A 239,670-nucleotide genomic window follows, 5' to 3' on the forward strand; every position below is an offset into this window, starting at 1 on the left:
CGTGTGTTCCCACCAGGGGAGGGGAGCAGACACCCAGGGGAGGCACGCTGAGGGCAGGGCCCGGCAGGGCAGGGCGGCCCACATGGAGGTGGTGCGGGACTGGGCTTCTGTCCTCCGTCCAGCTCCCTGGCCGCATCGCTACCTTGCTGCAGTCCTCAGGCCGCCCCTGCTCCTGGGTTGCAGCCCGGCGTGGCATGTGAATGTTCTTGACATGATGTCTTCTATCCTCTCTGGCCTTATCCTGCCCCTCCCCCAGAATGTGCCTCATTTTAGGACAACCGTGGGAGTTTTAAAATACCCCAAATTCTGCCAATGTTCCCTTTAAAGCTAGACCCCTCCTTTTCCCCTCCCACCTTAAATGTCTGCCTCGGTGACTCTTATAACAGGAGAAGGTGTCAGAGTGATACCCACAGTCCCCGGTGGCTCCGCCTGGTGCTTTCTGTCTCTCTGTCCCTTGTCCTGTGGGAAACGGCTGCCATGCTGTGAGGATGCTCAAGCAGCCCTGTGGAGAGGCCCAGGCTGCTGCCCCAGGCAGGCCCTCAGTGGATCACACAGCCCCGTCAGCCTTGACTGTAACCTCCAGAAGGATCCTAGACCAGAACTGCCCCACTGAGTCACGCCCAAACTCCTAAAGCCTAGGAATTGAGAGATTAAAAAACCTGTTGTTTCCAGCACTGAGATTCAGGATAGTTTGTTATGTCACAGTAGATAACTCAGGAAATGACTGTGTCATTCCTCTTTCAAATGGGGCCATTTCAAGAGCAGCAGAGAATAACAATAACTGCCCCGGACAACAGGGCAAGCCAGAATGTGTCCTGGCCCCACCATCCATCCCCCTGGTCCCCTGGAGTCCTGACACTTAAAGAGTCACCTACTCTGGGGCTAGGGATGTGGCTCAAGCGGTAGCGCGCTCGCCTGGCATGCGCAGGGCACTGGGTTCGATCCTCAGCACCACATAAAAAAATAAAAAATGAAGATGATGTATCCTCCAAGAACTAAAAAATAAATATTTTTTTAAAAAAAAGAGAGTCACCTACTCCAGGGAAGCCATCCTGGGGCGGGGACCACAATGCTCGGAATGTAGGCTGGGACAGCGGGTCCCATTCCATCCTCACCCCAGGTTCCTGTCCAGGCCCCAGGACTGGTGTTCCGTGGTATCATCTCCCAGGGGTCGAGAGCAGTCACCGTAAAGGCTGCGAGGTCTCTTCCGCTGGTTTCTTTAGCACCAGAGCAGTCAACTTCTTGATGTCCCCAGACCAACCTTCGGCGATGGCTCAGCACCACACCTTGGCACAGAAGATGGGCCGCCGAGGCCCACAGAAACTTCCCACCCATCTCTGTGGCCACTCAGTTTGTGATGGAGGAGACACAGGCCTCGGGCGGTCACGCTCGTCCTCCGGCTGACACTGGGCAGGCCTGAGCCCTGGGCTCACTGGCCCCGCGGGTCCTGTTCTGCAGCCACATTATCAGCATTACTTTAGTCACAGGGACCAAGAGACAGAATGGCCCTCGTGTCCAGCAACGTGTCCATGTGCCACGACTTGGGCACCGAGGGAGTCTGTTCTGGCACAGGGTGAGGAGGGGGCACCATGCGAAGTGAAGCCCACCTGACCCACGAGGGCCAGGACACGCCTGCACCTACCACACCTACCACGAGGGCCCGAGGAGTCCGCGTGCAGAGACGGGACTTCGGGGCCACCGTCCAGCTGCGTGGGCCTGCAGCAGTGCCTGGCAGGAGGGGCCTGGAGACAGCGGTAGTGACGTTCCTCAGCAGTGCAGACTTCTGGGTCCACAGCGCTGGACGCCTCAACAGCAAGGGGATTAGCGCCTGTGCGTTTTACCATCATTTTTTTAAAAAATAAGAAATTAATTTTTTAAACGGGTGTTCATTGAACACCTGTTTTTGGGAAGTGGTACCAGGGATGAACCCAGGGGCCCTCAACCACTGAGCCCCACCCCCAGCCCTATTTTGAATTTTATTTAGAGACAGGGTCTCACTGAGCTGTTTAGGGCCTCGCATTTGCTGAGGCTGGCTTTGAACCTGGGGTCCTCCTGCCTCGGCCTCCTGAGCACTGGGTTCCAGGTGTACCCACTGTGCAGCTATTGAATGCCATTTCGCGGGTGCGTCCCAGGGCTGAGGTGCATGGGTTCCTCGCCACTGAACCGCTGGCCCCGGAGGACAGTGGTTCCTGCGTTTTCCTCCCCCGCTGTCAAGGGGCTGCCCTGGCTTCTGCTGCCGCCCAGAAGGGGCTGCAACTTGCAGCTGTCAACACTTCGAGACCCACAAGAGCTCTGGGTCCAGACATGCTGAGGCGGGGACACCCTGGCCCTGCCAGCCTCGCCCTTCACCTGAGGTTTGCTGAGACCCAAGGATCTGTCCTGGCCCCAGGGGATACCAAACGGAACCAGGTCACAGTTCCTGAGTTTACAGGGCTGGTCGTCTTGCCCAAGTCAGTGGACAGATCAGGGAACCTCAGGCAGTGGCCAAGTGCCGTGACATCACTGCAGCAGCAGGTACCGGGGGTGGGAAGCAGCTGGTTACTGCTGGACCTGCGGGCCACCTGCAGTGGTCTGTGAACTTCCCAGGTGACAAGCAGGGGCTGGCCATGAAGATGCAGGGGAAAGGTAACAGCCAGCACAGAGACGGGAGCCTCCTCCCTGGTCAGGACAACTGCTGCCCAACACAGTAGCCTGTGCTGGTGGGGAGCCGGGTGGGAGCAGGGCCGGGGGCGTGACTGGCCCACCCACTGCGAGAACAGCACGACGGCTCCCCACAAAGCTGAGGGTAGACCACCGTGGGGTCCAGCAGCTCCTTCCACGCGTGAACGTGACCCCAAACCAGGAGACGGCCTCGAGAGCCCCGGGCACACCCACGCCCTGGCAGGACACGCACAGTAGCCAGAGCTAACGCTCCCCGCCATCCCTCAGCGATGAGCGGATCCTCAGCGGGCGGTCCCCGCGCACCCGAGGATCATCCAGCCTTGAAGAGGACCCGCTGACCTGGGCCATGTCGGGACAATCCCTGAGGACACTGTGCCAGACACCGAAGGACGCGGTGCCTGGTGCCATGGGTGTGGGGGCCTCGGAGTGGTCGGATCCACAGAAACGGAAGCAGGTGGCGGTGCCCGGGTCGCGGAGCTGTGTGGAGCTTCAGTTTCCTAAGACGGAAGAGCCCCGGAGACATGGCAGCCACAGCTGCCCAGCAGTGTGAAGGGCTTCGCATCCCTCAGGGTGATCACGATGGCGGTGTCCTCACGATGGCGGGGTCCTCACGATGGCGGGTGTCTCTGCTGCGCACACTTTGCCTCGATTTTGAGAACAGCGGAAAAGGGAGCCTGGCAGGCGGGCAGAGCCAAAGGGCCGTGTGGCCACCACAGATGGAGCCAGGGGTTGCCCGGTGAGGCCGGTGCCCTGGTGACTCACCCTGTGTCACCTCAGGGAAACCGAGGCACCACATGCTTTAGCAACTTGTCCGAGATCCCAGAACCCAGTAAGAGGAGGAAAGACGTTCCTGTAACAGCTTTACGAGGTGCCACCGCGGCCCTGCCGCTCAGCCTTTTCAAGTCTGACTCGTGGCTCCCAGCAGTCAGAGCTGCACAACCAGCTCCATGTCTAATTCCAGAACATTCTCACCACCCAAAAGGGAACATACCCAGGGAGCAGCCATTCCCCGTCTCCTCTCCCTGATCCAGCAGCACCGATCCACTTCCTGTCTCTCTGGGCTCGCCCAGTCTGGAAACTTCACATGGGTGGAACTTTATCAGATGTGGTCTTTCATGGCTGACCTCTTTCCCTTGGCAGGGTGTCCTCAAAGTTTGTCCATGTTGTGGCATGTGGCAGTGCTTTTTATAGTTACATACTACTCCATTACGTGGATATACCACGTTCTGCTTATCCACTGGTGGACATTTAGATTGTTTCCACATGTGAGCTGTTGTGCTGTGAATGGCCATGTACAGGTTTTTGGGTGGACATACCTTGTCTTTCTCTTGCACACATGCACATGGCACAGCTGGTTCACGTGGTAATTCTGTTTAAATTTTGAGGAACTGAGCACCCTGTTTTCCACAGAGTCCCACATGCCCAAGGAGTGTGGATTTGAACCCACATCTCTGGCTCACAGCCCATGTGCTAAGCCAGGACCACCAGGAACTCGGAAGCCCATGGAGCCTGGGGGCCTTCCCAACTGAGGCCCACAGTCTGGGGACTAGACTCCTGTGGGACCCCATGGCCCTGCCCTCCGCACTCAGCCTCCCTGGCCTTCTTGTTTCTGGCTCTTCTCCCCCTGCGGTGCCCTTACGCACTGGCAGTGTCACCCGCCACAACCCCTCCCCAGAGGGGGAACCCCCTAATGTAGCTCCCAGAGACACAGAGACCCACTTACAGGGAAACCTGTGGCCCTGCAGCTTGGGGACTGGTCCCCTCTAGGCACCTGCGCAGGTCTGGCACACGGGACAGGCAACCCAGCCCTCATCCACAATGGACGTCCCGAGGACCAAGGAGGGCGCTGGAAGGGGACACGGACCCTCACACAGTGGGCCCTCGGGGCCCTCAGACTGGGCCCTCGCCCCGAGCCCATAGAAATGGGCGGGAGGGCGGCCGCCCCACTCCGAGACCCTGGAGCCTGGGGAGTGGCACGGTCCGAGGCCCTGTGAGGAGGTGGGTGAGGCCAGCAGGGTGAGTTGGCCATACTGGGGAACCAGGTGGGGATGGGAGCCCAGGTCACCAGCCCCAGTAGGACCTGGGGCTCAGCCACGGTGTCCTGGGAGAACTGAAGTGCTGGTGACAGAGAATGGCAGGCTGGCCACCATCTCCCTGCTCAGGGAGGGCACCCCTGACTGCGGATCCCGGGAGCAGAGCCTCAGCGTCCCCGAACCCCCCTGCCCTCCCTGGTCCTCGCTGTGACGGTGGCTCAGCCCACTCAGGCCACAGGCCAGCCTGTGCCAGGCGCTTCAGACAGGTTCTCAGCTGGGGTGCCACGTCACCTCCCCAATGCACAGACGGGAGCTGGGGCCCCAAGGGGAGGGACCGGCCGTGCACCTGGCAAGCGGAGGAGCAGTCTGACTTAGGAGCCCCGTGCCCCTCCCGCCCTACAGGGGGACAGAGACCATAGCCGGCCAGAAGAGCTAGCCGTCATAGCCCCCTGGTCACCACCTGGAGGAGCACTGTTCTCAAGAGGTGGGACCCTGACTCCTGGCTGGGACAAAGGTCCCCAAGTCCCTCCAGGCCTGCTACACACATCCACATCAGCCTTGTCCCCTCTCCCACAGAGGGTGGGGACAGGTCAGGGAGAGCCCAGGGTTCAAGCCCAGGGTTCAGGCCCCGGCATGGCCTGGCCTACCGGGCTGGTCCATCACCTGGGCTGGGCTGGGCCGGGCCTGTGGTCAGTGACTGGGCAGGCTGGCTGCCTGGGGCGGAGCTCTGTCTTTCTGTCTGACCTTTCCCTGGTGCAGGCCTGTCTGGATGCCCACCCTGTGCTGGGCGCTGGTGTCCGTGGGGCCTGGACCCTGCTGCCTGAGAGGAGGGCAGCTCCCCAGGCCTCAGGATGTGGCAGGAGGTGTAGAGGCTTCTGGGAGGAGCTCTAGGTGGTGCGGGGTCGGTGTCCAGGGCCAAGGAGGTAGAGCCAGGCTTGAAGCCAGATAGGAGGGCAGTGTCAGTTCAGAGGAGGGACAGGTGCAGCACCAGGGAAGCCCCTGTGGCCACCAGGGGCTGGACATAGGCGCGAGAGGAGGAGACTGGTGACTGCGTGGCTCCCAGCTCAGGTCACAGCGGGCTGGGGGGTACTGTGGCCTCCACTCCACCCGGCCTCCTGTCTGCTCTGACCCAGTGCTGCCAAGGGTACCTTGCCCTGAGGTCCCCCACCTCCCGTGGGGGGTGAGAAGAACACTCTCGCCCGCCCAGCAGGGGCCAGGAGGTTCACTGACCCTTCCGCTGGCCAGTCACATGAGGCACATCCTTCCTGCCAGGCAGCTTGTGGCCTTTCACAGAGAGTTGGGCTCTCAGGCCTCGGTTTCTTCATCTGTAAAAGGGACAGTGACACCGGCTTGGCCGGGCTGGCAGAATCTCATCTGTGGTTCTAGGCTGGTGACTTCATCTGCCCCTGCGTTTCCCTTCCTCTCACCTTTCCTGTCTAGGGAACTTGGGTGGCCCTGGGTGAGGCCTGGGGTGCTGGCCATGGGCAGGGGACACTTCATAAGACGGACTTGCTGTCTGGCCTCCTGGGCCTCCTCCCTGCGGGCAGGGCTCCTCAGCCACTGGAGCTCCACCAGGCTGCTCGGGCAGCTCCGAGGGGACGACAGGTGTAAGCCAGCTGGGAGGCGCTGGAGGGGACACTGGGTCATGAGACTCAGCCAACAGGCGGCCGTGTTGACTTTAGGTGTGAGTCCCCTATTCCAGGCAGCTGAGGCCACCATGGCCGGGAGTCCTGGGCCGGCCACAGGACGGTGGGTCTCGGCCATAGCTTCACCCCAGGCCAGCGGGTGACCTCCCCCTGGCCAGTAAGCAGAGCCCTGCTGCCAGGAGCCCACTGTGGCCTGTGAGGCAGGGGCAGCTGGGGCCCAGCCCCGGGGACTTGAGGAGGAGGAGGAGGCACCAGGCCAGCGGTGGCAGGAGGCCCGGCACTGAGGCCTGTAACAGGACCTTGGTCACTGGGGGCGAGCGAGCCTCGCCCACCCCGTCGCCAACACCGCGTGCTTGGGCCAGGTGCCACCACACTGGCTCAGGGGCAGGGCCCTCGCCTGGTGTGCACAAGGCCCTGGATTTCGTCCCCGGCACCAGTACCTCAAAATTAAATAAATGCCCAGTACTTGTCCACTGCAGGCTGGACTGAGCCCGAAATAAAAACCAGCATTTTTCTTTCATGGATTAGGATCAAAAGAGGAAGGGACTCTCCAAGGCCCTGGGCTGGGCCCTGGTCCACGTGGGCCCTGGGGCCTGGCGGTGGTGTCTGGTGGTGGGGACTTTGTTCTGTGAGGAGGGACCTGTGGCCATGGCAAGGGATCTGGAGCTGCTGGCGATGGCTTGGGATGGGACCCGGCTTCTCTTGTCACCTGTGCTCTCCTGACGCCACAATGGTAGGGGTGGGGACATCTGGGCTTCGACTCAGACGGAGGCTGCCTAGGCTGGAACCATGGGTTGGAAAGTTCTAGAACTGCACTGCCCACCCTGGCAGCCTCGAGTCACAGGCCGCTGTTCATATTTGAATTAATCAAGATTTCAGACCCGCTTCCTTGGCCACGCTGGCTCCGCCTCAGCGGCCAGCACTCGTACTGGACAGTGTGAGTGCACACATGACCTTCCAGAAGGTTCACTTGAGCTGTCCGGGCTCAGGGATGGGTGGGGCAGGGGCCCATGGGTGCACCTGGGCTCCTCTGGGCAGAGCCGTCAGGCGCGGGGTGGCGAGGTGGCCTGTGCCCACAGGAGTTGCCAGCAGGCCGCCGTGTGAAGCCCTGGCCCTCGGGCTGGCTGTCCACCCCCGCCCAGCGCCCCACCTCCAGGTGCCTTCCCATCCCCGCCTCCTCTCATTGCCACACCTGTGTCTCCAGCCAGCCCAGAGCTGGACACTGTCCTACTACAGGAGTGGCCCGGAGCGCAGGACAGGCCCCGGCTTGCTGGGAGTGGCAGGGACACTCGCCCTCTTCCCAGGCTCCTGAGAAGCTGCTTCCAGGAAGGGCCTGGGGGGTGGCTTGCCTGGGCATGGACACTGCTGGGCGGCTGGGCGCTGCTGCCCAGGCTTCGGGCTTGCCTGCTGGAGGGTTCCGGAAGGAGCCCCGCAGGTCCCGGCTGGCGGCTGGCCTTGAAAACCTGCGGTACAGACAGACGGATGCGGGCCATTGAAGTCTTCCGGCCAGCCCCTTCCTGACCCCCACCAGCAGGCAACACAGGACCCTGGGGTTCTGCAGGCCGTGGCTTAGGTCCCCTGGTGCCGCTGACACTGTCCCCTAAGCAGTCACACATCTACTTTGCCCTCAGGAAGTTGCTCCTAAAACCAACGGAGCCCCTCTGGGGTCCAGGGAAGGAAAGCAGGGCACAGGAGGCCGCGTGTCCCCGGGTCCACCCAGTGGGTTCAAAACCTCATCAGCATTTGAACATGAGGGCGGCCACAGAACTGGCCTCCATCTTTCGTGAAACATCATGGGACGGTCCTGCGGTCCAGGCCCACACGGTGGCTGTCCTGGCTGGGACGGGGGCTCCCCAGGCACCGCAGTCCCTTCCCCTCCCAGTGTCCCCCAGCTGAGGCTGGTACTGGCTGACTTCTCGGGTGTAGGAAAACGTGTCCCTGCTACAGTGTCCCAAGAGGGCAGGGAGGGAAGGGACTGGAGGCCCCGGTTCCCTGGTGGAGGGGAAGAGTCTTCCCGGTGTTTGGGGGACAGAGTGGGTCGTGGGCCTGGAGTGTCCCTTATCCCTCTGTGCCTGCAGTGAGCACTACGCCCTGCTCTGACCATCCCCAAGTTCTTCCTGAACTGGGGTCCTTCCAGGAAGGACACATTCGCGTCCCAACTCCAGCAGACCCTGGGACTACGAGAAGTGATGGTGACAGCTCCTCGTGGTGCTCCTGAGGTCCTTTCAGGAGGGGCCGCTCTGTCGTGACCAGACGTAGGCCTCCGTTGCTGGTCCTGCGAGGCCGTGGGTGGAGCCCGTGGTGGGGATCTTGGGTGTTGGGTTAGCCCCGTTTTTCGGGCGTGTCCGTGAGGGCGTTCCCATCAGCAGACGGTGCAGGAATGTCCGTCTCAACATGGCTGAGGCCTGGAGGGAGCAGAGAGCAGGTGCAGCCACAGCCCCTCTGTCCTGGAGTGGGGCTCTCGCTCCAGGCTGCCTGGCCCTTGGACTTCAGGACTCACGCCAGTGACCCACGGTCCTCAGCCTTCAGCCTGGACTGAAGTTCCACCCCCAGCTTCCCTGGGTCCTCATGCTGCAGAAGCTTGCCGTGGGAACCCTCGGGGCCACCGACCCGAGAGCCAGTTCCCCTCACAAACCCTCTCGGCTCAGTCAGCAGCTCTGTTGATCATCCATCCTGTGGGCTCTGGCCCTGGAGAGCCCTGACCAGTGCCCAGCCTGAGAGAAGATGGGCCCAGGCAGGAGCGGAGAGGGCTGCCCAGAGACGGAACAGCGGGTCCTCCGCGGCCAGGGGCAACTCCTCCACGCAGCCAGGGCAAGCTGTTTACAAAGTACAGGTCAGGCCGGGCGCCGAGGCACACGCCTGAAATCCCAGTGACGGGCAAGGTAGCCAGGCCTTATCTCAAACCAAGACAAGGGAAAGGGCAGGGTGTGGCTCTGTGGCTCAGTGCCCCTGGCTCAGTCCCTGGTACCAGGGAATAAATGTAATGAGACGTATTTACATATGTAAACGAGCACATGTCGACCCACCCCCAGGGCTGGGTGGAGCTCAGGGTGAGGCCCTGGGTTCAGTCCCCGGGTTCGGTCCCCAGCAGCACCAGCCGCACACACGCAGGTCTCATCCCGTGCTCCAGCCGTGCTCAGGTGCACAGTGACGCGCTTGCCACTGTGATCCGTGGCAGTTGTTAATCCTGCTCTGACTCTATTTGTTGGAGTGACAGTGTCCCCGGTGGTCCCCTTGACGGGACAGTAATCGCTTGTCCCTGGATGTTTGTGAATGGTTTTGTCCCACGGAGACTCTCCACTCTACATCACAGGACACAGCGTAGCCCACGCTCCGTGTCCGCGGGGCCCAACGCCCTGTCACCATAGCAGAGGAGTCCTCGTCCTTGGCTCAGGGACCCTCTTCTACCAGGTGCCGCTCTGGGGGCCTCTTGGTTCGGGCCTGGGCTTCTAGCCCCTCCTCTGAGCCCTTCCCTGGACACTGTCCCAGGGTGGCCGGCCATCCCCCCCCAGCCCTCTGTCTTCACGCCTCAGATGGGGAGTGTACGCACCGAGGGAGTTTCTTGGGCTCAGGGCTGGAGGCTGGGAGGCTGGGAGGCCCCAGGGCTGGAGGCTGGGAAGGCCCGAGGGCAGTCACGGGCGCTGCCTGAGAATGTGGCCAGCTCTGGTCTGCCACAGGGGAAGCTGGACCGCTCACCCCTTTTGTCAGGAACAGCCCCCTGAGGTAAAGGCATTAATCCGTGCATGGGACAGAGCCCTAGTGACTTGTCACCTCGTGACCTGTCACCTCATGAAGGTCCCCCGCTTCAGCGTCTCTCTTGGAGGGGACACTGGAACCACAGCTCTCTCCCCAGCTTGTTGGCCCAGCCCAGCCCGAGGGCTGCTTCCCGGCTCCCCTGGAATCCAGCGTCCGCACAGGGGGACGGGGCTCTGGTGGCCTGCGAAGCCCCGGGCGGCACACAGTTCTGCAGTGAGCGTGGGCCACTCCGGTGGAATTACGGGAATTGGGGGCAAAGGAAACAGCCAGGGCGTTTAAGGTCATCGCAGTGGTTTTCCTCATGATGGTCCCAAACTGCAGGCCACCAAAGGAAGGACAAACAGGTGCACCTGTGGTGACGGTGTGGAGGGGCGTGTCCAGCAGCAAGGACAGCGGCAAGTGGCACGGAATGAGAGGAGCGCCTCAGAAACGGCGCACTGAGCAGGAGAGGCCAGAAACAGGGCAGCTCACCTGTGTGACGCCGTGGAGGTCAACAAATATGTGAAAAAATGCTCATCACCACTAGCGATCAGAGAAAAGTCAATCCGAACCACTCTATCATCTCATTCCAGTCAGAATGGCAGCTATCATGAAGACAAACAACAATAAGTGTTGGCGAGGATGTGGGGGAAAAGGTACACCATACACTGCTGGTGGGACTGCAAAGTGGTGCAGCCAATATGGAAGGCAGTATGGAGATTCCTTGGAAACCTGGGAATGGAACCACTATTTGACCCAGCTATCCCTCTCCTCGGTCTATACCCAAAGGATTGTGGAGCCAACCTAGGTGGGTGAATGGATATATTACACACACACACACACACACACACACACAGGAATATTACTCAGCCTTAAAGAAGAATGAAGTGCTAGCAATTGCTGGTAAATGGTTGGAGCTGGAGAACATCATGCTAAACAAAGTAACTAAAAAACCAAAGGCCAAATGTTTTCTCTGATATGAGGACGTTAATTCACAATGGGGGAGGGCACTGGGGAAGAATAGAGCTGCTCTGGATCAGGCCGAGGGGAGTGAAGGGCTTCCACACTCTGCACTGGTGACTGCACAACTGGCGGGATTCTATATCATGTGCGAACAGAAGAAGGGGAGGCCCTGCTCCACCTGTGTGGTAGCCAAGTGCCTTCTGCCGTCACGTACAACCAATCAGAACAAAGTTTAAAATTTTTAAAAAAAGAGAATCTGTGGAGACAGCAGAGCTGCGGTCACCTCCGGTCGACAGGAGAGGGGTTAGAGGCTGGCCCCCTGCAGTGGTGGCTGCGCCCCACATCTTCCCAGGCCGGGGGTGATGTTGGCATGTTTCTGCACCAGGACTCCAGGTCGTCCTCCCAGACCCTGTCCTCTTTATTCTAATAAGTTATGGCCCAGTTTTTAAAGATGAATTTTGGATTTAAAAAAATCATAGACCTTCCTAGTGTCCTTGGGGAGTTGGTCCCAGGACCCGCAGAATACTAGATCCCGGGGTGCTGAAGTCCCTGTAAGAGGGAGTCCACATGGAACCCGGGTTGGTTCTGGTCCCCTACAGTGCAGTGTCACACCAGGACTTGCAGGATGCATCACATAGGGAAGACGACTCCGTGTCAGTGCAGGGGACCACGGGTACCCAGGACCCAGGCTTGGGTGCCAGCACCTTAGAAATGTTTCTCACCTGCACGAAGAGCACAACCTGGGGTCAGTGCCAGGCATGGCGTGATGATGGTGCAGTTCTTCCTTCTCCAGCTCGGGTCACCTCCAGGCCCCTCTCCCCTCAGCCTTGGCTTCTGGGGACCCTCAAGGCCCACCCTGGAGCCCAAGCCACATGGCCACCTGCAGGGGACTGCTCGATGTGTCTGGCTGAGGCCCAGAGGAGCCCCAAGAGAAGGAGGAAGACCTGGGGACCGTGACCCTGCGGACTTCATCTTCATTCCCAGGGGGCAGGCAGGTGACGTGGTGGGTGGTCCAGGGCTCAGCACGAGGAGCCAGCACACAGACAAGACCTGCCAGAGAACGAGGCCCGTCTCCCCGCCCCCACCCTGACCTGTGTGTGATTCCACCTGAGTCCTTTCCCCAGGTTTAATGTGGCTCCCAGCCACACCTTGGTGACTCGCACCCTCACCCGGGTCTGCCTTGACCACCAACAAGACCTCACCAGGCTTGCTGAGTTGGAGGTGGTGCAACCCACAGGCCCCGGGGGCCCAGGAAGGGACCTGCCTGACTCTGCCAAATCCTCCACACCACAGCCCCGACATGTCCTTGGGGGGCAAGTTCCAGGCCCCCCCAGTGGATGCTTGAAACCATGGAGAGAACCAGTTTAAATAGACACAGTTTTCTTACATATGATAAAGTTTTATTTATAAGTTAGCAACAGACAACAATAACCACTAATAAAAGTAAACAAATATAGTAATATACTGTGATAAAATTGCCAGCATCGCTCCTGTAGTTCTTCAAAACCATTAGTAAGTAACATAGGGGTTACTTGAACCGTAACAAGGACAACAGTGTATCTGAAACACAGACTGCCACTAAGACTAGCCAGGTGACTAACGGGCAGGTAGTATATACAGCATGGATACACTGGACGGGATGATTCACATCCAGGGTAAGGCACAGGGGGACAGCGTGAGATAGCGTCATGCTACTCAGAATGTCGTGCAACCTAAGAGTTACAAGCTTTTCGATTCTGCCCTCCTCACGTGGCGGACTCAGTCGGATGTTGCCGCACCCCACTGGACACTTGGAGCTGTGAGTGGGGGTTGCAGTGGTGAAGCAGCCTTGGTCCCCACCCATGTAAGCACCCAGTATCGGGGCAGGGGCAGTAAACTCAGCGGAATGGGCTCTGGCTCTGCGCATCCCTCTTACTGAGCAGGTGCTGGCCGTCAAGAGGGAAGGTATGGGTGGCACTGAGAGGGCTTCCCATGGAACAGAGGGTGGCCCACGGCAGGGTCCACCTGAAACATGAAGTTTGAGGAGCGCAGGGTGGAATGTCCCAGGCGGGGAGCAGAGTGAGGGGCTATCCCAGAAGTGGCCCTGCCGGGCTCCCCGCCACCCTCCCAGCTGGGACACCCACGTTCAGGTGAGCATCAGGGGCCCCGAAGGACAGAATGAAGATGAGCCAGGTGTCCCCTTATAGGAGGCCTCGTTGGTAGAGCCTGTAGAATCAGCTGCCCCGGAAAGGAAGGGTCGCCTCACAGAGGGGGCGCTGGCCTCCTGGGGTCTGGAGTGCAGCCTCACCGGCCTCCGGGGTCTGGAAGATGGCACAGCTGGCCTCCCAGCCCTGCCCTCAGCACCCTTTCCCTGTGCCCTGCTGATTTTATCTGGTCCATAAACCCCAAGTCTCAGCCGTGGGCCTCGCCTGACCAGCTCCCCTCCAGCTGCCCTCTGCTCCACCTCCTGGCGAAGGGGTGTTGCTGGCCAGGGCTTGGGCTGGAAGGGGCTCATGGCCCGGGTGCCCAGGGGAGGCCGCCGAGGGCCTGCCCTGCAGAGTCGGGAACTCGGAGTAAACAGATCGGGTTTCTGGTGCCGCCCAGTGGCCAGCGCGCCTGCAGATGGCACTGTGCTTCTTGGAGGTGACTCAGCTTCCAGGCCTGCACAGGGCAGCCCCAGGCCTTGGCTCTGCCCTGGCCGTGGGCCCTGGTCCAACCCCGGGGAGGCAACGGGGTCCCAGGGTGGTAGCAGGCATGTGGCTCCACCTCATCCTCGGGGGACAGGGACAGGCCACCCCTGGGGCCTGCTGCAGCTGGGCCTGTCTGGTCACTCAAGTCTCCCTGGGCCTCGGTGTCCTCGTCTAGGGAATGGGGAGCAGCAGTTCCCATCTCGGAGCAGGGCTGTGAGGAAGGTGAGGCTCGGGGAGGCTGGGCCTGGAGGGAGAGTGGAGGCCATGGGGCCAGGCAGGCCTGGGTGCCCTTGAGAGCGGCCACCGCTGGAAGAGTCCCTGCAGGAAGCAGAGCGATGGCAGCAAGGACCAGCCGCCGGCCAGGGTCCTGCCCCCAGGTCTGGCTGGTGGAGCGGCCAGGGCTGTGCTGGGCCGGCACAGGGCCACGGAGGGGGAGGGGGTGTGGGGGGGAGGAAACTTGAGGCTGTGAGAGAAGCTGAGGTGACAGTGGCCTCAGAGAGGCGAGGGCAGGACAGGAAGGAAGGCCCTGTGAGGACCCGGCTTCCTGAGGCCAGGCCGGGGCGGAGACGTGGCCCATGGATGTCTGGGGACGGCCCTTACCGGCTCCTTAGGGAGCTCGGGGCCCTGGGCCAGCCAGCCGGGGACAGGAGAGGCCCGGGGGGAGGGTGGCCAGAGTCGGGTCCAGGACGTTGCCAGGCTGGAGGTCATTTCTTCAGGGGCATCTGAGGATGGGGTTAGCCATGGGGCTGCCAAGGACACCCTGTTCCATAGACGAAAGGGTTGGGGTGGCCAGGGTGGCCGGGGCCCTGGATCGCCAGGCAACAGGACACCACCTCCAGGCGATGCCCTCACTGGGCCCTGAGGCCTTGCAGTGACACACTCAGGGGACTTTGGGGACTTGGGCACAGGAGGCTTTAGACCAGGTGTCCAGATTACGTGTTCTGGTTACAGGACTTGGGCAGTGGATGGGCTCCCAGTGTTGGGAGGAGACCAGAGGTGGCTGCCACGGCCACCTGGTGGTCCTGTTGACAGGACCAGCTCCCCTGAGGGAGCGACATGCCCCTCTTGGAGAATGGGCACAGGCTGGGCTGGCACCAGGACTGAGGCCCTCCACCAGAGCCAGGTCAGGGCTGGACACTGGTCCAGGGGACCAAGTTAGGGGCTGGAGGTCCATCTGTGGAGCCACAGTGAACGCCCACGTCGCTGCCCAGCCCCAGCTGGACAGAGTGACCCAGACCCCGCGGGCCTGGGTGGGGGCTGTGGCCTTGTCCGCCCGGGGTCCTCCTGACTCTGTCCCTCTGGCCTGCCCTCTGGTGGCTGGTGCCTTATCTCTTCTGCAGCCGGCAGCAGCCCTGGTTCTGTGGCCCAGCCCTCCCCACCCTCTGCCAGACCCCAGGGCCACCGCCTGCCCCTCCAGGCTCCCCAGGGGACCAGGCAGGCCATGGTTCCAGCTGGGGTCCTCGCATGGCCTCTTGGTCCTTCACCTAAGGGCAGGTGTTAGGGGTACGATCAGTGGCTGTGGGGTCAGAGAGGAGGGAGGGTCCACTTGGCAGCCTGCCCATCACCGGCCGGTGTCCAGGGCCCTGTGGTCACCTCCCGCCCAGGGTGACTGTGTTCTCGATCCCTCAGGGACAGCGATTAGAGGGACCCTCGGGCGTTTTTCAGCTGCCTTAACCTCTGCAGGCTCTGTGTGCACAGAACCCTGGGGATGGTCCCCTGTCCTCGCGGGATGCTGCTGAGACAGCCGCCTGGTCACCTGGGGAGTAACGTCCCTCTGCCGTCGTTCACCTCTCCTGCCGTGGGCCTCTAGCCTGTAGCCGGGTGGTCGTCACTGAGAACAGGCCGTTGGGACATTCTCCTCCTGCCTCCCGTTACGTCAGCGAGAGGGTGGACGCCCCTGGGCAGAGGCTCGCGGAGCCCCCATCGGAGGCAAGGTCGGGGTTGATGCCCCCCACCCCCCAATGCTGCAAACAGCAGGGCTCAGGGAGGGTGGCTGTGCGGAGCCCAGGGCCTGGACGACCCGCTGTGGACAGAGGGCTGCAGGAGGGCCCCAGATAGCCCCACCCTCCTAGGCGCTGGCCATAGGCTGGTCCCGTTCCTCTGTCAGCAGGTCCCCTGGGGCCGCTGAGTGTCCCTGTGCCCCTGGGGGGGTCACGGCCTGGTACAGGGCCCGGTGCAGAGTCGGGGCTTCTTACCAAGCGTGGCCCCTGCAGTCTGGAGGAAGGGCTTCAGCCACATCTCTGCAGCCACCAGGGAGGGACCAGTTGAGCTTGCTCCAGGGACACACTGCCCTGCTGGCCACTCAGGCCGCCAGGTTGCAGAGAGGCCCTGACCAGCCATGACCACAGGGCCTCCTGTGCCAGGCAGAGTCTGGCGGGTGGCAGGCGGGCTCTGCTCTAGGCAGGCGCAGCCCCTCCCCACCGCCTCCTGCATCCCTGACGCCTCATCTCAGCACCTGGCCGCGGGGGGCGCAGCTCGAGCCGTGGCCAAGCCCTGCTGGGCTTTTGCCAGCCAAAGGGTGGACCCGACGGGCACTGCCTTTTCTGTAAGACGGAAGATAGACCCTGCTGTGTCACAGGGGCCATTGGGGGATCAAACTCCACATGAAGGCACGTGGCCACCTGCAAGGGCAGGACCGGGGATGGCAGAAGGGACAGGAAGATCTGGAAACGCCCGGGGACCCAGCTGCCCCACTCCCACCCCCGGGGGCCCCGGGTCTCTGGTGGCGTCTCTGGTGCCAGGTGCTCGCTGACTTGGGGGCTCCCAGGCCACGCGCCATTCCCCTCCCCATGAGTGCCTGCGCATGCCAGTGGTCACCTCCCCGCGAGGAGCTCCGTCACTGTGCTGAGGTCACAGTTCCAGGGCTGCCTTTGCCACGGCCACCTGCTCCTGGGAGACGGCCTTTCCTCTCTCAGCCAGGTCCCCAGTGCCCCGACACCACACAGCACCTGGCACAGGGTCCGTTACAGAATGAAGAGAATTAAAAACCCATGTCCACCAGGCATGGAGGTGGCTTAACCCATCCGTCCTCCCTGGAATCTGCAGCTCGCCTACCCAGGGCGTAGAGTGGACGACTCCACCTCCAAGCCAGCTGTGGGGTCAGCTTCTGTTACGAAACACCTGAGACCATCGGCTTAAAAAGAGGGAAGGGCTGTTGGGACTTGTGTTTTCAGAGGTTCGGTCCATGGTCCTTTGGGCCTGTTGCTCCTGGCCCGTGGTCAGGCAGGAGCATGTGGCACAGCCCTCACCCCCTGGAGCCAAGGAGAGGGCAGGAAACGTGCCTGAAGTCACACAGCTGACCTGCTGGACAGTTCTGCCTCACTGGGCAAGCTGGCGTCCCATGGTCCCTCAGAGAGTCCACGGTGCGACTGGAGCCTCCCCCAGGCTGGTGGGGACACAGTGTGGGGTCCCTTCAGCCCCCCGGGCATGCTCTGCGTTGACTGTGACGCCCTGAACAGACCTGGGCTTCCTCTAGCTACCTGCCCTCCCCCAGGACCCGTGTTCTCTTCCTAGAACCCCGGGGTGCTGTGGTGCTCCTGAGCAGGGGACCCTGATTCTTGGGGTGTGCCCTGAACCACAGTGAGCCACAGCTGCTGTCACCGTGGTCTCCCTCCTCATTGCTCGGAGATCTTGGGTTCTGTGTCGACCTGATTGCTTCTGCAGAACCTGCCAAGTGACCATCACACACAGTTGCACAGGGTGTGTACTGCCCAACAGTAAGGACACTCTCCACTGAGACACGAAAGTGCCCTCCCCTCCAGAGTCGGGCTGTGCCACCTGTCCAGTTGTGTGGGAACAGATCTGTCACTAGTCCAGTCCAGTTTCTTGGGACTGGATCAGCACTGGTTGGGGCATTTCCTGTTCTTGAGAGTTTTCCGGACAGACTGGCTGGTTCTGGGATGACCTGTCTGGCTCCCCCCGTTGGCCAGGGCTGGAGGTCTGCCTGCTGGGGGGCTGGCGGGGTCCCTGAAGGCTGGACACTGCCCAGGCTGGAGCTGGACAGCAGCTGGGCCACCCTGGGCTTGTCCCTCGGGGTGCAGGATGAGGCGGGTCTCCTGCATCACCAAGCACCAGGCCTGGTGACAGGTCTTGCCCCTCAGCTCTCTGTAGTCAGGGACAGGTGGCCACCCACACTGGGGTGTGCGTCCAGCTGTGGCTTGAGAGAAGGCAGAGCAGGGACTGGAGACCGTGGCCTCCCCCAGAGGAGAGGGGTCCGTGCAGACAGTGCCACCCGGGGCGGCCAGAGCTGGTGTAGGCCACGGCTTCTCCGGCTGCCAAAGTAGGTGTGGGCCGGGCACATGCCTGTGATCCCCGCAGCTCGGGAGGCTGAGGCAGGAGGATCACGAGTTCAAAGCCAGCCTCAGCAATGATGAGATGCTAAGCAACTCAGTGAGACCCTGTCTCTAAATAAAACCCAAAATAGGGCTGGGGATGGGGCTCAGTGGTTGAGGGACCCTGGGTTCAGTCCCCAGTGCCAAAAAAAAAAAACAAAAACAGCAGTGTGTGACCCTTAGCTTAGCAGTCACCGAGTGCTGATTTTAGATCCAGCCAGGGGTGGGTTCTGGATGTGCCTCCAGAGGACCCACTGCCCTAGCCTCTGAGAGCTTATGGCCTCCTGGGAGAAGCAGACCCCCCTTCTCCTACAAAGTGTCTGTAGTAAGTTGTGGACGGCACTCGGGACTGTTATGTGCAGTTGCCCGGGTTGTGTACTGCCCAGCTGTAAGGGCGTATTTCGTATAGACCATGAGGAGAATGAACTCCCTTAGAGTTGGGAAGCAACTCTAAGCCATCCACAGTGGCCTGGACGTTCCCTCCAGGACAGGGGCGAGAGCCTGAGGCTTTGGCCTCCAGGAGGACCACTCTGGGGTAGCTGAGGGAGAGAGTGGCTGGAGCTGACTGGGAAGGGATTTTCCTGAGGAGAGGCTGGGGCTGTTCCCGGAGGCTGGGCAGGAAGTTGGCAGCTAAGGAGGAGAGGACGTGCTGGTCAGTGGAAGGAGCCCTTGCCAACCCTGGAGGCGGGCGGAGCATGGACGGCGGGCCAGGAGCCAGGGCAGGACGGGGCAGGACGGGGCAGGAGGCCAACGCAGCCTCCAGCCAGAGCCGCACCGTGAGAGGCGCCAGGGGAGCAGAGCTCGGGGACCCAGGGTCACGGGGACGTGGAGAGCCCGTCCGAGAGCCGAGTCTGGTCACCCGGGTGAGGCGAGCAGGTCCCTCCACTGCTCAGCCCTCCGGGGCTGCCACCTGTCCCTGAGGTGGGTGTCCCACGGCAGGCAGGCCGCGGCACCACCCGGGACGGGTCATCCAACGACTTCTTTATTCAACCCTGAGTGCAGGGGCCGCGGTGGCCTTCTGCCGCAGTCTGTGTCCCGAGGGGCCATCTGCATGGTCTCTTTCTGAAGTGTCCCTCAGTCACGAGGGTGACAGGAGCAACCACTGGGTCCCTTCTCCTTCTTGGGGCTCTGGGACAGCGGGAGGCTCCTTGGAGCATGTGGGGTCCCCGGGAGGCGCCAGGCCGGGCCCCTGGTGGCCACTTACAACCGTGACCCATGGCTGTTGACCAGGAGCCATGAGGGCTGCCACCTGTCCAGGCAGCCACAGCAGTTGGCCTGGACCTGGAGGAGGCTGCGTCAAGGGAGTGGAGGCTCCGCCCGGCCTCCCCGGGGTCGGGTTCCCGGGCGTGGCTCAGGGCGCTCCTTTGACCTGATGGACGACAGGGTCTTACCAGCGGCCTCCTGTCCCGGCCCCACAAAGGCTCGCTGGCCTGTCCTCTTCCAGAGGTCACGAGGACAGACTCCCAGTATGTGACCTCACAGGGGCGCAGGGGTCACTAGCCCCCCTTTATGCTGCGTGGAAGGAGGGACGCGGGGCCTCTGCAGCTCGGGCCACGACCGGTGGGCGGTCAGGAGTCACATGCGCACGTCCTGGTGCGGAGCTTCTGTCCTGAGCAGGTGGCGGCCTGGCGGCTGGACCGCTGGCCTCCGGGAGCTACCAGAGGCCTCCAGGGCGCTGTGGAAGGTGCCACGGGATGTGGCCCAGAGGACCACAGGGTCTGGCTCGGGTCCCCAAGGACCGGGGATTCCAGGGGACATTCAGCATCTTTAGGCCTCTCTGTGACCTCCTCAGCCAGGACTGCGGGTCGGTGGGGACACGGAGGGGGCGAGTCCCCACAGCCCAGGGTCAGGGCTCTGGGGAAACGGAGTCACGCCCCACTGGGTCCAGCCAGGACTGACCACCGTGTCCCTGTCTGTCCCTAGGTGCAAGTTCTTCAGTCTGACGGAGACGCCGGAGGACTACACCATCATCGTGGATGAGGAGGGCTTCCTGGGTGAGTGGCCGCCCACCCCCTGTCCCCTGCCCCTGTGGCCAGCAGGAGGCCCTGAGGGGCCCTGAGGTCGGGGACCTGGGGGGAGGAGCAGCGTGGCCCTGGTGAGCGTGCTCCGTCCCCCGTCATTCTCATTTCCGTCCTTTAAGAGGGGTGTCACTGTGCCCTGAAGCCCCCTGGCAGGCACCTCGCCCTGAGTGGCACCCCAGCCCCGGGGTCACCATTGTGCGGTGTGTGCCTGTCCCTTGGTCTGATTCCAGGGCTCGCCCCCTCCCCAGGACGCCCGGTCCCCACCCCCTGTCCCCAGGTCCCTCGAGCTGTGCTCTGAAAGCCCAGGCTGCGCCCAGCTTCCACTTTCCACCCTGCAGTGACAGGCAGAGGGCAGCTTGTGCCTTCCCACGGGCGGGGGCTGGACCCCTGCAGGGACCCCCCCAGCTACTCACCCCCACGCTGCGGAGGGGCCAGTGCAGCCCAGCAGCAAGGTGAGGGCCTGGTCCCCCAGGCCCGTGGATGCAGCAGGATACGTGGCCAGTGGACGTCCGAGAGTCCGCAGGCTGGCCCAGAGGGTCCAGTGGCCTCGCCCCCCGTGTCCGGGCCCAGGTGGCTGCTCTCAGACTGGAGAGAAGCTGCCTCTGGCGCCAGGCCCTGTGGTCAGTCCCTGCTGACCCCCTGGGTGGACTGAGGAACCCACCTCAGCACACGAAGCCACTCAGCCGGGCCCCAGAACGGCACCGGGAAGGGCGCCCGTGGGAAGCTGGCTGCGTGGCCATCTGGTGGGGCCTCTGGGTAGCAGTGCAACCTCGCGCCACTGATGAGAGGGTGACGGTCACAGGAGGGGACAGGCCATTCCCCCCCCCCTGGGTCCTTCAGAGGCTGGAAGCCAGGGCAGGGAACCCGGCCCACTTCCCCATCTCAGGCGCAGTGTCCCTGTCCACCTGCAGGGGGCAGCGCGTGGCCAGGGCAGGGCCAGGGCCTTCTGCTCCGCAGGGAGGGGCGTGTGTGTGTGCAGAGGGCACGTCGGGCACCCGCCGCCCACTCACGCGGTCGTTGTTTCCGAGCAGAGGAAACAGGAGCTCCCGGGTTGACCACAGAGCGCGCCCTGGAGACCCACGCCCTGGGGACCCCGTGCCCGGCAGCTCAGACGCGGTCTCATTTGTTTAATTTATTCACGTGACATGACTGTGGAGTGTGCCTAACGTATTGTGCACATGTGTACACATGTGACATATTCTAATCAGGATCCACCCTGTGGTTGTAGTGACGTGGAGTGTCACCGGTCACGTGTTCATGTGTGAACACAGGAAAGTGGTGTCCAGTTCATCCACCGTCTTTCCCAGTCCCACCCCCCTCCCCTTTGTCTAATTCAGTGAACTTCTATCCCCTTCACCCCCGGTTGTGGATTAGCACCCGCATATCAGAGAGAACGTTTGGCCTTTGGTTTGGGGGGTCTTGGCTTATTCACCTAGCATGGCAAAATGAACCTGTCCGTCAGCGCCACGCCTGCATGGTCATCTCCAGATCCATCCATTTTCCAGCAAATGCCATGATTTCATTCTTCTTCATGACCGAGTAATGTTCCATTGTTTACGTGGACCCCAACAGTCCCATTTCTTCCTCCGCTCACGGACCTTTCTACCCAGAGCTGCAGCTCGCAGCACCCCAGAGGCAGAGGGAAGTGGCGGGGCCTCGGCTCCCTGGAGTAGATGGTCTTTTTAGTCCACCCCCAAGATGGGACCAAGCAGTGGGGGTGAGAGGCCAGAGGAGCAGGGAGACAGGGAGGCTCTTCCCCCAGGGCCACATTCCAGGGACCATCTGTGGCCGAAAAGATGTCCTGAGGCCAAGGCACTGCTCACCCGGGGCCACTGGCCTCACAAGATAGAGGCAGCGTTTACTGACAGCTGCTGCGCCCAGCCCTGGACCAGACCAGGGAGGGGAAGGTCCAGCCCAGCTCCACAGGCCACTGGCCAAGTGCACAGAGTCCCTGAGCCACAAGAACTCCCCACAGGGGTCCCTGTGCAGGGGACCACAGGAGGGGCCCGGGATCTGGAGGAGGAAAGTCACACCCAGGTTCTCGTCCCCTCCGAAGGGGCCGCCCAGAACCCCATCGTAAGTGGACACAGCGCACGTCCCCAGCGGGGCAGCCAGCAGGGCCCACGGTCCCCAAGACCAGGGTGACTGGGCCAGCCTGCCGCTGGGCAGAGTCCCCAACCCAAGCCCGTTTTGCGCTAAGCATCGAGCGCCTTGGCGTCCAGTGGGCACAGTGCTGACCTGAGCAACCGGGGAGGTGCTTCCCGCCTCGGTGGAGTCTGAACTGGGAGTGATGTCCCCAGACGGGCGCCTCCCGGGCCAGACCTGTCCGCCTCTCTCCAGCCTGGCACGCTGCCCTCTGCAGACACCGGGAATGGCTGTGTGGAGGAGGGTACCGAGGCCCAGAATGTCACAGCTTGCCCAGGGCCTCACGGCTGAGTCTGGATGCTTCTGTGGGCCAAGCCCTGGGCAGAGAGGAGAGGTGAGGGGTCCAGCCTCGGCCTCTGAGAGACCTAGGAACAGCCAACCGATTATGGAGTCAGAGGGCTTCCTGGAGGGAGCAGTCCACAGTGAGCCCTGCAGGGGTGCCACTCGGAGGGGCTCTCCAGACAGAATCCTGGGCTTCCAGAGACGAGGGCTGGCCGGCAGCCCCAGGGAACCTGGCAGGAAGAAGAGAGGGACAGCTGAGGCCAGGAAGGCTGGGGCCGGGGGAGTGGGGGGCCTTTATTCTGAGCCATCAGAGGATTCCCTGGCTCTAGGCGCTGGGTACTGAACCCAAGGGCGCTTGACCACTGAGCCATGTCCCAGCCCTTTTTATTTTTTATTTTGAGACAGGCTCTTGCTGAGTTGCTTAGGGCCTCACTGAGTTGCTGAGGCTGGCCTTGAACTTGAGATCCTCCAGTCTCGGCCTCCCGAATAGCTGGGATTACAGGTGTGCGCCCCTGTGCCCGGGAAAGGGTCCTCGTGATGCTGGCGGCCTGTGCGGAGGAGGAGAGGGTGTCTGGGTCTGCGTTCGCCTGGAGGCTTTTCCTGACCTCTCCGCCTGGCCAGCAGGAGCCCCTGCCCGAGCTCACTGGGGTCTGGGAGAGCAGGGTCTTCCCCAGCATGGCCCTTTCTGGGGGCTAGAAAGGCTGCTTCCAGTGGACCCACACGGTCAGGGAGGACGTCTGGAGGAGGTGGCGCTTTTGCTGGCCCTAGAGGGCTGGGAGGCCGGGGAAGGGGAGGGGGGAGTCGTGTGAGTAGGTGGGACCCTGCAGCTGGCCGAGTGCTCCAGTCACCCCTGGGGCTGCACTGAGAGGCCTCCTGCAGGTGTCCAGAGGGCTGTGTCCACACTGAGGCCTTCAGGCCTCTGAGGCTCCTCACTGCCCGAGGAGGGAGCCCCGCAGCTCCTCCACCACGGCCTCTCCCCAGAGCCATGAGGGTGCCCCGAAGACCCGGGCGCAGGTCCTGTAGGTCCTGGCCTCACTCCTCTGCGGCCCTGGGTTCGACCCCAGAACTGACCCGGGGCTCCCTGAGCAGCCTTGCCGGGCCCCAGGCCCATCCCGGTGGCCGGAGCAAAGTAGGGACGACATGGGGCCTGGGCTCAGTCCTCTCCCAGAGAAGGCAGGGCAGAGGGCAAGCAGGCGAGGGTGCCCCGCGGGGGCCAGGAAGGGCCAGCCCTGCGTCCCCAGCTGAGTTCTGGGTGATGGCCTCCTGTCCAGGCCACAATTGCTAGGCCGCGAGGGTGCCCGTGACCACCTGAGAAAAGACACTGGGTACGTTTAAGTCATAAATGTCCCTGGCACCGTCACCAAGGAGCCACAGGTGGGGAAGGTATGAGGAACAGGCACCCAGTGACCGTCACCAAGAGAGCTGGGAAGCCACCCGGGCCAGCCCATCGCTCAGGTGAGCTTCCCTGGGGTCCCGGGGGTGCAGCCATGGGGCAGTGTGGCACCTACAGACCGAGGCTCCAGAGCACCTGGGGGCAGGGGTAGCCGATGTTCCTGGGTGCAGCTGGAAGGTTCTGGAAGGACTGGGGGGAGTGCCTGTGGATGAGGGTTCTGGCCTGGTAGCCGCCCCATGGGACCAGGGGCAGGGGTGGCCCTGCTGTGCTGCCGAGAGCCAGAGTGGGGCACCCCCAGCTCCAAGAGCTTTGCTTGTCACCCAGGGCCACCTTGGCCCCTCTTGCCGTTGGCCAGGGCATCTGGTGACCAACAGCTGTCTCGGCAGAAGCCAGCTGCCGTCTGCAGGTCACAGTACGCAGGTCGCTGAGCCCCCGGGAGAGGCTCAGATGGTGGCAGCGGGAACCAACAGGGTTCTTTGTGACCTGGAAGTCACTAGGGGCTCCTGGCTCAGGTGGGCGTGTGTGGGCTGGGTGGCAAACGGCGGGTGAGCTGTGCGCACCGTGATCTTCTCTGTGTCCAGCAGGCATTGGCCACGTGCTGCGCGTCCTTAGGGACCACTAGAGCAGAAGCAGCCCCCGGCTGGGGACACCCCTAGGCCGGGTGCTGCGGGGCCGGGTGCCAAGCTGGCCTCACCCATCACTGAGCAGTGGTGTCCACGTGACCCGTAGCACTCATGGCCAGGGAGTGGTCAGTGGGTGGAGGTCAGACAAAAGTAGGAGGAAGGAGGACACTGACTTGAACTCCTGCCGGACACGGTGGCACACAACCGTAATCCCAGCTACTCGGGAGGCTGAGTCAAGAGGATCGCTTGAGCCTCAGGAGTTTGAGGCCAGCCTGGGCAGCAGAGGGAGACCCTGGCTAAAGGAGTCACCCGCGGGTCGGGTGCGGCCTCGTGGGAGGGTGCTGTTTAGCGGGAGCGAGACCTTGGGTTCCACCCCAGCACCTCAAAAATCAACGGCAGCCGTGACTCCTGCCTCCCACCCAGCCGGGCTCGCCCAGGCTCTGCCGTGCTGCTGATCCGGGGCAAGCTGCCCAGCAGCCTGGAGCCGGTGACCGCCCCCTAGCCCGCGGTCCGCAGGGTCCCTGGGCGCTGTCTGTTGTGCACCTGCTCAGTTAGCAGCAGAGCCTTGGCTCCTGCCGTCTCCTTCCCGGCTCAGCGCGCAGCTTGCCTTCTCCGTGAGCCAAGGGGCAGAGGAGTCCCCCAGCGGGGAGTCACCTTCACCCCCCGTCCAGCACAGTGGAGGAGCTGGCGTCCTGGTGAAGGTAGAGGCCCAGCCTCGGGGCACCTTCTTCCCACTGTCCCTGCAGGTGTTCCCGCACGGCAGGCGGCCCAGGCACCATGTACCCCCACACGCATCCCGTACCCCAGCCTTTAACAGAGCAGCTTGGCCCGGAGCTGAGGCTGTACTGCCCAGAGTGGGCAGCGGCTGGAGGGCAGTGAGGGACGGGAGGGGTGGACCTGAGGACTGTGACACCCGGCTCCCACCTACCCGCTCCCCTGCAGGCCTCCCCAGGGTGGCTTTATGGACGGCTGTCCCTGAGCCGCCCACACCCTCACTCGTCCTCTGTCACCATGCGGTGCTGGCTGGAGTGGCCCCAGGGTCAGGGCTCAGACTTTCAGAAAGATCAGGCCCGCCGTGGGGACAGCCGCGCAGCCTCCCCGAGGTGGGACTCGCTGCTCACCTCTGAGGACAGGTCCTCTCTCTCCTCCATAAACACTGAGCCCTAGGACACCAGGCAGGTCACCCTGAGCACAGGGCTAGGGTCCCCCACCAAGAGTCAGAACTTCACCTCTGACATGAATGTGACACTCCGGTTTTCTCTGTTGTCTAAAGAGACGTTTGGTAGCCGAAAAATACATGTTTTGACCCACGCGTGGTGCTCTGCCCGGGTGTCCGTTGGAAGCCCTCTGGGCCGTGTGCTCCTGCCCGCGATCCGCACCCCACACAGAACGAGCCCTCGAGACCCTGAAGGCACCCGGGCACCGGAACCAGCAAGGTGGGCAGAAGCCACGAGGTCACAGAAGCTCTGTGGCGCTGGCTGAGCCCTGGGGTGGCGGCACTTAGATCAGCTGAGGGACTCTCAGTGCCCTCTGCCCTCAGCCCCGAGTTCAAGGCCCCACGTTGAACACAAAGGAACCCAGGGCGGGGACTGGCCATGTCACACAGCTGGATTCAGCCCACCCACTGACCTCAGGGTGCACCCTACACTCCGAGCCGCGGTCCCGGGGCCAGTGCAAGACGGGGAGAGGCCTCGGCCCCGGGAGGTCACTTTGGGGTCCTGGATGACGGGCAGCGGCAGGAAGAATGCACTTGGCCTTGGAGTGGTCTGCTCCCCTCGGGAGGCCGGGCTGGCTGTGCCCCACCTTCCTGAGGCTTACCCCAAGGCCCCCGAGTGACACCGTGGGCGCCCTGAGGCTTGGCCCGGGGTGAGGAGGGGGCCCAGGAGGACCTGCCCCTCCCCAGGGCCAGGCAGTGTTCAGGTGGGGGCAGCAAAGCCCAGGGTCTCTGTGCCTGTCACCTGAAGGAGCTCGGTAGGTGTCACCTGGGCCGAGGCCGAGAGCAGGTGGGCAGTGCCCGCCCTTTGGCAGGCCTCCCAGATGGCAGCTGCTGGCTTGGTCTGAGCTCTTCTGGGCAGTGTCGCCCTGTGGGCTGCTGGATGTCGCCCCGAACCCTGTGCCCCCATTTCTAGCTGTCTCGGTCTTGGCTTCCCCCAGAGACCCCCCGCGACTCCTCCAGACCCAGGAAACTAGTGGCACCTCAGTGACAGCAGCATCCCCACAGATGACATGTCCCTCCCTGTCTAGGAAGCAGCAGCCCCTGGGGGCCTCTGCGGGAGCGCAGCCAGGGCCACACCATCCAAGCCCATGTCCTGGGTCGTCGTCCTGCCCTCGGCACCCTGGGGTACGGGGAGACATCCAGCTGTGATGGTCGCCAGCTGAGCGTGGACGGGCCGTGCAGGCCTGGGGAGGGTCCATCCACAGGTGTCAGAGCTGACCTCCCCCTCAGTTCTGGAGCTCAGCCCCCACCGCAGGCTGGCAGCCATGGTGGGCAGGGAGGGCTGTCCTCGGTGCCTGAGGGACCCCCCTCACCTGTGCCGTGACCTGCGGCCGGTCAGCCTGCCTCTGGCCTGTTCTGTGATACCGGGAAGGAGCGGCTTCTCGGGGCCCTCAGCTCACCCGTAAGCAGAGGGTGACATTCCCCCTGCCCTCCCTGTGGGTGGAGAATTCAGAGAAGGTGGCCTGGGTCAACTGCCAGACCCAGAGTGGTGTGGCCTTGGACGTCACCCCTGCCCCTGACCCCAGCCTGCCAGGCTCAGGAGGTATGGCCACAGAAAGCTCCCCGGGCAGCCCTGGGCAGCACTCCTGAGGACCTTGGTTTCCACTTGGAAGGAGACGGAGCAGCTGGTCAGTCTGGGGCTTGGAACTGACAGAGCAACCATAGAGGGACTGGCCAGCATGGACGTGGCCTTGAGGTGTGAAGAGCCACACCAGGATTGTCCCAGGAAGGCCCTGAGTGCTCTGTGCTCGCGGAGAGGGACACTTTTTGACTCCATCAAATATATTGACATGGCATCTGTCGGTGACTTGCCCCCAGCAGGAGAGTCGGGGTTGGCCCCAGGATCAGAGGGCCAGCTGTGGGCCAGCTTCAGGGCAGCCCAGGTCCTAGGCCCTTGTCCCTGTGCACGGCTGAGATGACAAGGGGCCCCCAGTACCCGCACCAAGCGCCTCCGTGGCCAGGTTCAGGCCCCTTAGGGTCCCACCCTTAGATGAGGCTCTGGCTCTGGTCCTGGAGAGCAGGTGAGGTGTCCCTCACCAGGACAGAGGGCCCTGTAGGCCACCGCCAAGCCTCTGCACTCCTCCCCACGGAGGCTGGCCGCTGGCCCTTCCCAGCCAGCAGGACCAGGGCGCTCCCGGGCTGCAGTCACCATAGCAACCAGAGCTGGGCTGACGGGCCTCTTGCCTGAGGCCAGCACAGCCCCCTTCGCTGGCCAGTCTCTGAGCCCCATCTTCCTGGGGACCTGGTCCTTCTTCCCACAGGTGCCCAGGCCCAAGTGTGAGGCCTGGTGTCGTCCCCACCTCGTGACCTTGGACAAGTCCCCGACCCTCACAGAGCTTCTGCATTGGGGGATGTCCAGTGAGAATGACCTGCCCCCACTGCAGGGCCTTGCAGGGCACAGAGGCCACCTCCAGGTGCCTGTCCCCCCTCTGATCCCAGGGCCTGTGAGTCTGTCCTGGAGACAACACCTGTGCCCACACCCCATGTAGAAGGTCCCTGGGTGCTGTCTGCAGGACCAGCAGGGTGGCCCTGGCATCTGGATTCCAGGTCTCCTCAGGCTAGACACACGGACGTGGTGACTCCTGTTGTCAGAGCTGTCCCCCCACCTATGCCAGAGCCACCCTGAGCCCTCCCGGGGCTGCGTGCTCTTCCCGGGGAGCCCAGGGGAGGCCTGGCAGCAGGGGTAGCCTGCAGGACCCTGCCCGCCCTGTGCCAGGCCCCCACCTGCCCAGGGTCCATTGCAAGGCCCCCTGGAACCCATTTTGAAAATCTGGGCGAGTTACCCTGGGGACAGGGAAGATGGTGTGACAGCACCTGGCAGGACAGAGAACTGGGGGAAGGCCGAGGTGTCCCTGCCCACGTGACAGCCAAGGAAACCAGGGTGCCCACAGATGACCTCTTGCCCGCAGAGCTGCCCGGTCCTCCCTGGAGGGACCTCAGAGGCACACCCCGTTCTGTTGACAAGTGGGGAGGCCCAGACGGGGGCAGAGCTGGCCAAGGCCCAGAGTGGGGTGCGGAGGCGCAGGATCACAGGCTGCCCTCTGTCCCCACAGAGCTGCCCTCCTCGGAGCACCTGAGTGTGGCAGATGCCACCTGGCTGGCTCTGAATGTGGTGTCCGGTGGCGGCAGCTTCTCCAGCTCCCAGCCCATCGGAGTGACCAAGATCGCCAAGTCCGTCATCGCCCCGCTGGCCGACCAGAACATCTCCGTGTTCATGCTGTCCACCTACCAGACGGACTTCATCCTGGTGAGCCGCGGCCAGGCCTCCCGGGCAGCTACAGGCAGCTGCCCATGCCCCAGCGCCTGGTGCAGCCCCCCCCGTCCCCTCCAGGTGCCCCCCCAGAGGCCACCCAGAGAGGGAGGGAGCTGGCTGTGGGGCAGGGTCTCGGCCCCAGGCCCACCTCCCAGGGCTTCCAGGGACTCAGGGCCCCGCCTCCCATCCCCAGGTGCGCGAGCGAGACCTACCCTTCGTCACCCACACCCTGTCCACCGAGTTCACTATCCTGCGGGTGGTCAATGGCGAGACCGTGGCCGCCGAGGACCTCGGCATCACCAATGGCTTCGTGAAGCCCAAGATGGGTGAGTCCGGCTGGGGCTATGCCTGGGGATGTCCCAGTCCTACTTCCCACCAGCCCCACTCAGAGCACTGGGTTTCCGTGGGCGCCAGGCGTGACGTGGGCCGGTCCTGGTCAGACCTTGCTGCTGAGGTCTAGCAGAGGTGGTGGCCCTGGATGCAGGCGAGGTGGCCAAAGGCCACTTCTACCCTGGCCTAGGGTATCAGAGGGACCTCCCTGGGGCCAGGACTGTGGGGCAGAGGCCTGGGCACAAAGGAAAGCTAAGCCAGCGTGAAGGTTGGAACGGCCATTCCACAGCTGGAGAAGCATGTGCAAAGGCCCTGGGGCTGGGGTCAAGCATGGAGAATTGGCAGCTCGGGTGGTGGTGGAGGCTGGAGAGGCTGCAGGGCCTCCCAGAGCAGCTGCCCTCTCCCTGGTTCCCCACCGTCCATACGCCTTAGCGTCATGTCTTGCTGTCCTCACAGTCCAGAGGCCGGTCATCCACCCGCTGACCAGCCCAAGCAACAGGTTCTGCGTCACCAGCCTGGACCCCGACACGCTGCCCACCGTGGCCACCCTCCTCATGGATGTCATGTTCTACTCCAACGGGTAGGCCTCCCAGGGCCGCGCTGCTGGCAGACCACGGGGTTGTCCAAGGTGCCCAGTGGGGGGCGCCACAGCAGGGCAGGCGAGAACGTGGGCGAGACTCTGCGTCCTTCCTCAGAGTGTTTTGCTCAGGTCAAGGCAGGTGGGGCAGGGTCTGGTGAGTTGGCAGCGGCCCTGGCCTGTGCCCTGGGCAGCCTGTGACACGGGCAGAGAAGCCTACGCAGGACACCCACTGCCCGTGTCGAGGGCCGGCTGGGCCTCCAGCACTGTGAAGTGAGGTGCCCGCCTCTGTGAATGCAGCAGGGCCCTCCAAGGCCCTGGCAGATGTGAGGAAGGATGGGAGCGGGCCCCAGTTTCCCAGGCTGAGCTCCTCCCACCTGGGCGGGGGCTGCTGGGTAGGTGGGGGCAGCAGGACCCCCCCCTCACAGCTCCCCGTCTCCCCAGAATGAAGGACCCCATGGCTGCCGGCGACGACGGGGGCCACATCCGCTTCTTCTCCTTCTCCCTCATCGAGGGCTACATCTCCCTCGTGATGGACGTGCAGACCCAGCAGAGGTGAGCAGGCCGGGGCAGACGGTCAGCGCGGGGGCTCCCGCTGTCCCTGCTGCAGCCTCCCGGGGCAGCCCCTCGTCCCAGGTGCCTGGCAGGCGCCACAGTGGGGACCTGAGCCGCGGCGGTGCCTCTGCTCCACCATCGTCCACCCTGCACGACCCTCCCCAAGAGGAGGAGGGCATGAGCAACAGGTCGAGGACCCTGGGGGGACTGTCCCCGCCTGCCCTGCCCCTTCCTTATGGCTGCCAGTGGGCAGGGAAGGGCTGAGCCGGTGACGCCAGCCGGCCTCCTGTCCCCTAGGTTTCCTAGTAACCTGCTCTTCACAAGCGCCTCCGGGGAGCTCTGGAAGATGGTGCGCATCGGAGGGCAGCCCCTGGGATTCGGTGAGCCTCCCGGGTGGCATGGGGCGGGGCTGGCACTGCCGGGCTTACACAGGGTCCTGGGGGTGGGTGGGGGTGGGGGGTGGGAGGCTGGGAACTGCCCCTGCTCCGGCCAGTCCCCAGCCACCACCTTCTGGGAATGTCACCTGTTCTGTCCTGGAGGCGCCTCTCTCCCAAGTCCCTGCTGCCCCCGGAGGCTATCTGGCCTCAGTGTCTACTCTCCTGGGGCGAGGCCCGGCATTTAGAAGGAGCAGAGGTCAGCTGTGGGGCATCCCCTGACCGCCCGTGCTCCCTGGGCCATGTGTCCAGCCGGGAGCAGCAGCAGGGGACCCGTGCCAAGGCAGCTCTGCCCCCGTTGGAAACTCTTTCTTTGCTAAACGTGGTGGACCGAAGGCCTGGTGCCAGGGCCTGTGGAGCGCAGGGTGGCCTCCCTCCGGCAGCCGGGAAGCCTGGGCCGCAGCGGCCCTTAGCAAGCACTGGGGCCCAGGAAGCCCCGCTTCCTCATAGAGGCAGAACATTCCAGAAAGAGCTCAGAATGCTCCAGGGTCCGTGGTGGCAGCCCTGGGGGCCCTGCTCCCGGTCTTGGAGGCAGCAGGCCACGTGGAGTCGGAAGTGAGGGAACTCTAGGAGCCGGGCTCTGCACCCCGCCAAGCCTTTGTCCTAGAAAGCTCACAGACCCCTCATTGCACACGCTTTGGGGACAAATCCAGAGCCTTCCTGGGGCAGGAGAGGACAGTTGTCAGGAGCACTGGGATGTGTACTCTGAAGGCTCCTGGTCAGTCCCCTGGCCCAGCCTGTCCCTTGGGGCCTGTGTACACCGAGGGCCCCTGGTCTGACTCTTGGGCCCAGCCTGTCTCAGGGTCTCCTTCACAGACCCAGCATTTCTCAGCCCACATTGGCCACACAGTGCAGGGTCCTGGGGATTGGACGCTAAGCAGCCTGAGGAGCTGGCCAGTGAAGGGCAGGAGGGAGTCCACCCGGGCGATGGAGACCTCCCTCTGAGACCTCCCTCACCTGAGTGGGGACTGTCTCACAGGAGATTCTGAACAGCCCAAGGCGCCAAGGACTGGGCTGTAAGCAGGGCGAGAGCCGGCCCTCGGGAGCTCAGCAGCCACCGTCCCCTCTGAGGACAGGTGGCTTTGAGGAGGTTCTGGAAGGGAGGGGTTCCCAGAGGTGATTCATAACTGACGGCAGGTCCCCCAGGAGCAGGGCAGAGCCATGTGGAGGGGGGACGGGGCCTGCCTAGCTGTGTGATGGTGACCACGGCTCCAGATGGCTCCTGCAGCTGGGCCAGAGCACAGAGACCACAGGTGGGGGGCACCGCCAGCTCATGGCCGCAGGGGACCAGCCTTGACACCAGACCAAGGGCCCCCACAGCTTGCTCTCCATAGGGGGCAGCAGCAGCACACGGGTGGGGAGGTGGCCAGCGTCCTGGAGGAGCCCCGTCAGGGGGCAGGTCAGGGTGCTGTGCCAGAGGCTCTCCACACCCTGCCTGCGGCTCGGGAAGCGCAGAGCCAGGAAGTCTGTGGAGGGCGAGGAGGAGGGCGGCTGGCAGAGCCGGAGCCGGCCTCGCGGCCCTGTGGCCCCATCCACACTTGGCTGTTCCTTTGGGTGGCCCAGGGCGGGGCGAGGAGAGGGCCACAAGTAACCCTAGCTCTGGTCCTCACGTCACATCACCACCCAGCAGCCACACCACGGCTTGGACCAGAGCTCACAGACCACGCTCCTCCTGCCTCCAGAGCCTCGGCCTCTCCCTGGTCTGTGCCACGTGTACACGCTGGTCACCAGCCCTGCCGGCTACGTCACGGCCCACAGTTCAGAAGAAGCTAAGCCTAGGGTGGTGGCACACGCCCGTGATCCCAGCAACTTGGGAGGCTGAGGCAGGAGGTTGACACGTTCAAGGCCAGCCTCAGCCACTTAGCCAGGCCCTGTCTAGGGACGTGGCTCGGTGGCAAAGCACTCCTGGGTTCAGTCCCCAGCACCAAAAAGAACCCTCCTGGGCCTTAATCCACTGCCCACTGTTGACAGGAGGCACTGTGTCTGCAGCTGGAGGTGTCTCAGAACCCAGCCAGGCTGCACCGCAGCGAGGAGTGGACAGTCACCAGACACACGGGCCGAGGCCTGCACAGGGGCCAGGGCTCTGGGTTTAGCAGGAGCCCCCACCTGCGCAGATCAAGCAGAACGCGGGGGACTTGCCCAGCCCTTCCTGCCCCAGTCAGGCATGAGTCAAGGACGCAGTCAGGGACGTGGCCAGGCGCACAGGAGTGGGTCCCAGGTCTGTTCCCAGACAGGGACTTCAGGATCCGTGGGGCCTTGTGGCCAGACCTGCCCCCACCTGCTGAAGAAGGCAGGCTGCTCCGGTTGCCACAGCGGGGCCCTCGGGGAACGTCCGGGAGAGCGGCCCCGGGTCCTGGAGGCCTCCTCTAGGGGGTTCTCGGGTGGGATCCTCACATCATGGTGGAAACAGAGTCGAGAAGACGGACGAGGCCTGGCTGGGAAGACGGTGGCGGGGGCGGCTCAGCATGGGCTGGGTGGTCAGAGCAGGCAGAACCGGCCACGGGGAGCCCCTTTGCGGAGGCGCTCGGAGCCCGGCCCCAGGGCGTGGGCCGGAGCCTCCCTGCAGTGGCCTCCCGGAGACTGAGCACGGGCCTTCTCCCCAGATGAATGTGGCATCGTGGCCCAGATCTCCGAGCCCCTGGCCGCGGCGGACATCCCTGCCTACTACATCAGCACCTTCAAGTTCGACCACGCGCTGGTGAGTGGGGGCCCAGGACCGGGGAGGCGGGGGGGCAGGTTCCTGGAACTTAACGCCTTTGCTTGTGGCCTGCAGGTTCCAGAAGAGAACATCACCGGGGTCATCAGCGCCCTGAAGGTCAGTCAGGCGGAGAAGCACTAAGGGCTCCTGCCCTGCGGCCGCCGGGCCAGCCAGCCCCTCCCTGAAGATTGTTCTGCAGTATTTCTCCACGGACTGGAAAGGCGGCCTGGACCCTGAGCACGGGGCCTCTGGACACCCCCATTGCCAACCCCTCCTGCCTCCCGGAGCCCCCAGCCCTGCCAGGAATGACCGGTCTCCTGCCCTCAGCCCCACCCCAGAAAATGGTTTCTGAGGCCCAGGGACCTGGGCGTGACCCACTGCACGTGTGGCCTCACAGGGCGTGGGGCAGGCGCCCGAGGAAGCCGGCGTGTCCTGGGGGGTGCGGGTGTCCCATCCCCAGAGTCGCTGTGGGGCGGGGGAGCGCGGCTGAGTGTGCGCAGCTCGGGGAGACCCCAGGGGACGGGGACAGGTGCCCTGGCCGCTGGTCCCTGGTCGTGAGCTCAGGGCTGGTTCCCTCAGATGGACGCCTGTGGCCCAGCGGCCGGAGAGGCTCGGGCAGGAGCAGGCCGAGCCTGGGGGGACCCGAGCCGCCCGGACCCGCCTGCCAACACAGGGCCTGTGCCCAACGCCCAGCGCGACTGCCAAGAGGGGCCCCGGCCCCACAAGCACTCCCTTCTGAGGAGGAGGGGTCCCCGAGACCACCAGCCGCTGCCCCTGCCCTCCCTGCACCCGGCCTGGCAGGTGGGGCCTGGGGCTCCCGGAGTCAGCCACCTCCCCAGCAGCTGACTAGACCAGCACAGGGCTCCCGGTGTCCTCCCTGCTCCCCTGCCCACTCCTGGGGGCCTGGCTGCCCGGCTGCCCGCCTGCCCCCGGGTGGATGGCGGCGCCCTGAGTACTTGACCCGGGAGGCAACGCAACTGAGCCTTAATAGAGAAGCCGTGCTTTGTTTTAGTTTTATTTAATGTATTTGCGCCCGGGCTCTGTCGTGCAGTGTCCGTCCAGAGACGGGGCCTGTGTGCGTCCTGTCGGGTCCGAGGCCAGGGACAGGGTGAATGCCAGGCGCTGCCTGCTGAGCTGGGCTCTGGGACAAGACACCGCGCCCCGTGGCGCCCACCAGGGCCTCCAGCCAGCGCGGTTCTGTCTGGGCATCCAGGGGGCAGGGGGACCCGAGGGCCCCTGGGAGGTGGGAGGCCGTGGAGGCAGCCGCGTCCCAGGGGCAGGGCCAGCAGGACCCTGGGCTCGCTGGGGCTTGGCTGTCAGTGCTGTTCCCAAACAGGCCAGGAGTGGGGACGTCGGCATGTCCTGACGAGGGGTTGTGTGGACCCTGCTCGCTGTTTCTGTGATCCCAGAACCCACCCCCCCCCCCACCTATGGAGGAAGTTCTGGAACCCGGGTGGACGCCCGGGGCGGGGCCAGCACACTGTTTTTTGAAGTTAAGTCATTTTGCACAAAACAACCAAATCTTGTAAATGGCTGGTCCCAAGAGGGAGGCGGCCAGGCAGCAGGGCCCTGGTCAAGGCCTGAGTCCCCTCCTGTCCCTGGAAGGCCTAGTTCTCCATGGTGCACTCCCCTGCCCGTCTGCTTCCTGGGTCCTCTCCTCGGCCCCTCCTGCGTGCGGGTGTGTGGCCCGGCCCGGCCGTGTTCCCCCTATAGACACCTGTGTTCTGTCGGTAGAGGTCCGGACTGTACATGGCACATAGACTGCAGCAATATCATGTAACAGATTCTCTGTGCGGCCGTGGGCACGTACACGAGGGCCCCACCCTGCCCGCCTGAGCCTCCGTATATTTTAACCCCAGTACATAGGGCAGTGCGACAGGGAGACACCATCAGCAGAAGGCAGAACCAGCAGCCGGCAGAGCCAGGGGGTGGCCGTGGTCACTAGTGGTCCCTGACCCAAATCCCACAGCCAAGGGCCCTGGACACCCTGATTGGCTCCTGGGACACGGGTCCAGAGACAGAGGAGGAGCTGGATTCCTTGCTTTTTAAGAGAATGGCCCTCCCCAGTGTCACCCTGAAGACGGAGGCCAGTGGACGGGTCACACCGCGCCTTCCTGGGTCCCCTCTCTGGACGGCTCTCGTGCAGGCTGCCTGATTCCTCTCTTTCTGTTTTAAACCTGCAAGCTTAGCAATCTCAGGTTCTTCTCCCAGGTATCCTCCTGGGAACTGGCCCCTTGTGTCCAGGGAGGGGTGAAGGCAGTATCCTCCAGCTGCCTCCCACTGTCCTGCTTGTGTCCGTGTGTGACAAGGGTGTGAAGTGGTCTCTTGCTCTGGTGGATGGGTGCCATTCCCGGTGACCGTCTGTCCCGTCTGCCCTTGTTCTTTCCCATGGCCACCACTGTCTCCTGGTCTGCTGGTGGGAGGTCTCTCCAGACCCCACCTGGAGGGCCACGCGTTTCTGTGGGGCCCACATGCCCAGGCTCCTTGCCCACTGCCAGCCTCCTCCAACCCAGCCTCGGGCAGCCTGAGGAGCCTGCTGGTCAGCACCAGGTCCGCTTAGCTCCAGCCGATGGGGCTCTAGGAATGCAGCCTGGCCACCTGGGCAAGGCAGCCACGCAGCAGGTGAACAGGCCCAGACCCACCACCCGGGCCCCACGAGTGTCCGTGTCTCAGGAGGCTGCCTAGTACCCAGTGCTGCTCAGTGCCGCTGGCCTTGGCCCACCCCTGCCTGATCCCTGAACTACAGACCAGTGGGGGAGCAGGGACCACCTCCCCTGGGGACAGAACGCCCTCCAGCTCAGTCCCCAGCATGGGGCTGCCCCACTTCCCACGAAACCCCTTGCCCCCAGCCCCAGTCCTGGCCCTGCGGACAACAGGCGCCTCCCCTTCCTCCATGGGGGTCTCCAGCCCCCTGAGAGGCGCTGCCTGCCCACCGTCCTGCCCTCTGCTCGCCTCTGCAGAACTGGAAAGGTGACCCTGTAACAGCCCTGTCCCAAATTCAGGGACCCAGGGCTTCCCGAACTCCTAACTCCAGGCAGGCGACCCTGGTGGGACCCCACACTGCCATGTTGGGGGCATCAGAGGACACCTGGGGGTCAGGAGAGAGGACTCGGGGAAGGTAGGGAGGGCCAGGGCACTGAGCCACCAGCCCCTGCTGACCGCGTTCCCCAGGCAACCGTTAGGAGTCCCAGGGCCACCTGGGTCCTTCTGAGCCTCTAGATTGGACATGGGGACAAGGTCTGAAGGACTCTTGGGGAGCATGGAGCACCCTTGCCCAGTGGCCAGGGTGGAGGGCCCTTGCATGGTGAGGCCCAGAGGGGGTTGGGAAGAGGGGCCACACGCAGCAGTGCCCACGGTGGGCAGGTGGGCAGACAGGGCACCCGGCGCCCACGGAGAGGCTGCCCTGGGGCCCCTGAAGGTGTCGGGGTGCTGTGGCGCGAGTAGGCTCAGCCTGGAGGGGAGCTAGCCAGGGTGGCTGCCAGTGGCCTGAGGTGGCCCGAGGACAGGAGCGGGGAGCGGGCCCCTGGCTGCTGGATGACCTCTCCTGCCTCGGAGGCTCACCCAGCTCTTCTTCCACTTTCAAGTTAGAAGTGACGTCCCTGTGACCTCTTTCCACGGGTGGGGAGGAGGCCGAGGGGTGGCCTTCCTACGAGGGCTGCTGTCCTTGGGAAGGCGAAGGCGGAGTCACTGGCCAAGGCCGTGGCTTGTCCTGGGCCAGGGCACCAGGTGTGCCTGCACTGGGGTCCCCTGAGCAGCCTGGTGGGGCAGCTGGTGGCTTGTGGGGACTGTCCTGTGTGTGACCCTTCGTGCCTGTGTGTGGGCGTGTCGCGTGGGAGCCCTGTGCGCCCGTGGGTGGGGCCCAGGTCCCGGCCAGGCCCTGGCTCCGTCAGTACCGGGCCCCGGAGCGTCCCTGCCCAGGGCCGCGTGTGCAGAGGCGGGAGGGCAGCAGCCCCCCACGGGCCCGGGCCCCAGGCGGGAGCAGAAGCAGGACTCTCTGGCCCTGGTATTGAGACCACTCTGCAGGGGACCGGGGTCCCTCAGGCCATCCGTGCAGCTGGCCTGAACTGGACCCTGTGTCATCGGGACCTGCAGACGGTGTCCACAGGGAGGCGGGGGTGTTGCCCCTCACCGTGGGGCTCCTCCTAGGAGAGGGTCCAGTGAGGTTCGAGACCCGATGGGGACAGGGGTGTGGGCAGGCCACACGGAGACTCTGGGACAGTGGCCTCCTCCCCGCCTTGGTTTCCCTGCGTTCAGAAGATGCCCAGGAAGAGCGGGCGTCACATGGCAGGGGCTGCTTGCAGAGGACCCGGCCCTCCTGCGCTATGCCAAACCATTTCCGTTACCTTGAGGCGGGCGAGTGGGCATGGGGGGGCGCTGCCGGCCTCCTCCCTGGGCCTCTGCCCTGGGCCTCCACCCTGGGCCTCACTGGGGAGCCTCGCTGGGGGGCTGGGCGTCCTGCCCACAGCCCCTTCTGGGCTGCACCTGGCCTGCTGTGCCCAGGTCACCAGCAGCGGCACTTTGTCCACCCCAAGGCCTGGGCGGAGGGGAGAACTGGAAACCCCACCCCAACCCCGGGGCCTCACGCTTACTTTCTTTGTCAAAGAAACACAAAACCCTCGAGATTCATGTACTGTATGGCGGAGAGAAAAGAGTACCTAATGTTCCCCAAAAGACAGTATATTTTGTACTTTGTAAAGTGTTAATTAAATGAAGGGAAAAAAACGACGTCCAGGGCCATGTCTCTTCTCTTCCCCTTTCTCCATATTGGATCAGGGGACACAGTCGGGCTAGAGGGCAGAACAACCCTTTGGGTATTACATCCCAACTCTGATAAACTGCCCCCAGCGTGTATTAGTTACCTGATGACCATGACGAGTTGTCCCAAAACGGATGAAGATACATCATGGTTTCTGGGTCAGGAATCTGAAGGCACTTGGCTCAGCAGTGCTGGCTGAGTCCCTGTGAGACAGCAGTTACCTCCAGTCTTGGTGTCTTAGTCAGTTTTCTGTTGCTGTAACAAAATACCTGAGGCTAAGTGCTTTACAAATAAAAGGGTTATGACTCAACAATTTTGAAGACTGCAAGCCTAAGAATGGACAACCCATCTGCTTGGCTCTGGTGAGGGCCTTCTGGCTACATCACCACATGGCATGTGCAAGCGGGAGCAATCATATGGCAGGACGGGAAGCCAGAGGGACTCAAGGGCCAGGCAGAAGCAAAGTGGCTAAACTAACAAGGGTCCTGAGAAGTGCACTTTATCGGGACAGCGCCTGTGACCCAACCTCCTTCCACTGGGGCTCCACCTGCTGCAGCCTCCCCACATCACCACACTGGGGACCCCTCCACTGAGGGGGGCGCTGCTTCCACGGGGGTTTATCCCGGGCCTGGCTGTTGGCAGGGCCTCGGTTCAGCACGTGGGCTCCCGGGGCTGCTCGAGTGGCCTCAGCAGGGCGCCTGGCCCCTTCCAAGCAGGAGAGTCCAGGGCCACACAGAGGCGACACACCCTGCCTTCACCACGCTGCAGCCACCACGCTGTGGCCACAGTCCAGCTCTGAGTCAAGGGAGGAAATGCACAGGAGCTGGAGGCCCGGGGCTGGGGACTCCTGGGGCCATCCTGCAGGCCAGCCAGGTGCCCACCGTTCCCTCCTGGCCACAGAGCTTCTGCCCCAAGCATGGAGCCTGCTCTGGGCTCGGCTCCAGGACGGGTGCCTGCAGAGCTGCCCAGGCACCCCTCCCACAGGCTCGCAGGCCTTTGGCTCCTGCCCTCCTAGGTTGGCGCCATAGGGCTACCAGGGCAAGAAGCAGGGCTGGAGCCAGTGTGGTGGCCGGCACCCGTAGTCCTAGCTCCTGTGGAGGCTGAGGCAGGAGGATCGTGTGAGCCAGGAGATGGAGGCCAGCCTGGGCAACACAGCAAGACCTTGTCCAAAAAAGGAAAAAAGAAGAGAAGACGGGTTTGGCTGCAGGTTCTGACCTTGAGCGCCCTTGGCCCTGCTCCTCTCTGCTCTCCTCCATGGGGACAGGTGGAGCCAGGCCAGGGCTCACTCCAGGCCCCCTCGCCCCTGAGCTGCAGGAGATGGGGGCAGAGCACCAACCAGCCCACACCAGGCGCGCCCGGCTCCATGGGGAGCTTCTCTTCTGGGGTCTGCAGACAAGGTCCTTCCCCACAGCCCTGGAGGGGGCCCAGTGAGGACAGACACCCATGGGGACTCAATCGCTTCAAAGCCTTCTGAACAGCCCCAAGGCCCCCAGAGCTTGGCTCCCACTTCCCACCGCACACTCAGCCCACCATGCTGGGTTCTGGGGACCCAGGGACCCACCGGCCTCCACACCTGGGCCTGAAGCCATGGCACCAGCCACCAGAGGGAGTGCAGAGCCAGGACAGACCACAAGGGGGTGCTCTGCACCTACCCAGCAGTGGGGGATAGACCTCAAGAAACCAGGGCATGGGGAGGAGCCTGGCTGGACCAGAGGGACCCAGGAAGATGGACCAGAGTGCAGAGGCTCAGAAGCAGAGGGAGCCAGGGCTGGGGGAAGAAGTGGGGGGTGGGGAGACGAAGAGGCTGGGCGAGGCCGAGACTGGAATCCAGGGGGTAACCCAGCCAGCTGACCACCTCAGGCTTCTGTGAAGAACAGTGGGTTCCAGGTTGCTGAGACGGATGAGGGGGAAAATGGGATGTCCAGGTCCGGCGTCCTGCCTCATTTCTCAGGAGACAGGACCCGACTGGCTCAAGGTCACCTCCTGGCCCTTTCCAATGCAGGTCAGGGGTGGCAAGGCCTGTTCTGGAGGCAGAAGACCAGCGGGCGTCCAGCCAACTGCTCAGAACCATTATTTGTGCTTCCCTCCCTCAGTGGGGTGAACTCCGGGATGGTGCCTTGGCTGCTCCTTGGCAGGGGCTCAGCCACAGCTCACATCAGAATTCCTGGGGAGGCCAGGCACGGTGGCCCACGCCTGTCATCCCAGGGGCTCGGAGGCTGAGGCAGGAGGATGGCGAGTTCAAAGCCAGTCTCAGCAAAAGCTAGATGCTAAGCAGCTCAGTGAGACCCTGTCTCTAAGTAAAATACAAAACAGGGCTGGGGACGTGGCTCAGTGGTCAAGAGACCCTGCGCTGGAACCAACCAGAGACCGGATCGGCCGGCCTTGGTTTCAACACAGTGTTTAAAGCTCCCCAACTTCTCTCAGAAACAGGAAGCCGAGGCCACAGCAGGAGGGCGTCGTCTGGATCTTTTGCTGTTACGTGGTCTTGTGTGGCCGCATCTCAGCATCTCAACAAAGGGCTGTGTAGGGAGAGCAACAGGCCTGGACACGCGGCTTGGGGGCGGTCTAGAAAGCAGGGTTGTCCTGGCAGGGACACAGCGAGGGGAGGGCAGCGCAGAACGGACAGAAAGATGGAGGAGGAACCTCACAGCGGTTGGTGGAGGGACATCACGTCTTAGACGGTCCCCAGGACTCCACCGACTGCAGGGGACACAGCCAGCAGCTGTCCAGGGGCATCTCCGCCCACGGGAAGCCCTGCCGGGAGCTCCCACGTGTCCTGGGCACCTCCTGGTCACCACAGGGCCTGGCGTGGAGGCAGGGGCAGGCAGTCTCCAGCCAGCCATCGGGACAGCCGGGGCTGCAGTCGGGGGGCCGGAGCGCTGTGGACCCCAGAGGCAGGTGTCAAAACTTCAGGGACAGACGAGGGGCCCAGCAGTTGCCCTCTCGGGGCACCAGAGTGGGAAACAGGTCACACGAAACCTGTGATGTTCCCAAGGGCCGGGGGTGGGGGGTGGCTGAGTGGCAGGTCCCTTGCCAGGCAGGCACAAGGCCCTGGGTGCCATCCCTGGCACTGGGAAAAAATATGCCCAAAACAGGTGCTGAGCACTCAGCCAGTGTGAGACAGACAGGGGCGCGTGGCACTGTCCATGTCACCACATCTGGGACAGACCCAACTCTCCTCTAAGGGGCGAACAACAGAGGAGCTCCCATTCTGTCACCAGATGGTTCTGGTGCCAGCGTGCGGCAGGGGTGAAAACCCAGGGTTCATGGGCACACTCTGCCCAGGGCGTCCCAGGGCACCGCTGTGCACACCGTTCCCGTGGCTGCTCCCAGGGCAGGAGGCTGGCTGGTCAGAGGCCGGCCACCCAGCACGTGGGCTCCCAAGACAGGCGGCCGCCCACTCCCTGGGCAGGCGCTCAGGATCACGCGGGGCATCCGTCCACTTCACCTTCAGGGTCCTCCCGCTGGGTTGAGGTCTGGATGCTGCAGCTCTGGAACCATCTTGTGACCATCAACCTCACCCTGTCCAGTTGTCCCCAAAGGGGGACGCAATGAGGGCCCTTTCAAGATGGGCGAGGTTCCAGGTGAGCTCCACTGGATTCCTGGCATTGGCTGCCACACTCCCTACCAGAGCCCCAGCAGGACCCTCGATGGTCACCAGGAGTGTCCCCCACCAGGGACACCTGGACTGTGCTTCATCAGCAGGATGGCCAAGGCCTGGTGGGAAGCAACCAAAGGTCTGGGCTCACCCTTTTAAACCTGACTACTGAGCCAGGTGCCGTGGCGCACCCCATAATCCCAGCAACTCAGGAGGCTAAGGCAAGAGGATGCCGAATTGAAGGCCAGCCTCTGCAACGTAGCAAGACCCTGTCTCAAGATTACAAAAATAAAATAAAAAGGGCTGTGGACATGCTGGTGGTGAAGCAGCCCGGGGTCAGTCTCCAGGCCAAAAACATCACCTCAACCTGACAGCTGAGCGGGCACGTTGGTGCGCCCAGACCAAGAGGGGTGTGGCCAAGGAGCTCCAGTGCCATCCCCAACCGAGTCCACTGCTGCTGATCCCGTTAAGCCAGCTTGTAAGGAGTCTGGGATCTTTGTGCAGGGGCGGGACTGGGGACTGAACCCAGGGACACTTTGCCACTGAGCTACACCCAGCCCTTTTTAAGCACCCCTGCCAGCCCCTAAGCAGCAGGGCCCAGATTGGAGTTCCTTCACAGGTGCAGCACAAGTCACCAAGGGGGCCGGGAAACGCACCCAGAGAGGAGAGGGCAACATGGGGTCCTGGGCAGGACACGCTCCTGGCACAGAGGGCCGCCTCAGGGCCATGCCAGTGCTGGATGGTCTCCCAAGGCCATCCAAACGGGCCTGTCACATGGGGCTGCGGGGGGAAGCTGGAACCTGGGGACGGGTTCAACCCCAGGACCCAAAGCAGAGCATGGCCAGCGACACTCCAGACACGAGAGCCTTGGTGGCTGGCCCCTGGCCCCTGCGGGAGGGGCTCTGTGAGCTGATTTCAGTGTTGCCCGGGAACCCCATGGAGCAGGGCCAGCACAGCGCTGGCCTGAGGGGGACACCAGACGCCCGGGAGCCACTCTGCCCAGGAGGGGTGACAGTGGCCCTCAGCAGCTGAAGCAGGACACACTGCAGCCCCCATGCCAGCTCCTCCCTGGCTGCTGGCCACAAAGGAAGGACAGTCTGGCCCTAGAGTGGCCAGAGGGCACAGGGCCGGCACGTGGCCGGGTCCCCCAGGTGTCCTTCCCTTGCTCACTGACCTCCGGTCCCCCAGTGTCCTTCCCTTGCTCACTGACCTCCGGTCCCCCAGTGTCCTTCCCTTGCTCACTGACAGGAGGTTGTAGCAGGAAGAAAGGAGATCACAGCAACCGCCCAGGGGAACAGCGGGCTGGTGCCTCCAGTGTGGGGGGGCTGGGAGGGAGGGCAATGCCAGAGCCGGGCAGACGACAGCCGGGCAGGGCCCGGCTCCTGGCAGAGGAGCCCCAACCCACCAGGGCAGCGCTGCCTGCAGAGGCCCTGAGACCGTGGGCTCAGGAGACCCAGGGGCCACCGCACACTAGGGCTGCAGCCGAGGTCACGCCCAGGAGCCTTCCCTTGGGACCCTCCGGGCCCTGCCCTTAAGATGTGCCACCGGCATGTGTCACCACCGGGCGCCTGTCCATCACTGCAGGACTTGAGCCAGCCCAGCCGGGCGTCAGCATGGTAAGTCACGCCACCACCACGGGCTTCCTAGTCCCCAGACAGCAGGGGCAGCTCGGCCAAGGAGGTCCCTGCAGCTGCGCTGGGCCCTCTCCACACACCGGCCAGCTGGTTCTCACAGCCCTGGGTGACGCCAGGACAAGGCTGCCCAGTGACAGTGACACTCTACTTCCGCCTGCAACCCTCCCACCCGTCCCCTCCTCCCCACTGCTCCCCTCTCAAGGCAGGGCTCCCGTCGTCGGCACATGCCCCAGAACACAATGGCCTGGTCACAGGGGACTCGCCACAAGTATCTGCGCAGCGAGTTACGGCAGCAGCCGGACGTCGCGGGCGGTGGTGGGTCCCCACCTGACCACGGCCCCAGGACCTGGGAGCAGGACTGGCTCGGAATGTCCCAGGCAGGGCCATCCACAGGGCCATCCACTGGCTTCCATCTGCCTCTTGACCCAAGTCCTGCTCATCACCGCTGACCTCTTGGTGGTAAGAGAGACCCCTAGGAGACCTCAGGAGGAAGAAAATAGACTTTATTCCAAAAATATCTGTAAATACTGTTCTAAGGAAAAAGGCCAGCAGTGACCAGGGCGGACGTAGCCGTGACTTCTGATCCTCGTCCGCTGGCCCCCAGCCAGGCTGAGCCCCCTGAGACTCCTCCAGCAGGCGGTGAGCGCGGTGGCAGGACGGGGCGGCGGGAGGGCTGGCTGCTCAGTGAGGAGCCCGCAGGGTCTTGGGGACTGCTCACTATCCTCGGGCGCAGCGTGGCAGCGGGCAGGCGGCTATGTGCACGGGGTCATCCAGCACAGTTCCACAGGAGCCCGTCTGGTTCACGGCCCAATGGAGGTTCACGTGGGTCACTAGGACACACCCAGAGCCCCCCGGTCGCTGTGTCCTGGCAGGCCACCGCCTGAGACCAGACACATCCTGAGGCTGAGCCTCCCTGGACAGCTGTCCTGGGCCAGCCGGGCCCGGGAGCCCTGAACAGGTGGGTGTGCCAACAGTCGTCCCACGCCCTGGCCAGGACCCCTCGGGAGCGTGGCCTACAGAGGGCAGTGGTCCTGTCCCTCCAACACCATCCGAGAGCCCCGCCAGGCACTGTGTCCCCGTCCTGCTGGGCTTCCCTGGCTAGCCATGGGTCAAGCAGGATGTCAGATGAACGACTTGGCCAGAGTCACCATGTGGTCCACACCACAGGCCATGTCCACGGGCTCACCGGGCATCGTCACCTGAAGGAACGAGAGCGAGACATCCTTCACTGCAGGCAGCGGCCGCAGGGCCACCAGCCTTGTCAGCCTCTAGGGAGGCCACTCCCTCGCTGCACCTGGCTCCTGCAGGAGAGGCGCTCACAGCACCAGCAGGCCCTTGGGCACAGTGAAGAGAGACCCAGGGACAAGGCACCCCAGCCCCTGCCCTCAAGGGCGGCCATCGCGGCTCAGGTCCACACCTGGGACACCTCTGGGGAAGCAGAGGCGTGTCCTGCATGTGCGCATCCCAGAGGCCGCGGCCCTCAGGCGGGTGTCATATCTGTCCTATCAGAGCAGCTCAAGAGGCCCTCGCTCCTACCCTGTGGGTCTAGTCTGGGGCAACCCCGCCTGCCACTCCACCCAGCGACCCCACTACAGACACAGGCTGTCCTACTCACAGGTACCCTCAGGGTACACACGCAACACACGCACATACATGCACCCACGCACACACACATGCACACACATATGCACGTGCACACACACAGCTCTGCAGAGACTCCCAGCGGGAGACACCAGCACCGGCCGCTGCCCAGGGAGGAGGTGGCGCAGGAGGCCACCCTCCACAGCGCAGCTGTAGTGACATTCGAGGACATCTCTTGAGCTGGCGGTGAGCCACAATGAGATGAGCTACAACTGAAGAAGGACCCCCTGCCCCTTAAGCTTTGAAAACGCCTCCTGCCTGCTGCGTCCCCACTACAGAGCCTGGATGCCCCCTGAACCTCTGGCCGCTGAACCTCTCGGGCCACTGGAGCGCACTCCCGGAGCCACGGGTGAGGACCTGCTCCAGGCCTGGCAGACCCCATGCCCAGAACAGGCTTTGACGGGGATTCTTGCAGGGACAGGAACACCTGCAGGGCCACTCCCTCCAGCCGCGCCCTCACCAGGCCCCCACAGGGAGCTGACCTCAAGGGAGTCCAGGACAGCAAGCCCCAAAATCCGGGAGCCTGGCCTGGCCCCAGCCACCCCTTCACTGTGGCAGGGGGGACAGTCCCAGGCCCCGCCCCGCCCCAGCCCCTCTGCATGCTGGGCAGGCACCGAGGCTGCTCCCCGGGTCCCAGCGTCCGCCTGGCCTTACCCTCCAGGGGAAGTACTGGTCCTCCAGGCGGCCGATCCCCAGGCACCCGCGGAGGTTCTTGCCCCACACGAAGAGCTCGCCCTTGTCTGGGGGAAGAGGACAGCGGCTTGGCGGGAGCTGGCAAAGAGCCCGTCCCAGAAGCCCAACCGCGAGGACAGATCTTCTGCGATCAGGCACAGATGGCCCGTCCCCACCCCGTTCCCCCAGTGCTTCCTGGGAAGGGAGAAGCCAATGTCTTAGGCACCGTCCCCACCCTGCTGTCCGACCCCCGGGAGGCGAGTCTGAGGAGCGTGTGGCCCAGCCCAGCCCTGCCCGCCCCGGCCCTGGTGACCCTATCACACACCAGGCCACTCCTGGCTTCCTAAGCCACAGAGAGGCTGCTCTTTCTGTGTCCCCCAGGGCCTGCCTGAGCCAGGCCTGGGCCCATGTGCTGTGAGCTGGGGACAGGGCAGTGACAGGACAGACACAGTGACGCGACCTGACCTAGATGAAGAGATAGAACTAAACAGCCCAACCCACCCATGACTGCAAACCACAGAGGCCACAAAGGACAAGGATGCAGTCCACGGAAGGGACCCGTGTACTGCTCAAATACAGTCTGTCCCTCAAATCCATGTGGTGGGCACTGGTCCCCAGGGTAATGGTGAGGACAGTGGAGGGGCCCAGAAGGAGCAGGCGGTCACCAGGGCCTGGCCTCATGAGGAGTTGGTGGAGCTCCCGAGAGGGCTACCACAGACGGGCTCGGGCCGTTCCCTGCTTGTGCCCCGCCAGGGTCTCAGGGACCTGCCTTCTGCCAAGTGGCAGTGCCAAGCCAGGGAAAGCCCCCAGGTCTGGCTCTGCGTGGCACTGGGAGCCACCTGTCCTGCCCAGCACTCATGCTCACGGCCACTCATAGGTCATGCTGCCACTGGGAGCAAAGAAAGAAAGACAAAGGAAACTGCCCGGGCCTGGGGTCCTGTGGCTCGGGAGGCTGAGCAGGGAGAGCACGAGTCCAAGGCCAGCCTCAGCCACTTAGCGAGGCCGCAATGACTTAGTGAGACCCCGCCTCTAAATAAAGACCCAAAGGACGGGGTGCAGCTCAGCGTGAAGCACCCTGATGGCACCTCCCTGAGGAAAAGGGACCTTTCCCAGGAGAGGACTAAACACAGGGGTCATCGACAAGTGAGCCGCCTGTGTAGTCGTACTGCCCAGGGAAACCCACAACCGGGGCACCCAGAGGCCACGGGCCGTGCCAGCCCAGAGGCCAGTGGGACAACTCGTCTCCGACAGCTTGTCATCTGGCCAGGCCGTCCTGTGATGGCCCCCAGCACTTTGGAGCAAGGAGCGCTCCACCTCCAGAAACCACAGGGGTCTCCAAACTGCCTCTGGCCACCGCGTGCCCGAGGCCGAGCGGGGTCTTGGCCTGCGGGGTAGCCCACCCACACTCTCCAAGGACTCGCCCACCTCTGCCAGGGCTTCTCGCATGGCCAACTGGTGCCCTCGAGAGTCAGCCAAACATCAGCCTCACCACAAACCACAGGAACCGAGCCCAGTTCCAGGGGAGGAAGCGACGAGGTTGTTCACCTGCAAGCCATGGACGGCTGCTGGCCGCCCCCGGTGAGCCCGTGCTGGTCAGCCCACCCCAGTCAGCCCGTCCCGGTCAGCCCACCAAGGCACCACGGGCACACAGAGGGAAGGGAGCATGCGGGGGAGCACCTGGGTCCTGCCAGCCGGCCACTTACTAGAAAGGGCAGCAAAGTGGCTGAGCCCACAGCGGATAACGGAGACCTGGACGTCCGGGTTGAACTCGGTCAGGCCAAAGAGCGTGGGCGGGATCCTCTCCGGAAGGGCAGTTTCCACAAGGCTGGGTCCTTTGCCAAGGATTCCGTAGCCCCAGACAAACACGTGTCCTTCCCCTGCGCACAACAGGACGGGGTCAGCGGGCCACCCAGCCGAGGCTCCAAAGAACAGGCTGAAAACACTCCTCCTGTCCCGGCTTCAGTTCCCGCCTCAGCGTCCGCCCAGCCGCTGGCCACCCTCAGAGCCCAGAGCCCACGTCATGCGGCAACCTGGGTGGGGGCAGCCCCTAAATGACCCAGGAAGCCCACACGGCCTCCTGAAGCTTGGAGACAGCTGTCCCTATTAACGGACCCAGGTCCTCACTGAGCAGATGACACAACACAGACAATTCCTGGCCAGACCTTTAAACTTTAAGGAAAAAACGTTTTTGTTGGTACCAGGAATCAAACCCAGGTGTGCGCTCCCGCCGAGCCACGACCCCTGAGACGGGCACTCTCCAGGTCCCCTGCGGTCTTGCAAAGTTGCTGAAGCCACCTTGAGCCTGGGGTGCTCCTGCTTCTGCCTGGATATAGTTTTCTGACACCAAGTTCTTGCTTTTCTCCCCAGACGCTGGGAACCGATGGCTCAGGCCAGGCAAGCGCCCCTCAGGCCTGCAGCTGGGGCGCAGCTCGGGGAGTGCACGGCACAAGCGAGGCCCCAGATTCCAGCCCTGATACCCATGCCAAGGTTGGTGCTCCTCGGTGTGCCACACACTCTCAGGGCACAGACCTTGGTGTGCGACACACTTGCAGGGCATGGACCTCGGTGTGCCACACACTCGCAGGGCATGGACACGGTGTGCCACACGCTCACTCTCAGGGCACGGACCTTGTGTGCCACACGCTCACTCGCAGGGCACGGACCCTCGTGTGCCACACACTCGCAGGGCAGGGACCTCAGTGTGCCACACACTCTTTCACAGGGCACACAGTGGCAGTGCCCACTCTTTCATTTACTTCCTGGCTGGAGAAGGGATCTGGCTGGGCTGAGGGAACAGGGACCCTGCACCCCGCCCTCGAGGTCTGCTGGAGTGACAGGATGAGCAGCTCTCTGGCCACACGTGTCATGAAATTCACCAGGCTCGGTCCAGCAGACCATCCCATGGCCACGTGAACCTGACAGCCTAGTGCACATGCCCACCAGTCCCCAATGACTACCCAAGGGGGTCTCACCGTTCAGTAAGGCACAGCCGGTGCCCCCGCAGGCCGCCTGCTTCACAGTCCCCACTCCTGAGAAGGGCAGGCACCGAGGGACGTTCACCTGAAGCGAGAAAGGGCTCCAGTTAGGACAGGCTACGTGGGGGGTGGGCTGTGGGCAGGGCCACACCAGCTCTCTGTCCACTCCAGGGCCATCTCCTGAGCACCACACAGGCACGAAGCCGGGACCTAGGGACCTGGATGCACAGGGGCTACAGGACCAGCCCACCCCCAAAGAGCACTGGCTGGCCCAGGGGAAGCAGTCAAGGTCAACCTCAGACCCCACGAGCAAAACGCAAGGGGGATCCAGAGGTCTGAGTGGCAGAGCCGTGTAGGCCGGGGAGAGGCAGCCAGCGGGGTGCCCGTGCCTGAGGCCTGAGGAGAGGCAAGAACCAACCAGGCCAGGGCAGAGCGGGGAGCAGGGCATCCACCTGATGCAGGAGAGGACAGCCGGGCGTGAAGCCACTCGAGGAGCTCACAGGAGACCAGAGCAAAGGGCCCGTGGCTGTGGGTGGCACGGGTGGCCGAGGAGAGGCACCCTGCACAGGCCGTCCTCTGGAGAGTGAATGGGCAGCGCTGGAGGAGCCCGGGGAGCTCTGGGGAGGCCAGGGAGAGTAGTGCTCAAGAGCCCGGGGTCAGGGGCAGGTGAGGGGCAGAGGGACACTGAAGCCACAGGAGAGATCTTCTAGTGGGAGATGCAGAGGCCAGGAGGGGCGCCCACACCTCAAAGGGCCAGCAGGGGAGGAAGAGCAGGGGCCTGACCAGGGAGGAGGGGGAGGGCCAGGGTAGGGGACAGCCGGGAAGGAGCGTGTCCCAGCAGCGCCACGGCCAAGGTCAGAGATGGGGCAGGAAAAGGCTGTCCAGTGCCCTCCTAGTGCCTCTGGCTCCAGGGAGGTCGCCAGTGGCCCTCACGGGAGCCATGGACAAGCTGACAGGCAGAGGCAGACTACAATGGACTGGGACGAGGACTTGGGGACACGGACGAGAACTCGGGGACAAAGACGAGGGGACAGGATGCAAGCATGGCTGAGAGGACCCCTGGGAAGGGCAGGCCAGAGGGAGGGAGGGAGGGAGGGAGGACAGGCACAGAGAGGACAGGACCCAGCGGGTACACTGAGGTCGAGGAGAGCCAGCCCCAGGGCAGCCCCTCGGGGGCCATGACAAATAAATATAAATAAGTACAAGTTGTCTCAGCCACTTGTAAGGCGGCTTGGTGACCAGGTCTCCTGCTGTTCCAGCCCCTGAGAACCCCTCTCCTGGGTGAGGCCACCCAGTACAGGGAGAGGCACTTCCAAGAGGAAGTCACAGGACACCGCCTGGTCAGCACCCTCCTGACGAGGCCAGCTCCACAGTGAGCCACCCCAGAGCAGCCCGAGAGGAGCGACGGAGGCAGCCAAGCATTGGATCTTGCTGGGCCAAGCGCCAGCACAGCGCTGGGCTCCGTCCAGCAGGGCCCTGCCTCCCCCAGGCACAGCAAGAAGGCCGGCAGCAGAGCCCAGGGCAACGCAGCCCTGGACAGTCAGGGACGCAGCTGGCCACCTGGCGCCCAGCCACGGTCCCATGTGTTGCTTAGTTCTCTGATTCAGGGTCACATGTCAAATAATCATGGCTAATGGTGGCTCATGCAACTGTCCCCACAGGAGGTCGGCATGGGGAGGAGCAGCGCTCCCTTGAGCCCCTGCCCGCCGTCCACCTCCCACAGATAATGCGCCTCTAAACGACTGGCCTCCTCCCCTGTTGGGTGCCGGGGCACTCAGAGTCCACAGGCAGCCTCTGCCGGCCACGAGGCCGGATGCGGAGGAGGCAGCCTCCCCGTCGGCTGACCTCTGCGTGGCCTTACTCAGGTCTATTACAGCCTCTGCAGCCAGGCGCAATGGTCACCCTGTCTCCCAGCACTCAGGAGGCTGAGGCGGGAGGGTCACCAGTTCCAAGGAAGCCTCGGCACTCAGCGGGACCCCGGGGCAAAATGGAAAGTGACAAAGTCTGGGATGCGGCTCTGCGGGTGGCGCCCCTGGGTTCCATCCCCAGGACCACAAAAAATAAGTGAAAGTAAACAAAACCCTGAGTGTCACCAACAATTCCATCGCATCAGGGAACACGGTGTCTCTGGAAGACACACACTGACCCCCCAGGGATGAGCAGGTACCTAGGTCCCCCTCAGAGCATCCCAGGGCGGGGACGCGGACACTGGGGTGGGGCCCCTCCTGTCCTGGAACCAGACTCGGGTGATGGCGCAGCCTGTGAACACACACCACCGCACGTGCTCTACAGGTGGGCGTGGCGTGCATGTCACCCTCCCCAGAATGGCCGTTGGCTGGCGATGGCCGCACAGGCACGTGGTGGAAAGACCAGGCCAGCCTCCACCTTCTGCTCCATGGACAGTCTCCCCCAAGACCCTGCGTCTGCGTCTGCGGCTTGCGGCCTGCGGCCCCCTTCACAGGGGGGGCCAGAAGAGGGCCCTTGAGATGCTGCTGGCCTGGCGGGCCACGCAGTCTTAGCTCAGGGTCTGTGTCATGCTGCCGCCACGGCACACAGGACATCATAGAGACTCTGCAGCCTGCTTCGGACCCTCTGGGAAGGGGGACCTGAAGCCCTGACAGCACCCCTGGCCCCCAAGCCCACTCCCTAGGCCCCCGCACCCACTCCCCAGGCCCCCGCAGGCCCGCGTTCCCCGCCTCCCTGCACGCACCTGAGTGGACTCGGTGACGGAGGCCAGCTGCAGGTACTCCGAGTTCCCCCAACCAAAGAGGCCTCCGTCCGCTGACACGGCCAGGCAGCAGTCCCCATAGGTGGCGACCTGCACGACCTTCACTCCAGCAAGGTCCCCTCCCAGCTTGGTGGGCACGCTGGTGACATCGTAGTGACCGAGACCTGGCAGGGGAAACGCGCACCTTCAGTTACTCTCCCTTCCCGCAGGCTCGCGCCACGCCAAGCACAACGCTGGCCCCGACAGCACCCGCACAGAAAGCCTGGCCTGCCCTGCTGGCCGCACACCTGCTCCCACGAGGGAGGACTCATCACACACGGCTATTCTACTTTTTTTTCTTTTTAATATTTTTCAGTTGATGGAACTTTATTTTATTTGCTTATCTATATGAGGTGCTGGGAATGGAACCTGGTGCCTCACACGTAGGAGGCCAGCGCTCTACCACTGAGCCACAACCCCAGCCCCACAAATGGCATATTCTTAAGACCCAAAAGGCATGTTTTTAGGGACCCTGGAATTTTTTAGGTCAGAATCAAGTTAGAAACTTTGTAAGATAAGCACCGGGCAAGTGGCCCATGCCTGTGATCCCAGCGACTCAGGAGGCTGAGGCAGGAGGATGGCGAGTCGGAGCCAGACTCAGCAACTTAGCGAGGCCCTAAGCAACTCAGCAAGACCCTGTCTCTAATAAGACGTAGAGAAAAGAAAAAGGGCTGGGGATGTGGCTCGGTGGTTCGGTGGCCCTGGGTTCAATGCCTGGTGCCCCAGATACACACAGATACACACACAGATATACGTAAGAGCAGAGGCTGGGATTTGCCCATGGTAAAGGACCCTGGGTTAGATCCTAGTGAAGCAAAAACATGAAAAAGGAAATTTAGAAAAATTAACATTACTAAACACCTAAGGAAGGGGCCTCCACACACAACTCGGGGCCACAGGAGCGAGTCGCCCTGCAGGGCCAGAGCAGGACCAGCAGTGGGGGTCAGGGCTGGCCAGCTGCAGGCTGCATGTCCATGGTCACAGGCAGCGGAAAGGGGGTCACAGGCAAGTGCAGGGGACAGCACTCCCCAGGAGCAAGGGGGATGGGGCCCAGTGGGAGGCGGTCCTGGCCCCCAGGGCCACACCACGGCCTCTCATCACGCACCTGTCTGCCCATCGGCACCCCATCCACAGGAGTAGACCTCGCCTCGATCCGTGAGGAACAGGCTGTGATCCTGTCCGCAGGCCACCTGGAGGACACCAGTGGGCAGAGGAGCCCTCTCTCAGAGTCCCCAGGCCCGCTCTCCCCTCTGCGCAGCCAGGGCAGCAGCTCCTGAGACCAGGAGGGGGCCAGGAGGGGGCGGGGGGCCAGGGAGGGGGTGAGGGGGGCGGGGGGGCCAGGGAGGGCCCACCCCGGTGCCCCCCTACCACCACCCCCACGCCCCACCCTGGCCAGCTCCAGCTCAGCCTCAGCCCTAGTCCCCTTCGTCCCCTTCACCGCTGGACCCAAGTCTGTCCTGGGCCTCCTGCCTCTTCCTCTCCCCACACCCGGCTGCTCCATTCCCAAGGCTCACTGCCACCCCACGCTGGTCTCCAGACCTGGTCTCTAACTGCCTCAGGAGAAGCAGGCCACAGCAGGACCACCCAGGACAGACTCAGGAGGTCTGGTGACACCCGAAGCCACTCGTCCATGGGAGGAGGACGAGGACTTGAACCCACAGGCACCTGGGGCTGCGCAGGAGGCTCTGCCTCTCCCGCGACCCCTTACCAAGCCCCCGCGTCCCCCATTCTGCTGGCCAGTCACTCTGGATCCCAGGGCGCCCTCCCTGCTCCTCTCCTGACCCGGAAGCCTGGCTGTCCTGGGAGTCTGTGCCCCCACCCTCTCAGACTCCCCTCCTGGCCTCCACGAGGGGTGGGGGTGGGGGTGGGGGTGGACCCTCCCTGGCCCCCTCTACTTCCCACCAGGGCAAAGTCATCTTTCTGGAAGGTCAGGACTCGGCCGCGCCCTCCCCGGAACGCATTCCTTTGGAGATGCTGGACATGGACCTGGGCCTGGTGCACACCACGCACCCCCTGCCCTGTTGAAAACCTTACAGCCCACTGCCCAAGGACAAGGCCCTCGGGGCTCCACTCCCCGCCAGTGCCCAGAGTATGCGTCGTCCACTCCCGCCTGCCCTCCTGACCGCTGCAGAGCGCACTCCCGCGAGCACAGCAGTGACCACCAGCCACACCAAAGGCCTGCTTGGGCCTCCAGGATGCCCCTCCCCTCCTGCTGGGCAGCACCCCAGCCTCAGCAGGAACACCTGTGGCTAAGCGTTTATCCTTAGTGGCCATCGGGTGCCTGGGCACCGCCCCACAGGAACCCACTTCAGGTGGACGCAGCTGGGCAGGCAGCCTGGTCTCCACGGGAGCCTTACCCCCGCCCTAACTCTACTAGACCCCCATCCCAGGGTTCAGCAGGAGCCTGGTCTCCAGCGCAGGCCAGGAGTCCTGACCTGAGTAACCTGGCCCTTCAGGAAGTTCCCCTAACCGCCTGCCAGCACCCCACCCAGCGTCGACCCTTCCAAAGCGCCCGGGGACAGGAGGAGCTCCTCTCTTACCTGGACCACCTGCCCATCAAAGTCCTGCATCCTGTGGATCTTGTGACTTTCACTAGAGCCAAGAAGAGGAGACGCGGCCATCAGCCCCGCGCAGGCCGGGCCCCATCACCCTGGCCGGTAGCCCAACCCCACAAGCACAGGGCCACCGTCCTGGGGGGGGACAACCCACACAACGAAACTCAAGGCGTCTCTTCCTCCCTGCGGTACTGGGGACCGCACTCAGGGGCACTCTGCCACTGAGCCCCTTCATTTAGTTATTTATTCCGAAACCAGGTATTGCTAATTCGCCAAGGCTGGCCTCCAGCTTGCGCTCCTCCTGCCTCAGCCTCCCACACAGCTGGGGTTACAGGCGTGGCCACCGCACCAGCTTGATGTGAGGTTTTTAAAATATTTTTAGTTGTTGGACGATAATTTATTTTTACTTATTTTTTATGTGGTGCTGAGGATCAAACCCAATGCCTCACCTGTGCTGGACAACGCTCTGCCCCTGAGCCCAGCCCAGACCTCGACATGACTTTTGTATGAGGCTAGAGACTAGCACTCAGGCCACCAGCATCAAGCAAGGAACTAGAGGAAATTTTTTTTTAATACACAATGAAAAAACTGAGATGAAGGGGAACTTTTTAAGTTAACCAATTTGAAAATATGGTTAACTTAAATAATTCTCCTTCTTTTAAAGTAAAAAAGTTACAAAAATTAATTCGGCCGGTGCAATGGTGCACGCCTGCGATCCTAGAGGCTCGGGAGGCTGAGGCAGGAGAATCAGGAGTTCAAACCCAGCCTCAGCAATTTAGCCAGGTGCTAAGCAACTCCGTGAGACCCTGTCTCTAATAAAATTCAAAACAGGGCTGGGGCTGGGGCTCAGTGGTCAGTGCCCCTGAGTTCAATCCCCAGTACCCCCAAAAAAATGAGTTCAAAGGGTTTGTACACATGACGACCAAAGCTCACCCCTCACCCCCAGCAGAACCGCCCCAGGGCTCCCCCACTCAGGTCTGGGGGCAGAGCTCGGCACGCACCTGTACACTTCATTCTCCACGACCTTCCGGCCACACTGCCCATACGAGTTGTTCCCCATGCTGAACACTGGAAGGGACACAGCCCACCCAGCCCACCGCGCAGGCTCGTGGGATCCCAGCAGGCCAGGGCCGCCAGGGTCTCCAGAGCCGTCCCCCACAGCTGCCCATCCCGACTGCCACAGGGTTCCCTCCTGCAACACCTCAGGCCTTCTGGGTCCCCAGGCCCTGGTCCCACCTCCTGGGAATTCCACAGTGTGGGCAAGTCCCCGTCCCTGTGCCTGTGGCCAGACTGCACGGACACCAAAGGCCCTGGTGAGGGCCTCCTAAGGCCACCTCTGCCCTGTCAGGCACCTCGGCCAGGAGAAGCGGGAACAAAGCGGCTTTGCTGCCTCTCCCTGGACACAAGCCCTCTGCAGAGGGACCTCGGGCACAGGGACCTCAGCCTGAGAGGCCACACTAGGGGAGGTGCGAGCAAACAGACCCTTTGTGCACACACAGCCCGGTGCAGAGACCTCCCGCCACCCAGCAGGAGCTGGACGAGGCAGCCTGGGTGTGAGACAGGCCAGCAAGGTCCCCCACTCCCAGGCCAGCCCCCGAGGAACTCAGCAAGCCCACCAATGGCCCTCCCGCGGGGAGGGCACTCACCTCCCTCGCTGTCCGTCAAGACCAGGGAGTGCGCCCTGCCACAGGACACCTGCAGCACCCGGGTCTCCTGAGGCCTGTCCAGGGGCAGCGGGACGGGCGACGGCTCCAGGACGTACTCGTAGCCCCTGGCTGCAGAGGACCGCAGGTCAGAGCGAGGCAGCGGCCGAGGCCACCTCCGGCAGCAGGAACCGCCGTCCACCCCGTTCCCCACAGAGTCAGGAGGGAAGCTCCCGGTGCCCTTCGGGGCCAGGAACCCAGTGGTCACTGAACCGCACGCTGGGCCTCCTTGGGAATCTCCTGGGGCTCCAGAGGCTGCGGCCGGTCTGGACAAGTCAGTGATCCGCTAAGGGAGACTTAGGGCGGGGAGGTTCAGGGTGGCACCTGCTCTGCATGCACCAGGCCTGGGATCCCCCCAGTGCCGCTCAAGGCCTAGCGGGCCAGAAACATGGAGGGCGGCCTCTCAGGGCCAACGAGGCCGGACCCTGACACCGGGCTTCTCTGATACAGAGTCTAAAACAGCCCAAGACAAAACACACGAGCGCTCTGACCCAGGCAGAAACAGACTGCAGGTGGACAAGGACACGGGAGGCCAGCCTGCTATGTAGGTGGACAGGGGACTTGGGACACGGGAAGCCTGCCAGCTGGCGTCGGGCTGATGGCTCCTGTCTTAAGAGTAAAACTGCTCTGTGGTGGCACCTCAGCTCACAGCCACCTTGGTTCCTGTGGCTCTCGTGACAAGGCCTGCTTCCTAAACGTCCTTCGCGGCCGTTCCTGACCCTTTACATCTAAAGCCCCAAACACGGGGACGAGCTTGGGGTCTGGAGGGCCCACTGGCCTCCTCCCAGGCCACGTCCAGGCATGGGCACCCGGGGCCAAGTGGGAGCAGCCACTGCCCGCCCTGCTGCCAAGGGTCCCCGTTGCTGCTGACCAGGGTGAGCTCCAGCTGGCCGGGCTCATGAGCCAGCCTCTCAGCCCCACTCCGGCTGGCGGTCCCCAGGCCAGCGCAGGCTCCTGCGGCCCCGCACCTTTGTCCTTCCGGCTCCTCTGAAACCCGAGCTGGGAGTCCTTGTTGAGCCCCATGCCCCACACCTTGGTGACGTCCTTGGTCCTGGAGGACAGCAGTGTGAATCCATAGCCACAGGCCGCAGAGGAGATCTGAAAGAAGCCCCGAGCAGAGTGGTGACAAACCACACCCATGTGACCGGCGGTGCTCCATCTGCTCTGGGGACCTCGTTCACCCCCGAGTCACCCACAAACCAGGACTCCCATCCCACCACGAGGCCATCAGGGGCCTCGGCCTGCTCTGGGTCCAGCCTGCCACCTGTGTGGCCGGAGGGACGCTGCCTCTCCAGGGACTCCAGAAGCAGGCGTCCGCTGGGTGGCCCTGAAGACGGTGCCACGGCAGCTGGGGTCCCACAGCGACAGCACCTCCTCAACCATGGGGCACACGGGTGACCGAAGCCCTCAGGGTTGGGCCCCTGGAGGCTGCCCCTCGCCCCAGGCTGTGCTGCGACCCCAGATGAGCAGAGGGGAGGCTGCCCCAGGGTGTCACAGGGACAGAAAAGACAGAGTCCCAAACAAATGGGAGACAGTCCAGACCACTGACCGGAGGATGCACAACAGTTTCCATGGCAACTCCGCACACTGAACCCCCTCAAAGCCCCAGCGAGAAGGCTGTGGAGGGATGTGGCCCAGGGTGGAGTACCCGGGTCCCATCCCCAGCATGGCAAAGACACACAGGGCTGGCTGGAGCCCAGGGTCAGCACCTGCCCAGCAGGCGCAAGGCCCGGTTCAACCCCAAGTACCATAAAAATACCTAAGAACCCAGAAGGGATTTTTGCAGAAATGGACAAGCCAAGCCTAAAATTCAAAGGACCCAGAGGAGGCAGACCATTTTTTAAAAAGGACAAGAGCCAGGTACAGTGGCACATGCTATAACCCACCGTGGCACGTGCTATAACCTCAGCTACTAGGAGGCTGAGGCAGGAGGATCACAAGTCCAAGGCCAGCCTCAGGAGTCTAGTGAGAACCTGCCTCAGAAGGGCAGAGGGACAACTCAGTGGTAGGATGGCCCCATCCCCACACATGGGGAGGACAGGGCTGGGCAGAGCTCCCACCTCCAAAGAGCTGGAGGGCGGCCTCCTGACCACAAAGCTCACCACAAGCCACAGCCATCCAGACAGTGACCAAGACGGGTCATTCTGACGTGAGGGTGGACACAGCTTCATGAAGACAGCTCAGAGTCCAGAAGTCAATCCTTGCCTTTAGGTCACCCCGCTTCCCACAAGGGAAGGACAGGTACGGTTGCTTGGACAACAGACCTCGGACCCTGCCTCACCCCACAGGCCCAAACCAGCTCACAGGGGCTCAGAGACGTAAATACAAGAGCCAAAGCCACCCAGCGAACAAGGGCGCAAACCTGGGTCTGGCAGATGAGCCACCAAAGCACAACCTACAGCAGAAAAACCGGTTGAGGAAATCCATCAAGATGGAAAATATCCGCTCCTCAAGACACTGCCCAGAAAGCAAGCCCTGCCCAGGAAAAGCCAGGAGAACCCTGCGGGTCCGGTGCCCAGGGCCCAGGACTGAGGACTCAATACGGCCAGTCGGCCAGGGGGTCAAGTGGGGAGGCTGAGGCAGGAGGACTGCAGGTTCCAGCCAGCCCGAGCCTGGCTCAGCTCCCATCCCCAGCCCCTCGCTTTTCACCGGGTCCCCCTTTCTCCGTCCCCCGTTTCTGGTCCAGAGCTCACTGGCAGACGAGGAAGAGAAGTCAGAAGCCGAATTGGACAAGATGCCTCCTCTTCGTGGCCTACCAGGGCCTCCACAGCCACGCAGGCAAGCCCAACCTCATGTCAGCTTCACTCTCCCGAGTGTTGGCCTCCAAGAGGGTCCTCTGGCTGCCACCCCTCCAAATCTAGGACCTGCCTCCTTCCCAAGTCGCGGTCACTCCACCGTCCGGCTGGGCTCGCTCCTACTGAATGCCTTGTCCCTAAGGAGTCCCCAGCCTGCCCCCAGCAATCCGTGCTAAACGCCTCCCAGTCTTCCCCGACCTCCCTCTCCCCTCCTTCCTCCCTCCCCGGCCTCCCCCTCCTGTCCTACCTCCCTCCCCAGTCTCCCTCTCCCTCCTCCTCTCCGACCTCCCTCTCCCTCCTCCTCCTCGGCCTCCCCTTCCCTTTCCTGCCTCCCTCCCCAGCCTCCCTCCCCAGCCTCCCTCTCCTGCCCCCCCAACCCGCCTCACTCCCCGGGCGCCCAGCGCACCCTCTGCGGCAGCTCCAAGCGGTAGGGCAGCGGCTGCACCCTCCGGCGCGGCGGGCGGGCGCGCGTGGCAGGCGCGACTCTGGGCAGCACGAAGCTGGGCACGCCTAGCGCCCCCGAGAAGCTGAAGCCCCACACGAAGACGCGGTCCGCTCGGGCCGCGCGCTCCCCCACATACTGCAGCACCGGCGCCTCGGCCTCGGCCTCGGCCGCCTCGCGCCGGCTCCGGGAGCGCCCGGCCGCCGTCCAGTGCCCGCGCCCCTGCCCCGGGCCCGGTCCCGTCAGCCGCCGCCCCAGCCGAGCCAGCGCCGCCGACGCCATGCTCCGCTTCACGCCTCAGCCGCTGCCGGGCGCCGCCATCTTGCGTCACCCTTGACTTCCCGTGTGGGCGGAAGCGGCCGCCGCCACGTTTGCTGCTGGCGGAAGGCGGCGAAGCGGACCAGTTCTTGAACCCAGGGGCCCAGGGCCACTTACCCGTCTCGTACTGCTCCGGGCGGCCCGCCCTGGCCTCCTGGGCTCCCTGCCCCTCGTCTTTCTCAGCTGGCTCCTTGCAGCCGTCCCGACTCCCGTCGCTCTTCTCAGGCTCTCACCTTTAAAATGAGAGGCTGAAAAACTGCACCGACTGCGCGGGTCGCGGCGGCGCAGCCTGGAGGCCGGGACTGGAGGCCGGCGGGTCCGGAGGCCGGCGGGTCCGGGTGCGCGCTGCGCCACCGCGCCCAGCCCTCATCTCGCTTTCTGCCTGTTGCTGGTCCTGGAATTCACCCAGGGTCGCTGTGCTCCCAAGGCCAGTTCAAAGGATTCCCCTGTGCGGGGATGCTCCTTGTACCCCTCCTGTGAAGCCTGAGCCACCTCAGTGGGGCTCAGACCTCAGGTGACAAGCCAGCGGGGACAAGCGTCACGGTTTTCACTGTTAATGCAAGATAGAAAGCTCAGCCGAGCCAGGCGCAGTGGCGCGCGCCTGTGATCCCAGGGACTCTGGAGGCCGAGGCAGGAGGATGGCAAGTTCAAGGTCAGCCTCAGCAACTTAGAGAGGACCTGTCTCAAAACATTTTTAAAAAGACTGGGGATGCAGCTCCGTAGTTAAGCACCCCTGGGTTCAGTCACCCGTAGCAAAAAAAAAAAAAAGTCTCTTCTGCGACAGAAGTCCCATTAGAGGGTAAGGGAGCTGAAAGCCCTTTTGGAGCACAGCGGGCTGTGGCTCTGGCTTTATCCAAGTACCTGCTTTGGTGCCACCACAACAGAATCAAGCCTTTCTCAGAACGTGACCCACCTCTCAAGACTGTTGGCAGGACCTGGTCCCTGGCTCTGGGACATGTGGATAAGGGAGACGTGAACATGGCTATGGAACATACATGTTTATTAAGTGTATGTTGGAACCCAGGGGCCCCCAACACACCAGGCGAGCCTCTCCCGCAGAGCCCCCTAACCTGTGATTTTTTTCGGTACCGGGTATTGACCCCGGGGCCCAGGGGCACTTATCCACTGAGGCACATCCCCACTCCTTCTAATTTTTGAAGCAGGGTCTCACTAAGTTGCTTAGGGCCTCAGTAAGTTTGGGGTTTTGTTTTTGTTTTTGTTTTTTTGGTACCAGGGATTGATTTCAGGGGCACTGGACCACTGAGCCCCGTCCTCAGCCCTATTTTGTATTTTATTTAGAGACAGGGTCTCACTGAGTTGCTTAGCGCCTCACTGTTGCTGAGGCTGGCTTTGAACTGTGATCCTCCTGCCTCAGCCTCCCGAGCTGCTGGGATTTCAGGCACCACCACACCCAGCTAGGGTCTCACTAAGTTACTGAGGCTGGCCTCCAACATGTAATCCTCCTGCCTCAGCCTCCCGAGGTGCTGGGATTACAGGCGGCACCGCCATGCCTGGGCAATTCTTCATGGTCCTTTGGGAGCAGGACTGTCCTTTTGTCTGTGCTTATGATTTTTCTGATTCATTTGGTCTTAAATGTCTGTTCCTTCACAAAACTGGAAATTATGGCAAATAGTAAGCTTTTTGAAAAATCTTTGTCAAATTTAAAAATCAACAGCCCTAGGTAAGACTTCCAAATTTCTAAAATATTTTGCTTTTAAGGAATATCCAAACAAGAAAGCCTTGGTTTAATAAGATTTGGGGACCAAAGGACAAACTGCAATGTGAGCCCCAGCCACCAGGTGACAGTGTGTGCCCGTGGATTCTGTGGCTCCTGTTGGTGGGAAGGATCAAAAGTCTGGGGCCAGTTGAGATTGGTAGTCACAGCCGCGGTTTTATATTTACTATTCAAACCTAGTCGGTTGATCCCGGGTACGTCTAAGTAAATAAATAAATTTAAAACTCTTGTTGGCTTTATAGACGCTCTATGGGAGCAGGGACTTCCATCTTTGTCTAAATTTTTGCTTGGAAAAGTTGATTCCACAGCAAAACATCAGCTTTCCAAATGTCTGCTAATCTCACCCAAGCTAGATTTCACCTCCTTCACCGAAGGGACTTTTTCTTGTACGTTTTCTATTTGTTTAATTTATTTTATTTGTATTTGTGGTCTGTTTTGCTTTGCTTTGTTGAGACAGGGTCTCCTGATGTTGCCCAAGGCTGGTCTCCAGCTCCTGGCCTCAAGGAATCCTCCTGCCTCAGCCTCCCAAGCAGCTGGGACCAAAGGCTCCTACCACTCTGGCTGGCTGTCTGATATTTTGAGGCAGTTGAAATTCTTTAGTCTCCCAAAGAGGGAACTTAATTAGCCTTACGTATTTTCATGGTTTACTTTTTTTGTGTGTGTGGTGGGGATTGAACCCAGGGCCTTGTACATTCGAGGCAAGCACTCTACCAACTGAGCTGTATCCCCAGCCCCATGATTTACTTTTTATTCATTAACTTTAATTATACCACTGATAAATTAACAGTTCCTTTGTTTAAAAAAAAATATGGATAAGACCAAAAGCCCCTTTACCCATGTAACTCCACATATGCATTACCATGAAAAAATATTATTTTTGTCGTGTGTTTAAAGAAAATGTTCTAATATATATCCCATATTGCAGTTTCTTTTAACCCCAAATTAACTTGGAGACATTTCCCTAACTGTTCCTTTGGACCTGTTCCCAGCTCTCACATTGTTGCACATTAATGTAAATTAACCACTTTTTTGGGGGGCGAGGGGTACTGGGGAACCCAGGGTCTTGCACATGCGAGGCACGCACTTTAGGACTGAGCTGCACCCTTAGCACTGAGCTAACCACATCTCATTTAGCCATTCTTTTGGTGAACATTTGGTTTGTGTATGAGTGGTGTGAGGCCAGGCTACTAAGGCACACCCTGTAATCCCAGTGTCTCGGAGGATCAGAAGTTCAAAGCCAGACTCAGCAACAGTGAGGCACTAAGCAATTTAGTGAGACCCTGTCTCTAAATAAAATACAAAAAATAGGGCTGGGGATGTGACTCAGTGGTCGAATGCCCCTGAATTCAACCCCAGATACCAAAAAAAAAAAAAAAAGGTTGTCTGAATTTATGATAAATGTACAATACAGCAGTTTTGTTTTGTTTTGTTTTTGTTTTTTCTGTGCTGGCATTGAACCCAGGACCTTGTGCATGCCAGGCAAGCCTCTGCCGCAGAGCTGCAGCCCCAGCCTCACAGTGAATGTGCTTGAACATGATTCCCTGTGCATCTCTGTGAGGACATCTCCTGGGTTGATGTGAATAAATAATAATTCAGGTTCACAGAAAAGGTTAGTGTTGGAAATTCTTAATAGATGCCTTCAATTTGTTTTACATGAAATACATCAATACAATAAGATTTGCAGGGCACGGTGGCACACGCCTATAATCCTAGTGGCTCAGGAGGCTGAGGCAGGAGGATTGTAAGTTCAAAGCCAGCCTCAGCAATGACGAGGTGCTAAGCAACTCAGTGAGACCCTGTCTCTATATAAAATACAAAATAGGGTTGGGGATGTGGCTCAGTGATCGAGGGCCCCTGAGTAGTTCAATCTCCAGTAACCCCCCTGCAAAAAAATTTATTTTGATGTAGCCTGTTTTACTAATCATATCTATTGAAACTTCTGGGGTTTTTTGTTTGTTTGTTTTTTAATTTACATATGACAGCGGAAGGCATTACAATTCTTATTACACATGTGGAGCACAAGGAACTTCTGTATTCTGCCTTGTTTAGGAAGACTATCTTTACCCAAGGTATAGTGTTTTATACAATGTAAAACATTTAATGTAACTCTTTTCTTTTTGTTTTATATTCATTTTATATTAACTCTTTAGGTTTTATATTTAAGTTGATTTTTGAGTGGTTGAAGCCAGACTACATATTTATAGGTATTTTTTTTCCGGAGAAATTGCTGATTATCCTTAAATAATTTTTTGGCTAGCATGGACATTATCTGAGGATTGGAAATGTTGTTTTTAGAAAACTCTTTTTAGAACATATGATAAATTTCCATAAATTCGCGGGTCAGTTTCTGGAAGCTCCTTGCTCCTCCTGCCCTGTTCTTGCTCTGCTGTGACAATGTCTCACCTGTGGTGGCTTCACGATCTGCTCTGATTTTTGTTCAATCAATTCTCTTTGCTTTTCTTCCCTGTTCTTTTTACAAAATTGACTTTGTGATTCATAACATTTACTGCTATATAAATTTTAAAAATTGCCTTGTCAGGCAGCATAAAAAATCCCACTGGGATTTTGATTGAAACTGCATTAAATTAGTGAGCTAATTCAGAGAAATCAATGAGGAGAAGTGACATTTACAATGGCAAGTCTTCCTATCCATGAAGGTAGTACTCTCTAGCGTTACCGCTGGCTTCTGTCACTGAACGGAGCCAGCCCTCTGCTTGTGGATGATACTGTGCACTGTTGAGAACATACTTTTTGAGATCCCAACTTTTCAGGGCAGTGGTCTCCAAATTATTTTGATTACATATCCATATGAGTGAAATTTGTGAGCATGAAAAAACATACATTAGTTACATACATATTGATATAAATATGTACTTTATGAAAAGTTTTAAAAACTTATATAATGAGGTAAAAGCAAATCAACAATACTTTTTTTTAGACAAATGTTTTATTTTGTTATTTAAAAACCATTTGCGCTCATTAAAAATAGCAGTGGTTGCCAGGCACGGTGGCACACACCTGTAATCCCAGGGATTCAGGAGGCTGAGGCAGGAGGATCACAGTTCAAGATTAGTCTCAGCAACTTAGCAAGGTCCTAAGCAACTCAGGGAGACTGTCTCTAAATAAAATATAAAAAAAGGGCTGGGAATGTGGCTCAGTGGTAGAGAGCCCCTGAATTCAATCCCTGTTACCAAAAAAAAAAAAAAGAGGAAACTTGATCTGAGGTGGGGCTTTGGGGAGGGCTAGATGATGTCACTAGGGTGGAGCCCCTTGACTAAATACTGGTGGCTTTCTAAGAAGAGGGAGAGAGACTAGAAGAGAGACATTCATGAGCTGTGTCTCTTGAAACAGGATGATCTGCTCCACCTTGGGATTCTGCCATTAAGAAAGCCATCCCCAGCTGGGCATGGTGGCCCACACCTGTAACTCCAGCAGCTCGGGAGGCTGAGGCAGGAGGATCAAGAGTTCAAAGCCAGCCTCAGCAACATCGAGGTGCCAAACAACTCAGTGAGACCCTGTCTCTAATAAAATACAAAAAAAAAAATAGGGCTGGGGATGTGGCTCAGTGGTCGAGAGTCCCTGAGTGCAGTCCTGGTACAAAAAAAAGAAAGAAAGCCATTCCCAGATGTGAGCCCTCTCCTTGGACCATAAATATGAGTCAAAATAACCTTTTTCTTTGTAAATTACTCCACGCACATGTGATGGTTTGGACAGGAGGCATCTCCCCAGAGCTCCTCTGTTAATGCTGAAGTGTTCAGAGGTGAAGTCACTGGACTGAGAGCTGTGGCCTGACCACCCATCCTAGTTTTAATGGATTGACCGCAGTAACTGTAGGCAGGTGGGGTGCTGGAGGGGAAGGTCTCGGGGGCTGCCCAGGAGGGGCGCATCTTCCCTGCAGCCCCCTCCTGTCTCTCTGCTTCCGGCTACCACGAGGCCAGCAGCACTCCCACTCCCCCATAACACCCTTCCCCCACAAGTTCTGCCCAGAGTCACGGAAGAGCTGGGGACTAAACCTCCGAAACCATGAGCCAAATAAATTTTTCTCCATTTAAGTTGCTCTTATCAGGTATTTTGGTCAGAGTGATGAGGAGCTGACTGGCACAACAGAAAATGGACCAATGCAAATGTCCTTCTACAGGGTCTTGATGGAGGGAGTCACCCCATTTTCTGCACCTCCATCCCTTCTCCACGTGAGCACACAGCATTTCTCCCTCTGGAGGAGGCGGGAACGAGGCACCAAAAAAAAAAAAAAAAAAAAAGAAAGCCACAAGCTTTCCAGAGAGGATGGAGCAATGGGTTACACAACAGACAAAGTGACTCACAGAAGACTCAGACTACAGGATTTACAATAGGTGGCCCTCGTGACCCTGGGAGACTGTTATCCAAGTGGTGGGGATTAACTCGAGTGAGTTCATGAGAAAGACAAGAACTCATGAGAAAGACAAGGTCGTGGGCACACACTACCTTCCTGGCACCAATTAGAAAACATGTTTTGTTTTTTTCTTTTTAATGAATGGTTTATTGTTTAGATTTTAAGGCAGATTAGGCTATCACGTCCAGGTCTAAGTAGAGAAATGAAGAGTTTTGTCCTCTGGTAATTTTTGGCAATACAGTTAATCCTCATTATTCCTGAATTCTTCATTGATGGATTTGCCTACAGTTTATTGGTGCTTCCCCAGGCATTCGCAGACCTGCCCAGGGGTGAGGTGCTCGCCTTGCAGGTGAGCAGCAGAGGTCACACGAGGCGAGGCTCTGACTTCCTCTAAACTACAAACAAGATTTGCTTCTTGGTCTAGTTAATGTTGCGTTTTCCCACATACTTTTCTTGCGTGTGTCTGTGTGTGACAGAGAGACAGATTTCAGGGCTTTGCTGCGATGTGGCCTACCGCCTACGGAGAAAGAGATGGACTGGATGTGGCATGAATTACAGTGCTTTGGGCTCTAAGTTCAGGGTCAACAATGCACATCGACTAGAGTCCTTCCGTAGAAACCCACAAACACATGTATTAGCAGGTTCACAGAAAGGCCCCATCCAGATCTGACGCCCAGATCTCTAGGAGCAAGGGTCCCGGGACTTCAGGGAACAGCTGTGAATCAGGATGGACTGTAACTAATAAAAGCTTTGCAAACAGCTCTTGTTAAAATGCATAAAGAGCAGACACCTTCCCGACAAACTGCTGGGTTGTTGTCTTTGCTTTGAAATAACTTTTTTTTTTGGGGGGGGGGCATCTGCTAGTAAATAAATCCTCGACAGCCACTAGAAAGAAATGCTAGCAACGCGGGAGCCCCTGTCTCTTTGCAAAAGAAACATGCACCTTAGCACGTGCACGTGGACCTGGGCAGCTGCCGCCAGGGACGAGGACAGGAGGAGCGTCGTCGCACGGTCTGGGGGGACGCCTGCGGTCCTGGCCCCTCGGCAGGCTGCGGCGGGAGGATGGCTTGAGGCCACCTGAGCCGCACAGGAAGACCCCATCTCTCGTTTGGGGGGGACAGTTCCGTTCAGCTGTGCCCGCAACGTGAGGTTTCCTGAAAGTGTCAACGAGGCGCGACGTTACATCTAGGCAACGGGTAAACGGCCCGCCGACCCTCGGGGACCGCAACCTAATCCGAACGCCGCGACTGCGACGTCGGGCGGAGGGGCCTGGCGGGCGGCCGAGGACTGGCGGGCACGCCCGGGCCCAGACCGACCACCGGCGGCCTTCCTCGGGGCTTGCGGCCGGGCGCCAGGCAGCGCAGTCGGGCAGCTGGCGGGACGCGAGCACCGGAAGCGGCGCCGCCCACTTGGGGCGCTGCGGACACGCGCGCAAGGCCGCCTCCGGACGCAAACAAAAAGGGGCGCGGGGAAGGGGACGGACGCGCACAGCAGCGCGAGCCAGGGCCGCCGCCCGCACGCCCTCCGGCCGCTGCCCCCGGTTCCCGACTCCGCGGCAGCGCGCAGCCCGCGTCCCCAGGTGCGTATCCGGCCTCGCCGCCGCCGCGGAGCGCGCGCCCGCCTCAGTCCCGCTCCCGAAGGCGGGGGAGGCCGGCGCACGGCGGGCGCGAGCCTTCGGCCGCCCCGGCCCCCGGGCGCGCCCCGAACCCCATCCCCGCGGGAAGGCCGGGAGTGGGGGTGGGGCGGGAGCCCTGAGGCGGGGACGCGGCCGCACGCACGCACGCACGCACGCAGCGCGCGGCCCTCTCCCCTCTGATTGGCTGGGCGAGGGCGGGGGTGGGGGTAGAGACTCGCCAGGCCGCGGTGCGCGCGAGGTCACGCTCCGCCTGGCGTACGTGGGGCGCCTGCGCTGCGTGACGACGCGCCTGATTGGCCGGATGGGGAGGCGGGGCCGACGTTGTCGCTCGGGCTCCGCCCCCGGCGTCACGCTCTCCCGGGTGGTTTTGTCTGGGTCTGCTGCGCGCCAGGCGACCGGGGAGCTGATTGACGGCGGCGAGCCTGGGCCGACCCGGGGAGGGAAAGGCTCAAGCCAGGAGTGCGACCCGTCGCGGTTCCGGCTTCGCGTTCCGGGGGGACAGAAGCCTCCGGGGCTGTGTTGTCCGCTCCAAGCCCAAGCTGTTTGTCCTTTGTGTTCGTTTTGTTTGTTTTGTGGTGCTGGGGATGGAACCAGGGCCTGTGCCTGCGGGGCAGGCGCTCTACCAGCTGCGCTGTATCCCCAGCCCTGTTTTTAATTGATGCATAGTTGTATTTGTTTAGGGGTACAGTGTGATCTTTTCATACGTGTCTACAGAGTGTGGTGATGACCAGATCAGGGTGATTGACATCACCCCAAGTACTTGTCTTTTCTGTATTAGGAACATTCGGGATTCTCTGCTGTTTTAAAATACACAACTGTTGTCAACCGTAATTAAGCTTCTGTGCTACAGAGCATTGGAAGTTATTCCTTACATCCACCTGTACTGTTGGCCGTCCCTCTGTCCCTCCTCCCACACTCTAGCCAGCCTCTGCTGTCTACTGTGAAATCTTAAGAACATTCCTTTCCGTGCCTGGCCCATTTCACTTAACGTAGTCTTCCAATTCCATCCATGCTGCTTCAAGTGACGGAATGTCCTTCCTCATGACTGAATAATATTCCAGTGTGTATATGTGCCCCATTTCCTTTATCCACCATCTCCTGTTCCACATCTGGAAGGGTTCCTTATTCCATTTATTGCCAGCGGTGCTGTAGAATTGCAATGCAAGTGCAGATTCTGATCTTTCGGATGTGCACCCAGCAGTAGGATTGCTGGAGCATATGGACCATACCGGGTTTCTGTTTCCAGATTTGGGGGGAGCCTCCATACTGTTTCCCACACTGGCTGTACTACTTCACAATCCCACCAACAGTGTATGAGTTCCCCTCTTTTGGAATTCCTACCAGCATTGTACATTTTTCTTCTTCTTTAAAACGTATGTGTGTCCTGGAGTGGAACCCAGTGCCTCACACGTGCTAAGCAAATGCTCCACCACTGAGCGCCATTCCCAGCCATTTCTTTGTAATTTTATATTGGAAGCGCTTCTTCCTCCTTTGCCCAAGCTGACCTCCAACTTTCAGTACTGCCTCAGCCTCCCAAGTAGCTGAGATTACAAGCCTGGCTATTTTTGTCTTTTTGATAATAGCCATTCTATAAAAGCATGTGAGTCGACCTTTGTGTGTTTTAAGAAAAAAAAATGTTTTATTTTTGTGCTGATAATTTTAAAGTTAAACAGATGTCTGGGTATGAAATTGGAAATTGGCCAGTTGGAGACAGCTTACAGCTGCAGCTGAATGACTCGAGCAGACTTTTTCCTCTTTTCTTGGTGGTGATTTGCAGTGATAAACAATTCAGAGTGCATCCTGGTTCTTCCTGCCTTCCTGATTTTTTCCCCCAAGTGCTGGGATTGAACCCAGGGCCTTGCGCAGGCCCAGCAAGCACTCCCCTGCTGAGCTGCACCCTGCCCTGCCTTTCCTGTGTGTTGCTTAGCCCCTGAGGTCTGCTGCCCTGAGCCCAGGGCCTCAGCCTGCACAGTCCCTTCCCTCCTCCCCAGGCTGCAGAGCTTGGAAGGTGCCTTCATTTCCCTCACCCCCCACAGTTGCTCACTGTCCCCATGTGCCCTGGACGAGGTGTCCCGCTCTCTCTTGCCTCTTGCCTGTGATTCTGCCCTGGGTATGCAGCCTGCTTCGCTCTAGAGCACAGGAGTTGGATTCTATCCTCCTTTGTGTCTTGAGTCCCCTTCGTGCCCCCAGTGTAAGTTGTCACCCAGCCGGTGCTTGGTACATTTTAATCGAGTGGTGAACAGGTGCACTTGAGTTTGTAGCTTCATTCCCTGTAGACCTGAGCTGAGTGGGAGAAGCACCTCCAGAACTTGGTAGCTAAAACCAAGCCCTCAGAAACCCGAAGAATGGAGCTTTGGAAAAGAAAACATTGAAATAAATGTTAAAGACTCAACCAGGCCTCTCTTTCAAGATCTCAGAGATTTACTAGATGGAGCAGATGACCTTCCAGGTGTAAGTGACAAACTCAGTTTGTGTGAACTGTCAGTACTTTTGACCTCGGGTCGTGGGGTCCTTGACACATGGCTGCAGGAAGGCAGCCGTGAACAAGAGGCAAAGGAGTGAGTGTGGCCGCGTTCCAGTGACATTTTATTCACAGAACCAGGCGGCCCTCCAGATTTGACCCCCAGGCTGCAGAGGGCTGACCCTGTTCTGGAGGTTTGCTTTGCTCCAGTGAAGTATCGCACAGAGGAGGAGGGAGTCCTGGGACAGCTGGGACGTCCAGGCGGCTGGCGAGTTTGGGTTCTGTTTATTTTTATTTTTATTTAGTTTTAGTTTACATTTCCAGTTTTAGAAGAGCAGAAGTTGGGCTGGGGCTCAGTGGTAGAGCGCTTGCCTAGTATGCAAGAGGCACTGGGTTCGATTCTCAGCACCACATACATATACATCAAATAAAGATCCATCAACAACTAAAAAATATTTTTTAAAAAACAGAAGTTAATTACTATATAAAATCTGTGATCTAAATAAACGCTCTGGTACCTTAGAGGTGATAGGAAAGGAGGTCACCACCGTAGCCTCCAGATTTTATGCTGGAGTACAGACTCATTCCCTGCAGTCTTAAGCCTGATTAGAATGTGGGGACTGTTTCTTGGAAGAATGTTCTTGGGACGGGCATTAGCTCCCTTCAATCATGTCATTGTCTCCGAGCTCTGTCAGGCCTGGCGTGTGCCTCATCAGAACAGAAGAGATGGGCTTCCCTCCACTTGTGGCTATGCTAAGGCTGCAGTAAACCCCAGGGATTAGAGCACACTTGTTACTTATTTATTTATTGCCCTGCTGGGATTGAACCTGGGGTACTTTTTTCACTGATAAAGTGACCCAGCCCTTTTTTATTTTATTTTTGAGACAGGATCTCACCAAGTTGCCCAAACTGGTCTTGAACTTGAACTTGCAGTCCTCCTGCCTTGGCTTCTCAGTGCTGGGCCTGCAGGTGTGTGCCACCTTGCATGGTTTGTTTTGTGGTACTGGGGTTGGAACCCAGGGCCTGGTGCGTGCCAGGCAAGACCTCTACCACTGAGCCACACCCCTAGCCCTCTGCTTTTCTCTCTCTCTCTTTCTTTCAAGGATTTTTATTTTTGCTACTGGATATTGAAACCAGGGGCACTTTTCCACTGAGCAGCACCCTCAGTCCTTTTTATTTTTTGAGATAGGATCTCACTGAACTGTTGAGGATCTCACTAAGTTGTTGAGATTGGCCTCCAACTTGAGAGCCTCCTGCCTCGGCCTCCTGAGACACTGGAATGAGCTTGTGCCACAGTGACTATATGTTGCTTCCTTGCTGGGGTTGGAACCCAGGGCCTTGCACCTGCTGGGAAGTGCTCTTACACTGAGCCCAGCCACAGTCCTCTTAGGGATCGCTGTGATATCATTAGCAGAAAGTGGGGTCCTTCTTCTGCTGCCAGCAGGTGTCATCAAGCAGCTTCCCTCTGTGTCTCAGAGGAAGACTTTGCTGAGACTTTATGGAAAGAGTTGTCCAGAGTTCGACACGTACCCCACCACCCAGCTGTTTAGCCACGGTCACCTGCAGAGGCAAGGAGAAATGGGTGTGTCCACCCTGTGGGCGGTTCCCACCTTCAGCCTCAGGCACAGCTGACTCTGGGGCAGGGTTGGTGGGGCCTGGGACATGCCATTCCCTTGATGGTCTCTGTCCTCAGGGCCTCCAGGACACCCCATATGACCGCCGCGGCTCCTGACACCCTTCCCGGATGAGGAGTGGGAGACCCGGCCGGGTCAGTGGCAGCAGGGCTGGCTCTGGGGCCGCTGTGGAAGCAGGCTCACACCAGCAACAACTGGTGGTCAGGCTGTGGCATCTAGCAGCCCAGGACCTGCAAGGCCACCAGCCAAGTATGTGTCGAGGTTTCAGGGAGCCTGAAAAGTGTCCGAGTCACCCTGCAGGTGAACTCTAGGGGCGCTTCTGTCAGTGACACCAGTCCAAGAGAGGCTGGGGTGTGGCTCTTTGGGGGGCGCGTGCTCAGCATGCCCAAGGCCTGGCTTCCTTCCAGCACCGGAAACAGACAGAAAATTAAACCCCATCAAAAATCCTTGAGAAGAGCCAGCTGCCTCTCCAGCTGCCCAGCAGGGACAGGTATCTGGCAAAGGCAGCTCAGCAGCCTGCACCTGTGCTGAGCAGGATGTGCCTCGTCCCCAAGACGCCCCAGCTGGAGGCCGGCTGCCCGTGGTGGTGAGACCCTAGAAGGGGGCTGTAGTGGAGGTGGGAGGTCTGCAGGGCGCTGCCCTCAGGAGGACTCCCATTGTGTTCTCAGGAACTCACTTGGTTCCTACGAAACAGGTGGTTATTAAAGGAGCAAGGCCAGCCTCTCCCTGGTTCCCACTTCCTGTCTCCCCACTCGATCCCTCTGCTTATGCTCCCACCATTGTGATTACCATCCGCCATGAGGCCCTCACCAGAGACTGAAGCGATGGGGCCACCTGATCGTGGACTTTCAACCTCAAAAAATATGAACTAAATAAACCTCTTTTTTTAAAAAATGAAATATGGATATATTTTGTTATTTTGTTATAGTAACAGGAAACGGGCTAATACAGGTGGTTAACAGATTTCAGAACTAGTTTAACTAGTTTATCTGGAAAAATGCACAATGATGACAAAGTTGTATCTGCTGATAAAGGGCTAGAAAAATCTCTCTCTGAACAATTAAAGAATCATAGAAGAAAAATGCTGTCCCTGGAACAGGTATCAGGTGCTCCCTAGGAGCCTTCCCGTTCAGGGTCTCAGCCAGGCTGTCTGCATCTTCAAGGGTGAGCTCCTCAGTGCAGAAGGAAGGTTTGGGCCACCTTGGTGGCCGCCTCACAGCTCTGATGTGTGCTGAGACCCCAGTTTCTGTCACTCACGTCCACATTGCTTCTTTTGCACAGGGATCATGGCCCAGGTAGCGATGTCCACCCTGCCTGTTGAAGATGAGGAGTCTTCGGAGAACAGGATGGTGGTGACCTTCCTCATGTCTGCCCTTGAGTCCATGGTGAGGTGGTCTGTGTTTCTGCCACGTCCCTTAGTGGGTCCTTATTGACACAGAATTGAGGGGCACTTTCCTGTCACTTACTTATTTTTGCAGGGGGGTACCAAGGATTGAACTCAGGGGCACTCAGCTACTGAGCCTCATCCCAGCCCTGTTTTGTATCTTATTTAGAGACAGGGTCTCATTGAGCTGCTTAGCACTTTGCTGTTGCTGAGGCTGGCTTTGAACTCGCGATCCTCCTGCCTCAGCCTCCCCAAATGCTGGTATCACAGTTGTGCACCACCTCCCGGCCCGTGACACTTTTGATGTTAACCTGTTTGTATCTCTTTTGCTGAAAAGTATAATCCAGCCAACTTCTGAAGATGGAATTCTGACCCTAGGGTTTACATTTTGTGTGAGAAAGGCTGTTCTCCGCAGAGGGCAGCAGGCTGTCAGATTGTGATTTGTGAACGTGGGTGTGATCGTATACATGTGGGCTTTCTGGACGGGAGATGTAGTGAAGGTACTTTAGTTACTGGTTTTTTTGTGTGTTTTGGTTCTGAGGATTGAACCCAGGGATTCTTAACTACTGAGCCACATCCCCACCCTTTCTTTAATATTTTATTTAGAGACCGTGTCTCGGTGAGATGCAAAGTACCTCACTAAGTTGCTGAGGCTGGATTTGAACTCACAATCTCCTGCCTCAGCCTGCTGAACCCTGGGACCACAGGTGTGTGCCACCATACCAGGCTTCTTTGTTACCTTTTGAAAAATATTTTTCTTGTCTAAATTCAGAGCAAAATTGATGCCAAGTGCCGTGGCACACACCTGTCATCCCAGTGACTTGGGAGGCTAAGGCAGGAGAATCACAAGTTTAAGGCCAACCTCAGCGATTTAGGGGGATCCTGTCTCAAAATAAGAAATAAAGAGGGCTGGGGGTGTGTCTCAGTGGCAGAGCGCCCCGGGTTCAATCCCCAGTATTACAAAATAAATAAATACGACATAACTTTGCCTGGGTGGTTAAAATTGGATGAGGAATTTACAAACCTCCACGTCTGACAGACACACTGATTTAAAAGGCAGAGTCAGGAGCTCACAGTGGAGAAACCTGAAGGTCACCACCTAGGCAGGGGTCAGAGGTCTGCAGTGCTGGGACAGAGGGACAGGGACACCAGCTGCCTCCTGAGCTGGTGCACCTAAAGGGAGAGCACTGCCGTGGTTCCTGCAGCATCAGGGACCTGACCAGGAGACCTCTGACCAGCCCGACCAAGGGGCGTCCCACAGAGTCCTGGGGTCTGCAGGACGGACGGAGAGAAGAGAGCTACCCAGGTCCCAGGGGGCTGGAGAGAGGGGACGGCCAGACAGGAAGTGTGGCCTGGACTAGATCCTGAGTTCAGAAAACAGAATGAAAATGTTGACTTTAATGTATGTACATACACTTTCCTTCTCCATTAGGGACATCAGTGGGTCAGTTGACAAAACACCAAATATGGAACTCCCATGTCCACGGGTGTGCGCACACGCATGTGCACACTCTCTCACACACACACACACCCGTCATCTTTAATCCCCTGAAACCAAATGTAAGGCCTTAGAAGCAGCCTTCTGTGGACTGACCTGTGGCCCCAGAAATAACCACCAGGTGCTTGTCTCCAGGTCCCATGGCCACAGGCACTTCACAAATGTGACCAGTTAAGGATCTGGAGTGGGGACCCTCGGGATTGGCTGAGGGTTTATTTGACACTTGCAGAGCGAGCTCGTGGGTGCTGTTCCCAGAGGGCCAGAAGTGCTCAACGGGCGCCGAGCAGGACTGGCCCCTGCTCCCGTCCTGGGCTCCACTGCCCTGGCCAGCCCCCCGCAGGGACGGTCCTGCAGCACTTCAGAGGACAGCGAAGCCCTCCCAGATCTTGGCTTCTGTGTGGTAAGGGGACAGTGATCCAGCTCTGTGTGTGTGTGTGTGACCCAGGAGAGGCAGGGACAGGCTCAGGGGAGGGGCAGCTAGGCCACCATTGGGGAACAGAGCAGGGGACGGCCACCCAAGGCCTGAGCTGGGAAGGACATGGAGAAGGTCAGCCAGCTGCAGAAGAGCGAGGGAAGTGGTCAGGACAGGCTCGGGAGGTGCGTGGTGGCCGATCGCCAAGCTCTGGGTGTGATGTGAAGCCGCGGGAAGTTTGGGTGAAGGACGTCCAGGGGCCAAGAGGCAGGGAGGCCGGGGGCAGACTGGCCGCAGTTCAGATGGGGACTGGGTGGCTGGGGTGACGGAAACTGCAGAGGCGACTGTTGGTGATTCTGTAGTTCATCCTAATGCTGGATAATAGACATACACACAAGTTGCCATTTTAAGCCTGTGGCTCAGCGGCTTTGGGGCCTCCACCATGTGGTCACCTCATCCACCTTCAGGACGTCCTCTTCCTAGGCACAAAGTCCACCCCCAGGAGGGGCAGCTGTGCATTGGCCCCTGCCCTAGGCGCTCCTGGTCTTTGGGCCTCCAGACCCAGGCTGTCCTCCACACGCGGGCTGTCCAGCTCTCGGGCCTCCGAGCCACACACTGGCCTGCGCTTGGCCAAGCAGCCCTGTGGCCCCAGCCCCGTACCTGGCTGTGAGTCAGAGCTGCCGTGCACTCTCCCAACCCAGGGTCGTCTCTGCCTGGCCGCACCTACACGGTGGGCGCAGGTCGTGCCCTGGGGGTCAGGAGGCTGGTCCTGCCCAGCTTTGCAGGAGAGGAGGGCCCTGCCTCTCACCAGCCGGGGAGAAGACAGGACCCAAAGCCGCCCCCACACCATCCTGACGCTGGGAGATGGGGCCGGGATATCTGCGCACCTCCCAGGGCTCCCGTCTGTCTGTCTGCCTGCACCTTTCTCCACGGAAGCTGCTGGTTTTCTCTTTCCATGTTCTGTTCTTGGCCCACAAGTACCGGATCTCGGTGCTGGTGACTGCAAGGTGGCACGTCTGTGATTGGGATGTGAGGCACCCTCCAGAAGCTCAGATGTCAGCCGGTGTAAGAATGTTCAGCCGGGTGCGGTGGCACACACCTGTGATCCCAGCAGCTCAGGAGGCTGAGGCAGGAGGATGGCAAGTTCAAAGCCAGCCTCAGCAAAAGCGAGGCCCTAAGCAACTCAGTGAGACCCTGTCTCCAAATAAACTACAAAATAGGGCTGGGGGTGTGGGTCAGTGGTCAGTGCCCCTGAGTTCAATCCCTGGTACCCCCTCACCCCAAAAACAGAACGTTCAGAGGTGAAATGATCAAGTCACGAGAGATGCGACCTATTCAGTAGATGGAGCCACTGTCCACCTTGGGGGTTTGTTAGGGTGGTAACTGTAGGAGGCAGAGACAGGGAGGAGGTCAAGGGCGGGGTGGGGGAGCACTGGCTTTGTGGTCTATATTTTGTCCCTGAGAGCAGAGCTCTCTGCCCCCTGGTTGCCGAGGCCCGAGAGCTCCTCCTCTCCATCGTCCTTGTCAGTGATTCTGGTCGGAGTGACAGCAGAGCTGACTAACGCAGCCTCTCCCTGGTATTGGCAGGAGTCACTCTCCAGAGTGCTGTCAGCAGTGTTTCGAGAACCTAAAAAGAATTTATACTCTTTGCGTGCAGGTGTCCCGCCAAGGAGAGTCCCTCTCCTGGAAATGACCAAACATGCCCAGAGTATTTACCGTCACGGCCCTTGGTCGTAGCGCTGTTATTTATAATAGGAACAAAACCCTCAATGATGTTACGGCTAAGCCAGGGTGTGCGTGGCGTAGAATATCATGTATTCACTTAAAGGTCATTTTTTCAGGATCATTTAGTTTTATTTTGAGAAATGCTCAAAAATTAATGTTGGCTGGGGATGTGGCTCAAGCGGTAGCGCGTGCGCCTGGCATGCGCAGGTCACTGGGTTCGATCCTCAGCACCACGTAAAAATAAAATATTGTGTCCACCTAAAACTATAAAATAAATATTAAAAAAAATAATGTCAAGGTAATAAATCAGAATATCAGCCTATGTTCAGTAGTACAATCCCGATTTTGTTTTTAAACGTGTATGCTGTTCTTGACCAGCCTGGGCAACACAGTGTGGTCCCATCTCAAAACAAACACGCATCTCTGCATGTGTGCATGTTCCCAGGTGTGTGTGGTGGCTCCTCTTGGTAAAGGGTTTACAGGTGATTTTTCTTCCATGCACTTCGCTGTGTCTGTACCAGGGATTGAAACCAGGGGTGCTCTACCACTGTGCTACATCCCCACCCAGCCCTTTTAGTTTTTTATTTTGAGATAGTGTTTCGCTAAGTTGCTGAGGCTGGCCTCCAACTTGAGATCCTCCTGCCTTGGCCTCCCACCTGGGTTGCTGGGATTTTGGGTGTGCACCACCATGCCCGGCTACAGGGTATGGAGTGTAGAGGATAAAGGAGGTTTCCGATGCACAGAGGCTGAAGTTAGCCCAGAAGATTCTCCAACCACTAAGATAAAGCATCTGCAGGTGGAGGATCTGTAGAATCTCTGGGGATTCTTGTGTCTGTTGGGACAGGAACCTGCAGCACTGCCCCAAACAGCGAGCGTGTCTGTCTGAATTCTCACACCTGGCGCCTCGGTTGTGAATGAGTAGTGTGTTGGGCCATGTTGGAATAGTAGGTGTTCTTTCCACCGTCCATGCAAAATGATGTTGTGAAATTGTTGTTAAAGCAAGAGTCTGCATCCAGAGGGTCAGGAGAAGCCCTGACCGAGGGGCGTGTAGCACCTTAATGTACCTTCCTTTCCGGCTTTCGTGACATGGTATTTGCTCCATAATTTTTTTCATGGTGATTTTTCTCTTTCCAAACAGATATTCCTTTTGGGGAGAGGCAGTGACCAGGGGTTGAACTCAGGGGCACTTGGCCACTGAGCTACACCCCCAGCCCTATTTGTGTTTTATTTAGAAACAGGGTCTCCCTGAGTTGCTTAGGGCCTCACTGTTGCTGAGGCTGGCTTTGAACTGACGATCCTCCTGCCTCAGCCTCCCGAGCCTCTGGAGTCACAGGAGTGGGCACCGTGCCCGGCTCAGATACTCCTTCCTTTACCTACTTTCGGTTCCTCTCCTGAACTCCAGATCTGCCCGTGTCTGGACAACGCCATTCGCTGCTTCTCTTGCAGTGTAAGGAGCTGGCCAAGTCCAAGGTGGAGGTGGCCTGCATCGCCGTGTATGAGACAGACGTGTTCGTGGTGGGCACCGAGAGGGGATGCGCCTTCGTCAACGCCAGGAAGGATCTGCAGAAGGACTTCGCCAGATACTGTAGGTGTTCACGCACCCCCTCGTGTTTCCCAGACCTGAACATGCGTGGGGGCCAGGCTGTGTCTTACGATCTTCTGAGCTTCACATGTTGTCCTAAGCATGTTTGTTGTCGTGTTGTGTCGTGTTGTGTTGTGTTGTGGTGTGGTGCTGGGGACAGACCCAGGGCTGCGCTACCACGGAGCCACTGCCCCAGCCCTTTTATTTGTTTTATTTGAGACAGGGTCTTTCTAAGTTGCCGAGGCTGGCGTGGAACTTGCAACCCTCCTGCCTCAGCCTCCTGGTGTGCGCCAGGAGGTGCGCCACCACATCAGCTCTTTGGGACTTTCAGGGCCTTGAGCAGGCCTGGGGAATTAGTGAGCACTTGTGGCCTTTGTCAGGATGACTTCAGGTGTGAGAGCTGACACCTGTGCAGTGACCATCTCTAGGAGGAGAGGGTCGAGTTGGCAGGTTGGTATTCCTTGGAATCAAAAAAGGAAAAACCCAGGTGTGGTGGCGCACGCCTGTAATCCCCGTGGCTCGGGAGGCTGAGGCAGGAGGTTGGTGAGCTCAAAGCCAGCCTCAGCAATTTGGTGAGGCCCTAAGCAACTTAGCAAGACCCTGTCTCAAAATAAAAAGTAAAATAAGGGCTGAGGATGTGGCTCAGTGGTTAAGCACCCCTGGGTTCAATCCCTGGTGCAAAAAAAGGAAAAATATTCATACAGTTTTGTCAGAGGTCATATGGGTGAGTGTGTGCATTTGCACACCTGTGTAGTTCACATAGCTGCCTCCAAAGGTTGGCCAGGGGTATGTGTGTACGATTTTACTGCAAAACACTTATCTATTCATCTAAGACATCCTGTCTGTGTTGTGTCTCTGTGTTTCGTAATATCTCTGCTTTCTTGTTTTAATGCCTGTATGTTGGAGATACATATCAATATTTCCACTTTTATTTCGATATTAATAATTTGTTTCCCTTTTTTTCCTAAATACATCTTGCAAAAGATCTATCCACCTGGCTCTCCAATAGCCAACGTTTGGCTTGTTTATTTCTCTCTATTCCTTGTTACGTCTGTTCTCCTCTTTGTTACTGACATACTGTATTTTTTATTGGGTTCAATTGCTTTTCTTTTCTTGGTTTGGTAGCTTAGGTCACTGACTTTTTCCCATTTCATGCGTTTGAAGTTAGGATTTTCCCTCGAGGTAATGTTTTAGCTGCCTTCCACTTGGGATAGGTTTTCGTGATCAGGTAGCTAAAAATATTTTCTGACCTTCACAGTCTAGGGGTGGGGGCACCCCTGAGCTACTGGAAACCTCTACTCGGCCTCGGGGCCTGGGAGAGCTTGGTCAGGCATTGCAGGTCATTTTGTGGCTTCTCTCACTTAATGGATCATGCAAAGCACATGATAACCTCAGTCTTCCCTCCTCTAGAGAGGCTGCTCTTAGCTCTGGACCCCGGTGTTACCCGCTGGGCGTGGACGGCCCTCTTTCTATCTTATTTGGCAAAAGAATATTCCATGAAAATCCCTTGAAGCCCCCTTGTATAAATAAAGCAAAGCAGGCTCTTCTCTCTCTCCTTCTAGTTTGAAGCAGGACACTAGGTCCTAGAGCCGTCCTGCCCCTACTTTTTGAGAATTACTTTCTGGGTCTGTGATTTTCGCCGTGTTTCTCAACTGGTACACTTCACACAAGGGGAACCCAAAATCCATAGCCCGCACAGGCCGTGGGCAAGAGGAGTCTTCCTTTTTGACCTGTGGTTACCTAGAAGCATTTTGCTTCATTTCTGACTACGTGGGGCCTTTCTTCAGTATTGATTTCTAATTAAATTCCACTATAGTCTAAAAAGGTGCTTCAGGTGATTTCAGTTCTTTTGAATTTATCAAAACCTGAGGTCTGGCTCAGCATATCATTTGTATTGGCAGACATTTCATGTGCACTTTAAAGAACATTGGCTTGTGCAGTTAATGGGCCAAATAGGTCAGTTGTTGAATAGTGTTCTGTTCCCTTTCTGGTTTTTGCCTACTTATTCTGTTCCTGACCAAGGAGGGTTGAAATCTGTAACTGGGTCTGGTGGCGCCTACCTACAATCCAGCTACTCAGGATCACGCATGTTTCCATTGTTGTGAAACAGATCTCTGAATCTTGCAAGTCTGAACCTCATACCCAGTAAACTACCCTTCTTCCCAGCGCCCCCAGGCCTGCCGGCTCCCAGCCCGCTCCCTATTCCTGTGATTTCTGCTATTTTGACATCTCATACAACAGAATCATACACTAGGTAGAACCCTAACTTTTGAAGGGTAGTTTTTCCAAATACTAGGTTTTTGGTTGGCAGTTTATTTTTTTATTCTGCTTTTAGCACTTTGAAAACATCAGCCTGTTCTTGTTGGCCTGCAGAATTCCTGTTGAGAAGCTGCTGCTGGTCTTATGGAATCTCCTGTGTGTGCTAAACCACCTTCTTCTCCTTCCTCCACGCTCTCCTTTGCCTTTGAGTTCAGGCGGGACTCTCCAGTGCACGGGGCAGGGCTCTGCTCTCAGTGCCCACCAGGGCGGGGCTCTTGGGTTCATCCCCACTGGAGTTCATAGAGCTTCTTGAATTTGAAAAAAAAAAAATGTCTGATTTTCCTCCTCAGATTTGGGAAGCTTGGGGCCATTATTTCTTCAAATAAACTCTGTCCTTTTCTTCTTTTGGAATTCCCATTGTGCATGTGCTGGTCTGCTTAATAGAATTTCTCAACCCCCTTAATCTCCCTTTCCTTTCCCTCCTCCTTTTGCTCCGTTGACTCAATGATCTCCAACAGCCTGTCTCCTTCATGCTCCCCCTTGTTTCTTTGGACTGGTCTAGTCTGCTGTTGAATACTTCTGATGAATTATTCAGTTCAGTTACTGTATTTTTTAACTCTAGAGTTTGTGTTTGATTCTTTTTATAAATTCTCTTTCTTGGTGTTCTATTTTTTTCATGCATTATTTACCTGTTTCTGTTTAATTGTTTATCTGTACTCTTAGCTCATCAAGCATCATTATGATAATTATTCTCATTTCTTTGTCAGGCAGCTCATAGATCTGCATTTCTTTTGGATCTAATTCTGAAATTTTATGTCATTATTTTGGGCCATGTTTCCTTGTTTCTTTGTATAGTTTATCAATTATTTCTTGTTGTTCTGGCGTTTAGACATTTTAAAAAATATCAACTTGTTTCAGTCTTTGCATGTGGACTTTGTGTAGGGAAGGCCTCACCAGTTAGCCTGGCTGGAGGTTCCAGGACCTCTCAAGCCTTATTTGACCTTGCTCTCCCTGTCACCAGACGGTGGAACTGTTGCTTTAACATTCTGCATGTTCTGTTTTCAGTGGCTTCAAACTCTGGTGCAAACCTCATCAGTATAAATCAAGTGGGATGGAAACCAGTGCCTCAGGCAGACCCCAGACAGACCAGAACTTTGGGCACATAATCCCTTCTTTCATATCTGTCCCAAGAAAGGAGCTTCATTACAGGGGCGGGGTCCTCCAGTTGTTCTGTATTCCACCACGTAGAGGTAGGGGTATAATAGGTGTCCCAAATACTGAGAATTTTGATACTTCTTGCACTGGAATAACTTCCTTTTGGTTTGGTTTGGTTTGGTACCAGGGATTGAACCCAGGAGTGCTTAATCGCTGAGCCACACCTCCCAGCCCTTCTTATTCTTTGAGACAGGGTCTCACTAGGTTGCTGAGACTGGCCTCAAACTTGTGCTCCTCCTGACTCAGCCTCTCCAGCAGCTGGGATTACAAGGCACACAATGACACTGGGATGCACAGTGGCATTCCCCTCCCAGGGCCTTCCTGCAGCTTCTGCGGGTCCCCAGCCAGCCCCCCGCACGTCTCAGGATCCCCAGGCACTCCAGAGCAGGCCTCCCTGCGAATTCCTGCAATACAGAGCTGCCCAGGCAGCCTCCCAGCTGCCCCCTCAACTGCCATGAGTGTCCCTCACTCTTGTCACCCCTTGGCACTGACTTCTTGTCACTAGTTGATCATTCTTTTAAGCTTTCTCTTCCCAAATGACTTCGCAGTTTCCACCCCCTGACTTCATCTTGATTAAAACAACCAGCTGTAAACTTGTGGAGCGGCCATGGCTGGAGGCCCAGATGTTCAGAGGGGTGGCCTCACAGTGACCGCCACTTTCCACAGCATGATAAACGAATTTCTGGGATAAAAATGTCTTCAAACTCTAGTCTGTCTTTCCAGGTTGGACTGTTTACAGGTCTCTGTATCAGTAGGTTCATTGCAGCGTGCGCTGTGTCCTGTTCATAAATGTCCTACCCTAGTATTTTTTTTTTTTTTTTTTTGGTACCAGGGATTGAATCCAGGGGCTCTTAACTCCAAGCCACATCCCAGCTCTTTTTATTTTTTGAGGGAGGGTCTCACTGAGTTGCTGAGGCCGGTCTTGAATTTGGGATCCTCCTGCCTCAGCCTCCCAGTCCCTGGGATTGCAGGTGTGTGTTTCTGCACCCGGCTCCCTCTTTTCTTTCTTTCTTTCCTGGTTTTGTTTGTTCCTTTCCAGCTTTCTTTGAACACCCGCAGGGGGGACTGTAGGTGGGCGCAGTGGGGACTGTAGGTGGGCGCAGTGGGGGGTGCGGTGGGGACTGTGGGGTGGGTGCAGTGGGGCCCACAGCAGGGAGCTGGTGGCCCCGTGCGCTGACCTTGCCCGTGGTCTGCGGCAGGCCTCGTGGAGGAGCCAAGTGAGGCGAAGCCCCCCCGCTCTGCCCGCGGGCCGCAGGCGTCCTCAGGAGAAGCAGAGGCTCTCAGGAAAGCAGTCGGGGACCACTTCTGCCTCTGTTACGGTAAAGCCCGCCTCAAGCATGAGCCCTCTGGTCACTAAGGGACAGGGTGTGACAGCCACCAGCATGGCTCCCAGGGCGTTGTGGGCATTTTAAGCCTACCTTCTAATCAGGTCCAGGCTGAGTGTCCTTTGGCAGCATCTGTCTCGATCCAGACCCTCTGTGCTGACCAGGCTTCCTGCCTTGGTCCCCTCGCAGAGTCCCCAGCAATACTGGGTCCAGGGCCCCTCTTCCCTCAGCTGTCTCTGCACCTCCCGTGCCCCCCAGGGACTTTAGGACAGCCCAGAAGTGCCTGCGGGAGGCCCTGGGCTCAGCCCCCAGCACACAGGGAGAACTCTTGGCAGGCGCCCCCGCAGCTCACCTCCGTGACCCCCCACCAGCACCCCAGGGCCTCATTCCTCCTCCCAAGACCTCAGCATGTCCGTCCCCTGCAGGGGTCTGGACTTTCGACTTTGGGGTCCTCCAGGTGACATCTCTCTATGAGGGGTCTCAGGTGACATCTCTCTGAGGAATGGGGCTTCATGCCTGGGGGCTCACCGCCCCTTCGGAGTCCGATACCACCCCAGCTGGGCACCTCCCGAAGGTGAAGGCTGAGGGTAAAGCACTCGGAGGGAGAGGGACAGGGGCTTTCTGCTTTCCATGTGTGGTCAAAGCCAGCGCCACCAGCTGGGCTCGCTGGTTACACCAAGTCCAGCCGCGGGTAGCGTCCTCACGCTGTCCACGGCTTGCCCTCTAGGGAAGGCGCTGGGGACCACAGCGATGGTGCCTGTCCCGTACGAGCAGATGCTGCGCGACCAGGCGGCTGTGGAGGTGCAGGGCCTCCCAGAGGGGCTCGCCTTTCAGCACCCCGAGAATTACGACCTCGCCACCCTCAAGCGCATCCTGGAGGACAGAGCGGGGATCTCGTTCATCATACACAGGTGACCCGCCCGTGCCTTCCCCGCGGTGCGCTTAGAGCTGCCTGGATGGCTTCGCTGACTGGCTGTTGAGTGTCCTGTGGCCCTGACGAGGGGACCGTCCGCGGTGCAACGTGCTGGTGTGCTGCGGTTGGGTAACCGGTGTTGGTTTTCTTGCAGACCTTTCCTAGGTCCCGAGAGCCAGCTGGGTAAGTGACAGCTACTGTGCCTCGGCTTGGCTGCACCGACCGGCCAAGCACCTACTTCTCCTTAAAACTCGCACCTGGGCACATCTTGTGCTTCCTCCTTGGCAAGCAGGGTCAGGGCGCCGTCTGTAGGGACTTGAGCTTAGGGAAGGACATGTGCAGCCAGGAGAGCTGTGATCCTGCCCCCAGGCCCCTAGCTTGCCACCCCAGAGGGTGGTAAGGCCACCTTTTCCCCATCCACAGAAGCGTGTGGCACAGACACCCGCATATTGGGACGCTGGCACTGCTGGCTTCCAGAGGGGACCTAGGTGTGCTGCTGTGGTCCAGAGGAGTGCAACCAACTAGCTGAGCCAGGAACGGCCTCTTTGTTGTCAGGATGGCTGCAGGGGGCCCGGGCCCAGGAGGGGCTGGAGAGGAGCTGGCCCTGGCCCTGGCCCTGGCCCCTGCGATAAGCAGAGGCTGCACAGGTCAGTTCTCGAGGGAGGCCACCCACAGACCAGCTGGAAAGCTGTGTGGGTGCCCAGCACCCACTGGCATCAGGCTCCGCACAGCTCCTCAGCCTCATGCTGAAGAGGGGCACCTGCACCCGAGCAGCTTCAGGCCGCATTTGGCCACCTCCCGGTTCCTCACGCTGTCCTTCCAGGGTGTAGTCGGAGCCTTTGACCTGGGGCTGTCACGGAGGACCAGGACTGAAAAGGGCGCCACGTGGCCTCCACCAAGGCAGGACAGACAGCCAGACTGGCTCGGCTCCCCTGAGCCATGGACAGCATGTCGGGGCCATCGTGCGTTCTGCTAGCTCGTGCTACAGCAGGGCTGGACCAGGGGTGGCAGGTGACCAAGTGACCAGCCTCCCAGGCAGCTCAGATCTTCATTGCAGGACAATACCAGAGCTTAATGGCTGGGTACTATAAGTCCATTCACATGCATAGGGTGCCCTGGGGTCAGTGAGGGATGGTGCCAGGACCCTCTGCCAGAGCAGCCCTGCAGAAGCTCACCTCTTCCCCAAGGAAGTGTCTGCAGAGAACCCCCTGGTGCTCACGGCCACCCTGGGTGGTGCAGGTGGTGGCTCTGCTGTGACGACCCAAGTCTGGGCCTGTCTGGTGCCGACTCCACAGCGGTGGGTCTGGAGCCTGTGGCCTCGAGCCTGAATGTGATCAGCCTCCACAACCACCATTTTCCCCAGGAGGCAAAGGGGAAGTTCAGGGCCTTGTCCGAGGCACCCTCTGCCACTGGGTGCCGAGGCCAGCCCTTCTGTCCCTCTCGCCCCAGAGCCTCTGCCCAAGTCCATGACCCTGGACACAGGGTCTGACCTGAGGGGGCCTCTTCCCCCGCCACCCTCCCACGATGACTTGAGCCAGGAGTGTTCTGTTCTCTTGCATTTGCTTTGATAGGACTGTTTTTGTTTGTTTTTTTTAATATTATTAGGACACAATATCTTTTAAAAAAATTTTTTAGTTGTAGATATACACAGACCTTTGTTTTATTTTCTTTATGTGGTGCTGAGGCTCGAACCCAGGGCCTCACACTTATTAGGCAAGTGCTCTACACTCAGCCCCAGCCCCAGCCCCGTGTCTTTTTTTAATATTTATTTTTCAGTTATCGTGGACACATGCCTTTATTTTACTTTATGTGGTGCTGAGGATCGAACCCAGTGCCCTACACATGCGAGGCAAGTGCCCACCACAGAGCCCCACCCAGCCCAGGTGACAGAGCTCTGAACGCTGGTCACAGTTCCAGGGCTGAGAGGGACAGGGGACCTTTTTATTCTTGCACAGGTGCCCATGGGACGGTAGCAGACTCCGAGAGAACAGTACTGTCACCAAAGGAAAGGTAAGGGACAAATGGCACCCATATCCAGCCACAAAGTGGTAACTTTTTAGAAGTCATAACATTTCCAGTCCAATACGAAGGGCTGTGTTGCTAGTTCTATTCTGAGTGGTTTCATCCAGGCTAGGTAACGGGCACCTCTGACTCTGCAGCGGGTCACCAGCACATTCGTGTTAAGGCGGTTGCGCATTCAGGGTCGGTCGTACCCGGGGGCTGGGGATCCAGGGCGCTGGGGCTCTGAGGGCCCAGGAGCCTGTGGCCAGTCCTCATGTGGCCTGTCTTGACCAGACCCCTTCTCCTTTCAGCTGTGGCGCCATCAGTGTGAAAACTGAACCCATGGACGATTCTGGTAGGTCTTCAGAATTAGGTGTGACCACTGGACTCTCTTTGGTTTTACTTTAAAAAGAGGAGGGGGCTGGACACTCATCAGCCTCGACCGAGGCCCTGTTTGAAGGATCCAGGTGGAGTGTCCCTTACTGAACATGCTGGGACCACAGATGTTTCTGATTTTAGATTTTGTGGGATTTTAGAATATGTGTGTGTGTGTGTGTGTGTCTGTGTGTCTGTGTTTGTGGGTCTCTGTGCGTCTGTGTGTTTGTGTCTGTGTGTTTGTGTGTGTCTATGTGTGTTTGTGTGTCTGTGTGTGTTTGTGTCTGTGTGTCTGTCTGTATGTATGTGGGTTTGTGTCTGTGTGTTTGTGTTTGTGTCTGTGTGTTTGTGTGTGTCTGTTTCTGTTTCTGTGTGTTTGTGTGTGTGTGTTTCTGTGTGTTTGTGTGTGTGTCTGTGTGTGTGTGTCTGTGTCTGTGTTTATCTATGTGTCTGTGTGTGTGTCTGTGTGCGCATGCGCGTGCTGAGAGACAGACGGACAGGACCGGAGGTGAAACAGGAAAGGCGCTTCCATTTTAGGAACATCTTTGCACGTAGCCGAGGTGGTTTTACGTGGTGTCTTCGGCACACCTGTGTTTCGCGTGTTGCCATCACATGGGGTTGCGTGTGGAATTTGCCACCAGGGAGGTCATGTCAGCACTCATAATCCTCTGGATTCTGGAGCCTTTCAGAATTGGATGTTTAACCTGTGATCACGTTTGACCCAAATATCTGGAAGAGCGCCTTCGAGGTCAGTAGGCGCCGGCCACTCAGGTGTCCTTGAGCAGGTGTGTCTGGGGACAGAGTCTTATTTTGTCTCTACTTAGATGAAGCCTGAGTGGGGAGTGAGTGGAGCCCTGAGCGGGCGCTGGGAACCCCATCCTGACTGACTGGGAGCAGCCTCCATTTCTGGAAGCATCTTGTCTGCCTCGCAGCCCTGGCATCTCCAAGTGTTCTGTGACGCAGGAGCACGGAACGTTCTAGTGCCCATGTGTACAGTGGCAAAGCCCCTCTGATGGACGAGGAGATGCCCCCAGCTCCTCAGGAAAAGAAAGTCAGCACGAGTTACAGGAACGTGTTAAAGACAGAAGGGAGACTTGTTAAGAACCCAGTGTTCAGTCCAAGGGTGGGAAAGCACGGAAGCCTTAAACATGGGAGTCAGAAAACTTAGACCAAAATCTCAAAAAAGGGCCAGGCCTGGTGAGCACGCCTGTTGTCCCAGGGGCTCGGGAGGCCGAGGCAGGAGGATCATGAGTTCAAAGCCAGCCTCGGCAATTTAGTGAAATCCCAAGCAATTCAGTGAGATCCTGTCTCTAAATAAAATGTAAAAAGGCCTGGGGTGTGGCTCAGTGGTCCAGTGCCCTGGGTTCAAACCCTGGTACCCCAAAAATAAATAAATAAATAAATAAAGGAGGGGGGGAGGAGAAAACAGGAGAATGGAGGCCTCAGTGGTTCTAAATGGGAAGTCAGCACTCCAGCCTCCCCCAGGGGACAGGTGTGTCCCTGAGAAGGACACAGTGGCCAGCATCCCTGGCCAGGCTCCCCGTCTGTCATCACCAAGCGTCCTTTCTCCATGAGGGGACCCTCGTGTCCCATCTACATGTAGCCTGGCCTGAGCTCCCTCTTCACCTGGGTCTGGAAACAGGCGTGGGTCCCGCTGGTGGCTGTGAGAGCCTTTGTCATGACAAAGGCTTGAGATCATCAGTTCCTGAGAAGAGACTTATGGGGTGCACAGTTCTGAGGATTTGGGTTCATGATCCATTGGCCATGTTTCTTGGGCCTGTGGCGAGGTGGCCTAGCGTGGAGTGTGGTGGGGAGACGTGGCTTGTCCTGTGGCCAGGAAGCAGGGAACTGGAGGAGGACAGAGCCTGGCCCACGGCCTCCTGGGGCACCACAGGCATCCGAAGGCCTCCCAGGTGGCTCCAGGGCCTCCATCTCCAGTGGCTCCTCTCAGGCCAAGCCTGTGACACTGGGCTTTGGAGGACATTGGAGACCCAAGCGCTGCAGGGGCTCTGGGTGAAGTCAGCAGAGGGACATGGAGGGACACAGGCGAGCACAGCGGCTGGGCAGCACTCGGCCAGTCCCAACCTCAGAGCGGGACAGGCTCTTCTGAGATCCAGGAGGACCCGCAGTGGGAGTGGGGCCTGTTGGCTGCGGCGAACAACGTGGCCACTAGCAGATTCTGGCGAGGGGAGAAGGGGGACGAGAAAGTAGAGACTCTCAGGCACAGATGACAGCTGGGCTCAGGCGGAGCTGAGCGCTGTGCTGCTGGAGAAGCTGGCCTCAGGGTGACGCAGTCTGACTGTCAAGCGTCACGAAAGCTACAGAGCTAGCCATAGTGGGCGGCTTGTCCCATCTGCGTGGATAGTCGCAGTGTGCAATGTCCGGAGCTTGTGCGCCTCTCAAGGAAGCCCACTGTTGGAGTTACTGCCACGCGGGCAGGTTCAGGGGCAGGGAGCTGGTGAAGCACTGTGGTTGACGAGCAGGAAGTCCCTCTGTTCCCAGGAGCTGCGCCTGAGATCAAGGTTGGGCTGATGAGACTCCAGCTCAGACCCTCCTCCTGCAGGCCATGGCCACAGCAGCTCAGCACCCTGCACCCTTGCACGGAGACTTTCCCGGGCACCAAGCATGCCACAGGCACAAGGTCATCCGAGACCCCAGTCTCAGACCCTGCTCCCCACAGTCGGCGTCTCCCCAGGCCCTGAGGGACCCTGGCCCCACCTCTGCTGCCTCCTCCTCCCCACCTGCCTGGACGTGGGCCTCCTGGGTCGAGGCCTATCCTTGGAGATGTGGTTCGACTGAGCAAATTCCGTTCCCTGTCAGTATCATGTGACTTTCCTCTGAGGGTTCCACGGTGCAGCGAGAGTGGATCCGAGAGCAGGCCTCAGTCTTTCCCCCTGGGATATTTGTGCCAAGGCTACAGTTTTGCATTCCCCTCCCTCCTGCCCTCCTCCCTTCCCTTCCTCTCTGGCTGAATGAGCTTGTTTCTATTAGCATCTCAGACACTCACTGTCAGGCGGGTTTCAGGGCCCTGGGTCAATTAGAAAGGAATTTTTCTTGGCAGCAGAGCTAGAACTCACAGGTTTATCGATTGCTTTTATTAGAATTGTCTAATAAAAGTGTCTGATAACTTGGAACTTTAAAAAGTTTACTACAGGGGGCTCAGTGGCAGAGCACTTGCCTAGCACGTGTGAGGCCCTGGGTTCGATCCTCAGCACCACATGTAAATAAATGAGTAAAATAGAGGTCCATCAACATCTAAAAAATATATTTAAGAAGTTTATTACAAATACTGTGCATGTTTGAAATGAAAACCATTTGGGCTAAAATGCCAGCAAGGGAAGAAACACCTTCCCATCACTAGGTTCATGGCTGAAGCTTCAGTAACAGAAGACAGATTAACAAGAGAAAAACACAAAGTTACTCAGCACTAGGAGCCTTCAAAAATGAAGGCCCAACAAATGATGCCGTGTGCATAGACAAGTGCCCTCCAGCGAGTCCCCCACAGTGTGGAGTTACCCGGTGGCCTTGACCCCCACCTAACCTTAGGTCTCCTTGCACTCACAGGGATTTCCCTGAAGGCAGAAGCTGTATCTGTCAAGAAGGAGTTGGAGGACCCCTGCTACTGCCAGCACCACGTGCCAGGTACTGACCGCTGTGTGAGGTGGTGAATTGTAATCACCACCTCTGAACGGCAGGCAGAGGAGTGGAGGCTGACCTAGGACCCAGTGTGCGGCCACGCGGGTGAATAGCCTGACTTCAAAGATGGTCCTGATTTCCCCTAAGTGTACAGCGTGGAGGTGCCTCAGGGCATTTCGCTTGAGTTCATTGTGAAATATTCTCTGTGATCCAAAATACTTCCCACTTCACCACTTGATCCTCTCTCTTTTTTTTTTTTTGTTTTTTGGATTGAACCCCAGGACACTTTACCACTGAGTCACATCCCCAGCTCTTTTTATTTTTTTAATTTGGAGACAAGTCTCACTAAGTTGCTGAGGCTGGCCTTGAACTTGTGATCCTCCTGCCTCAGCCCCGCCCCCAGCCTCTGGGGATCACCAGCTTGCACCTCCCCACCTGGGCAATGGCTTCTTTTTAAATTCGCATCTCTCCCTTGGTCATAGTTTTCTTTTTCCTTTCAGAAGGCGACTGTTCTTCCACAAGCAATGAAGAAATGGAAACGGAATTACCAATGGAAGGTTAGAACAATGAAGCATTTTCTTTTTTTTAAAGTCCTCCCTCCCCTCCTCCCTCCCCCTCCTCCTTCCCCAGAGAGGTCCCAGGTCCCTTCATGCATTTCCCCCAGAGGTGACGTGTTACATACCTATAGTACAGTGCCAAGTCCATGGCACTTGTGTTGAGTGCTAGCCTTTCTGTCTTTAGTAAGAATTAGTACAATTTTAGGCCAGTCCTGCTAAAAGAGCCTGAGTTTGGGGAGCTAGTGTCTAATGTCTAGCCAGGTAGGATTTTATCCGTCTTCTGCTCAGGAGGACTGGGGGGACAGTCCCTTTATAAGACCAGCCCTTAGGAGGGGATCCTGCACTGTCCCCTGGACAATTCCATTTCCCCATGTGGACGATGCATGGAAGAAACTCTAGACACCGGGATCAGCCCCATGTTGCTCAGGGAGGCGGGACCATGGGGACACCCGGAGGTCACTAAATAGTGAAGGTCATTTTAGACATTTTCCTTTCCAGAGTCTGCCCAGCTGGTTTGTGCAGACACAAACGAGGACCCCAAAGGCCACGTGAAGGTCGAAGGTGAGAAGCCTCGTCATGGCCACGCGTGGTCTTCATTCTTCTCAAAGGGCTTGAGGGGAAGACTGGAGGACACCGAGACGGGGCGTGTCCAGGCAGCCCACCCAGAGGCCCCGGGCACTGTGGGCAGCACAGCCAGGCCACACACAGTGGCACCAGCCCTGGGCAGGGAGGACAGTCAGCTGGTGACCCAGAGCATCAGCAGGGCCCAGTCTCAGGCACTGCAAGGTGTCCACGTGACCCTCGAGCTTCCTACCCACGGGTGCCTTGAGATCCACTGCCCTCACCATGCTCAACGCCCTGGGTTTCACCCCAGCACCTCAAAAGGAAGAAGGGGAACCTCTCCATCACCCCAAGACACGCCATGAAGCAGCTGCCCATTCCCCTGGCCAGCCCCTCATGGCCTCCAGCTTGGGTTCCCTCACTCTGAACCTCACTGCCCTAGATTTCCCATGTAAATGTGACTAAGCGGCGTGTCTGTCTGCTGTCACTAATGTCTGTCCTCAGGGTTCATCCACGTGGTACCATGTGTCAAACTTTTTCCCTCCCCCACTTTTTTATTTTATTTTTTTAGCTTCTTTCCTTTTTTAAGGCTGAATAATATTCCATTGCATGGATACATCACAGTTGGCCCCCACACCTTTTGGTGGACATGTGGGTGTTTTCCTTAATGTACTTTTAAGAATGTAAGGAACAGGGGCTGGGGATGTGGCTCAAGCGGTAGCGAGCTCGCCTGGCATGCATGCGGCCCGGGTTCGAGCCTCAGCACCACATACAAACAAAGATGAGTCCGCCGAGAATTAAAAAATAAATATTTTAAAAAAAAAAAAAGAATGTAAGGAACAAAATTGAATGTCAAGATCCAAGTCCCACACTTACGTATTTATTCATTATTTTTCATTTCTTTACACTCAATGGGGGCAGAACTCAGGGCCTTGTGCTTGCTAAGCAAGTGCTGACCACTGAGCTGCATCACAGCTCCCAGCACTAACTTAAGTGGAGGCCCATGGGAAACATTCTCCAAGGTGGCTGTGTGCTGGGCTGTGGCCCTCGGGGACATCAAAGCTGCACAGTGAGCACAGGCCTCAGCACATGCTAGACAGACAGGAGGTGCTTGCAGTTTTTTGTTTGTTTGTTTTTAATAAGAATTAGCCATGGCTGAGTTATTTGCTGAATAACTTAGCCCCTATTGAGCATGCATCTGTGGAGGGTTGGAGCACTGGGAAGTCCATCTGTACGTGGGCTCTTGTCCTCTGTCTGACAAGGATCATGCTGGTGACTCATGGTCTGTGGAGACCGAGTTGTAAACTAGCCTCTACGGCAGGTGAGCGGTCAGCTCAGGGAGTCCTTGTTGGGCTGGAGTTGTGGCTCAGTGATGGGGCACCTGCCTGCCTTGAGGCACTGGGTTCAATCTTCAACACCACATCAAATAAATAAATAAAATAAGGCTATTGTGTCCATCCATATACAACTTTAAAAAAGTATATTAAAAAAGAGTCAAAATGGCATTATTTTCTATGATTTCTTTTTTAAGGAAACACAAATTCATTCAGTATTATGAATTCTGCAGCTGGTGTTGAAGATCTTAAGATTGTACAGGTGGCAATTCCAGGTAAGGACATTGATCTCACTTTATCATAATTTGTAGTGTACCTTCCATTCTGTATTTACTGTTTTATGACACAGGTTGGTCTTTTGGAGCTGTTGATTTTTAATAGTGTAGGTCACCACACACCAAGTGCACTCCTATTATCATGATTACTGGGACTCTAGTTTTGCCAGGATAGGGTAGGAACTTCAAGTACCAGCTGTCATTGAATTGGAATTGGCTACAGAGGTGTAATTTATTTATTGCCCATCATTAAATAATCTTTTGTTCTAAATGTGTTGAAATATGTATCTGGAAAGATAGCAAAGAATCTAATAAGATAGTTCCTCTAGGGTAAGAAACTGAGAGCTGAGGTAGGGATTTCTATATGTTATTTTAGAATAGCATACAATTTAAACCATGTGATTGTTTTAGTTATTTAAAATCAAATAGAATAAAATGTTAACATTGAGAAATAGTGACTTCTGGTCCTACTATCTCTTATTCCTTTTTCTTGTTGTATTGCTTTGGCTACAGTTTCTACTAATTAAGATTTCTAATTATTGAAGAGTGGTAGTGAGAGTTCACATTCTTGTGTGATATTGAAAATATTCCCTAAAAGTAGTATGGATTGTGTCTATACAGGATTATAGTCTGGAAAATTCTCTATTGTCTGTAATGACTTTATTTACAAATTTCCAAAATGCCTGATTACTGGTGAAAGTAAACTGATCAATAAATCAGGTGAAGTGCTAATGGGCATTTTCTCAGCAGCTTTCTTGGGGGAAAAATACACTAATAACCCTGGATTATTTATTTACTTAATTATTTTTAGATAACGAGAAAGAAAAATTATCAAGCATTGAAAAGACTAAACAGCTACGAGAACAAGTCAATGACCTCTTTAGCCGAAAATTTGGTAAGTTTTTATATCAACTATTTATATGCTTGAAATGCTTCTTTTTAAAAGAATGTCTTATAAGAAATTGATCTGTGAAAAAGCTGTGATCAGAATCAGTATTCTCTTTCGTTGTTGACAGTGTCTTTTTTTGTTTGCTGGGGATTGGGAACAGGGACCTGTGCACACTGTGCATCGATCTATATCCCAGCCTGTCAGTGTGTATTTGTAACCAAAGAGCTTTTCCATGTACTGCTGGAGAATAAAGTAGCAATAGCTAGTCACCAAGAATCTCATTCAAGGAGGATGTTTTAAATCCTGACATATAAAGGATATAAAGAAATATAAAGGATGGTGCCGGGCACCTTGGCATATGCCTGTAATCCTAGCAACAGAAGAGGCTGAGACGGGAGGATTGCAAGTTGGAGGCCGGCCTCAGCAATTTAGACCTTGTCTAAAAAAATAAATAAAAAGTTCTGGGGCTGGGATTGTGGCTCAGCGGTAGAGCGCTCCCCTAGCATGGGTGGGACCCGGGTTCGATTCTCAGCAGCACATAAAAATAAAGGCATTGTGTTGTGTCCATCCTCATCTAAAAAATAAATAAATAAATAAATAATATATATTTTTTTTAAGTACTAGGGATGCAGCTTGGTGTTGGAGTGCCCCCACATTCAATCCCCAGTACCCCCCACCAAAAAAAAAAAGAGTAAATATGGTTTGGGAAGAGTAGGTGAGGCTCAGCTTTTTATGTTGCTGGTCGCGTCCCAGGTGAAGCGATTGGCGTGGACTTCCCTGTGAAAGTTCCCTACAGGAAAATCACCTTCAACCCGGGCTGCGTGGTGATCGACGGCATGCCCCCGGGTGTGGTGTTCAAAGCCCCCGGCTACCTGGAGATCACCTCCATGAGAAGGATCTTGGAGGCTGCAGACTTCATCAAATTCACAGTCATTAGGTGAGCAGAGTCCCCAGCGTGGCAGGGACTGTGCGGGACCCAAGGGGCAGCCCAGGGAGCTCTGCCCGAGGATGGCCCGGGGGCTGCCGGGATTCCAGGCCAGGCTGGCATCTTGCCACCAGCTCTTTGAGGTGTGAGCACGCACCAGCCTCCCCGCCCTGGCCTGCTGCCCACCTCAGCTTCCCGCCCTCTGCCCGGGCTGCACTCTAATGGGGGACTGCGAGCTCCATGGCCTTCACTCTCTCTCTCTCTCTCTCTCTCTCTCTCTCTCTCTCTCTCTCCAGACCGCTTCCAGGCCTCGAGCTCAGCAATGGTGAGTGTCTGCGTGAGGGGACGTGTCGTGCCTGGGGTGCCCTGGCCTGGTGGCAAAGACTCACGTGGGGCCTTTGCTTTTGGAGGCTGGAGACTTGGATCCATACTTCACTTTTCCTGGCACAAGCTTCTAGACGCTGGTGCTTAAATTTTTTGTGTGTTTGCATCCCGGCGCATGGGACCCCAGCCCTACTTGCTAAATATTTTTAATGTCCCCTGCAGCCCTGGCAGGGAAGTCAGTGTCCTATAGGGTGATCAAGCAGGAGGTATAGTGATATTCCCAAGCTCTCCAGTCACTAGGGAGCCTCCTGATTTAAAATTTGAAAACTAGGCCGTGTGTTTAAATGTTCCTATTCCTTAAACTCATCTGGTGGCCAAAAGATGTCCTCGCTTTACTGAGGAACCATTTACACTCCATCAGGTGGACTCAGTGGTCAAGCACCTTCCCAGGCTGTGCAAGGCCCTGGCTTCAGACCCCAGCACCACCCCAAAATCCACTTGTATTAAGGGAATTCCTTCATCCCTCACGTTGACAGCTGAGCTGCTGCTGCTCTCCCACAGGAGCATTCAGAGGCGAGGCTCCACCACTTTGGGTGCATCTCCAGAGTTGTGTGAAGGTCACCACACCCAACATCAAAACGTCCCCCTCATCCCCCAGCACATGCGTCCCTCCCACTTTCAGTCATTTCCCCTCTCCGTCCCCAGCCCAAAGCCACCAACACTTGATTTCTGTCCTGTAACTTGCTGGGCTTCCATCAGTGAACCCTTCCCTTGTACCCTCTGGAAGCACCTTGCTGACCTGCCCAGGGCCAGGCTCCTAGATCTAAACACCAACACAGGGAACAGATGTGCATGCATGAGCTCTGCAGGTCTGGGGCGGTCTGGTAAACGGCCTTCTGCACTCACTGCTCCTTACTTCAAAGTTCTCTTGGGGTTCAAATGAGAAAGCATATGTTGAAATGCAAACAAGAAGGCACAGTGGCACGTGCCCCTAATCCCAGCTACTTGGGAGGCTGTAGCAGGAGGATCACAAGATCAAGGTCAGCCTTAGCAATTTAGCAAAACCTTGTATTAAAAATAATAATAATAATAATAAATGGGCCACTTGTCGTGGGGCACATCTGTGATCCCAGCAATTTGGGAGGGTGAGCAGGAGGATTGCAAATTTGAGGTCAGCCTTAGCAACTTAGCAAGATCCCTTAGCAACTTAGCAGGATCCTGTCTCAAAAAGAACTGGGGACGCAGCTCAATGGTAAATCATCCCTGGTTCAATCCCCAGCACTACAAAAAGGTTAAAATGTAGACATAACACTCCAGTTCATCCTGTTTGAAGCAGATATAACAAACACAGCTATGCTCTGAACAAAGATTTTGTGTGTGTGTGTGTGTGGTGCCGGGGAGTGAACCCAGGGTCTCACACGTGCTAAGCCTGCCCTCTACCACAGCTCCTCCCCAGCTCCCTTTTTTTGGCCCATATGCCTTTTTATGTTTTGTTTTGTTTTGTATTTACTGATGGGCAGCCTGCCTTTATTTCATTTGTTTATTTTTACGGGTGCTGAGGATCCAGCCCAGTGTCTCACGCATGCCAGCCCAGCCCCAGCCCCAGCCCCTGCCCCTGCCCCTGACCCTGACCCAGCCCCTGACCCAGCCCCAGCCCCAGCCCCTGCCCCTGCCCCTGCCCCGCCCCAACCCCTCCCCCAGCCCAGCCCCAGCCCCAGCCCCAGCCCCAGCCCCAGCCCCTGCCCCTGCCCCTGACCCTGACCCAGCCCCTGACCCAGCCCCAGCCCCTGCCCCTGCCCCTGCCCCGCCCCAACCCCTCCCCCAGCCCAGCCCCAGTCCCACCCCAGCCTCTGCCCCTGCCCTTGCCCCTGCCCCAGCCCCATCTACCTTTTAAAATGGAAGTTATAGGTCATAGTGCAGCGCGGGTGGAACCCGAGGCCGTATTTCATCCTTAACGCCACACACAAAGTTTCACAAAAACCCATCCCCACGTTTTCTTGAGACGTGACCCTCCCGCCACAGCAGGCGGTATCCACTGGGCAGCAGTGTGCACGTCCCCTCTGCAGGGGCCATTCCCGCCCCAGCCCCTGTGTCCCTCGGTTCACCATCGTGCTTTGATCCCAGTGGTACCACGAAGTCAAAGGGTGACCTAGTTTTCTTTTTCCCCCGCGCCTCCCGGGAAGTGGGAAAGCGGAAGATCGACCAGGAGGGCCGCGTGTTCCAGGAGAAGTGGGAGCGCGCCTACTTCTTCGTGGAGGAGCAGAGCATCCCCACGTGCCTCATCTGCAAGCAGAGCATGTCGGTGTCCAAGGAGTACAACCTGCGGAGACACTACCAGACCAACCACAGCAAGCACTACGACCAGTACACGGAGCACATGCGCGACCAGAAGCTCCGCGAGCTCAAGAGGGGGCTGCGCAGGTACCTCCTGGGCTCCCCTGAGGCCGGCGCCCCAGAGCAGAAGCAGACGCTGCCCAGCGCGGGGCGCCCCGACAGTGCGACCGAGCAGCCCGCCGAGGACGTGGCCGGCAGCTTGTGGGAGAAGCTGCGTGAGAAGCTGCGCTCGTTCGTGGCCTACTCCCTGGCCATCGACGAGATCACGGACATCAACAACACCACCCAGCTGGCCATTTTCATCCGCGGCGTGGACGCCGGCTTCGACGTGTCCGAGGAGCTCCTGGATACGGTGCCCATGACGGGCACCAAGTCCGCCAATGAGGTCTTCTCGCGCGTGGAGAAGACTCTCAAGAAGTTCAACATCGACTGGTCGAAACTAGTGAGCGTGGCCTCCACGGGCACCCCCGCCATGGTCGATGCCAACAGCGGCCTCATCACCAAACTGAAATCCAAGGTGGCCACGCTGTGCAAGGGCTCGGATCTGAAATCCGTCCGCTGCATCATCCACCCAGAGTCCGTCTGTGCCCAGAAGCTAAAGATGGACCACGTCATGGATGTGGTGGTGGACTCGGTGAACTGGGTCTGCTCCCGGGGGCTGAACCACGGCGAGTTCACCACGCTGCTCTACGAGCTGGACAGCCAGTACGGCAGCCTCCTCTACCACACCGGCATTAAGTGGCTCAGCCGCGGGCTGGTGCTCAAGAGGTTCTTTGAGTCTCTGGAGGAAATCGACTCCTTCATGTCCTCCCGAGGGAAGCCGGTGCCCCAGCTGAGCTCCAAAGACTGGATCCGGGACCTGGCCTTCCTGGTGGACGTAACCATGCACCTGAACACCCTGAACATCTCCCTCCAGGGCCATTCGCAAGTCGTCACGCAGATGTACGACCTGCTGCGCGCCTTCCTGGCCAAGCTGTGCCTCTGGGAGACGCACCTAGCCAGGAACAACCTGGCCCACTTCCCCACGCTGAAGTCGGTGGCCAGACACCAAGGCGACGGCCTCAACTACGTCCCCAGGATCGCGGAGCTGAAGACGGAATTCCAGAAACGACTGTCCGACTTCGAGCGCTACGAGAGCGAGCTGAGGCTCTTCAGCGCCCCGTTCTCCACCGGGATTGAGAGCGTGCGCGAAGAGCTGCAGCTGGAGGTGATCGACCTGCAGTGTAACTCGGCGCTGAAGGCCAAGTACGACGAGGTGGGCGTCCCCGAGTTCTACAGGCACCTCTGGAGCAGCTACCCCAGGTACCGCAGCCACTGCGCCAGGGTCCTCTCCATGTTCGGCAGCACCTACGTCTGCGAGCAGCTCTTCTCCATCATGAAGCTGAGCAAGACCAAGCACTGCTCCCAGCTGAAGGGCTCACAGTGGGACCCCGGGCTCCACGTGGCTTCGTGACGAAGGGACAGCTGCCGGCCAGGCCCCACGGCAGGAAGCTTAGGATGTCCCTGGCCCGGGACTGGAAGACGAGGACGTGAACTATTAAGCATTTTGATTATTCCAGGTTTTTTTCTTTTCCACTTTGAAATGGAAGTGTAATTTGCAGCATCATACCTGTTTGTACGGCATTTTATGCTTCCCTGTAGTTGAGTAAAAGTCAACCAAGTTTTACTGTATTTTTCTGCTCAGTGACTCCACCGGCCTGGCCTGCTTCACCCATGGGCCTGACCCGCCCCTCCCCCCAGGCACTGTGGTCGGCATCTCCAAGCCTCAGAGAGTCAACAGGTAGAGGAATGGGTGACCTGCTGAGGCTATTTGCACACCCACTGGTCATCCTGCCTGTTTGCATGGTGTCCCACGTGGCCTGACACATTCCCAGGCGTCAGGAGGTCGGCTGGTGACCTAATTACAGAGTAGAGCCCTCCTGTGAAGTTCTGCCTCTGTGAAGCAAGAAAGGTCAGGCTTAAAATGGAAACTCTCCAAACCAGTAACACCCATAGCCAAGGCAAAATAAGCTGAGTTTTGGAGGTTGTTTTTTTTTTTTTAAGAAAAAAAAAAGAACTTTATTTTGAATAATTTCAGATTTATGGAAAAGTTTCAAAAATAAAAATAGCATGAAGAACACTCTTGCACCCACATTAGCGGCAGCCCACAGTGAGCCTCTCAGCGCGGGGTCCCCCCCTCCCGCTCATCTACAATCGGTGCCTGTCAGCAGGAGGAGTGACTGTGCCTGCACAAACACGCATTTTTAACTAAGCCTTTTGAGAAAAGGTTATATACATCATTTATCCCTAAATACTTCAGGGAACATTTTCTAAAAATAACAGTGTCCACTTATATGACCATAATTGGGAGACTGAGGTCAGTAGGTTGAACATTGGGGTAGCATTTTATCCAGCTCTCCACGATCCTCCAGGTCCATCTGTTAACCGGGTGACCACCTTTCCTTTACAGCATTTTCCTCCTGGCGTTGATCTTCGAAGTCAGTTAGGTAGGTAGGCGTGCATCTGTGTCCAGAGTCTCTATTAATCACTGGAATTAGCAACCCCAAAATCAGAACTCTCCAGATCCGGAGGAAGGCACTTGAGTAAGGGGAGCCCCCAGCCTGATGGCCGCCTGGGGAAGCTGTGCAGATCGGGCTTTGACAGAGACAAGGCAGGAGCTGGAAGGAGAGACCACGCCCCACACTGCACCTGCTCGCAATGGAACTCAGTGCCTGTCCTCAGGGGAAAATAGTCCCACCCGGCTCTTCCTCTTCCACAACTGACACAGGGTGTGGCTGGGTGTGCAGGCCCAGAGGCTGACTTCCTGGGGAAGGAATGCAGGAAGGACTGGTCTCTACTGGGGGCCAGTGGGAGGCCCAGCTCCTGTGCAGCTGAGCAGATGTTAACACTGGATCAGGGGTGAGGGCTGAGGCAGGGAAAGATCAACCAACCCTCATTTTATGGACGGGCAAGAGGCTGAGAGTGGTTGAATGGCTTGCCAAGGTCACACAGCCCTGAGAGAGTCATCAGGATTCAAGTCCCAGTGAGGCCGGAGTCTCTGTTCTTCATTTCCACGCAGCCACTGAGCCAGACATGGAGACCCAGCGAGTGTCTGTCCTGCAGCCTCTGAGCTCCTCCTCATCTTCTGTGTGGCTCCCTGGTGGTGAGCCCATCAGAGGACAGAGCGGGAATGGCAGGCTCAGCCTAAGTGTCTTGTGTTAACCCAGTCAAGGGGCTGCCCAAGCCCCAGATTCCCTCTTTACCCTGGAGTGAGTTGGGATGAGCCTGGTTTGGGATACAGTGGCTGTTGACCAGCAGTGTCTCTCACCCATGTGACTAAACCAAGGAAGCCACCGAAGGAGAGTGGTTTTCAGTAGCCATGGTGATGGGTGTCTCCAAATGGGAGCTTTGGAGTGACAGGGTCAGGGAGATGGAGAGGGGGGCCCAGCCTAGGACCTGGGGCCTGGATTTGATAGTCTCTGTCAGTTCCCAGGATGACCTGTGCTGGCTGTTTCAAAGCCCTGCCCTCCCATCCGGGGACGGGCAGAGAAAAGAGCTAGTCACACCTCCAACACAGGCCCCAGGACTAGCGGTCTTCAGAGGGCCATGAGGGCCAGGCCACCTCCCCCAGCTTCCCTAGCCCAGTGTCCACCACAAGGCCTGACTCGCCTGCATTTATTTCCCAGCTTCAGTTCCCTCATCTATAAAATACCCACCTGCCAGGTTGTTCTCAGAACTAGAGATGCTGAAATGAGCCAGCACTACATTCAGCTTTGAGGAAATTGTTGGCCGACAGACAGTGCAGGCCGGACTGGAGCGGGCCCTTACAGGATTGCAGGTGTGGGCCTTCGGGTGACTCCCTGACCACCCCACACACACAGAATGCTACTGCTGACATGTCACTTGGAGGGGCCCAGAAGTACCAAAGAGATGAGGTCAATGTTTGATCAGGATTTCAACTTAGGGGGTCTAATATGAAACTTAAAAAGGATGAAAATAAGTAAGATATATTTAATAAAAAGATAAGAGAGCGACTGAACAAGCAGGGGTTGGGGCTGCTGTTGGATCTCCCACAGTGCGTGTGATAGTGATTGAAGCCAGACTTTTCCAGCAAATAAGATATGCAAAATTCCTAACCAGGTAGGGGCTCCGGTGGCTTTCCCAAGGCCTCTGTCAATCCTTTGATGGTCAAATGATTCCAGAAAGATTTGTCCTTCGTGCAGGCTCATCTCCAAGGGGACCAGCTTTGCCCCTCCTCAAGTAGCCACTGCCCATGTAGGGGGAGCAGCTCTCCACACACCCCATGGCCTCTGGACAAGAGAATCTTCTGCAAGATTTGCAACTTCACTCGGCTCCACTGTGGCTTTGCATTTGGGGAAGGACCCACCAGGAGAGATCTGGAGGCCGTGGGCCAGCAGCAGTGCTTGGGGAAGTGGTGAGGCCGTGTTCATTAATGAATTTAGCTTTCCATTACACCCTCCTAACTGGGGCCGGTCTCAGGGAATCATCAGAGGAGCCTCCATTCCTAAATCACCTTTTTTTTTTTTTCCCGGGTCTGCATAGGCACACTTCACCCTGGACTGCAACCCTTATTCTGTCTCGAGGCGGGGCTGCATCCACCCACCTTCAGGACTGTTCTGCTTGTGACTACAGTCAGAGCGGGAGGTTTCTGTACAGGCAAAAGATCAGTGAGGGACTCAGGGTTCCTCTTGCATCTGGCCTTCTGCAGACCTGTTCTTGGCCAAGGCCAAGGCAATGGGCCCTTGGCTCTTGAAACTTCTACCCAGCAGAACTCACTGTCCCCTCTCCTCATCCTAGAAACACCCTTGGGGCGGAGCCTATCTCTTCGGAGCCTCGGTCCACTCTAAGCAACATTCATGTAGATGGCGGACAGCCACGTGGGGAGGGGGCCGGGGCTGCCCCGGCAGACACCAGCTATGTACACACACAGACAGGGTACAGGGATGGCTGCCCCGCCTCAGACGGCGGACGCCAGCTTCCTCTTGGTGCTCTCGCTGCAGCGGTGCAGGATGAGGTCGGCGCTGGGTCGCGGGGGCACCGCGGGCTGCGGCTTCGCACGCTGACTCTGCGGATTCTCCCCTGCAGGAGGACCACAGGCGGGTCAGAGGCCCCGCCCCGCCTCCCAGCCCTTGGCTCCGCCCGCCCTCCGCTCCCGCCTTCTCGCCCTCACGCTCCATTTGGCTCCGCCCCCTGGGTCGCCCCGCCTATCGCGCCCTCGGGCCACGCCTCTAGTCCGTGGTCCCGCCTGTCCTGTAGAGCTCGCTCCGCCCTCTAGCCCCGCCCCGTATTGCCCCGCCCATGGCCCGCGCCGCCCGGCACTCACCCCGAGGGCTCCCTGCACTCTTCGGCCCTGGCTGCGCCAGGCGGCGACGCTGCTGCAGGAAACGGACGCTGTTGCGGCGATAGGAGTCCTGGCTGAGGCGCTTCCGCGACCGCTGGTGGATACTGTGCGCGTTGCGGATGGTCGACCTGGCCCAGCAGGAGGGGGCGTCGTCAGAACGCTGGCCCCGCCGCGCCCGCGTCCCTGCCGCTAGGGACACCTAGTGGGCACCTCCCCGCCCCGGGGTCCAAAGACTGGCTGGAGGGAGCGGGAAGCGGCTGGAGGTCCCGCACGGCCCGGGCGGGGACATGCACCTGCCTGGGTCATGAACACTTAGCCCTGACCCGCTGCAGAGCCCAGGCCACCTCCCACGCACCTTGTTGGCCTTCCCCTTCCCCGGGAAGCCCTCCGGGGCTTCCCCGTGTTCACCGACCACCCCTAAGGCCACTGAACATCAGCGACGTCGCCTCTCCCTCACGTCCCCGCGGTCCTCCCCGTGCCTGCCCCGCCCAGCCCCACGATCCTCGCACACCTGCGGGGCGGCGCCCCTCGGCCCTTGATCTGGCGCTGGGCCTGGGCCGGGTCCTGTCCCGACTTCTGCAGGTACATGGACGGGAAGTAGCCAGTGACATCCTCCTTCCTGCAACAGAGGCAGCCCTTGAGGCCCTGGCAGAAGTGGAGGGCTCCGGGAAGGCGGGTTAGGAGGCTGCGGGCAACCCAGGCCCCCCCCTCCCGTTTCCCCACCCGCGCCGCGCAGTCCCCCCCCCCAGCTCTTCTTCCAACGGGGAAGGGGAAGGACGTTAGGTGGAGAGTGCTGGTCCCCCAAGGGTCTGGCGCTCGCTATAGGACATCTGCAGAACTGTACGGTCAGCGTTTCATTTTGTGGTGATGGCCTTTTGTGTCCTATGAAAGTCACATTCTTCTCTGCCTTCTTCCAAACAGCTTTTAGGTTTTACCCTGGGTGAAAACCTGTGATCCGTTCAAAATGAACGTGATCCTGTGAGGCGGGGGTCTCGGCTTTCCTGCTTCTCCCCATAGGACTATCCAGCTGTTCCTGCAGGTTCCTGGTAGGGCTTCCTCTCCACCCCCAATACTGGATTTGGGAGTGAAAGCAAAACTCTGCACAGCACAGAAGACCCAGGTGAAGCCTAACCTTCTTGATGGGGAGAGACTCACAGGAAGACTCTTGGGGTGGTGTTAACTGGAGAAATGCTGCCTCAAAACGAGCCCCCAGCCCAGGGCCAGGCTCAGATGTTTGTTGTGACCACAGCCTCGAACCCAGGTGGCCCAGGGCTCTGAAAACACAGGCTCTGGGAGGCCCCCTGGCTCCAGAGAGTCTGTTTTCCTCAGAACCAAAAAAAATACTATTGACATTCCTTAGGAGAAGCCTGGATAGGAATCCAATGAAAGTCTTCAAAGCAAGAGGAATGACTTGGTCACCTGTGCCTTTGTCACACGTGACACAAACAGCTGTGCTGCTAGAGGAAGAAAAACTGGTGGATCGGCCAGGAAGAGACCCTAAGTCACAAAGGGACTCGTACCCCTTTGGACCAGTACAGTAAACCCCACAGGACAGGCAGGATGAGCTCATCCCCCGGCCCCTGCTACTGTGATGAAAACAGCCCAGAGAGGGGTAGTGGTTCACCCAGAGTCACACAGCCAAGCCAGCTCAGAGCCCACGCAGGTTATGCCCAGGCCAGTGCTGATTCAGGTAGGCACTGCAGTGGGGAGGTGCTGTCCTACCTGACCACCCACCAGCCGTCCAGGAGCTTATGAATGACCTCGATGGTTTCCCCCTGGGACAGAGACATCTCGTCCTCCTCTACGGCAGTATAGGCTTTGATGGTGACGTAGGGCTCACCTGGTGGGTGACAGGGCCACAGGACATGATGTGAGGGTCTGCCCAGCATGAGGATCACTATCCCTGTCCTCACTTCTACACCCTGCTCCTTCTTGGTCTCCTTTTGCAGGTGCCTCCTGCCACCCACTGCTGGAGTCCACTCTGGCTTTCAGCCCTCTGCCTCCCACCCACCACCACCCGCACCAGAGATGAGGAGTCTCATAGCTACCAAGGCCTGGCCAGGCACCCAGATGTGAAAAGTGGGTAGGGGAGCACCCATGCCCTTGGCACTCAGAACCGCACAGCGCTGGTCCAGGGTTGGCACCTGTGGCCGGCAGGCCTTTGCTAGGCATTGGGGTTTTTTTTGGGGGGTGGTACCAAGGATTGAACCCAGGAGTCCCATCCCCAGCCGTATTTTGTATTGTATTTAGAGACAGGGTCTCACTGAGTTGCTGAGGCTGGCTTTGAACTCGCAATCCTCCTGCCTCAGCCTCCGGAGTCGCTGGGATTACAGACCTGCGCCACTGTGCCCGGCCCTTTTCTAGTTTTTAATGAGGAGCCATAAATCACCCCCACCCACCACCGGATGGTGAGCTTCCTGGGCTTTAAAACATGACCAAACATCCTGGCTCCTCCAAACCCCCTGCCGGCCCTATCGGCCCTGGGCTGCCCGGTTCCACTTCTGGGCAGTGGTGGCACCACCTGCAGGCAGCTCTTCTCCCCAAGCCCCAGGTCTTCCTGCTGGGGCAGCCCCAGGCGGCCACACTGTGACCCTGGCTGACCTCCTCCCAGGTCCCCTGTCTCCACTGAGGACACCATGATCCACGAGGCCCCAAGCCAGAGGATGGGCCTCAGCCTCTGCCCACCTGGCAATCGGGCCCAAACCCAAAGCAGTCACACTGGCCTCTGCACATCCCAGGCCCTCCCACCCCTTCCTCTGGCAGTCCCTTGGCCTGGCAGGGCGGGGTCACCTGCATAGTTGGGCTCTGGATCCTCTGCCTCATCAGGACTGTCCAGGGGCTCCAGGAAGGACGCTGGCACCCAGCCACGCTTGGCCTTCATTTGGCAGAACCACCAGCCTGCGCCAGGGACATGGGGAGGTAGAGGTGGGAACACAACCTGCCTCAGCTATCAGGGTGAGGACACAGACCCACAGACACCCAGTGCACAGATCCCACAGTGTCACCTCCATGCCCACAGGCTCCGCGTGACAGCACCAAGCCCCCTTCAAATGAGCTGTGTCCCCCGTATATGGCCCCTGTGGCCCCCCGTGGAACACACGCGTGGACATGGCCCCTGCCTGTGGGCCAGGCCCGGGGGCGCCAGGCTGCCTGGCCTTGGTGGGGTGGTGGCTGCGGGGCCTGAGGCCTGCAGCAGGGTGGGGAGCTGACCGCTCTCGCTCTTCTCCACGACCTCCACGATGTCCCCGGTGGCCACGGCCATCTCCGAGGCCGAGTTCTTCCCGTGGTCGGCGATGGCCCGGTACGTCTGCAGGATGATGGGGCCCGTGATATCTGGGGCAGGGGAGGGCAGAGTGAGGAGCAGGGAAGGTGTCCTCCGCGCAGGTCACCAGCGCCGCACGGTCCGCCCCCCACCCCTCAATGCCAGGCTACCGGGTGGGTGGAGGTGGGCAGAGAGCCCGGCAGCCCTGCGTCACCCAGGGACCCGCCTTCCCGACACTGGTCCATCCCCCGGGGCCCTTCTCAGCTGCTGAGGTGGCCCCCAGTGGCCTTCTCCAGCATGAACCAGGATCCGCTGGGGTCCCCGGGACCTTGCAGGTCAGGTGCCTCTGCAGGGACTTCAGTCCCCACATCAGCCAGCCCCAGACGCTGCCCCTGCTGCTGCTTGCTATGAGCCCAGTCCTCCCCCAAATTCTAACCCTGGGCCTCAGAATGTGACGTGTGGACATGGGGCCAAACTAAAATGAGGCCACAGGGTGGACCTGCCGCAGTCCACCCGCGTCCTTGCAAGGAAAGATGGCCGGATGTGTAGGGAGCCCAGGGAAGACCCGAGGGGGCCCAGCAAGCTACACTGAGCCCCCAGGAGACCAGCCTGCCAGCCCCTTGACCCTGGGCCTCCAGCCTCGGAACCGGGAGAAAGTCCACTCCTGCTGTGCATGTCCCTCCAGCCGCAGTGCCTCGTGTCACAGCCAACAGGCACCACTGGTCTCCGGGCCTCATGAAGGCCTCGCTCGGCTGAGGATGCTCTGCAGCTGAGCTGCCAGGGCCACGCTCGGGAGCCCAAATCCCACTGCACAGATGGGTGGCCCGGGCAGGAGTCTGAAGTCACGTCAGACTCAATGGCACAGCCGTTCCCACCTCCTGTCCCTACAGAGGTGGTGACCTAGCTGGCATTCTTTTCTCTTTTTCTTTCTTTCAAGACGGGATCTCATCACATTGCCCAGGCTGTCCTTGAACACCCGAGCTCACATGTGCCCCCTGCCTTGGCCACCTCCCGTGCTGGGACTGTAGGCAATGCCATCACCGCCACCCCTCCCCCACCCCCACTCGACAATCCAGACTAGAAACAGTCACACACCCTTGTGTCACCCCTGAAGGCCACTTTGGCTCCCAACACCTGTTCATTCACTCAGTCACACGTGTCCCCCAGGCTGCTGGGAGCAGGGGCTGTGCGGGGCTCTGCAGCCACGGGGTGGAGACACACCACCACCTGCACAGTGTCCCCCAGAGACCCAACTCTTCCGTGAGACAACACGAGCCCGCACAGCCCGCTCTCCCCAGCTGCTGTCTGCCCTGCCGGCCCCAAGCTCTGGGTCCCTGACCACCTGGGCAGTACCCAGGTACCCCTGCTCCCAACCCCGCCTTCTCACCTGCCGCGTTACTCTTGCCATCTTTGGGCATCAGGTATGTCTCTGGCTTCTTCACCCTAAGCAGAGAACAGCCTGGGTCAGACCCTGGGCCTCCCACTGGGGAAGGGAAGGCTCTGGGCAGACCTGCAGGAGGACTTCCCAGGAGCTAAGAAATGAGGGGAATTGTCAATGCAGGGAACAATAGAGGCTAGATCCGGGAGGGAGGCCTTGGGGAACCACCAGGGCTTCTGCTGGGCCAGCCCAAGGGAGGGGCGCGCAGAGGGCTGGCAGCCCCCCGCAGCCCCAGGGAGGCAGAGGCCCTCCTCTCCCGGCTGGGTGACCCCACACACTGGTGGCTGCAAGTGCCCTTCCCCTGGGGCCTCAAGAGCCTCCTTGTTCCTACCACCTCCTCCCACCATGGAGCTGTCCTCCCTTGGACCAAGCCGCAAGTTCAAGGTCAACAAGTACAGTCTGGGGCGGTGCCATCAGGCTCTGCCTCCCTTTAGGGACAGACCTGTCCTCCAGGCCCGTCCCTGAGTTTGGTGATCAGAGAGAGACTGGTAGAGGCCCCTCGCCCCAGCTGCTTGGAACTCACTCAGCCTCCCAGGTGGCTCCATGCAGGGCCTGGGTACAGGAGCCCAAGACCCTCTCAGCAGCCAGCAGAGGCCCACCCCGTGTCCCTGAAGGACACTGGAGATATGCTGTCACTGCACCTGGCATGACACCCATCCCTCCGTCCTCACCCCCCATCACGGATGCATTCAGAGGGCGGAGGGGCCACTCCTGGTCCACAGGCAGAAGGCTGCAGGGTCAGGACGAGACCCAGAACTTTGGGCTTCCCTCAGCACCAGGGGCTCAGAGGAGTCCCAGGCCAGATGACACCACCTGGGTTGGCACCTGCCTCCTCCTTTCCAGCTGTGTGACTGAGACAAGTCATTTGCCCTCTCTGAGCTTGGGGCTTCTTGTCTGTAAAACGAGGCAGGTCCCACTGCCCTCCAGGCCCACTCCCTCCTTCCCGCTCCTGCCTGGTGGGCGGAGACGGCCACTTACTGGCTGTCCGAGGGGAGCTTGAGGTCATCCGGGCGCACCTTGAAGAAGTCCAGGAGGTGTGGGCAGCGGGAGATCTTGGCGGGCAGCCCCATGAGTGCGTTGCAGTACTCGGTGAGCGTGCCCTGGCGGCTCTCCGCCGCCCGCTGGCCGTCAAACCACCTGGGAGCTGGCCGGAGGGGCGAGAGACCAAAGGGGTGAGCACACCCACAAGGTCAAGTCCAAGGGGAGTGCAGGCAGGGGCCGTGGAGGGGGGCAGGGGCTGGGAGGTGGCCAGCACCCTCACCTGGGAGGTGGGGGATGATCCTGCTCTCGGGGTTGATCTCTCCGGCCTCAATGGGGAACATTTCTTTTAACAATTTCTAGAAGAAGAAGGGAAGATGCCGAGGACCTGGCCCCCTTGGACCCCTCGGGCCAGGGACGTCCAGGCCTGGATCCCTCCTCCTCGCCCTCCCTCACCCAGGTCACCAGGGAATCCTTTCCCTCCCCCCCGGCTGTGTTGGCCCTAGTCAGAGCACCTGGCCGTGCGGCCTCCACCCCTCCTTCTTCCCTCTCCCACCCACCCTGCCCGTGCTGTGAGTGCTCCCAGCAGTGGGGACACATGGTGGCTAACACTTCTTGAAAGTTAAATACGGCACCCCAAACTGTGGGCCGGGGACCTGGGTTCCGAGGTTCCCCAGGACGGCGGGCGGGTCGGTGTCCCCTGCCCACCCCACACTCACGTGAAACTCATAGATCTCGGTGAAGCGCCGGTACACCACCTTCTCGGACAGGTCCTGCCACTTCACCAGGAACATGTACACCTGCAGGGACGATGGGGACAGTCACCTCACTCAGCCTCCCGGATGGGGCTGCCGTGAGCCGCTGAGGAAGCTAAAGGTTGGGGTGTGGGCGCCCTGGAGTGGGGGGCCTGGGCCACAGAAGCACAGCCTCGTGGACAGAGGAGTGTCACTCTCCAGCGCTGGGACCGGGAATGTTCCGGAATATTCCCCCAAATCCCAGGCAGAAAGCTTGGTCCCCATGCAGCACTGTCCTGGGGTGGAGCAATTGGATCACAAGGGCCCTGATGTCCTCGGTGGACTGACCCGACAGCTGGATGGAGTCCCCTGTTGGAGGGAACTGCAGGCTGTCGGGAACGGCTGGGAGCGGGTCCCTGGGCCACGCCCCTGGGGACCATGTCCTGTCCCTGGCTCTCTTTGGTTTCTGCCCTGCTTCCCAGCGCCAGGAGCGCAGCGGCTTGGCTCTGCCGCGTCTTTCTGCCACGATGGGCTGCCTCACCCCAGGACGAGGGTCATGGAGTCTGCCAATCGGGGACCGAACCTCCGAAACCAGGAGCCCCAAATAAACCTTTCCTCCTCTTGGTCACAGTGACGAGAAGCTACTGACCCGTGAGGCAAGACGGGAGCTCCCATTGGGGTTTGGATGTGGCCTGTCCCCGAGGGCTCATTCGTTGGGAACTTAGTCCCCAGTGTGGGGTGTCAGGAGCTGGTGGGACCCTTAAGAGGTGGAGGCTCGTAGGAGGGAGTAGGCACTGGGGTGCTGCCCTGGGGAAGGGTGAAGATGGTTCTTGTGGGACCTTTTGATTAGTTCTTGTAAGACTGAGGTAGCTCTCCGGCTTCTTGTCCTGCCATAAGACCTCTCTCCTCTCTCTTGTGCTGCAACCACTGTGGTGCCATCTGCCATGACACCCTCCCCAGAGCCTACGCCAAGATGTTTGGACTTTCAGCCTCCTCACCTGAGAGCTCAGCTAATCCCTCTTCTTCCTAACTACCCAGGCTCAGGCATTTTGTTATAGTAATGACAAATGAACAGATAGAGTGTCTCTGACATTAATTCAGATTCCTCATCGTATAAATTAGAGAGAAAAGTAGGCCCTCACCCCTAAAGCTGGTGTGGGTGTCACACGAAGTTGGGAACGAAAAGGGGCGTGCCCCAGCCATGGAAGAACTCAGTAAGATGACATACAACTGCATTCCTACGAAATGTCCAGACCAGACAGATCCAGAGAGACAGACAGGAGAGGCGTGTATGGTCGCTGGGGCTGGGCTGTGGGGAGTGGCTGCCAACAGGTGCAGTCTTTTCTGGAGGGAGGTGTGGCGGAGAGATTTCAAGTTGACTTGGGCAACGATTGCACAACTGCGAACACACTTGAAACCGTTGGATTGGGTGGCCTGTGAGTTACAGCTCCATAAAACCATTCACAAAACAATTCAGTATAAAAACACAACTCGGCAAAACGTTAGGAGGACATTCTTCAGCGTGCCAAGGAGCAAATCAATGATGCGTGTCACAGCGTGGCGGGGTCTGCAAGTCACTGTGCCAGGCACGAAAGGCCACCGCTGGCTGTCTGATCCCACATCCAGGACGTCCTGCATCAGCAGGGCTGCCGGGAAGGGCAGGAAGTAAGGACAGGGACGGCCACTGGGGTGGGAAGAGATGGGGAGGGAAGCACCTTCTGGACCCGGATGCAGTTTGGGTCACACAGAGACCAGCCCCCTCCAAACCCAGCAGAGGCACCTTGGAGATTGGTGGATTTCACTTGATGTAAATGTGGGATCAAAATAGAAAAAACTGATTCTGCAATCTGTATACGGGGTAAAAATGGGAGTTCATAACCCACTTGAATCAAAGTGTGAAATATGATATATCAAGAACTATGTAATGTTTTGAACAACCAACAATAAAAATTTAAAAAAAAATAGAAAAAACTACAATACTGAGCTGTGGTTAGTGACCTGCTGAGGGATCCAGGACAAAGCCGACGGTGTTTGCGATGTACTTTGAAATGCACCAAAAATAAAATGGACAGGAATGGGGTGTCACTCAGGTGTGGAGCCCTGGTTCAGCCCTCAGGAGGCCCTGGGCTCCATCCCCGGGCACCAAAAAGAAAAACAGTGTAAGACACAGGATGATAAAGCCAGTACAGGAAAGTATTCACGTGTGTGTGTGTGTGTGTGTGTGTGTAATTTTTTTTTTTTTGATACCAGGGATTGAACCTGGGGTGTTCAACCCCTGAGCCCCAGCCCCTGTTGCTATTGATTTTTGAGCTGGGTCTGGCTGTGTCGCCCAGGCTCCGGGCTTGGTCTTGAACTCCTGGACTCCAAAAAGCAATCCTCCTGCCTCAGTCTCCAAGCAGCTGGGACCACAGGTGCACGGCAGTACGACCCTGAACCCAGCTTCAATGGGTGTTTGCACATGAACTTTCATATGTCAACAGCAGGGAGATAGAAGGGACCCAAATGTCTAAAATATGTATGGGGGTAAACAAAATGTGGTCCAGGCACATAATGGAAAGTTATTCGACCATGAAAAAAAAGGAAATTCTGACCCATGTCACAAAGCAGATGGACCTGGGGGCCGGCATGTGAAGGAGGCAGCCAGGCGCTGGAGGTAGGACCGAACACTTCCACTCACGCCAGGTTCCTCACGGTGGCCAAAGGCAGGCAGCAAGGCGTAGGTGGTGGCTGTGGGGCCAGAGCGGGACACCAGGAGGTGCTCTTTACTGTGTGGAGGTTCAACCTGAGATAACGAAAGCCTCTGCAGACGGGTGGTGGCCCCGGGGGAGAGGGAACAAGAGAGTGCGCTCAACTCTGGGAGCTGTGCCCTTAAAGATGATTGAAATGGCAACTTTCATTTAGTGAGGACCTAAGAAACTTAGCAAGACCTGTCTCTAAATAAAATATAAAAAAGGGGGCTGGGGATGTGGCTCAGCGATTAGGCAGCCCTAGGTTCAATCCCCAGTACCAAAAAAAAGCAAAAATTATATATGCCGAGGCTGGCCTCAAACTTGTGATCTTCCTGTCTCAGCCTCTGGAGTTGCTGGGACTACAGGCTTGCACCACTCGGCCTGGCTAATTGTTTTATCTTATTATTAATTATTATGTTAATCTCTCACTGAGCCTAATTTATATGTCAAACCTTGTATCATAGGTATGTACATATAGGACACGTCAGGTTCTGTACTGTCCCCAAATTTCAGGTGTCCCCTGAGGGTCCTGGAACCCGTCCCAAAGGACTAAAGGAGACTTGCGTAATGAAAGTAGTTGTAACCCACTGGGTGAACCAGGAAACCAGGTGCCCACGTGGACATAAATGAGCAAACAAATGAGGGAGGAGGGAGATCTTGACAGTCAAGTGCAGACAGAATGGGGGTTTATAAAATCACTCTCAGGAGGGCTCCAGTTGTTTGGGCAAGGGTCCTCGGGAACAGGACAGTCTCGTCATTTCCGACACTCTCTCCAGAGGTTGGCTACCAGTGACAAAGGGGAAAACAGAAGCTCGACCACAGATAACCTTGGAAGACAGCCCAGAGCTGGAGCCAAAAGTCCCTTCTGCAAAAGTGGGACCAGCTGAAACTGCAGGCACCTGCCAGGTCGCAGGAGCCTGGAGTGGCCTCCAAGACGTCCCTGCCCAGGCCAAATCTCATGGAGGCATTTGATGAACCCAGACGGACATTCCACAGAGCACCTGGCCTGCCCTCTCCAAAGTGCCAAAGTTGAGAAGGACAAAGACCCGTGAAGAAGGCTCGGGGGGATCTGCTCCGCTGGCCGAGTGCCCACCTCGATGCACGGGGTTTGGTCCCCACCCCCACCCCCCAAAAGAATGATCCAGATTAAAGAAGACGGTGATGGCTGATTGGTGTCAGACGGCGTGCTGAGCCTGAAGACACTGTAACACCGAGGACACCTGCGCGCAGTCTGGGGCCTGGGGCCTGGGGCCTGTCAACACCGATTCCTTGACTTTGGCTGGCCGCCACGGTAGTCATGTAACATGGGGCACCTAGAGCTCATGGCAACGGAATACGGAGCCTCCAGGCCACCCGGAGATAACTCAGAAAATCTGACTCAGAGGCTGGGGGGGAGGAGGGTGCCGGAGGAAGAGTCGTGGTCTTGGCCCCTGTGCTAAACTGACACAAGTGTCACAATCTACTAAGCAGGGGACCTCCCTGACTCCTCTGGGCTTGGGGATCCAGTGACAGGGTGGCATGTCTGGGCAGGATGGGGACATTTTTGCTCCCCCTGTTGGTGTGGCCCTGAGGAGTTAGACTGTATGTAACTGACACCAGGAGCAGCTGGGACAGCCTGGCCGGGGACCACTGGGTGCCAGGCCGCGGAGCAATGGCGGGCGGGAGTGACTGCAGCCAGGACAGCCCACGTCCACCGCGACCTGGCCGACCATGGCCACCAGCCCAAGACCCCGAGACCCCATCCTCGCCGGTCCAGGTGGCCCCTGTGTGGCGAGGTGACATCACTGTCCCCCAAGGCATGCCCACCAAGTGGCCACACGCAGTGCTGCTGGGTACTCACGTAGTGCTGGCTGGGGGCGAAGCGCTTCTCGAAGCCCAGGAGGGCGACATGGCGGATGAAGGTGTCCCCCATGGCTGGCAGCGGCGCGGGCTTGGCCTCCCCAGGAGCCGCCCAGGCTGGGCCTTAAATGTGCTGGAAAGAGGAAGTTGGTGGCGACTGTCCCCACTGGGCGGGGACGGGGAGGGCGCAGGAAGCGCTTCGCTGCTTCTCTCAGTTTCTAGGAAATTTTTTGGAGCTCCAACCCCGGGGAAGGGGACGGGGACAGAGATGGGCAGCCACAGGGCATGGGCCAGGGACTCGCAGCAGGATGGCTTGACCTCCCCGACCTCCCAAGGAGGCCCACAGGTGGCCCGGCAGCCACGTGGCCCAGCCCAGGGCCTGTCTCCTGGGGACACCCACTGCTCCCACCTCAGGGCCCTGGCACTGTGACAACCTGGTTTCATCTTCTCACGTCTGTGACCCCATCCTCATTTCCTGCACGTCGGCCAATGTCACCTCCACCGAGAGGCCTTCCTTGATAACGTCACGCAGAACAGGACGCTTCGCTCCTCACCTTCCTGCTCTACTGTTGTCCCCAGTGCCCATCCTGATGTGTCACCAACTTAACTTCTCTGCTGGCCAGAGCGTGCGTCCTGGAGGGCAGGCCCTGGCCCCTCTGTCAAGGGCTCTGGTCCCACCCCTACGCCCAGAGGGCCCCGCAGTATCCAGGCTATGACTCCCTGCTGCTGAGTGACTGAGCCTCTCCTTGGAGTGCATGTGCACGCGTGAGACACGCCCCCTGAGGAGCATACAGGACCATCACAGCCAGGACATGTATGGCACAGCTCTGAGCGAAGCCCAAGTTCTGATCAGGGAATCTGTCCTTGTGAGCGGTTTCCTGTGTCCCTTCTCGGGGTGTGCTGGGGATCCTGGCACCTGGGTAGGCAGGTCCCACCACATGGAAGAGCGGCTTCCTGGAGCACGCAGGGGTCGGGAGGCAACAGCACCCCCTGCAGCACTCAAGGCCTGGCCTGGAAACCACCTAGGCCAGCCTGAGGTGCTGGGAGCCAGGTGACCTCTGGCTCTGGGGCGGGGACCGCGGCAGGGGCTGGACAATGCGCCCTTCCTTGAGAGGGATCCTGGTTCCCTGAGTGAACTCATTGTCTGAACTTTGAGTAAGAGGTTGAAAACAACCAGGTTCCATGGCCCACGCCTGCAGTCCCAGAGGCTGGGGAGGCCAAGGGAGGAGGATGTGAGTTCAAGGCCAGCCTCAGCAATAGCAAGGCCCTAAGCTGCTCGGTGAAACCTGTCTCTGAATAAAATGCAAAATAGGGCTGGGGACGTGGCTCTGTGGTCAGTGCCCCTGGGTTCAATCCCTGGTTACTGCCCCACCCCACCCCCCCAAAAAAAGGTTGAAAACAAATGGGAGACTGAGCAGACCCTAGGCTGGTGGCTTTCCTCCTGCCACCTCAGCTCCGCGTCCCCTCTGGTCCCGTCGCAGGTGCCGTGGCCTGGAAGGACCTAGGCACAGGACTGCTGCAAGTGGCCTCTGGCCTCAGCACTTCCTTCCCCACCCCAGGCTTCCTACTCTTGAGTAACTGCCCGGCCAGGCCTTTGGGTCCTGGGGACACCAGGCCTGGCTCAGTTGCCACCCTCCTGCAGCCTCCAGAGACCTGGCCTTGTGCCTATGTGACCCCTGGCACAACGGCCAGGTAGTGCCAAGAACGTTTGACCTTGTAGTGACCTCTGTGAGCAGGCCCTCGGCCTTTGTGTCAGGGTGACATGGGATTCATGTGAACGCATGGATGGAGCACTTTGGTGACCAGATTATTATTATTTTTTTAAGGAACTGAAGGCCGGGGGTGTAGTCCAGTGGTACAGTATGTGCTGAGGACATGCTGGGCCCTGGCTCGGGCCCCAGTACAGTGGGTGAACCCCTTCCCTGCCCCACAAAGAGGGATGAACAAATAGGGAAGGAGATGATGAATACAGAATTTTTTGTGGGGGAGGAGATAAAATTTTTAAAAACTTTAAAAAATTGCGAAATAGGGCTGGGGCGCGGCTCAGTGGCAGGGCGATTACCTAGCGTGTGAGGCCCTGGGCTCCGTCCTCTGCACCACATAAAGTCATTTAAAAAAATGTGAAATATGTAGAAAACTGCAGTTTAGCTAAGCACTAAGAATTATGACTGCTACAGACATCCAGGGAGCTGTCACCTGGGCAATGAAGTTCCCCAAGTCCCTAGGTCCCCAGCAGGAAGGACTCCGGGTCAGGTGCAGTGTTTTGCACTTTTTTTTTTTTTTTTTTTTTAAAGAGAGAGTGAGAGAGTGAGCGAGAGAAAGAGAGAGAGAGAATTTTTCAACGTTTATTTTTCAGTTCTCGGCGGACACAACATCTTTGTTGGTATGTGGTGCTGAGGCTCGAACCCGGGCCGCACGCATGCCAGGCGAGCGCGCTACCGCCTGAGCCACATCCCCAGCCCCAGTGTTTTGCACTTTGAACACAGCTTCTCTCCAGGACCTTTAGTGCTGCACTTCACAGATGGGAGAAGGAAGGGGGAGGGGTCACAAGGTGGCCCAGCTGGTAAGCAGAGCTGGGACTGGAACCCAGGCCCATCCTCCAACCCCACAGCCCCCTCCCTGCCAGCCTGCAGGAAGGAGGGAACTTCTCACACCAGGCCAGACAGGAGGGGAGGCAGGGAGGACCTTGGCTTCCCTCGGGCCACTCGGCTTTCCCCAAATGGGCCGGTCTGGTCATTTCCTTACCCAGGAAATCCCCGAGACTGGGCCAATGGACAGTGTGGAAAGGGGCTTCGCGTCTGGAAACCAGGCCCAAGCAGGGCCCTCTGGGATCTTCTGCCAGGGGAGGTGATTTTTGTCGTGGGACTGTTCTTTTGAGGCCTAAGACCCTTCTGGTGCCCTTCTTAGGGGCTTGACATCCTGATCCTCTGTCAGGCCACTGTGACAGCCCTTGGCCGGCCCACAGAACAGTTCTAGACAGGCCCAGAGCAGCAGGAGGGGCCCGGAGCCAACTGCTTGGCCAGGACACTGGCTCTGTGGGGCCAAGGTCGCAAGGGCAAGAGGTTTCTACAGGTTACTCATAGGGTCTCCGCCTCCCAGGGACCCCAGTTTCCCTTCAGCACAATCGTGTGGGACGTGCTCTGCTGAGTGGGGATGGACACTGGGCGACTGCATAGAGGACACAGGCTCAGGCCACGCCACTGGCCCCACTGCGTGGGATTCTTCTCTAGGGCAGCTCACGGTGTCCTTGGGTCTCTGTTCAGGGGCACTGGAGGGAGGGGGACCCAGGCCCCTGACAGGCCCTGTGGGGAGGACAGACTGCTGGGCTGTGAGCACTCCGACCCCGAGGCTGGTCCTGACAGTCCCTGGCCAGTCTGCTTAAGCCCTCTGGGCCTCAGTTTTGCCAACTGTACAAAGTCACTGACAACTGAGCCCACCTCCTGGGCTCCTGTGAGGACTAAGCAAAGTGAGGTGCCAGGGCTGCCTCCATGGTGCAGGGACGCAAGGGGAGGGGCAGTTCCAGGCCAGGGGTCAGGGGGTCTTGCTGCAGGCCGTGGGCCCGTTTCAGGTTCAGCCGGCAGGGCAGCAGCGCCTGCCGTGGGGCAGCTCTGCCCAGGCTTCCTGGGCCAAAGGGCAGGCTGGTGGTGGAGGTAGTCTGGACGCTACCCTGGCCACGCCTATCCCACTGCACTTCTGTCCTCTGGAAATACCTGTGGGAGAGATGGGGACTCTCCAGGCCGCCCCGCCCGGAGCCCGGCTCCCCTTGCCCTTCCTGCTGCCCTGCGGCCGCGCTTCCAGCCAGCCCAGCAGCTCGGCACCACCCGGGGCTGGGCGAGCTATTGTGACCCAGCCTCAGAGTCCAGTCTCCAGGGAGGGCTGGCCATTTCTGCGGTTGTCCCCAAGAGTGCAGAACAAGCAGTGGTGGGATACAGCCTGTCACTACCCAGGGAGAGCCAGGGTGCAGCTGGTGCAGGGCACATGTGGCTTTGAGGGACGCATACCAGGGTGCCCTGCCAACTGGACCTTTTGGAAACCTGCCTGGGGCAAGCTTAGGTCCTGGCTCCTAGGGGAGCTGCCACTGCACTGCGGAAGCCTCAGCAATGCTAGACTCTGTAACGCCGCCCTCTTCCTCTGCGAGCAACAAGGCAGGAAGCACCTCCACAAACAGGTGTTGTGTCATCGCCTGTGTCACCGACTTCCCCAAAACCAAACCACCAGCAAGGTACAGCGGCCTCAGGCCCAGAGGGAGCACTGCAGCCAGACAGCCCTTGGTTTTGGTCAGTGTGCAGAGGGAAGGAGCTGGCTGGCTAGGCCCACAGCACCTGCCATGAGTCAAGCCCGGAGCAGAGCAGAACCCCGGGATCAGGGAGCAGGGCAGTGGAGTCCACACTAGAAACAGATGCCTGCAGGGTCCCCTCCTCCCCTGGGAGCATGTGACATCTTCAAAGCATGCACCACAAGTCCAGAAACTAGGGCTCCCTTCCAGGAGGTGAGTGCTGGACCCTGAGTGTCCAGAGGTGCACACTTGGTGACAATCATCTGCCCACTAAGAGTCAGCCAATGCCAGAGCTGGTCGCTGTGTGGACATAGCCGGGGCTGGGCGCTGCCTGGGTGTGGCCAGGGCTGGCTCACTGTCTTCCTCCCCTACAGACCTGCTGGCTTCTGGGGCAGGAGGCAGATCTGGGGGCTGAGGAGGCCCAGAACCAGCACCTCCGTCCGAGGGAATGGAGGAGGAGTGCCACCTGGGCCTCAAGGCTGCCGCAGGCCCAGACTCAAGCCTGTGTAGGGCGGGGCATCAGCTTCCTCCAGAGCCCTGGACCTCACTGCATAGGACAGTTTTTCAAGACGTACCCCGCAGTGTGCCAGCTGCCAAAGCCTGCCTGTGTGCTGTGGCTGGGGGCAAGGGCCGTTGTTTCTGGTGCCAGGCGGCTGGCTGCCCTGAAGGCCCTAGGCAAAGGCCACTCAAGGGCAGAGCTTGTCCCTCTTGTGGACACTACCCTGGCCACGCCTATCCCACTGCGTGGCTCTCCCCAGGGCTTGGGGGCAGTGAGATTTACCCTACTTAGCTGACAGGACTGAATTCCTACCGTCCAGGGACACAGACCTGCTCCAGGAGTGGGGTCTGCAAGGGTCCCAAAGCCTTGGTCCGGAGTCACCTGACCACACTGGCTGGTCAGCCCATCCCGCCTTGAACTACCGCAGAATCACGTCCCACGAACAGGAACACGTCAGATCTACCTCAGATCCCAGACATGTTTTTTTTTTTCAAATTCAGACCTAAAGACTAATGGGCAAATCTCACCCTCCCACCTCCTGAATAACCGCGCTCCTTCCCACTGGCCTTCTCAACAGGGGGGCAAGGCCTCTGTGGGGGCTGCTGGGCTGCAGGCAGGCCACAGCTTCACTGCCACCATCTTCAACAGGCCTGGCCCCTCTGCCATGTGCTGTGGCTTGGGCAAGTGCCCCCAAATGCCATGGTGCTGTTGAGGTGGGTCCTTAAGGAGGTGAGGCCCCAGAGTGGAGTTGGCCACCAGGGCTGTGTCCTTTAGGGAATACTGGGACCCTTGCCTCTTCCCGTCCCTTGTGCTTCCCAGAGTCCATGAGGGCAGCTTCCTCCCCCAGCCCACCCACCAGGTGCGGCCTCATGGCCTGACCAGCAGCAACTAACTGGGTCAGATGGAAACCTCTGGAACCACCAGATAAACCTTTCTTCTTCCAAGCTGATCATCTTCAGTATTTTGTTATGGAAACAGAAAGCCAGCACAGTGTTGCTGCTGAGGGGCAGCCTGGTAAAGTGGCCACCCCGGGACACACAGGCGGCCGGGAAGGGAGCTGGGCAGGCCTGCCCCTCCTCACCTGTCCAGGTCACAGAACATGCAGGAGGTTGGAGGCACTCCTCACACCTGAAGACGCAGCGGCCTGAGCCTGGGCAGACCGCTCAGGAGACACCTGTCACTAAACCCTAACGGGGCCTGCGCATAAAGCACACAGGGGCAGACCTCTGGTCTCACAGGGAGGCTGCCCTGCTGTGGGGCGGGGCAGCAGAGGGCACAGGGAAGGCCAAGTTAAAGGAAGCTGAGATCCTCCCAGAGCAGCTGGCCTCCCCATGCGGCTGGCAGTCCCCTCCCTCTGCAGAGAGGGGTCTGGCCTACAAAGCGCTCAATGCGCAGGGGCTCCACCTGGAACCCCACCACTTGGAAGGCTGGAGCAGGAAGAGCATGTGATTTCAAGACCAGCAGAAGTGAGACCCTGCCTCAAAAACAAAACAAAACAAAACCCAAAGGAAACTGAGCACACTTACCTAAACTACGCTTCTTCCCCCATGGCTGGCACACCCCAGAGAGACTGGAGGAGGACTGGCGTGACAGAGCCCTCAGGAACACGAGGGACAGCTGTGTCCACCCACCAGGTACCACAGGCTCTAGGCAGCGCCAACCTGGCCCTCGTCCATAGATCACCTGCCACCACCCTACCCACTGGGCTCCCAGGCACTCAAAAAGACACCTCAGAAAGAAATAAGGGGGTGAGTGAAAGGCATGGATGGATTTTATTTATTACCCTATATCTACAATTTAATTTGAGGTAAAATATAAGCAACACATAAAAATGCCTATTTTGCTACCGTGTATATGATTCTCCATGTGAACATCGTGATAAGTAAAGAGAGCGCTATGCCTCCCCGCCTCCGGCTCCACAGCCGGCATCGAGACCCACTGTCTGTGAACTCCCCCCACACCAGGACTCTCCTACGTATGGTGCAGAATAGCAAGGGTGCAGAATCAATCAACCTGTTGGCCCTGCTGCCCACTGGTGCCTCAGTGTCCCACGCAGAATTACAAAATGACAGACGGTGACAGCCCACGCCACAGATTCTGAGGCGCGGCTCGCCTGAGCGCTCAGACCCAACCCTGACTCCCAGGCTACGCTTTGGACGAAGCGTATAAGTGGAAGAGGGATCTGCAGGCCGTCCACCCACGCTGGGCCTCTCACCGACAGTCAGGCGTCCACACGGTGGTTCTCTTCATTATGATAAAAACGCAGGAACCATGATAGATAGCTTAGGAAAAGGTCTAGTCAAATATACAGATGACTACTGTTCACTCGGCCTTCAAGGACAGCAGTGAACAAGGAGCATTTAAATGATTCTTCCAATAGAAAAACTAAAGAACTGACTATCACAGGAATTTTCTTCGCTGCAGAAGCTGAGATGTTCCCGTAGGAGATATCTTCTCTCAACTGGAAAATACACACCACGCCGAAGGCTCTGCTGGATACGTCCAAACATCTGCTGAGAGTCGTCCCTGTCATTTCCCTGTCGTGTTCCCAGCATTGCTGAAATCCTTAATATACATTCCAAAGTAAACCAGCCATTCCAAATCTACAGTCACTCTGCTCTTTAATTCAATTCACAGAACTGCTGAAAAAGTAGACATTTCTATCTAAAAGTAGAAAAAAAGGTTTGTATAGAAGGTATTTCTGTTATACAAGTATATTACACAGCTTGGGGCAGTAACAGGTCCAAAAAGCTCTTCTCAACCACTGACACCTTAAGCTAAAATGAGAAAGAACAAACAAGAAGACAGGTTAATCTGATTAAAAGGAATTTCACATTCACACATATTAGAACACAGAACTGCAATTTTTGATTACAATTACTTGGACTGAAATGCACTTATGAGGTGACATGAGACCTGAAGTCTATGAATTGGCAACAAAAGACAAATTTCAATCAAGTGGCTGGATCCAATAAGCCACAGTCAGGGTCTGCACATCAGAACCAGCCACAGCCCAGCTGGTTCCAGTAGCCACCAGCGCATGGACAGAGGTGGTTCAGGGGTCCAGGAGGACAGACTCCCATTTTCCTGACTCTTGGTCTAATCTACACCTGGAACAGTAAAACTGGACTTGTAACTCAACATGCAGAACTAAGAACGCACCTGAGGCTCCACCACACTCTGCAAAAACTGTTTGGTATTTTTTTTGGCATCAGGAATTAAACCCAGGGGCACTTAACCACCGAGCGACATCCCCAGTTCTTTCTATATTTTATTTAGAGACAAGGTCTTGCTAGGGTGCTTAGAGCCTCAATAAGTGGCTGAGGCTGGCTTTGAACTGGAGATCCTCCTACCTCAGCCTCCTGAGCTGTGGGGATGACAGGCATGCACCATGCACCTGGCTGACTATTACTACATGACAGAATTCCAGTGATAATGCCTCAGAGGAATTCCAGTGGCTGGGGGCAAATCCAGCCTTTACCTCGTTGACTCAAAGAGGGATGTCGATACAAGGAAAACCTCTGTTTTAAGCTCCTAGCTCAAACAATCCTGCAGACCTTGCACATGGCCCTGCATCCCTGAAGGTGGTGCCGCATCTCCCAGGAGAAGGAAGGACGCTGATTGGCAGATGGACATGCAGCTGGTCTGAATGGACAGGGAACAGCAGAGGGGACGCAGTGGCAACTCACCCTGGGAGGGAAGAGGTCTACCACGTGGGATCTGGTTCTTGCTTGATCTGAGAGTTTCCGTCAGTCTCCTTAATTTCTATCAGGAAAAATAATAGGGTGCTGATCAATCACTGCTAATGAAAGCCTGCCAATTACCCATCCATTCACAACTGACATGAGTTAAATTGTATATTTTATTACTTGTGTTTTCTCTACTTTTTTTGCAGGGCTTGGGATTGAACCCAGGGCCTTTGCATGCTAGGTAAGCCCTCTACCACTGAGCGACATCAACAAGCCCTTGTTACTCGTATTTTCAAAGAGAAACATCTCATTATGTCTATACACTCAATGACGACCATTAAGCACCACTTCAGTTACACAGCAGTTATTCAACTGCTCTAGAATTTACCAAAATTATCTAGGAAAACAAAGGAACAGAAGCCATGGGTCAGCTCTAAACGTCTCCTGGCATAAACTACGATTCCGGTTCACTCACAAACAAAAGAACAAAACCACCACACATTTATAAGCAATTTATCATCTGTCCTAATAAAAGCCTTCAGAATCTTCAGACGTTCCCAAGTGGACCGCAACCACCCTTTTACCTTCTGTTGCTGGTACTTCCAACTGGCTTGGCTCAGCTGATTCTAAAGAGAAATACATGAAGACTTATTTTAATAGTGTAAAGGATGCTTTCAATTATTTAAGACTCTGGAAGGAGGACAAGGGAGAAACCTTCTAATCTTTGTAAGCAAACCACAAGCCCAAGAAGAAACCATAACCAGTGTCTGGAGATTCCACCTAAAACTATTCAACAACATTTTCAAATTCCTACTTTTCTGAGATGTGTTAATAAGTGAGAATATACAACCACACAAATGAAGTCTTCGGTAACAATTTTTTAAAAAAATGTTGATGGATCTTTATTTTATTCATCTATTTGACTGTGGTGATGAGAAGCGAACCCCAGGGCCTCACGCAGGCTAGGCAAGTGCTGAGCCACAACCCAGCCCTTCAGAAGCATTTTTTAAAAAAATATTTTTTTAGATGTTGATGGACCTTTATTTTATTCATTTATTTAGATGTGGTGCTGAGAATTTTGTTTTTCCCCACTTTTTTTTATTGGTTGTTCAAAACATTACAAAGCTCTTGACATATCATATTTCATACATTAGATTCAAGTTGGTTATGAACTCCCAATTTTACCCCAAATACAGATTGCAGAATCACTTCGGTTACACATCCACATTTTTACATAATGCCCTATTAGTAACTGTTGTATTCTGCTACCTTTCCTATCCTCTACTATCCCCCCTCCCCTCCCCTGGTGCTGAGAATTGAACCCATAGCCTCACACATGCTAGGCAAGTGCTCTACCACTGAGCCACAACTCCAGCCCCTAGAAGCAGTTTTTTGAGAGGGAGTGTGCTGGGAACAGAGCCCAGGGACTCATACATGCTAAGCATGCACCTGAGCAACGCCCTCACAAGTAAATAACAATCTTTTTTTATTTTTGCAGTACTGTGGATTAAATCCAGGGGTGCTCTACAACTGGGCTACATCCCCAGTCCTTCCTATTTTTTGAGTTAAGGTTTCCCTAAAGTTGCTGCAGCTGTCCTTGAACTTGTTGTCCTCCTGTCTCAGCCTTCTGAGCAGCTGGGATCATAAAAAAGGGCCACCGCGCCCAGCTCCAAGTAACAATCTTTTTTTTTTTTTTGGTACCGGGGACTGAACTTAGGGGCACTCAACTGCCGAGCTACATGCCCAGCCCTATTTTGTATTTTATTTAGAGACCGGGTCTCAATGAGTTGCTTAGCGCCTTGCCGCTGCTGACGCTGGCTTTGAACTTGAGATTCTTTTTTGAATTCTTTCTTTTTAATTTTTAGTTGTAGATGGACACAATACCTGTATTTAATTTATGTACTTATTTGTATGCAGTGCTGAGGATGGAACCCAGTGCCTCACACCTGCTAGGCAAGCGTCCTGCCCCGGAGCCCAGCTGGCACCAATCCTGATGTGGCTGTGAACAGGGAGCAGGAAGCTCCTTCTGTTTTCCATCCATTCTTCCCTGGGTTGCCTTCAATAAAAGCTTTTCATTACTTTCAACAATCTCAACAGTAGCAGCCATTCCCCATTTTTGAGGAAATTCAAAAAGACAACTCCTACCCGAAACAAGCTGGCTCACTGATTTGCAGCAAGTGCCAGAAAGTGCCAGCAGGAGACAGGTAGGTGGCACATGCCTGTGACTCCAGTGACTTGGGAGACTGGGGGAGGGGGATCTCAAGCTCCAGGACAGCCTGAGTAAAAAGACGACTCTTTCACCCTGACATTTCCTTCCACTCCCCACACCTTTCGGTTCATGACCTTGCACCTGACCCAGGACAGTGGGCTCAAACAATTTGTGGCCCCCAGTTTTCAGTCAGGACCCGCAGCTTGAATTAGTAGAGAGAGAGAGAGAGAGAGAGAGAAAGAAAGAGAGAGAAGAGAGAAGAAAGAGAGGAGAGAGAGAATGTGTGTGTGTGTGTTTTTCACACACGCTTGGTGAGCACTTTGTCCCTGAGCCTGAGCCCCAGCCCCAGCTGTGAAAATGTTCTGGGCTTCCAAACACAGGTGTCCAGAAAACCCAGACGGTGTGTGTGTCACACTACAGAACCGACAGCAGGCCACAGCTCCAGGGAGCTGCCCAGGTGGGGGACGTTCTGTCCCACGGCTCCTCTTACCTTGGATCACAGGGCCTTCTGACTCGTTCTGATCAACCAACTCTGAAAAAAAAAGCAGAGAGTTCAGACAACAACTTAGTAACACCCAGTCACGGGTACAACTCTGCCACATGACGAGAAAGAACAGTGATTAAAGATTCCGGTATATTCCACCAAACCACGAATGTCACAGTAACAACCACAGAACTCCAGTGCCCACTGCTGTACGGGGATGAGCACAGATCCATGCCCTTTCAACCCAGTTGGGGCAGGCAGCTAGAGACATGCTGCTCCTTGGCTCCTAAACATCATACGAGGGACAGATGAACTGAGATCCATAAAAAGAATCAAAGGGGAAATCACTGTGGGATTCCCTCAAATGGCAAGGGTCCCAGTGTGACCAGAGCTGAGGTCAAGAAGGCAGAAGGCACACTGAGGGGGCTCGACAGGAGAGGAACTCGGAGCTTCCATCAGGAGCCAGAGAGGACATTATGACTAAGTCACACTCAAAGCCCAGAAGGCGAAGAGCCAGAACCCATGCCCCCACCAGGGGAGGCCACTCTGCAAAGCAGGTGCAACAGCCCCAGCTGCTCAGTTTCCAGGTGACGGGGACCCACAGAGCGCAGCCCTGGGGTGGCTGGCTTCTAGGGAGTGAACACAGAGCAGATGGAGCTCGGGAGAGAACAGCGACTCTAATCAGAAAAGATGGAGACACTCTGAGGGTCTCAGAAAAGAATGGTCACCACGTTCACAACCTGCAGCGATGAAGTCAACAGCACAGCGCAGAACAGACCAGCAGAACCACAGTGCTCCGAGCACTCCTGACGACATGGACATAGGGCACTGGGAGGACACCCACCTTTGTCTACTGAGCAGCATGCGAGCCCACGTGGGCAAGTCAAGTCACAGTTTGTGGCCTATGCTGTCAGTGACATCCTGCCTTGCGGTCTGTGACACCACACCCAGATGCTGAGGGTTGGGCACCTACTTATGGCCTCCGCTGCAAAGCTTTCCTTATGGAGCCAGTCAGTGAACAGTCAGGCCACACCACCCTGCTGCGCCCGCTCAGCTCTGCGCCCACCATGGGGGTACCCAACATGGCCGCACCACGCAGGCTCACTGACCCACTTTAAATTGTTTACGTACCATGAATAAGTAATTTAAATCTGAAACCTCCAAAATGGGGTCTATCCTGTCACTCATGACCAAGCTTGCCGAGGGTTAAAACAGTAAGAAACGCGCCCCACTGAGCACCCACCACCCACCACCAACTCCAGGATCCCGGCAACATACCACTAGAATCTGTGAGATACTCACGGTTATTAATCACGAGTCCAGGAAATGGTCTAAAGAGAGAAACAAATCACATATTTTAACAGTATAAGAATACCTGTACATTCAACTAATACTTAACCTGTGTCACTAATTATCCACTACTTTTAATCTTTTAGAAGAGATGGGTGTGACAGGCACAGTGGCGTACACCTGTAATGCCAATGACTCCTGAGGCTGAGGCAGGAGGATCACAAGTTCAAGGCCAGCCTCAGTAACTTCGTGAGGCCCTGTCTCAAAATAGAAGATAAAAAGGACAGGGGACGTGGTTCCAATGCCTAGTTTAACAAAAAAAAAAAAAAAAAAGAAGCACGTACTTGCGCGCGTGTGTCAGGCATACGTGTGCAGGAACACACACACCACTGTCATAAAATGCTCCACTTAAGTGGAGACAGCAAAAATATGAGCAGAGACAGGAACAGAGAACCCAGTGATGGCTACTGGGAAGGCATTGCTCAGTCTCTGGCTGCTCAGGACATGAGTGCAGGAAAAAAGGCCCAGAGGGCCTGGGGCCTGCCCTGAGGAACCTGCGTTGCCAGAGACAGGGCCGTGGCATCGAGTGATGGGCTGAGGTGGCTAGGAGGGAGGGGCTCACTGTGGGGTAAGCACAACAAGGAGCTGGCGCTCTAGAAGGGACGACATCACCCCATCTCGCAGGGGGAGAAACAGAAGTGACGTGGCTACAAATGGCTGGTTTGAGCCCAGACCGTCTGCCTTCACAAGGACACGCCAAGATGGTGACACTGCAGGCCTTGTGGGCCCCAGTGTCTCCCTGCCAGCTACGCACACTTCCCACTGTAGTAGGAGAGCAGACAGAGGGCATGCAGAGATGGCAGGTGGGATGGGGGATACAGGCCTCCCGTGATCTGCCAATGGCTTGCCTAAGAACTGGAGAGGAAGCCAGCACAGGGACAGGGCACCGGTCTGCCTGCTCGAGGCTCTGGGATTGATGCCCAGCACTGTTAAAACAAACACCCGTTGCTCCTCACTCTGGACCCCACACAACTCATGGGGCAGGGGCATGTCTCAGCCTGGCCATCTCTAGACTTGCCCCTGTGACTAAGCAGGGACCCCACTTACCTAATGACTGTGAACTTGATGAACTCAGCAGAATCTAAGATCCTCCTCATGGAGCTTATCTCCAGGTAGCTGGGGGCTTTGAAGGACACCCCGGGGGGCATGCCATCCACCACCACGCACCCAGGGTTGATGGTAATCTTCCTGTAGGGCACCTTCACAGGGAAGCCCATGCCGATAGCTTCGCCTGTAACAAGGCAGCAAGAAGCAGAGGACCTCATACCTGACGCCGACTTTAAGAGCACAAAGTAGCATGCGCTGCCAAGGCCACCCTGTCTGCTAAGTTCTCTGTATTCAGCAAACAAACAGGAGCCTTGGTTTTATTAACTTTGATACAGACCATTAATAGAACAACAATAAAAATTCTTATTGGAGCAATTTTTAAAATTTTACTTCTTTTGTTTTTAAAGATTTTTTTTTAATTTTATTTTAGTTGTAGTTGGACACAACACCTTTATTCCGCTTATTTATTTTTATATGGTGCTGAGGATAGAACCCAGGGTCCCACACGTGCCAGGCGAGCGCTCTACCACTGAGCCACAACCCCAGCCCCAATTTTACTTCTTTTCCATCAGGAGGTTATGACTACATGACAATGGTCTACTGAACAGACCTTCTTAAAACACAACCTCCAGACCGGGGAGTAGCTCAGGGGAGAGCACCCTGGGGTTCAATCTCCAGTACCGGGGGTCGGGAGGGAGGGGGATCCCTGGTTTACTGCAAACTATCTCACGATACAACACCCACCGAATTTCCGACTGAAGAGGTCGTTCACTTGCTCGCGCAGCTGTCTTGCTTTCTCAACTTTTGACAGTCTCTCATTGTCATCATCTGAAAACAGTCCAGAGAAAACTCAAAATTTAAAAATGCACTTTTAATTTCAAGTAGATCACGAGGAGCTCTGTTAGTCTCTGGAGCACTTCAGTCCTGTGAACAAGTTACAACCCGAACTGAAAATAACTGAAAGTGCTGCGTCCCTATTCCAATGATGACAGGTGCTGTGCAGGGCAGAGGGACACAAGAAAAGCCCCAAGTGTGCAGCCTAGAGGTACCGACAAGGCATGGGACCCGAGCCCTGGACCTCCTCTTGGGAAGCAGCAGCCTTATCGCCAAGCCTCTAGACATGACCTGAAGGGCCACAGGTGGGCATGATGCATGGCAATGCCACATGGCCCAAAAGTACACTTTCATCTAATAGAAGATCATTTTTTGACTGAGAGGCGGGAGCTGGGGCAGGCAGGCAAAGCACAGAGCACAGTACTGGTTGAGGGTCTCTGCAGGACCTGGGGACACAAGGCGACCTGTAGGATGTGGGACCTCCCTGAGTGACTAGGACAAGTCCCATTAACCTGCGCTCAGAGACCCGGAAAAGCCACACAGACCCACAAACCACATTGAAGGCAGAGAAAGGATACCTGGAATTGTCACTTGAATGATGTTCAGATCCTCCACACCTGACGCAGTTGTGTTAACATTGGGTGACGAATTTATTTTTCCTTAGGATGAAAATTTAAGATTAGAGATTAAGGAGAACAAACAGCACCAACGTTTTCTCTAGGGACCTGAAGGTGAGGAGCTCCCCTCCGGCAGATGGCACAGGGCCTCGGGCCTCAGGCAAGCTTCCCCACTCCAGCCACGCTCTGAGTTCCACCCGGGTTTGACCATTCCCACTACGGCATGTTCTCGTTGCGAGCACTGCCACTCAGCACTTGATCTGAAAGACCCCGAAACCAACACCCGCCCTGTGGGGAGAGCACTGCGGCCATCCCAGGGACACTCACTGGGCGGGCTCTTGGAGGAGGAGGTACTCTCCTTGATCGCCGTCTCAAACATCTCTGGTCTACAAGCAAGAGAGAAAACATGGCTAACCCAGGGTAAAAGTCATCACCGAAGATTAAATAAGATTTTAGAAACCCTGTGCAAGCAGATTCAGCTCCTAACCATAAACAGAAACAATGTGGTTCCATGAAGAATACATCTCAAAAAGCCCAATAACACCTGAGTTGACACCCGCCCATCCCTCTGCTCGAACCCATTAGTGTCCTAGTTTGACTTTGCATTCTTCCCATGCTGGGGGCATGTCCATGAGAGAATCAGGGCAAGGTGTGAGAATGAAAACAGGAAAAGCCCCAAGTGTGCAGCCTAGAGACACCGACAAGCCTTGGACCCGAGCCCTGCACCTCCTCTTGGGAAGCAGCAGCCTTATTGCCAAGCCTCTAGGACAGGGCCTAAAGGGCAGCGAACGGTCATGAAGTGTGGCGACGCCAGCTCTGATTGACATGGCAAAACCATGTGGCCCAAAAGTACACTTGTACCTAGTAGGACTTCATTTTTGGGACTAAACTCAGGGGCACGTGACCACTGAGCCACATCCCCAGCCCTATTTTGTATTTTATTTAGAGACAGGGTCTTGCTGAGTTGCTTAGTGCCTCACTTTTGCTGAAGCTGGCTTTGAATTCATGATCCTCCTGCCTCAGCCTCTCAAACTGCTGGGGAGGCTGTTATATAAATGTACATCAATAATTCTAATTATTCCCATCTATTTCATTTAGCCTAATTAATTCATAGATGGTCAGGCAAACATAGGTGAAGTTAAAAATACTGTTTAAGTTGCAGGGGAAAAAAGACCTTTGAAAAACTGAACCACTGGTAAGAGTCAGCAGCACCACCCCGTAGAAACCTGAGTGTAAGCACCTTCTGGTAGAGGACCTGCTCCCTCTCTGTACCTTGGTAACTCACTAAGGAAAAGGCAAGCTGCATGAAAGGAGGCTGGAGGACTATTTTGACCTTGGTATCAGAGTCCCAGCACAAAGGGGAAACCATGTGCCTGTCCCTGGCTTCACTGTATTTGCTTACTTCTTAATGATGAATTTGATCTTGGCCTTGTTGCGCAGTATCTTCTCCAGCCTCGGAATGCCAAAGGTAGAGGGCCTTCGGAAGGGCACGCCCTCGGGTAGGCCTTCCACATAGAAGTCCTCCGGGAAAGACTCGAACAATGCAAACGGCACCTTCACCGCCTGCTTAAGGCCAAGAGCTTCACCTGTGGGACGCACAGGACAGACAGTTCGCACCTCTCCCCTGCACACTACTCACCTTCAGCTCTAGGGATGCACTGTGAGCATTTCACAGACACTGAAGCCATCTTTACTCAAAAACACAACTTAGTTTTAGAAAGCATCCTTTGATGTCTTGCAAGGTGCTCAGTAAAATGTTAGAAACTGAAACTTGGAAAACCCACAGATTTCCAGAGATAATAACACTTAATAACTCTGCTCCCTGTCTTAGATTTATCGAAAGCTACTTTATATTTCAGTAAGGTTTCAAAATGAACCTACCGCATTTTTCATTGAAAAGATTCTCGACCTTCTGCTTCAGGTCCGTGATCTTGGCGTTCCAGGCCTCTGCAGAGAAACACGTGGTTAGAGTGTCGTTCACGGTCACAGACAGGGTTGCTCACCTTTCACTGTGCAGCTTTAGGAGGCACAAAGTAAACAGTCCTCAGTTTCTAACATGTCCCAGGCTGGCAGCACGCCCACCCTGCTACACTACAGAAGTGTTCGACTGCAACACTGACACCCTGGCTGAAATGACATGCACTGAAATAAACAAGAAATGAACCCATTCCCAATACAGCGTCTATCGAGCACAGGTGAGGAGCTGACGCCGATGGTCCTCACAACTGCAACATGGGAAGGCAGAGCTGTCTCTGTTTTACAAATGGCAGCCGAGAAGCGGAGGCCCAGAAAGCTAGCTTTAGACAGCCGAGTTCCAGCCCTTCCCGCTGCTCGACTTGGAGGTGGTTTAAGATCACAGCAACCGAGAAGGAACGGCCCTACTGCCATCATAAGGGCCTCACCTGCTGCCCGACACACGTCCTTTAAGGCCAGACTAGACATGTGGGTGATCAGCAGTGTGAGCTCACACCCAGGTCAGACAGTTGGCAACCTTCGTCATGGCCGGTGCTAACTTACCAGAAAAAGCAGTGGGTCACCTGGACCAAGAGGCATTCCTTTGTGTAATGCAGCGAAGTGAGAAAACCACAACACACTTACCAAAGGAAAACTCTCTCCCACGAGGCTTGAAGGGAACGTTGGAGCCATTAGTCTGGGTGGGAGTTCGAACGGCGGAGGTCTGAGGATTATTGTTGTTAGAGCCTGAAGGAAAGTCAAGAAAAACCATGACTAGCATCTGATTAATCCTACTATGTAGTACCTCTGGTCCAGTCCAGCCTACGCCAGAAACAGCCAAGTCTGGACGACAATGGCAATGACTGTTGGTCATAGCCCGTCTCTGCTCCTTCCCTACCACCTGGCACTTCTCAGACATCTACCCAGACACTGCCCAGCTCACCCACGTGTCCCTGCTCAGGAGGCTGAGGCAGGGGGATCGTGTGAGCCCCGGCTCAGGAAGCAGTGCGAGTGAAGTGTCTGACAGGCTATGTGTGGTGCACGCACACAGTGGTGCTCCCAGGAGGAGCGTCTGCCACCAGGCACCAACACACAGCAAGGAGCACCGAGGACACGCGGAAGCAGGGTCCCCACATACCACAGGTGGGCACAGAAGAGGTGCAGCTGACGCTGTAGGTCCTTGGAAAATGCAGAACTTACCCAAGGACGCCCGTCCACCTCTGGCCACGTTACCAGAGAACTGATGGTAGGACCAGAACAGGAAGCAGAACAGGGCTTTGTACACCTCGGTGCACGGAAGCTGCATTTTTTTTTTTAAACTTATGAACTGTTTCATTCTGGAATTTTCCAGTTAATATTTGTGGACCATGGTTAACCATAGGTAACAGAAACTGAGTAAAGAAAAACCGCAAGGAGAACAGGTATGCAGGACAGACCTGCGCGGGCCAGCACGCCCCCGCCCCGCACCAACCAGCGCTGCAACTCAGTCAAGGCTGCAGGACCTGAAAGGTCATCTACGAAACCAGGTACTGGCCACGTGGTCCCAGGGACCACTTTTCTAGCCATGTCTCACAGAGGCACAGAGCCAGAGAAGCCGGCAGAGGAGCACGGCAGGGCCGCACACAGTGGGCGTCACCATTGCCTGCGCTTTCTCTCTTGCTCGGGTCCCAACCTCTCACATCTAGTCTTACTTGTTCTGAAAAAAAGCAAGTTATTTTGTATATTTGCTATTCTTTATTAATGTTCAGTTTTTATGGAATTTCTGAGACATAATATTTGTGTGTGGGGTGTAGCCAGGTGACAGGGACACGGCGTGGAAAACCCAGCCAGGGCACAGCACCTCCAGCTCCTGGGCAGGGGTCTTCTGTGGGGAGCGTCCCAATACCCCAGCCTGAAATACAATCCTGAAACACGCCCTGGATTCTTCTCACCAAGCGTTACCCACAGGACTGGGCGGAGGCTCAGCAGCAGGGCACTTGCCTAGTGTGCGCAAGGCCTGGTTCAAGCCACCCCACAGCCACGCTGTCCTGCTACAGAACACAGAACCCAGGTCTCCTCTCACCACTTTAATGCCTGTACTGAAGCCGGCAGCCAGCACCTCCCTTCCACACAGCGAGGACACGAGGCGCCCCCCTCCTGCACTTGGCCTGTTTTGCCCAACACGAGGAATTCCACTCCTCCTCGTCACTGCACATGGCAGGACTTCACTCTTTTTGCGGCCCAGTATTCCCCATGATGGGACAGTACCACAGCACACGGCTCACAACCCTTGTCAGGGACAGGCCTCAGGGGGAGAGTTGGAGTTGATGTCACAGGTCAAGGTTCAGCTGGGAGAGGTCAGGTGCTCTGGCGAAAAGGACACAATAACATGAACGTACTGAATGCTGCAGAAGTACACGCTTGGAGAAGTGGCCACACTGGTAAGCTCTGTGCTGTGTATTGATCACCACAATTTTTTTTTTTTAACGGAGGAAGAAAAATGGAGGACAGGTAGACAGCCCAGCCCAGAGGAGCCTCCAAACAGGAGGCCGAACCCTGGGCCAGAGACATGCTGCTCGGGTCCATCCACGCGGAACATCAGGTAGAAAATAAAAGAGCAGCCGGTGGCTGGCGGCTGTGCGGAAAGTGAGGAGGGACAGCCAGTGGAGTGGTCAGAGGCCTCTGGAGCAAGCTCTGGAGTCATAGTGAGATGACACATAATTGGCCCACTCGAACCACCAAACAGGGAGACTTCACAGCAAACAAATGCCATCTCAATTTTTTAAAAACTTGAAGCATTCAACGCTACGCTTAGTCCTGTTTTATAGAGCACGAAAAATTGAGTTTAAATAATTCTCCAGAGAATCCTAGGTCTGAATTCAATCTCTATATATTTCTTTCTTTCTTTTTTTTTTTTTTAAGAGAGAGAGAGAGAGAGAGAGAGAGAATTTTTGATATTTATTTTTTAGTTCCACGAGCTGTGTTTCTCTATTTTTCTGGCCGAGAGTTTACAATTAAGTAAGCTTTGTTTCAACAGGATGAACAGACAAAAGCTAAAAACTACACGCCAGAGTGACATCCAGAAGCCTACCTACTGTTACAAATCAATCTTTTTTTTTTTTTTGACTGGGAATTGAAGCACTGAGCCACACCCCAGTCCTATTTTTTATTTAGAGACAGCATGTCACTGAGTTGCTTAGGGCCTGCCAAGGTGCTGAGGCTGGCTTTGAACTCACGATTCTCCTGCCTCAGCCTGCAGAGCCACTGGGATTAGAGGCATGCGCCTCTGCGCCTGGCTATGCATCAACCCATCTCCCCAGGCAGTGCCTACACACGGGGGCATGTCCACAGCCCGCTTCACTTTTTCCCAAACTTACATTTAACACCCAGAGGTTAATCCATTCAAGCCATAGCACCAGCACAGCACCCAGTGAATTTACACTGGAGTCAGAGGGGTAGAAACAAATGGTGAACTGGAATGCCCTTGAGGGCAGCTGTCCTCCCTGTCCTGAGCCTTTCTTGGTGTCCTCAGTGTTTTTAAATGAGACTTTTCAACTCACCTAGGGCTCATTGCTTGAGAAATACACATGGCTGTTTATATTTCTGCCCTTTCTGCTCTTGTAGAGCACCTTGCCTTGTCCCCAGGGATGTGTCACTCAACGCCAGGCCTGTAGCTGCACTCACCACCTCACCTGTCCTCCTCCGTTTCTTCTCTTTTTCTCACTGTAACCACTAATGTAGCCTACTTCAGTGGCCTTCCTCACCAACACATCACCGGTACATGGCAGGGACCAGTCGCCTCAGAGGCCCCGGTGCTGTGACCTGGAGCCAGATGGCCCAGGCCCGCAGGCACTGGGATAGTGAGCACAGCTGGGAACAGCACATGCGCATGCTCCCAGAGGGAGCACTACCTCTCCAGACTGTGGACCTGGCCAGTTGGCACTTCCCTCCAAGGAAGGCCTGCTGTGTGCCCTGCCTGGTGATAATCCTCTCCTGTCTCCCTGTGCACTCGTGTTCCCCGAGGCACTGTCATGGCTCACAGTGCACAAGCCGTGGTGAACTCAGGCCTAGGTCTGCCTGGTGGCCAAGTGTGTCACTTTAATAAGGAACAGCACATGCACTTTCAAAGCAGTCACGAGTTCCTTCAGGGAAAGAAAGGTCATGTGTGCAGGAGAGATCGCCCTCAGATTGATCCAAAAGGAGAAAGAGGACTGAGTCTATTTGTGATTCTGGGCATTTGTGAACACAAATTTTTAATCTGGTAATGGTGAACATGAATGAACTGTGCAGGATGCCTGATGTCCTTCATGTGAGAAAACAGGTCCTCAGTGTGCTGGAGACCTAAACAGGGACCCATGCTCCGCTTGATAGCAGCACTTTCTTTGTTTTTTTAAATATCTGTAGCTGTGGATGGACAAAATACCGTTATGTAATTTTATGTGGTGCTGAGGATCAAACCCAGGGCCCTACACATGCGTGGGAAGCGCTCTACTACTGAGTCACAATCCCAGCGCCGATAGCAGCACTTTTTAAAAAAATTATTATTATTATTAATTTTTTAAGTGGACACAATATCTTTATTTTTCATTTATGTGGTGCTGAGGATCAAACTCAGTGCCTTAAGCATGCTAGCCAAGCACTCTCCCACTGAGCCAAACCCCAACCCCATGCAGCAATTTCTTAATGCAAAACTGAAAACTCAGGCCTGGTGCAGGGGCACACGTCTGTAATCCAGCAGCTCAGGAGGCTGAGGCAAGAGGATCACAAGTTCAAAGCCAGCCTCAGCAAAAAGTGAGGCGTGAAGCAACTCAGTGAGACCCTGTCTCTAAATAAAATACAAAACAAGTCTGGGATGTGGCTCAGTGGTTAATGCCCCTGGGATCAATCCCTGGTACCAAAACAACAACAAAAAATAAAAACCCAGGACAAAAAGAATCCTCCCAATGCAGTTATTTCCTTCTCATTAATGCAGAGGCAGCAGGCAACACTCCTGCGTACCAGCGGCTGAGGAACACGTACGGTGCTTTGTTGAGTATTTTAACACCATGGAAATGAGAAGACAAGAGACCCAGTTGGAGCAGAAAGAAGAAAGGCAATTTGAGGGCATAGTAAAAACTATCTTATTCCAAAGCACTACTACTTAAACCATCCCTAAATTTCCCTGAAAAAAAAAAAAAGGGCAGAAAGAGGGTGAAAAAGATAAGGGAAAAACTCCATGTGCTACTGTCTCCATTTTTTATTTTAATTAAAAAACATTCTGAAATTGACCAGGTCTATAAAAACTCATTTGCATAAAACTACAACCAGTGAACTCACATAACTAGTACACTGCAGAATCAACAGAACTTGCCAAGGAATGGCCTTACCTTCCACCGTGACCTCAATTTCAGGAACCTTTGAGTTACTCCCAGGGCTCCGTGGTCTTTTAGGGGACTGCAATGCTGTAAAATAAGACACGATTACTTTTGTATATTGTTTAAAAAAATTATAGAAGGGGATGCTTTATAAAAGCAGAGTATTAAAATTCATACAGTTTGGTTCTTTTCAAAGAAACCTGAAGAATTAAACTGGTAGTGTAATCCTCCATTGAGTCTCAACAAAGCTGTGGAAACACGAATGAAGGAGGATTGCAAACATGACATTTTCAATGAAATGTAAAGAAAAAAGAAAAAGAGAGAGAGAAAGAACAAGAGGAACATTAAATAAAATACCTAAATGACAAATAAACCAAACCCCACAAGATGGTGCATGCTCAAGTATGACATAAGGAAATTGACAAGGAAGGTTCCAGAGCACTGAGCGCGGGGAAGAGCCACGCGCCTCTTACCTTTAGTGTTTACTTTGCCGGCCATTCCAGGAGGCAGGTAAGAAACGACCAGCTCAGGTCTGGAAAGAAAAGTCAGAATCAGGACACAGAGTTGGATGGTGGGCCAGTTAGTGTAAATGACCACGACCAGTGGTTCTGGGTGTGTGTGTTCGTGTGTGAGTGGTGCTGGGGACTGAACAGGGCCTTGGGCATGCAAGGAAAGCACCCGACAAACTGAGCTACAGTCCCAGCCCACGATCAGTGTTTTTGAAAAATAAAATTTAAAACTAAATTAGTTTCTTCAACCACTGTAGCTCTGCAAGAAGGTAAAGAAGAACTTGGATCAACAATGTTCAGCCATCATAAGATGTATCAGGAACAACACAGCACATGGCATCCATACCAGGCAGTGGGGCACACCTGTCACCTCCCCAGGCTGGCCTCCAATTTTCAAAACAGAAGGAAAAAAAAAAAAAAAGATTTGCAGACAGGTGCACGCCTATAATCCCAGCAGATCAGGAGAGAAAGCAGGAGGATCGCAAGTTCACAGCCAGTCTCAACAAAAGTGAAGCCCTAAGCAACTCAGTGAGACTCTGTCTCAAATACAAAAATAGGGGCTGGGGATGTGGCTCAAGCAGTAGCATGCTCACCTGGCATGCACAGGGTGCTGGGTTTGATCCTCAACACCACATAAAAATAAAATAGATATTGTGTCCACCGAAAACTAAAAAATAAATATTAAAAGATTCTCTGTCTCTCTCTCAAAAAAAAAAAAAAAAAAAAAAAAAAAAACAAAAATAGGGGTGGGGATGTGGCTCAGCGGTCAAGTGCTCCTGAGTTCAATCCTCAGTACCAAAAAAAAAAAGAAAAGAAAAAGAAAAAGAAGATTTGCAGAGGAAATGGATAACGATAGGATTTCAGCCCAGAGCCAGGCTTTCCCAGCAGGGACTTCAAAGTCCCACGCTTCTAAGAAAAAATGTTAAGTAGAAATACTTTACCAATTCCAAAAAGGGCTGAGGTAGCCAACGACTTACTTTTTAACAACAAACTTAATTTTATTGCTCCCACGGACAATCCTTTCAAGTCGCGGAATTCCAAACCAGGTGGGACTTCGGAAGGGAATTCCTTCTGGCAAACCCTCCACATAGAGGAACTCCGGGTTGGATTCGAACACAGGATATGGTACTTTCACTGCCTCTGTAAGTCCAAGAGCTTGAGCTGAAAAGAGCAGGAGAACGTTACTTGTGGTGGATAAAAACCTTTCCTTGTTTTATTTGTGGCGACTTACTATGTTCTGCACATATTTAAGTCGCCACAAATATGTCCCTACAATCTACCCACATCCCCCTTAAGACTGAAGGCAATAGGCTTAGTATGCTGTGAAAATCTGAGAATCATCCTAAAACCTACGTACTTTCTAGAGAAGCATTTTAACACTCTAAATCAAAAGGAGGACCACAGTTGTGCTGTCAATCAAAATGGCCTCTGTGCTCTGGGCCCAGCATCGGCACCTCCCGCCTCAGGACTGTCCTCCAGGTGCAAGCTGGCTACTGAAGCACACAAGATGTTCAGGTCACATTTGTGTAGCACTCACAGCCGAGTGGCCAGAGGCAGAGGACGCAAGGCTCCTCCTCAAGGACACAGCCACCAACACTAGGTATTACATGATGGACAGGAACGCCCAGGACACTCTAGCTCCCCACTCCTTACTTCCTTCTCCATGACAGACAGACCCAATCAACTGAACACTCTTTCTTGCTGAGCCTCCTCAGAATCCTTCTCAAGACAGCGCACCAGGAAACTGCTGTCAACAAATCTAAGTTGAAACAAATGAGGAGACCTATTTGCCACGCAGGTGTTAGCCAGATCAGAAGTAGAGACAGTGGGTCTGAGATTCCCCCACTCCTCCCTTCTCTCCCACAGTGACATGCGAGAACACTGCAGCCAAAAGAAATAATGATTTGCTTGGTTTATGTACCAAGTTTAGAGGAGAAATAAACACGATCACAAACTTCTGGAACTTTCTGTAGGTCCTGAACTTTTAATTCATTCAGAACATGGCCTTCATTTGTTTTTAAGCTCAGGAAGACATAACCAATGTGTTCTACTTACCAAATTTCAAATTAAAAATCTCTTCTACTTGCTTCCGTAGCTTGGTAATTCTAACATTCCAATCTTCTTTGACTGGGGAAAAAAATTAGATCTAATTAATTAGATTAGATGTAGACATAGGAATGGAGTTAATTTGTTTCCATTGATGCCCTTAATTTTGGTTTAAAAACAAAAACCCTGGGTAGTAAGGAAAAGAAGGCTTTCCTGTATTTGTCAAACATGAGAAGTGATTCAGGAAGGAGAATTCAAATTTAAAATTTATGTTGTAAATAACGAAAAACCTATTCTTGCGAGAGCGCTCAAAACTCATGGTTTTCTTAAATCCCTTCTTGGTGCTGCATCAGGACATGTACAAGATGTACCCGACTCTCACGCTGGTCACCTTGGTATTCACAAAGATGACTTCGAAAATTCAGGGACACCCAAGGCAAACTTGGGATTTACTTTGCCGTCCACATTCCTTTCCTGGCACATGGAACGCCACAGAAGACTGCACATGGCTACTTACAGATCCTTGACAATTGGTGTCCCCAAACCACAAAAGATCTATAAAGTACCATCCCCTTTGCTGATATTGGGCAACAATAAACAAGAAGATGGGAAGGAAAAACACACTTCCTCCACTGGGGCCTGGCCTCAGCCCTGCGCAGGGCGGGCACCGGGGGAGCTCACTAACAACAGGGCCCGAGGAGTGGGATACAATTCTGTGTGTGTTTGGTCTAACTGAAAAGTTACTGGCCACGTGGGCCTGTTGCACAGATGCACTGTGGCCAGCTAGAACCAAGACAAGCTCCAAGTGTAAAAGACTGTCAGAGGACACACGTGTCACCTGTGTTCCAAGTGGAGATTACAGAGGGAAACACACCAATCTGGCTACAGGGAAGCACAGAATGCATGGGCAGATGCACAGGTGGCTGCCAGACAGCATCAGGCTACAGCAACGCTCAGCTGTCCACACTGCCTGTGCCTGTGCCCAGCTTCACAAGAGGCGCGGGCAGGGAGGCAGGAAGGAGGGCTCCACAGCTCTCCAAGACGGAGTCTGAGGGAAGGAGAGGGACACACTCCGCACCCTCTTACCTGGAGTGTTGGTTCTTGGCTGAGTAACTTCAGTTGTACTATGAGTCAGCAGTTCTGGTCTGTCAAAGTACGAATCATGTTATGACAGAGCATTTAGGAACAATTTAAAGACCTTTCTCAGGTAGCTGTACACTGCAAATTATTTTAAAATATGTCTCTGCAGTGAAATAAAACCATTCGGGTGCCTAGTTTTTCTTGGGTTTTTTTTTTTGGTACTGGAAATTGAACTCGGGGGCACTTGACTGTTGAGCCACATCCCCAGCCCTTTTTTCTATTTTATTTAGAGACAGGTGTCTCACTGAATTGCTGAATCTGGCTTTGAACTCTTGATCCTCTTGCCTCAGCCTCCAGAGCTTCTGGGATTACAGGCAAGTATCACTGTGTCCAGCTACTAGTTTATTTTGAAAATAGCAATCTTCACACACTCACATGGAATTACACGGAGGTCTTCAAAGGCACTCTATGCTTAAATATGCAAAATAATTGCTTTCCTCCAAACCAAGGCAGACTGCTATTTCTAAATCTTCAAGGTGCTATACCACAAAACAGTTTCTCCCTTCTAACTCTCAGTCCCAATAAATACACACAACTACCAACAAGCGACAGTCTACCATTGCACAGTCCTTCTGTGAGTAAAGATGAGCCAAACTAACCCTTGTCTATCAAACCAGAATTCTCTTTCGAAAGTGCAGACCCAAGCAATGACAAGAAGAATCTGTTCTAGACCTTTCATTGACTGTCAATGCATCTGTTGGCTTCCCTATGCTTATCGTCTGAGTCTGGATCCCATTGTCCACTACACCACGCCCTTGGTGCCAGGCGTCACTCCTTCCATGCAGGACGGCTCCATGTAGAGACATGCAAGCAAGCCGACACCTCCCGTCTCCTTATGCCATCTGGTGTCTGAAACACCCTTCCTTTATTCTGTATGCACCTGGAGGTGCTGCTGTCCTCACCAACTCCCCTGACCATGGTCAGGAACACTGAGCGCTCTGGTGTGTGCATACGCCTGTCAAGGGCAGGACAGACCCAGTTCTGTACATCTTGCACCAACACCTGCTGAAGATGAAGCTAAATGGCGTTTTCTGGTTTTAAATATAGAGAAAGAGTTCTACTGAAAGGAAAACAACGGCCCATCTTCATCAAATGCATCTTAGGAAACACTTTAAAAACCTGTTTCTGCAGATGATAATCTTACCTTTTAATAACAAATTTTATCCGATTGCCCACTTGAATGATTTTCTCCAGCCTTGGGATTCCATACCAAGAGGGACTTCTAAAAGGAATGTTTTCTGGTAGCCCTTCCACATAGAGGTCATTAGGATGCGCCTCAAATTTTTGGTACGGTACAGCCTTGGCTTCAGTGCTCCCCAAGGCCTCAGCTGAAGAAAATTAAAGCAACGCAGGAAACTAAGTTTGTGTGGAAGTCATATTTTAATACAGTCCCAAAGTATATGTATTTTCTGTCTTAGCAGGAACTGAAACGAGGGCCTCCCTCACATATACTAGGCAAGTGCTCTACCACTGAGCTACACCCCCAGCAGTTTTTATTTTTATTGTTAGACAAAGCCTCCACCTTGTGATCATTTCTCAGCTTTCCCAGCAGCTGGGATTGCAGGTCTGCCCTAACAAAACCAACAATAAGCATAAAGGAAAGTTGAATGTGGAGAGGTAAGAGGAAGGAAATCTGAAGAAAAGGAGGAAGAAAAAAAGAAAAGAATTTTCAGCTAAGAACTGATGGGATGAAAAATAAAAACACTAAACTGAGACTGTTTTAGATTAAAAGAGGCACAAAACAAGTTTAAGCATGACCCTTGTTTAGATCCAAATTCAAAGCAAAAATATTTAAGCTATTTTCCAGATAAATAAAAAAAACTCAATTAAAGATTGGATGAGCTGATACAGGAAATTGTTTTAATCTGGGGGTGGGAGCAGGATGGGGACTGGGCCTGGGGTACTCTACCACTGAGCCACATCCCGAGCTGTCCTCTCGCTGTCCCTCAGATGGGCCTCCAACCTGCAATTCCAATGCCTGAAACAGCTCTTGGTTTTGTCAGATGTGACATGAGGAAATGTCCATGCTGCGTAGGCACACACGCAGAATGGCTAAGTGACAGGATGCCAGTGATCTGCTATGTAATATTCATGCAAAGACAGAAGAAGAGGAACCTGGGACAAGAGAAGGAGATGTGACAGAATCTCAAGGATCCGTGGGACTGGACTAATGGGAATCTGGGGGTCACTGTGCTACTTCTCTCTACTTTTGAATAGCATGAAATTACAACTAAAAAGCATAAAACGGAATTTACTAATCCCGCTCCGAAACTATGTCCAGAGCTCTAAAAAATTCAAAGGATTTACATAACACCAGTACATATGGCCTTCCCTGCACGTGACACTGAATTTTCTGCACCTGGTAGTTTACACAGGGGCTCACTGCATTTCTGTGTTCTTGGCCTGACTTAATTTCTTTCATCAAATTACCAGCACAAATAAAGCAGTCACTCAGGCTGGGATGGGGCTTTATATGTGCCTTGCAGGCTCGAGACCTGGGGCTTGATCCTCAGCACAACAAGCCAAACAAAATCATTAGGAAAGGGTACTTACAATCACTCTACTATCTCCCCTTAAAAAAAAAAAAAAAAAATCCTAGGGCTGGAGTTGTGGCTCAGTGCTAGAGTGCTCATCTTGCACTTGTGAGGCATTGGATTCGACCCCCAGCACCACATTAAATAAAGGTATTGCGTCTATCTACAACTAAAAAGATCTTCAAATATGCTATGAAAAATCTGAAGGTGAATCAGATTCATCTTACTTTCCTTAAATTAGAAAGAAAAAAAAAAAAACATTGTATAATATGCTTCAGTTGGAAAAAAATAGACTTACCAAACTTTTTGCAGAAAAGTTGATCTACCATCTTTCTTAGCTTAGTGATTCTGGCATACCACTCTTCTTTGACTGTAAGAATAAGTACATAAATTTTCTCAATTTCGTGGCTTTAAGGGCTCAGACTGTGACATATCATGATCATAAAATGTCATTTTTTTTCCTTTTTGTGACTAAGCCATTTCTAAGATGTCGGAGTGCTTCATTACTAAAGAGATGCTGACTGAGCAAAAAAACAACCAATGAAACCGAGTTCAATAAAGCCAGGAAAAAAACTGGTTTACTCAAGAACAAGCAAGTCATTCTGCAATGAAAGTCCAGGGATGTGACCGCACAGGCAGAGTACTTCCATGACACCCAGCTCCAGCCGTGTGGGGCTTCCATCTTCCACCCCTGCCCCCCTCCACTCCAGACAAAGGCAAACAAGAACATAAAGAAATACACTGTACTTCCTGCAAAGAAGGACCGGCTCACAGGGCTGCAGCCACCTGCTCTGAAAGGCCAGCCCCCAGGCACAGGAGCGGTCGCCACACCCAGCCCTTCAATGAGGGGCCCAGGGACCAGGAGAGATCAGTCCAACTGAAAAAATGGTGGTGAAGCAAAACTCTGCCTCTCAAAAGTAGAACACGCAGGGTTCCTTCAGTTCTGTCTACCTAGTAACGGGATGTCCCTCCCCACTGTTCACGATGGGCCACCATTGAGAAAGCGAGCTACGGTTCTGGAGGACTCTGAAACACTTGTGCCTGCAGTGGCACCCCACCAGTGGCCGTGGTACCTTCCTTCCCCACAGGTGGCTCAAAGGAGAGACCAAGGCACACAGCCTTCTGCTGTCGCCAAGACTGGAGACCCACCTCCGGACGCGGGTTTGTCGAGCTGCAGGTCTTCCCGCGTGGAGTTCAGGAGCTCGTGTCTGAAAGGCAGAGTGAGCAGTGAGGACCACCAGAAGCAGGTGGCAAGATGGGAACCCGAGTACATACTGACGCCACGAAGGCCGGTGTCAAGAAGAAAAGACCTCCTGGACTCTGGGGCACAGTAAACCTAAGTTTCTGGGTATCTACAGGGTGAACAGAATGGTGACTGTAAAGTCTCCTAAGGTGCCTTGGGGATCTTGTGTCCTCCAGGAAAACAGGCACCTTCGCAACCCAAAGGCATTTTAATAAGCAATTACAAAAATTTTACGTGAGATTATTTAATTTGGGGGAAGGGGGTGCGACCAAGAGTCGAACTCAGGGCACCCGACCACTAAGCCATGTCCCTCACCCTATTTTAATTAGAGAGAGGTTTTTACTGAGTTGCTTAGCACTTCACCATTCCTGAGGCTGGCTTTGAACTCACAATCCTCCTGCCCCAGCCTCCCCAGCCACTGGGATTACATGCGTGTGCCACCGCGCCTGTTGAGATCCTTTAATTTTATATTATTTTCAAGACTATCTACTTCCCAACACCTAACAACTGGTAACTAAAATTCTAAATATGTCAGAAATTCATATAGAATGATGTCAGCAGAATTCATAGTGTCTGAATAATATTAATAAACTGTGAAACAAAACATTTACTAAATTCTGAGATTAAAAAAACCCTACACTTTTAAAGTCAATGCTAAAAAATTTAGAGCTTTTCTTTTTTGTTATTGGGGATTAAAACCAGGGGGCTTTACCATGAGGTATACCCACAGCCCTTTATTGTACACTCATATTTACACATATGCTTTGAAATTTGTAGAACTAAAACTAAGACATACATTAGTATACCTAGCAAAAAATGGAAGGAAAAGGACAATTATAGACCCACTGGGTAGAGGCAAGTGTTTGAAGTTCAAAAGTCAATTGTAGCATACTGAGGCAATTCTTCACACAGACCAACTTAAAAGTGGAAGATAAAATTACATATAGTAACCCAAACATTTATACAACCCTCGTGGCTCATGAGTGTCGATCACATCCTAATGAGAACAAAGGCAAGAAATGGTGAAGTGCATGCGTCTTACTTCTTGATCACAAAACGAATCCTTTCCTTTGCAAGCAATATCCTCTCGAGTCGAGGAATTCCATACGTAGACGGCCTTCTGAAAGGAATTCCTTCGGGAAGTCCCTCTACATAAAGATCTTCAACATGAGACTGGAAAAGAGGGTATGGGATCGTCACCGGACCTTTGGCTTTTATTGCTTGAGCTTTAACGATAAAAAGAGAAAGGAATCGTGTCATTACAAGACAGGGATCTGAGCACGCTGTAGAAAGTAATAATCAAACACACACTGTTCTTGGGTGCCTATCATTTTATCTTATTCCTGTTAGTAAAACTGAATCAGAAAAAAAAAAGCCCATGACAACTAAAAGAACACCCAGGAACCCATATTCTGTCCCCCTAACCCTAACCTAAGGCACTGCAGACGGAGCCAGACTTTCTGCTGAAAATGGAGGCAGAGCGTGAAAGGGAAAGGAGCACTACCCACTCCTGGGGTAGCTGTGCCGGGAAGAGCAGCAGCGTGTAGAAGACATACGTGGTCTAAATGTTGTGGGTTCACAAAGGATTACTTTTATATAACAAGAGGAGAAACTTATGAAAAATTTCTGCTAATACTTATTTATTCAATAGTAAAATAATACAAGAGTTATGAAATGTCCAAAGCCTGGGGAATAGGAATAATCAGATATAGCTTGCCCTCCCCATTAAGTCTCATATTTTACTAGTATTCTGAACAGAAACCTATTTATTGAACATTAACTTTCAAGTGCCACGCCACACATGAATGCCAAGGGAGATGCACAGCCCCTCCTTTGCTGATATGCTGAATCTAAAAAACACATTTACAGACCTGTGAAAATGTCTGCCCTAAAGAAACTGCCATTTCAACTGGCTTTGAAATTATAAGATGTGAAGATTGTGATCGCAATTTCACAAGATTTGCTAAACAATTATTTTCCTTGCTCTATGCAAAATAACCGAATAAATCACATTCACAACAAAAGCTCAAAACGTAACCTCCACTACACTTTATGGGAGTGGAAATCAATAACGTCTTGTCAGCACCAAGCCATTCTACCCAGAACAGCCAGAACCGAGCGTGAGAGCAGGGCAGGGCGCGGGTCATGGGCTTCTGGGCAGGTGCCATGTGCAGCACTCTGCAGCCTCAGACCTGCAGGGAAGGTGTGCCTTCTCCCTTCACAGAAAGTTCAGAGGGCAGAGACACACTCAGGCACTCTGTCCCCAGAGCCTGTGGTCTCCTCACTATGTCACATGGCTTCCACACAAAGTATGTCATGTGCATTCTGCTTTGAAATGGAGCAATTAAAAGCACATGCAAAAACAGGCTTGAAACTCTGACAAAGTGGGAGGAAAACTAAAAGAACCTTAAGGAAATAACTGAAAGCATTTCAGAAAAGTTAGCAAACTTACTCTTAATTCTAGATTTTCACTGAGCAATTGGTTTGTTGACCCTGACAAAGAAACAAATGTTGGGGCTGGGATCGTGGTTCAATGTGTGAGGCACTGGGTTTGATTCTCAGCACCGCAATCAAATAAATGAATAAGAAAAGGGTCTATCAACAACTTAAAAAAAAAAAAAAATTAAACAAATGTTGAGCCAGGCACGGTGGGGCACGCCTGTAATACCAGTGGCTCAGGAGGCTGAGGCAGGAGGATCAAAGTCAGGGCCAACCTCTCAGCAACTTACAGAGACTCTGTCTCAAAATAAAAAGACAAAAAAGGGCCAGGGACATGGCTCAGTGGCTAAGCACTGCTGGATTCAAGAAAAACTATGTTCAAGTTTCTTACGGTAAATAACAGCAATATAAGTTCTAATGCTACAAAACTTCACATAAAGAAATTCAATGGCAGCTGGACGCCATGGTGCAGGCCTGTAATCCCAGCAAGTAGGCAGACTGAAGCAGGAAGATCACAATTTCAAAGCCAGCCTCAGCAACTTAACAGAGATCTGTCTCAAAATAGGAAAAAAAGGGCTAGGGATATAACTCTGTGGTAGATTACTCCTGGGTTCAATTACCAAGACAAAAAAGAAATAAGAAATTAAATGATGCAGGAAAACATTATAATAGATTTGCAAGCTAAATTTCAATATATTGAGCTGGGTGCAATGGTGCACACCTGTAGAGTACCATCTACTTGGGAGTCGGAGGCAAGAAAATTGCTCGAGCCCAGGAGTTTGAGATCAGACCAGGCAACTTTATAAGACCCCTGCTCAAAATAAAACAACAACAAAAAAACCAACTGTATTACAAAATTTTGCAGCCTGCCTCATGGGAGGCAAGAGCCCTTGCCTGGCATGAATACAACCCTGGGTTCAATCCCCAGGACTAGGGGGAAAAGATAAAACACATGACATTTTTCAATGATTATTGCTTTTTTTAGATGAGCATTTGATATACACCAGCTGGTGATAACAAATCGCTTTTCTTTCACCATTATAAGAGTAACTACAGGATAAAGCAGGAAAGCAAAGGAGTAAAGATTCTGAAATCTTTTTTTTTTTTTTTTTTGAGAGAGAATTTTTTAATATTTATTTATTTTTTTTAGTTCTCGGCAGACACAACATCTTTGTTTGTATGTGGTGCTGAGGATCGAACCCGGGCTGCACGCATGCCAGGCGAGCGCGCTACTGCTTGAGCCACATCCCCAGCCCAAGATTCTGAAATCTAACAAACTTATTTATACATCAACAACAGAAAATACAGGCATCTCAATAAATAATGAACTTATTAACACAGCAGACCAGAAGCAGCTCAGGAAAACCATCTTCAAGTAACTTTTAAAATCCAAGACTTTGTCATGATATGTAAAGATATCCCCAAATGTGGATACTCAACATTTAAAAGAAATGTTAATAGGCATTTAAGGAAATTAAGAAATAAAGTTTCCACTATCCAGCCTCTGAAAGTGACCTCTGTAAATGACCTTGTTGGGGACAGTGTATGAGGGAGGCAAGGCTCCAGGACAGCCCTGGCCATGCGCTCCTCACCTTGAGATGGTGAACACCAACTCCACTGTTTAAATACTTCCAACCAAGAATTAAAAGAATTCTTCCATTCAGACATACCGTATTTTCTTTCAAACAACTCTTCAACTTGTTTACGTAGATCAGTAATTCGCGCGTTCCATTTCTCTGAAAATTGAGAGGAACGGTCAGTATCAGATGCGCAGGCGGGTTCCGCTGTGCCCTCCATGACCCACATCGCCTGCTGTGAGCCCACCCCAGAGCCTGACTCTCACCAGTTCCCTCAGGCTGCACTGCTTTCCCAGGGCTTCTCCCCATTTTGTGGTTCTTGATTTCAAAAGGAGATTTAAGGAACGTTTTTAAGTTTATTTTCAAACCCCTTCCCAATGACTACCTCCCAGTTTTAAAGCCTTTCAGTTTCTGACAAGGAGGAGGTCAGAGAAGACCAGTGCAGTTAAACACCACAAAACAAGGGCAAGAGAGCAGGGCCTCCAGGGGACTCAGGAATCCTCCAAGGAGGGTGCTAGCTGGGCAGAAGTAAGACTTGACAAGTGCGTAGCTGCAACTTCACAGAGTCTTAAAGAACATAAGCGTGAATAAATTTATGTAGACAAAAATTCAATCTCCATCTAGTAGTTGTGACTTTAACAAGGGAGGATATTAAAAGACACTGCCTCCAGGGCTGGGGCTGTGACTCCGTGTCGAGCACCTCCCCAGCATGGGCAAAGCCCTGGGCTCAATCCCCAGCACCACAAATAAATAAATAGATAGATAGAGAAATAAATGAATGAATGAATGAATAAAATGTTGTTTTCAAACATAAATGAGATAAGCATTCTCTTTATTGGAAGTATGGCTCACACATACAATTCACCACGGATATTTTATTTAGTCCCTTAATCCACTGACTGGGGACTGGTGTATTAGCAGATGGTAGTCACACAAAACAAAAATGAAAATCAAGAAGTCAAACAGTCCTTAAATAAAAGGAGATTTTAAGGCTAAGAGAAATAATTGCTAAGTCATCAACAGAGTCCGCTCGCTGTGCTTAACGCCAGAAGCTACATGCTTAAGGCTTCAGCGAACCCAACTGACTGGGCCCACTTTCCAGAAGAGACCACAGAGCTGCTGTCCCCACTGAGGGCCTCCGCCTGTCACCACAGCACAGAGCTGGAGAGGCCCTGCTCCACCTACCGAAGTTGAACTCCCTCACTTTCCGCTTCCCGGCATTTGCAGGCTCTGCGACAGGCGGCTGTGGAGGCTCGTTGCTCTTTGGTCTCTTGGTGGGTGGAGAGTAATCATCATCTTGAGAAAGAAAACTGTCATTACTAGAGGAACGGGGTACACGAGTGACAGCCCAGGCCTGTCAACCTCTCGCACCAAAGGCACAAGGCACATCAAGAACCACTCCTAGGACCCCTGCCACTACAGATTTCCAGGCCAGGCCGCCACCTCCCACTCCTCTGGCGAGTGCACGGCTGCAGCCTGCTCCTCTGCCTTGCTAGTGTTTTTAGTTCGCTCCATCTGAGATGCCACATTATAAAATTCTCCATCTCCTCAAGTATTTTTCAAATGGCTGCCTAGAATCTTACTCTAGATTTTTCAAGAACAAGTTCTAACAGAGACACTCACCTAAATTTATCCAAACACAGCAGGAGGACAAATAAGGTTCGAATGAAAAATACTTACATTGAGTTTATAGAAAACCCAAGCATGTATCAACAAGGGAGGGTGGATTAACTGTATATCAAACACAAAATTTACAAGATGAAAGAAACAGGGCTATATTACTTATGAAACAAATGCTGGTTCACGCAACAAAGGACACATGCATAAATGGGCCTTCAGATCTGCACACAGACGGCTGAAGACACCTGTTGGAGGCCTATGCTAATTTCCTGCAGAGTATGTCTACAATACCAGAGTCCTCCCAAAGAACCCCAGGCAACCCATGCCACTGGGAGTTCTATTTAAACATCATCTGTAAATCGTGAAGAATACCATTTTAATAACAAATATCGTACATATAAAGCGAAAAATAATTGCTGTTTAAAAGACAATAGCAATGACAAGAGGGTCAAATGCGGCAAGAAACTGCTTTAGGGCAGATGAACTTGCTCTCGCTTCACAACTACATGGGTGCAGAGAGCGTGGGGTAATCTGATCACATCCCACCACTACACACACAGTGCAGCCACGACCACACTCTGGGGTAGTTACTGTCCTGTCCACTAACCACGAGGTCAACTCTCAGAAATGGAAGGAATGCACATCTGAAGCAGGGCACAGTGCCACAAACCTATAAATCCCAGCAACTCGTCGGAGGCTGAAGTCAAAAGGATTCTAAGTTTGAAGCCAGCCTGGGCCACTTAATAAGACCCTGTCTCAAAATAAAAAAATGTATGAAGGGCTGGGGGTATATCTGGGGGCAGAGTGCCCCTGAGGTCCATCCCCAGTACTGCAAGGAAAAACCTGCCCATCTAGCTCTATGTACCATGTTATGTTGCCTGGCACAGCGGCAGGCCAGCTGCAGTACTCTCTGTCTGTCTGTCTTTTTAAATCTTTCTGGCCACGGGAGAGCTTTTTTCCCCCCAGTGGTGAAAAGCATTGAACACAGGGTCACTCTACCACTGAGTCACATTCCCCAGCTCTTTTTATCTATTATTTTGAGACAGGGTCTCACCAAATTGCTGAGGCTGGCCTTGAACTTGGCTCTTCCTGTCACAGGCATGCACGTGCACCCAACCAAGTGCTGGATCTGAAGGGGAACCTTGAGCGGAGCTGAAAATTCAGGCACCTCCTTGCCCTGCGGCAGCAGGGAACACAGACGACACTACTGTCCTGCTGGCTGCCACCAGGCCTCCCTGTAATGCCAAAGTCACCTGAGAGTATCTGCCAGCTGTTACAGTAAAAAAACTGTACCAACCCAACAGGCACCAGATAAAACCCCACTGGAACCTAATTATGTGTCTGGCAAGATGAAACTGCTTTTTGAGGATGATACTTTTATTTCAGGAAAACATATTAATAATTTCCAACATTCTAAACACCTTGTTGTGGTGAAGCCATTTTAGAAACCCTGTTTCAAGGAAAATCAAGGAAAGAAATCTGAAAATAACTTAAAAATTACAAACCCCCAGTAAAGTAAGACCAGACTGTCTACATCACCTCAGTTTATAAACTACTGTAAGGATTTCAAATAGTCAAAGGTGATATAAATAGATTAAGTGAAAACATAATGGCAAATATATGAAGTATTATTTTTAAGTTTAACTCTCAAAATATAGTTTGAAAATTCAGGCCACAGGGTCCCTCACTTGAAATTTCGAGAGGAAACCTGTTTTCCTTTCTACAAGCCACTTGCACACCTCGGTTCAGAGCGGGAGCTCAGCCACCACGTCTGTGTTTAGCCAGCGCTTGCTAAACAGTGTGTGACAGGATTTTGATGGCCTTCCCCGCCCCCCATACTAGGGATTTGACCCAGGGACACTCTCACTGGACTGGACTCCCCAGATCTTGTCATTTTTTATTCTGAGACAAGATATCCTTCACTGCTGAGGCTGGCCTCAAGCTGGCCATCCAGGGTAGACTTTCATCATAATCAGATGGTCAATTTTTTAACATCCAAACTTACATGCGTTCAAAGTTTAAAAAAAAATTGGGTATACTGTGTCTTTTGAAAAAGAGCCACTAATTACACTGCACAGCTCAAATAAACAGATCCCATTTCTTCACACAAGCATCCAATTTAAAATAACTGACCTAAAATCCACATTTTTACATAAACAATTATGTATTCACCAACTATTTAAAAGCTATAAAAATTTACAACACAAACTTTTAAAATGCTGACTTACGCAATCTATCCCAGTAGCACTCCCGAGAAGCACAGTAACCAACCTACCTAGAACTAGCCAGGTACACGCTCTCTTTCAAACCCACCCAGAGGCACTCACTCCTACCTCTCTACTGCCCCCGCCTGCTGAGAGCACTTCTCTCTGTGCCCTGCGTGAATGCCACGCCCCCCTGAACGAGTTCTCTTTCTAGTGTAAGTTATTCTGAGTGCCTTCAACACTGTGGCAATGTTTCTTGAAATAAGCAGCAGGTCCTGTCATTCCTCTTCAAAGCATGCCAACTGATCCACCTGTTTTGCCCACTGTTAAATCTTCAGCACCCAGTACACTGCCTGGCACATACAAGGTCCCCAATATTTGTGGAAAATTTAAGTGAACATGCCTAGTATAGGGCTTATTTATATGCAGCAACTAATTCTTTGACATTGTCAAAGAATGAATTCCACAAAAAGTTACCAGAGAATGACACATACCCACTGTCAATTGTAAATCCACCATGATATCAAAACTCTAATATAATATTGACCCAATTTGTTGTATGCAGCTTCTGTAAAACTCTCATCTGTGTTTAAACAATTGGGTCTTCATTAAGTGACTGTCTAGCAGGTATAAAAAGAACAAAAATTTTCAAATGTTAAGTTCAATCACAGATTCTCTGATTGTTATTGTAATAACTATAGAACATGTAATCAAATACATACAGAGTACCAGTATAATACCCAGGACCTGGTGCCTGCCAAGCAAGCAATCCATCCATGAGCCACACCCCTACCTCTTACGTACACCTTTAAAATAGACTAAAAATAAAAATTTCAAAGATAGTTGACATAGAGAGATGCAAAATAATTTAAAAAATAAATTTACTTAAAATCACTTAAAGAAAACAGTGAAAGAAAATAATGACCTGGATTAGGCCATAGCAAAATGAACGCACTTGAATGACTCAGGATTATTAAAAACAAACTGTGCAATAAGGAAACCCCTTTGAAACCAAAAAGTCCCCTCTATTAGCTGAACCTAGAGTAAGTATATGGTAACAAGCCCTAAAAAGTACTAAAATTTGAGTATGGGGTTGTGGCTCAGCAGTAGAGCACTGGCCTAGCCTGTTCAAGGCCCTGGGTTTCATCCTCAGCACCACATGAAAATAAATATATTTTTTTTAAATGCTAAGATTTTCTCATCACATATCACAGATATCAGAACTGATAGCAATCACAATGTTGCTTATGAAATTGAGGCTTGCAGTCACCCTGCCCCCAGGGGTCCAAGCTTGAGCTGCCATGTTTTCAAGGCTACCACTGACTCCAGGTTCGGGTGGGTCAGCACAAAGAGCACACCCAGCAAGAAGTGCCATCTCTAGAGACACACGCCTGCACCCCGCAGAGCTGCAGCCCTGGCTGACTTCAAATGAGGCTAGGCAGGGAAACGCCAGGCCTCGCGTGCCTCTCCTGTGAGCTCGCAGAGAAATGCAGGGAGAGGCAACAGGAGGGAGTGCCATCTCCAGGCAGCAGGGGCATCGTGCCCCTTAAGCTGGCCTCATCGCATGAAAGGCATTTTTTCCTCTAAACATAATAGTATATTAGGAATATTTTTTTCATATCATAGCATTAAGAAAAACATATCAGTATTTCAATGCCTACATAGTTTTCTGTTGTAAGGATAGACCAAAATTTAATTTTTTTAAATACATATTTTTTAGTTGTAGGTGGACACAATACCTTTAATTTTTATTTTTATGTAGTGCTAAGGATGGAATCCAGTGCCTCACGCATGCCAGGTGAGCGCTCTACTACCTGAGCCACAACCCCAGCCCCCCAAATTTAATTTTCTGTGGCTATTAAATGGCACCTACCATTCTGCAGTCATCTTTCCAGAAAGAATAAATATACATACCAACCAGATGTCACAGCAAGTTCTTATCTGACCTTCCCTGTTAACATTAAAACTTAAGTTTTACCTTCCTCAATGGCTGGCTGAAAAATGGCTGGCGATGTGACAAACAGCCCACATAGAGTTTACATGGAAACTGCATACAGGGACCAGGAAAATGTCACTCGTGTTTCACTGGTTTTTTCAATGTGAAGAATCAGCCTATACAGTAAAACTCGACTCTCCAATCACAAATTTGGATGGTAAATAAGATTTATTTTACCATGTTTAGTTTAAAAGAAATGAGATTCATCACTCCCCCTTAAAGATTTAAAGTTGAAATGACTGATAAATGCTTTAGATTTCATTCATTTATTTCCTGGTTTTTATAACCTCTCATTAAGTCTTAAAAAAGTGTTTTCTAAATTTTTGAAACAGCCTATGCTCTAAATTTTGATATATCAACTTGGTTATTAGTCTTATCCCAAGGTTTCACTTGTATATTTTAATAATCACCCACTTTTATCATTTCTGTAAATAAAACAAAGCTGTGCTATTTATATGCTCTTATAAATGTTCTCCTCTGACAATTAATGAGGTCTTCACAAAGTAATAATATTTCAATTATTTAATAGGAGACTACAAACAATATAAAGTACCCTTTAAGTTAGTAAAATTTTGTTAATGAGAAAAGAAATCTGTACATTAATCAACTGAGATCAGCACATTAAATGTGAAAGGATTTCCCATCCTGGACAGAAGCTGGAACCAGCTTACACTTTAGAGGAGGAAAAGCAAACGTCTGGAGCAGCCTGGAGTGGCCAGACACCCCCATTCCCGAGTGACACCAGCAAGGTACAGGGACAACGGGGAATGGGAGGGACATCCAAGTCCCTGAGCCAAGAAAAGTTCGTGCAGCAGTTAGGAGGAAAGAGAGTACCCAAATGGGTGGTCCCCGGGGGTTGGGCGCTACGGGGAGCCTGAGGGGAATCTGTTACAATGCATGCAAACAGCCTCTGTGTACTTTCACAAAACCACACGCACACACAGACCACGACCACGCCCTGCTGCGTGCTCCTGAGCCCAGGACAGAACGGGGTGAGGGGAGCACAACTCCTACACAGCTGGGACACCGCTGATGGGGGAGATCGTGCGCGAGCACTGTGAGACACTGATTTAAAAGGAAAACGATCCAATCCACACTTAATAATTATCTAACATGAAAAGAGACACTGTCATCTTCATTACAAACTGGCTCATCTGTGCTTTGCCTACCTTTGAAGAAAAAATTAGGTTCAAAGCAACTTCAGCTATAGAGATATTTTCAAATATACTTGTAGCTATTGCTTAAAAACAGTTTAAAGAACAAATCCCAGGTAAATCACTAAGCAGCATTTCAAGGGGTAGGCAGCAGCTTTAAAGATTACTGACTGGGCAGAGCAGGGGCCCACACCTGCAGGGTGGGACAGGTGGGAAGCTGAGGAGGGACGCTCGCTGGAGCCCGGGAAAGCAAGAGCAGCGTGGGAACAGAGTGAAGCCCCTTCTCAGAAAAACATTACTGACAGGCCAGGAATGGTGGGCATGCTCAGCTCCAGCTCCTCAGGAGCGTGGCCAGTCCAGCAGCTCCAGGCCACCCTGGGCCACAGAGGGAGACCCTTGCCCCAAAAACAAAACCAAACACTGAAGGGAGACTCAGCACCTTCTCCTACACTGTGCCTAATGAGATACCAAGGGTTCCAGCTCTATCGTGCCTCTACCACACCCAACAGGTCACAGGCTGCTTCTAAAGGCACCAAGTCTGGCCATAACGTCCTCGTTCCCACAGGCAGAGGGTGTGCTCTGGTCAACTGTGGGCCAACGCTATCTTCTACGGCTCAACTCTGCTGTCCAAAACTCCCAAAGCACCGGGTGCATGGCTGGAAGTGGGCTGCCTGGTCACACCAACACACATACATATACGTATATATGTATCAACTCATTTCACAGGTTTCCTTTAAGAATGAATGGAATGCATACTTAGCAATGTGAATGTGACACATTTTATGACCAGAAGTCAACCTTTGGAATCAAGGCTTTTAGACAACTAACCTTCAATAGTCACCTCAACTTCAGGGTCCTCACTTGTTTCTGAAGGGACATGTTGAGTAGAATCTTGAAAAAAATAAAATTCTAAAATGACATTCATTATTAAGCATTTTCCATATGTTCCAACATTTTACTGATTTGATATCCAAAAGCAGCCTACAATTAAATGTAACTGGCATTTTAATTCATTTCATATGTTAAAAATATTTGACCCTGTTGGTTATAAATAGGGATAAAAGAAACAAAACTAGAAAAACGCTAAAACTATTAAATAAAACAAAGTTATCTGCATTAATTAAGAACTCAAAAGAAAAAAAAAACATATTTCTTGGAGGCATAAAATTACAACAAATTCACACTTATTTTCCTGCTAGTTATTTTATAACTAGAAAATGCCAGGATAAAAATAAACGCTTCACACTTGAGATTCTATCTCTCCTCTCCTTGCAGGTATCCTATTGGGGTTTGTAACTGTTAACTGAAACCACAATCCATCTCTTGTGATGGAGACCCCCTCATCTCAAGGAAACGACTGTGACAGCTGCATACATGGCTAGACCCTTTCACTCTGTGGCAAGGGACTTTCAGCGCTAAGTAAGTGTCTCATTGTATTCAGCAAATGTACGTTGGAATGTTAGTGCCACAAGCTCAGCTACAGGGTGTTTTCAGTAGCTTGCCTTCATTTTGCAGAGGTGAGAGATTAATTGATTTGCCAGAGATTATGATTACTTGTTAGTAAAGGAGTAAAGATCAGAACCCAGGTTCAATACAATTCTGCTAAGAGTAGACTATGACCATAAAAATCTCCTCAAAACAAAGTCTTTCAAAGCCTAGCACCTGGGGCAAGTCCCATACCTGTGAGCCCTGCGCTACTGCCTGTAGCCCTGCACCTCGCAGCTTCTGTCCAGGTGGCTGCAGCGGGGAGGCTGCCCTTCCAAAACCACAGTTTTGAGGCAGAGAGAGTATCAGATCACCTCCGACATCAAAACATGGGCTGACTGCCCCCCAAACAACCAGTACAGAGTTTGAAATTAGCATATCAACACTTCTGAGAGAATGAATTCCAATTAGAAACTGCCAGTCTGCACCTGAATTTGGAAAGAAACTTCGGAAACTTGAAGTTGTTGTCTCCTTCACTCCAGGAAGGCAAAAGGTCAAATTCTTGATTTTTAAAAATAAACATAAAGCCACAGAACAGATTCCCTTTTTATCTAAGAAAAATAATGCACAATATGACCAGTGATCAGAGCACTCTGAACCCTTACCAGGCGCCCTCCGTGGGCAACCTACCAGCCTCCTGGAGAACCACTTAGTCTAGCTGCAGAAAGCCATCACCTGGCCCCAGCTCACCCCCGAGCCTACAGGTAAAAGCTGCAGCACACTGCGATGCTGAGTCCCCAGTTCCAAGCCAATACAGCCGGGACACTGGTAACGTGTCTCAGGAGGCACTTATGGGTATAAAAATAAGAGACAAACTCCTTCATTAATATATTTATAGTATGTCACCCAACTGTAAAATGTAAAGTTTTCAATAGGACATTTTAAAATGAATATTGACACAGCCAGTTCTGATTTTATTTCTAAAACACTTGAAGCTATTTCCCCTCAACAAATTTTTAACATGGCACAGAAAAACTAGACGAGAACAGCACCACCCCGTGCACACGGGGCAAGAGGAGCGGTACTCACCACAGGGTGGCCGGCCCACCTGCTCTGCTGGCCACACAGAGAGGGAACGGCCGGTCCTAGGTCTCTAAAAAGAAAACTGCTGGCCGGGAAGGCAGACTGCACAATTGTCTTTTTTTTTTTTTTTATCTCCAAGACAGTATTTTAAGGATGGTATCATCTATAAAATACAACATACAACTATAGTAAAATTAAAAATCCTTCCCCTAACCTTCTGCAGGCACCTCCATTTCTGTTCCCTCGTTGCCTTCCGAAGAGTGATGGCTTCCTAAAAAGAAAATAAACAGTATGTACTAGACCAACCAAAACCCACACAGAAGAATGAAGAACTAGGTAACAGCACAAGCAATTTAACACATAATGAACACACACAAACCATTCTTAACTCTTAGTAATTATTTCAAACAATGTTCTCTAATTCAGAAAAACATACAACACTTCTACTTGGAAGCTAACTTTTTTGGAAAATACAAACACATAGATGAAGCTAGGGGGCTTAGGGGCTTAACATCACTTGTTCCAGATTGTGCACCGTGATCTCTGGCAGGTGCTGGGGTCTGAGAAGCTCAGTGGCTTCGGGTCCCGTGCCCCTCTGTCAACAACCCACAACAGCAACAGGAAGACAAACCCAGGAGACCCTGTTCGCTCAAAGACTGAGGCGCGTGTGCAGCCCTCCACTCACTACCACAGAGGCTAAGGAAGCGCTTTCCCCACCACTTGACTGTAGCTGCACTTCAGGAAACTCAGAAGTTAAAATTTAAGATACTACCTTGAGTCTCAAAAGCATTCTAATTCAGGTAATATAATCTGCCTGCATCTAAACACTGGAACATAAACAACATGTCAGGTTAGGCAGTCACGGTAAACAGGCTCATCCTAGGAAAGAAAGGACCTCAGACACCAGAGAGCCACGAGGTGAGTGCCCCAGCTCCTGAACACCTATGCCACCAGCAAGGGACAGGTGCTGAAGCACTGCCTTCTAGTGAGGGCAAAAGACACCAGCTCTGGGCAAGACGGAGTCGCAGAGGGGGAGAGAGCAGGCCATCCACCTGTCTCATCTACTGGTGACTCAACTCAGTCACAAGCTTACTAAACAAAGGCCTCAGCTAGGAAAACATTCTTCTTGATTAACTGCAGCCTCACAATGGCCATGAAGCTGTCGTTCTAGGTCAAACTGCTGGGTTCCTCTGGCTTTAACACAGCATAATTATCTTGAGGTTCTTTTCTACTTTATCCCATGAACTTATCTGAACTCACAACTAGAGGCAAATCTACACCACTCAGCTATTCCAACTGAATAAAATACCTCTCATACCCACTCCTTCGCTTGGCTTTTACCCTCACGTCTGCGATTTTGGACTCTTTTAAGTTCTTTGACTGCAAAAGTCAAAGGAAACAAAGATGTCAAGTCAAAAGGAGGAGAGGCAGTGGAGCAGAGTCCAGGAGTCAAAGGAGAGCATGAGTCAAGAGCGAGGCCGGCCAGGGTGGTGGCTATGTAGTCCAGGCCGTGTCCTCTATGCTCTGTTAAATCTTAGACAGTGACACTCACACAACAGAGGACATCTAACAAAGCCCAGACAGAAATAAAAGCAATCACTACAGCCTATGATTGTCAACTTGGGACTACTACACAATTCCAAAAAGGCAATCAATTAATAAACCCAGGGATAAGTGATATTTTACAATCCTTTCAAAAATTAAGTATCAATATGACCTTATCAATATTTACATCACTGACTTTATACAACAACAACCTTATTCTGACTATTCTGATATAAGGTATAAATGTGTACTTTACCTTAAATAGGAAAGTGTGTCATGTACCCATTTCGAGATTCATTACTAGATTCACAAAAGGGAAAATTGGTTTTGAAAAATTGTTGCTTGTGAAGTTCATTTATATGTTTAAAAAAAAGGCCAAAACATTTTTCCTTTTCCATTTGGAAAAGTAATAACATAGTTATAAATAACAAAACAGTCTGTCCAATATAAAGCAACATCAAATACCAACAGGATGTGGGAGAATGGAAGTGAAAAGTTTATACCTTGCAAAGACTTCGAAAGGGGCAGTTTTTCATCGACATCATCAGTTTCAGAAGGGCCTGCTTTGGGGACAAAAATAATACTTCAAAAGTAATCCCCAAAATATATTTTGGGTCACTTTGATGAAAGAGTTTGGTGAGATATGGGAAATAATGGCCTTTTTACAAGTTAAAAAAGGTCAAAAAAAAAAAAAAAAAAAAAAACTAACACAGAAAAAAAACTAAATAAAAAAACCCGACTAACACAATGAGCGGTGTTGATGTGTGGTCTCAGTGGGTGGGAGGGCATGTCCAGGTGGATTCATGCATAGACAGTCAAGAGAGATTCTGAAATGGCCAGACACATGGGCTGGATGACAATGGTATGTCTGAAGTGGTGGGAATGTTTTTTTTTTAAACAGCAAAATAGTCAACACAGTAAACTGTAACTTCCACCCCACATGGTTCATAAATGCAGGTTTATCTGGTACATAGATTTATTTTTTCTATTATTTAAGACAGATGCAAAACCAAACTGGTATACCTTCCTTGGAATCACAACACGATGGAACTACCAGTGAGCTTAAATAACCACTGAAATAAATGAACAACTAACAGGTATTAATTCAGATCCCCCTCTGCCACTCCCCCATCATAAGCACTTCTTCATGAGTGGAAAAGGTTCCTTCCAATTACCGGTAGAAAATACTTTGGAAGCCTTCACAAAACACTACAGAAACTTTGAAGACACATTTCTGTTTATCAACAAGTTTTTTAGTGATCAATTTAAAAGAAACAAAAGATTATATTTTCAATGCCTACTTTTTGGGAATGCCGGGGGGTACTTGGGATTGAACCTAGGAGGCTCAACCACTGAACCACATCTCCAAACCTTTTTGGTATTGTATTTAGAAGCAGGGTCTCACTAAATTGATTAGGGGGCTCACTAAGTTGGTGAGGCTGGCTTTGAACTCCTAATCCTCCTGTCTCACCTCCCAAACTGCTGGCACCATCTAGCTCAGCTCAATGTCTACTTCTTTTTTTAAAAATATTCTTTAGTTGTAGATGGACAACACCTTTATTTTATTTATTTTTATGTGGCGCTGATGATTCAATGCAGTGCCTCAACACATGCCAGGCAAGCGCTCTACCACTGAGCTACAACCCCAGCCCCCAATTTCTACTTCTTAACATAAAATGTATTCTTTCATTAATGTGTACACAAACCAGCTATCTCTTATTATCATTTGGTAAACATTCTAAGACATCTGAAAGGCTTTATTAATGCACAAAGTTGCATAAAACTTCACATTACAAGCAAAGGACATAGCGTGAAAGAAAAACTGTTATGGTATGGATGTGAGGTGTCCTCCAAAGGCTAGTATGCGACAATGCAAGAAGGTTCAAAGGAGACGTGCTTGGGTTGTGAAAGCCTAACCAACCAGTGCATCGATCCTGTGATGGATTAACTCAATGCGAGCTGAAGGCAGGTAGGCTGTGGTAAGAGGAGGTGGTAACTGGGGGTGTAGTCTCTGGGATATTTAAATATTTTGTACTTGGAAATGGAGTCTCTCTCTGCTGTCTGATCATGATGTGAGCTGCTTCATGCTGCCATACTCCACTGCCTCACCACAAGCTCTGAGGAAAGGAGCTGGCTATCTACGGACTGAGACCTCTGAGACTGTGAGCCCCTTTTCCTCCTATACAATTGTTCTTGTCAGGTCTTTTAAGTCACAACCATGAGAAAGCTGACCAAAACGACTGTGGGGCTGAAAGGGGTACTTCAGGGGTGTGGTGTTGCACAGCAGGCACAAGGCCTGGGGAACCATCTGCAGCACAGCAAAGAAATAAAATCTCAACTAAGATCAAGACTCTGAGATCAAACACCACACCCACCCCTTCCTAGTCATGCAACCTGGATACAAAACAGAATTCTCTTTAAGAATGATGCTCATGGGGCTGGGGCTGGGGCTCAGTGGCAAGAGTGCTTAACTAGCATGAGTGAGGCACTGGGTTCAATTCCCAGCACCGCATATAAATTAATAAAACAACCTTCCATAGACAACTAAAAAGAAATTGGAAAAAAAAAAAAAGAAGAAAAATGAACCAGAGAAATGAAAAGTTGTGCTTGATTTGTGTACGATGAATCAAAATGCAATCTGCTATCATATATAACTAATTAGAACAAATGTAAAAAAAAAAAAAAGAAGAAGAAGAAGAAGAAGAAGAAGAAGAAGAAGAAGAATGGTGCACCGCCAGGCACAATGGGACCCGCTGTGATCCCAGCAGCCTGGGAGGCTGAGGCAAGAAGATGGCAAGTTCAAAGCCAACCTCAGCAGATCAGCAAGGCACTGAGCAACGAGGAGAGACCCTGATTCTACACAAGTACAAAGAAGGGGATCTGGATATGTGGCTCAAGCGGTAGCACACTTGCCTGGCATGCGCAGGGGCGCCGGGTTCGATCCTCAGCACCACATAAAAATAAAGATGTTGTGTCCACCGAAAACTAAAAAATAAATATTTAAAAAAAAATTCTCTCTCTCTCTCTCCTCTCTAAAAAGTCTTGCCAGCCAATACCTGCTTCTTCCTTTAAAAAAAAAAAAAGTACAAAGAAGGGCTGGGGATGTGGCTCAGTGGTTAGGCACCTCAATCCCAGGACAAAAGAAAAAAAGAATGATGGAAACACTTGAAGTGGGGGTGGCAGGGCAGGGAGGCGGGCACAGGCCTGGGTTCCAACTGCAACACAGAAGGTGAGGGGAAAAGAGAAACAAGAGACAGCAGTCAAGTATAGCAAATGACTTCCAAGTACTACTATAGTTCCAGGGCAAGACGTCAGCCATGTGGCTTTCTCCAGATTCTATCCTTAAATTTAGGGGTGGGAGGTGGGAGCCCAGGCCTCCACCTTGGAGCTGGAACCCAGCCCCGCCCTAAGTATTTTTAAGAAGGTCATCTTTAGTCATCAGCATATCTCCTGGGAGTCCCAGCGTAGAGCTTTTCTGTCCAACACTGGGGTTTCTAGTTTAATGAATGCATCAGGTTCAGGTAAGCTGTTAAGGCCATCTGTGGATAAGTACAAAGTTTATCTTTATAAATGATCCACATTTTATAAATAATAATTATTTACTGGGTACAGAATTTTCTATATATATATATCAATTAGCTTACCTTTATTAGCTAGAGATAAAATATTCACATTTGTAAGCATTAATCAACTTGCTGTATTTTCCATATAATTACATGCAGACATGTCTATAAAATTACCATAATTAATTTTTACTTTACTTATTGGATACACAGAGCGGGGGCGCAGTGGTGCATGCCTGTAATTCCAGTGGCTCAGGAGGATGGCAAATTCAAAGCAAGCCTAAGCAACTCAGTGAGACCCTTCAATCTCCAGTACTCCCCCCAAAAAATTATTAATGGTTTGAATATCAATGTAGTGACTTCTTTCTTATGTTTTTCCTTTCATATGTTAAATAATCTCACCCTTTATCCCCACCTTTTTGCTTCAAATTAATATTACTAAACTAAAGCCAGGCACAGTGGTGCACACCTGCAATCCCAGCAGTTTGGGAGGCTAAGGAAGTAGGATCACAAATTCACGGACAGCCTGAGCAGCTGAGGGAGACCCCCATCTCAAAAATAAAAAATAACAAGGGATGGGATGTAGCTGAGTGGTAACGTTCCCCTGGGTTCCATCCCCAGTACCCCCACAAAAAGGGAGGGGGCGGGAGATTGCCAAAGTAGGATTTCTGGTTTCGATTCCTGTCTCCCAGCATACCTTCATAAAAGATTATACTTTCAAATCCATGCTGCTCAGTAGCATCCTTCACTCTTACCCTTGCAAGGCTAGAGGTGCCCACCAACCACCACAGAAATGGAAGCAGCCCCAACCCTCACGCTGGAGTGCTGCCTGCAGAACCTGCAGAGAGCACCGGCATCTCCTAGGGCATTGTGGTGGACAGCAAAGGTTTGCCAAGAAAACACCAAGGTGATCCTACAAATGCACACGTACAGCAGAGAAGTGATCATGGTAATACTACTCTACTCGTAACAAAAACGAAAACCTTGACAGCACACTGGACAACCACACAACAGCACACACAGGCCGACCACTGTGGTAAACTTAAGAGATTAACAAGAGGATGCACGTGCGCACGCACACACACACACTCACACACACACTCACACATACACACAGTGGAAACGCACGTGCAGGTAAGTCTTCAGGATGCAACATCCTTGGTTTTCAGAACAGTGGCTGAAGAGGAATCAGGAGAAAAGCAGGTTGTGGAGCTTGGCTCTAGCGACAGGGCTGAATGGTTTCGTCGAGGACAGAGCAGCCCAGACTTCAGCGTCACCAACCTAGGCTGGTGGCCTAGGTGGGCAGGGTTCCACAGCTCACTGAGAGCCAGGACAACCCACAGGAGCGAGTCTACATATATGTACAATGGCCTCAGGCCACCAGCAGGGAGGAGGCCCACCACATAGCACGCCCAACACTGACCAAAGTTCTACAAAACTCATGATGGAAAACTGATAAATCAAAACCAGAAATGCAAATCTACTGCCAGGAGCAGTGGCACATGCCTGTAATCCCAGTGACTTGGGAGGCTGAGGCAGGAGGATGGCAAGTTTAAGGTCAGCCTCAGCAACTTAGCAAGACACTGTCTCAAAATAAAAAAATAACAAGGACTGGGGATATAGCTTAATGGTTGAGTGCCCTAGATTCAATGTCCAGTACCTAAGAAAAATACAAATCCATAGAGAAAACGGAAAACTCACAACTCTCTCTTCATAGTAAGTGACAGAAGGAGACTGAAACCTTAGGACGCAGGGAACCTGGGCCCTCACCCACCCTCACCCGACCTGTCTCTGCAGGGAAGCCCCACAGCACTGGACCGCGCTGGACTGCATGTCTGCCCCAGCTCACAGGTAGCATCATCAAGACTGCATTCTGGGCACAAATCAAAGTTAGAGCAAGCTCGATCACACAGATGACATAACAGAAGCCCCCGCGTGAGTGGCAGAACAAGATCTGAAAAATACACAAATATGTGGATGTCACTCCTAAGTGACCCACAGGACAAGGAGCAGCCACAGCAAATTAGGTACTTTTAATAGGATGAAAATAATGACAAATCAAATTCTGTGGGGCAGCAGAGCACTGGCCTAGTGGGCCCAGGGTCGGACCCGGCACAGGAAGGGAGTCTGCAAGGCAGCTGAAGCAGGGCTGTGAGGACAATGGTGGCATTAAAAAAAGAGTTTAATCTCTCACCTTAAAAACTAAAATAGAAACAAAATTCACCTGCAGAAGGCAAGAAATACCATCAGCGAAAGTCAAAGCTGCTCCCGAAGGAGAGAAAGAGCGTTAAGGAGTTTCTCTTGGCCAAGGGCTGAGGTGACACCGTCCAGGGAGCCACGTGGAGACCTTTTTTATTTTAACCACTGAGGATGCTCTGGCACATGTTCGTGGAGGCCAGGAAGTGACCGAACATACCACTGCACAGCCTCAGACTCACGCAATGGGAGCCCCTCCAGGTGAGGGCACCACCAACACCGGGCCGGAGTTCGGCAGAGGGAACCCACGTCACAGAGCTGGAGCTTCCCAACGCGCGGTGGGGGGGGACAAAGAATGTTTTGCCAAACTCTGTGACCTAAAATCTGAATGTCTGGCTGAGCACATAGTGCACGTTCAAGCCCAGCTTCCTCACCTTAGCAAGACCCTGTCTTAAGAAACAGAAGGGGCTGTGGATGTGCTCAGCCAGGTGGGGCTATTCAACACTTGCAAACTAACGCACAGGAAAAACCATCGAATCACCTCAACAGATGCAAAAGTCTGTTCACATTTAAGCTTCTTGAAAATCTTAAAATATAAACACCCGAGAACTTTCCCAGCCTGATGAAGGCACCTGCGAGGAACTCAGGCATCAAGCTGAGCCACTTGCTCCTCCAACTGCCAAGATGGGATCAAGCAGATTCGCGCCACTGCTCCCCCCACTGCTCCAACCCCAGGAGAGGAAAAGGTAAACACACGGGGAAAAAGGAGGAATAAAACTGTCCCAGGCCGCAGAGAATGCAAGTATCTACACAAGAAAATCCCAGAGATTTCACCAAAAAGTTACTAAAATAAGTGAAGTTAGCCAGATCACAAGATAGAAAGTATGTAAAAATAAACTGTAAGCGCATGCACTAGCAATAAATAGAAGTTAAAATAAAAATGTAAAAAGCACTCTGTATGCTAACACCAAAGCCCATGAAAAGCATAGATCTTACAAACCACGTACAAGATCTGAACACTGAAAACCCCAAGTGCTGACCAAAGGCCAGGAGGAAGAGTCGGACAGCAAGACACAGAGTTATTAGGCTCCAGCCAGACCAATCCAGACTCAGCAGTCTCCGTCAAGAGGCCCAGGGGCTCTGCCAATGAACTCACAGCTGAATGTTTTTAAATTTACATTTAAAAATAGTTGTAAAAAAGAATAATGAAGTTGGAGGATGCTTGTGACCTGATTCCAAGAACCACTGTACATCCAGAACTCGCAAGGCAACATGACATCAGCAGAGGACGGACAAGTAGATCAGGGTAACAGAATATGCTCTAGAAACTGACAGATGCAAAAAGAACCCAAGGGGAAGACAATTTTTTCAAAAAGTGGTGCCATAAAACACGGGATGTCACTGTGCAAAAATTCACTGAAAAAATGGAAATGCACCTAAATTTAGAAATACAAAATTTTGCGAAACAGAAGAAAATCACTGTCACTTTTAGGTTAGAAAAAGATCTCTTAGATGACACTTAAGCACAATTCATTCAAGGGGAAAAATACCTCAATAAACTGGATTTCACCAATTAAACTACTTGCAAATCACATGACAAAAGGCTTCTATTCAATAACTTCATTATTAAAAAAAAAAAAAATCCAGGGCTGAGGGTGCAGATGAGTGGTAGAATGCCCCTGGGATCAATCACAAGTACCATTAAAAAAAGGAAATAAAGAAGTTGTCAGAATTCACTCAGTGTGTTGCCATGTAACTCCTAATGCCAATGGCAGTAAACTGTTCAGAACTGACTGTTAAGAACAAAATGTAAAGCTGAGGAGCACCTGCCTAGCATGTGTGAGGCTCTGGGTTCAATCCTTAGTACCATTTCAATAAAAAAAGGAAAAGAAAGAAAGAAAAGTAAAACAACGACATTCACTGAAACATGATCTCCCGCTAGCCCGCATACTGGGGACTGAACTTGGGGGTTGAGCTTCATTCCAGCCCTTTTTATTTTTTATTTTGAGAAAGGGTCTCCCTAAATTGCTGAGGCTGGCCTCAAACTCCTAAGCCTCCTGCCTTAGCCTCCCAAGGAGCTAGGATTTCAAGTATGCACCACAGCGCCTGCCACCATGACACAATCTAATACAGGCATACAGATATTCACATACTAAATTTATTCCGAATGCTTTATAAATGCTCCAGAACTAAGATGTATCATTTAAATAAAATAAACATATTAGGCAAATACAAAGTAGAATCACAATGATGAATCGTAACACACCCACTGAAAGTGACCGACACTAACAAGCACCACCCAAGTGCTGGCAAGGACGAGCAGTGACTGTGACTCCATATGCTCCTGACTAGAATGTAAAGCCCACAAAGCACTCTGGAGAAGTCTGGCACCTGCTGAAAACCTTAAAATACCTTCCAGCTACCCATCCCGAGGAATCTGCTGGAGAGCAGGGAAGGCCCAGCCAAGACCTGAGGCAAAGGTTCCCAGCAGCTGTACTTGTGGTGACTTCGAAGTGGAAAAACCAAATGGCCTCCCAGAGACAAAAGGATGCCAAGCTGGTCCAGGCACATGGCAGTGTGACATTCTGCAGCGCAGTGGCATCTGACCCCACAGCACTGCCCATGACTCGGGGGAGGGGGCGAGTCCACGCTGCCCCCAGGCCAAGGAGCGCCATGTGTTTTAAGATGCCACTTGCGTAAATGCTGAGAAAATATAAACTGAATGACAGAAAACATGGTGGCTGCCTGAGGACAGGAAAGGACAGATTACAGAAGGACACAACAGAAGGACAAAACTCAAGGGGTGATGGACATCTCACTAACTGGTTGCAGTGAGGTGGTTTCTGAGGAGGCTCCTCATAACACCAACGAAAAGTTCACACTTTCAATATTTTCCACACATTTTATAAATATCACTGAAAACAAACTGAGCCCTAACTTTACCACAATTTTTGCTCGTCCATTTAAGAATGTTATTAGCTATTAAATTTTCCTTACAGATTATTTTACAACCCATTTTCTGGCTGTTTTATTCCTGTGACGAATTACAAGTGCATAAGCCAATGAAGCACCAATCAATTAAAAAAAAAAAAATTAAGAAATTTCAGTACAAAATAAACTGTTATTTTTAACCACTAGTAACATCCAGGAAGCAGAGCTGCGCACGGGCGTTACCTTGGACGTTGTACTGATAGTAGTCAGGGTCTTCTGACTCCTCCTTGACCGTCACAGCTGCCATTTCCAGAGAAATGCCTATAAAAGCAAATGACATTCCAGGGCTAACGTCAGGGCGTCAGCCAGACTTCGCACAACACAGATATGACTCAACGATTCTGAAAGAACAAAAGGTTAAGAGATAGCAGGGTAGGAAAGAAAAATCAAAAAGAAGTTTTAACAATTATTAATATTCTGAGAGTCTTTTCTGTAATTTTTCCCCATGAATTCTTGAAGAATATTGGTCCACTTACAATTGAGATACATAATTCGAGGCACATATTTAGGACCAGACCAAAGATTACATATTTCATCATTCCATTAATAGGAATGTCCAAAATAGGCAAAAGAAATCTGTTGCTAAAACCATTAAGCAAGTGTGCCAGGCCTGGTGACATACACCTGTCATCCCGGCAACTCAGCGGGTTGAGGCACCAGGATCGCAGTGTCAAGGACAGCCTGGACAATTTAGCTAGGCCCTCAGCAACTTAGTGAGACCTAGTCTCAAAGAAGACTGACAAAGGGACACGAGAAGCCACGGCAGGCAATCAGGAGCAGTCTCTTAGACGGGAACATGCACTTGGGGACCCCCAGATTTTAGCTGTGGTGACGTGCTGGAGTACACCCATGAGGACCTAGTCACAGCAGCGCATCCACCCTGCTCAGACTTTACTGGGTTCTCAGAGCAAATGCTGGACAAAAGGAACCATATTCAAACAGGTTCAAGCACTGAGCACTCATTCAAGAACCTCCAAGGGAACGATGTCACCGCACCCTTCTCCGCTGGGCAGATTCCGTCTGGCCTGGGGAGGGGAAACTCCCAGCTCCGGTGCTGGCAACTAACCATGTGTGGAACCACAGTGTAAAAGTGCCCCTGCCCTGCAAAGGCATCTGCCACACAGGAACACAGCAGGGAGCCGGCAGGCCAGAGGAGAAGGGAAGAAGGGACGTGGACATTCCTCTGGCTCCATGTCTGCTTGCTGTTTCTGTCAAGCTCACTCCTCCACACACGCCTGCAACACTGTCACAGCAGGCCCTTCTGGTTGCAAATGCCAGGCCCAGGCCTCCAGGTTTCCACCAATACCCTGGCAATGGTCCATGAGGCTATCGGGGCTAGGGAACGGCTCACAGTGGGACACTTGTGCAGCACACACCAGGTGTGGATGCAATCCCCAACACCACAGCAATTTAAAAAAAGGCCCCAGGTACCAGTGCCAGGAAGATACACCAACTTAGAAGTCAAAATTAAAGCCCAAGCCAGGCGGATGGCACACACACAATGCCGGAGCTTCAGAAGGCTAAGGCAGGAGTATAGCAAGTTCAAAGTCAGCCTCAGCAAATAAGTGAGGCTGTGTCTCAAAGTAAAAAATAAAAAGGACTGGGTGTATGGTTCAGTGGTTAGGTGCCCCTGGGTTCAATCCCCAGTACCAAAAAGGGGGAGGGGACGGAACCCAAGGGTGCACTACCACTAAGCCACATCCCCAGCCCTTTTTATATTAAGACATAGCCTTGCTAAGTTGCTGAGGCTGGCCTTGAACTTTTGATCCTTCTACCTTAGCCTCTGGAGCCACTGGGATTACAGGTGTCTGCCACACCTGGCCTGATGGAATATTAAATCTGAAATTAACTATTTAAGATATTTGTTGAGTGATCTGAAAGCAGAGTGAAAGATCCACAGGCAGGCTCTGCAACACCAGAGACTGAGAAAAAAGTGACAACTGCTTCCCATCACCTGCAAGGGGTCAAACCCAGGAAGGCCACTACTGTGCTAAGACGGGAAGACTGTGCTTTATACAACTGAAGAGTCTGTGCCCACTCACACCCCATGGCAGTCTACTCACTTTCCTTAATAAGCAAACCTCGTGCATGCACTTTGGTGCTTCCCAGATGCCACGCACGGTGCAGACCACACTGCCAGTGACGATGCACTAGGTTTCTAAGTGAAAATTATATTTAAAAGTTGAAGTTGCTTGACTTTGAAATTGAAGAAAATTAGCACAGATGCAGAAAAACAAAACATGGTTCCAACAAAACTGAAATCTAATCAGGAAGAGCTATCATCTTAAATAATCAAAAATGGCTTTGCTCTAGAAATGGACCAAGGCAAGAAAGCAGGTAATAATAACATGATGGAGATGAGACTCGGATCTGAAAAATAAACTGCAAAACTCAACTCAACCACATGGAAAAAGCCAGAAAAGCAAAGCAGCAGCATACTTACATCTTCATTTCTCTAACATCGTAAATAAATAAAATCGAACTTTAAGCCTCCATGAAAGGCAGAGCTGTGGGAGTGGAAATGCCAGCATCATAGTCCTAGAAACCCGATGGAGGGTGGGAAGCAGAAGGCATGAGCGAGATGCGTGGAAACAGAAGGTCTTTTAACAGGGAGCTGGTCCTCCACATGCAGAGCCAGGAATCCACATGCTCCCTCCACAACCACCACTGAGGTACAATGGATCTCAAGACTTATATAAAAACTAAAATGATAAAACTTCATGAAGGAACAAAGCTTAAGTATTTGTGACCTCAGGCTGGGAAGCATTTTCTGCATACGGCCACAACATAAGCAACGAATGAAAGAAAAACTTGAAAAATAAATTTCATCAAAATGAAACACATTTGAGCCAGGCATGGTGGCAAACAAATGTAATCCCAGCTACTTGGGAGGCTGAGGCAGGAGGATCCACCCCAGCAACTCAACAAGAACCATCTCAAATCCGGACGGAGTTCCATCCACATACCATCCAAAAAAAAAAAAAAAAAAAAAAAGAACAACAATAAAATACTTGCAGGGCTAGGGCTGTGGCTCAGAGGCAGAGCTCTTACTTGGCATGTGTGAGGCACTGGGTTCAATCCTCAGCACCACATATAAATAAATAAATAAAATAAAGACCTATCAACAACTAAAAAAAAATTTTTTTAAATAAAGGTATTGTGTCCATTAAAAAAAAACCCACTGAAAGAGTATAAGCATAGTATCTTAAATTAAGCAAGTAAATACCCAAGTTTACAGATAAAAATGGTTCTTTTGCAAGTATAAAATGGGAGAACAAAGGAAAGAGAGTAAGGGTATTATATTGATTTCTACAAAATACACTGTATAATCAGTTGACATTTTATATGCCTGTGTCACTGAAAAATAAAATTTTTATTATCAAATGGGTAACAAGCAATGAACGTCTGGCTACCGCTATTAACAAGTTCTTTGCGGATCTTGGTGTAACAAGACAACATCAAAAAACACTGTCACAGTTGAAAGATATTTATAGGGAATGCCCATTACACATCAAAATACAGTAATTTATCATTCAAATATAAACTTGAAAATTAAGGAACATTCATCTTTACTTTATAATTAATTTTAAAAGCACTAGTACATACCAGAGTCTTCTGTGGGCTCCGTTTTCACTTTGATGGGGCCACAACTGAAAGAAGGAAGAAACGTGATCAAGCTGTGCAGTAGTGACAACCACGTACACTCCTCTCGAGTGCGTTCATAGTGGCACTATGATTCACAACTTCCAAGTCAAAAGAGGCATTTCCACAAGATCCCCAGGTCGACATGACTGCATACTGAACTTTGAGCTGTTTTAATATTCTAGTGACTGCATCAAGTACAGTAGTTTAATAGCAATGACCAAATTATGCTTTACCTTCCACCTGGAGACAACAGGGACCTTTCAGCATCTGTTACCATCACACGACCACCTATGAACAAGAAAGAAATTAAATTTAGGTCTCCCAACCCTTTAAACATGACTAATGCTTCCAAAGGCTTTAAATACCGAATAATCTGGGGGAGGGCTGGATTAGTAAGTAGTACAGTAGCAACACAAAAGTGTATCTGGGCTTCCATATGAACATAGAGATGGCAGTCCTCTAACATCTTTCAACCACAAACCACCATCACCTTTCTTTTTATGAAAACACTCCTATTTTTGTCAGTGAAGTTAATACTAAAATATACCACTTATTGAGGAGGCCAGGAAAAGCCTGTGGGTGTATAAGGAATGATGATGATGTTACACTGTTATTAAGAATGGGTCTGAGGGGCTGGAGCTGGGGTAGAGCACTTGCATAGCATGTGTGAGGCACTGGGCTCAATTCTGAGCACCACATCAATAAAGAATAAAATAAACCTACATAAACATCTGGGGAAAAAAAGAAAAGTAGATCTGAGCCAGGTGCAGTAGCACATGCCCATAATCCCACTGGTTTGGGAGACTGAGGCAGGAGGATCATAAGTTTGAGGCCAGCCTCAGCAACTTAGCAAGGCCCTAAGCAACTTTAGAGACTCTGTCTCTAAATAAAAAATGCAAAAGGGCAGGAGATGTGGCTCAGTGGTTAAGCAACCACAGGTTCAATCCCAGGTACCAAAAAAAAGTGTGGGGGGGTACTGCTCAATTTATAGCACTTGCCTACCATTACCAAGGCCCTGGGTTCAATTGTCAGTACTACAAAACCAAAACATTTTAAATCTGAATTTTAACTGAAGTATGACAAAAACTCATCTTTCTCAATCTTAAGAGGTCATACAGAAAAACAGAGAGGCCAGTTAACTGCCAACCTAATGATAAAAACTGACAGCTTTCCTGCTGATACAAAGAACAAGATTTCTACTGTCACCATTATTGTTTGATATGAGTCCAGCCAAGGCAATAAGAAATAAAGGCACTCAGACTGCAAAGAAGAGGTGAATTGTCTTGATGCTCATATAGCACAGTTCTCTATAGAAAGCCCAGAAATAGAGTCAGGGTCATCTGACTTCCAACCAAGTTGCCAAGGAAACCCAGGGAGAAAGGACAGTCTTTCCACTAACTTGTTCTGAAATAACTGGATACACTCAAAAAAAGACTGATTAACAGAACCCCCTCATGTCACATGCACACATTAAACCAAGAGTCGACAGACTGGGGCTGGAGTGCAGCTCAAGACAGAGTGCTTGCCTGGCATGGGCGAGGTCCCAGTTTCAATCCCCAGGCAAAGAAAAAAAGACTGACCTAAAGGTCAGTCCAAAAACCTTACAGGCAGCACATGCCTGTAATGCCAATAGCTCAGGAGGCTGAGGCAGGAGGATCAGGAGTTCAGAGCCAGCCTCAGCAACTTAGCAAGGCCCTAAGCAACTCAACAAGATCCTGTCTCTAAATAAAATATAAAAAGGGCTGAGGGTGTAGCACAGTAATGGAGAGTGCCTCTGGGTTCAACACCAGTACCACCACCACCACCACTATCACCATCACCAAATGCAAATCAAAGCCAAGATGAGATGCTACTTCACACCCATCAGAATGGCCAAAATACAAAACAAGCCAGCAGGGACATGGGGAACCTGGCACATCCACACTATTGGTAGAAACGTAAAATGGTGGAGCCACATGGGTAAAAAGCTTGGCATTTTCTTGCAAGTGAAATGCAACTTTACCCTAAGATCCAGCAGTTCCAGTCCTACAAATATCTACAAGAGAAATGAAGGTACATGTCCAGACTAAAACGGGCTCCAGTATGTTTACAGCAGCATCAATGCTAATAGTGTGAACAACTGGAATGTCTTTCAAACAGAGAATGGATAAATAGGAGGTTCACTGCTACATTCAAGGGACAGTTGATATACTCAGTTGATATACTGCTGACTCTCAAGGTAATTAAACTCAGTTTAAAGAAAGAAAAAGCTCATCTCAGAAGGATATATATGTTGAGCCGGACATGGTGGCGCCCGCCTATAATCCCAGTGGCTCAACAGATTAAGGCAGGAAGATGGTGAGTTCAAAACCAGCCTCAGCAAAAGCAAAGTGCTAAGCAGCTCAGTGAGACGCTGTCTCTAAATAAAATACAAAATAGTGCCGGGGGTGGGGCTCAGTGTTAAGAGATCCTGGGTTCAATCCTCAGTACCCCCCCCAACACCCCCAAAAAAAGGATATACGTTGATATTCCATGACCATTCTACTCACGCACACTCTGAGCCCCAGCCCCAGCCCTTTGTATTTTTTATTTTTTAAAGACAGGGTTTCACTGAGTCACCCAGGCCTCGGCCTCCTGAGGAGCTGGAATTACAAGTGTGAACGCCCCACCTAGTGTTCGTTGTCTTTGTTTTCCTTTTTTTGGGGTGCTAGGGCCCCACACATGGTAGCCAAGCAATGGTCGGTCACTGAACAACATCCCCATCCCTGTTTTAAAATTTTAAAGACTGCAAACTAACATCATGGAATTCTACATTTGAAATGACTGAGTTTCCAACTACACCTTAATAAAGATAGCAGACACAGTAGTACACACCCATAACTCCAGCTACTGGAGAGGCTGAGGTAAGAGGATCACAAGTTCAAGGCCAGCCTGGGCAATTCAGCAAGACCTTGTCTCAAAGTAACAAACACTAAGGGCTGTGGATGGAACTCGGTGGTCAGGTGCCACCAGGTTCAATCCCTAGTACTGCAAAATTAATCGTTTTTCACCATTATAAAAATATTTTAAAAGATTGTATAACAGAGAACAAAATACATATGTGAGTATGTACACACGACTCTTTCTTTGCATTCTGTTAGAGGTTTCCAGTGATATTGGTTATCTTTTTTTTCTTTTAAATATCTTTATTTTATTTTTATGTGGTGCTGAGAATTGAATCCAGTGCCTCATGCATGCTAGGCGAGCACGCTACCACTTGAGCCACATCCCCAGCCCCAGGTTATCTAACTTTTGAAAAGTCTGAAATAACTGGCCCCACAGCCCATGCCTATGATCCCAGAAACTCAGGAAGCTGAGGCAAGAGGAGTCTCTCTTCAAAGGCAATGGCCACATGCTCCTAAAGGAAGTCCTACTGGACTCCTCCTCGTTCTCCCGGGCATGTCTCCCAGCCCTCACTGAAGCCCTTGCTGAACTGTGAGGGATCCTGCCTCTGCTGTGCTCCTCTAGACCGGCACCTGGTGGGGAATGTTATTTCTCACCACAATTGTCACCTGGACGTGTCCCTCCAGCAGATGACAAGCACTCAAAAGTTGTTTTTTTCTTTTTTTTTTTTTTAATTTTCTTTTTAGATGTTGATGGATCTTTATTTTTTTCATTTATTTATATGTGGTGCCGAGAATCGAACCCAGTGCCTCACATATGCTAGGCAAGTGCACTAACACTGAGCCACAACCCAATCCCAAGCACTCAAAAGCTTTAATGCTGTACGCAATTGTATCTTCCTTGCTGTCCGATTCGGTACCCAGTGATGCGTTGCCATTTCAATGAACATAAGGTAAATTTAAGTCCCACTCACATTCCAAGCAAGAGGAACAGATCCAGTAGACGATCTTACCCACTGCCAACATAAAACCTGGTCCAGCACAGAGCAATGAGCAGAAAATATAAAACTAGCCTCTACTTTTTCAGCTCATGAATCTTTCACTGTTTACTCAGAAGACACCACTCCCAAGTGTCCTAAACCACAGCCTCAAAGAGAATAAGGGAGAAAGCATCATGATGTATCAAGATCTGGCAAAGGGGACCTTGAGACCCAGTCGACTGTCCTGTGAACCAAGCAGTCACTTACCCAAGTGTTTCCTTGGCTCTAGGAAGGGTCTGCATTAGAACAAAACACAAACCATGTATGAGCACACAAGAGTCTTATAAAGCACAAATATAGATATCTGCATTAAACAATTTAAAAACTATTAAAATGAAGTGAATATTCAACTTTATGTGAATAAACTGTTGATGGGCCAGAAGGAGGAAAGCACATCACCTCTTGATGATAAAGGAAATCCCTGCTTTGTTCTCCAAAATCCATTTCAGGGTTGCAAGGTCATAATTTTCAGGGTGTTTGAAGGCGACTCCCTCTGGAAGGCCCTGCACTACCACAGCCGACTGGTCTCTAAGCATCTTCTCATACGGGACAGGCACCACCGTGGATTTGCCTAAGGCTTTCCCTGAGGAAGGAGTGAAGAAAATAAACATCATTAAATGACTAAGAGTAAGAAACTATCAAAAGCTTATCACCAGGGGCGGGAACCGGGTTCCATTCTCAGCACCACATAAAAATAACAGCATTGTGTTGTGTCCATCTTAAAATAAAAAAAAAAAATCTCTTAAAAAAAAAAAAAAAAGCTTATCACCAACTAATAAATAGCATTCGTGACACTTTGTAGTATCTCATTATAAAATTACTTTGAAATACGACAGGGTCCTAGTCCTGTTAGTTTTACACATCCAAAGGGTCGAAATTTAACCCTAAATTTACACAAAAGGAGAGCAAAAATGACTGATTTCTTGCAATATTCTGTCATAAGATGGTCCATGCTGGTTTAACACATTCTGGTCATATGGAACTCAGTTTCTGGACATAAAAACCTGACAAATCCAACTATTTCCATAAGATAACTTGAAAAATTTCAGCTAATATTCTGAACCCATAAGTAGGTAAATAAAACTACAGATACAACCGAGAAGGTGTATCTGTCAGCCTGTCTGTGCTGACCAGTGATGAGCCCCAGACTGAAGACTCAATCTACACAGCAGCTTTGCCGACACCGCCCCCCCCCCTTTGACTATTTCCTTTGACGTGCTTTGCAGAACACATGATTAACAGAAGGCGATTTTGCAGGAAATTGGGGAGATCAGCATTACTGTCAAAAAGGAACAACTCTAAAAGCTACACTTGATTCTGGGTTCCTTGAAAATGGAAACAGAGGTTCCAGGGGCCTGGGAGGCAGAGGCAGAAAGATCACAAGTTCAAAGCCAGCCTCAGCAACTTAGTGGGGCCCTGAGTAACTTAGCAAGACCCTTTCTCAAAATAAAAAGTGAAAACAAGGCTGGGGATGTGGCTCAGTGGGTAAGTGCCCCTGGTTCCAATCCCCAGTACCAAAAAGAAAATGGAGGTCTGAGATGTGACTCAGTGGTATGTACGGCACCTCCCTGGCATGCACAGGCCCTGGTCTGTCCCCAGCGCTGCACACCCAGAGAAATGGAGATGCAAAGAAATGCTGTTTCTACTTTCACCTCATATCTGGGAATCAACCTGTTCAATCTATAAGAATGTGTGCAAGAACTGCTGAGCCAAGGACATCATCTACCATTTAGAAAACTCCCACATGATGTGTCTTACAAAATCAAGGGGCATGGCTTTTACCATAGCAAAAGCAGAAATAGTCCTCAACTGTTTTCCTGAGCGTCTCGATCTCTACGGCGTCCACACTCATCCGGCTGGCCTGAGGTGTGGACTTCATCTTATGCATCTCAGCTGCCTTTTCTTCTTCTTCAACACCTGGAAAACAATGGGTGACGTGAAGGCCATGACTCTCATCCCACTATCTGGCTGCTAGTAGGAATATTTTTCCTGTATTCTAACATTTACGATGAAGACAAGGATAAAGAGGAAACGTTTAAAATAAAAACCTAGAAGACTTGCATGAAATTCATATGAAATGGCAAACAACTCTGATGTAAGCGTAAACTAAAAATACTGCACATTAGCTACTAGCGGTTTTAAAAAAAAAAAAAGATAAATAATTTATTAGTTAAAAAATCTAAATCATCACAAAAAAATTCTAGATGTGCAAAGTCAAACTCAAGTCCACAAGATACCATGGCACTGAGGATGTGGCAGGAGAGACCAGGGTGTGTGGTGAGCGCCAGCACAGCGGGTCTCAGGGACGCGGGCTGGTGCCCAGCAGGGGAGGCAGGCCTGCCAGCACGCACCCCGGCTCCAGCCTTCAGCTACAGCGAGATCACCTCCTCAAGAGGTCTAGATTCCACTCCATGTTGAAATAATACTTTAGATAGTAAAATTACATTAAAAAAAAAAATCACAAAAATGTGGGGCTGTGGCTCAGTGGTAGAGCACTTGCCTAAAATGTATGAGGCACTGGGTTTGATCCTTGGCACCACATAAAAATAAATAAAATAAAGGTATTGTGTCCATTTATAACTAAAAAATTAGTTTAAAAAATCACTAAAATGAATTTCAGTTCTTAATTTTAATGTCACCCCTAGAAAACTAAAATTACGTGACATATATTTATTTGGACATCACTTCTCTAAATACTAGGAAAGGGACTCAACTCTCCTGAAGAATTTCTAACACTGACTCCTTGTCCTATTTATTAGGTTTCAGAAGACCTCAGTTGCTCCTTATCTGCAAAACCCTGTTATGAAAACAAACGCAGACTCCTGGTGTTCCACTCCTCACCTTTCTAAGGGCACGGAAGTGTACCCAAACCACCACTCCAGTTCTCATTTTCAATACAGTGTTTAATAAACGACATGAATACATCATGCTTCGTGTAAGACAGGCTTGGTGTGAGGGGATTTTGCCCAGTGGGGTGGCCTGGGCAAGCTAAGTGCCCCAGGCATATCTAAGGCAGGCTGGACTAATTGGGTGTGTAGTGAGTATTAGACAGTTTGGACTTAACAATACATTCAATTTATGATGGGATTATTGGGACATAACTCCATCCTAAATTGAAAAAGACCGCCTGCATTAGGAACTTAAGAATGATATCCAAAGAAAATTCGCCAGAAAATACTGGGGAAGGGCAGGGGTTAGGTCACGGGTGTATTGGGGCATACCTGTAACCCCAGGCAGGAAGATCAAGTTCAAGGTCAGCCTTGAAAAGTTAGCAAGACCCTAAGCAACTTAATGAGACTGTCTCAAAAAATAACAAGAAGTATAATGATGTCACTGGGAAACAAAGCAGGGGGTCATCTACTTCAGAACATTCAAAAAAGCATGATAGCATCCTATCTCTTTACTCTGGGGAGCAATCAGGAGGTGAAGACAGTCCTGGGTCCTTATCATCCTCTGATCTGGAGTCAGGAAATGAGAGGGAGGGGACCAAAGATGTCCAGGATGTCCTCAGTGGTGCGAACACCAAAGGGCTGCAGATAACCCTAATCCTCAGCTAGCCCCTGAAGCACCATAGGAGTAAGGATGTATGCGGAAGAGAGTACACGCACAGCCGCAGTGAGATCAGAGCACTCATGGGCAGATGGCAGCTGAGAAGCACCAATCAAAACAGCATCATCAGTATAAACTTAAATAGATAAATAAAATCGAGCCCTTAATGTTCAAAACCAGTATCAGCAAAAACAAGGTGCGAATAAGCAACTCAGCAAGACCCTGTCTCTAAATAAAATACTAAATAGGGCTAGGGATGTGGCTCAGTGGTCTACTGCCCCTGAGTTCAATCCCTGGTGTCAAAAATAGACAGATCAGAATTACAACTGGGAGTGAAAATACATACAGTGATGGGCTGTATGCTTTCCCCCCCCTAGGGCTTGCCAGGGTTCAAACCCAGGACCTTACGCGTGCCAAGGGAAAGCTCTACCACTGAGTCTCATCCCCAGCCCTAGACACATCTTTCTTGGGGGGAGGAGATGATATGGGAGATTGAATCCAGGGCCTCCCACATACCAGGCAAGTGTTCCATTCCACCACTGGTCTACACTCTTTGGACTTTTGAAAAGGATTAAAAATGCAATTGAGCACCTAAGTTAACAAATTAAACCTGTTTGTATTCATTCCTGATCTGCCACAGGTGTTGTGGATTGGATCTCAGAGCCTGTGCTTGGCTGTGAGCACTCCCTCCTTTCCTCTCCTCCTTCTGTGTTTAAGACACGTTGTCACGTGAATGTACGCAGGCTGAACACTTAACACTCACACTGTGCAAGTGTGCGAGGATTAACACCTCTGACAACTTTTGCTACTGTTCTCACTCCAAAGTCAAACAAGCTCCCTGAGGCCCCTGAAGGGAAAGAAGACAAACTCCATGAAGACACAGTCAGGAGCGCCTACCAGGCGATGTGGGCAGTATGGGGAGCCCGGCTTCACTCTGCTCCACGCTCAGGCTCAGCTCCATTGAGACACTTGTTTCCCACACACCAGGCATTTACCACAGCAGGAAGGGCCAAAGGAAGGCCACATCTTGGCATAGGCCTGAACCTCAGAGCTGAGCGGAACAAACCCCTTACGCTGAACGGTGGCTGAGCAGCAGAGCTCACCAGGAACCAGCCAGGCCCTGGGTCTAGGGAATGGGGCGAGGAGGGAGGAAGGGGGGACCTGCTTATCTGAATAAGACTTAACCGCCAGGGTTTTCGCTCAGTGGCAGAGCACTAGCCTAGCATGAATGAAGTACTGGGTCCGATCCTCAGCACCACATAAATATAAAATAAAGATATTGTGTCCCCCCTAAAACTAAAAAAAAATACTAAAAAAAAAAAAAAGACTTAACCAATTCAGAACTTCACCTTCTTTCTAATGTGTTCTCACAATCCAGAGTAATGCCTCACTAGGAACATAGTACATCAAACAATTACCATTTTTCTTAAACTCTTCAGTATTTGCACCAATATATTACCATGTCAGTGATTCAGTTTGAGCATCTTGAAATGTTTCCATAAACATGTCAGGAAGGTTTTGTTTTGGGTTTTGCTTTTTTTGTATGAATCTCTTTCTGCATTAGAAAGAAAATATGATGTCTTACCTATAAGTATATTTAAAATTTACAAGATACTAAAGAAAAAAAAAAGACATTGCTTACAGTATTTTACAAAATCTTTCTGGAAATCCTTTCTGGAGTTGACGAAAGCACGACCCCTCTCGGTTCCGACCACAAACACGTCTGTCTCGTATACCGCGATGCAGGCCACTTCCGCCTTGGACTTGGCCAGCTCCTTACACTGCAACACAAGCAGCGAACGCTGTACGTCAAGAGCTGTTGGAGTACAGTGTCTGCAGGCTGGACACAAGGACCTCGTGCTAGAAACCGTCCTCTGCCCTGTGAGGGGGATGGCACCCAGGGTACCCTATCACTGACCTACAGTTCCCAGGTTTCTTTCCTATTTTTCATATTGAGACAGGACCTTGCCAAGTTGCCCAGGCTGGCCTTGACCTTGCAATCCTCCTGCCTCAGCCTCACGTGTTGCTGGGATTACAGGTGCCACCACAACCATCATAAAAACTTTTAATGCATAATCGGGAGGGAAATTCCTCTCTAATATCACATACAGAAGTGTCTCCATTTTAATGTACCTATCTTTGTAGGTAATTTTCATAACTAGTTCCAAGCAGAAGAAAACACAAGAATTTTTAAGGAAAAAAGCAGAAATATTCTGCAAACTGCTATAGATGAGATTCTTTAAAAAAGAGATTTGCATACATTCTTGCTGGGGAATTTTCTCCATCACATCTGAGAGGTACAGGAGAGGCAGGAGTGGGTAGAGCTATGAAGGAATAGCCCTGGAGGAATTTGGGAGCTGGGGTACCCTACAAAGGCAAGGGCTGAGATGAGCAAGGGGACTCTAAAGCTAAATGCAACTGTGAGAATTTAATGGCATCAGCCCTGAAATAGGAAGTCAGGGGTTCTAAATCCCACTCCATTAACACCCACTACAGAATTTCACCTCCAGAAATTTTTAGGAGTGCATACTCAACTGAAACCACATCGAGGTGGGTATGCTACCTACTAACTTCATATGCACCCTTTATACGCAGGGTCTGGTGGTGGTACCTGTGATCATGGCAATTTGGGAGGCTGAAGCAAGAGACTCAACTTGACTTGAGCCCAGGTGTTCAAGGCCAGCCTGGACAACACAGCAATATCCATCTCAAAAAGCACACAAAAAAGCCCATTTTACAGATGTATCATGATTCATTTAGTGCTAACATTACTGAAAAGGCAGCTAGATTCCATTTTCTCTCCTAAAAATAATACTGCAATAATAATCTGGTAAGAAAACATTCATATGCAACTTGAAAAATTTTCTCAAGAATCAGTGCCACTGCTGGGCGCGGTGGCCCACACCTGTCATCCTGGTGGCTGGGAGGCTGAGAAAGAAGGATCATGAGTTCAAAACCAGCCTCAGCAAAAGCAAGGCGCTAGAAAACTCTGTGAGACCCCGTCTCTAAATAAAACACAAAATAGGGCTGGGGATGTAGCCCAGTGGTAATGTGTCCAAGTCCAATCCCTGGTACCAAAAAAAAAATCAGTGGCATGAAAGAGAGCAAGAACTAACACTGGAAGCATAAACACTGTCAGGATTCTTACCATCTACTGAAATCTGCTTTCTAAGAAGGTTCACCTCATTCTACCAAATGCCAGTGTGCAACTATGCTAAAAATCCTAATATCATAACCAATACTCCTCTGGTTGGTAATAAAATTAATGAGTATTGTGGTCTAATTTTCTGCAAACTATCATATCCTTTGCCCATCTTTCTACAGTATCAGGATTTCAAATTTGTCTTAGAGTAATTATTTTTCAGTCTAGAATTTACCTTGAAACATGATGATTCCATAAACTGAAGCTTTTTTCCCTAATAGCTTATTGTTTCAGTATCATTTATTAAAAACTAGCTTTCTTCTGTTTTTGGTTTATACAATAATCAATCTCTAATTTTCTAAGTGGAAGTAATTTCTACATAATACTTAGTTCAGCCAGGTGCAGTGGCACACACCTATAATCCCGGCAGCTGAAGAGGCTGAAGCAGGAGGATTGCCAAATTCAAAGCCAGCCTCAGCAATTTAGCAACGCCCTAAGCAACTTAGTGAGCCCATGTCTCAAAAGTTAAAAAAAAAAAAAAGGCTGGGAATATGGCTCAGTGGTAAAGTGTCCCTGGGTTCAATCCTTACTACCACTACCCCCCCAAAAAAGAACTTACTAGAACAGCTGGGTATAAAGAACTGAGTGCTTTAGCTGGAGGGGTAGTTTAAGGGAACTGATGAAGGGTTAAAATCCAGAAAGAAACCTTACCAGAAAGAAGAAAAAAAAAAATTGGGGAGTGATGTTCATGAAGTTACAGCATATGACCATACACCATTCTTACTTTTCTTCAAGAGGTAACTTTAATTTTTTCCTTGTGGTGCTGGGGATCAGTCCTAGGGCGTTGCCCATGCTAGGTGAGTACTCTACCACTGAAATACACCTCCAGCCAGAATGGGCTAAGGATCTGTCCAGTGGTAAAGTGCTTGCCTAGCACACATGAGGCCCTGCGTTTAATGCCAAATACCACAACACATACACACACACACACCCCCAAAAAAAAAAAACAGTAAAGGAAGAAAACAATGCCCTAATGGAAAACAAAAGAGAATCTACCAGCAGGAGACAATGGCACAGCCTATAATCCCAACAGCTCAGGAAGCTGAGGCAGTAGGATCACAAGTTCAAAGCCAGCCTTAGCAACTTAGTGAGACCCTAGGCAACTCAGCAAGACCATGTCCCTAAATAACATATTTAAAAAGGGGCTGGGATGTGGCTCAGTGGTTAAGCACCCCTGAGTTCAATCCCCAGTACCAAAAAAAAGATGATACACTAACACTATCAACTGAGCCCTGTGAGGTATCTGGTGGTGGTCAGCCACTTAAAACAGGGAAAATGCACAACTTCTTCCAGCTTGGAATATTTCATTCTAGTTTGTCAGAAATACCTAAGTCTGATGTGTTTTGAATCAAATATTTTCTCTCCAGCTATAAGCCTATAAAAACATAATAAAAAAATTGTACATGTACATCTACTGTCCTAGAAATATAAAAACACAGCAAGAATATACTTAAAATTTCATTATAATTGTGTGTGGTAGAAAAAAAACCTGAGTAAAGAGTTAACACATGAGCTAGGAATGTGGCTCAGTGGTAGAGTGTTTGCCTAGCATGCGTGAGGCCCTGGGTTTAATCCACACATCACCACCACTGCCACCACTACCACCACCACCACCACCACCACCACCACCACCCTAAAAAAAAAAAAAAAAAAAGCACACAGTACAAAATTTAATAGACAGTGGCAGAACAGAAACAACTGTGTAAATGCATAATAACCAAGATGATGAGACAGAGAAGAGCTACTGGCCTTATGGCCCAAGATCTGAGTGACCCACACACAGGTGCAATGAAACACCAGCAGCACACACCATGAACTTATTTGGAACAATTTCAAATATTATGAATAAATTCAAAGTTAACACTTGCAAAACAATGGATCGTCCACAAAAACTGGCAATAAATGTAAACAAATATTCAAGGACATTCTGAAGCTCAGTAATAAAATGTGGTTTCAAAAGCTTAAATTTATAACAAGTATAAAAAAACTATTCTTTTTAAAATCAAATTTAATGTTTTATAGAAAACAAATCCACCTTATCCAACAGACCAATCCTATCCAACTATGGCAGAACCACAGACCACCTCACCATGGACTCGAGGGCAGACATGAGGAAGGTCACCACCATCCTGCTCTCCGAAGACTCCTCATCTTCAACGGGCAGGGTAGACATCGCTACCTGGGCCATGATCCCTGTGCAAAAGAAGCAACATGGATGTGAGTGACAGAAACCAGGGTCTCAGCACACTTCAGAGCTGTGAGGTGGCCACCAATTGCTTAGTTTCCCTTCTTCAGTCATCTACTTTCCCCAAAGCTTTTACCTCAAAGGGACCCTACCTCTTCACATCCCATCTACCATTAATTATTTCCATGAACTCAGCTTGGCATCCCACCCAGACTAAATCCCGAGGACGCCCAGCTGGGCTGGGGTGCAGCTCAGTGACAGGCAGAGCACCTGCCTCCATGTGCAAGGCTCTGCGTTCAATCCCCCAGGACCAACAAAATTTTTAAATATCAAAGTGCATAAATGCACTCTACTGTCATGTATAACTAATTAAAACAAACAAACAAAAACAACAACAACAACAAAAAAAAAAAACAGAAGGTGCTCAGAACTGGTTAAAATTCTCCCAGTGGGAGAAAGAAGAGGAGGTGAAACTTCCCACACGGGGACACTCTACCAGGATCCAAACAGCAAGAGACACAAAGTTCTGTCCTGCCCTCCCCTCCTGCAGTGCACAGGAGTGGGTGAAGTGGCTAGTCTGGTGAAATTTTTACTAGAAAAGAAAGAATCCGCGGGGCTTCAGGGAACTCTAAGTGTCTTCTACCATAAAGATTATTTTTCTCATTAGGAAACATTTTCTGATACTTTTGTATTAGCAAAAATCCTCTGATGAATGTAAAAACCATAAAACACAACATATTAAAAAATATGAACTGTTGCAAAGACATGCAGGAATGGGAACCTTCATGCATCTTGCTTGCAATGTAAAAGGGTGCACAGCTGCTGTGGGAAACAATTTAGCAGTTCCTACAAAGATGGAGAGGATCATCACATCATCTAGCAACTTCACTTCTGGATACACACACAAGAACTGAACACCGGGGCTCCAGCACCTACATGCACCTACATTCACAGCAGCATTTTCACAACCATCAGAAGGTGAAACAACCCAGAAGTCCATACAGAGATGAATAAACAAATGTGCCGTATGCAGATAGGGAGCACTACTCTCAGCCTTCAAAAGGCAGTCTGATGCAGCCTTCCACACAGTAAGTCCTGGGAGGGCTGCACTAGTGAGCGGATTAAGTCAGACACAGGACAGCTTCTATATGTGTGGTGACTGGAAGACTCAAATTCAAAGAACGGTGGATGGGGGGTTAGCTGGGCACAGCGGCGAACACCTGTGATCCCAGTGGCTCAGGAGGCAGAAGCAGAGAAGACAGCAAGTTCAAAGCCAGCCTCAGCAATGGTGAGACACTAAGCAGCTCAGTGAGACCCTGCCTCTAAAAAAAATATAAAATAGGGCTGGGATGTGGCTCAAGTGGTCAAGTGCCCCTGAGTTCAATTCCCCGTACCCCACTCCAAAACAATGGTGGGTGCCAGCAGGTGAAAGAGGCAGTAAAGGGGAGTTATTGATTAACAGGGGCAGAGCGTCAGTCGGGAATGATGAAAAGCTTTTTTTTTTTTTAAATGTGGTGCTGAGAATGGAACCAGCGCTCTGCACATGTTGGGCGAGCGCTCTACCACTGAGCCCCAGCCCAGCCCCATGAAAAGCTTTTGAGATAAGACAGTGGTGACAGCTCCCTAGCAACATGAATACACTCAATGCCAGTGAACTGTACGATCACTAAAAGTGAACACACAAACTTTTACAATATGTATATTTAACCAAAGTAAAATTAAAAACCTACATAAACACACTCGAAGGCAAAATCTGAAACAATTTTTAAAATCTGGTTTCCTATAAATAGTATGTAAATTAGACGCGTGTTAAAACTATTTCTTGCATTTTAGTTAAATTAACCAATTTTCCAGATCAAGTAATAAAATAAAACAATATACAAGGATGATGGAAAAATTAAAAGACTAGAAACATAATGGGAATCTAAAAACATGTCTGCATGTACATAGCTCACTGGAAACACCTGAATATCTGACACCAAACCTCAATACTCAGAGGACCCTGACAAGCACTGGCATTGCTGGGAGCGGGCATACACCTTGGCCTAAAAACATGTCAAACATCCCACAAGAACGAACTGTTTCCTTGAAGTCTGCAATCCAGATTTAACACCTGTTACCAAAAGAAGCAACTGCCAAGTCAGACTTTAGGCTTCAACAAATAATGAAGAATACATACTTAGGAAATATATCTTTAAAATAAAAATCAGGTGCAGTGACATACACCTATAATCCCAGTGACTTGGGAGGCTGAAACAGGAGGATCTCAAGTTCAAGGATAGCTTTCAATGCATAACAAGACCCTGTCTTGACAAAAAATTAAAACTGCGGGTGTACCTCGGCAGTGGAGTCCCAGGAGGTTCAATCCCCAGTATAACAAATAAACAAATAAAAATCAACTGACACTTATTCCCCCATATCTGTGGACAAATAGAAGTAATTTTGTTTCTCAAAACAAGATTCTGCTTTCTGGAAATGGGTGCACTGGATGACTAGAGACAGAATCAGACAATGCTTCAGACAGGCAAGTGGCTGGATCCCGGAAAGCCGAATTCTTTTCTCTTGGATAAGGAAGCCTCAGTAAGTTGTATTAAAATATGGTTTAGTCAAAACAGACATCAAAGGCCTATTACTTTTCAATAAGACACTTGTTAGAATACACTGTCATTATTTCTGAAAACACATATTTATTCATATTCTCACTTTTCCTTTAATTTCCCAGCAAGAGAAAAGAGAGATGTGTTCCCATTTTACAAATGCAGTGATTCTCCAAGTCACAGAGCCACTACCAGAGTCAACACATGAAACCAGACAACTTTCTGCCGACTGTTGTCTCCCTTCTCTCAGGGCACACACAGGCTCCATCACTGGAACTCCTGGGGCCAGACGGCCAAGTCACAGCAAGAAAGAAAGCACCTTGGAGGTGCCAGCTCAGTGGGGACAGGGGAGGCGGCCTGTTGCTCAGAGCTGTCCACTCTCCTCATGGTGCACCGGGTGACAACAGAATCTCACTGGGCTGCTCTTGGCCGATCCCAAGAGGCCACCTCCCTGGAGAGGGCTCAGTTGGGACCATGCATGGAGCACTGGCAGCTAACTATATTTCCCCTCTCTCTTTCCCAGAATCTGCCAGCCAGCACTCCCCAGAGGGCACAGCAGGCAAGCACAATGCTCTGGTCCTCCAAGAACCAAAGCCATAGAGCTGGTTCTGAGCTCACCACACCACCAGCTGCAGCTCAACCGCAGGGGCTGCGCTCACTGCCTCTTGTGTAGACAAATACCTGATCGAGCACTTACCAGGAAAGTTCCTTTCACCTCTCACCTTTTTCGAATGTTCTCTCCACTTCACATACAAGAGGAAAGCCTCAAGGTGGCACACATCTGTAAGATCATAAGTTTGAGGCCAGCCTGGGCAACTTGGCAAGATGCCGTCTCAAAACACAAAGGACTGGGGTGTGGCTCAGTGGCACAGTGTCTGCCCAGCAGGCACAAGGCCTGGGCTCCATCCCTAGCACAGCAAAGGAGGAAAGGAAAGGTCTGGGCTGGGAATGTAGCTCAGTGGTGGAAAACAAGAGGCTGGCCAGACAAGGTGGCACACAGCTGTAACCCCAGCAATTCAGGAGACTGAGGCAAACTGGAGTCCAGACTGGGCAATTCAGTGAGGCCCTGTCTCAAAACAAAATAAATAAAAAGGGCTGAGAATGCAGCAGAGTACCTGCCTAGCACCTAAAGGCTCTGGGTCTGCCAAAAATCAAAGAAGAGCCCATGAAACAAAAATTTAAAGCAAGAAAAATGGGGCATTTTGTTCTGCACTCAGAAGAAATGCAGCTAGCATGATTTTTATTCTGAACTTCATCAACAACTCCTTGGAACAAAAAGGAAAAAAAAAATCAAGGAAACTGTTGTGGACTCCATAAAACCTTAAATACAAAAAGATGGATCCCAGCCAGGCACGGTGGCCCGTAATCTGTGAACCCAGCTACTGGTAGACTTGAGGCAGGAGGATGGAAAGTTCCAGGCAAGGCTCTCTTTTAAATATAGAAAGGGGGGCTGGGGTTGTGGCTCAGTGGTACAGCGTACGCCTAGCACATGCGAGGCCCTGGGTTCGATCCTGAGCTCCACACAGATAAATAAAATAAAGATATTGTGTTCAACCACAACTAAAAAAAAACAAATATTAAAAAAGGGGGCGGAGGGGGTGACTGGGAATGTGGCTCAGTGGTTAAGTGATCCTGAGTTCAATCTCTTGTACCAAAAAATAAATAAATATAGAAAGGGAAACTGAGCCAAGATGGTTCACAGGTAAGCACAGTGTCAGGCTTTCAGCTCCTCAGTACTTAACACAAGGTACTCACTGTCCCACTGCGCAGCTTGATAATGGAGAGGTGGTGAGGGAGAGGGGGTGATCTCACTGTGTAAGGCAGAAAATCAGTCATCAACAAACAACCCAGAGTATCCGGTCCAGAGATGACCTATCAGACATGTCAGCTGACAGCCACTTCAGTCAGTTAAATTAAGATTAAATGACAGTTCAGTTCCTCAGTGGCACTGGCCAGTTTCAGTGTTCAGAAGCCACATGTACCTATATATAGAACACTCTCATCACCACAAGAAGCTTTATTGGACTACTACAGAGATTAAACTTTATCAAATACATTTATAAAAATCCTCATGACCCCGGAAATTGTAGTGAAAGGATCAAACAAGGGCATATAAGCCAGCAGAGTCCAGCCCAGCTCCCATGAATTCTTCCCATAAAACCTCCAGGGATTCCTGGTCCTAGAGTGCACCTACGGGAAAAAGACCTGGTGGGCAGGCTCCTTGAGAAAAGGAACAAATGTTTCACAGTATGCTAAGGACATACTGTGGGACACAGATTCTCAATATAAATTAATAAAATCCCAAAGAACCCAAACACTCTCAGTGTCAGGAGCAGGCCTCCAGGATCCACTACACCTGCTACCTGCCAGATTGTAGATTTCTTCCTCCCAGAAAAGCACCACTTACATATCTCCACACCACCTAACAAAATGGGACTATACCAGTCTCCCAACACCTCAGTGAAGTTACCTTGGCCTTTTTATTCCCATATTTTTAAAATTTTCAATACCTAAAAGCATGCACCTTCATAATTCAAAAGATGCCAAGAATTTTATATTGCCAGCAGAAATGATTAAACATATTGGTTCATATTGATTCCATCAGTCTCTCCAACATTTTGCAGAGTTATGACCTAATCACTATGAATGCCTCATTACTACTGACATGAATCTCTTTTTCATATTTGCATTTCTTCTTGGACAATTCATCTTCTACTTAGGTCCTAAGTCCATTACCAAACTGATGTCTGATGATGACTCTTAAAATCCAATCCTTGTTCCTTCTTTTGATCCTAATAGTTATTAGTGGATATAACTCCTTAATTACTCAGTTTCGTGTATATGTATTTTAATGAAACACTGTTTCTTTAAACAATTTGATTTTCATTTAAGATTTTAAAACATTTATGACATTCTTTGCTTGTTCTTTCTTGTATTTCAGATACCCCTTCTGCCTGAAGCTTATTCTTTAGAATTTCCTCCTCGTGACACTCTATTTTTCTTTGCTAAAGATTCTTTTCTTGAATAGGAACCTGGTTGGCAACTACTTCCCTGTCTCTGGCGGGTGTGCTCTGGCTTCCACTGTTGCCACTGACAAGTCCCTCCTGCCTCAGCCTTCCCAACAGAACTCATTGCTATTAAGATGCTTTCGTTGTGTTTGGTTTTATACAGCTGCGTTGGGTGTCAAGGTGTGGATTTCTTCTTATTCAATATTACTGCCCTGGGCTGGGGATGTGGCTCAAGCGGTAGCGCGCTCACCTGGCATGCGTGCGGCCCGGGTTCGATCCTCAGCACCACATACAAACAAAGATGTTGTGTCCGCCAAAAACTAAAAAATAAGCATTAAAACAAATTCTCTCTCTCTCTCCTCTCTCACTCTCTTAAAAAAAAAAAAAAAAAAAAAATATTACTGCCCTTCGTCAAGTATGGCACACCAACTATCCGCTCTACAGAGACCTCCCGTTTTCTACTACCTGACCTACAACGAGACTCGATTAAACGTCAGTTCTCCCTTTAAGTCTCTTACCTGTTCATTCTCTCTCATGTTTTCTTCTCTACAGTGAACCATGTTTCTTCTAACTTCCATTTCACTAATTCTCTCTTCATCTTATTTAAAAAAAAAAAATTTTTTTTACTTGTATTTGGACACAACATCTTTATTTTATTTTTTTACGTGGTGCTGAGGATCGAACCCAGGGCCTCACACGTACTAGGCGAGCGCTCTACCGCTGAGCCACAATCTCAGCAGCTGTTTCTTCATCTTTATTACTCTGTCGTTAAAAATCAACCATTAGGTTTTTAATTTTGCTTGTAATTTTCATTTACAAGATTTCTGTTTGCTGACACATCATGTATCATAGTTTGCTACTCCCTAAAGATTTTCAAACCTGTCCCATTTCTTCAAACAAAAATAAGGTTAATTATAGTCTCTGGTAATTCCAAAATCTCAAGTCTTTGTAGGTCCGTTTCTGCTGCTTTGGGTGGTTCCCAGTACTTATTCCCATGTATGCCTATATCTTCAATTCAATTCTGTGTGATCATTTTAAATTTAAAAAAAGAATTATATACACACACACACACAAATGTTGTGTGCGCACTTGTGGATTACGTGTATATATACCCATGTGTCTACACACACGGCTTTAACTCAGTGGTAGAATGCCTGCCTGGCATGCGCGTGAGGGCCGGGGTTTGATCCCCAGCACAGGAAAAACAAAATGTCTGGAAGGAAAGAAGGTCATCCAGGTGTGGGACCACCACCAACCTGGAATCACCACCATGATCCCAGCCCCCGCGGCACTCAAGAGCTGCTGTCCCACACCACAAACAGGATGCAACTGATATGCTTCTCTAGGGTCTCATCTGATTGAAGAGAAGATACTTCTATTTGACCCACGAGTTTTGTGCAGGCTCTAAGCTTTGAGCCTCTCACCCGAAAAAGCTTTCAAAACAAGTTCACGTGAACATGTAAAAGTAATTCCCATTTCCATTATCTGAATTCCCATTCTCTCTTGTGGGTCTGCACACACACACTGGAGACTGACAAGAGTCCTGTGCATTCTAAGCACATGCTTTCCACTGAGCTATGTTTCCATTTTTTCTTTTTTCTTTTTTTTATTATTACTTTTTGGTACTAGGGATTGGACCCGGGGTCACTCAACTACTGAACCATATCCCCAGTTCTTTTTATTTTTTATTTCAGACAGGATCTCACAATTGCTCCAAGCTTTGCTAAGTTGCTGAGGCTGGCTTTGAACTTGCAATCTTCCTGCCTCAGCCTCCCAAGTCACCCATGTCACAGGCATGTGCCACGACACCCAGCTCATTTTCCTTTTACTACCAACCTTTCCTTCAAAATTCCTGTCTTGGCGATTATTTGGTAATTTCACACAAATTTTGTTTTAGAAATTTAGAATATTCTTAGTTATTATTTCAGTAAGAATGACTGTCCCCAACAACTCTGAGAACCTTGCCTTCCATATTCTTTATCCGTAAAACACTATGAATTGGAACTATCAATCTTGGATTACAGGATTATATATTCCCATTTCAAGCCAACTCAAGTGAAAAAGGGAAATTGTATTACTTCATTTAATTATATCTAAAGGCTGCACTGACCCCACACACAGCTTGATCCAAGAACAAAAATATATCATTAGACTCTTCTCCACTCCTTCCCCACAGGGCCTCACTTCTGCAGATGTCACCAGTCGTGACATCTGCATGCATCTTTAAGTTTACTGTACTGCGATTCCAGGCAAAAGACTACTACATCTTCCTGCTAAATTTTCCACAACAGATCTGGACATTTGTGTCTTGAGCCTACCCAAATCCCAATTACCAGTAGCTAGTCACAACAAGACTGCATAGGATATACTGTGATTGACAGGCTAGCTACAGCCCCGTGGACTAGAAGGCAGAGCAGGCCACTGCTATCAAGAGGAAAAGGGATGAAAAATCGCTTATAGGCACCCAAAAAAACCACCAGAAGTCACCCTTATCAACAGGGGTGCGCGCCAGGACCCCCAGAGAGGCCTGCATCTATCTTCCCCGGGTACCAAGCCCCCCTGTTTCCTCCTACTCAGCATACCTACTGTGAGGCAGGAACTGGGCACAGCAGGAGGCTAACGCGGACAGTCCACAGCAAGCAGCCACATGGACCGGCCTCTCCTCTCAGCACACCTGGGGCACTGTACTCACCCTTCTGCCTGCTCTCATCACAGCGGGAGACTGGCTTTGGGTGGCATCCTCTATCCTTAACAACTTTTCCCCCTCTGCGGGGAATGGGCCAGCAGCTTGCTCCTGGGCAGACACACCCTTTGGGCCTTTCAGTCGGAACCTGTTCCTGAACCTGTGCAGCCACCCCTTGCTGGCCGTGAACGGCCTCCTCTCGGGCCCGCCGTCGCGCCTCTCGGGGGACGCCTGGCACAGGTCCTGGTACAGGCTCAGCGCCTTCTGGCGCAGGGCGCTGCCGTCCACAGCCACGCGCCGGCTGCTCATGTCCTCCACCCACAGGCTCAGCGCCTTCTCCATCTTCACCAAGCACTTGTCCCACACGGTGGCCGTTACTTTGGCGTCTGGGGGGCCGCAGAGAAGCTGGCCCGGATCTCCTTCTCCTTCTTCACGATTTCCCGGATGGAGGATTCGTTCTTACTGAAGATCTTGGCCACCTCGGCATAGGACTTCTGCTCCTTCCTGATCAAGTCGAGAACCTTCACCTTTTCGCTCAGTGGCAGCACTTTGCGGCTCCTCTTGGGTGCATCCTCATTGCCGGCCCGGGTGCTCTTGAGCTTGGGCGCCATCGTTAAAAGTGAAGGAGAATTACTGGAACACAAGGCCGGCGACACCTGGGTGACACTGGATAGGGGCCCTGGCAGTGGTGCCACCCCAGGTAGGCCAGGGCTGCCTCCCAACACCCACTGCTGCACCAGAGGCTGGACTTAAGAATGGACTCCTTCTGAAATCTTCCATTTAACAAGTCCAGGCCACAGCTGGCCGCAGGTCCCTGGGACTTGGGGCAGGACGGCGCTCTCAGTCCCAGCGCCTCCTGTCCCGGTTATTCAATTGCCTCCGTTTTTCCATTACCCATTTTTTTTACTCCGTGTTTTCTTTCCCTACTTTGATTTTAATTCTCCTTTATGAGTTTCAAAGATGAGCCTGGTTGGCCTGCTGCCACGCCATTCTTCATCTTCTGCTGGTTCTTCTGCTGGTGGCTAGTGTTTAATAGATGTGGTGAGTTCTTCTATCTCTGAAACAGACTCCGGCCATTCTCCAAGACCTTCCTGGATTTCTCCGTGGAGATCCATTCCAGGGATTAGGTTTATCGTGTCCTTGCTGATCTGATCTGTTGTACCTCAAAACAAGCCCATAATTAATTCCATATCGATTTTTTTATCTGACTATACTTCTGTTTTAATTTATCAATCCTTGCTGTTAATACCAAACACCAAAAAAAAAAGGATTTTATAATGAGCGAAAGGAGAGCACTCTTGAAGATTTTTCACACACCGTCATAACTAACAGAAGCTGAGGTTCTTAATATTTGTGAACATGCTGTTCTCTAAAATACTTCTAATTTTCAATATATTTCTGCCTCAAAACAAATTTCACATTAGACTGGTAAATGAGGAGGTACCATGACACTGATTTTTTTTTTAATTCCTTAAACATTCATGCTGTATTTCTTTGGCATATATTATTTTCAACAAACATTTTTCCATTTCAGATTTACAACAATCATAAATCAACCTCTTTGTTCTAGTATTTTATAAATAAGCAAGCCCAGTCCAGGAAATCTTACTGTTACATATTAACATGCTACATTACATATACTTGATTTTATAAAATGAATCAGAATCCATGTCCATTTCCAAATTGCCATGCATAATAATAAAAGTCAGTTTTTTAAAAAATAATGAACCTGAGGTGAATAATTTATAGTGACTAGAAATATAATACTAAATTCATGGCATCTCATCATGGTTGCAACAAAGTTCATTTCCTTTTTGTCCATAAGGCAAATATTACAGTGGGCAATGAAGAGTGCTTTAATATATCAACATAAATCATGTTGTATAAAGATAACAAACTTAGAATAAGTTATAGTCCATGTACATATGCCAAAATACACTCTACAGTCATGTTTATCTAAAAAGAATTTTTAAGAAAAAGGAATTTGGTTCGAAGACAAAATTAGGAATGTCAGCCCAATCACATATATGAACATGTATGTCATAAAACACTGATGACAGGCAACTGTCAGGCAACATTATGCCCTTTAATAAAAACAGCCATGAGTTTAAACAGTCATTTAAATTAGTAAAATCTTGTACTCACCATCTAAACTGAAGACCCACTCCAACTAGTAGGAAACGCATTTAAATAGCTCACAAACACCGTGATTTCATTTTCTTCTACACAAAGTTCTGCAGACTGTTAAGTTTTCTGTTATTTTTATTTATTATAAGCAATTAAGATCTATCCTGCATATTTACTTAAATGTGGAGAGATAAACTTCAACACTGAAAAATCATAAATACCCTAATTCAATGTTTTGCACTAGAACAATATCAGAACTCAATGCTTTTCTCAATTAACACTGACAAAGTCTTCAAAATTAGCTAAAATAACTACCACTAAGACACTGTCCACAGAAGGAAGACAAAAGACACTGTTTAAGACAGGTGATGAGGTCTGGAGTTGTAGCTAGTGGTAGAACGCTTGCCTCCTACGTGTTGAGGCACTGGATTTGATTCCCAGCACCATATATAAATAAGCAAATAAAATAAAGGTCCATCAACAACTAAAAAAGTATATAAAAAAAAGACTGGTATGATATTCATAATTCCATAAATAATTCAACAGGTTTAAGGGTTTAAAAAAATGGGGAGAGGAGATTTCTGCCAGAAAAATCTCATCCAAATTGAAGGTTCTGACTTCTACTCCAAAAAAATGTCGCATGATATTCCTGTACTGGCAATACCTTCCTCCTGGCCAATATGGAAGGCAGGCCACAATGCCTTGGTTTTCTGGTATCCTCAAGTTGTCTTCCTTCTTCAAGGTCTCGTCTCTAGTTACGTTTTGCAAAACTATAAAACTTAAATTTTACCAATTCAATTTATATTAAGCATCACTAAAGCCAAGTTTCAACAAAAATATTCTTGAATTGTCTCCACTAACAGAAACATCACTAGTGAGAATAAAATAACTTCAAATATCACTTAATTCTACAGTAAAGTCAAATGGAAGTTTAAGCTTTAAAATTTTTATTTTATTTTTTTTTAAAGAGAGAGAGAGAGAGAGAGAGAGAGAGAGAATTTTTAATATTTATTTTTTAGTTCTCGGCAGACACAACATCTTTGTTTGTATGTGCTGTTGAGGATCGAACCCGGGCCACACGCATGCCAGGCGAGCGCGCTACCGCTTGAGCCACATCTCCAGCCCCAGCTTTAAAAATTTTAAACCTTTATTTATAAAAGAAAGTCATTGCTTCAAAATGATGAGCACCCAAAGAAAATCTTAATCTTCATCTACAATGCTCCATATTTTTTCCTAAGATGGTGCCTAAAATGAAAAGGATCTAACTCCACTCACCTGACATTATCCTAAAAAGGTCTCAGTTTCATTAAAATTTGTGGGGGTTTTTGGGAGGGGTGTTTGTTTTTTAGTACCAGGAATTGAATCCAGGGGCACTTAACCTCTGAGCCACATCCTCAGCATTTATATTTTATTTAGAGACAGGGATTCGGTAAGTTACTGAGGCTGGCTTTGAGCTGGTAATCCTCCTCCTACCTCAACTTCAGGAGTAGCTGGGATTATAGACAAGCACCACTGTGCCCTGCTCATTAAAATTAGTTTAAATTATCCTGTAATACTATATTCTAGCAATCTTTTAGGGTGCTGAAAACATTTCCCTCTGGAATTAATGGTACTTAATAGCTAGCTCCATGTTCTACCTTTATAGGTACAAAGTACTAAAGGCCAAAAAAAATTTTTTTAAAAAGGAAATTATCCATCCTTAAAACATTAGTTAATATACTTCCATTTCTTCAGTGTCCATTTGGTAATTTTGTAGAATGTTTTTAAACAATTTTTTAAATTTTAAAATATTTAAGGTAGTTCATTGATCCTACTGGTTTGTCTTTTGAGTGATAGGAAAGAAATTAACCTACTCTCTTCATGTTTACAGAAGACTGACATGTGCCTGACAATGTGCAAGACAGACTTTTCTATAACCATGAGGATGAGGCTACAGCTCTGCTCGAGCTCTCGCCAGCACACACATCCTGGGCGCAGCTACCAGGACCACAGCAAAAAAAAAAAAAAAAAAAAAACTTGCTATTGCAATCGTCCAAAATCACAGAATTCCTTTTTCTTTCTTGTGGTTCTGGGAATGGAACCCTGGGCCTTGTGCACACCAGGCAAAGGCAAAGGCTCTATCACTGAGCTACTTCCCAGCCAGAGAACTCTTCAGAATCCATTATCAATTCTAGAAGGTGCTATCTTAGGAAACTTGCTGGTTGGTGTGTGTGGTCTTGTAAGAGTACACTACAGCACACAGTGGCCAAGGCCAGAAAGTCCACCAACCTCATCTTCAGATACTTGTAACACAGATCCCGGATTCAGGTGTGGCTCTATGAGCAATGGAATATGAGGACAGAGGGGCTGGGGTTGTGGCGCTTGCCAGCATGCAAAAGGCACTGGGTTGGAACCTGAGCACCACATAAATGTAAAATAAAGATACTATGTCCACCTAAAACTCAACAATACTATATATATATATAATATATATATATATAAAATATATATATAATATATTATATATATTATATATATATAAATAAATAAAATGAAGATATATTATATATATTATATATATTATATATATTATATATTATATATATATTATATATATATTATATATATTATATATTATATATATATTATATATAATATATATATATAAATAAAATGAAGATAGAGGACAGTACTGGTTTTTTATTTTTTGGGTGTGCGTGTGGTGCTGGGGCTTGAACTTAGGGCCTTGTGCATGTGAGGCAAGCACTCTACTAACTGAGCTACATCCCTAGCCCTGTACTATTAGTTTTGATAAATATGTGAACCTTGTATTAGATGATGCAGAAGAGATTTTTTTTGCGGGGGAGGGGTGCCAGGGATTGAACTCAGGGGCACTCCACCACTGAGCCACATCCCCAGCCCTATTTTGTATTTTTTTTTATTAGAGATAGGGGCTCACTAAATTTCTTAGCACCTCACTAAATTGCTGAGGCTGGCTTTGAACCAACCATCTTCCTGCCTCTGCCTCTGAGCCGCTGGGAGATTCATTCTTAAAGGCAATAAAACAACTAGGTCAGATCATGTTAAAAGGAGATAATATTACTCTGTTACAAAGTGGTTCTGGGAATGGAACCACTAGAAATGATCAATAAAGTGAGAAATTTACAGAGAAAGCTACCATCTTTTTTAGGTGTTCTTTGCTGGGAATACAGTTCTAAAACATCTGTTTTGATTACCCATTTTGATTACAGTTATTAACAGATGAAAACACTGGGGGGCTGAGGGACTCTTTTTATTAAAAAAAAAATTAAAAATAAAAAGAATCTGGATCTACCTCACTAGATGCTCAATTCCTCAAGCACTTTCAAGGCCAAACCAGGTTGTAAAATTCAATCCCATTTTAGATATTTTTTCAAATCTCATCATCTACAATACTTAAGTTTCAGAAAACAGGAAGGCTCTCTAGGACTCAGACAATAACCATAATAGTTAAATCCATTAAGTCCGTGCACTGACTTTCACCACCATCCCCCCAAATTCCCTGCTCTCAGAGAAAAAGAAGTAGAATTCCTCAATTCTAATAAGGAAAAAAACGCAAGAGAGGGCTGGGGATGTGGCTCAAGAGGTAGCACGCTCGCCTGGCATGCGTGCGGCCCGGGTTCGATCCTCAGCACCACATACAAACAAAGATGTTGTGTCCGCCGAAAACTAAAAAATAAATATTAAAAAATTCTCTCTTAAAAAAAAAAACACAAGAGACATTTCATTTTGTATATCACCACACAAAACACTCATTAACAAAGGGCAACATGACACCCTATCTTAACTGAGGAGCCAAGCTAACTGAAGTCTCCACACAGCAGATATTGTGTCCTACCCCAGACTACAGGAAAACACTAATAATCCCACCCCAAAATGCTTCAGCAGAGTCTAATCATGAATAAGAAATGGACAAATCCAAGTTAAGGGCCAATCTATAAAGTGCCTGCCCAATAGCCTTCAGAGGTCCAGAGCATGAAACCAAAGCCTGAAGAACTATTCTAAAATAGAAACAGAAATAAAAAAGCACCTCAAGATGGGCAAGGCAGCACACACCTGTAATCCCAGTGGCTTGGGAGACTGAGGCAGGAGGATCCCAAGTTCAAAGCCAGCCTCAGCAACTTAATGAGGTGCTAAGCAACACTGTGAGACCCTGTGTCAAAATAAATACAAAAAAGGGCTGGGGATGTGGCTCAGTGGTTGAGTCCCCTGAGTTCAATCCCTGGTACCCCTAAATGGGGGGGGGGGGGGGAAAGGCACATCAGCCAGGTGCCAAAGGTACTACTCGAAGCTGATGCAGGAGATCCCAAATTCAAAGCCACGCAGGTCAACTTACTGAAACCCTTGTCTTAAAACTTAAAAAAATAAGGACTGGGGACAGGGCAGTGGATGGACGCCCGAGTTCAGTACGCAGAACTGCTAAAGAAACACAGGAACAATAAAGCACACAGAGAAATAGGAAGGCTGGGGAGACCCCTCCACTGTTGTGCCAACACATCTGGAAAGCCCAGTGGGAAGCTCTCAAGGATGTATGGGCAATTTTTATTCCTTTGCTCTTCTGGTCGCTGTTTTGCAAGTTTAAAAAAGTTTCAAAATAATTTTTAAGGAAAGGGGATGTACTTCAGTGGGAGAGCAAGTGCTTAGGATACACTAGGCTCAGGGTTCAATTCCCAGCACCACAAAAAATAACAATTTTTAAAACACTAAGTACATATGTGCCAAGCTAATTAAAATTTTCTCCAAGGAGCCAGACACGGTGGCGCACACCTGTAATCCCAACAGCTCTGGAGGCTGAGACAAGAGGATCACAAGCTCAAAGCCAGCCTCAGCAACAGAAAGGTGCTAAGCAACTCAGTGATACCCTGTCTCTAAATAAAATACATAATAAGGCTGGGGATGTAGCTCAGTGATTGAGTGCCCCTGAGATAATCTCCAGTAGCCCCCCCAAAAAAAATCCTCCAAGGGCTGGGGGTACAGCTCAACAGGTGCTCCCAGGGCTTTGACTGGTTACATTTTATCTGTATTGGCTATATAAAAAAGCTGGAAATGGGCTGGGATTTTTTTCTTGCATTTTAAGAACTACAGCCAGGTGCAGTGGTGCACACCTGTAATCCCAGTGAGGCTAAGGCAGGAGGGTTGCAAGTTCAAAGCCAGGCTCAGCAATTTAGTGAGGAGGCCCTGTCTCAAAATAAAAAACAGAAAGGGTTGGGCATATGGCTCAGTGGTAAAGCATCCCTGGGTTTAATCTCCAGTACCTCCTCCCAAAAAAATAAAATAAAAACACACAGGCTCTGAACCTTCCAGCCCAGCCTAGCACTGTGTGGGAACTGTCCCCTGAGCTCAGTAAGCCTTGCTTTCCTCAATCTCAAGATGCACACAGTGCCCACCTTCCCCACAGACTGCTGTGAGCACTGGAACAGCAACCTCAGGACCCTCAGAAACACTACCTCTGCAGGGGACTCCAGCCCCACACTCCCCTCTCCAGCTCCCACATCCTCCCAGAGACCTGGTTACTTTTAAAGTAGTATTTTTCTATTTTTGGACTAGTTTAAAATTAGTCCTTGTAATCAATCAAAATCTGTCACTTCTGCCTCTGAGGAAGAGGCTTCCAAAAAAGTTCTTTAAATGCACTACTTTCACTTCACCAAACTGAGCACTCAATAGGCACCAAGATCCACCTGTAACTTGATTCCCAAACCCTGCCCAGCCTGGCTACCCTCTGGGCACTCTTGAGTCTGACTGTGTAAGCTCAGTCTACCAGAGACCATATCTGGACCTGTAGCTCCCAGGATTTCTACATTCTTTGCTTATTTAACCCAGAGGATCATTGGAATCCACATTCCTAAGAGCTGATCTCCAAAGGGTTAACAGGTACTTCCCACATGGAAATAAATCAGGTTGGTATTTCACTCAGAGAGTCTGTCTTACATATGTGTAATACGAAGGTAGGAAGTATCACCACTTATACTAATATATCCACTTCAGTGGACAGCACAAACTGAACAAACGAATCCACTTTAGTTCATTTAATCTTTAGAAAATAAACATTTAACGACAGCAAGTGCTTTGAAATAAAATTAGATATCCCCAAGCCAAGCCCTTTGATGAAGACAGATTTTTAAATCAAGATTCTGAAATTTTTAGGCTGAGACTGGTAGGACATCCCTATCATCCCAGATACTTGGGAGGCTGAGGCAGGAGAATCACAAGTGCAAGGCCCTGAGCAACTCAGTAAGTCTCAAAATAAAAAGGGCTGGGGGTATATTTCAGTGGTAAACACTACTAGGTTAAAATACCCAGTAATAATAATAATAACAGAGCCAGGTATGGTGGCACACATCCCAGCAGCTCGGGAAGCTGAGACAGGAGGACCCCGAGTTCAAAGCCAACTACAGCAAAAGCGAGGCCCTAAGCAACTCAGTGACACCCAGGCTCTAAATAAAATACAAATAGGGCTAGGGATGTGGCTCAGTGATTGAGTGCCCCTGAGTTCAATCCCTGATACCAAATAATAATAATGATAGATAGATATGAATAGATATATGCACACCACGTTTATAGCAGCACAATCAATAATAACCAAACTATGGAACCAGCCTAGGGGTTCATCAATGCAAGATTGGATAAAGAAAATGTGGTACAGATACACAATGATTCAGAAAGAAAAAACAATTAAGCCAGAAGCAGTGGCACACGCCTATAATCCCAGTGACTCAAGAGGCTGAGGCAGGAGGATCACAGCTCAAAGCCAGCCTCTGCAGCTTTGTGAAGCCCTAAGCAACTCAGTGAGACCCTGTCTCAAAAATAAAAACTAGAAAGGGCTGGGGATTTGGCTCAGTGACAACACCCCAGGGTTTGATCCCTGGCTTTCCCCTCCCCACCAAAAAAGAATGAAAGTGTGTCATTTGCAGCATAGTGGATGAAACTTGAGAGGACATGTTAAGTGAAATAAGTCATGTTTTCTCTCATGTGAAGTCTGGGGGATAGGAAGGAAAGAGGAACAAAAAGGTGTGGAGGAGTGTCTCGTGAAAAATCAAAAATCAGAAGAGGAAAGGGACCGGGGTGGGAGAGGAGAAGGGAAGGGGAGAAAAAAGGGCTGGGAGAGCTGGGGATGTGGCTCAAGCAGTAGCACGCTCGCCTGGCATGCGTGCGGCCCGGGTTCGATCCTCAGCACCACATACAAAGATGTTGTGTCCACCGAGAACTAAAAAAAATAAATAAATATTAAAATTCTCTCTCGATCTCTCTCTCTCTCTCTCTTTAAAAAGAAAAAAAAAGAAAAAAGGGCTGGGGATGTAGTTCCCTGGTACAACACCTGTCCAGCATGTAGGAGGCCTGGGTTGGGTTCGAACACCAGTACCATAAATAAATAAAAACAAAATACAAGAAAAATCTCATCAGCCATTCAGGAGAAATTACCACTTTTTCTGGCACAAAAGTTTAAGAGAAAATGTTTCTAGGCATTCATTAAACTTTTAAACTGACAGTTCAGAATTCCAACTACAGCAGCTTGTTCTACCAACACACAAAGAATGTGTCCCTTTGACCTTACTCCAGATTTAAAAATCATTTGAAAGAGGAAATGAAAACCAAGTCGCTATCATGTATAAGTTCACTTTATTTTTTAAAATGCATTCTTCACAGAAGGCAGGTGATAGGAAAAAGGTGTTTTGCCAGAACTGGTGTCCTGTCTCCATATACTATCCATTTCAATCCTAAATTTACTAAAAATGACCATAACCTATGTCCTTACCACATAAGGGTGTTACCAGAAGGTAGATAGGTACTTGATAAAGTGCTTCATAAAACACTCAGCAAGCTGAGCGTGGTGACACACACCTGTAACACCAGCTGCTCTGGGAGACTGAGGCAGAAGGATCACAAGTTCAAAGCCAGCCTCTGCATCTTAAGCCCTAAGCAACTCAGCAAGATCCTATCTCAAAATTCCAAAAAATAATAAAAAGGGCTGGAGGTGTGGCTCAGTGGTAAAGCACCCCTGGGTTTAATCCCTGGTACCAAAAAAAAAGGGGGGGGGGGGGTTGGGGGATGTAGCTCAACGGTACAGCTCTAGCTTACCATGTATGAGACCATGGGCTCAACCCCAACACCAAAAAAAAAAAAAAAAAAAAAGTTTATACTATATATGCTTTAACATTTTTTTTTTAATCACTCCAAGAAACCACTTAATGTTTATTAGCATGTGTGAAGGCCTGGGTTCAATTCCCAGCACTGCAAAAAGAGGAGACCACTTGGAAAAAAGAAACGGAATGGAAGTGTTGATGATGGAAAAGGCAGGTGCAAACTCCTCTCACAGGGCTTCTCTATGCTAGCAAAAGATGTGTGCAGAACCATCCATATTCTTCTGCCACAAAAAGGGGTTAAACACACATACAAGGGCTGGGGATGTGGCTCAAGTGGTAGCGCGCTCGCCTGGCATGATCCTCAGCACCACATTAAAAAAAAGATGTTGTGTCCACCAAAAACTAAAAAATAAATATTATAAAATTCTCTCTCTTTAAACACACACACACACACACACACATACACAATGACAGCAACTCTTGCTCCCAGGTGTAGGTAAGAAAGATGTGAAAACAAGGACTCCAGTGACATCTGCCAATGCACAAAATTCTTATGCACAGCTGCCAGAAGGCTGAAACAATCCAGGTGTCCATCCACAGATGGGAGAGACCAATAACAGAACATTACTCAGCCTTAAAAAGGACTGGCGTTCTAGAACACTCTATAACTTAGAGCAACAAAAACATTATGTTAAGTGAAATAAGCCAGACACAAAAGCACAATTACTGTGATTCCAATTATGTGAAATATCTAAGCCAGGATGGCTGTAATACCAGCTACTCGGGAGGCTGAGGGCAGGAGGATGGCAAATTCCACACTCACCTAAGTAACTTAGTTAGAACAGATCTCAAAATAAAAATTATGCAGATGTAGCTCAGCATAGAGCACCCCTAGGTTCAATCTTCATGACCAAAAAAGAAATATGTAGGCAGGACTGGGGTGTAGCTCAGTGGCAGAGCACTTGCCCAGCACCATGAGGCTCTAGGCTGGATAGACAGCACTGCAAAAGAGAAAAATAAAATAGGCAAACTCATAAAAACAGAAAACAGATTAGCAGTTACCAGGGGCTGGAAAAAGGAATGAGGCATTTTTATTCCATGGGTACAGGGAGTTCTCTGTTTGGGGTGATAAAAAAGTTCTAGAAATAGAGGTGTGAATGGAATTAATGCTACTGAACTGCACATTTTAAAATGCTCATTAGGAAAGAAGGAAGGAAAAGTGGAAGAAAGAAAACGATGAAAGAACAGGTGGAAGGAAGGAAGCCGACAAATCTCCTTGTAAGATCAATTTCTCTGCCATTTCCCCTTGTAAACATTTCCCCTTGTAGACATCCTCCTTTGTCAAATCATTTCATAAATGAGATAATGAAATGTAATTCAGTGTTTTAAAGTCTTAACACCAGAGTGGGGGTTGTAGCTCAGTGGTAGAGTGCTTGCCTAGCGTGTGCAAAACCCTGGGTTCCATTCCCAGGCATGGCAAAAAATAAAGTAAAAAGTCTAAGACAGCCTGGTGATACACACCTGTGATCCCAACGATCTGGGAAGCTGAGGCAAGAATATCACAATTTCAAGGCCACTCTCACCAATTTAGGGAGATCCTCAGCAACTTAGTGAGACCCTGTCTCAATTTTTTTAAAAAGGGCTGGGGATATAGCTCAATGAATCAATCCCCAGCACCAACTTACAAAAGTCTACAACCAAGAGCAGTTATTCATTCTAGTTCAGTTCCAATATTTCATTTTCTCATTGAAAACAACTTTTGATCTGAGAACAATCTATAGATAAGCTCTATTCACATTCACATGAGAGTCAATAGTAAGGCCTGTACCTACATAGAGCAAGTTACTTACAACAATATATTAAGCAAAATTTTCTCAGTTTCATTAATCAAACTATCAAATTTTTTATATATATTTTTTTAGTTATACATGAGCACAATATCTTCATTTTGTGTATTTATTTTTATGTGGTGCTGAGGATCGAACCCAGGGTCGCACACGAGCGAGGCGGGCGCTCTACCACTGAGCCAAAACTCCAGCCCCAAATTTCTTTTTCTTTTAATATTATTTTTTAGTTATAAGTGGACATAATATCTTCACTTTGTTGTTTTATTTTATTTTATTTTATTTTTTAGTTTTCGGCGGACACATCTTCACTTTGTTGTTTTATTTTATTTTTTAGTTTTCGGCGGACACAACATCTTTATTTGTATGCGGTGCTGAGGATCGAACCCAGGCTGCATGCATGCCAGGCGAGCACGCTATCGCTTGAGCCACATCCCCAGCCCTTCACTTTGTTTTTATGTAGTGCCAAGATTCGAACCCAGTGCCTCAGGCTTGCTAGTCGAGCTCTACCACTTGAGTCACATCCCCAGCCCAAAACTGCCAAATTTCTAATAAAACAGTGGGGCCTGACCACAAATAAGGTAACTTTTCTTACTTCCTTAATTAGGGCAAAAAAAATCTTCAATTATTCCTAACTCCCTTACTCTAATTTCTATTTCAAATATATGAAGATTCCCAATGGAGAAAGAAGGCACTACCTCTAAGACTTATGACAGAGTAAGATAAAAATAGGAGTGAACTTATGTGTTGGGCAACTAGCTCCAGAAAGCTAGTTTTCGATTGTAAATTCACTACTTACAAAATAGACATGATTAGTCCCCATTATACAAATACATCAGCTCTAACCTAACTAACCAGATGTCATTTCAACTAGCTACCCTAAATAGGACCACACTCCACTACTCTCTGCTTCCTCAATTATACCCTACTATGTTCATATACTGTGCTTCTTTCAAAAATAATTTCAGAGGGCTGAGACTGTAATTCAGTGATAAAGTGCTTGTCTTGAATGTGTGAGGCACCGAGTTCAATCCTCAGCACCACAAAAATAAAGATACTGTGTGTTCATCTACAACTAAATTTAAAAAAATATATTTCAGGGCTGAGAATATAGTTCAGTGTCCGAACACTTGCCTACCATCTGTGACGCCCTGGGTTCAGTCCCCACCACCACCACAACAGAAATGTTCTCCTTAGCCACTGTACACACGACGTCATATTCACAAAGGGAGAAGCCCATGAAGAACTATGCCCTTGTCCTTAGAGTTTCATTAGAGATCAACACTGTACTCAATATTAGAAGTTATTACTGGCTACTAATTTTTACTTCCTCAATAAGTTTAATTTGCCAAAGTAGCCAGCATGTACTTTCATTGTTACTGTAAACTGAAGGTTGGCCTCCTGTAATACACAGTTTTTTTTTTTTAAGAGAGAGAGAGAATATTTTAATATTTATTTTTTAGTTATTAGCGGACACAACATCTTTGTTTGCATGTGGTGCTGAGGATCGAACCCGGGCCGCACGCATGCCAGGCGAGTGCGCTACCGCTTGAGCCACATCCCCAGCCCCTGTAATACACAGTTTGAGTGAACAAAATTATTTGAAAGCCACCTCCACCAACATGCCTGTAATCCCAACAACTTCAGGAGGCTGCAGCAAGACAATGGCAAGTTTGAGGCCAGCCTGGGCAACTAAGCAAATCACTGCTGAAAAATAAACAAAGGGCTCAAACCACATGTGATGGCACATAGTAATCCAAGTAATTTGGGAGGCTAAAGTAGGAGGATCACAAGTTCAAGGCCAGTCTCAGCCAGTTATCAAGGCCCTCCCTCAGCAACTTAGGGAGATCCTGCTTCAAAATTAAATAAATAAAATCTGAGTATTTAACTTGGGGCTAAAGAGCCCCTGGGTTCAATCCCCAGTACCAAAAATTAATTTCAAAAAATTATAAAGCGCTGGGGATGAGCTCAGCGGTGGAACACAATGGGGTCTAGTCCCAAGATCCCTCAAAAAAGAGATCCTATATATAGTCAAATTTTGGGGGGGGGGGGCGGTGTACTCAGGGCCACTCGACCACTGAGCCACATCCCAAGCCCTGTTTTGTATTTTATTAGAGACAGGGTCTCACTGAGTTGCTTAGCAGCCTCACTAAATTGCTGAGGCTGGCTTTGAACTCGAGATCCCCCTGCTGGGATTCCAGGCGTGCGCCCCCGCGCCGGCCCTGTATATAGTTCTTAATGAAGTTAGAATCCAGGGACAGCGGAGCCAGTCCTCCAGCAACTCTGACATTCTCTGGCTGTATCAGACTTTCTACTACTTGCTCGCGGGGGAAAGCAGACACGGAGGGCCAGACACAGGCAGGGGACACTAAGACACAGACCGCAAGAAGAAACACGAAAACTGCAGCAGAGGTGAACAAGGACAGGACAGAAGGACAAAAAATGGAGAATGAAGATCAAAGTACACCCTTCACACTTCCAGTGTCAGGGCCAAGCTCTGCAGGGCCACCCAGACCTGAGACTCTGAGGAGGGTGAGAGGGAGAAAATAATAAAACAAGTGTCTTAGGGGGAGGCTCAGGGGTCCCCTCCACAGTACCAAAAAAAAAAAAAAAAAGCCTGTACCATGGATAAATTAATAAAAATGAGTGGGAAAATTAACCAACTATTTAGGTCTTCAATTTAATTCTGCATTTAATTCCATGACCCCCTTTGAAACTGGAGGTTAATTAGTTTAATTCTGCACTTAAATCCATGGCTCCTCCTTAAACCGGAGATTAATGTAATCCCGCCTAACAAAAAAATTCTTTAACTCTGAACCAGTTTTCCAAGTAATCTACAGTAAGCCGCTCGACTTATTTTTTGGTTAAGATCTAATTTTAAAGTAAGGAAGAGCAAACATCTAGAATAGATTTACCTCACTTAACTCTGCACCACCGTGAACGGTTCCCCAGCGCAAACTCGGGAAAAGCAGCCCACAGCACCACCTGGTAACGAGTGGAAACGCGAATTCCCAGGCACCGCCCAAGCCCGCCGCGTTCACCTGCTGGGCAAGCAAGTGCAAACTGCCACTTCTCCTGGCCCGCTCCTCATCCACAGAGTGGAATTTCGGGGTTATTACGACACAACATCTCTGGCACAGGAGACGCACGAGGTCGTTAGCTGTGTTTGTTACAGGTACGCGTAAGACACTCGGGCAGAACTGGGGGAGAAAGGGAGAGACGAAAGGGCACTGCACACCCGGCGGCTGGGCCAGACCCCCGCGGAGGAGGGGCGGACGAGTGGACAGGGGCGCGACGCAGCAGCGCGTCCCCACCGGACACTGGAAGGAGGCCTCCCAGAAGCGAGGGCAAGGAAGTTTTCCCGGCCTCGACAGAAGCAAAGTCAACGCCGCCTAACGGTGCGAACCCAGACCCAGAAAGCAGGCGGCACGGGAGCCCAAGCAATGCTCGCCACCGAAAGGCAAAAAGAAAGAAAACTTAGCTCCTGGGGTCGGGAGCCTGCCTCGCGGGGCACTCTACCTGCGCCCGCACTGCAACCCAACTCCCCTCACTCGGGCGAGCGCCGGGGGGCTCGGGCCGCCCTGCGGGCCTGGCCGGCCATTGTCTGCAGCGCGGTGGCACTGCGAAGCGGCTCCCGTGGCGCGCGAGAGGAGCGTCGCTCCACGAGACCCCGCGTCCCGCTCTCGGCCGCAGAGGAGCGCAAAAGCCGAACGCGGGGGCGGCGGCTTGAGAAAAGGCAGAACTTCCCAAAGAAAAGTGCAGGGACCAAAGAGCACCGCGCTCCTCCTCCGCCCGGCGCTCTGCACCCCGCCGTCCGGTGCTGGCGGAGCCTGGCGGCTTTATGCTCAGGGCCTTTCGGCCGCGGTCTTCCTTCCGGTCATTGTGTGTATTTCCACCACCCCCCAAAATCGGACGGGTCCTCCGGGGCGCCGCGCCCGGCCGGCCCAGGACAAAGCCCACGGCGGGCTGCACCTGGGAGCGGGGCGGGGCGCGGCGCGCAGGGCCACCGCTCGGGAACCCGCCCGCGGCGCCCGACCCCGCCGCAGTTGCCAGGCAGCGCGGCACCGCCCCCGCGCCCGCCGGCCAATCCCGCGCGTCTGCTGCCCCGGCGCAGGAGCCCCAGAGACACCCGACGGGCGCGACCCCACGGCTCGGGCCTGGCACCGCGCGCGCCCCCGCACCGCCGGCCGGCCAATCAGCGCGGCGAGGCCCGCGCGCTCGCTCACGCGCGAGGCGCCCCCCCACGCCGGCGGGCGCGCGCCCATCCCCCACGGCGGCCCGGCGCGCGCGTGCAACCGCCGTCCCCCGCGACCGCGGCCGCCCCACCCCCACGCCCCGCCGCACGGCCGCCGAGGCCGTCCGGCCCGGGTCCGCCGCACCGAGGGGCGGCCGTGCGCCCCGAAGGCCGTCGGGCCGCACGCCCCGGCGCCCCAGTCGCAGGCCCCAGCGGGGCAAAGTCTCGAATAAAGGCCCTGCTCGCCATGGCACCCGAGGCGGGGGCGGGGGTCCAGGGGTGCGGCGAGGGGACTCACCCGAGTGCAGCCGCCTCCGGGCAGCGCGGGGCCGGAGTACGAAGGGCGCGAGTGGGGGACGCGCGCGCTGAGGCCGCCGCGGAGCAGCCTCGGCTGAGGGAGCTGTGAGCGGGCGGGAGGTGAGGGCGAGGGGCCCGTGCGTCTCGGCCGCGCTCCTGTCACCGCCGCATGGCCGCCCCGGCAGGGCCTCACTCAGCGCCTCGTTCCGCTCTCAGGGGACAGAGGGGAAAGGCCGGGGTAACTGCGGCAGGCGGGCGGCCCGGCTGGAGAGCGCGTGCGGGGAAGCGGGGGGGGGCGACCGGGTGGCCCCTTTTCTCTGCTCTCCGAGCTTCTCTCACCCTCCTCCTCCTCCTTTTTTTTTTTTTTTTTTTTTTTTGTTCCTCGAATGCTCGCTGCGCGTGCGCACCCGCAGCACCGCCCAGCGGGAATTGTAGTTCCTGATTGGTCCCCGCCAACGCGGCGGCGGGCTTTGTGGACTACAACTCCCAGAAGGTTCCGCGGAGGGGAGCCCCGAACCCGAGGACGAGGCGAGCGCCGCGGTGCCCGGCCCTCTCCAGCAAGGGCTGTCAATGGAGGCGCGGGTGGTGGGAGCAAGAACATGGCTGCACCTGGGGCCTGCGCGGCCGCCCGGGTGGGGGAGGGGAGCTAGGGCGAAGGAACAGAAATGCAGACCCGCGGTGGCCCAGGCGTCCGCACAGCCGCGCCCCAACCGTCCTCCGCGGCCGAGCAAGGCTCCAACCTCATCCTTGCACTGCGATTCCCTGCAGATTGCAAGCCCGGCACGCAGAATAGGCCGGGGAGCCCCGGGATGGCCTGCGTCCTCTCCGCTCCGCCAAGGGAGCTCCTCCGCCCTGCACCACCCTCCGGGACACAAAGGATTCCTGTTAGCGTTTTTCAAAACTTGCCTCAAAGGCGGCTAGGAATGACTTGCCCCAACTTGGGGCAGGCGAGGGGAAGACACTGTTCGAGTTTCTAGCTGTCCCCTCCCCAGCCCTTTCCTCTGCCTAGCTCAGCGTTTGGAAGGAAAGTCGAAAAGCCAGACTCTGGGGCCCCGTTTGTTCGGTCAGCAGCAAAGCAAATTAACTCAAATCTCATGCTCCACGCCCCCCTCCCCATTATTTTTTGTTTCTCAACTTTTCTGAATTCAGCATATTTTCAAAATGTGAGATCTTACTGTTCACCCAAGTTACACTCCAAAGTTAAACAACAAACTGGCTCGAGTTGGAAGACTAGACGGTCGCGGACAGCGCTAGATGCAGCGATTCTCAGGGTGTTTCCGCGCCCCCCACGCGCCCGCCGCCCTCCAGCCCGCTCCTCGGTAGGGGGCGACCAGAGGCTCGGGCCAGCCTCCCAGCCTCTTTGTCGCTGGCTCTCTGGAAAACTTTCCGAGCAGCCAGTCTTTTGATGTCGGTCCAAACCCTGCCTTTGGATCTGGGTCCGCGGATTGCCGTTCCCTTTTCCACTCTTGCATGGACCGCACCCAGGAAGCCACCTCTGGATCTCCATGTTAGATTTCTTTGAAATATGAAGAATTTAAAGATCCCTGGGATAGCAGAGGCTATCTACATGCTTACGACCCCCGCCCCCGCAATCACAGTCATTTTGACCTTGCCTAATTCATTCGTGAGTAAAATTTTGTTACTCCATTCGGAGCCTTTCGACAAGTTTTCATAAAAAGAACTTTACTTTTGCACTCAGACTTCACATGCATTCTGTCATATTTAGTTCAATCCCATATTTGCATTACAAGAGTCGGCCCTTATCAACAGGGGTGTGAGCCAGGACCCCCAGAGAGGCCTGCATCTATCTTCCCCGGGTACCAAGCCCCCCTGTTTCCTCCTACTCAGCATACCTACTGTGAGGCAGGAACTGGGCACAGCAGGAGGCTAACGCGGACAGTCCACAGCAAGCAGCCACGTGGACCGGCCTCTCCTCTCAGCACACCTGGGGCACTGTACTCACCCTTCTGCCTGCTCTCATCACAGCGGGAGACTGGCTTTGGGTGGCATCCTCTATCCTTAACAACTTTTCCCCCTCTGCGGGGAATGGGCCAGCAGCTTGCTCCTGGGCAGACACACCCTTTGGGCCTTTCAGTCGGAACCTGTTCCTGAACCTGTGCAGCCACCCCTTGCTGGCCGTGAACGGCCTCCTCTCGGGCCCGCCGTCGCGCCTCTCGGGGGACGCCTGGCACAGGTCCTGGTACAGGCTCAGCGCCTTCTGGCGCAGGGCGCTGCCGTCCACAGCCACGCGCCGGCTGCTCATGTCCTCCACCCACAGGCTCAGCGCCTTCTCCATCTTCACCAAGCACTTGTCCCACACGGTGGCCGTTACTTTGGCGTCTGGGGGGGGCACAGCGAAGCTGGCCCGGATCTCCTTCTCCTTCTTCACGATTTCCCGGATGGAGGATTCGTTCTTACTGAAGATCTTGGCCACCTCGGCATAGGACTTCTGCTCCTTCCTGACCAAGAACCTTCACCTTTTCGCTCAGCGGCAGCACTTCGCGGCTCCTCTTGGGTGCATCCTCATTGCCGGCCCGGGTGCTCTTGGGCTTGGGCGCCATTGTTAAAAGTAAAATAAGGCCTGGTGCATTGGCTTACCTCTGTAATTCCAACCACTTGGGTGACTGAGACAGGAAGATTGCAAGTTCAAGGGCAAGCTTGGCCTCTTAGAGAGACCCTGTCCCAGCCCAGCGCAATGGCGCAGGCCTGTAATCCCAGCAACTGGGGAGGCTGAGACGAGGATCACAAGTTCTAAGGCAGCCTTAGCAATGGGAAGCACTAAGCAACTCAGTGAGACCCTGTCTCTAAATAAAATGCATAAATGGGCTGGGGATGTGACCCAGTGGTGGAGCGCCCCTGAATTCAATCCCTGGTAACCCCCCCCCCCCAACAAAACACAAACACACAAAAATGTCCCTGTCCCAAAATAAAAGGAAAAACGCTGGGAATGTATATAGCTCAATAGTACAGAACTTGCCTAACAAGCTCAAAGCCCTATACAAAAGTACTTAATCCTCAGTACTGAAGGGGAAAAAAAAGGTGAAATAAGAGTTACTTGAATGTGAGAAACCATGACTCCAACAAAAGATCTGATAACTGAGACAACTGCTCCACCAGAGGGCAGGTAGCATATACAAGGGGATACACTGAACAAAGACACGGTTATGTCAGGATGTGTTGAAACTAGACAGTATTTAAGCTACTCAAAACCATGCACAGTTTAAGGGAGCCTCCAAAAAGGGAGCAGCTACTGTACTAGCTCACATATCTAGGAAAAACATAACTTTTGAGAAGCCCACAGCTCCATTTGTTAGAGCACCCAGCTTACTGGATGCAAACATTCAGCCCTTTCGGATGTCAGTGTGTATATTTTACAGAGAGGATCATTTCTGGATTGGTGCCTTCAGGTTGAGGTCAAGTGAAAGGAGAGTTCACAGGAGATGATGGAGTTACAGAGTAGCATTTGGGAGTGTGTGGAAAGTTAGTGAGTCAGAAGTCCATTTAGTTAAGATGAACTTTGTCATGAAAACTTGCTTGGAAGATAGTCTCTTTCTTCCATGAATTACTTTGCTTAACTGTTCAGAGTGGAATTTTGCTGCGTCTTCATAAACAGCTCCAACTTCTTCTTTATTTATGCAGTTTATTTATGTATTTTTTGGTACTGGGGATTGAATCTAGAGGCACTTTATCACTGAGCCACGTCCCGTCCCCAGTCCTTTTTTTTGAGGGGGTTGCTGGGGATTGAACCCAAGGCCTTGTGCCTGTGAGGCAAGCACTCTACCAACTGAGCTATATCCCCAACCCCCCAGCTCTTTTTAATTTTGAGACAAGATCTCACTGAGTTGCTGAGGGTCTCCCTAAGTTGCTGAGGCTGGTCTGGAACTTGCAATTCCCCTTCCCCAACCTCCCGTGTCTCTGAGATTACAGGTTCACACCACCCCACTTGGCTTCCAACTTCTTTAAGGTTGAAGCCATTCCAAAAACTGTTAAATCAACATTAGCAAGGTTTAAATCACTTATAATGAAAAAAGTGTCTTTTTGTGTCAATGAACGTTGACTTTGTAGAGATGATGTCTTTTTCTCAAAGCTCTGCCACTGAAGCTTGTAACCTTCAAAGTCATGTTGCACAATCATCAATTCCAGGGTTCTTCAGCCTTCACTAAGGCCCGGCTCCCCAGGACAGTTGCCGGAACACTGTAGCTGCTCCTTGACCGTGTCTCCCTCACCTCACTCGTTCAAGTGCCACATTCTTGGGGCCATTCTATAAGCTACTCTGGAAAACATCCCTCTGTACAGCCAGGTTTTTTCCAAACGAGAATCTAGATTGCTGTGTTTTGGTTTGAACAACAGATGAAAAATTATAGTTGATTTTTGTCTAGGAATGATGTGATACTGAGTCTTCCTTGAACACTAGAGTCAGCAGGATACAGGTACTAACACAGGTACACCCAACTGAGAGGGCAGGAAAAGCAGGGAAGGTGCTGGGGAGCAAACCCCCAGATGAACACACAGTGGGCAGGCGCCACCACTGAGCCCCACCCAGCCCAACCTTTGTACCAGGGATTGAATTCAGGGCCACTGAGCCTCATCCCCAGCCCTATCATGTATTTTATTGAGACACAGGGTCTCCCTGAGTTGCTTAGCACCTTGCTTTTGCTGAAGCTGGTTTTGCCCCCTGAGCCGCTGGGATTACAGGTGTGTATCACCGCACCCGCCTGCTAGTCTCTTTTTCTGAAGTTTAGCCTGATGTGTGCAGTCCTGCAGGGAAGTGTCCATATGATGTGACATCTCTAATCTTCTGTGCTGTGTGAGGCAGCCCCAAGCCGAACAGACTGTGGCTGAATCAGAGGTGGTCCAAATGTGACCTCTTCCACCAGCTCACAGGCATCTTCAGAGACTCAGATTCTGACCTTGGTCACTGCTTTCAAATAGCAAGTGACCATGAGAGCCGGGGTAGGAAACCCCAAGTGCCTGCGCCTGCACCACTTTGTGAAGCTTAGTTGGTAGAATTATATTGCGGTGGGACTTTTTAAAGACGCTCATTTGGACCCTAACTTAATAAATTTTCTGTGACTCTGTCATATATATTAGACTGTGCAAAAAACAAAAACAAAAACAAAACCTCTTTTTTGAGATCTGGGGATCCCACCCTAGGCCTCCCATATGCTAGGCTAACACTGTACCACTGAGCTACTCCCTCAGTCCCAATTAAGTGTTATGGGGATAATAGATAATACTATTCAACATTTGAAACATCATTTTAAAATATGATATGAAGTCGGGCACGATGGTGCACGCCTGTAATCCCAGCAGCTTGGGAGGCTGAGACAGGAGGATCAAGAGTTCAAAGCCAGCCTAAGCAACTGCAAGGTGCTAAGCAACTCAGTGAGACCTTGTCTGTAAATAAAACACAAAATAGGGCTGGGGATATGGCTCAGTGGTGGAGTGCCCCTGAGTTCAATCCCTGGTACCTGCCCCCCAAAAAAGGCTGGGGATATGTCTTAGCAGTTAAGCACCCCTGAATTCAATACCCCGTATCAGTAAATACATAAATTATGAATAAAATGCTCATGATTATTTTGTCACTAGAGAATAGCAACTCTGCTTTAAGGAAATAAGAAAAGAGCTTATTGTGAAGCCCAGTATGATGGCCCATGCCTGTAGTCCCAGGGACTCCAGCAATTCAGTGAGACTCTCAGCAACTTAGCAAAGCCCTGTCTCAAATTTTTTTAAAAAAAGTGGTAAAGTACCTCTGGGTTCAATCCCCAGTAGCAAAAAGAAAGGATGGAAGAAAAAAAATTGTTTATCCTGAGCCAAATATGAAAGACCCAGGAACACAAATCCATCAGGTTACCCTGAATGGCATGCTCCACTGTGGAAGAAGTCACATGAGCTTTCACAGTCACAGAACCAAGAAAAGGCTCAATGAATACGTTACCAGTTCCACCGGTGGGAGCATCAGATTGGGGCCACAGCTAGGCAGGGGCACCTCTTCTGGAGGGTTCAGGTACCCAGCACTCTTGGCTTCAGGTGGTGGAGGCTAGAGTTCTGCTAAGCTGAGAGACACATCCCCAGAATTTTATCTGTTAGCCAGGAGAATGTCAGGCCAGATACAAGTTAAGGTAATTGGTTCCTAAAGGGCTAAGATAGCCCCAGATAAGTTTGGTTCTTGACCCACAGCATTCCTTGGCTCTGAAGTTGAGATGTCCTAGTCATCCAAGATCAAAGTGAGTCTGCAGAGATCCTCAGCACAGATACAGCTTCTCTCCAAGAATTTCCGTTCACAGACTGATACTTATCATGGGTGAAAGTTGGACTTGTTACATCATCTGATCAAGAATGCTGCTGGTCAACGAGGAATAAGGAATCCCAGCAGCCCATCTTTTCGGAGGCTGCCTCGGTCAAGAACATTGCACGGTGTTCTTCCAGGCAAACATTTTCATTTTCAAAGATTAGAAAAATGGAGTCAAGAAAAACTTTCCAAATAAAACACTTGACCTCTACTCTTGCAAGATATCATTCCTAAGATCAAGAGAAGGAAAATCTTGGTTGAGAACTGAACAAATATCCGCATTCCTCCTCCTCCTCTTAGTGTCCAGTTTGTTGATTCTCTTTCCCTTTACCCTCCTCACCGGCTTCTTAATTCTTTACCTTTGTTATTTATTAAACCTTTCCTCTTTTTCTAGTGAATCATAGCAACCTTTTCATCTTGATTTTATTTACTCATTTATTTGGTACAGGGAATTGAACCAGGGGTGCTCTACCATAGTTCTTTTTATTTTATTTTTTTGACTCAGGGTCTCCCTAAGTTGTTTACGACATGGCTAAATTGCTGAGGCTGGCCTCAAACTTATGATCCTCCTGCCTCAGCCTCCCAGGTTGCTGGATTATAGACATGTACCACTTGTCCCTGGCTCCATAGCAACCTTTTTAAACCCCTTTAACCTTGTGTTTATTAATATTTGTATTATCTTATTTATTATTTGTGATTTATTAATTGCAGGACTGGGAATTGAAGCCAGGGGTGCTCTCCCACTAAGCCAGCATCCCCAGCACTTTTGATTTATTTGGACACAATCTTGCTCATTGCCCAGGCTGGCCTTGAACTTGGGATCCTCCAGTCTCAGCTTCTGGAGTCCCTGGGATCAAAGGTATATAGCACCAGCCCTGCTTGTGTTTATTATTCATAAGGTAGATACATGGGGAAAGTTTTCAGGTTAAAAAAAAAAGGGACTTCTTAAACAAGGGATGGGGGGGAGGGGGAGGGAGACAATAAGCACCATGTTGTACTCCAGTGCAATTAGCCCTGGGCTTTGTTTAGAACAGTCGCCATTGTTTTTCAGGGACTGAGAAAGTATTGTATCAGCCACCCTGGGGAGGGACCTGGCCTTGGGGTTCACACTGTGGAGTTCACACAGGGAGGAAGGGGACCCCACCTGGCAGGACCACAGGGGAATGCTCCTGGCCTGGCTGACCACCTTGGGAACTGCTGGAAACCAGCCCCCAGGCTGCAGGGCAGGGAGAGGCTAAGTGACTTCACCTGAGAGACTGAGGGCAAAACCAGTCCCTGATCTACCCCTGGGCATGCACGGCCTGGAGGGTTGGGTTTGTTGTTGTTGTCGTTTTCCTTGGTGCTGCTCAGGATGGCACTGGGGGCCTTACACACTAGGCAAGAGCTCTACCGGAGCTACACCCGGCCCCTAAAGCCTGAATGTCACCAAGACAAATGGAGACTACATCCCATCCAAGCAGACCTGATAAGGGAATCTGACACTCCATATACTCCTCCAATGGATGGGATAAGATGACACAAGAAGTATAGAGATAAGGGGCCAAGATTAAATTGCAGATGTGACAGTGATAAAACCATATTATTCAAATACACACACACACACACACACATACATACACCAGGAATTGAAGCCAGGGTCACTTAATCACTGAGCCACATCCCCAGCCTTTTGTATACTTTTTCTTTTGAGACAGAGTCTTGCCAAGTTGCTTAGGCCCTCAATAAATTGCAGGGACTGGCCTTGAACTTGTGAGCCTCCTACCTCAGCCCCTGAAGTCACGGGAATTACAGGCCTGAGCCACCAGGCCTGGCTAAAGCAAATTCTTAGCAGCAAAATTATCACTTTAAAAGATCAAAGGTATAGATCACCCGCCCCTCTTGTGTTTATTATTTTTTTGGTAGTGGAAACTTTGACGCACACTGCCAATTTGCCCGCAGAGATGCACCTTTATGCACCCAGACTGTATGTTTGCCCTGGACAGGGTAGGGACACGCCCCATCCCTGCCCTCCTGGTGGAGAGCAACTTCAGGCTGTGCTGAGGGCACAGGAATCACAGCCAGGCTGAGCACCTTTCCATATTTCTATTAGCAACTTGCATTTCTGTTTCTGCAAACAACATTCACGTCTTTTGCATTTTCACAATTAAGTCTTGGCTTTTTTTCCTTATTCTCCTGTGTAAGCCTTTTACATGGGAAAGAAATTTTCCTTTTCTTTGTTTTGTTTTGTTTTTGGGGGGTACCAGGGATTGGATTCAGGGGCACTGGACCACTGAACCACATCCCCAGCCCTATTTTCTATTGTATTTAGAGAACAGGGTCTCACTGAGTTACTTAGCACCTCACTTTTGCTGAGGCTGGCTTTGAACTCTAGATCCTCCTGCCTCAACCTCCTAAGCCTTTGGGATTACAGGTGTGCACCATCTCACCAGATGCACTCTACCACTGAGCTGTATCTCCAACCCTTTTCAGTTTTTCTTCTGAGACAGGGTCTCACTAAGTTGCCCAAGCTAGCCTGGAACTTGTGATCCTCCTGCCTCAGCTTCCAGAGTTGCTAGGACTATGGTGTGAGTCACTATCCCAGCTAGTTTAATGTTTGTAATGCCATATGTTTTAGTGTGCGGCAGAATGTCATTCCTTTATAGGGGTGACTAATATTCCATCGGGTGTATATGCTGGATCTAGTTCCCATTCATCCCTGGACAGACCCTTCAGGTGTTTCTGTCTCTTGCCTGTTGTGAACCATGCGGCTTTGAAAGTTGACACACAAGGGGCTAGGGATGTGGCTCAAGTGGTAGGGCGCTCATCTGGCATGCGCGGCCTGGGTTCGATCCTCAGCGCCACATACAAAGATGTTGTGTCTGCCAAAAAATAAAAAATAAATATTAAAATTCTCTCTCTCACTCTCTCTTTTAAAAAAAAAGTCTTTATTAAAAAAAATCTCTCTCTCTTAAAAAAAAAAAGACTTGGTTTAAATCTTGGCTCAAACATTCACTATAATAGTCGGCTAAGGAAAGTCTTGTTTATAAGATTGTTAGGACAATAATAATTAAAAAAAAAAAAAGAAAGTTGACACAGGAGCAGCAGAATCCCTGTGGTCATTTCTTTTGGATGTGACCTAAGTGTAGAATTATCGAGTTCCGTGGTAATTCTGTATTTACCTTTTTGGGGAACCACCAGGCTTTTGAGTAGCACTGCAATGTTTCACATTGTCACCAGGGCTCGAGTCCCACATCCTTGACACACGGGTCACTTTCCCTTGTGTGTTTTGTTTTCTTTCTGAAATGGTAGCTGTCTCACACAGGGTGAAGGGGATAGGTCTCATATAGGTGCAGGTTTTGACTTGCCTTCTCCTGGGGACTAATAGTGTGGGACATCTTTTTCTGTGCTTATTGGTTATTGTATATCTTTGGGGAAATGTCCATCAAATTCTTTGTCCATTTTGAAAATCGAGTTCCCTTTCTCTCAGAGACTTTTTGCACTTTATACATTCTTACCAGAAATATGATTTGCAAATATTTTTTGCATTTTTATTTTGTGTGTGGGACTGTTATTGAACTCAGGGTCACGCTAGCACTGAGCTACAGCTCTAGCCCCACCATTGGGATTTTTTTATGTTTTATTTTTTTGGTACTAGAGATTGAATCCAGGGGTAATTAACCACTGAGCCACATCCCCAGCCCTTTTTTACATTTTATTTAGAGACAGGGTCTCTCCAAGTTGCTTAGGGCCTCACTAAGTTGCTGAGGCTGGCTTCGAACTCACGATCCAATCCTCCTGCCTCAGCCTCCCAAGCTGCCAGGATTATAGGCATGTGCGGCAATCACTGGGATTTTGATAGAGATTATGCTGAAGCTATGCATCACTTTGTGTAGTAGTGATATTGTAGAGGGGAAAAAATAATGGTCCCTCTGCCTTCCTGAGTTCTTCGCTGGGACCCCACAGTAACAAAAGACAAATTAATAAAGAGAAAAGCAAGTTTATTAACATGTATATTTCATATTGCATAGGAGAAAACTCCAGGAAAGAGTGACCCTCAAAGAGGTTTCTTAGAACTCTGCCTTGTATAGCATATTTCACAGAAAGAAAGAAAGAATAAAACTAAGCAAATAAATTTTCAGAAATGTGACAGGAAAAGGACTTTGAGCCTCTTGGGGCAGCAAATTATGGGAAGGCAAATACATGGGAACCCGAGGGCAGATAAAGGTTAGTTCACACAACTTATGTGGATACCTCTTGCTCTCTCTCCAGGCTGATAAGGGCCTAAAGTCACATCTGGTGACAAACCTTTGTCCTTCTTGGTGGGGGAGGGGAGCAGACATGTTCATAAATTTATGTCCTGCTTCAGGGCGGATAGAGGTCAGGCAGAGAGCTTTCTCTGTGTTTGCTTTTCTTTGGTTGCCTTCAGCTCAAGCTAATCCCCAGGCCAAACTGGCATATTTGGGGGAAGCATATTCTGATCTCTTCAGGGTACTGGGGGTTTTGAAACTGGGTGCTTTAGCACTGAGCCACATCCCCAGCCTTTATTTATTTATTTATTTAGGTACTGGGGATTGAACCCAGGGGTGCTGAACCACGGAACCACATCCCCAGCCTTTTTTATGTTTTATTTTGAGGCAGGGTCTCAATAAGTTGCTTAGGGCCTCACTAAGTTGCTGAGGCTGGCCTTGAATTTGGGATCCTCCGGCCTCAGCCTCCTGAGTTGCTAGGATGAGAGATGAGTGCCACTGTGTCCAGTAAGTATTTCTCTGTTAAACAAGAATCTCAGAGCAAATTGAAATAATCATACTGAGAAGAGTCCTAAGTCATCAATTATCAATTAAAACAGATGCAGGTAATTTTGTAGATTTTAGAACAACAGTTCTAAAATATTAACTAAAATAAATGAAACCCGGGCTGGGGATGTGGCTCAAGCGGTAGCGTGCTCGCCCGGCGTGCGTGCGTCCTGGGTTCAATCCTCAGCACCACATACAAACAAAGATGTTGTGTCCGCCGAAAACTAACAAATAAATATTAAAAAAAATAATAAAAATAAAAAAATAAATGAAACCCCTCATTCAACAATAGAGAATTAAAAACTAAGGGGTTGGGGTTGTGGCTCAGTGGTAGAGTACTCACCTAGCACGTTCGAGGCCCTGGGTTCGATACTCGGCACCACATAAAAATAAGTAAATAAAGGTATTGTGTCCAAGTACAACTAAAAAAAATAAATATTAAAAAAAAAAATGGGCTGGGGATGTGGCTCAAGCAGTAGCGCGCTTGCCTGGCATGCGTGCGGCCCGGGTTCGATCCTCAGCACCACATACAAACAAAGATGTTGTGTCTGCCGAAAACTAAAAAATAAAAATACTAAAAAAAAAACAAAAAACAACTCATTCTTTCCCAGTGTTACTACTTGCTGGTTTACAGAAGATAAAGGACAAAGGAATAAAAATCCCTAATTGTCTCTGGAAAAGATACTAAAATTTGGTTTCATTGTGGGTTTTTGTTTGTTGTGTGTGTGTATGTGTTATTCACCATGCATGTAAGAAAGAGTGCAAATAGTGAATAGCTCTATAAATTTTCAAAGTGGCAGGTGTGTTGACATGCACCTGTGATCTCAGCAGCTTGGGAGGCTGAGGCAGGAGGATCACAAGTTCAAAGCCACCCTCAGCAATTTAGTAAGGCCCTGTCTCTAAATAAAATATAAAAAGGGTTAGGGATATGGCTCAGGAGTGGAGGGCCCCTGGTTCAGTCTCCAGTGCTGCCAAAAAAATTTTTGTTTGTTTTCCTTTTCAAAGCAAATATTTTTCCGCATCCAGCCCAGTTCCGGAAATTAAACAATGACAACGTAGCAGAAGCCCCCGTTCCCCTTGCAGTCTACCCATTGAGATAACCTGCATACTGACTTCCTTCAGCATAAATCCACTGTATTTTTCTGAACTTAAGTTTTTTTTCTCTTTCAACCCTGTTTATGTTTAAGATTCATTCTTATTGTTACAAACAGCAAATGATTTGGATGCATCGTGTTTAGATGTTAGTTCTAATTTTTTTGTTGTTGTTGTTTTTGTTTGGTTGTTAGTTGTAGTTGGACACAATACCTTTATTTCACTTATTTATTTTTATGTGGTGCTGAGGATAGAACCCCAGCCCAGTTCTAATTCTTATAAAAACTTAGAGTAAAACATAGGCACTAATGCTAGGTCCTACTGTTTTAGGTGGTATACCATGAAATGAAATACATGGCCTAATTTTGTCTGCTGCACCAATGAATTGAAAATGAGAAGAAAATAAGGATTATTTGGCCCCAGATAAAAGGTTATATTTTGTTTCCAGGTAAAGTGAAATGATCAGTGAAGTATCCTACAGACAGGACATTTAAGATTTAAAAAAATAAAACCTGGGGGCTGGGGATATAGCTCAGTTGGTAGAGTGCTTGCCTAGGGTTCAATCCCCAGCAATAATAATAATAATAATAATAATAATAATAATAATAATAATAAACAAATAAAACCTGATTAGGAAAGTTCATTGTCTCAAAATCAAGTTTCCCTTCCCTTCAGGCACTGTGGCACATGCCCATAATCCCAACAACTTGGAGGCTGAGGCAGGAAGATCACAAGTTCAAGGCCAGCTTCAGTAATTTAGTAAGACCCTGTTTCAAAATTAGAAAAAACACAAAGGGTTGGGGTGTAGCTCAGTAGTTAAACTCCCATGGGTTCGATCTCCAGTACCAAAAAGAAAAGAAAGTTTTAAAAAGGGCTGGGGATGAAGCCCAGGGGTAGAGCTCTTGCCTAGCACATGTGAAGCTCCCAGTCCTCTCTCTAGTACTGGGGGGAAAAATCAAGTTTCCGAAAACAAAATGGACAAAAGTTATTCTGAACTTTTATCCAGTTCCAGCATTGTTCTAGGCACCAGGGAGCCACAAAGTCGTTCCATTTATAAATGACAGGGACACAGTGACACAAATGTGTGTACGGGACCATGTGATTCCAAAGCCAAATTCAAGCAAGAATATCAACCACTGCCAACATAAGCCTCGTTGATAAAGTTAACCAGATTTATATAGTAAAACACAAAACAGCCGGGACTCTAAGTTCACCAAAGGAGTCCAAATCCACTGGCCAAACTCATCTCTCAGATCCAGAGCGACCGACCTCCTGGGCCACCTCCATCCTCGAGGTGGGCTGTGCTAAGCTTGCAGGGATTGGGTCCCTGCAGAGTGGAAGGGGACAAAGCAAGGGGTGGACACGGGCCGCCCAAACTGGAACACGGCCATGCAGAGTTGAGGGCGGCCGGGCAGCAGGTGATCCTTGGCTCCAGCAGCCACCTGTGCCTCTGTCTCACTCAGCCCGGCGGGGCTCCGGGGAGGCGGGGGCTCCCAGCCCAGAGCAGTGCTCAGCGTGGGTGGGGGGACCTCAGGACACACCCGAGAGCCAGGAGCTCAGGCTAGGAGCCTGCCCCCCCTTCCCCCCCACATCTGGAGACACCAGCACCGTAGCACGTCGCCTACGCAAATTGGCGAGGTTTCTTGGGTCGCCAATGGGGGCCAAGGGCGGCCAACCCGCCTCGCGAGGTTTTTAGGAGTGTGATGAGTGCTTTGTACTGACCTTGGTCCCAGGGAGTCACCATCTGGCCAAGGGGACAGTTGGTCAGGAGTACGGTATGGTGCGACAGGGGCAGGAGTGACCGCTGGCCAGGGCCGCCTGGGAGAGCACAAGCTGGAGGTCCTGAGTTGTCTCCCTCCAGCAGCAGGAAATATAAAGAGTCCCCAGGAGCTGGGGAGGGGACATTTAAACAGCCCTCTAAGGATGATGGATGGGGCTGGAGAGGAGGCACAGGGGGCAGAGGTGCGCAGGGACACAGACATGTCCGAGTGCGCACACGTCGAGGGAACGGCTGTTCGGGCCCCGCGTGGGTGAGCTGCTGAACCCGGCCCCACCTTGGCCTGCCGGAATCTCTGGCTGGATCTCAGTGGCCTTGTGGGCCTGCCCAGTGGTTTCTGCAGGACACTTGCTCAGGGCGCCTGTGGCTCCAGCCTCCTGCTCCTGCTGGCACCCACTAGGGGGTGGGACGAGCCGAGCCGGCTGTATTTTCATAAACAGGTTTATTCAAGTATTTTATTGACACAATAAAATGCATTTGCTTCCATGTGCCTCCTAGCCAGGCCTTATCCAGGGTTCTCTCAGGTAGCCCCACCCCGATGTGGCACTCACATTCCCTGACCCCTCCCTCCAGTAACCTCCTCTATCTGCCTCATGCCCTGGCCATCTCTGATCAGCTTTCTGTCACTACTTGGCCTCTTCTAGAACTGTGTAGGGCGACTATGTCACTCTGTCTAACTTGGCTTTTTTTTTTGGTACCTGGAATTGAACCCAGGGTGGCTTAACCACTGAGCCACATCCCCAGCCCTTTTTTGTATTTTATTTAGAGACAGGGCCTTGTGAAGTTGCTTAGAGCTTTGCTAATTTGCTGAAACTGGCTTTGAAATTGCTATCCTCCTGCCTCAGCCTCCCAAGCCACGGGGATTCCGGGCATGCGCCACTGTCCCCGACTAGTTAGAGATTTTTGTGGCTAAAGCGGCTGTGAATGTTTTCATGTTAATCTCTGTGTGGGTGTCTTGCACTTTCTTGGCAGCTGGGAGTGGAATTGGTGGGTCTTTATGTTCAACTTTTTTAAAATTGGCAGGCTGGGTGTGTGGCTCTGTGGGGGAGTGCTTGCCTAGCCCGTGTGGGGGCCTGGGTTTGATCCCCAGAGAGAGAGAGAGAGGCTGACTTGGATTCAGTTTCCTTTGGCCAGTGGAAAAATTAGGGAAGGAGAAAGGAGCCAGGTGCCCTGTGGAGGGGAGGAGGCAAGGGACCTGGGTAGGATGCCCCACTTTGCCTATCCACCCACTCCTATCTCCATACCAGCCCAAGGCCACATACAATATCACAGGGACCCGAGAAGCCCTGTTTAAAAAAAAAAAAAAACCCACAGGTGCCTCCAGTCCTGGGAAGGCTGAGGGCGCGTACAGTTTGGTTGGGATGATCAATTCTCCCCAGCCTGAGCCCCTGGGGAAGGCTGTCGCCTAGGGAGTGCAGTGGGGCCAGCAAAGACCTGCAGCTCCACAGGTACCAGTTCCCTGCAAGCTCCTGGGTGTAGAAGAGCCCTTGAGCCACCCAGATCAATAGCACAGCAGGCAACTAAGGGCGAACCTCCTCCCATGCACATTCCTGATGTCCTGCCACCACGAACAAAGGCGGCAGGCCTGGGAGAAACCAAGGTCAGACCTCAGTTGTACAGTATCCTCAGGTGGCACACCACGCCCAGGCTTCCAGCTGAGGTCCCCACACGGGCCACCAGCAGGCAGCCAGAGATACTGGCAGCAAAGCTTCCAGAGCAGAGCACAGGGGTTCCAGCCAGAGACTGGAGCTGAGGCTGACTGGCTTCCTGCCCCAGCCCTCGGGGCACCCACTCTCCTTCCCTCCCAGATCCAGCCAGCCCTGGGCCTGGCCAAGCCTAGGGGCGGGTGTGGGGATAATCCTGGGGAGGCACAGACAGGACACACCTCCAGCCAGACCTGCAGAGCCGGCCCAGCCTCTCCTGAGCATCCCGGGCTGGAGCGCTGGAGGCGGGGGGGGGGGGGGGGGGGGGGGCTCTTTGCACACCTGGCCAGGCTCTGGTCTCAGAGGTGGCTGCTGGACTCTCTGGAAGCTCCAGGTCCCTCCTGGGCTCCACATCATGCCCTGAGCAGCCTCTTGCACGTCCCTCCAATGCAACCCTAGGACCTGGTCCTTCCCAGAGCCACCAGTTGGTGGGGCCAGCAAAGACCTGCAGCTCCACAGGTACCCCTGCTGCTCACCAGAGCACACCTGGGAGGCGGGCTGTGGAGACGGGTCTAAAGTGGCCCACAGGGGCCCAGCCAGGCTCAGCTCAGGAAGAAGCACAGGTGTGCATACGTGGCATACGTATGAGAGTGTGTGTGTGTGTATGTGTGTGCATGTGTGTATATATGGCACATGCGAGAGTACACCCATGAGCATGTCTATGATGGTCCAGGTGTTTGTGCTGTGTAAGTGAATCATGTAGGTGTGTGTGTGTGTGAAAGGGCATGTATATATTTATAGGTGAAGATGTGTGAGTATGTGTAGGGGTGTGAGTGAGCAAGTGTGTATGCTTGTGTGTGTCAGTGTGAATGTACATGTGTGTGAATCTGGGTAAGTGTGTGAGCATGCTATACAGTGGAGTGTGAACATGGTGTGTTTGTGGGTGTGCAGTGGTGAGAGGTCATAGGGTGTATGTGTGTGCTCGTGTGTGCTCGTGTGTGTGCGCACACGACTGTTATGCATAACTGTGAGCATGGCGTGTATGCCAGCATGAGTGTGAGCATGTGAATGCGTGTGCATATCTGTCCAGCTGTACGTAAGTAAACCTCTGTGTATGTGTGAGTGTGTGTATGTGTATGGCCATGTCTGTGTGTGTGTGCGTGTGTGTTGTGGAGGGCATGTGTGTGTGCATACATGGGGCCATGCATTATGATGGACATGTATGTGTGTGTCATTGAAGATTTATGTCTATGAGCATTTGAGCATTGTATAGGTACATTTTCCTGGTTTTTTTTATGTGTGTGTGTGTGTGAAAACATGCTTGTGTGCTTGTGTGCATGTGTGTATGTGGGAGCGTCTGTGTGAGTGTGTGTGTGCATATATGAGTGCATTTTATCCACTTAGGTGTAATGTGTAAAGTTCAAGTTTCCAGATCTCCTGCTTTTTTTTTTTTTTAAAGATAGAGTGAGGGGCTGGGGTTGTGGCTCAAGTGGTAGCGCCTGGCATGCGTGCGGCCTGCTTCGATCCTCAGCACCACCTACAAAGATGTTGTGTCCAGTGAAAACTAAAAAAAATAAAATATTAAAATTCTCTCTCTCTCTCTCTCTTAAAAAAAGAGAGAGAGAGAGATAAGGTCTCCCTAAGTTGAATTGCTGGAATTACAGGCATATGCCATGGTGCCTGGCTCAAAAAAATTAAAAAAAGTAAAAAATAAAAAAAAATAAAGATAGAGTGAGAGAGGGAGGGAGAGAGAGAGAGAGAGAATTTTTAATATTTATTTTTTAGTTTTCGGCAGACACAACATCTTTGTTTGTATGTGGTGCTGAGGATCGAACCCGGGCGGCACGCATGCCAGGCGAGCACGCTACCCTTGAGCCACATCCCCAGCCCCAGATCTCCTGCTTTTTGGCCACGAATTTCCTGATGAAACTGTGGTTAAAAATTGCTTGCACGGGGCTAGGTGTGTGGCTCAGTGGTAGAGTGCTTGCCTGGCACGTGTGAGGCACTGGGTCCGGTCCTCAGCACCACATAAAAATAAATAAAATAAAGGTATTATTATTATTGTTATTGTTATTTTTGTGGATATACATCTACAACTAAAAAAGTTTAAAAAAAAATTTTTGCTTGCAAGCCAGACATGGTGGCACATGCCTGTAATCCCAGCGGCTTTGGGAGGCTGAGGCAGGAAGATCAGGAGTTCAAAGCGAGCCTCAGCAAAGGTGAGGCCCTAAGCAACTCAGTGAGACCCTGTCTCTAAATAAAATACAAAATAGGGCTGGGGATGTGGCTCAGTGGTTTTGGTTCCGAGTTCAATCCCAGTATCAAAAAAAAAAAATTTGCTTTCAGTGAAAGCAAAAAAAAAAAAAAATCCCTGCACTCTCACCTGCAGCCCCCATAGCAGCTGCACTCAGGACAGTGAGAGGATGGTGCTGAGCAGGGAGTGGCTCAGTGGGCTCCTGCAGGGCAAGGAGCGCTCCAGGTGGGCTGCAGGATGAGTAGGACCCTTTTGTTTGCACTGGGGATTGGGATTAAGAGCAGGGGCAGTTAACCACTGAGCCCCAGCCCCAGCCCTTTTCTTTATTTTTTATTTAGAGCCAGGCTCTCACAAGTTGCTCTGGGCCTCACTAAGTTGCTGAGGCTGGCCTCCAACTTGCAATCTTCCTGCCTCAGCCTCCGAGTGGCCTGGATGGCAGGCGTGCCCCTTAGCCCCCATCCTCCTTTCATCTTTTTCACATGCTGGGGTTGGAACCCAGGGCTTCCCACCTGCCAAGCCGGGCTCTGCCCCAGCCCCCCCAGCCCTGTACTTAGCACTGCTGTACCCCCCACAGGGGTGAGATGGGCCAGAGGAGGAGCTTCTGGTGGAGGGAGTACTTAGCACCCAGGAGGCCTGGCTTCCCTCTCCAGATCGCGCACACGAAAAAGAGAAAAGGGAAAATGCTCACAGTGACAATTTTTATGTGTGTTTTACCACAATAAAAATCTTTTTTCTTTTCTTTTCTTTTTTTTTTTTTTGCGGATAGATTGCGCCCTGGGCCTTGCACTTGCCAGCCAAGTACTCTGCAAATGAGCTGTGTCCTCAGCCACAGGAAACTCCTTTTTTTATTTTTTATTTTTAATTGTATTTACTCAGAAGCATTCAGAATGTCAACAAAACAGCTGCAACTTTTTTTTTTTATTTACAGAGTGGTATCCAGTTAACAATTATTTTGTATAAACTCCATCAGAGACAACTGAAGATGAACACTACCGTCCCCATATACAACTAATTTTTTTTTTTTGTACCAGGGATTGAGCTCAGGGGCACTCGACCACTGAGCCACATCCCCAGCCCTATTTTGTATTTTATTTAGAGTCAGGGTCTCATGGAGTTGCTTAGCATCTCACTTTTTGCTGAGGCTGGCTTTGAGCTCGAGATCCTCCTGCCTCAGCCTCCTGAGCTTCTGGGATCACAGATATGTGCCCCACCCACCGCGCCGGGCTCCACATCTCTCCCAGTTTCTTTGCAAATCACTCATGGATAAGCTGGAATGTTCTCCTTTGATTTGGGGGCGATACTCAGAACAGAACAAGAACATGGCTGATGGAGGCCTCTTGGGTGCATGGGATCCTTGAACCTCTTTTTACTTCCCCGTTAGGAGGGACGTAGTTCTTGTTTCTCTTTCATCACGGGCAGTACAGTAGATGGCCAGCACTTTGCCAGGGTAATTTTTCCTGCTCAGGAGGGGATAAACCACCTGAGAAAAATCCAGTCTGGAGTGATTCGTGAAGACATAAGAGAAAGTCAGAATCCGTTTTAAAGCAGAGCGTCTGACGGCTGCTTCAGTCCTGGTAGGAGCTGGAACAGAACCGTTGGAAAATGGCTCTGGTGGCTCACTCAAGGGGTCCATCAAAGGCAGGGATGAGGTTTCAGGGGCGGCGCCTTGCTGTGAGGTCTTGCAGTCAGCAGGTTGATTGGCATCTTGGCAGGCCACACCCATCTCTGAGAGCCTGTGGGGCTCTGTGGCTGAGCAGGCCCCCCATCTGGCAGAGCTGACAGGAGCTCACCTGCCTCTGGGCGGTGTCGCCTACAGGAGTGCCCCTCCTCGAAGTCCCCAGATTCCAGACTTCCCTCTTCACTGGCTGAGATGCCGGTTGGGTCCACAAGCAGTTCACAGATGGCTCTCAACAGGGCTGTGTCCTTAGCAGACATGATCTGCCACCTCTCTGAGCACATCTTAGAAAACTTTGGGAACTTGACGAGAGCATCTGGGTGCTTCTCCTTGGGCTCCTCCAGGCAAGTTTGCGCAAAGAGTGCACCTGCAGGCCTTTGCCTCTGGGCTTCTTAGGACCTCCTTTGCCCACGTTGTTTTCCTCAGCGAGCCCAGAGTGGCCGGTCCTGCTCTTACTAGCCCTGCGCTGTGTCTGCAGAATACAGACATAGAATGCCTACGGGGCGCAGTGTCGCACACCTTAATCCCAGGGACTCCGGAGGCTGAGGCAGAAGGATCCCAAGTTCCAGGCCAGCCTCAGCAATTTAGTGAGACCCTGTCTCAAAAAGAAAGGTGTTGGCTCCGTGGTCAGGCTCTCTTGGGTTTAATCCCTAGCAGCAAAACAACAACAATAACAACAAAACAAATGCCTCCCCACCTTTTGGCCTCCCCACTGAGCATTCCTGGGCCTAGTCACTCTGCAGGAAGGAGAGAGATTGGGGAAGAGAGGAGGAGAACAAAGGAAACCTATAAAAAGTCAGAACACCCTCGCTTTCCTTCTCAGGATACCAGGATACCAGCCATGGCCCCCTTCTCCCTCCCAGGATAAGTCTATGTTACCCCATTTAAAATAAACCCTGCTTAATATGCTTAAAAAGCAAACAAGAAACGCCAAAGACCTCAGTGACGCTAACTACATAAAGAAAAGAACTTTATTTAGCACACACTTCTGGAGGTTCAAGGGCAGGGCGAGGGCATTCTTGGTTATAGAGATGTCCTCCTTGCTGGCAGAGTCCCAAGGTGGCAGGGAGCATCACAAGACAGAGACAGGCACCACACCACCGTGCCACCCGTGGGTCCGGTCTCTGCAAAGCCACCAGGATCCAAGCCTGGGGCTGAACCCCAAAGACCTCGACTAAACCTAACTGCTCCCAAAGGCCTCACCTCTAAACACCCGGCAGTCAGACCTCCCCCCTCCCAACTCCAGGTCAGACCTCCCCCCTCTCAACCATTAACATATGACTTAGGGGTCAGATTCCTGCTTGAGTCCAGGGGGAGGAGGTGGGAGGGGAAATTCCTTGACATGCTATTCCCATCTGAAGATGCCATATTAATGAATGCCTTTGACCTAAAACCTACTGATGTTTTCATTATCCAGGCTTAATAAGCCCCATTGCAACAAATAAATTAGTAAAAAAGAAAAAAAAATCAACAACAACAACAAAACCAATGGGGTGTATCTCTGTGGTAGAACACTTGCCCAGCAAGCCTTGTTCTATCCCTGGCACTGCTAAAAAAAAAAAAAAAAAAAAACACTGTGTGTGTGTGTAAATTCTGGATTGAAGCGTCAGTTAGGGGAAGAGACATGAAAGAGAAAGGAGGAGGAAGAGATGTACTTGAACAGTCATCTGGAGGAGCCTTCAGTTATTTGGACGTGAATTTCAGGAGTATCCTTATAATTATATTAAATTAAAGATCTCACAAATTATGGGTCACAGATAACCACTTGCCCTGTGGGGCACTTGTACAAAGATGCAGTTAAACCGGGTGGGGTGGTGACACATGCCTATATAGTCCCAGTGACTCAGGAGGCGGCGGAGGCAGGAGGATCTCAAATTCAAAGCCAGCCTCAGCAATTCAGGGAGGGCCTAAGCAAGTCAGCAAGACCTTGTCTCAAAATAAAAAATAAAAACATAAAAAGGGCTGAGGTTGTGGCTCAGGGGTAGGGCCCCCCGGGGTTCAACCCCTAGTACTCCAAACTAAAAACAAATAAAATAAACAACAAATATGAAGTAAAAATGGTGTCCTAGGACCAGAGTGACAGTCAGCTCACTTCACTCCACCAGGGCCTGCGGCCTCCCACCCTGGGGATCCCTTAGGTGGAATTGGAAGTTGCTGTTTAGCAGACCAAAGCCAAAGCTTTGGTTTCTCGGCTGGCAGTGTCCCCAGCTAGAACTCCACGTGACCACTCAGGGACCAGCAGAGTCCCTTCAAGGGCAGTCAGAGGGCTGAGCCAGTGGCTGTTTCCAGTTCATGCCCCCACCCCAGAGGGACCTGGTGGGGGGAGGGCTCCCTGGGGAATCTGAGCTGAGATCCCGGAGCTGGTGCAGAAGAGGAGAAAGACCCACTTCCACTTCCTTTGTCTCTCTGGTGGGAAAGGCAGGAAGGCGGAAAAAAGGTTGATCTGATTTTCACTGCAGATGTCTCACTGCAGAGCACAAAGGGGCTTCAGGCTAGATACCGCGGTGCCCACGGGTTACCCGGGCTCCTCGGGAGGCTGAGGCCTGAGGATCAGAGTGGGAGACCAGCCTGGCAGATTCAGCAAGACCCTGTTCAAAAACAAAAAGAAAAAGAAAGTTTTTCAAGAGTCTCCCTGGCCGTTCTTGCAGGCCTCTGAGCAGGTGTGGATGTTACTGTGGTTATTGTTGAAAACAGAGGCTGAGAGAGATCAGGTGAGGGGCCCGCGGGGACCGGACTCCCTCTGGCCTCATCCATGCAACCCTTTGTTCACAGACTAAACAGTTCCGTTCTGGAAGAGCCCATCCAGCCGCCCTGGGTCCTCTGTGCAATCCAGCTAGCTTGGTGACTTCCTCATTCTTCTCCTTCCTCAAGCTGTAAATGGAGATCAGGGTAATTCTTGAGAAAATGGAATTTAACAGGGCAGCAAGTCTGGGAGAGGAGAAGGAGGGACGAGCCCGGTCGGTGCTGGAGCATGAAACGCTTCCAGATGCCAAAATCACTTACCGCTGGCTCCATTTTGCTGGCAGCACTAAAATTAAATACTGCTTTCCAGTAGCTGCGGTGGGAATTGGATTTTGCATCTTTTATTAGATCCTTTGGAAATGACCTTGAAAGGTAGGAGAAGCTCAGTGGTAGAAAATAATATTGTCAAGAGAACAGTGACTCTTGAAAAGAGTTTCAACATTTTTAAATTGTGGGTTTTAAAGCCAGGCAAAGTTCAAGTGTCTGAACAAGGCCTCTTTAGTAGCCAAAAAAAAAAAAATAATTAAATTTAAATTTAAAGCAAGATCTTTTCCACAACTACTTGAAGAACTGCTGCCACCTCATGGAAAACTCCTATAAATTTCCAGCTTAGGCGAGAATCCATGTTTGCATTTTTTTCTGGGTCTTTCTCTCATTCCTGCCATCCTGTCATGTGCCCTTGGACCTAAACCCCTGGGAATCTTTGGCCTACAAATTGCAGTTTTATATGATTGTAGGCCAGTTTGAAAATGTTAAGAAAACCAGAACAATGGGTTTAGAAATCAAGAGATGAGCCAGGCATGGAGGCACACGCCTGACATCCCAGCAGCTCTGGAGGCTGAGGCAGGAGGATCTCAAGTTCAAAGCCAGCCTCAGCAAAAGTGAAGCGCTAAGCAACTCAGTGAGACCCTGTCTCTAAATAAAATACAAACTAGGGCTGGGGATGGGGCTCTGTGGTCGAGTGCCCCTGAGTTCAATCCCTGTACCCCCAAAATTAAATAAAGAATACTTAAATGACTTATGAACATGAAAACCCTAGAACCCTACTCCAGGTGCTGGGCTCCAGAGGACTGGTTACTGTCTTGGGCAAGTCACTGGTTCTGCTCCGGGCTGCAGACTCTCCCTTGTCCACACTGCCCACCTGAGGGTGCCTGAACCTACACTCTCTACACCTGGGACATGACCCACGGAGGTAGGACAGCTGAGGGTCATGGCTCGGACACCTACACATTCATCCAAGATCATAATTGTGACAATATTTATGTGGCAAATAAGTTTTCAGATGTCTCCTTCATGAATGAGCCCTGCTGTGTGTTTCACCAGAAAAGTGGAGATGAACAAGCCCAGTCTTCCCCTCAAGAAGCCAGTCTGTCAGGGTGACTGGGCATGGACAGTTACAAATCAGAAAGAGGTGGCAGGCTTTCATGCCCCCTCTGGGCCTAGTACTGTTCTACATGCTTGATGAATATAAACTCATTTAATGTTCACAATGCCCCTTTGAGGTGATACTATTTGCCTTAGTCCATTTTCAGTTGCTATAGCAGAGTACCCTGAGACTGGATGGTTTATAAAGAATAGAGGTTGATCTTGGCTCAGGGTTCTGGAGGTTGGAAAGTTCAAGAGAATGGCACCAGTATCTGCTTAGCTTCTGGTGAGCTTTGTGGTGCTTCAACTAACGGTGGAAAGTGGAAGGGAAATTTGCAGAAGAAAGGAGAAGATAAAGGGAACAACCCATTTAAAAAAAATTTATTAGTTGTTGATGGACATTTATTTATTTACATGTGGTGCTGAGAATCGAATTCAGAGCCTCACACATGCTAAGCAAGCACCCTACCATTGAGCCTCAACCCCAGCCCTGTGAACAACCTATTTTATAAAAACCCACTCTTGTGTTTGTTTGTTTGCTTGTTTTTTTGTGGTGCTGAGAATCAAACCCAGTGCCTCACACGTGCGAGGCAAGTGCTCTACCACTGAGCTACAGCTCCGGGTCCTCTTCAATTTTTAATCCACACATGGTGAGTGTATACATTTACAGTTTCCAGTGCAATATTTCCAAACATTTATGTTTGGAATGATCAGATCAGGATACTTGGTGAACCCATCGCCTTAAACACGTATCTCATTTCTTTGTGTTGGGGACATCCTCTCTGCTAGCTTTCTTTTTGGTACCAGGGATTGAACTCAGGGGCCCTAGACCACTGAGCCACATCCTCAGCCCTATTTTGTATTTTATCTAGAGACAGGGTCTCCTTGAATGGTTAAGCACCTTACCATTGCTGAGGCTGGTTTTGAACTCCTGATCCTCCTGCCTCAGCCTCTGGAGCTGGTGGGATTGCAAGCGTGTGCCACCCCACCTGGCTTCTACTAGCTATTTTGAAAAGCGCAGTGAATTCTTGTCACCATAGTTATTCTTATTCCATTGTTCTCTAAAGCATTAGAGACTATTCCTTCTACCAGGCACAGTGGTCCACACCTGTAATCCCAGTGATTCAGGAGGCTGAAACAGGAGGATGGCAAGTTCAAGGCCAGCCTCAGCAACTTAGTGAGACCCTGTTTTAGCATAAAAAATAAAAAGGGCTGGGGATGTGGCTCAGTAGCAAAGCACCCCTGGGTTCAATCCCTGGTACAAGAATAAATAACTAAATAATTAAAAGAGGGGTAGCGTGCGCTAGTGCAATGGCAGCAGTTGGCACCACCTAACCCTGAACTTCACGTCATCGGAGAACAATGGGCCTCATTTCTTATTTAAGGTGCTGCTTGTAGGCGCTGAATGCAATCCTGCCTCAGTAACCTATGCTCCGTGGTTTTAATTTAAAGGAACAGAGGGCAAAAAATTGACATGTGTGCACATTTGTGATTAGTTTCAGGAGCATGAAGGTGCTGAAGAACACAGATAGTCCCAGAAACAGTGACAATTCACACCAAGGGTGAAGACTGCGGGCCACAGAATATAAAGTTCACATTTATGTGGTTCATATTGTGGGATCAAACATCTACCTGTCGTGTTTATAAAATATAATAAGGTCTAAAAGCTTTATTAAAGGGCTGGGGTTGTGGCTCAGCGGTAGAGGGCCCCTGGGTTCATCGGTCCTCAATACTGGAGAGGGCGGGTGGGAGAGGGGGAGAGAGAGAGAGAGAGAGAGGAAGGGAGAGGAGGCTGGGACTTTGCTCTGTGTTAGATCACCTTCCCAGCATGTGTAAGGCCCCGGGGCCTGATACCCAGGCTGTCCTGGCTGGGGGTATGACAGGGGGAGTCTCAGGGAACCAGGCCTGGGAGGCAGAGGAGAGGACAGGCAGAGGTGGCCTCCGGTTGGTTCTGCAGTGTGAGTCGCTCTGTGCACAGTGTGTGGAGGGTCCAGCCCCAGCCTGCCAGCCCAGCTCAACAGGGAGAGCCTCTGCTGGGGACACGGGACCCAGAGGGGCCCTGCAGCCTAGCAGGGGAGGGAAGTGACCAGGGCAAGGGGAGGTAGGGCAGGCCCTGGTCCTGGGGCCTAGGCCAGTCAGCCAGAGGAAGGACAGCAGTGGTAGGTAGCACTGGTCCCCATTCAAGGGCAGGTCCCAGGCCCCCTGCTCTGGGGCTGGACCAGCACACAGGGAGCTGCGCACAAGGGGGGCCGTGTGGCTGGCACCAAGAGGCAGCCCACTGGGCTCAGGACCAGGGCTCCCCAAGGGCCCGCCTGGCTCCAGCGCGGGGGGGCGGGGGGCCCTCTGCGGGCACCCTGGGGGTGGCGTGGGGCGGCAGTGCCTGCCAGGCCCCTCTCTGTTCCTGCTTCCTGTGGCGCTGGCGCTCCTGTCTTCTCTGCTGTCTGGGTGGCTTCCTCAAGCAAGGCTCTTCTCACGCAGGTGCCTGGATCATTTCTGCTTTTGCAGAACTTGGCTGGGATCCTGCAGAGAAGTGGCCATTCAGCTTCACAGGGCCCCAGGGGCTGGGGGACTGGGGAGGGAGGCCACCGTTTCCCAGAATCCCCATCTGACTGCATTTTCCTCCCCTCCCCTGCCTTCCTGAATGAGGCTTTTTGAAAAAAAAAAAAATCTCTTTTTTATTGGTGCATCAAAGTGGGATTCCTTATGCAGACTCGACTCGAACAAGTACACGGAACAGAATTTTATCAATCTCATTTCTTAGTACCTCCGGCCTCCCTTCCCCTGGCCTCCTTGTTCTACTCTACTGGGTACTGGGTCTTCCTTCTATTTTTATTGTTTATTTAATTAATTTATTTATTTAGGTACCAGAGATGGAACTCAGGGACACTCAACCACTGAGCCACATCCCCAACCCCATTTTGTATTTTATTTAGAGACAGGGTCTCACTGCGTTGCTTAACGCCTCACTAAATTGCTGAGACTGGCTTTGAACTCATGATCCTCCTATCTCAACCTCCCCAGCCGCCGGGATTTCAGGCGGGTGCCACTGTGCCTGGCTGACTTCTTATTTTTTAGCAGCAGAGATTGAATCCAGGGCACTTAACCACTGAGCCACATCCCCAGACCTTTTTATTTTTCACTTTGAGACAGGGTCTTGCTAAGATGCTTAGGGCCTTGCTAAATTGCTGAGTCTGGCTTTGGAACTCTCCACCCTCCTGCCTCAGCCACCTGAGCAGCTGGGATTACAGGAGTGCAACATCTCACCCAGTTTATTTTTAATTTTTAATTAGAGCATTATAATTATATATAAAAGTGGGATCCGTGTGGCCTATTCCTACATGGATTTAGATAAATTTATTTCATTCCTCAGAATTTCTCAATGCAGTTTCTGTCCAGGGACAAATGGAACTGAGAAAAGTCATGGCCCTTAACTGGGCACAGTGACACCAGCCTGTAATCACAGCTGTAATCCTAGCGACTCAAGAGGCTGAAGCAGGAGGATTATAAATTTGAGGCCAGCCTGGGTAATCTAGTGAGATTCTGTTTTAAAATTAAAAATAGAAGGCCTAGGAATTAGCTGGGTGGTAGTGTTACCAAAAACTTGGTCCTTGTCCCTGGTGTCAATCCAATAATGAGGACACAGTTTTGACAAAAAGGAAAAAACAAGGTTTACTGCTTTGCTAGCAAAGGAGAAACACAGGGGACTGCTGTCCCAGAGGCTGGGATTCTGCCCATGAGCAGGAACAAGGGGGCTTTTAAAGAGGTGATTCAAAGGCCACCTTCCACGTGTTCTAGGTCTGAGCTGTAATTCACTTGTTAATTTAGGAGAGGGTCATTTCTGAGATCTTCTGGTGCCATCCCCAAGTCTGGATGACTTCCTTCCCATGGTGGGTGGTGCTCAGGACAGAAGAAAGGTGATCCTGTTTCCCCTGAGACTGGGGAGGACAGGGAGAGGAAGAGAAAGAAACATGTCCGTTTTAAAATAAGCCACAGTGGCTGGAGGGGCAGCAGGGGCTGGGTTCAAAGCATCAGGTGGACCCGGTGCAGTGAGTGCCCTGGGCTCAGTCTGCAGGACGGAGCACGGTGGTCCCTAAGGTAGGGCCGCGCGAGCTTCAGATGAACAACACATTTTTTTTTTCTTTTTAGTCTAAATGGCGCTGCAAGGATTGCTTCGGAAGGCCGGCTGGTGGTGGAGTGACCCCCTTGGGGACATGGCCTCTGTTCTCTGATGCAGAATCTGGCCACCGGGTCCACCAGGGCTCAGCTTTCCGAGCTTATCAGATTTCCCAGCAGGAGGAGGGAGGGGGAAGGAGACAAAGGAAAGGCACTAACCCCTCCGAGGGCCTGGGCGTGGCTGGGCCCCGAGGCTCTCCGGGAGGAGGACCGCGCGGGAGGGTCCCCAGGTGCAAAGCTGGCTCGGCCGCCACTTCCGCGGTCTCGAGGCTGCGGCAGGACCTCCCCGGGGTCCCGGGTGCTGCCAGCTCTGGTCAGCACGTGGCACTGTTCCCAGCGCCCGCATTGGCCCTGGACAGGTCTCCACTGCCCCGCGGCCCGGGGTCCCTGCGCCGCCGCCTGCACCTGCCTCTCTGCGCGCCGCTGCGATCTGCGGGCCGCCGGCAGGTGGCGCTGCAGCCCGGACGCCCGCGGCGCTGTCCTGTCCCCGACTCCGCGAAACCCTCGGCGGCAGGTTCCAAAATGGAGAAAGAAGGTGGACGCCGCGAGCAGAGGGCGTGGGGCTGCCGCGGGTCGCCCTGGAGCTGCCCGGTCGGGGCGGGTGGAGGCGAGCGCGGGGATCGGACGCCCCCGACGGGCTCGGGAGGCTAAAGCACCTGGGCGCCCGGAACCGGCCCAGGTGGGGTCTTCGCAGGGCGGGCCGAGGTGCCAGGGACCGCTCTGCCAGCTGCCGCCTGTGATCCTGAGGGCCAGGGCCACCGGGGTCGCCACCCCCCACCCTGCAGCTGGGCACGGACATTTTTAATTGGAGTAAAATGCCTATGACATAATGTTTCCTTTGGACTTTCTTCTCTCCCGGGATGGAGCCCAGAGGGTCCTGACCACTGAGCGACCCTCCCAGCCTTTTTAATTTTGAGACTGGACCTTGCTAATTGTTGAGGCTGGCCTTGAACTTATGATTCTTCTGCCTCAGCCTCCCAGGTCACTGGGATTTCCAGGTGGGTGTCACAGGCCTGGGCTAATTTTGCAGGGCACATGAACCCACTGTGTTAAGGGTCCCCAGAGCGCTGCCGGGCCTGGACCTCTCTGGGTCTCTGTACAGGAGACACTTCAGCAGGAGCAGGAAGCAGGAACAGAACTTAGGCAAAGGGAAGGGAAGGGCCTTCCCAGGCGGAGGCATGGAGGCCAGAGGGGCTCTAGAACTTTCTGACCATCGTGGAGACCAGAGTCTGAGGGATGCTGGGAGGTTCAGGAGGGCGCTGTTGGGCCTCTTGGGGGCAGCCGAGGCCAGCAGAGCTGCACTAGGTGGGGACAGGCCATCAGGACCCTCAGGACCCCTAGTAGGACGTCTTTCCCAGTCTTTCTCTCATTTCTTCCCCCCCTTTCTTCCTGTGGTGCTGTGGATGGAACCCAGACCCTGGGGCCAGCGCTAAGCTCTGTGCCTGTTTTCAAATGTTCCTTACTCCTCTCTTTCCATCATGTGAGGGGGAAACGTTGGTTCCCCCAGCCCCAGGCTGCTGGTCCACCCCTTCACAGTGCCTGCTGCAGGGAGGAGGGTGCTCCCTGGGGCAGTGCTGGGTGACCCCACTCTGAATCCTGGCTTGGTGCTGGACCTTAGTTCTATAAGCCAGGACACAAGCCCTGCCTTCCTGAACCTCAGACTTTTCATCTGTGAAATGAAGAAATACTGACTTAGCCGTGTTTTGAGAATTCGCAGAGCACAGAGGAGATCTTGCAGAATCGAGTGACAGTAGAGCTTTAGTAGATTTTTAGAATATTGTGGTCTTAGTTTTTACTTTTTCACTTTTGCAGGGCTGGGGTTCCAACCAGGGCCTCCTGCATGCTGGACAAGCGCTCTGCCCCTGAGCTGCTCCCAGGCCCTGAGGGAGCTCTCAGCTCTTTAAAGCCTCAGGCTGCAGTGATAGCTCTGGGCTCCCCAACATGCCTGAGGCCTCGGGTTTCACCTGCAGCTCCGCAGAAACAAAAGCAAGAACAAAACAACAGAAAAGAGATGTCTAATTTTCTGCTTCTCAGGGAGACTGTGGTTTGTTCATTCATTTCTCTCACATTTAGTGAGTCCCTTTAAGTCGCCAGCTCTGTGGAAGGTGCTAGAAGATTCTGGTGAATGGGATAGACCCAGTGCCTGCCATCATCAAGCCTGAAACAGGGTAAACCAGCAGAAAACAATGACATAGTTCTTACAACTGGCAGTAATAATGTGATTTTTAAAAATTCTTTTTTGGGCTAGGTTTGGTGGCGCATGCCTGTAATCCCAGCAGCTCTGGAGGCTGAGGCAGGAGGATCACAAGTTCAAAGTCAGCCTCAGCAAAAGCGAGGCACTAAGCAACAGTGAGACCCTGTCCCTAAATAAAATACAAAATAGGGCTGGGGTTGTGGCTTAGTGGTTGAGTGTCCCTGAGTTCAATCCCCGTACCCCTTCCCCCCAAAAAATTCTTTTTTGGTACTGGGGATTGACCCCAGGGGTGCTTAACCACTGAGCCACATCCCCAGCCATTTTTATTTTGAAACAGGATCTCACTAAGTTGCTTAGGATCTTGCTAAATTGCTGAGACTGATTTTGAACTTTCAATCCTCCTATCTCAGCCTCCAGAGCTGCTGGAATTACAGGTGTGCACAATGTATTCAGCAATAATGTGATTTTTTTTGGGGGGGGGGGCCCTAATCCACTGAGCCACATCCCCAGCCCCGAGATTTTGTATTTTATTTAGAGACAGGGTCTCACCGAGTTGCTTAGTGTCTCGCCTTTTGCTGAGGCTGGCTTTGAACTGTGATTGTTCAGCCTCAGCCTCCGGAGCTGCTGGTATCACAGGCGTGTGCCACCGCATTTGGCAATGGGATTGTGAAAAAGGAGTTGAAATCTAAAAATCATGAAGAGGGGGTTAGGGATGTAGCTCAGTGGTAGAGCACTCGCCAGACTGCATGAGACCCCAGTACTGAAAAAGCAAATTCTGAGGTGGAGATACCTTCTTTAGATCGGGGTCTACAAAGGCATCTTTGAGGAGAGGAGACCAGTGAAGGGTAAAACTGGAAGGAGTTGCAAGCAGAGGTGTGCAGAGGGGTGGAGACAATGAGAAAAGGGTCCTCGGCCTCCTGGGACAGATGGGTCGAGCCTCAGAGACAGCCCTGAAGACCAGAGCCGGGAAGATGGCCCACCCCTGTGATCCTGGTGATTCAGGAGGCTGAGGCAGGAGGATTGCAAGTTCAAGGCCAGCCTCAGATACTTAGTGAGGCCCTGAGCAACTTGGCGAGACCTGATGATGTGGCTCAGTGGTAAAGTGCCCCTGGGTTCAATCCCCAGTACCAAAAAAAAAAAAAAAAAAAAAAAAAAATCAGAAAATCCTGTGATGGAAACCAAATCACAGATTCGGAGTCCTTCACCAGCTTTTTTTTTTTTTTTTCTGGGGGTGCTGGGGTTTGAACCCAGGGCCTTGTGCATGCCAGGCAAGCCCTCTACCAATTGAGCTATATTCCACACCCCAGGTTTTTTTTTTTTTTTTTTTTAGTTTACCTTTTGGTACTGGGGATTGACCCAGTGACTTTGATTCCTGCAGATCTCTTGTCCCCAAGGTTCAGTGTCCCCACTGAAAAATTATGCGTATTATTTTCCTAAGCAACATTTTGCTTTCAAGGAGCTACTACATGAATGATTTAGAAGAGGGACTCCCTGGGGTTGGGGATGTGGCTCAAGTGGTAGCAGCTTGCCTGGCATGCGCGGGGCGCTGGGTTCGATCCTTAGCACCACATAAAAATAAAATAAAGATGTTGTGTCCACCGAAAACTAAAAAATGAATAATAAAAAATTCTCTCTTAAAAAAAAAAAAAAAAAAGAGGGA

General features: G+C 52.2%; 5 protein-coding genes and 1 long non-coding RNA gene across 26 annotated transcripts; 2 read left to right on the plus strand and 4 right to left on the minus strand.

The window, feature by feature from the left end:
- Positions 1 to 3,257: 3,257 nt before the first annotated feature.
- Castor2 (cytosolic arginine sensor for mTORC1 subunit 2) lies at positions 3,258 to 34,582 on the plus strand. Its single transcript, XM_058572242.1, has 10 exons — positions 3,258 to 3,397; positions 15,474 to 15,641; positions 19,962 to 20,032; positions 28,772 to 28,965; positions 29,165 to 29,297; positions 29,758 to 29,881; positions 30,323 to 30,433; positions 30,731 to 30,813; positions 33,471 to 33,565; positions 33,641 to 34,582. The coding sequence occupies exons 1-10, from the start codon at positions 3,258 to 3,260 to the stop codon at positions 33,704 to 33,706; spliced, it is 1,185 nt and encodes a 394-aa protein (XP_058428225.1). The 3' UTR covers positions 33,707 to 34,582.
- A 9,457-nt stretch (positions 34,583 to 44,039) lies between these two features.
- Rcc1l (RCC1 like) lies at positions 44,040 to 59,683 on the minus strand. 4 transcript variants are annotated; one of them, XM_046422821.2, is made up of 11 exons: positions 59,539 to 59,683; positions 56,835 to 56,964; positions 55,810 to 55,938; positions 55,165 to 55,231; positions 54,149 to 54,200; positions 52,714 to 52,798; positions 51,552 to 51,733; positions 48,839 to 48,926; positions 47,570 to 47,743; positions 45,849 to 45,934; positions 44,040 to 44,752 (listed from the first exon to the last, which is right to left on the minus strand). In XM_046422821.2, the coding sequence occupies exons 2-11, from the start codon at positions 56,887 to 56,889 to the stop codon at positions 44,675 to 44,677; spliced, it is 996 nt and encodes a 331-aa protein (XP_046278777.1). In that variant the 5' UTR covers positions 56,890 to 56,964; positions 59,539 to 59,683; the 3' UTR covers positions 44,040 to 44,674. The 4 variants fall into 4 exon arrangements, 3 of the variants coding, with proteins under 3 accessions (XP_046278777.1, XP_046278776.1, XP_046278778.1); XM_046422820.2 differs by lacking the exon at positions 59,539 to 59,683 and adding an exon at positions 59,068 to 59,400; XM_046422822.2 differs by lacking the exon at positions 59,539 to 59,683 and adding an exon at positions 58,560 to 58,772.
- Positions 59,684 to 66,998: 7,315 nt separating this feature from the next.
- LOC124078095 (general transcription factor II-I repeat domain-containing protein 2B) lies at positions 66,999 to 98,454 on the plus strand. 8 transcript variants are annotated; one of them, XM_058572210.1, is made up of 17 exons: positions 66,999 to 67,107; positions 72,541 to 72,644; positions 74,371 to 74,541; positions 77,725 to 77,863; positions 82,534 to 82,653; positions 83,387 to 83,570; positions 83,727 to 83,755; positions 85,528 to 85,582; positions 85,885 to 85,928; positions 89,513 to 89,590; positions 90,085 to 90,141; positions 90,640 to 90,702; positions 92,234 to 92,311; positions 93,123 to 93,206; positions 93,954 to 94,137; positions 94,422 to 94,450; positions 96,633 to 98,454. In XM_058572210.1, exons 2-17 carry the CDS (start codon positions 72,546 to 72,548, stop codon positions 98,234 to 98,236), a joined length of 3,018 nt encoding a protein of 1,005 aa, XP_058428193.1. In that variant the 5' UTR covers positions 66,999 to 67,107; positions 72,541 to 72,545; the 3' UTR covers positions 98,237 to 98,454. The 8 variants fall into 8 exon arrangements, with proteins under 8 accessions (XP_058428193.1, XP_058428194.1, XP_046278678.1 ...); XM_058572211.1 differs by having other exon boundaries at positions 93,987 to 94,137; XM_046422722.2 differs by lacking the exon at positions 74,371 to 74,541.
- A 2,299-nt stretch (positions 98,455 to 100,753) lies between these two features.
- Positions 100,754 to 113,254, minus strand: Ncf1 (neutrophil cytosolic factor 1). Its single transcript, XM_046422727.2, has 11 exons — positions 113,106 to 113,254; positions 108,522 to 108,602; positions 108,086 to 108,161; positions 107,803 to 107,968; positions 106,774 to 106,829; positions 105,335 to 105,457; positions 104,915 to 105,022; positions 103,847 to 103,964; positions 102,636 to 102,743; positions 102,107 to 102,252; positions 100,754 to 101,862 (listed from the first exon to the last, which is right to left on the minus strand). The coding sequence occupies exons 1-11, from the start codon at positions 113,175 to 113,177 to the stop codon at positions 101,741 to 101,743; spliced, it is 1,176 nt and encodes a 391-aa protein (XP_046278683.1). The 5' UTR covers positions 113,178 to 113,254; the 3' UTR covers positions 100,754 to 101,740.
- A 6,374-nt stretch (positions 113,255 to 119,628) lies between these two features.
- Positions 119,629 to 214,430, minus strand: Gtf2i (general transcription factor IIi). 11 transcript variants are annotated; one of them, XM_046422794.2, is made up of 35 exons: positions 213,970 to 214,430; positions 183,047 to 183,150; positions 179,398 to 179,536; positions 175,989 to 176,123; positions 174,606 to 174,789; positions 174,414 to 174,442; positions 170,539 to 170,593; positions 170,267 to 170,310; positions 166,844 to 166,921; positions 158,414 to 158,473; positions 156,580 to 156,636; positions 154,686 to 154,748; positions 148,069 to 148,179; positions 146,977 to 147,042; positions 143,910 to 144,093; positions 142,774 to 142,832; positions 141,923 to 141,994; positions 140,235 to 140,418; positions 139,037 to 139,095; positions 137,960 to 138,031; positions 136,882 to 137,065; positions 135,869 to 135,927; positions 135,408 to 135,482; positions 130,708 to 130,809; positions 129,991 to 130,056; positions 129,512 to 129,695; positions 128,437 to 128,495; positions 128,071 to 128,151; positions 127,403 to 127,486; positions 126,659 to 126,842; positions 125,564 to 125,592; positions 124,268 to 124,309; positions 122,153 to 122,194; positions 121,569 to 121,644; positions 119,629 to 120,656 (listed from the first exon to the last, which is right to left on the minus strand). In XM_046422794.2, the coding sequence occupies exons 2-34, from the start codon at positions 183,143 to 183,145 to the stop codon at positions 121,586 to 121,588; spliced, it is 3,000 nt and encodes a 999-aa protein (XP_046278750.1). In that variant the 5' UTR covers positions 183,146 to 183,150; positions 213,970 to 214,430; the 3' UTR covers positions 119,629 to 120,656; positions 121,569 to 121,585. The 11 variants fall into 11 exon arrangements, with proteins under 11 accessions (XP_046278750.1, XP_058428198.1, XP_046278749.1 ...); XM_058572215.1 differs by lacking the exon at positions 213,970 to 214,430 and adding an exon at positions 208,033 to 208,392 and having other exon boundaries at positions 158,414 to 158,470; XM_046422793.2 differs by lacking the exon at positions 213,970 to 214,430 and adding an exon at positions 208,033 to 208,392.
- A 20,856-nt stretch (positions 214,431 to 235,286) lies between these two features.
- LOC124078153 (uncharacterized) lies at positions 235,287 to 236,220 on the minus strand. Its single transcript, XR_006846825.1, has 2 exons — positions 235,976 to 236,220; positions 235,287 to 235,578 (listed from the first exon to the last, which is right to left on the minus strand). It is a non-coding gene; the product is annotated as an uncharacterized LOC124078153 (long non-coding RNA).
- Positions 236,221 to 239,670: the final 3,450 nt, after the last annotated feature.

This window comes from Marmota monax, unplaced genomic scaffold, assembly GCF_021218885.2.
Source record: "Marmota monax isolate L192 unplaced genomic scaffold, Marmota_monax_Labrador192_F-V1.1 WCK01_AAM20220418_F8-fsc00237, whole genome shotgun sequence".
Classification (NCBI taxonomy): Eukaryota; Metazoa; Chordata; class Mammalia; order Rodentia; family Sciuridae; genus Marmota; species Marmota monax.

Coding starts and splice junctions, on each gene's coding strand:
- Castor2 (XM_058572242.1), top strand. CDS start 3,258: ATGGCGGGGTCCTCACGATGGCGGGTGTCTCTGCTGCGCACACTTTGC. Junction 15,642..19,961: donor GAGCCCCCATCGGAGGCAAG/GTCGGGGTTGAT, acceptor GTCTGTCCCTAG/GTGCAAGTTCTTCAGTCTGA. Junction 29,298..29,757: donor CTTCGTGAAGCCCAAGATGG/GTGAGTCCGGCT, acceptor CTGTCCTCACAG/TCCAGAGGCCGGTCATCCAC.
- Rcc1l (XM_046422820.2), bottom strand. CDS start 59,385: ATGGCGTCGGCGGCGCTGGCTCGGCTGGGGCGGCGGCTGACGGGACCG. Junction 55,232..55,809: donor CTTGACGGACAGCGAGGGAG/GTGAGTGCCCTC, acceptor TGTCCCTTCCAG/TGTTCAGCATGGGGAACAAC. Junction 51,734..52,713: donor GGGTGCCGATGGGCAGACAG/GTGCGTGATGAG, acceptor TTCCCCTGCCAG/GTCTCGGTCACTACGATGTC.
- LOC124078095 (XM_058572210.1), top strand. CDS start 72,546: ATGGCCCAGGTAGCGATGTCCACCCTGCCTGTTGAAGATGAGGAGTCT. Junction 77,864..82,533: donor GAAGGACTTCGCCAGATACT/GTAGGTGTTCAC, acceptor GGTCTGCGGCAG/GCCTCGTGGAGGAGCCAAGT. Junction 94,138..94,421: donor ATCAAATTCACAGTCATTAG/GTGAGCAGAGTC, acceptor CTCTCTCTCCAG/ACCGCTTCCAGGCCTCGAGC.
- Ncf1 (XM_046422727.2), bottom strand. CDS start 113,177: ATGGGGGACACCTTCATCCGCCATGTCGCCCTCCTGGGCTTCGAGAAG. Junction 107,969..108,085: donor GATCATCCCCCACCTCCCAG/GTGAGGGTGCTG, acceptor CCCTCCGGCCAG/CTCCCAGGTGGTTTGACGGC. Junction 101,863..102,106: donor GAGTGCAGGGAGCCCTCGGG/GTGAGTGCCGGG, acceptor GTCCTCCTGCAG/GGGAGAATCCGCAGAGTCAG.
- Gtf2i (XM_046422794.2), bottom strand. CDS start 183,145: ATGGCCCAGGTAGCGATGTCTACCCTGCCCGTTGAAGATGAGGAGTCT. Junction 141,995..142,773: donor CGACAAACCCGCGTCCGGAG/GTGGGTCTCCAG, acceptor TTATTCTTACAG/TCAAAGAAGAGTGGTATGCC. Junction 127,487..128,070: donor CATTCAAGTGACAATTCCAG/GTATCCTTTCTC, acceptor GACTGTTTTCAG/ATGATGACAATGAGAGACTG.